Source organism: Doryrhamphus excisus, chromosome 7 (genome assembly GCF_030265055.1).
Source record: "Doryrhamphus excisus isolate RoL2022-K1 chromosome 7, RoL_Dexc_1.0, whole genome shotgun sequence".
In the NCBI taxonomy this organism is placed as follows: domain Eukaryota; kingdom Metazoa; phylum Chordata; class Actinopteri; order Syngnathiformes; family Syngnathidae; genus Doryrhamphus; species Doryrhamphus excisus.
The window spans coordinates 7,682,469-7,901,846 of record NC_080472.1 but is presented as its reverse complement, the minus strand read 5'-3'; the positions used below and the strand labels follow the sequence as shown (position 1 = coordinate 7,901,846).

General features: G+C 42.6%; 7 protein-coding genes across 20 annotated transcripts; 4 read left to right on the top strand and 3 right to left on the bottom strand.

Moving 5' to 3' along the window:
• The first annotated feature begins 63,175 nt into the window (after positions 1 to 63,175).
• Positions 63,176 to 122,185, top strand: gabrb4 (gamma-aminobutyric acid type A receptor subunit beta4). 4 transcript variants are annotated; one of them, XM_058077418.1, is made up of 10 exons: positions 63,179 to 64,098; positions 66,368 to 66,459; positions 95,541 to 95,608; positions 96,658 to 96,878; positions 104,108 to 104,190; positions 107,042 to 107,179; positions 109,419 to 109,571; positions 110,515 to 110,771; positions 111,320 to 111,409; positions 114,366 to 122,185. In XM_058077418.1, the coding sequence occupies exons 1-10, from the start codon at positions 64,019 to 64,021 to the stop codon at positions 114,717 to 114,719; spliced, it is 1,536 nt and encodes a 511-aa protein (XP_057933401.1). In that variant the 5' UTR covers positions 63,179 to 64,018; the 3' UTR covers positions 114,720 to 122,185. The 4 variants fall into 4 exon arrangements, 3 of the variants coding, with proteins under 3 accessions (XP_057933404.1, XP_057933401.1, XP_057933403.1); XM_058077421.1 differs by lacking the exon at positions 109,419 to 109,571 and having other exon boundaries at positions 63,176 to 64,098; XR_009130308.1 differs by having other exon boundaries at positions 110,515 to 111,409; positions 114,366 to 114,433.
• Positions 122,186 to 138,010: 15,825 nt separating this feature from the next.
• Positions 138,011 to 145,680, bottom strand: tmlhe (trimethyllysine hydroxylase, epsilon). The gene is made up of 7 exons (XM_058077809.1): positions 144,328 to 145,680; positions 144,051 to 144,227; positions 142,208 to 142,487; positions 141,999 to 142,118; positions 140,029 to 140,265; positions 139,697 to 139,835; positions 138,011 to 139,614 (listed from the first exon to the last, which is right to left on the bottom strand). Exons 1-7 carry the CDS (start codon positions 144,458 to 144,460, stop codon positions 139,483 to 139,485), a joined length of 1,218 nt encoding a protein of 405 aa, XP_057933792.1. The 5' UTR covers positions 144,461 to 145,680; the 3' UTR covers positions 138,011 to 139,482.
• On the top strand, positions 144,346 to 157,875 carry mpp1 (MAGUK p55 scaffold protein 1). 4 transcript variants are annotated; one of them, XM_058077805.1, is made up of 12 exons: positions 144,359 to 146,444; positions 149,548 to 149,679; positions 149,744 to 149,822; positions 149,933 to 150,018; positions 151,285 to 151,353; positions 153,505 to 153,701; positions 154,840 to 154,943; positions 155,016 to 155,096; positions 155,745 to 155,825; positions 155,920 to 156,122; positions 157,033 to 157,107; positions 157,186 to 157,875. In XM_058077805.1, the coding sequence occupies exons 1-12, from the start codon at positions 146,322 to 146,324 to the stop codon at positions 157,360 to 157,362; spliced, it is 1,407 nt and encodes a 468-aa protein (XP_057933788.1). In that variant the 5' UTR covers positions 144,359 to 146,321; the 3' UTR covers positions 157,363 to 157,875. The 4 variants fall into 4 exon arrangements, with proteins under 4 accessions (XP_057933786.1, XP_057933787.1, XP_057933788.1 ...); XM_058077806.1 differs by having other exon boundaries at positions 145,491 to 146,444; positions 149,551 to 149,679; XM_058077803.1 differs by having other exon boundaries at positions 144,346 to 146,444; positions 157,033 to 157,875.
• A 1,779-nt stretch (positions 157,876 to 159,654) lies between these two features.
• Positions 159,655 to 169,123, top strand: vamp2 (vesicle-associated membrane protein 2). The gene is made up of 5 exons (XM_058078368.1): positions 159,655 to 160,115; positions 163,378 to 163,477; positions 163,646 to 163,804; positions 164,096 to 164,147; positions 165,342 to 169,123. Coding segments are annotated over exons 1-5 (330 nt in total). The 5' UTR covers positions 159,655 to 160,113; the 3' UTR covers positions 165,359 to 169,123.
• A 3,705-nt stretch (positions 169,124 to 172,828) lies between these two features.
• pcolcea (procollagen C-endopeptidase enhancer a) lies at positions 172,829 to 182,866 on the top strand. 5 transcript variants are annotated; one of them, XM_058078591.1, is made up of 9 exons: positions 172,829 to 173,648; positions 177,952 to 178,060; positions 178,132 to 178,383; positions 179,313 to 179,437; positions 180,743 to 180,879; positions 180,953 to 181,290; positions 181,360 to 181,437; positions 182,330 to 182,500; positions 182,572 to 182,866. In XM_058078591.1, the coding sequence occupies exons 2-9, from the start codon at positions 178,042 to 178,044 to the stop codon at positions 182,700 to 182,702; spliced, it is 1,251 nt and encodes a 416-aa protein (XP_057934574.1). In that variant the 5' UTR covers positions 172,829 to 173,648; positions 177,952 to 178,041; the 3' UTR covers positions 182,703 to 182,866. The 5 variants fall into 5 exon arrangements, with proteins under 5 accessions (XP_057934574.1, XP_057934575.1, XP_057934577.1 ...); XM_058078592.1 differs by lacking the exon at positions 172,829 to 173,648 and adding an exon at positions 173,965 to 173,993; XM_058078594.1 differs by lacking the exon at positions 172,829 to 173,648 and adding an exon at positions 174,039 to 174,418.
• Positions 182,867 to 184,747: 1,881 nt separating this feature from the next.
• On the bottom strand, positions 184,748 to 188,219 carry tmem88a (transmembrane protein 88 a). Its single transcript, XM_058077818.1, has 3 exons — positions 187,781 to 188,219; positions 185,636 to 185,953; positions 184,748 to 185,305 (listed from the first exon to the last, which is right to left on the bottom strand). Exons 2-3 carry the CDS (start codon positions 185,936 to 185,938, stop codon positions 185,018 to 185,020), a joined length of 591 nt encoding a protein of 196 aa, XP_057933801.1. The 5' UTR covers positions 185,939 to 185,953; positions 187,781 to 188,219; the 3' UTR covers positions 184,748 to 185,017.
• A 4,068-nt stretch (positions 188,220 to 192,287) lies between these two features.
• On the bottom strand, positions 192,288 to 214,293 carry kdm6bb (lysine (K)-specific demethylase 6B, b). Of its 4 annotated transcripts, XM_058078273.1 has the most exons (23): positions 214,030 to 214,276; positions 212,262 to 212,383; positions 209,598 to 209,792; positions 209,379 to 209,417; positions 209,161 to 209,284; positions 207,830 to 207,892; positions 207,534 to 207,747; positions 207,183 to 207,428; positions 206,654 to 206,800; positions 206,291 to 206,578; positions 203,079 to 205,117; positions 202,867 to 202,993; positions 201,599 to 201,704; positions 200,475 to 200,680; positions 200,090 to 200,256; positions 199,944 to 200,012; positions 199,719 to 199,867; positions 197,300 to 197,414; positions 197,024 to 197,211; positions 196,774 to 196,915; positions 195,527 to 195,653; positions 195,279 to 195,449; positions 192,288 to 194,326 (listed from the first exon to the last, which is right to left on the bottom strand). In XM_058078273.1, the coding sequence occupies exons 3-23, from the start codon at positions 209,719 to 209,721 to the stop codon at positions 194,303 to 194,305; spliced, it is 4,875 nt and encodes a 1,624-aa protein (XP_057934256.1). In that variant the 5' UTR covers positions 209,722 to 209,792; positions 212,262 to 212,383; positions 214,030 to 214,276; the 3' UTR covers positions 192,288 to 194,302. The 4 variants fall into 4 exon arrangements, 3 of the variants coding, with proteins under 3 accessions (XP_057934256.1, XP_057934258.1, XP_057934257.1); XM_058078275.1 differs by lacking the exon at positions 209,598 to 209,792 and having other exon boundaries at positions 214,030 to 214,272; XM_058078274.1 differs by lacking the exons at positions 212,262 to 212,383; positions 214,030 to 214,276 and having other exon boundaries at positions 209,650 to 209,747.
• Between the last annotated feature and the right edge of the window lie 5,085 nt (positions 214,294 to 219,378).

Here is a 219,378-nt window from a genome sequence, read left to right as displayed (position 1 = left end):
CTCATCTCAAAGTTCCAGCTCCACACATTTGAAGACCGCTGAAATTATTAAAAATTCACGATATCTTTTTTCAAACCTGAACCGATAACTTTCTACTTCTCATGACCGATATGATAGTGATAAACGACTTTTTTATCTACTTCTTTGAAATGTAGATCTAACTGATGTTTGTGCCACTTGGAAATAAGAAGGACTCAGACAATTTAGGATTTGACCAACTGTACCGATTAATGAGATATCATTACTACGGCATCACTACTATCAGGACAACCAGAGTATCGAGCGGGAGTAGCCACCTGCTGTGGCCCAGCAAGGTGCACCATATTCGGGCACACACTCCGAGCAGCTGGTGTGCCGCTACAAAGGTCAGGGAAACCAGAGTATAGAGCAGGCGTTGTGGGACTACAGAGGTCAGGACAACCAGAGTATAGAGAGGGAGGAGCCACCTGCTGTGGCCCAGCAAGGTGCACCGTATTCGGGCACACGCTCCGAGCAGCTGGTGTGGGACTACAGAGGTCAGGACAACCAGAGTATAGAGCGGGAGGAGCCACCTGCTGTGGCCCTGCAAGGTGCACCGTATTCGGGCACACGCTCCGAGCAGCTGGTGTGGGACTACAGAGGTCAGGACAACCAGAGTATAGAGCGGGAGGAGCCACCTGCTGTGGCCCAGCAAGGTGCACCGTATTCGGGCACACGCTCAGAGCAGCCGGTACCATGCCGCGGAGGTTTCTGGCAAATCTTTTGCACTTTTCAAAAGCCGCAGCACTGGCGTTTCAGGTGGCTGATAAGGTTTTTTGTGTGCTTGATGGGTCCCCCCCCTCCATCGCATAGTGTTTGGGACACTAAAAAAGTGTTTACAAGTGAGCTTACAAGCAGGAAAAAAGTAAGGGCTTGATTTACACCCGCACCGTACGGTAGAGCTATTTTTAATGTTGCCAGATGTGTTGGTTTGATGTTCTGATTCCCTGGTATTGGTCCGATAACAATCATGCACCCCTAGAAATGATCCTCTAATCACATTCATTCATGTATTTCTTACCGGAGCTGGAGCCTATCCCAGTCCATCACAGGGGACCACCACATGCTCACAGATTTGGGCTTATACTTTCAGGATACACACCGCCAACTATACTTTTTGGTTGAGCGGTCGTCAGACTATTATGCAAATGTAAGATGAGGTTGCTTCTTAAACGAAAAGTGCCTTAACTTTAAATTCATGACTTCTAAATGAGCAATTATTGCTGCCTGACCTTCAGGGATGTGTTTAACATATAGCCCAGACGAGCTTCATGTGCTGAGGTGACTTCAGTTCAACCGCAGTAGCTATTAGCTAAGCAGGACATATTGACTGGGACATTGTTTTTCAAGGTACCGCTACATTTTATGCCCTACCCTTTAGAATAGTTATCAATCTAAGCGCAAAGGGAGAAGATAAACTGATGCAGTTGTTTGGACGCCAGTACAGCCTCAACATTGGACACGTAATTCAATTAAAATGCTTCTTTATTGTCATGCAAACTATACATTAAAGAGAACTATATATATTATATTAAAAATAATGATAGATTTCATTTATTAATCAAGGGTGTCCAAAGTGCAGCCTGGGGGTCATTTTAGGCCTGCAAGTCTTGTATTGGCAGTCGTCCGGTCACGGTTCAGCATGTCTGTGTTGCGATGCGATCCCAGGATGCAGAGAGCAGGACCAAATGCAGGTAAAAAAAAAATTGCAAAAATTGCAGCAGCAGGAAAAAAAGCAACTCAGGAAGCAGAAAGACAAACTATAATGATCCCACACCGGGAGAAGCACACACCTGAACTAAATACACACAGAAATTAGGGACAGGTGTGGGTGACTATGGCAACACAGGCAGACGAGGCAAAACAGGAAGTCCAATACAAAATAAGAGTGTCCAAAACGGAAACCAAAGCCTAGACAGGGAACACAAACAAACTATCACATGGGAACCCACACAGGGCGTGACACGTCCCTTGTTTATAGTGGTCAGTTGGTTTCAGATATACATATGCCATGATATAGGATTCATTGTTCATAAACTGAATATTTTCATAAATAGAGCATAAAAAACTGTTTATGACCTGCTAAATACAGGTTTTAACATTATGAAATAACACCCCTATAGTCAATTTTGTTATTACGTCCTGTTATTCATAGTATATACCACATTGCGAGTCTTATGCTGGGGAACTCGAGATGACCGCTAACAAACAAGCTAACTAGTTAGCCTGGAATTTATTTATTTTAAACTTAAGAAGCCAAAAACCTACCACTTCCACACAGAATGAGATAATCATGTGGGACATGCCATGGCTGACTGCATGACTTCATGCAGCGTTAAGGTCATGTGATTTCATGTGATGTCAGGTCATCGATGTGAAAGGTTGTACATGGCAAGATTTGGTGCTTGACTGTAAAAACACATCAAAAACAAAATTCAAATACTAAACAAAAACCTGAATAAAATACAATAAATAAAAATGTCAACAACTGTCAAAGGTCAAAGACAAGAAGTGGGTTTTCATCAAGGAACTTGGTACTTTGCTATGAGCGTCTAAGTCTCATTCTCAAGCAAAACGTATGGCATAACTGTGTCAGGTCTCAAAGAAGAGTCACTAGCGTAACAAATCAGAGCCAGGCGGGGGCGGACAAATGACCGGGCCCTGTAAACCCAAATAAGAACGCTCATAATAACATCATGTTACAACATACTTACAAGCGACTGTGTCATTTTGACGTCCATCAAAGTGACATGAAGTATAGCAACAAACCCATGACAGGAAAATAAAACAACACAAATTCAAAGCAATTCAGCACCATGGATAGCGACTGCATCGGTTTCACTATTCAGTCGCTTTGAAGTCAAGTAAAACTCAGCACAGCGGAACAATATGAAGAATTCCCAAGTACTGTAGGTCCACTCATCCACAGCGCTCTGTTGACTCAATCCTGGCTGGGGCGACCCACATGGAATCTGCATGACAGGAGATGTTAAACAGACTGTACCACTGAGCACAAATCAGGGGAGGGCCCGCCTTCTCTGGCTCCCCTGAGCCGAGGTAGAAGCCTGGTTCCCGCAATTCCTCCTATGGCGGACAGACAGGGGTGCCCGTAACTGTTAAATACTGTTGAACAAAAGTTAACTTATATTGACTGAACACCCCTCTATAGCTGCATGAAATGGTTTGGTCCACTACTACCTTCACCGTGTCTCATAGTGGCAGGGCAGACTGAAACTGCTGCAGGAGCCTACGAAAATAATGTCTGGTAAACAAAAAGGGTGTCATTATGTGACCCGACTTTTTTGTAACCTAGTCTGGAAATGAACCTGTTAGCTTAATGTCCGTAATAAAATAAGCAAGCAGAGTGTTAGCATGTTGTGTTGGCTTATACCTCAGTCCTTTTTAACCAACATTTACCATATTTTCTGGACTATAAGTTGTTCCGAAGTATAAGTCGCACAAGGTCAGAAATGCATAATTAGGTAGAGAAAAAAATATGTATAAGTCACACTGAAGTATAAGTTGCATTTTTTGCGGGTCATTTATTTTATGACCAAAACAGACATTACGTCATCTTGAAAGGCAAGTTCTAACAATAAAAGAAAAAGAATAGAGAACAGGCTGAATAGGTGTAAGATATGCTAACACAATGGTTATTCAGCTACACAAAATATAAACATAAACATCAGTCACCCCCCCCCCCCCCCCCCACACACACACATTTACCAGATTTAGCAACAACTGACTCAGTCGTAGGCCCGTTGCCCCATAATCGTACCCCTCCCCGGACCAGCGATGAATGTGAACAGCACTGATTTTTTTTCATGGGGCCCAGAATTCCTGTGATGATGTCATCGCCAGTCAGTGAATAACATCTGGTTCCGGTTTCCAGCTATATTAATGTCAATGATCGCTGTGGTAACATGAGCATAAATGCGTGGCAAGGCAGGGTTGCCATGACAATAGCAAACATGCCATTCCTGCTGCGTTCCAACATCCAATGTTCAACAAATGTTGATTGAATGAACGAGCATTGTTGCTTTATCACGCATTACATTCTCTGTGTGAGATCCGGCACACTATTCCTGACATCATCTTCCTAATTACGTTTCCATGGAGTCGCCCGTGGTTCCCTTGGAGGCTCACAGGTTGGGTGGATGGATGGATGTATGGGTGGATGGATGTATGGGTGGATGGATGGATGGAAGGATGGAAGGATGGGTGGATGGATGGGTGGATGGGTGAATGGATGGATGAGTGGATGGATGGAAGGATGGGTGGATGGATTGAAGGATGGGTGGATGGATGGATGGATGGATGGGTAGATGGATGGATGGAGGATGGATGGATGGATCAATGGATGGAGGATGGATGGATGAGTGGATTGATGGATGGGTGGACAGATGGATGGATGGAGGATGGATGGATGGATGGATGGTAAGATGGGTAGATGGATTGAAGGATGGGTGGATGGATGGAGGATGGATGGGTAGATGGATGGATGGATGGATGGATGGATGGATGGAGGATGGATGGATGGATGGAGGATGGATGGTTGGGTGGATGGATGGATGGATGAGTGGATTGATGGATGGGTGGACAGATGGATGGATGGATCAATGGATGGAGGATGGATGGGTGGACGGATGGAGGAAAGGATGCGTAGATGAACAAATGGATGAAGGATGGACGGTTGGGTGGATGGATGGATGGATGGATTGATGGTTGGGTGGATGGATGGATGGGTGGATGGATGGATGGCGAGCGAGTGGAGTAGGAGGTGACCACCAGTTCTGCCAGTGAGCTTTTTGGTTGGCTTTGGTGTTTTACTACGAGGGGAAATGTTACCTGAAGCAAAAAAAAGGCGCGGCGTGGCTGCTGATATCAATGCCACCTGCTCTGCAAAGAAAATGTGATTAATCACTTGTCTTTTCATGTTTTCAAGTGCAAGCCTCTCCAAGCACCTGTGCATGTCACTCGCTGAAAGCAATAATATTTAGCATCCATCTCGCGTAGCAGCAATGGTAAACTGAATCAAACATAGTGTTCCATTGCCATGCTTTTCAACAGTTAGCAAGTGCCCTACAGTTAGCTTCCTTTCATTAAGTCCTTAAGCCGACATAATCGTGTCCTCCAGCTAACAATTATAAGCTCAGGCAAAACTGACACTGAGATACACGCGCATCCCGGCTGCTCTTGCTAATTACCCCCCCCCCCCCCGTGTGGGGACAAAGACGCATTTTATCATTTTTTTTAACCATGTAGAGTTTGCAAGCGTGAACATTTAGCTTGCCTACAAAAAACGTGTACATGTGCACACACGGGCTGCACAAAAACGGCGACACAGCCAGGTGCGACATCGAAATTGGAGCTGTGTTTTTTTTATGATGAAAGTACGGGAATGGAAATGGACTTTCACTTGCATAAGGCTTTTATACCTTCAAGATATTCACTGCGTACATATTGCTCTCTTTTGAACGCTGTGGCATTGTTGAGCTACAACAGCAAGGCCTCTCACAGCATGCCATTGTTGCTGAGGTTGGACGCAGGAAGACAAAAGTAAGTCAATTCAAAAGTCTTCACAATCCTTGGACAAAAACATCAAGTGGTAGACCCTCAAAAATGTCATCGGCTCTGATTCCAAGGATTCCATTGGCTGTCCGTCAAGACACGGGACCATCCTCGGCCCAAATGAAGGTTGTTACTGGTGCTGATTGCAGTCCAGTAACCACCAGACGCCATCTGCTGGATGAGAGCCTTGACAGTCCTGATGGCTTCCAAAGTTACTGGCATGACGAGGAGATCCCACCTGAGATGTTTTTCCACACGGCACAGTGGAGGAGGCGCCATCATGAACAATGGCGCTTCCGCTTATGCAGGGGCGTCAAACGGCAGACGGCTACCATCCTCCATGTTCCCCTCATCTAAACCCAATGGAGAACCTTTGAGGATGGATGGCAAGGGAGGTTTTCCATCAGTTCCAGACTGTGGATGCCCTCCGTGAAGCCATCTTCATCACCTGAGCAACATTCCCACAAGCCTCCTGGGAACACTGGCATCGAGCATGCCCAAAACAAGGATGGCACAGCTACTCTTTAATCATCCCTTTTATCAACATGGTTTTTCTGAGCTATGCTCAAACTTTTGATCAGCTGTTCACTTTGGTATTTGCTTGCAATAAATTGCTTACTCTGTTTTTTTCAGATCATTAATCTGTAAATATTTGAATCTCTTTGCAGCACCAATTGTGACATTCCTGATGCTTGCCGTTATCAAAAGCTAAAGCCATGGAACGTCCCAATATATGTACAAGCAAATCAAACACTGTCATGTAGGACTGCAATGTTTGCCGAGACCGCCTCGAGACTCTGTGTGTTACTGTGGAACTGTGACTCACTGATGCTATGTTCCTCTGTCTCAGTAACATCTTCTCGTGCTCCGACGCAGACATCCGGCTGCATCAGGCACGTCTTAGCTGCTAACACATGTCAGGTTTGGTAGGCAATCTTCTTGTTAAATCTAACATTTTCACTCACTCACTGCCTAATGGAGGTGACCTTTCCCACGTTTTGTTATCCTGAAACTGAGTCTCCAGGCTGCTGCCTTGCCGACATTCATTACCGCGTATGGTAATGGGAATGGTTTTATTTCATTTCATTCAAATGAGTGCATCCCATAATCAGTTCCCAGTTCCACATGTCCAAAAGGAGTAGGAAGAAGCAAAGCTTATTAAATCCTACCCCACCATCGAGTACTTTTACAATCAGTAACTGTTACTTCCTGCTTTCCTAAAGTATTTTTTTTGCTGCCTTATTTTATATTTTTTAACATATTTTTTTAATTTTAATTTTAATTTTAATTTTAATTTTAATTTTAATTTTAATTTTAATTTTAATTTTAATTTTAATTTTAATTTTAATTTTAATTTTAATTTTAATTTTAATTTTAATTTTAATTTTAATTTTAATTTTAATTTTAATTTTTTGTCACGTACCAAAGTACGAGGTGATATGAGCATCCAATGACATATTGGGTACCGTAGTAACCGTCAATATAGTGATATATATAGCACATCATGACTGGTTCAAGACTCTTCATCCTTGTATTGTAGAAATGTTGTGCATGTGTTGAGTATGAGCTTGTGGTCATCCAACCAAATCCCGGGAACACTTTCTGCTTTCAGGAAATGAGGTGCCAGCATGCAGATGTTCCAGTGATGCATTTTCCCTTTTAATTTGCCACCTGCACATGCAGATGGCCAAGATGTTGTCAGATGAGATCAATCACTGCATAACTGCCCACTCCAAAGCCCCCCTATGATCACGCTAAGTAGCTCCTAACTTGCTTTGTATGAACTATTAATTGCATCAATAATGTCATGTCCATAATGAGATGAGTGAGAGAAGAGGCCGTAGCGTGAGCGCAAAGGTGGAAAATACTTTGATCCTAATTAAGGTTTAACAAAAACAATGTCAGCTGCTATTTTGGGATCACGCACCCTTGCACCTTCCGGTTTTGCACATTAACAAAGAAAGTGCTTAGTAAGGAGAGCCTGTTCTGTGCCATAAATAACTATGAAAATATTCAATTTATCCATATTGAATGCAGACTTATGTACTTACCTAATAGCCGTGGGTCTCCGTCCTGTGGGTGATGATAGAGGCATCCACAAATGGCCCCCACTTGTCTCTGTCCATGGCAATGGTCTTGGTTTGCCCTACGCCCTTCTGGCAACATTCTTCAAAAAAAAATCGCATGATGGGCAAAGATGCCAACGCAAAAGCTAATCATCTGTGGTTAGCATTCTTCAGCCCGCAGCGAATGTAGTGTCTTAACTTAACTAACGTCTTTGGGAGTGGCGTCCTCCCACTTCCTTCAAAACAAGATCATGGCAATCAAAACAATTAACGGCTAACACATGGCACCAAAAATACCCCACGGGGGGACAACATGTGACGGAGTATGATGAGTTATGGAGGCTCACGGTCACGGCAGCTAGCAGCCATGTGGCTAACAGTCGCCCGCATGTTTGTGACAGCTAAGCAGTTAAGAGACCTTGGAATTGTCCTGACTTGTCTGCTTTATACGGCACCCCTGGCCGATAGCACCCGTCATAAATACATATACAAATGTATAATTCATCCATTTGATCGGTTTGGGTATCCGCCAATTTTAGTCCTGGATGGTCGGTTTTGGAATCGGCAGAATAAAAGCATCCCTACCATCCCTTTATTGAAACCTGATAGTACCCCGCATGCCTTCCTGATTGTGCCTTTGATTTCTTTGCCTTCTGAGCCTACCTAGATTCTTCTCCTGGCTCCACGTCTTTGCTCTCAACCTTAATGGGAGTTTCTCAGGTGCTGCTGAAGTTCACTTATTGCAATCTGGTCTGGAAGCCATTATTCACAGTCAAGGGGGAGGGCTGTGTTCCATTTTTATCATAAAAAAAACGACAGTATATTGAGTCATTAGGATTATTTTTGCCTGCCATTGGCTGGCCAGTGGGTGGATGGATGGATGGATGGATGGATGGATGGATGGATGGATGGATGGATGGATGGATGGGTGGATGGATGAATGGATGTGTGGGTGGATGGGTGGGTGGATGGATAGATGGATGAGTGGATGGATGGATGGAAGGATTGGTGGGTAGATGGGTAGATGGATGAGTGGGTGGATGGGTGGATGGATGATGGAAGGATGGGTAGATGGATGGATGGATCAATGGATGGTTGGCTGAATGGATGGAAGGATGTGTGGGTGGATGGGTGGGTGGATGAATGGGTGGATGAATGGGTGGATGAATGGGTGGATGGATCAATGGATGGAGGATGGGTGGTTGGGTGGATGAATGGGCGGGTGGATGGATGGATGGATGGATGGGTGGGTGAATGGGCGGATGGGTGGGTGAATGGATAGGTGGATGGGTGGATGAATGAATGGAGGGATGGATCAATAGATGGAGGATGGATGGTTGGGTGGATGAATGGGTGGATGAATGGGTGGATGGGTGGATGGGTGGATGAATGGGTGGATGGATGGATCAATGGATGGTTGGGTGGATGGATGGATCAATGGATGGAGGATGGATGGATGGGTGGATGAATGGGCAGATGGATGGATGGGTGGATGTGTGGGTGGATGAGTTCCCCCTCTCAATACAACTTTGTCCTTGTAATACCACCACACTTTGTCCCATAATTGAATAACTTTATTTTTCTTTCTTGTAATTTATTGTTTCTCTTTTTTCCGGCATGGCTCTAATATTCCTTTGTAGGAACAGCGAGTGGCGAGCGTGAAAACAATCTTGGAATAATTACCTCTGCTTCAGAAGTTACAGAGCAGGGTTGTAAAAAAAGAAAAAAGATTAAAAAGTGATGTTCTCTTAATTAATCTCCCACTGTTTTAGGTATTGGTACATAAACTTTGCAAAGCCTGATGCTAATTGCTTTTGCAAAATATTGGTGCTCGTTAACAACCTTGTGCACCGTCCATTGTCTTTTATGCTGTGCACATTTGCACATGAAGTGGAGAACATACAAGGAAAGCATGCTAGATTCAAGGGAACATAAAGTTTATGGGCGATAATGAGGCGTGACGTGAACATGCTGACCACACCGTTTTATGCCGCGCTAATGAAGAACCTTGAGAGAGCGACGGCAGCGCCATGAAGTAGTCTGAGGTCTGAATAATCGCGGATCTCGCTCTTAGAACAGACCCACGCTCAGATGGTCACGGCCGTCGGCTTGGCGGAAGGCCTCTCAATCTCAGCTCGCCACTTTTCTATCTCATCACCTTGTTAATTGGCGTTTATTCATCCTGTTAGCGTTCCCCCTCTTTAATCTGTCCTCACTTAGGTGGCTGAAATGAAGGCCAACAACATATTTAAGCTAAAAGCCTCCCCGCTCGGCCCCTGATGAATATTTAGAGCCGCTCCCTGGAGGATGGATGAGCGCTGCCTGTCCCTGAGGTGTGTGTGTTTGTGCGCGCAGCGTGCACTGTTTGGCTGCCAAATGGCAAAAGTTTGCGTTTGTTCCCTAGAGGAAATCTCTGCAGATTTCTGCTGACTTTAGTAAAGAGAATAATAGGGCACAATGAATAATAATACGTTACAATACATAATGTCATGTTAAATTAAAGATATTGAGGGAAAAGCATCATTCTGGTACAGAAACTGTGCCAGAAGCGATGCCATAAAAACACTATCAGCGATAGTATCCAGTATTTGGTATTGTTTCCAAATGAAAAACGGATGAAAGAATGGATGAATTTGTTTAAATATGGAGTCTGTTAGATATTACATAGTCTAATTGCTTCTTACAGTGGCCTTTACAATGCACACTCACCTCGCACAACACTTAGGTACGACTATATGTCTTACTCCACCTCACTCTTTTGTCCGTTCCAACATCAAAATGCTCTTCCAATATCTATCGGAATAAAATCACACATTGTCCATTATCACGTGGCTGCACTTTGGACACGCCTGGTTTAAGGGGGAACTGCATTTGTGGGGGAATTTTTCCCATCATTCACAATCAAAGGGTTCTAATTTCATAGACGAGGCTCTGCGCCGACAGGGTGTGGCCAGCGCACTTTGCGAATTTTGTGAGCAGCGCAGTCAGGCGCAGCGCCGCGCACCCACGCCTCCATCCCTCCCACCGGGCTTGTGACAAAGAGGTAAGAGAGAAGGCGTCAGGAGTGCCAACTGTAATATTTTCATGAAGCGTAATGGAGGACCGGAGGCCAGAGTGCTCGTTGTCAGAAATATCAATTTGGAAAAATACTAAAGATTACTCCAACATGCAAATGGAATCAAATGAAGGCCTCTCATTGCCTTTAAATAAGAGGCCACCATGCGCCTCATTCACCACATACGCATATCAGGAGAACCCTTGATGGTATATTCACGGTATCTCCTCCTCACCCTCCTTGAGAAAAATTAACAGTAAAAAAAATATATCCTAAAAAAATATATATCCAGCACAACCACCGAGATGAGTGATGAGTGGTGCTTTCATGTGCTCTTCTAAAATGTTGATTGTTGATCATACTTTCAGCTGCCGTCAGGTTGAGTTCCCATTATGTGTGACGTCTCAGATGTGATGGGACAATTTATAGCTGTCTCGTGCTGGAAGATACAGCCATCCCAAGGAGAGCAAACATCGTGGGTGTCATGGCTGTATCTATGCTGTTGTTGTTATTAAAGGAACTAGCATAAGTATGTGTATCAATGCGCCAAGGAAAGACATTTAGGTAGTATTTGAAATCCTCCAAATAGGACAAGATACTGTAACTATTCCATGTTATCATCAGTGTACGTGTTAATGCATGATCACAGAATGGATATCAAACCATGCTAAGTTGGTAGAGGGTTTTTTTAGAGGGCGTCTAATTGGGTGTATCCCAATGACTGCATTGTAAGCTAGCTGAAATTAACTGGTTTTCTTGTGATATAATGGACAGAAAAGGGAAATAATTATGTGTTCATGTTTCACATAAGGATTGGGAATGTTGGGCAAAATTCCCCAAAAAGTGCGGTTCCCCTTTAAATGAAGACATATAAACAATACGCATTTCATATAATTATAATTTACACGTATTTTGGTAAGAAATCATCATCACAATCAACAACAAAAATATTTGAGGAAGTGTTTGTGAGCTGAAAGAGACGGCCAGTTCTTTTTAGGGATCTGAGTCGATCGGATCGATCGGATCTGAATTGTACCATTCACCTTAGCATGTCAAAAATGGGATTGAGGTCACATAACAGCAGAAAGGACACGCACCAGCAAATACAAATAGACGGTGTAGACATTGAAAGGGTGAATCAAAATAAATTTCTGGGGATCACAATAGATGAAAATATGAGCTGGAAACCTCATATTACAAATATACAACATAAGGTGGCCAGAAATATTTCAATATTGAACAAAGAAAAAAAATTCTCAATCAGAAATCACTCAACACTCTTTATTGCTCTCTGGTTCTACCATATCTTACTTATTGTGTGGAAATATGGGCTAATATCTATAAAAGCAATCTTCACTCACTAAATGTACTGCAAAAAAGGTCAGTAAGGATAATTCATAATGCCGCCAACAGAGAACATACTAACTCCTTATTTCTAAAATCACAAATACTTCAACTTGCTGATATAGTTCATCTTCAAACAGCTAAAATAATGCATAAGGCTAAAAATAAGCAATTAGCTAAAAATGTCATCCAGTACTTCTCTACAAGAGAGGAGAAATATGATCTCAGGGAAGAGGTACATTTGAAACACTTCTCTGCTAGGACTACGTTATGCTAGCCATAGCATTTCAGTATGTGGAATCAAACTATGGAATGGATTGAGTAAGGAAATCAAACAATGCACAACGATGAGCCAATTCAAGAAACAATACAAGCAGTTGATGTTTGCTAAATACAAGGATGAAGAGTCTTGAACCAGTCATGATGTGCTATATATATCACTATATTGACACTTACTATGGTACCCATTATGGCATTGGATGCTCATATCACCTCCTACTTTGGTATGTGATTAAAAATTTAAAATAAAAAAAACCTTAAACTATATTATGAAAGCAGGAAGTGAACAAATGTAACAGTTACTGATTTTAAAAGTACCAGATGGAGGGGTAGGATTTAATAAGCTTTGCTTCTTCCTACTCCTTTTGGACATGTGGAACTGTGAACTAACCATTACCATTGCCATAACAGCAACACAAACACGTCATGATTGACCTGCAACTTTGCACAGGAACGCTTCTTCCTGCGAGGCCACGGTGACAGCACATGTTTCATTTTTATTCTTCTTCATCATTCCATTGGATTTCTCACCAGCAGAAAAGGTCACATGGTCTGTGCTTCTTAGATGTTCATCTTCTTACGGATCCTGCAGCATCCGTGGCATAGAGGAACCCCGCCAGCCTGCCGGCTAAGTCAGCATGGAGTCTTCAAAGCAGCAGCAGTTGTGATGTGGATTTTAAGAAGAACAACCTATATTGTCAGCATTTTTGTGGGGGTTTTTCCCCCCGCCTTCTCCTGACAACACTCATGAATTTCATGCCAGAACCTGCTTCTATTATTTATTTTGTGGTCAGTAAATGACCTACATATTTTTCCACTATGGACGTGTGAGAGTCTCGGGGAATAAAACAAAATATAACAGTATGTTCTAAAAATGTATAAGTATTGAAATGATGCCAGATTACAGCAATCCCTCGCCACTTCACACTCCATCACTCGTTTATAAACAGGTTTACTGTGCTATTATTCCTATTATTCCTGTATTTGTGAATAAGGAACTCTACTTCACAGAAATTCACTTATCACTATCAGGTCTGGAAACAATGAACTGTGATACGTGAGGGCTTACTGCACTGCCAAGTATATTAATACACTCACTGTAGGAGAGTATCCGTTCAAACCTTTTTGTGATCTGGTTAATTATTGCTTTTTTTGCTTTCTGTTGAGTGATAGTTAAAATGTATAATATTGATGAGTACAATAATTACGCTCCTTCCCACTGTAGCCAAGGATGGAAGGATTTCTGTATCACCCCAGCTACCCAGCCTTGATCTCCCTGCAGTAAAAGTCCAATACTGTATTTATGAAGAAATAACTCTCTGCACAGAGAATAGCTCACCCGTCCTAAATGAGCCACACATTCTAGTCCTTGGCGGAGACAAGAAAGCCAAGACTTAGAATCTGTTGAGAAACGACCACTTTCACACGCTCCAACAATCTCACTCGATTTTGTTTCGTACGGCGGGAAGAATCTCCACGGAGCTTCAGCAGCCCGGGTTATTGCATGAATTCAAAAATGTGGAAAAAGTAGAATGTCAGCATGGCGTGGCTATATTCAATCGCAATCCCCAGAGCGTCCATTGGCAGTGGGAGAGTCAACTGTTTGCGGTGGTGCATTGAAGTTGTAATTCAAAGTAAGCCAACATATACGTACGTATGAATAATAGATGCACGATGAGAGGCACCCATTCATCATTATGGCATTTACGTGGAAAGGAAATAGGAATTATTGAGTATGCACAAGTTAGGTCAGCCTCAGTGCACCCAAGAGGAAATGCAAGTCAACGCCAGCGAAAACAAACACCCGCCTTTAAGACACCATTTCACAGAAAGACCCCGCTCGTTCGGCTTAGTGTTTACTCTGGAGGGCTCACGCCGCCACGGGAAGCTGCGGCACACTTTAGATCAGCCATATGGATGCAAAAAACGTAGAAACAGAGGAAACGCCGAGCTTTAAGCCCAAGCCCGGCAGTTAACAGCTTGAAAAATGTGACCGGGGCTTTCATCAACAGCCAAAGGTAAAGCGTCTTTAGAAGAAAAAGTGGCTGTGCTAGAAGAGAAGCAACTTTTTCTATCTGGGACACAACGTCTGAACATGAATCTCCAAGGGAACAGTGGCTCGTCGGAATTTACCACATAGAGGTTGGGTTGCTTCAATTGTCGGCCTGATATATGTAAGTGTAAACAGGAGTTTTACTCGCGGTGGATCCAAGTTGCCAGGTTTGAAAGGTGGACGGACAGACGACCTGTCACCATCTGCATTTGACATCAAGGGACATTTTCCATAAAACAAACCAAACCAGATGGAAAGAAATGTGTGGAAAGACCCAACTGCCCACTATCAATGCTCTGCACCGTTGGCCTCGCAGATTGTTGTGGTTCGCCATGGATACCATGGATACCATGGATACCATCGCCATTGTCACCTGCAGTACGGGGAATTTACAGGAAACTACTTAATTGGGAGGGTCGTGGAACAGAAAGGTAAATATGGACATTTTCTGGGGAAATGGTTGAGTCGAGTGGTCAGCGCGCAGACCTCACAGCGAGGAGACCAGGGTTCAATTCCACCCTCAGCCATCTCTGTGTGGAGTTTGCATGTTCTCCCCGTGCATGCGTGGGTTTTCTCCGGGTACTCCGGTTTCCTCCCACATTCCAAAAAACATGCTAGGTTAATTGGCCACTCCAAATTTCCAAATTGTGAGTGTGAATGGTTGTTTGTCTATATGTGCCCTGTGATTGGCTGGCCACCAGTCCAGGGTGTACCCCGCCTCTCGCTCGAAGACAGCTGGGATAGGCTCCAGCACCCCCCGACCCTTGTGAGGATAAGTGGTAGAAAATGAATGAATGAATGGTTTGACGGGTGTGGTCAATTAAGATGAACACAAATCACAGATGGACACGATCAATCTACCAGATGGTGGAATTGGGGTTGGGGGTCGGATGTGACCCAAAGTCCTTTGTGTCGCCGCTGTCAGAGCAAATGATCAGCATTAAGGAGTATGTGTGACTTGATGCCCACGTTTAAATGTCACAGGTCAAAAGTACATCAGCACAAACGATAATCTATGCATGGGATGTCGTTTTATTGTTTTTCAGATGTCTCTGTTGGAGAAATAGGCACTTAAGTTTATGGCATTGTCCACATGGATACAGAATTTTTAAGAACGAGTGTAAGATGATGTGTTATGGCCAATTTAACGTTTTTTTGAGCATTGAAAACTTGTCTTGTCTTAAGTACGAGTACAGTGGAACCTCCTTTAGCGTACACCTTGGTTAACCTCCGTGTTTTTTGTCAATGGCAAAAATGTACAGCATTTGTTCAAGAATTCGGACTTGTTGCTGTACTTTTCCCAGTTAGCCTACAATATAGCGTTTTATTAATACACTGTGTCAGTCCAAATGTACTCCAAATAATATATCTTTATCACATAATGTCAAAATTGTATTGACTCACTAATACAATTACTCCACAAGTCTCATAAATGTTGACACAAAACACATTTTTATAGTTTTACAATAATAGACATATAAAAGATGAATGAAAGACATAAAGGTATTGAAGGCATGACTGTTGACAAAGACACAATGTGGCAGACGATAAATGCTAAATCATTTTATTGTCAACATTTTTCAGGACCAATTATAATAACTATAGTAATTGTAATAATGTAATCATAATTGTAAGAATATATCATAATCCTGCAATATTTCCTTGAATATGTCATGCTTTGCTTTGTAAAGTTGTGGAATTGGCGTTTTTCACGTATTCTCTCACAGGCAATGTGTACTGTCTGTCAAATGTTTGCAGCATTTCTTGAAATGCTGGCTTTTCAACTGTATTAAACAGCAGCATTTCTTTTGTCATGACTCTCTGTGAACGCACACCATTTTGTGTTGTTTCGTTTGTATTTACTCTGCCGACCAAATGCCCCATCGAGTGCTGACTGTCGGGCCGAAGGCTCCGCATCTCGATGTGTCGTTTCTTTCCCAGATGGGGAAACCAGGTTGGGTGGTTTTTTATGGGTTTGTCTTTTATGTGGCTACCTCTTTTAAATAAATTTGGCATGGTTATGAGAAAAAAGTCAAAATTATGAGATACAAACTGTGAATCTCATAATTTCCGCAATTTCAACTTTTTATCTCATAATTCTGACTTTGTATGTCATAATTTATAAAATGTGTTTATAAGGTGTGCTATATGAATAAAGTGGATTAGATTGGATAATTTTTAAGTTTCATCTCATAATTTCAAGTTTTTATCTCATAATTTCAATGTTTTTATATCACCTTTTTGACTATTGGTCATAATTTCAACTTTTCAGCACATCATTTTGACTTTTTATCTCATAATTTAAACTTATCTAATAATTCTTCTTTTATCTCATAACTATGACTTTTTATGTCACAAATTCAACTTTTTATCTCATAATTTAAACTTTTTATCTAATAATTCTGCTTTTATCTCATAACTATGGCTTTTTATTTCATAATTCAACTTTTTATCTCATAATTTCAACTTTTTATCTGATGATTTAAATTTTTATCTCATAATTATGACTTTTTATCTCATAATTTCAACTTTTTATCTCATAATTTCCACTTTTTATCTAATAATTCTGCTTTTATCTCATAACTATGGCTTTTTATTTCATAATTCCACTTTTTATCTCATAATTTCAACTTTTTATCTGATGATTTCAATTTTTATCTCATAATTATGACTTTTTATTTCATAATTTCAACTTTATATGTCATTATTCTGCCTGTATCTCATAATTCTGACTTTTCATCTCATAATTATGACTTTTTATTTCATAATTTCAACTTTATATCTAATTATTCTGCCTGTATCTCATAATTTTGACGTTTCATGTCATAATTTCAACTTTTCAGCTCATAATTATGAATTATTATCTCATAATTTCAACTTTTTATCTAATTATTCTGCCTGTAACTCATAATTTTGACTTTTTATCGAATGATTTTAAATTTTTATTTCATAATTTTGCCTTTTTACTCATAATTCATCATAATTCAGATTTTTTTCCTGCTAATTAGGACTTTATCTAAAAATGTTGACTTTTTATGTCGTCATTTCTATTTTTTTCTTCATAATTCTTACCTTTTTCCTCATAATTTCAGTGGTGTAAACGGGCGCCCATACAAACACAGGAGGATGTGTAAAGGAAATTAATGGATAAAATGGCTCCAAAGTTTTCCAAAGCGTCCCAGGAGTTGTTGTGTTGTTTTTGTAGCCAGGGTGCTCTGATTCACAGTCACTGCTCCTTCTTAGCTAGATGTTTTTGATCTTTTTTGTCCTGTATTTCACAGCATGGGCTTGCTTTTATGGCAGCTAATAATACATCACACCCAGCAATGCACACTGGAACAATTATGTACACTCCCACAAGAAACAATTAAAGCAAACACTGTCCACGGCCTGGCATTTAACAGAAGGAGACTGTCCTGCAAATTTGGCAAATGACTATTTCGATAATGTGGCGGCTACACCACGACCCTGCAGGACACTATTTTAAATAACATTTCAAATTGGACAAAATAAGTGCCTTTTGGCTCCGGGCCCGGAATGTGAAGAGCAAGCAGGTTTGGTATAAATTGGATCCTCCAGCACGGAGCTGTGATGTCAAGGTGAGAAAGGCAGACTTGAAGCTGGAAGACATCCAATACTAATGATCAGAATTCCTGGGAAACGTTGGCAAGAGGAGGCGGTGACTACCACTCCGTAGCCGAAAGATGTCACCATGGAGAATTGATCTCATTGTGCTCCAATCATTCAGTCAAGATTGCTCTTATGTTTATACCGCCGCACAATAGAAATCTCTCTATGGCCACCATTTCAGACATCTTTCCCAAGTGGAAGACTCTTTGGGGGTAGACCTTCTTAATTAAGAAACCATTTGTACTTCAAGGAATAATGGAATTTTGCCCATTATCCACAATCCTTCAATAAGACATAAACTCTTATATGTGCTTTCTAAAGATAGAAAAACAGAGTTTAAAAAAAGAGGCAGCTAATGAATGCATGTAATGGGGCACACCTATTCCATCTGGGACACACGCTACTTCCAAAAACCTCTAAGAAGTTGGATGGTAAAATATCTCTGTCTCTCACTCGGCCTGGAATAAATAAATGAATTGGTGACACAATAAAAGAAAATGAACTGGACCGTCAATAATTTCCTATCCCAGCTGACTTCGGGCTAAAGGCGAGTTACACCCTGGACTTGTCAGCCAGCCAATCACAGGGCACATATAGACAAACAACCATTCACACTCACATTCATACCTATGGACAATTTGGAGTGGCCAATTAACCTAGCATGTTTTTGGAATGTGGGAGGAAACCGGAGTACCCGGAGAAAACCCACGCATGCACGGGGAGAACATGCAAACTCCACACAGAGATGGCCGAGGGTGGGATTGAACTCCTAGCTGGGAGCTCTGCGTGCTAATCACTCAACCACCGTGCAGCCTGTTACCAATAATCAATTTACAATAAAAATCTATTATCTTGGCTGACCCTCCTGTTGGAAACATAACACCCCCACTGTAATACCCAACCATGATTGACAGCTTGATTTGCCACAATGACATATTCATTCCACAAATAATCCATGTGAGTGGCGTGAGTTTGTCATATTTGGTTTTCCTAATGTGTAGATTAGGCAGGAAGTGAGCCAAACCAACAGCGCTCAGACTACATGCACAGTAGTCATTTTGTCAAATCAACACGTTTCAGAGACGTAGGCTGATTGTATCGGTATTATTTTGTTTGGGCTGTCATATCTGGAATTGAACAATCATGTTTACAATCCTAAATCCTACTAATGCATAATCACTGGCAACCTCTGTTATTATTAAACAAAGTAACATGATGGGCTGCGGGCATTGTTGCTATGCAGCATAGCAACCAAGATAACACCCTTTGGAGGAGGCTACCTTGACTCACCTCAACTGTCAGGTGCTTGTTTTTAGCAGCAGCCGTGTTGGCACCCTTGGTGTGGACGAAATGTGTAGGACACAGGTGCTCACACTTTCAGCCTGCTAGCTTCTTTTAAAGTCCCAAAGATCTTCCTCCTAGCAGAATTACGGAAAATAGACAGAGGTGCCTTGATTAATGTCAGGAATCCGTTCCACAAGCTCCCAGCTGTCACACCCACATTCATACTTATGGACAATTTGGAGTGGCCAATTAACCTAGCATGTTTTTGGAATGTGGGAGGAAACCGGAGTACCCGGAGAAAACCCACGCATGCACAGGGAGAACATGCAAACTCCACTATGATGAAAAAAAAATTAATTACGACATAAAAAGTCAACATTTTGAGATAAGGTCCTAATTAAAAGGAAACATTTCTGAATTATGATGAATTATGAGATAAAAAGTCAAAATGTTGAGATAAAAATTCAAAATTATTAGATTAAAAGTCAAAATTATGAGATAAAAAGTTGAAATTGTGAGATAAAATGTCCAAATTATGAGATAAAAAATCAAAATTATTAGATAAAAAGTCAAAATGATGAGATAAAATGTTGAAATTGTGAACTAAAAAGTCAAAATTATGAGATACAGGCAGAATTATTAAATAAAAAGTCGAAATTTTGAGATAAAAATTCAAAATTATTAGATAAAAAGTCAAAATTATGAGCTAAAAAGTTGAAATTGTGAGATAAAATGTCAAAATTATGAGATACAGGTAGAATTATTAGATAAAATGTTGAAATTATGAGATAAAAATCATAATTTTGAGCTGAAAAGTTGAAATTATGACATTATGTGCACTGTGATTATGCCAATCACAGGGCACATATAGACAAACAACCATTCACACTCACATTCATACCTATGAACAATTTGGAGTGGCCAATTAACCTAGCATGTTTTTGGAATGTGGGAGGAAACCGGAGTACCCGGAGAAAACCCACGCATGCACTGGGAGAACATGCAAACTCCACACAGAGATGGCCGAGGGTGGAATTGAACTCGGGTCTCCTAGCTGTGAGGTCTGCGCGCTAGCCACTCGACCGCCATGCAGCCCCATTCTAAAACCAATAAACATTTAATATAGAAAATGACATTACTTGCGGTGGTGACGTGCCGTCTTTGACTCGGGATACCGAAGCATATAAAAACGGGATATGTCCTCAGAAAAGAGGATGTATGGTCACCTCCCAGTTGATAAGCCTTTCATGTGGACTCACGCAGTGGATAAATACCACACCGCGTGTTAGGCATGGCGGATATTTCATTTGGGCACCCGAGTCCATGGACGAATAAAGTCCAGTGGGGACACCACAGGTCAAACATGGCCCCCTCCCTCTACCCCACAGTCAGGAGACCAGGAAGATCTGGGTTTGAATCTCCGTTGGGCATCTCTTTGTGGAGTTTGCATGTTCATCTCGGTCCTGCGTGGGTTTTCTCCGGGTACTCCGGTTTCCTCCCACATTCCAAAAACATGCTAGGTTAATTGGCCACTCCAAATTGTCCATAGGTATGAATGTGAGTGTGAATGGTTGTTTGTCTATATGTGCCCTGTGATTGGCATAATCACAGCGCACATAATGTCATCATTTCAACTTTTCAGCTCATAATTATGATTTTTTTATCTCATAATTTCAACTTTTCAGCTCATAATTATGAATTTTTATCTCATAATTTCAACTTTTTATCTAATAATTCTGTCTGTATCTCATAACTTTGACTTTTTATCTCACAATTTCAACTTTTTAGCTCATAATTTTGACTTTTTATCTAATAATTTTGATAGTATAAATAGTCACCAACAATGCGAGTGCGAAAGGTTGTTCGACTGTACGTGTCCTACGATCAGCTGGCGACCAGTGCAGGGTGTACCCCGCCGTCGTGAGGTAGGCTCCAGCCTTACCCCACCACCCTAACAGGACTGTATGAGAACCGAGGCAAAATTTGAGCGGAAACAGATTCATTCTTCCTCGGCTTTAGTTTTCCAGCAGGCATCTCACTTTTGTCTTCATGACCGCAACCTGCTGCCCCCCCCAATTCACATTCACTCCAACATATGCTGCTCTAAATTTGTTCAATATGATTTCCCGAGAATGTGACATGCTGGCTTCTGGGTGCACTTTACACAGCCTGCCAGAATGCAAGATGAGCAAAAGGGTCCCAGCAGCTGCCTGACTTACTCCCCGTCGGCAAGGTCATCCTCCACCTTGTGTGTCATGCTTGGACCGAAGCGAACTCCGAAGTTGGACACGACGCCTACACGAGTGTCCGTGATGGACTGTGACTCTTATTTGTTCGCCACATAATCGTTGGCTTGTTTTTCTAGCTGGAGTTTGACAAGATGAGGTGAATTTCGTTTGACAGCGCAAGTGCGCTAACCTTGTCAGCGCAGATGGTGCATTGAGTTGAAAAATGTGAAAGCTTGTCACACAGAGTGCTAGGATGCTACTTGTCCTTCTGCCATCTCTCCAAGACATAAAGGAAATTTCATCCCACTTGTTGATGAAGAAACCGATACAGATAACTTTCTCAAGACTGATATGACACCAGATTTTGAGTTAATCACCAAATTTTGAGTTAATTCATTTAACCCCAACAACGTATCATACGTTTTTTCACACTAGAAGCTCAAGAAGGTGATGCAAACCCTCACCAATGGATTAAGCTTAACCTAGCCTAGTCAACATTTTGAGATAAGGTCCTAATTAGCAGGAAACATTTTGGAATTATGATGAATTATGAGATAAAAAGTCAAAATTTTGAGATAAAAATTCAAAATTATTAGATAAAAAGTCAAAATTATGAGCTAAAAAGTTGAAATTGTGAAATAAAAAGTCAAAATTGTGAGATACAGGCAGAATTATTGGATAAAAAGTTGAAATTATGAGATAAAAAAATCCTAATTATGAGCTGAAAAGTTGAAATGATGACATTATGTGCGCTGTGATTATACCAATCACAGGGCACATATAGACAAACAACCATTCACACTCACATTCATACCTATGGACAATTTGGAGTGGCCAATTAACCTAGCATGTTTTTGGAATGTGGGAGGAAACCGGAGTACCCGGAGAAAACCCACACATGCATGGGGAGAACATGCAAACTCCACACAGAGATGGCCAAGGGTGGAATTGAACCCTAGTGTCCTAGCTGTGAGGTCTGCGCACTAACCACTCATCCGCTGTTTAGTCCCGATTGCCATTTTTATTTTTATTTTTATTTTTATTTTTATTTTTATTTTTATTTTTATTTTTATTTTTATTTTTATTTTTATTTTTATTTTTATTTTTATTTTTATTTTTATTTTTATTTTTATTTTTATTTTTATTTTTATTTTTATTTTTATTTTTATTTTTATTTTTATTTTTATTTTTATTTTTATTTTTATTTTTATTTTTATTTAGAGCCAACATAGGACAACACAACCAATGACATACAGAAATTTGGAGATTCAGCAGGTCCTTTTGCGGGTCCCAAAACCCCCACAAGACATAAGACATAAAAGGAATTTCATCCCACTTGTTGATGAAGAAACCGATACCGATAACTTTCTCAAGACTGATATGACACCAAATTTTGAGTTAATTCAGTCAACCCCAAGAACGTATTGATACGTTTTTTGGCACTAGAAGCTCAAGAAGGTGATGCAACTCCTCACCAATGGATGAGGCTTGAGAGCCATTTTAATGCCATAACTGACTACCATAACAACTCAATGGGAACCAAATACAAGTTGTAAAGGATAAGAAATGATGTGATACTCTTATGTAGACATCCCTCCATCTGGAGCGATCTGGGATTATGAATTTTTGGCAGACACTCACTTCATGTAAATGGGGCACTTCACACTTCAGGAATTTATAATGTCATGAAAGAACAACTTAAGGTCAAGTTGACCTTTTCTTACAGCAACTGGAGAAAGATTAATTGTACAACATAATTCCCCTATTTCATTCATTCATTCATTTTTACCGCTTTTCCTCACGAGGGTCACGGGGGGTGCTATAGGCGGGGTACACCCTGGACTGGTGGCCAGCCAATCACAGGGCACATATAGACAAACAACCATTCACACCCACTCCACACAGAGATAGCCGAAGGTGGAATTGAACCCTGGTCTCCTAGCTATGAGGTCTGCGCACTAACCACTCGTCCGCCGTGCAGCCCCAATTCCTCTATTTCATTCATTCATTTTCTACCGATTTTCCTCACGAGGGTCACGGGGGGTGTCTTTGGGCGAGAGGCGGGGTACACCCTGGACTGGTGGCCAGCCAATCACAGGGCACATATAGACAAACAACCATTCACACTCACATTCATACCTATGGACAATTTGACCAATTAACCTAGCATGTTTTTGGAATGTGGGAGGAAACCGGAGTACCCGGAGTACACGGGGAGAACATGCAAACTCCACACAGAGATGGCCGAGGGTGGAATTGAACTCTGGTCTCCTAACTGTGAGGTCTGTGCACTAACCAATTCCCCTATTTATTATTATTTATTTAGATTTGAGCTGGAAAAAATGAAAGAGAACCAGGCCTGAATTTGGTCCTTTTGCGGGTCCCAAAACCCCCAAAAGAAAAAATGTCCCCTTTTTTGAATCCATGTGTTCCAGTCTGAGAAAGATTGTAAAGTACACACAATTTTACTTCAACACTGAAACCCACCATGGAACCAATTAACCGCGATAAATGAGGGATCACTACAGCATGTATGGCCTCCACGTGCCTGTATGCACTCCCTGCAGCATCCGGGTAACCTGGCAGTGTAGTCCAGATGGAGTTCCACCGTGATGATTATTTTTCCCCTTCATGACTTGACCTGTGTAGATGACCTGTGAGTGGCTGAGCAACTTCCAACAATGATGCAGTCATTCATTCATTGTTGCTAAATTAGAGGAAATCTCTTTTTCTTTTAATGATCATGTGAAAAAGGTGCTTGTGTCCTTCTCTTCCCATTTCATTAGCCCTTTTCCGAGCAGGTTATATCCCTGCTTTCATCTCCGCTTGCTGAGCTGCCTCTCACTCCTAATCAACGTCTGCAATTAACACAACATGCGGCCGGTGTACTTCCAACAAACTTGCAAAAGTTAAGATGCGGGATTGACTGTATTAAGCCTTCCTACATTGTTTTGGGGATTTTTCAGAAAGTACGTTGGAAGCCTTTTAATCTCACGTACGGCAGCCTTCAACCTCACATCTGCTGGGTGGAGACCTCATGGTGCTAGAACATCCAGGAGGGTTAAATCCGCTCATGGAGACTAAAGCGAGGTGAAGGTGTTGTTAAATTACAAAAAAGTAAATCCTGAGTGAGGTGAAGGTAGGTTCTAAATCTTATCACACTGTTTTGTTTTTAGGTGTTTCAGCTTTTTGGACTTTTGAACCGACACTATTAGTGGTATTAAACATCTAAAAAGACCAAAAAGTTTTACAATAACAAAATGACTCTATAACTGTCGTTGCTCGCTGTATTGCAGTATTCCAGAAAGTAATGACTGAATAAACGATGGCTGTTTGGTGGTACACTATGGTGTATTATCTTGTGTCAAAACATATTGAAATATACTGTAAGTGATATGCCGTTTGCTGGTCACTGGGTGGCAGTAATGCTAGAAAACATTGAGACGTTAGCTTACTTTACATTACCTTAATACTGCAGGAAGTCATTAAATCATGTCGCATGCCCCCCCCCCCCCCACAAAAAAAATTACCTTCTCCTCTCCTCTCCTCTCATTCCGCCCATGTGGAAGTGGTAAGTTTTTGCCTTCTTAAGCAGACAAATTTGAGACCAACTGGCTAGCTCGCTAGCTTGATAGCTCAGAAGCTCACTAGCTCACTAGCTAGCGGCCATCTCGAGTCCCTGCAGTATAAACAATGACTATAGGGGTGTTATTTCATGTCTACAGGGCTCTAATAATGTTGTGCTGTAAGTGTTGAAATACTCAATTTGTTTACATTGAATCCTGAATGGCAGAAATTTATTCCTGGTCAAGTTTGGAATCAACGAGCAGCTATAAATGAAGGACGACTGTACTGTATATGTGTTTTTATTCATGAAATACCACTTTATTGCAGCTAATTGCAGGAAAGCGTGATTTCTTTTTGTGTTTGTGCAGAACAGAGCACGTTGCCTGCCAAAAGCCTGGAAAAGGAAGTTTCACTGTAAAGTGTTTTTCCCTGCATCTGTAATTCACTTCAGTGACCAAACATATTGTGTGAGAACATGATGTCATCCTTTCAATGAGTTCAGCCAGTAAGGCAAGTGCATAGCTTTATGAATCTGGTTTGAGTTGAAAAAATGTTTTTGTTTACAGCTTATGTGTTCAAACGTCTTCCACTGAGGAAAGGTGGTTGAAGAATAACAAAAATGTTGAATGTGAAGAATAAAAATATTTTTGTCTACACAATGACACCAGAAGCCCTAACCGTGTGCTGAGCTATAATGTCGGGGATTAGCTTTGGCCTATTTTTCTTTTTACGCACCACAGTACAGAAAGATCTTTATTGGTGTCTTTCTTTCTCCCTGTTCCTGTTTGGCTCTTTGTTATGGCGTCTCAAGCTTCACTGATCTTGTGTGTTCAAGGCAACCCCTGAATAATGATAACATAAAATGAATATTCATATTTGTTGATTGCATTGTGTAATTAATATATTTTTTTTTTGTCATTCCAATCTTTTGGGACTTTTTCTTCAGCAAAAATTGTTAAAGTTGCATTTCCTGAAATAATATATCACAAAATATATATCATCCACCACATCACGTCTTCATTGTATGTGTGATAATTTGTTCATTCATTCATTTTCTACCGCTTTTTCCTCACGAGGGTCGCGGGGGTGCTGGAGCCTATCCCAGCTGTCTTCGAGCGAGAGGCGGGGTACACCCTGGACTGGTCACCAGCCAATCACAGGGCACATATAGACAAACAACCATTCACACTCACATTCATACCTATGGACAATTTGGAGTGGCCAATTAACCTAGCATGTTTTTGGAATGTGGGAGGAAACCGGAGTACCTGGAGAAAACCCACGCATGCACGGGGAGAACATGCAAACTCCACACAGAGATGGCCGAGGGTGGGAATTGAACCCTGGTCTCCTAGCTGTGAGGTCTGTGCGCTAACCACTGGACCGCCGTGCCGCCCCTGTGATAATTTAGCTTGGTTCAAATTTTTGTTTTCAAATACTTTCCAGCCCATTCATTCATTTATACATGAAGTGAAGTAATCCCTCGTTTATCAAGGTTTTTTATATTCAGTATAGTTACTCCAGACTCCATTCACTGTGCAATATCTGATCAAGCTCCATGTGCAATATTAAGGCTCTAAGTGCAATATATTAAGTTCTAAGAGAAGTATTTCTATAATGCCTCATATTAACTCACTAGCAAGATCTCATAGTGTATAGACTGGTCGTACATTTCATCTAATTTCATATTATCTGCAAACTGTATTTGTATATAACTCTGGGTAAAATTGTTGATTTGTTAATACTTGGGTTGTTTATGTTGTTTATTTTTTATGTTGTGTATTTTGTACTTTGTACTGCTTAACCGATTCTGCACTCTTGCTGTTGTGCAATGCAAATTTCCCCACTGAGGGATGAATAAAGGCATATCTTATCTTATCTTACCTTATCTTATCTTAAGATTAAAAACTGGTTCCAAACTCAACCGTGATAAGTGGGTCTCCACAAAGTAGGATTCTTATTTATAAATAGTATTTATATATGGAATATTTTAGTATTTAGAGCATACAACACCTGTTTACGGCCTTCTAAATGCAGTTTTTAACATTATTAGAGCCTTCTAAATGTGAAATAACACCCCTATAGTAACATTTACATTCTAATGAGCCAAAATAGTTTTTTTGTTTGTTTCTTTCAGCTTGTTCCTGATTTCGGAGTCGCCACAGCTGATTTTGGCTTGTAACAAAACATAATAACAGTAAATAAGACTTGTGCTTGAGTGTGTTATTATAAATGTCTTCTCGAGCTGAAAGAGAGGCGCACAGAAAGTAGGTAACGGATGCAAAAGCAGCCCGTGTTAAAGATCGTTGTGCCTGTTGTATCGATGTATAGATCAAGTCTGGTGCTTGTGTGTCCCACTTAACACCTACTGACACCTAGTGATCAGTGTTGAACACTGCATTTAATCAATGTCCTTGAATGTCTTTTGAATGCCTTATTCAGTATTGGCTTCATTTAGTCATTTTTAGGCTAGAAAATGCTTAAATATGTATACAATTTGACTAATAAGTCCATACTCAATCAGGTAACAGCATGATACATCAATCAGTATATTTTGGGAAAACCGTAAAACCCCAAAATTGGAGGTGGGACAACTGTCCATGCACCATAGACCTCACCAAGAAAACCTTCTGGTCAGCTTGGATATATCATCCTCCATGTTGGCAGTTCACTCTTTCTTGATTCCACTCTGTAGAAGTACGGCAGCAACAAGCACCTTCCAGCTCATGCATGCCCCCACCCCTTCAGGATGAGGAGCGTACGGCAGCACCCCTGGTATGACATTTATGTTTATTTTATTGGGTGAGATGGACAAATATTGATTTTATTTTATGTTATGATTTCTTTTTTCCAGTGAGGCAGGTGAGGCAGAGCCAATTTGGATTACAAGAAAATGGCTGCAGTTTATGCAAAGAATAATGGTTGGATAATCACGACAAGCACACAATAGTGGAGACGAATTCTCCTGGTATTTTGAATATAGACACATCCCATTAAGTATGCAGGCTGCATATGAATAAATGTCATGCACATTTAATTATGAAGCCCACTCGGAGCTCCTTTAGTCTATGGAGGTGGAGCACACTATATAGGAGTCCTTCGTGTTAAAAGTTAATGCTGCCAAGGAAAGATTTGAATATTTGCAGGAGTCGGGCACAGAGCGACCTTGGACATGTCTAAAAATTGCAATACTGGAGAGGGCAACTGACAGCAGATGTAAATCACGTCCCGCTTTAGCTGATTACAGTGCCATATGCAGTCTAACAGGGAAAAATAGAACGGAGGCGAGTGTAAAACGTGCTAGAAATAATGCCTCCTTCTACCACAGACGGGCCTGAAGCGAGGACAACAGCTTTATGTGCTGACTTTAAACGATGTGTGTCCTTCGTGGAGACAGCCAGCGCTGAGTGTCCTCTGAGTGACTCGCCATCATAGCCAAAATGACAAACTGTGGTCCGGGATGAAATGGACAAATGGCGGAAAAGGACAGGCTCCCGCCACTTGAGCAACTAAATGGCGGAGTGCTTAGACGGCCTTGCTACCTTGCCATCATTTCTTAATATATACGGTATACATACTGTGTCACCTACCCTTGGGAAATTACAACGATGAGACAAGCTATGAGGTGACATTCCACAATGCAGGCAGTTTCATTGTCTGCACTGAAGAGGCTCTCTTAAGGTTATTATTATGACTCTATACTTAATAACAATAGAAACAACACATTTGCTCCCATTTTCCACAAGCTCAACTCAAAGATCAAAAACTTTTCCCATGGACAGAAAAGATCCACTTCTAACCAGTTTGCTGTTTAGACTGGTTAGCCACAATAAAAGGCCTCTCCCAAATGTGCACTTTAACCCTTTTGGGCAGGGGTAGTGGTCCAATGGTCACAGTAAAAGGCCTCTCTAAAATGTGCAGTTTGGGGGAGGGCGTCTGTTGGCTTCAATAAGAGGCCTCTTGAAAATGTGCACTTTAACTCTTTTGGGGGATGGGGTTGTAGTCCATTGGCCACAATAAAAGGCCTTTACAAAATGTGCACTTTAACCCTTTTGAGGCAGGGGTTGTGATCCAATGGCCACAATAAAAGGCCTCTCTAAAATGTACAGTTTTAGGGAGGGGGTCTGTTGGCTGCAATAAAAGGCCTCTCCAAAATGTGCATTTTAACTCTTTTGGGGGAGGGGTGTTGTAGTCCATTGGCCACATTAAAAGGCCTCTCCAAAATGTGCACATTAGCCCTTTTGGGGCAGCGGTAGTGGTCCTATGGCCACAATAAAAGGCCTCTCTTAAATGTGCAGTTTTAGGGAGGGGTCTGTTGGATGCAATAGAAGGCCTTTCCAGAATGTGCACTATTTTGGGGGAGGGGGTTGTAGTCCATTGTCCAAAATAAAAGGCCTCTACAAAATGTGCACTTTAACCCTTTTGAGGCAGGGGTTGTGATCTAATGGCCACAATAAAAGGCCTCTCTAAAATTTGTTGGTTTGGGAAGGGACTCTGTTGGTTGCAATAAAAGGCCTCTTAAAATGTGCATTTTAACTCTTTTGGGGGAGGGGGTTGTAAGCCATTGGCCACAATAAAAGGCCTCTACAAAATGTGCACTTTAACCCTTTTGAGGCAGGGGTTGTGATCCAATGGCCACAATAAAAGGCATCTCTAAAATTTGTGTTTTGGGACGGGAGTCTGATGGCTGCAATAAAAGGCCTCTCCAAAATGTGCATTTAAACTCTTTTGGGGGAGGGGAGTTGTAGTCCATCGGCCTCAATAAAAAGCCTCTCCAAAATGTGCGGTGTTGGGGGAGGGAGTCTTGGGGAGTGGTGGCTGCAATCAAAGGCCACTCCAAATGCACATTTTGTGGCTAATAATAGCCAGTATTCAACAACAAAAGTCGCATCACCTTCTGGTGAGTTTGGATCAAAATTCCTCCATCTTGGCAGTCAAAGTTTGGTCTTTTCTGTTTTATAGAAAGACAGCAGTGACAAGCACCTTCCAACTCAGGCTTTCATTAATTCATTGAGGAGGTGTGGAACATCTACCTGAAGAACGGAGCCTAAGGCCGTCTCCTTCCTGGTTATGCTATGCCATCCTCATGGAGTGAAAAGCATACAGTGCCCTCATCTTTCCCCTTCATTCTTATTGATGCATTCTGTCTTTAGCATGAGTCATTATCATTCCAATGACAATTTGTGACAGCAAACCTAATTTCTATTTCTGGTGTCTTTGTTGGTGAAACTTCTGAAAAGAGCTAAATTTATTGCACCGGAAATACACATAAAAGGACCGTGTTGTTGCACTTCCAAAAGATGAATGTGATGAAGCTTTGACGGGACGTTTAAGGTCACTTAATCATCTTAATGTAGATGTAAAGTGCAGAATGGTCTAACATTTCCCAATTATTATAAGAGCACTTTCAACTTTGGTCATTAGACCATAAATTCTATGTATAGCGTCATTTGATGCAACAATAAAATAGCCTCGAATAGAATACACACAATATTATGATTGTAGTTTAGTGGGCCATAAAGCAGCACTATGTCTATACTAACAAGCTCCACCCGACCTTATACCGGGGGTGTCCAAACTTGTTCCAGTGGGGGCCACATAGTGAAAAAGATGCAACTTTCCTCTTTCATACGTATATGTTGAGCACCAACTTTACCCTCATTTTACATCATCTTCATCAATTTTATTCTGGTCATATTATGGTTTCACTCCCATAATATTTTTACATCATTCCCATATTTATTTTTTCTCCAACAAAAATGTATAAAAATTACACATTTATTTTGTTATGTGTTTTTTATTGGGCTGTTAATCGATTAAAATATTTGATCGCAATTAATCACATTTTTGTCCAGAGTTAATGCAGAATTAATTGCATTTAATCACAGTAAGTTTTTATCTATAATAAGTAGGGGAAATCTCTTTTCGACATGCGACTACAACAATAATTACATAAAATTTTATGTAAAATGCTATCAATTTGGTAACTATGGGCCATTATTTAAAACAATACAGTCAGTAAGCATATTTTTGGATTGCTATTTTTTTATTATTAGCATATTAGCTCTTAAACTCACCCACAAATGTTCAGTAAATCCAAAATGTGAGAGAATGAGACCTTTCACTCCGACACAATCAAGTTTTTGTTTAATTGTGTCAGCTCAAAATAAGATTTGTTTATTTACAATACTGGTTTCAAATTCGAAATGTTTGTGAAAATTTTTTTGTAAAAAAGAAAAACATTCAGAAAGGATTATTACTATTAAAGATTTGCCGCAATTCATCTTTCCTTCATGAAATGTACAAATATAAATCCGTAAAACATAACGCAATAGTCACAATAATCATTTCATCCAAATTGCAAACTTAATGTAATTTGATTTCTCGCTAAAAATACATTAAAATACATAGAAAAATTCTCAAAATGTGTTTCTCAAATGATTATTTGACTTTATTCTCATAAACTAATAGCTATTTTTCCAACTTAATCAGTCATATTATGATTTAATTTCAATTTTAAATTTATTCTTGTAATATTATAACTTTTCCCTAAAAAGTACATTTTATTTTGTTTCTCATAATATTGTGACTTTTAAAAAAACGAATTTTTTTTAATTAATTTTTTTTAATTTTATTTGTTTCTTAAAAAGTCCACATTTGCACGTGGACTTAAACAACTGCATCTCCAGGAAGGAGAGCTTTTTTCGACAACAAAACAAAACATGTCAATGTAGTAAAAAAAGGGAAATGAAGTTAGAATCCTGCATGGTGCTACGCTGTGCCACTTGTCCTCACAGCATTAGGGAACAAGGACACAGGACTCCATCCAGAGGATCACACCGGTACTACAGGAAGACACTCCCCCCCTCCCCCTTCCCCCCATCCACAAGGAGGCTTGCTGAATCACAGCAGCGGTCACCAGATGGTGCTGCAAAGGCAGGTTTGATCAATGTTTGCCTGCTCCGCCTCTTGCACGGACATATCCATCATAGCTCCAATGTCTGGAATCTCCGCATGTGACTGATGGCTGCTGTAAATCCAACTCAAGAGGATGAAGGTTGTTATGTTGCGGAGAAGAAGAGTGATGCCTTGCACTTTAGAAATTAGAGATGACCTGGCAGGCCACATGCCTTATTTGATGCTATCTCCACTGCACAGCGACCTGACGCATCAGCTGGAGATGTACGCTACAGAGTAGGCCATTTGAAAGCTGATTGCAGAGAATGGAAAGTAGCATTCTTTATTTAGAAAGTGGATAATTTTATAGTTAAAGCATAGATAATATGCTTATGACCTGTTTTTTTAACACAATTAGAGCCCTCTACACATGAAATAACACCCCTATAATCACTTTTACACTCCTATTAGTCAATTTAGTAGAATAAAAACAGACATACATTCTCATTGGAAGAGCTCCTTGTTTTTTGCAAGATTACTGATATCTCTGTATAGTTTCATACATTATGTCCCTGAATGTGTCTTCTGAATGCCTTGTACTTGCCTTGGTCATTCATTCATTCATTTTCTACCGCTTATCCTCACAAGGGTCGCGGGGGTGCTGGAGCCTATCCCAGGTGTCTTCGTGCGAGAGGCACGGTACACCCTGGACTGGTCGCCAGCCAATCACAGGGCACAAACCGGAGTACCTGGAGAAAACCCACGCATGCACGGGGAGAACATGCAAACTCCACTATGATGAAAAAAATAGAAATTATGACATAAAAAGTCAACATTTTGAGATAAGGTCCTAATTAGCAGGAAAAATGTCTGAATTATGATGAATTATGAGATAAAAAGTCAAAATATTGAGATAAAAATTCAAAATTTTTATATAAAAAGTAAATTTTTTTAGATAAAAATTCAAAATTATTAGATAAAAAGTCAAAATTATGAGCTAAAAAGTTGAAATTGTGAGATAAAAGGTCAAAATTATGAGATATAGGCAGAATTATTGGATAAAAAGTTGAAATTATGAGATAAAAATTCATAATTATGAGCTGGAAAGTTGAAATTATGACATTATGTGCACTGTGATGAAGCCAATCACAGTCTTCGGGCGAGAGGCAGGGTACACCCTGGACTGGTGGCCAGCCAATCAAAGGGCACATATAGACAAACAACCATTCACACTCACATTCATACCTATGGACAATTTGGAGTGGCCAATTAACCTAGCATGTTTTTGGAATGTGGGAGGAAACCGGAATACCCGGAGAAAACCCACACATGCATGGGGAGAACATGCAAACTCCACACAGAGATGGCTGAGGGTGGGATTGAATTCGGGTCTCCTAGCTGTGAGGTCTGTGCGCTAACCACTCGACCGCCGTGCAGCCAAAACCATTCATTCATTCATTTTCTACCGCTTATCCTCACGAGGGTCGCGGGGGTGCTGGAGCCTATCCCAGCTGTCTTCGGGCGAAAGAGGCGGGGTACACCCTGGACTGGTGGCCAGCCAATCACAGGGCACATATAGACAAACAACCATTCACACTCACATTTATACCTATGGACAATTATGGAGTCGAATTAACCTAGCATGTTTTTGGAATGTGGGAGGAAAACCCAAGGAAACGCCACACAAAGATGACCGAGGGTGGGATTGAACCCTGGTCTTTTAGCTGCGCACTAACCACTCGACCACCGTGCAGCCTCGTACATAGTCATTTTTATGCTTAATTTAGGCCAAGACTATGTAACCCCAAAACAGCATATCTTTGAAATTAACAAATGGTTGATATATGGTTGAAAAACCAGGAGAAAAATTTTAAACGCTGCAAAATTCTGAAAGCAAAGTGGCGAGGGAAGACTCTCACTGGAAAATAATTCTGAATCATTGAGCCACCTTCTTTACCGACATGCAGTGCAAGTTGCAGCATCCCACCAATAGCGTTAGTGCAAATAATGATGTGAGATGACAAACAGCAGAGAAGCTTGATGATGCTAGCTTGGGCCGAGGGCAGGCGAGCACCAGATGGGTTTGTCCTATTAGCGCTTGTCCTGTTGGGACCAGCTGCCACTCTCCTTGGTTTCTGTCTGAACCTGTCCTCCACGTTCTTTAAATCACCCGAGGAAAGCTCAAGCTAATAACCTGATTTCAAATGGACGGTTTAGAGTTGAGATAAGCCATCTCCTGTCTGAATGAACATCATGGAAGTGTCATTAGCTCCACTTTGCTAATCCTGTTAGCATAGCCAACATGTGGTTCAGAGTCAACCACTGATGACATCATAGACCCGTGATGGAGCTGACGTTCGGTTCCTGTTTTTGTACTTTGTGTAATTTTTTTATGTTAACCAAACAATATGCTAACCAGGGTGTATGCTAACCAAGGTCATCCATCTCCCCATCACGTTTCAAATTTTGTTGCTTCAATCTATCAGGGTTTTTCAGTGATTTATTAATTCATACCTCATGCTTGTTTCTGGTTCGATATAACCCATTTTTAGTCAAAAATGATGGATATAAGCAAATTGTTCCTAAATTTTAGTCTTCTAGTCTACAAGAAGTACAACATGAGTACAGTATACGGCATTAAGAAGATGCATTGAAATTGTGAACGTAGTGTTCTGCATTGGTCACTAGGTGTCAGTAACGGTTCGGTGAGATAAGCACCACACTCGATCGCCGGAACAACAGACTTTTCTTGCAGGTCTGATAATAAAACAATAATAAAACATGCTAACCAAGGCATATACTAATCGAGGTTCCGCTGTTCACATGGCTATTCACATTCTGCAGCTTCACTCTTATCACAGTTTTTTAACCGTATATTAATAATAATTAATAAGACATGCTCTTTTGTGGTTGAATATGGCCAATAGTTAGCCCAATTTTTTTGTTAGCCTATTTTTTTTTTTTTGCTTAAATTAAGAATATTCAAGCATAAAACTGGCTAAGTAAAGTAAAATATAAATATGCATTCAAATTGTGACCGGAGTATTCAAATGCAGTATCTAGTGTGATTAGCACCAGATGTGATTGCGGGAACAACAGACCTTTATTGCAGGTTGAAATTACAATAATAATAACATCATAATAATAATAACATGGCTTACGGGGCAGCACGGCGGACCAGTGGTTAGCGCGCAGACCTCACAGCTAAGAGACCGGGGTTCAATTCCACCCTCTTTTGCATGTTCTCCCTGTGCATGCATGGGTTTTCTCCGGGTACTCCGGTTTCCTCCCACATTCCAAAAAACATGCTAGGTTAATTGGTCAGTCCAAATTGTCCATAGGTATGAATGTGAGTGTGAATGGTTGTTTGTCTATATGTGCCCTGTGATTGGCTGGCGACCAGTCCAGGGTGTACCCCGCCTCTCGCCCAAAGACTGCTGGGATAAGCTCTAGCACCCCCGCGACCCTCATGAGGAAAAAGCGGTAGAAAATGAATGAACATGGCTTACAGTTGTGGCTGTAATCCAGCTCAAACTCAGCTTGGTCCTCCACACGGAACACAAGCACCAGTTTTGTTTATATATATTTTGAGTACAGGTGACTATAGGGGTGTTATTTCATGTCTAGAGGACTCTAATAGTGTTAAAACTTGTATTTAGAAGGTCCTAAAGAGGTTTCTATGCCTTCTAAAGAAGGAGTCCAGCTTTGTAGAAATTCACTTATCACAGTGGGGTCTGGAACTAATTACCAGCGATAAAGGAGGGATTATTATTATAATGATATATTATTATTATAAAGCAAGAAGGGAACTGCTGCACCAAGCAAGGCGTGATGCTGTGCGACTGTGCGGTGACACGAAGGCGTCAGACAAAGCTGTTGCTTCGCTGCTGCCAAACAGTAATTGTGGGATTTCCTCGCTCAAGGCTCGTGAGCTATGTCCGCCGCTCGCTCTACGCTCCACAAAACATGTTTGCTTGGGTCCTTCACGCCACTTTATTCTCCCATCAAACCCGCACGCACTCACACGTCCTGTTGTTGTTTTTATCTCCCCCCATAACCTTTCTTCCCCATTCTTGTTGTGTCATTTTAATAGCTCTTTGTTCTCTGCCCATGTCTATTTTTATCCCGCCGTTCACAGGAGGAGTCAGAGAAATGACGAGGCTTGGGAGACTTGCTCATCTCCATGGCAACTATATTGCAAGCCTTCGTTGTCAAGCACCACCTCTTTTTTAATATCCCGTCCATGCTTTTGATAGATGGATGAATCCATTTGTCCATAATTGACAGCCTTTCCTCGACATCCATCCTGTTCGCCCTTTGGTGGACTTCTTTGTCGGCCTCTTGCATCCATGCCAATCATCATCAACCCCCCCCCCCCCCGCCGCCAAGGAGTGCGATTGTGGTGCTGTTGTTTGCCATTCTGTGCCACGAGGCCCCCTATCATGAGGGGGGTTTCCCCATCAACCCACCCCACCGCCCCCTGCTTTACCATAACTGCAGCATGGGCACCCTCTTTTGACACCTGTACTGCTCGCCCCCCCCCCCCCCCCCATGTGTTTTTCATACACTTCTTCTGCTGCAGGAACGCCGCGCTATTGTAATCAACGTATCACCTGAACATCAAACAAAGCGGCTCAAGCAAACCAGCGTCCACATTTAACCCAAACCGATTCCACGTCTGTTATCTCATCGTTAAAATGTTCTCAGTCTGTCCGCTTGGGGAAGCGGGGCATGCTTTTACTTTCTGCTTGTGGGGGTTCCTTGTGGTCACATGACTAGGCGACACTCCAAACCCGCTACTGGAAGCTTCAGAAGCTTTCGGAGAAGGAAAAACCCATATGAGACGTCAAGGCAGGCGCTGCAGCCATGGCAATTTCCATCATTCGCCATGTTTACGTGAGGAGTTTTTCTCTTTCCGAATGACCTTTCCGAAAACAATGGTATACATGGAAAAGAATATTCCAATCTCTTGTCTACATGCAGCGCTATTATCAAACAGAATAGTCAATGGGGCATGCCCAGTAAAACGTAAACATCAACATCACGTGATACCGGCTTCCCCGAGTTTTCTTTCACTTGTTGGAATAACTCCATATTGCCAGTTTTCCCATCGTCCAGTCTTGAAATTAGTTAGGATCAAAAAGAAACTTTCCGCAGCAGTCCAGTGCCGATTGCTCGCCTCCATTTTTAAAACTGAAGAACATCTGGATCTGCGTGTTACGTCATATCTGAGCATGCACTAAAAGAACGCACCGATATAAATTTAAACAGGAAAAAAATAACATTCAATCTTGGTAATATTTTATAATTGATTAATTCAGGACATGTTTTACATAGATATATTTTTGTATATATTATTATATTATTATTTTATTATTATTATTATTTTTTATATTTATATTTTATTTTTTAGGGCTGAGTGGCTCGAGTGGTTAGCGTGCAGACCTCATAGCTAGGAGACCAGGGTTCAATTCCACCCTCGGCCATCTCTGTGTGGAGTTTGCATGTTCTCCCCGTGCATGCGTGGGTTTTCTCCGGGTACTCCGGTTTCCTCCCACATTCCAAATTGTCCATAGGTATGAATGTGAGTGTGAATGGTTGTTTGTCTATATGTGCCCTGTGATTGGCTGGCCACCAGTGCAGGGTGTACCCCGCCTCTCGCCCGAAGACAGCTGGGATAGGCTCCAGCATCCCCTGCGACCCTTGTGAGGAAAAGCGGTAGAAAATGAATGAATGAATGAATAAAAGTGGACTTGTGAATGGCGTATAGAAGGATCCGCGAGGATCACGGGGGTCCTGAATGAGAGACCCCAACCGGTTACCCCAACCGGTTACGGTTAAGCCCAGAGGTCAATTTGTAGATTTGTAAACACCTGATGATTGACGTCAGGGGTGCCCAAAGGTTTGCATATGACTGTATATCGGAGTGGGGGCTAGCACCAATGCAACAAGGAGGAAAGAACACGCTACCCCCCCCCCCCCTCCAAATGAAGTATTACCGGGGGAGATAATGAAGTTAATTACGTGCTGCCTTTTGTGCCAGTCCACAAGTGCCAACAGATGCCGGTCGCCCCGAGGAGCTAAGTGCTCACCCACGAACCTCCGGATTGCCTGGAAAATATGCCTTTCGCTGTTCTGCCCACTTCCTACGGCAACCGTGACCCCCCCCCCTCCCTCCACTGTCACCTTGCAGGGGAGGAACAGGTGCACCCAGCAGGGCCAAGTGGAGGTGTCACACTTTCACTGCGCTCTCACACTTGCACACTTGCCAAACAGACAAATGAAATTGGCACAAAAAGAAAAAGGACAGGAATAGCGTAGTTTAACTAATAAACAGAATAGGTTTAAGACCTAAATATGTTTCATTTGTTATTATTATTATGTCTCAAATATATCTCAATATGTGTCTTGATATATGTCTTAATTTCAGGCATTCAGTGCCGTGGTGCAGGGATGATGCAGTATGTAGTATTCTACACCTGGTCACTAGGTGTCAGTAATCATACGGCGATGAACCAGACAAACTCGGTAACACACGGCAAGCTAAATCTCAACTCTTGACCATTAATGTCACTCCCTCCATTTATGACAACACACACAAGGACAAGTGTAATTTAAGCCTAAATGTTGAATTTTCTCTTATTATGTTACCTACATTGAGTAATAGGAGTGTAGAGGTGACTATAGGGGTGCTATTTGAAGCCTAGAGGGCTCTAATAATGTTTAAAATGTATTTAGAAGTTTGTAAATAGGTTTAGTATGTTTAGCCTATGGTTTAGTGAAGAAAATATTACATTTTTAAACAAAGAATTTACTTTACAGAAATTCACTTCAAAGGGCCGAGTCTGGAAGCAATTAAAAAAAACGACAGACTTCTTTCTTTTTTTTGTCCATTCGAGGCGACCGCTATTATTGATTTTGGTATCAATTCCTACAATAAATGCAGGACTAGTATCATCGATAGCGATTCAGATACTATTTTTGGAGATCATTGAATTATAAAAGATTAGGACTTTATATTTTGACTTTATTCTTGTAATATTAGAACTTTTTCCGCAATGTCATTTCCCAACTATTTTGTTTTGTGTGTTTCTCAGAATATAAACACAACAACAGACCTGAACTTTTTTGTTGTCATATTATTATTGTTGTCATTGTTGTCATCAATCTCGTTTGTGTCTTTAAATCCTTGTGTCTTAAAAATTACCGTAATTGTAAAATGACTGCTGATTTCGTTCAATTCTATTATTAGAAGGTGCAGTGGCTTGGGTGCTATTTGAAGCCTAAGGGGGCTTTGATAATGTTTAAAATGTATTTAGAAGTTCGTAAACAGGTTTAGTATTTTTAGTCTATGGTTTAGTGAAGAAAATATTGAATTTTTCAACAAAGAATTTACTTTGCAGAAATTCACTTCAAAGGGCCGAGTCTGGAAGCAATTAAACGAGGGACTTTTTTTTGTCATTCGAGGTGACCGCTACTATTGATTTTGGTATCGATTCCTACAATAAATGCAGGACCAGTATCATTGTCAGCGATTCAGAAAATATTCATTCATTCATTCATTCATTTTCTACCGCTTTTCCTCACGAGGGTCGCGGGGGTGCTGGAGCCTATCCCAGCTGTCTTTGGGCGAGAGGCGGGGTACACCCTGGACTGGTCGCCAGCCAATCACAGGGCACATATAGACAAACAACCATTCACACTCACATTCATACCTATGGACAATTTGGAGTCGCCAATTAACCTAGCATGTTTTTGGAATGTGGGAGGAAACCGGAGTACCCGGAGAAAACCCACGCATGCACGGGGAGAACATGCAAACTCCACACAGAGATGCCAGAGGGTGGGACTGAACCCTGGTCTCCTAGCTGTGAGGTCTGCGCGCTAACCCCTAGACCACCGTGCCGCCCTCAGAAAATATTATGACTTTTTATTTTACTTTATTCTTGTAATATTGTAACTTTTGCCCCAAAGTAATTTTCCAAAAATGACTATTTTGTTTTGTGTGTTTCTGAGAATATAAACACTTGAAAAAAATTTCAACCCCCCCGCTACTAAAATGACATTTTGTGTTGTCATATTATGGGCGTAAATCTCGTTTGTGTCTTTAAATCCTGACATTATGACAGTAATTGTAAAATGACTGCTGATTTTGTTCAATTATATTATTAGAAGGTGCCGTGGCTTGGGCCCAAAATGGCCACGGGGCCACACACTGGCCCCCCCGAAAGAGATGCTTGAATGGGCTTTACCAGGACAGCGAGCCACTAAGTCGAGTAGGTCAAAGGTGACATGGCTGTCTTTTCCATGTTGCCAAGTTGCCATGTGACGGGATAGCATGTGTGGAGATGTGTGTTATCACACTTTATTGCCTGCTCACTTGTGTGCATCTTCTCCCTCTAAAAGGATCCGTGCAAGAGTACGGTGCCCTGACCCCTGCCAGCGCAGTCACCCCCGGTAGGGAAATCACTGAAGTGCGTGCACACGAGGGCTCCCCCAGGATTGTTCACATCTGCACAAATCGGCACAGTTTTGTTTGCGCCATTTTTTTCTCGACCCTGTCAGATGAGATCCTCGGGCTCACAAGGGCTCACAGTTTATTGGTGGACGGCGGATCTTTGCACGCAAAGGCTGCCCGTGGGACAGGTGATACTTCACACATGTCCAAAATATCAAACAATGAGTCGAGTGGGTTACATAATCCTCAAGATGCTGTAATTGGAGCTCGGATTAGAGGCCTGCCTTTGATTACTCATTCATCATGCAGGGAGTCAAATTGTTTCACTCCTGCCTTCATTCCCTCAGCGTCTTCCTCTCATGCTGCACAATCCATCGGCTTCCCCGTGTCGTCTTGATACTGTACACTATATGAGTTTCTGCCCTCGGGTCCCTCTGACATGCACAATGGTGAACTGTGCACATTTAGGTTGACAAATGAGTTTACATTTGCTTTGACACCAGAAGAGAAGGCCTCGCTTTGCCTGCAGAAATGGCCCCCGCGTCCCGGTATAGTGCGAAAGCCCGGTCTGCTTGGAGAAATATGGAGCTTCAAACCCCCGACCCTGTGGGTCTGGCATGGTAACTAACGCGCAGCCCCTTGCTTGCCTTTGGTATACGAGGTGAATCATCTATACGTGCCTCCATATATAGCAAGTAAAGCACAACTAACCCGCGGGGAAGATTCTGTTTCTAAATTAGTGGCCACTGAAGGCCACATTACGGAAGAATGCATAATCAGCCTTCAAATGTGCTTAATTCAACGCTGACGATCTCTGAAAGAAGTCCAGTCACTTGTGTTCCTCCTTCTGATATTGGCTGCCGATACGCTGGATTTATTCTTTATTCTTGCATTTAGCGTTCATATTTTCATCCTGCATCACGAGACGTCATGTTCAGCTTCAACTTGATGAATTCATGCTGGCTTTCTTTCCGAAAGGGTTGCACAGCTGCTTTGTGATGGTGCAGGTCCCTTGGCTGTAGCACATATCACACACAGACACACATACACACACACACACCTTTCCCCTGGTGTTTGCTGTGCAGCTGTTCCCACTCAGTGCGTGTGATACTTGATGGTGATCACTAGTTTGTAGCACTGCCGGACAAAATAAGGTACTTTAGGAATCAGAGAAAATATATATTGTACACAATAAAATTATAACCTTGTGACCCTCGTGAGGATAAGCGCTGGAAATAGATAAATAGATAAATAATAAATAATAAATTGTAGTGGTAGGTTACCGGGACATAATTCACCCCGGAACGATCGATAGGGGAGGGGTGGGCGCAAGGGACGGGGGTTTTCCGCTTCCTGTTGTGGTTGAGAGACGGGGCTTTCATGTCTTACGTAGCAAAGAGTGCAAGTTAATGTTTGCAAGAAAAATAAAGTTTTCTCCCAAATTCGACACTCCGCCTCAGACTCAACTAAAAAACTAAATAATAAATAATAAATAATAATCTCCCTGTGCATGCGTGGGTTTTCTCCGGGTACTCCGGTTCCAGCTGTCTTCGAGAGTGGCCAGCCAATCACAGGGCACATATAGACAAACAACCATTCCCACTCACATTCATACCTATGGACAATTTGGAGTGGCCAATTAACCTAGCATGTTTTTGGAATGTGGGAGGAAACCAAAGTACCCGGAGAAAACTGAGCTGTTCGAGGATTGAACTCGGGTCTCCTAGCTGTGAGGTCTGCGCGCTAACCACTCAACCGCCGTGCAGCCCCTTGTTTGAATCAAAAATGTAAAATCTTGAGTGGAATCTGGAGGAGGGAGAAAATCTTGGCACATCATGTCTGCTCTCAAAAATGACACATCCAGCCCTTGTCACCTCCTAGAGAAGGTAGCCGGATCTCCTTTGACGTTCCATTTGGCTTGGGCTCCCTTGGGAATGTGTCCTGTCTCGGTTTCCGCTTGTTTCCTCTTGTACACCCTCCAATATATTCTATGGGAAAATTAGCTTTGATAGCATTTCCAGCATACCCCCGCAACGCTAATCCCACAAAATGGATGGATGGAAAATTTGCTTTGGTTGGAGTCTGCTTTGGACTTATCTCATAATTTAATGTTTTAAATCTTATAATTACTACGTACTATTGGGATATTTATTTTCTTTCTGTGGAGGAAACAGGCTTCCATAAAAATGCCCCCAAATATTTACAAATATAGATTTACAAGGGAAAAATAGTGAGTACTGGAGCAAGACGAGCGGGGAAATTGAGCGTCTTGCGTAAATGTAGAGCCGGTAGTCACAAGGAACTGCACTTGTCCCTCTTTTTTCGCGGTCAGTCGGTTCCATACCCGACCTTATCCCTGTGGGAATCAGTGTTTGAGGATAGGAAACCTGTTTGTCACTTTCTAAATATTGTTTGTAACATTATTCCATCCCTGCTGACATGAAATAATACCTCTGTAGTCACCTCTACACCCATTTTACCCAACATAGTAGGTTAGTCATATTATTTATTATTTATTATTTATTATTTATTATTTATTATTTATTATTTATTATTTATTATTTATTATTTATTATTTATTATTTATTATTTATTATTTATTATTTATTATTTATTATTTATTATTTATTATTTAAGGCACATGTGTTGTGTGTTTCAATAAATGCAAAGTGTCAAAGCTGGAGTACGGCCACAGTAGCCTGTGATATTATTATAAATATTTAATATATTTCATTTAATATTATAAAAATGATGCCTGTGTAGGGACACCTGGTGGCCAGTGTAGTACAGTTCATCAACGTTTTGTATTACCTTAAACTGGATTGCTATCTCAGTTCATTTAGAATGTGTTTATATCTGACAATTTAGGCCATGTTTACATAACATTTGCTTAAAAGTAATTTTTTTGTCTAACAGGCTGTAGTCGGCCATTAAAAAGAACGAGGGAGTGATGTTAGAACCACAATGGAGCAAGGCACGACAAAATAAAATAACTATAAACAAAGGATATATACAACTGCATTCACGTCTTGTTTATAGTGGGTAATGAATTTTGGCAATGTAGGATTTAATGTTAATAAATGGAGCCGCCTCTGCCATGCAGTGAACACCAATCTCAATCACTTGTGTAATGTATAGTGGGTATAATGGAGAGTGTGGGTTTTATTTAATGACTCACAGAAGCTGCGGACTGCCGTGACATTGCATGGTCAGGACATGAAATAGTTTTTAATTAAATACAAGTAATAACTTTCTACTACATCACGTCTTGGTGCTTTTTACTGGATGTCTGGTGATGCTTTCATACACTTAGTTAGCCCAGTGAACCTTGTGTCCCTCAACCCTAAAGGCCGTGTTTGTTTCCTTTGTGCCGCATCTGTTGACAGGACTCCCCTTCTTTCCTATTTTTCCCTTCTTTGTGGGAAAGTGTTCGAACGAGAGACGGTGAGGAGCTTCCAGATAATTAATTTGGAGGGCACTGTGGTCCACCGACAAGGCCGCTCTCCACCCGTCCCATATAATATATGTGCAGTGACAGCATGCTTAGCAGGCATTGACTGCCTCCACTACGGCTCTTGGAGAAAGATCTATGGAAAAGCTTTGTGTTGTAATTCCGAGGGTTCACACAAAATTGCTACTGGCACTAAAATGTGAGCACAGCATCTCGTTCTTATCTGTTTCTTCCCGAGGAGGGATTTCCCTTGTTGAAATGACACTGATCACACGGTGGAAAGGTGTGCATCGGAATAGGTTGCAGTCAACCGCTTTACTCAGGTGATTTAAGGGAAGTGACGACATCAGCAGTGGCCTGATGAATGGTTCAATTTCAACAGATTATGAGATGGCCCTGAGCCCATCCTGTCTGTGCATGCTAGCTGCATGGCGACTTGCTGTGCATGTTTTGTGGTTTTCAATATGACGTTGTTGTCACGGTGTAACAGTGTTGTGTCCGCCATTTCTTTACTGAGCAACCATGTTTATTATTCTTATACACTCTCTAATACTGAAAAACAATGGTAATGGTAATGGTTTTATTTCATTAGAACATGCATCAGATTACAATTGAGTGCATCCCATAATCAGTTCACAGTTCCACATGTCCAAAAGGAGTAGGAAGAAGCAAAGCTTATTAAATCCTACCCCTCTATTTGGTACTTTTAGAATCAGTAACTGTTACATTTGTTCACTTCCTGCTTTCCATAATACAGTTTAAGGTTTTTTTTCTTTTTTTTTTTAATTTTTAAATTTTCTATATTTTTGTCACGTACCAAAGTAGGAGGTGATATGAGCATCCAATGACATTATGGGTACCATAGTAAGTGTCAATATCGTGATATATATAGCACATCATGACTGGTTCAAGACTCTTCATCCTTGTATTTAGCAAACATCAACTGCTTGTATTGTTTCTTGAATTGGCTCATCGTTGTGCATTGTTTGAGGTCCTTACTCAATCCATTCCATAGTTTGATTCCACATACTGAAATGCTATGGCTAGCATAACGTAGTCCTAGCATACAGCAGACATTTTTAGCTAATTGGTTATTTATAGCCTTATGCATTATTTTAGCTGTTTGAAGATGAACTATATCAGCAAGTTGAAGTATTTGTGATTTTAGAAATAAGGAGTTAGTATGTTCTCTGTTGGCGGCATTATGGATTATCCTTACTGACCTTTTTTGCAGTACATTTAGCGAGTGAAGATTGCTTTTATAGTTATTATTATAGTTATTATATATATTGCTTTTATATTGCTTTTTATATTAACAATCTATTTGGTAATCAACGGATGCATTAGTGTAGTAGGCCATATAATACACTTGATGAAATAAATATTGAGCTTTTTTTCCACCATATTACAGCATGTTAACTATTATATAACTTATATTGTATTATAAGATACAATTGTAAACGGTCAGGCTGAAAGTCTCATTGATATTCAATGCAATCAACTGTAAGAAGACGGAATTTACAAGAGGAATTTACAAGCGGAAACCGAGACAGGACACATTCCCAAGGGAGCCCAAGCCAAATGGAACGTCAAAGGAGACCCGGCTACCTTCTCTAGGAGGTGACAAGGGCTGGATGTGTCATTTTTGAGAGCAGACATGATGTGCCAAGATTTTCTCCCTCCTCCAGATTCCACTCGAGATTTTACATTTTTTATTCAAACGAAATAATAATGTATCGTATTTCCTCCACCACAAGCGGATTATAAGGCACAGTCTCAATTGCGGGTTATTCCGTATGCTACAAAAAAAAAAAAAAAGTAATTGGAAGCAAAATAGTCAGTTTAGTTGAACTTTATTCTATAATTTAATTTATTTACAGTCACCCTATTTTTTAATCAATCTTCTCCCACAAATGCATCCATAGGTATGAATGTGAGTGTGAATGGTTGTTTGTCTACATACTATATGTGCCCTGTGATTGGCTGGCCACCAGTCCAGGGTGTACCCCGCCTCTCGCCCGAAGACAGCTTGGATAGGCTCCAGCATCCCCCGCAATTCTCGTGAGGATAAGCGGTAGAAAATGAATGAATGAATTATTTCATCTATGGTTGGCTCTAATAATATTTAAAACTCTATTAGTAGAGAAAGTTGGAAAGTTTTTATGCTCTGTTTGATTCTTAAATAAGGAATCCTACTATGCAGAAATTGACTGATCACGTTCCGCTATAAACCAGAGATTAGTGTATTAGTTTGCTCCTGTTTGGCTAAACCCTCCATCAATAAAGGAATACTATACTGCAGATGGCTTGTAAACAAACACAATGTATTGGACGACGCTTGGAATTTCGGTATGTTGTCATCCTGACAAGATGACAGCTTTTGACAGCAGGTGTGTATGAAAAGATATTCCGAGAATATGACAAACATGCCAGTGACCTTGGCTGTCACGGCGGTAAAAAAGATTTATATTTGTGCTTGGCTTTGTGCTTTGACTTTGATCTCATTTTATTTTTAGTCCAGTTCAGTGTAAGTCACGGTACAGAGTCCATCCTTCGAATGCTCAAAAAACAATCAACCAAAATGGTAATGGTAATGGTAATGGTTTTATTTCACTTGAACATGCATCAGATTACAATTGAGTGCATCCCATAATCAGTTCACAGTTCCACATGTCCAAAAGGAGTAGGAAGAAGCAAAGCTTATTAAATCCTACCCCTCCATCTAGTACTTTTACAATCAGTAAATGTTACATTTGTTCACTTCCTGCTTTCTTAATATAGTTTAAGGTTTTTTTTATTTTTAATTTTTTCATCACATACCAAAGTATGAGGTGATATGAGCATCCAATGCCATAATGGGTACCATAGTAAGTGTCAATATAGTGATATATATAGCACATCATGACTGGTTCAAGACTCTTCATCCTTGTATTTAGCAAACATCAACTGCTTGTATTGTTTCTTGAATTGGCTCATCGTTGTGCATTGTTTGAGGTCCTTACTCAATCCATCCCATAGTTTGATTCCACATACTGAAATGCTATGGCTAGCATAACGTAGTCCTAGCATAGAAGTGTTTCAAATGTACTTCTTCCCTGAGATCATATTTCTCCTCTCTTGTAGAGAAGTATTGGATGACATTTTTAGCTAATTGCTTATTTTTTAGCCATATGCATTATTTTAGCTGTTTGAAGATGAACTATATCAGCAAGTTGAAGTATTTGTGATTTTAGAAATAAGGAGTTAGTATGTTCTCTGTAGTCGGCATTATGAATTATCCTTACTGACCTTTTTTGCAGTACATTTAGCGAGTGAAGATTGCTTTTATAGTTATTAGCCCATATTTCCACACAATAAGTAAGATATGGTAGAACCAGAGAGCAATAAAGAGTGTGGAGTGATTTCTGATTGAGAACAAATTTTGCTTTGTTCAATATTGAAATATTTCTGGCCACCTTATGTTGTATATTTGTAATATGAGGTTTCCAGCTCAAAATAGAAATGAATCCAGAAAAGTTCAGGAGTTGTTACAAATTGGTACTCTGCAATGTTTTCTTAGGTGGAGAGCATCCTTCTACGTTTTGAAGTCATTGGTGTGTTGTCAATTCTACAGTTCAATCTGAGAAGACGACTCATAACCGTGAATCCAATTGCTACCCAAATGGAAAATACACTATGGGGGAAAGCCGTCTGGTGGAGCAATGCCACCCCACAGCCCAGCCCCGATGCAATGTTTGGGTTGGGTGGCCAACCTTGCTGATAGATTGGTGGAATTAGACGCCTTCACTCATGATAGATAAGATCTCTGTCACAGTGTCCTTCAGATATCTCCCCAACCTCGTGTTCCTGCCCCTGTGAGTGACCTTTGGTGCAGGTCGGCCAGGAACAGAATGTCCTGTGGCAACTTTGGATTGCTGCAGCTGAGCTCATTGTTGTAAGCACGTGGGCGCAATCATTTATCTTTCCAGCTGAGTATCTATTCATGTCTATTTTGCTCCCTGTTGGCCGCATGGGGCTCCAATGTTCGCTTGGCAGGGTTTGGTTTCCAAACGGCTTGGCTGCAGGACCCACCATCACCCCTCAATGGTGACCCAAACTGCCGGAATTTTCCAACTCAAACTTCTGTATCTGATTCGAAGGGACTCTTTACAACACAAGCTGCAGCGCTGAGACGCTGTCTTATGACGTGCTCTTCTCCAGCAGTTATCTACAGCTGTGTGTTGGTTGAACGGCAGAGTCGATGTGTTTTCGCTCCCATTCAAGCGTAACAGTGATGTATGGAGCAGACAAGAGCGGGAGGTGCATTCACAGACATTGGGTCATTACATTTACTTTTCATTTCAAAGACCCGCGACTCAGCGAGAACGGCTTCACAGAGCATAACGGACGCTTTTTATTTTTATTTACCTTTATTTACCAAGGCAAGCAATGTAAGAACAAATAAGGTTTTACAAATACGGTTTTACGGAATCTGTGTAAGTAATATGCAACTGCAATTCTATGATAATTAGGACGTTAATTAGGATGTCTAGCTTGGAGATAAAGCTGACTAAATACACACCGTCTATTCTCCTTCATTTCTGAACTAATCAAAAGGAAGTTTTGGCATTAAAGTAGAACTCTTTGATACTTTTCTACACACGGCATGCATCCAGGTACCATGCAATGTATTTAGTGTCCTCTTCCAGAACATTCTGGTGTTTACTGTATCCACTGGAATAATTGAGGGGGATGTTGATGTTGTTTATATTGTTGAAGAGGTAAACAATTGTTTTGTTTTGGTGTACTGTATGTACTTTGGAGTGGCGTGAAAGCCCACTGCATCCCATGATGAGATGTTTCTTATATTTTTTAATCTTTTGTTTGTGTCTGCGACAACTTTTTCTTGAATATCTCCATAGAAATCCTCACATGACCAAATTACTAGATTCAAATCACAACGCAATGTCAGAAAGAGGCCCCCAAAATTATATTAGCATATCATGTGTGACCTCATGTATTTTTAACATGTAGCACTACGATAGCGTCAGCATTGTTTTTCTCTCAGCTTGTATGATTGTGTGTGTGCGCTCAGATTGTAACTGTTCAATCCCAGTTGACAATTTCATAAGGTCCCATAAACAAACACGATATACCGTCTATGAATAAAAATGATGTTGACTGTATGCGGAGGGAGTTTTCATTTGGGATGTGCTTGAACAGTGGTATGGTTCAGTCCACGGCTTGGTCCGCCCCGCCTGTTGCATACAACACAGTAATACCTTTTTAGCACAGCTAATTGGTTAACTGGTTAACTGGTTAACTGGTTCCAGACCCAAGCCTGATGAGTGAATTTCCTGCATTTGCGGACTTGACCAGCCACAGTTTTTCTTGGCAGACACTGAGTCCACTGTCTGTACAGTTTATGTTTTTAGTGAAAAATCTTCTCCAAATCTGAAAAAAAATTGTGACCTTGCTATGAAAAAGTGTAACCTCTTTTCTTGAGAAACTCGGGATTGTCCGGTCTCTGTTTCGGGATCGGATTTGGAATCCAACACATAAGGCAGTTGGTTAAAAGCAGACATTTTATTAAGATAACTTTCAGTTTATTATCAACTCCTATACCATTGATCAACTCCTATAAAGTTGGGTTCGGCAGCTGTCTGGATGTCCTCGTGAGCACTTGGAAGTGGGAGCAACCACGACAGAGTGGGCGTGCCTGGAGGCGGGCCATGGGTGGAATAATTTAAAACAGACTGTTTTTGCAGGAAACAAGAAATCCAAGGAAATCTAGCTGGAAGAGGTACAGATTCGGAACGATCTAGAAAGCTTTCTGTGCTGGTTATTGTGTGTAGCTCCTCTATAGAAGTTCACAACTCAATACAAAGGGCCTAAAATGAGCATAATTTAAGGGCCAACAGTGAAAAATGTGTCTCATATCAAGCATGATAATCACTAATTGTCACTAATCATTATTGAATTGTCAAATCTAACGAAATTTTGCGACCTTGCTATGAAAATTCACAGCGTCCATCCATGGCTCATTTAGCAAACGTGATAAGATCACTCCACGTACCTGGCTGACACCGTCACCGAACCTCCCACTGATTTTCTTAATAACTTTACTCCTCTGTGCTGCTGTGATAAGCTATGATAGTTGCCTAATCTTGTAACTTCTGGCAGCTGTAAGCTATCTCGTCAATTAAAATATCCACAGCGGAGGACTGGGTCCCACAAGGATTTACTAGTAAATTATTATCCATTTATGGTCTACTTACAGCTGTGTAATTACAGTTGACCACAGTTCCTCCTACTGTGTGAGGGGGTGGGTGGTCCTTTTTTTAATTAGCCTTGATGAATATGGCTTAGAAACATGACAGAAAAAGCAGATGCACGTGGGGGTTCAATTTACGAATTGACTGGTGTCCAGGGAGAGACGATATGTGACTTTCCTGACTAATTGCAGCTGATTTTTCCTAATAAAGTAACATCATACACTATATATGTACTGTATATACACAAATAGTGTTCTTCCAATGCAGTTAGATGCATTGTATCTTTGTATCTTTGTATCATTGTATCATCCATCATCTGTTTCCATTGCATAACCAAAAGGGAAGACAGGAGGGAAATAGAGCATCACTTTTACAAAAAATGTTATTTTCATAGACAGTAATTCCTTGCTAAATTGCGCTTTAGACACACAAGCACCAGAACTGATCGCCGGGACAACAGGCTTTTATTGCCGGTTTGTGTGATCTCATAAACCACAAGTTACTGTTGCGAACACAACCCACGGCAAGCTAAAACTCAGCTCTGAACCCCCAACGTCACTTCCTGTCCACCCGCAACTCAACTCCCAGGACATATTTACAACAACACACAAGTCTTATTTACGACTTACATGTCTTATTTTCTCTTATTATGTCTACTGTATTGGGTAAAGGTGACTGTAGGGGTGTTATTGCATGTCTACAGGGCTCTAATATAATGTACTGTATATAGAAGAGCGGAAACAGGTTTTCTATGAAAATATTTCATTTATGAATGTCAAAAATCTTTCATCACAGTTGGATGTGGAACTAATTAAATGCGAGAAATGAAGGATTATTGTACATCTTTGTCCTATTTATTTATGTTTTTATGTATTGAATAACATTTGTGGTGGTACCTTGGATCTGTGTATGAGGGGCATGTTCCCAAGGAAAGGTTATGATACTTTGTTGGATATATGATCCTTTATTTGGACTCTATTTAAATGAATTGATTAATGCGCTGTACTCCATCAGGAAATGTGCAAATTGTGAGATTTTTACTAAAGGAAATGTTGAGAAGGATTGGAATCATATAGAATATATATATATATATATATATATATATTATATACTGCATAGGGGAAATTCATTCATTTTCTACTGCTTATCCTCATGAGGGAGTGCTGGAGCCTATCCCAGCTGTCTTCGGGCGAGAGGCGGGGTACACCCAGGACTGGTGGCCAGCCAATCACAGGGCACATATAGACAAACAACCATTACCACCCACATTCATTTGGAGTGGCCAATTAACTTAGCATGTTTTTGGAATGTTTTTGGAATGGGGGAGGAAACCGGAGTACCTGGAGAAAACCCACGCATGCACGGGGAGAACATGCAAATTCCACACAGAGATGGCCGAGGGTGGGATTGAACACTGGTCTCGTAGCTTTGAGGTCTGCGCGCTAACATTGGGGAAATATTAATATTTATTTTTTTGTCATTATTCCGCCTCCCCTGGTTGCACACCATTGCTAATATACTCTATTAGGAAGTTTGACGATTCCAAGAGCTGGTAAGGCAGGCTTCATGCCGCTGGAATGGGATTGTGACCCTTTATTTCTAAAAGTGTAACAGGCTCATTTTCATTCAAAATGGAAAATGGCATTTCTGCAAATTGCCAGAAAGCACAATCTATCACTGTCACGTCCACGCATGTGTTTGCCTCTAAAGTGAGAATCGGGTTCTCCATGTCGGCCGCACCTGCAGGTCCTCGCACGCCTGAGCCGAGGCCCCTCGTAGCACTTAAAAGCTTTTCAGTGCATCTCAAAATATTTATGAATCAAAACACGGTTATTTTCCTTTCCTTCCAACTGAGTGCTGTCGGTGAAGCCGTCGCCAACCGATGGAGTCGAATTTGCAGACTCAAGCAGAAAGTCCATTTGGGCGGCATGAGACACAAGTATTGACTTGCTAATAGGAGAATGCCTAATAGCACTAAGAGAATGTTCATGGCGCTGCATCTACCACACACACCCCGCAACCAAACCGTGAGGCTCATTGCCTCGGGTCTTTTCCATATTGTGTATTAATTATTCTCTGCTGGAATTTCGTCCCAGCGAACCCCCCTGTGTGTGTGCGGCACTCACGTTGTTATTGCAAAGGAAATGACATCGCCTGGTGTTATTTCTCCATCGACTAAATCCAGACCTCCTATTTTTGACTTCATTAACTCCTTGGCTTTGGAAAATTTATCAGGCTTTTTATTTTGAAAGATAAGAGGCTGAAGAGAGACGGGGCAAGGGTGCGCGATGGCGACGTCACTCTCTTGCTCTGTTTAAAAATATAACACAATAATCCCTTGGCTTCACTGTATCACATTACTTCTAAAATATATTCAATTTGTGCAATTTGTGCTGTTTTATGGACGATTTTATGGCTGACTATGGCTTACTATTCCAAAATATATGCATTTTAAAACATGTTTGACTTTTTTTGCTCCTAAATTGGGCATTTTCAAGCAACAAAATTCAGAAAATGAATTCAAAGACATGATTAAATGTACTATTCTACACTGGTCACTAGGTGTAGGTAACTGTAATGTTCGGTGAGACACACAAGCACCAGACTTGATCGTCGGAACAACGTAACTGTAATGTTCGGTGAGACACACAAGCACCAGAATTGATCGCCGAACAATGGGCACCAGGTTGTGCAGGGTCGTCAAATGGCAGCCGGCTATGTTGGGTGCATCCCCTGTTTTTAGATGGCGAGGGCAGTTTCTAAAAATGAACATCAGTTCCAGACAGTGGATGCCCTCTGTGAAGCCATCTTCTGGAGTTGCTAAGACCAGTTTCCCACCACGACCAGACTCTTTTATCAACACTGGTAGTCCTGCAAAAAAGCATGCAATGAAAGCCATCCTGATGACACACAGGTGAGCAGGTAATGACAGTAACAATCTAAAGCTATGATGCTAAAGCTACTGACCATTGGTAAATATTTAAGTGTAACCTCTTTTCTCGGGATTGTCCGGTCTCTATTTCGGGAACGGATTTGGGATCCAACACTTAAGGCAGTTGGTTGAAAGCGGACATTTTATTAAGATACATAACTTGCAGTTTATTATGATCTTCTATACCGTTGATCGACTCCCATAAAGTTGGGTTCGGCAGCTGTCCAGATGTCCACGTGAGCACTTGGAAGTGGGACCAACCACAACAGAGTGGGCGTGCCTGGAGGCGGGCCATGGGTGTAATAATTTAAAACAGACTGTGTTCGGGGGAACCATGAAATCCAAGGAAATCCAGCTGGAATAGGTGCAGATTCTGAAAGATCTAGAAAGCTTTCTGTGTTGGTTATTGTGTGTAGCTCCTCTATAGAATTTCACAACTCAATACAAAGGGCCCAAAATGAGCATCATTTAAGGGCCAATGGTGAAAAATGTAAATTCTTGCCATTTTTCAATAAAAATTTGGATCAGGCGTGTGTCTCACATCAGGCATGATAATCGCTAACATGGGCTATCGCTAGCCAAGATAGCACGTTTAAATACGTCAGCACACAGCAGTATGAATTTGATTGCTGGATTGTATTATATATATATTGTTTGTTTTTAATGCAGCTATTTAGACGGGAAAGCTGCTTGTGGATTGTTAAAATACCTTTGCCGCCGTCCCCCCCCCCAGCCGTCCTCCCCTTCCTGTGTGTATACAAGCTGCAAGAAGCCACGCGGCTGTTTCCATGGCAACATCTATCTGTGTGAGGAATTCATTAACCCTTTCTCACAGGAGTTGTGTGCAGAAATCCCACATTGAATGCAGATAGGAAATGAGGAGGGGATGCTACTGTGCTATTTTTGCACCATTTCATATTATTTATGAAGTGCTGCATATTATATTTCTGGAAAGAGTGGAGGGGAATCCATGTTTGCTTTGGCATTGATATCCTTTGTGCTGTTGCATCAGGCTTTCGAGGAAAGATAATAATAAAAATAATAAGGGCATGACACAAGTTACCATTTTTCTGGTGCCGTAGCCGAGCGTCCAAATCAGGAAATGCAGAATAAGGCGTCCAACACATAGACAAACACAGGCGTGTAAAGTGGATACAAGCACTCCATGCTAGGTGGGAGGGGGTGCTGTGGCTGACTAACGACTAGACGGCACATACGTCACACGTGCCGTTCTGATATCGATAAACCATTGAGAAGATTAACCTCACGCCAGACCTTTACAAAGACTTGATTATTCATTTTCATTCCATCAATACGAAGCCATGAGGGTCAAGTTAAATACGCACCAGCTCCTAAATGTTCCATCTTTGAAATTCACCGGCCGTTGCAAAGACGCGGGTGAAGTAATGGACGCTAATACAGATTCCTATTAGTGTCCGTCCTTCATCGATAGCTGCTTTGCATTTAGTGTGGCGCCTCTTCCATGCTAATTTTGGAGCTGGAGCGCCATGTCAACGTCGGAGACGAGCGCTCTTCCGTGAGCAGAGGGGGGGTGAACCTCTCCACGTTGGTCAGCAGGTTAAGCTTGCAGTACTTTACAGTGGCTAGCTTGCGGACGCACGCCTCGGTGACATTCATTTGAATTGTTTGAAAGCGTTTTTTTCCCATTTGAATTCATTTTTTTTGTTGCAATACATTGGCCAATTTTGCCCAGTTTTTCACAAATCTTTCTCATCTTACAAAAATACAACAAACTGTAAAATCATTGCGGTTACGGAAGACGTCGTCACCACTGAAATTCCAATTCTGTTAATAATGTCAGATGTTTTAAGTTACACATTTAAACAGGATGTGGTGAATGTCACTCTTAGTTTGAAGGCCCAAACGTGCCTCTCGTTATTATCTCACCCAGAACTTGCACGACGTCAACGGGCTTTGTGAAAGTGTTGTTTACATTCAAGGAAAACAGATGAGTTTTTGTCACAAAATGTGTCGGCGTGCCGCCAGGACACCTCCCTGGGGAGGTGTTCCGGGCATTCCCAGTCGGGGGGAGGCCCCTGGGGCAGACCTGGGACACGCTGGAGGGATGATGTCTCACAGCTGACCTGGGATAGAATGGAATTAGCAAAAAACTGACCAATTCTAGAATTTTTTTTTTTTCAACACAAACCCAAGGTTGTTGGGAAAATTCGGTTGGGGAATTTCTTTTTACAGAGTTGGAAATTTTTAAGAAAAAGCAAAAATGGAAAAATAGCTGTAATTTGACTATAATAAAGTCAAAATATATACAAAAAATAAATAAAAATTGCTTTCTAATGAAAAAAAAGGTAAAATATCATTCTAGTATCATAATGTTAAAATATTCAAAGAAAAAATGTTGTAATATTAAGACAGAGTACCAAAGAAATAAGTTACAAAATATTCCTGGGTAAAAGAATAAAGTCATAATACTTGTATCACAAGAAGAAAATTACAAAGTGCGAATTTGACACTGGTATGATTTTTCACATATCACAAAGCTTGTGTTTATTTTTTAAAAATAAATCTATATACGTATATATATATATATATATCTTCTTTGACTCTCCACATTTCCAAAATATTTTTTTAGGGTTTTTTTTTATCTTGAAGTGTGGTCACATTTGAAACTGAGAACCCAAGAGGATTCTGATCCTTTGCCTCTAAGCACCAGCTTGTCCTACTGTACCATTGCTATTGATTCTTAAAAAAAAAAAGAAATTGGCCTCTTCCCTGATTTCTGTCAAGGGCCAACACTTCTCTGTTTATGGGTCAATCAGGACATGTTCATTAATTTCCACTTAGGTCGTAAGATTGGTGTGCGGTGCTGAGAGCAATCAGACTCCAGAGTTGAACAATCTGGCATGAAAACCATGTCGTAATGCTGAAGCCCTGCATCTGTCATTTTTATGCTTCCATTTAATGGTCACGGATGGATGTAATTCATGCCCCTCTCTGCTCATAAATAATAAATAAGATTTCCATCAGACATCCTGGAGTGTATGTATTAGACATTTATTGACCGGTAGTAGATAAGCTATACATGATGCATCATTCTGGCTGTTTACGTGATTGCATGATGAGAGTGCACATAGCAAAAGCACCGGCATGTGTTTTATAGTAAACCGAGCTCCTCCCAGCTATTTGGAACGTTGCAGTGCAGTTCAGCTTCACCAAGCAAACACGCTGCACTCTGAGTGGGCTTTCTATGGTAGCGTAGCAACAATTGCTTGGTAGCCTGCTCGGAGGGACTACTTCAGAGCTGTGTGCTTGGCTCTTCAACGCCTCTGATCTCAGCTCCGCGTCAATGAGTCGCGGGATGTACGGTACATTAGGGATGTGAACGATAAACCCAAGCGACCGCATCTGCGCTTTGGCAAGCGAGAACGCGGCAGCATCGGTAGCAGCTTCCTGGATCGATAAGAATCAGACATAAATCCTTAGATTAACCAATTGGAGATTATTATGCATGTTCTGTGTCTTCTAAATAGCATTAGCATTAGCAATGTGCTAGCTCATCCCCGTGAAGCATACTTACATTATAGCCATCAAATGGGTTTTATTTATTATGTATTATGTAAAACAAAGACAGGAACAACATCAAATTAAAAGCACAGCATGAATACTGAACCACCATCCACCAGTACCAGCCTGGAGTTTGTTTTTCACAGAGGCTGTGAAATATGCACATTAGCACTCAATACCGTTATCAGATCTTACCGTTACGTATTCCCACATAGCATTTGGGAGCAAATACAAAGTAAAAAAAAGGGGGGGGGGGAATACAGTGTACTAAGGGGGGTTTAATTGGGTGCAGCAATGGTCAGCAATCACTCCAGGGCGTCGGGTCAGGACAGCAATACTGTTCAACTGAGTGCAGTAGCAATGAGGGACATCCACATTCAGATTGATGGCTGCTTTATTTATTTGAATCACGTGTTTCACAAACTCACAAACATCACAAAACTTATGAGTCTATAAGTGACTACAATGGAACCAAGCACAAGCACAAGCCCACTACAATATACATGGGTTAGCAATATGTTCACAACTGAATCGCAACACAGTAGCGATGCTAACGAGGCTAACTAACATGGAGTTAGGTTCCAGCCAGGTGGCTCCACATAACGGCACAAAACACTAAGATTCGACTGATACATCGGCCGGCCGATATTTGCGTTCTTTACTTGAATCGGTATCGGCCGATATGCGCATGGGTTCGCCGATGTATCTTCCCTCCGCATGATTTACAAACAGGCATCCGCCGGGCAGCTTTGTGTTGCCGGAAGACCCTGCAACACAAGCAGTCGCGGTACTCCTCCCACACTGCAACAGTGATGAATCACAAGGGTACGTTTTCAACTTTAATTAGTTTAACAGTTAAACTTAGTTGAAATATTGCCACCTGCTTTGAAATAGGACACATGAACGCCAAGTGCTTGCAATATACGTGCTTGAATATATAGTTTAGTTTGTGGGTCTGAAAACCAGGAATGCTGCTGAATGCTTCATCTTTAAAAGTGCCTACCGTTGGAATTAGGGAGCTGTTGATGTAGTTGGAGGCTAATATGTAGAGCTGTTACCAACACCGCTTTATTGTCAACGTTGGCAATTCAGTCCCATGGTGTTTGGAGGAGTTTCATTCAGCCAACGCCGGGCTGAGGTTAAATGCGTGTCGTGTTATTATTATATGTGTGTGCGCTCTCTCCAAGCACAGACACTAACACACACACAGAAGGAATTGGAGCAGCCGTGTCTGCTATCAGAGGTCTTTATCGTGCACAACACCAACTTTAATGATGAGAGAAATGTTTCATATATCGTACTAAATTGTGTCAGTGTGATGTGTTTGTGTGTGTGTGTGTGTAGAAGCGAGGGGGGGGCGTCTCACTGCGGGGGAGCAGTCATCACATCGATGCTAGATAAAACTTTAACTACGACAGAAATATTTTGCACATGGTTGAATATTATAATATAAGTTGATAATGCCGTTTTGATGTGTGTTTAAGAAAGCTGAATCCTACTGTGTTCAGTGTTTACATTTCAATAAATATTTGTTTAAACTTGAGACGTGTAATATTTGTTATCATTGTCATTTTTCATGTAAATTGAGGGAGCAAAAGCAGTATCGGCCACAAATATCAGCCCAAGCAAAATCAGCCATGGGCTAAGGGTGATGGGAAAAAATCGGTATCGGCATCGGCTCGAAAAAAAACATTTGGGTCGATCCCTACAAAACACTATACAACAGGGATATAGATCAGCGGCGTCTAACGTTAAATAAGTGAGAATAAACGTTACTCATGTTTATACACGCACACAGCTATACATAGCATCAACCCCGAAGTCCGTGTGGACACAAGCTAGCAGCTACTGTGATGTGTTCAGGTACCCGACCGGCGTAGTAATTCGGAGCCACGCCAGCACACATGTCAGCCTGAAATAAAGCAGAACAGAACAGGGTATAACAAGGAGTCTTTTGTACATTCAGTATAGTCTATCTGGAACAAAGTTAGATGGTGTGTTCAAGGACCGTCAATCAAAGTGTGACAAGTTGCCGCTCTCAATAAACTTTCATTCATTCATTAATTTTCTACCGCTTTTTCCTCACGAGGGTCGCGGGGGTGCTGGAGCCTATCCCAACGACCATTCATACTCACATTCATACCTATGGACAATTTGGAGTCACCAATTAACCTAGCATGTTTTTGGAATGTGATTCATACTCACATTCATACCTATGGACAATTTGGAGTCACCAATTAACCTAGCATGTTTTTGGAATGTGGGAGGAAACCGGAGTACCCGGAGAAAACCCACGCAACCCACGGGAGAACATGCAAACTCCACACAGAGATGGCCGAGGGTGTGATTGAACACTGGTCTCCTAGCTGTGAGGTCTGCGCGCTAACCACTAGACCGCCGTGCCGCCCCTATATATTAATAAGGATATAAGAAATAAGTATATTAATTTTTGAATCAAATCATTGAAAATGTATATCAATTTGGCTAAAATGTAATGTAGTTATTTATAAATGATTTGATTTTTCAAAGTGTTGTTGCAATGTCTTGGACCTTCCAGCGTGACTCCAGTAGAAGAAGGAATAATAACTCAACACAGACATTTCACCTTCCTTTAAATTCCTACACGACAGAAGAGTATAAAAACTACAAATATGACGGATTCCCAAAGTGCATCGTAATTTGGATCACTCCGCTTCCTTTTGAAGGCCTTGTGTTTGTCGGCGACATTTGGAGACATCTGTGGACTTTCACGATGCTGCAGGGCTTCGATGTGAGAGTGACTCACCGCATACGTTTTTACTGTCCCCCGAGGTACGGATCGTCTCAACCAGCGAGCAGCCGAGGTGAGACAGCGGTGAACCCGCCATCGCCTTCAGTCAGGTTAAGCAAAGTTGAACTCCGGCTTCTGTTTCCGTGGCGCTCTCTAATAATCAGGATCCATGTCTCGTCAGCCGCCTATCAAGTCGTTTTCTTTTAGCCGTTACCCAAAGTATGTTTGGGAATATTCCCATTCGTCCAGGTCATCGTATTCTCAGGGATGTTTGCTGGTTGGGTTGGTGGTTTCTGTCTGTAGACTCTTCCCTCTTGTAGAAGATTTGTGGTCCAAAACTGAGGTGCATCTCCTGCACCGTTTTTGTTTACTGGATATACAGGTTTCATGGTTTTACGGTTTGACTGTCTCGAACTCGGTGGATCTGTCAGCTACGTCGGTCCCCCCATTTCCTGGTCCGGACGTCGAGGTGCGGTGCACCTGTTTTTGAACACTTCATCTTTGTAAATAGGCAAACATGGGTTCAACTATTAATGCTCCAGTTGGGAACGTTTACGAAAGATAAAATACGCATCACCCTCTTCAAACTCGTACTGTCACTTTGCAATGGTTTTATTCTTTGAGAATTTTATTTATTGGAGAATTACCTTCTATTAGATTGCAATTTCATTCTCATCTTTCATTTTAAAACTCATTGAGTAATAATAATAATTCATTCATTCATTCATTTTCTACCGCTTATCCTCACAAGGGTTGCAGGAGCCTATTCCAGCTGTCTTCGGGCGAGAGGCGGGGTACACCCTGGACTGCTGGCCAGCCAATCACAGGGCACATATAGACAAACAACCATTCACACTCACATTCATACCTGTGGACAATTTGGAGTGGCCAATTAACCTAGCATGTTTTTGGAATGTGGGAGGAAAACGGAGTAACCGGAGAAAACCCACACAGAGATGGCCGAGGGTGGAATTGAACTCGCGTCTCCTAGCTGTGAGGCCTGCGTGCTCACCACTCCACTGCTGTGTAGCTAATAATAATAATAATAATAATAATAATAATAATAATAATAATAATAATAATAATAATAATAATAATAATAATAATAATAATAATAATAATAATAATAATAATAATAATAATAATAATAGAGGGCATTTGGGGAAAAAAGTTTTACCCCCAAAAAAGTACCAACACCGTACCCCACATACCGAGGTATGAACCGTACCGAGGGTTACCTGTACCGTTGTGTGTACCCTTTCCACAAGCCAAAGGTATATTGATGGACAATCTAAGGCCCTGTCCACACGGGAACGTTGTTTCTATGACGTCAGTGATGTCATCGTTCTCGTGTAGAGCTGTCTACACGGCAACAACAATAAAAAACATCGTTCCCGGTCAACAAAAACGCTATCCCCACGTGGATGAGCGGTTGCGACGCAAAAATACTTGGCCGTTTTGACCTGCAAACTAAATTGCTTGCGTCTTATGGAGAAGTGTTTGACTGACATGAATAGCGAGAGGAAAAGCGGATGACTGGAAGGCATCAATGTATAAACCATGTGATACTATTTATATCAGAGGAGCAAGGGTGACCCAGTAATGCACATGTCTTACGCAACATGTGAATGGAGAGAAAAAAGAGAACATGGCACGTGTGTGCACATTTTCTAAGACTCAATGCTAGCTTGATGCCAGTTTGATTGTCTGGATCATATTTTTCAATGGAAGCGCTTTTATGAGTGAGCGTGACCGGGAAAGACTGGCTGGCCACGGTCCAGGATGTAGACCGCTTTTTGCCCAAAGTCAGCTGGGTGACCCGCCACAATTAAGTTTGGACGGCCACAGATGGTATTGGTGCTACCTATTTTTTTGTTGGGTTTTGGGGTTTTTTGCTTCTTTTTTTTTGGCATCACCCCCACTCTCAAACACATTGTTGCGTGTAGATGGCTGCTTCTTTCGCTTAAAATGTTCAATCACGGTTTTTCAAAAATATATTAATTAAAAATATCATGCTGTTCGTGGTTGAATACTGCCTGTTACTAGGGAAAACAAATGTACATTTAAGCAAAACTGACATACCTTTTCCCTAATTTAAGCATTTTTAAACATAAAAAATGCTACAATGTGAATACCTTTCAAGGTTATTTCCAGACTTGAGCATCTCAGGTGACTTTCCATGAAGTCAAGACACCCTTTGTCACCTTTACGTTCCTATTTCCAATATAGTCGGACATATTGGACGTAAATAAGATGGTATAGACTTACATGTTAGCAATTACTTGTTTTTTTACTTTCCTAATGTGTCATCAATATATTGTAATGGTAGCTTTGCACTCGTATTAGCCAATATATTAGCCAATATATTAGCCATTACAGACATGAATATGCCATTTAATCAAATTTAATCAAACTCCTGTGTGTTTGTGTCCCAGTCTAGCCCTTTTCTCACTCAACACCGACACCTAGAGGCCAATGTGCAACACTACATTCACTATTAGGATGCTTCTTCTGCCTTCTATTTTATTCCATTCGTTCATTTAGCTATTTTTATGCTTAAATGCTTAATTTAGGCTGACACTAAGTGAAGTTTGCTTAAATATGCAAATGTATCTACTCATAATAGGCTGTATTAAAGAAGGAAGCCGTGATCATTTAAGAGTACATTATTGAAAAGATGCCATCGAGTGACACATTGTAGCTAGCATGCCTGGATAAAGGATTTGGAAGACACATTCAAAGACATTGTACAGATGTGTAGTCGTCTACATCGGAGACACAAGCACCAGACTTAATTGCCCAGGCACAATAATCCCTAACACGGGCTGGTACCCACACTGAGCTAAAACTCAACTCTTGACATCAATCCCTGACATCACTTCCTGTCCATGCCTCCGGTACCCGAGTCTTATTTGTGTTTTATTATGTCTGCTATTTTGGCTAATATGACTGTAAAGGTGACTATAGGGGTGTTATATAACGTTTAGAGGGCTCTATTGTTATAAATCAAATAGCGGGGGGTGATAAGGTTTGTTTCAAAGCTGGCAGTTCTTGCGTCTTTTCTCATACCAGAAGGATGCTTTGGTTTGTACAGAGAGGAGTACACCGTACATGTCAGCTTCTCAGGCCTTCAAAACAACGTCTGATACGTCGTCCTCACGGTGGATGGCGCCTTGATATTCAGCGCTTCCAGCAACAGATGGCCACCGGGTTTCACAATAAAACACGGCTGGAAGACTAGCGATGGCGCTAATGGTTGATGGGTACGGATCATGGGACAGCAATGCCCGGCACGCCTTTTTTTAAATGCCAGAACACCCGTGGCAGATCATGTCTGTGTGCTTTGTCCCACTGACACCACGATGGCGACAGTGGCGGCTCTATACCTTTAAATGAGCTTTTGCGCATAGCCCTCGCATCACCACAACTGCATCAGTGCTGGGTGGGGTTGCCTAGCAACTGGACAGCAAAGCGATCCCAGAAGAAAACCTCCTCTGTATAAAACACATGCGCGCGCGTGTGTGTGCGCGCTTCCTGAATGGCGACGCGTGCCTGTTAAGGTGATGTTGTTTGGTGGTAAAAATGTAAATAAAAAAACACCCCCCCCCCCAAGTGATGCTGCACCCATGTGTAAAAACAAGTGGGGAAATGTGTGGTGGAACACACACGCACGCACGCACGCACACACGCACGCAGCATCCTAATAGGTTTCACAGAGAATAGACTGTTGAGCGCATGAGCAGGCTGTCGCTAAGGAATTCACCTTAGGTGTCCCCCCCCTCCCCTCCCTGCACTATAGGATATTTATTTTCATTTCAGGGATTGAGAACTTATAGATGAGAGGTGAAGACAAAAAAAAAGATCGCGCGTCATGTGTCAGCGGCTGCTTGGATGTGCGTCGTTTGCGCTCGGAGGAGGAGACGCGCGCACCGTGTTAAGGTGTCCGCACGCCATTTAAGACCGCACCTGCATGGGAGACAAGCGGACTTTTCCGGCAGCTAGGAGTGGAAATCTCAGTGTGATATAGGCTGTTCTGACGTCTGCATCAGCTATCAGCCACTTGCTTTCCTCCCCCCCTCCTTCTCCCCAACGTGCATGACTTTGCGCTGATCTCCATCATCATCTGCAGCAGCGACAAGGGGGGAAACCGAGGGGGAATGAAGATTTAATTTTTCTTTCTTTCTTTTTCTTTTCTTTTTTTGCTCCGAAGAAATCGGCTTTGACCGACTGCGCGTCTGGCGGTGCTGCTGCGGCCGCAACCATGCCTCTGGTGCACACTTGGACCGGGAAATTCCATCCTCCGATTTGATCCCCGACACTTGCTGCCTGATTCCGAGCACCGCTTTTTTTATTTTGAACTTATCGGGCGTACCGCTGCTTTGAGTAAGATGTCTGATCTACTGGTGCTGGTCGAGGGGCTCTGTGACCTGCACGGATTTCCATAGCGGGGGGCCAATTCTTCAGATTTTTGCCACCGAGAAGCCTACTTGAAGACGTCGCATGCGTAGATGTAGGCTCCTTCCTTCTGTTCCCATCGCCCGTTTTTAGTTTGTGCATTGTGCGGGAGGGACCACTGGACTGGTTGGATTATAGATACTGGAAATAAGGATTTGTGGAGATGTTGGGTCGTCAGGAAGATAAATTATGTGGAATTGTCTCAGCTCTGGCGGCTTTGTCCTTCGCATGCTTTGTTCAAAGGTAAGGAAACCTCTCACACCAATTCCTGTTATTACGGAGGCGGAGATGTGGCAAATCGCATTAAAGGGGTGCCCGGGCCTTATTAGAGCCATTGGTGCCGATATGCTCGATTAGGCGCGCGCCCAGTGCGCGCGCACGCGCATGTGCGATACCCAAACACAGTATTCCTAATTATGTGACTGAGGTTGCTGGTAAATATGACCGGAAGTATGTGATTCTTTGTTTGATGAGTATTAAAGTTTCCACCCATTTCTTCGTAAGCACTTTGGGAAGATCCCGTTCCCTCTCAGTTTGGAAGTGCTGGCATGGAGTCACAGCAGAATCCCTCCACAACACCTGAAGGCACTGGTGTGTGCATCCCCATCCACTTTCTGACATTTGTTACAATATATCCCTGATTGGAACACAATCTCATCAGGTGTCATTCAACTCCTCCCCCCACCCCCAGGGGTCCAAACATCTGCACATGGAGCAGCGCTTCCCCCACTGAGCCACTGGCTAACCCCCCCTCCCTGTGTGCTGGAACGCCGCTCAGGTGCTGCAGGTCATGGCCCCAGCGTTAAAGATGTCAGTCAGACGAGTGCTGACTGGATGTTGCTGCCGGGGATAGTAGTCCATCTCCAGGCGGCGGCCAACCAAACCTTCGTGTGAGGCCGTTAGTCTCAGCCTGCATGAGCATGTGCAAAAAAACACCCTGGTGACTTGAACATTAACTCTTTTGGATGACCTGCTTCCATGAAATCCTCGACAGCTGCATGTGCGTTACTCGGCTGCACGAAGCGTTGTTGTCGACTCCCACTTTCTATCCCCCAAACTATTCCTTTAGGAAGACACGACACCCCCGGCTCCCCCTGATCTTGTCCTTTTTGTGAACGTCTCCACGTGAAAATAAACCCCTGCTGAATGCCAATGCAGGTTATGTGGAGAATATAAAAAAGTACCGACACTCCCAAATAACAAATAAATGTAGCATTTACTGCTACATTTTCCAATCAACTCTTGTCATGTTATTAATACACTATGACGGTCCTACTGTGTCTTCATGTATTTTTATCACAAAACGTTCTTGTTAGTGGCCAATTCGCTTGCTAAGACATGGGAAGTCGGTTCCATCGCGCATCTACCATGAAATCATAGGCTCACTCTCAAAAATATTAACACAAAACATGTTTTTTATAGTTTTACAATTGCAGTCGCTCCTCGTTTATCATAGTTAATTGGTTCCAGACCCGACTGTGATAAGTGAATTTCTGCAAAGTAGGATTCAGTACTAACAAATGGAATATATTTGTAGTCAGAGCATAAAACAAACATTTTTAGAGAACTGCAGACATGAAATAGCACCCCCATAGTCGCCTTTCCATGTGTATTACCCAGTGTAGTAGACATAATAATAAAAAAATAAAATAAAAGACGTTCTCCAGACTAGTGTAGGGGTTAAGAAGAGACACGTGATGTACTTCAATGGCTTTATGAGCAAGCAGAGAACACATGCAGTGAACATTCACACAGGAGCTGCTGTCCACCGCTCTCTGAAAATACTTTGTTTAGGACATAAATACGTACAAGTTAAATATTCTTTTTTTTAAACAAGGAATTTGAAATATAAATCAGTTATTCATTAATACAATTTAGTTTTACATAATTAAAGCAATTATACAAACACACACATGAGGAAGGCAGCCAGATCAACATGGACACCTTGCGTGGCCCAGCAAGGTGCACTGTATTCGGGCACATGCTCTGAGCAGCCAATGTCATACCACGGAGGTCTCTGGCAAACCTTTAGCGCTTTTCTATTGTTTCAGGTGTCCGATAAGGTTGGTCGTGTGCTAGATGGGGATGGGGTACCCCCCGGGAACCCCCCCTTCCCCCACACTATAACAATATAACATATGGTGCCTCTCTACAATGCCAGTTTGCACCTGCCTTCCAAACGTGATTTCAAAGAAAAAAAAGGTGTTAAAACATCAACCATAAACAGGTTTCGGGTTTGGTAAATCACATTCTGGGGGCAAAACGACAACATTTGTACCTCCTCCTGCATATAGTGTATATAGTCGTCAAGTCAGACAAGCAAAAATGGCCGCAAGTGCTATTTTGCTCATTTAACCACCGCAATCCTCATTTCAGCCTCTTAGTAGATCGAGTTTCATGTGTTGTTATGCACGCAAACGTTTTCAGGCCCTGAGTGCGATACACCGACTCAAATCCTCACTACCACAACAAATCTGTTGTAATGTTTGACATTTGTGGTTTCTGTCCTCAGCTCCACTGGAAGTACTGGAATGTCTGTGGCCAAGACCACCGTGGACAAGTTGCTGAAGGGATATGACATCCGTTTAAGGCCTGATTTTGGAGGTAGGTGTGTTTTGTCGCCCTTTTTCAAGCCAGTGGATTGCCGAGTCCAAGTCCCCGTGCGGCGTCATTCCTCAGAGAGTCAATCCAAGTGCTTGCCGTTGGCGAAACATTGGGAATAGCTTTGAAGTGATTGCAACCATGTCATTACTGTGCATCTGTTCACATATCAAAGATGGCTGCTCATGGAGAAGTAGGGCGCATGTGGAGATGAGCAGTTGTACCTTCAGCTATTCGTAAAAAATAAAACACAACAGACATGTTGGTTAAAATGAAAACATTTCATGGAACTGGTGCAGCCTTTTGCCAAGAAATGTTTTGACTTGGATAATTCTTGGGAAAAAAGTGGATTCAAAAGAAAAGCAGACACTTGAGCTGAGAAACACCGTTGACTGCAAGGAATAACTCATGGCAAAACAGTAAGGTGGTGTCCGGGTTGAGTGTGCTGTGAGATCGTCTTTGACAAAAATAACTATAATCTTAATTGTAAAACTCTAAAACCGTTTGTTCATTGGCCCATCACGGTTGTTCTGCATATTATAGCTGATAAACAATATTATTGTCAATATTATTTTAAGACCATTTTGTCATTAATGTAATGATAATATATGGCATAATAATGGGAGTCAGTGCGTCAAAAGCAATAAAGTTTAATTTCCCAAGAGTATTTAACATTGTAATTTGAATGTCAAGAGCTCTTAAGTAAATTAAATTAAGCAAAAATAATAAACAAACAAAAAAGCCACAATTAAAATAAAATGGACTCTCAGCGCAATCAATCGCAATATTTCAATACTTTGTTATTTTTGAATATTGACAAAAATAACAGAAATAACCCAGAAATACCGTGCAGTTGATATTTTATGTCAATGACGTCAGCTCATTTGCATATACACTTCCTTCCTTGCCAACATTAGCAACATTCCTGTGGATTATGCTATTTACGTTTAATAGGGAGTTAGGCCAAATGCAGCAAAATGCACCATAAGGTTTGTCAAGATAAGATCAAATATGTCTTCATTTGTCCCACAGGGGCATTCATTCCACATATTTAGATTTCAGGAATGACTGAAACGTAAGTTCCATATTATTATTATTTATTTAATTTATTTGTCATTTAGCCGTGTAGCACTCGAAACACACAGCTCGCAAGAAGTGCTGCTACCGTACATGTCCTCACTGGGACAAAAAGCATGAAAGAGGGTTCACTCTCTCCATTCATTCTGCTATAGAACCAACACGCCCAGGTGTGGAGATGGATGCGATGTCTCTTGTCATCCAGTCTGTTTGAGAGTAGGGGGGAGGGAGGCAAACTAGCATGCGTATGTCAGCATATCGAGGCAGGCAAAATGATTAAGTTTGTTTTCATTTATCATGCGGTTAATTGATTTATTGATTATCGTGTCAGGTCTATGTGTTGACATTATTGGCTTTCTGGAAGGTTTTGATTGGATTTATTTGATTTCTTACGGGAAAAATTGATTTGGTTAGTGTCTGTGTCAGTTAGTCAGAACTCCTGGAATGGATTAATGATGCTATCCACGGTGCCACTGTGCTATATACGACGTGTATTTACAATTTGGGCATGAAAGGTAGCATCAAACTCAATTGTAATCTGATGCATGTTCAAATGAAATAAAACCATTACTATTACCATTACCATTACGATGCACTATGATTTCAGCTTTGGTGTTCTTACCAGCATGAATGTTTCCGTTTCAAAGGACATGTCAATAGAGTGAAATGTTCATGACATGAATCCTCTGAGCCGACTGCTTGCATTGATAAAATGCGTTTCCGGGAGGAGGCTCCACCAGTGAACTGAGTGAGCTTGCGGATAACATCGTATGATGTAGATCCAGACAGTGCTTTGTTGGCTTCCAACATCCGTGAGACATTTGCGGGTAAGAGGCAGTTTGGTGGTTGTATCGGCTTAAAAATGCGACACAAGGTTTCCTCAAATTGCAATTCTGTTGGTGATTCTGTTTTTTTCTTTTTTGTGGTACGCTTACTTGTTCTTTGATACGTAATGCAAAGTAATCCAAATAGTAAGCTGACAATTATGTGAGGCCTTTCATCTGAACACAACATGGCGAGTACAAGCATGAAGTCAGCATTGACCCGCTTAAAAACACTTTGTGCTGCAGCCTGACGGGAGGCTGCGTACAGACGCATGCCTCAGCACTAATTAACCAAACCAGCCGCACTTTTTGTCAAGTGCTGCAGAACCTGACAGATGTGCTAAAAGCGTGATCTGATCTGTTGTATGTACAGTAGCCTACATATACAGTGGAACCTCAGTTAGTGTACGATCTGGTTAGCGTTGAAAATGTTGCCTCGGTTCGCGTACATTTTTCAGCGTACAATTCAGCTCCCATTTTCAACACAAAACATCCTTGGCTTCTGACAAAGAAGCGAGCTTGCTAAAAAATGGGAACCGGATGTCACCTACGCCACCAATGTCATCAGTGGTTGACTTTTTATAGTTGTACACAAGGGGTGGGCAAACGTTTTGACTCGCGGGCCACATTGTTTTAACAAAATGGATGCTAGAAAATGGTGCCAAACTCTATATTTTATGCATAACAGTCCACCTGCAACTATTGTATCTGTAAAAGTGTCATGCAATCTGCTATATTTGCTTGTGTCCCTTCTTTCAGGAGCACTTTGTTAACAGCAGACCACATCATATAACAATATCGCTAAAACAGCTACTTAAATAATCAAAAGGTTGGCTCAAGCCATGATGCCATGTTGAATGTTAAGTTTAAATGAAATACTTTGGAAAGAACGGGCGGGCCAAATGTTTGCCCACCCCTGTTGTACACGCATGAAACATTTGTAAATACAAATAAATGAGGAATGAAAGGATAAATTGGTGTTGAAGGGTACTTTTACTTTCACTGAAGACATCTTGATTTGAGTGTTCCCAAAGACGTACCATGGTGGCTACATTGGGTAATGTGAGTCTAAAGGCGACTATAGGGGTGCTATTTCATGCCCAGAGTCTTCTAATAATGGTAAAAAAAAAATATATATATATATATTTACTATGTCATAAAGAGGATTTCTAACTCTAACTATAAACATTTTCCATTAAGTAGTACAGAAACTACTTTGCCAGAAATCCACATATTATGGTCTGGAACTGATGACCTGTTTTTTTTTTGGCTTTTTTTAGATGTCATGAAATAACATTTCAAAATAATAAAATCAACATATTTGTCCACTCGACTGTATTATAAATGTATTTTCTGTATGATTGTAATCATTAAAAAAAAATTAAATCTTTGAATTTACACTTTTCTCGATCAAATACACAACAAAAACTTGAGGCTGCCGTCAACGTATCCTCTCAGCTTAGTACACAAGCCCAGCCTACCGTCTGAGTGCACTCAATGAAGTGCACTGAGTTGGATCTGCCAGCAAGTCACTGGTGATATAATGTTGCCAAAACGCCACGGCTTTCTACGGCCTCTGAAATGTCTGTAAGGTACGTTATTCCTGCCAATAAAATATAGAGACATGTCATACGAGGAGGCACTGCAGTACTTGCCTCACACTGAAGGGGGAGCTGTAAGGTGCTTGTCTGTGCCTGTTAAAACAGTAAAAATGATCATTAATCATGATTAGTTTATTTGAAAACTGTGACTGATCTCATTTTGAAATCATCATTTGATAGCCTCAGTAATAACATCACAATTTCCAACTGGATTTGAATGCAACAAAGTCCACAGTTCAGGCTAACCTATCAGACGTTTGAAAGGTGGAGCTCGAACTGACTGGCCTTTCATGGCCAGGATAAGTGGCAGAGAATGATGTCGACTGCTTGTGGGTTCATTCACCTCAGAACTCGATTCCCAGTTTACACAGATTGAGTGTTCAGTGAAGCTTTCTTTGAATTTTAGTGAGTAGATTTTACGGAGTAGACATGTTTATATATTTGTTTGAGTGAATTCATGAAAAAGAGCATGGCAGAGAGTCGCTGCTCTTTAACCTCAGGCCCGGAAGCTGAACTCATCCCGGCTAGTTCTAACATCAGTCATCTTCTGTTGCAAGTGATCCCTTTAAACTTCAGCTCTGTGGTCTTTTTCATTTGGAACACTGTGAGAGCGTCGCTTTCTTACAAAGCAGGACTGAAACAAAAGTGGATCAGTTGACAACATTAGGTTTTTATAGGACTTTAAAAATCTTACCTTTTGTATTTCATCTCAGTTAAAAATGTTTTTAAAGGGGAGCTGTTGTGCTTTTTCCACTTGTCTGACTTATAAATGGAGTTAGAATGTTGTATTCTGGTGTTAAACCATGACAAAGTTTCAGATAATGAGGTTCTTGCCTTTGGAAGTGAGCCCTGAAAGAAGTTTGGGATGACTCAAAACGCTGGGTTACAGAGGGCGTGGTAAAACTGTTCCTTTGTGATGTCACAGAGGAGCGGGCATCCTTATGGGCGTGGCTTTAGGCACAATACACTCTCTCTCCTCCCCCTAGCTCAGCTTCTCTGTTTAAAAGGCAAGCTCAGGCAGAAGTGATTAGAGCAAGAGAATTACGGCATTACACACAGGACTGTTTTTGCGAACGTGAACGGGAAATATTGTCCTCTGACAAAGTGTGTCCGACAATGAGTGCTCCTCCTCGGGCAGGCGAGGTTGAAGCAGCCTATTCTTTGAGTTCCTACACAGTAAGTCAGGGGTCTCCATGCAGTAGATCATGAGCTGCCAGTAACTCCTAAACACTTTTCAATTAGCTCTCCAAAGACTTCAGTCATTTCTTATCAACTCCTATACCCACTAGATTAGAAGGTGGGGTTCTCTCGTAGCACTTAGGGGGTGTGACCGATCACAGTGGCGTCCCTGGAGGCGGGCCGTGGGTGGAATAGATTAGAACAGAGCGTTTTGGAAGGAAATTTCCAAGGAAATACATCTGGATAGGTGCAGATTCTGGAAGATCTAGACAGTTTTTATGGGTGTTATGGTGTGTAGCTGCTTGATAGACATCCACAACTCGATACAATGGGTGGAAAAATGAGCATAATAGGTCCCCTTTTACACTAGCTTTTTAAAGGGGACCTATTATATATTTTTTATATTATTATAATATTTTTTTTGTATTATTTTTCTGATCTATAAATTGGTTATAATGTTGTAAATGACTTCTAAAGAATGTGTTAATAAACGTATGTAAAGTATGCTACATTTCATGAATGTATGCGGTACGCGTTACTGATTTGGTGCTTTCACAATTGCTTTGAAGTAATTATGCCTAATGTCCTCATTTAGAATTCATATAGAAATATTAGGGGTATAACCGGGTATGTATTCCTATTTTTTAATAGCTGTAGCGAATAAATTTCTCACCAGTACGTTGACTGGGATATGACAATCACCAGTCACATAACGTGCATTCTCAAGCTCCATCCTCGTATAATCCTGATCATCTAGTAAGTTAGCAGGATGTGCCACAACACTGCAGATATTTCAAAGGATGCGTGACGCGATATGCAGTATGGATCAGCACGGCACATTGGCTCTATTTGGGAATTAAAGGATTAGATTTGTTGCATAATTGGATATCATGCTCGTTTTCTTCTGCAAGTCAGTAAATCATTCCATGTGAATTATGGAATCCCGAATTATGGTCCGCAATGTGTCTGCAGTGTCAAGACCCCTCGGATTTTCCGCGTGTCGGACGTGTTGTGGACGACGAATCTAACACGCTCAAAGATGTACATGTCCTATCCATGTGGATGTGGATGAATGACCTGATGTCATCTCAAGGTCGGCTCGCTGCTGTAATGTACATGTCCGAGAAGACGCTTGGAAATCATCTTTGGGAAATTGTTATTGTCGCTGCTTCTTTTCATGGGAATTGCAAAGCAAGAAAAAAGTATGTTAGTGTTAGTGTGGTTGTTCAGCCCAACTAATGGAAAGATGGAGCAGGAACAGCGCTTATTATATCCTTACATACAGTAGTATGAAAAAGTATCTGAACTTTTTGGAATTTCTCACATTTCTGCATAAAATCACTATCAAATGTGATCTGATCTTTGTCAAAATCGCACAGATGAAAAAACAGTCTCTGCTTTAACTAAAACCACCCAAACATTTATAGGTTTTCATATTTTAATGAGGATAGCATGCAAACAATGACAGAAGGGGAGGAATAAGTAACTGAACCACCACATTTAATATTTTGTGGCCCCCCTTTTGGCAGCAATAACTTCAACCAGACACTTCCTGTAGCTGCAAATCAGTCTGGCACATCGATCAGTAATACGTGATTTCATTGTATATTAAACTAGATACCATAAAAAACGTACCAAGTTATTGTTCGTTCAAATAAGTTTGGTCAAATAATGCACAGGTTGATATACCGTGTTTATATTTTGTAGTGCAATGGTCAAGGATAGTTTGATTGTCCGGATAGGGGCATATTATGACACTGTATGACAACGTGCTGGCAATCTAAGCCAGGGGTGTCCACAGTGTGGCTCAGGGGTCGTTTGCGGCTGGCAGCAGATTCTAGAAATAGGGGGAAAAAAAACAGCAGCAAAATGATAAAATGTGCAGTAATTTCAGAAAAATTAAAGAATTAAGAATTAAGTTCTTATCCAACAAGAAAAATGCATAATTAAAGGCATTAAGGCATTAAAAAAAACCCAGAATAATATCTAACAATAATAATTGTGGGAAATAATAAAAGTAGGCTATAGTGGAAATATTAACGTTAAAAAAAAGGTTCAAAACAATGAATGATGTTGACATTTATGGAAAAAGTTATGTTATGAGAATAAAGCCAAAATAATTGATAGTTGAAATAGTTAAGAGAAAAAAACAGCAGTAATTTTATGACAAAGCCCAAATATTAAGAGAATAAAGTGGTCATATTATGAGGGAAAATAATCTCATTTTAGACTAAATATCAAAGTGGCCCTGACCCTGATAAAAGGTTGGACACCCCCTGATTAAGGGCTGACCCCGTCAAATGCATGCCAGTACGTTTTGTAAAGTAAGGTCACGAATCACATGCATGGATTTCCGGTCACTGCCATCAGCGGCCACTTAACTGCAACGCTGTCAGTGCATTCAGTGGCAGTCTTATCGTATAGGAATACATTTTCTGTCATTCGTCATCTATATTTAACATCCATTTCACAGCCATGTGACATACATTACCATTTTGGACACACATACACTAACTGGTCCCAGCATCAGGGTCGGCATGTAGTCACTTTTGATTGGCGCTGTCAGTACTGATGTGCTGCTCACAAACAAAATATCTTACAGTTGAATCTTTGAAGTAGACGACTGGAGTGGCTCTTAGAAGTTAACAAGTCGTCATTTTTTTAAAGCTTTTTTGTCTTTGCCATGAAGTGCTAATGACAATGCGCATTGTCAATGTGCATCCGCATTTTTGCCAAGATTTTGGCTTTTACAGGCTGTGCTCTTAAAGGGGAATGGCACTCTTTGGGGAATTTTTCCCATCATTCACAATCCTTATGTGAAACATGGACACATATTTTATTTCCCTTTTCTGTGCATTATAACACAAGCAAACAAGTTAATATAAGCAAGCTAACGATGTACGTCATTGGGACACACCTACAGTATTTCTACTATGAAGCCCTCTAATAAAAAAAACCTGAGAGCTAGGTATCTACTCTTCCATCTATGAAAAATTGAGATCAGGAGTGTATACTTTATATGGTAAGTAACTCCTTACATGGAAGGCATATCACTCTACCTCACTCTAAAAGTGCCATCGGGCATTTTTAAAATGTAAATTCCCCATTCACTGGACCGACAACTGTCACATGTTCTTCCATTTTCATATTTCCTCGCTGATCCTCACCTTGCCCTCCCAACTACAAGGTGAGCCTTGAGGTTTGGGTTAGTGTTACTTTTTTAACGTTAACGTTAGTTTAGTTATTTGTTTTTTTTTTTGCCTCTGCTTTTTGTATCTTTGAAACTGACTGAGACAGCCCCGCCGGGACAGGTGACTGAGAACCTCATTAAGATTGAACAATGCAAAATGTACATTTGTGCAAATGTTCCCAACTGGTCTTGAAATGTTGAGAGACTCATAAACTTGATAACGTGTAAAGGTCTAACATTAGAATTTATGGAGGATAAGACTTTTGTTGAAATCATTTATCGTGTTGGCCATGACGCTTGTGGATTCTTTGAAATGAGGCATTGCGGAGGTGAAGATGGACAAGGTTTTGGTCCAGCTTGTATGAATAAATGATGGCTTTTGTGAAGCTTTTAGACGGACAGGACTGAAGGGGGGTAAAGGATCTCGCCTGGGATTGCAATGTCAGAGTAATGAATCGCTCTGCTGAGAGTAAAACCGAAGAACGAGATGACTGTTTGAGTCCCTGGGGAGTTCTCCGGGTTGGAGGAACAAGTAACCTGTCCTTGTACAGGGAGGGGCACTTAAGGTTCATCCCCTTTTTCCATTTGGATAAAGGCAGGGTTTTTCTAGGGATGGGAAATTTAGCATCTTGTGCACATTTAAAATACATTGCAAGAGAAAAATGCTTCAAGTAAAACACCTCCCACCTTTAGTAACTTGTCATGCTGGGGGGACTCAGGACCTGGGGGCCACCAAATGAGGCATCAAGCTAATAACTTGGTGTCCAGCATGGTTCTTAAAGGAAAAATGCACTTAGGTTAGAAATGTTACCCATCATCCACAATCATGAACGCACGACTTTCTCTTTTCTGTGTGCTCCAAAGATATCAAAAAAGATAAAAAGAGGCTTGTAAGGTAAGAATGCATGGGATGGGATGCACCTATTCTGTCCGCCCATAAAGCCCTCTGAAAAAAGGCTGCATATTAATAAAGAAACATTTTTATTGCTTGTTATTATACGCCCAAGAACTACGTTACTGGAGTAGTGACACATTGCCACACCACACCGGCTAGCAATTAGCTTCACGACACGTTCGCTCACAAAGCCTCAGGCCACTAGTGAAAGGTAATGCTACATATTTTAGCTGCCGCCAGTCCTGCTGTGTTTTTGTTTTGGATGCTAGGTGTAGCGTTCCTTTCTATGTTGCTATGTGAAATCAATCCACCCGGGAAAGAGGCTCAGCTAATGCTTAAAATGAGCAAAAATACTGCATGTTATTGTTGGAGGGGTGTGTGAGGGGTGAATAGGTGTGTCCCTTTGCATGCATGAATCATCTGCCTTTTTTAGCTGTTTGTATACCTTTAGAACGCACAGAAAAGATACATAAGGATTGTGACTGAAAAAAAGGTCAGTTTTTCTGGAAGGCGTGAGGTTTACTCACATGGTGTTGCACCAGCTGGCATCTATGAGCACAATATCACAACATATCACAACATCTTGTGAATGTGTTATATTTCTAATTTAGTTCATGCAGCCATTTTTATACTGAAATGCTGAATTTAGCCCAATGATACATAAAATGTGCATAAATTTTCATCTTTTTTGGACTGATAATAGGCCGAGGTAAACCACAAAACGGCTTTATTTATTCATTAATATATTTTGAAAACCATATCGGCAAGGGACGACGACATGCATATAACCACAGTCATGCACATCAAATCCTTTAGCAGAGGCGATTTCCGTGGCTGATGAAGATAATTTAATGTGTACACGTGTGCAGTATACTATATGTTGAAACAGGACAGATTTTTATGCCCTGGCTAGATATTCATCACAATGCACTTAGGCTTTAATGGCTCCAGCTGAAAGAGCGTTAGCGTACATGTGACACTTTAATGATCGTCAACATTAGAAAGCATCAGAAGGTGCCAGGACCGCCGGAATGCCGTGCAAGCGCTGGACTCTATCTGTCAGACACATAGCGGCAATAGCGGCGGGCACCTGATCTCAGGCTATAAGCAGCATTCATTTTTACCAGTCTGATGCGTCTCGCTTGAAGTTCCGCCTGCAGCCATGACACCAAAGTGTAGTCACCTGCCCCCGTCTCTCCCACTTGCAGCCTGGGCTTTTCTGATCTCATTTCCCACTGACCCAAATGAGTCCCAGCTGCAACTTCATCTTGTTTGTAATGGAAAAGCATTAAATATAGCCACAAAAGCGCATCGTGGCCAGACTGGTGTGTGGAATTGACACATAATTGACGCCATATTTTCGTCTCACTTTCTAACTGAGCAGGACTCACTCTGACTTCACAGGATCCTGCTCGGGTGTCAGCTTGTAGCAGAAATGACTGTGCTGCTTCTCAGGCTACGTTTGCATAACAATGAACGAGGTTGCTAGTTCAATCCTCCGTCTTCCCGTGGCCATGCCCTAATCCTGCCTCATCGTGGTAAGGGTGTCAAAGTGCTAAGTACCTCGGGAATACAGAAATGTGATTCAGTTGTCCCTCGTTTATCTCGAATTTGCGCAAAGTAGGATTCGATATTAATAAACAGAATATTTTTGTAGTTAGACCTGAGTTCAATTCCACCCTCGGCCATCTCTGTGTGGAGTTTGCATGTTCTCCCCGTGCATGCGTGGGTTTTTTCCGGGTACTCGGGTTTCCTCCCACATTCCAAAAACATGCTAGGTTAATTGGCGACTCCAAATTGTCCATAGGTATGAATGTGAGTGTGAATGGTTGTTTGTCTATATGTGCCCTGTGATTGGCTGGCCACCAGTCCAGGGTGTACCTCACCTCTCGCCCCAAGACAGCTGGGATAGGCTCCAGCACCCCCTGCGACCATCGTGAGGATAAGCCGTAGAAAATGAATGAATGAATGAATTTTTGTTGGTAGATGTAGAAAACCTGTTTATGATGTTCTAAATATCCTTCATCCTTCTCCAGAAAAATCTCTGATACTTTGTTGTAAAAGTGTGACCACCTTCTGGTGAGCTTGGCTATATAATCCTCCACCCTGGTGGTCAAATTCATTCATGCATTCAGCAGAACATGCAAACATATTACATATATTTGACCTGCTGCCGTTTTTAAAAACGCCACATTTTCCTCTCTATGAAAGGACGGCAGTATCAAGAACCTTCCAGCCCCCCTTCAGGATGAGACGAGTACTGCAGTGCCTTTTATTGACCGGAGAGCAAGAAGGATGATGTCACGCTTCCACGTGTCACAGAGTAATGGCCGATAATAAATGTTATTCGTATTATGGCCGACATGCTGACAAACAGAAGCTGGCAAGAGCCGTGATGATCAAGGCTGGGCTGGCATAGCCGAGAGGCGATGCTAGCGGCAGCCTCATCTCGGGTTTCTAACTTGCAAATTCAGTGACTTTATTTCAGAAAATGTTAGAAATCAAAATAAAAATACGTTTACAGCGGAAGGGAGGAATATTAATGAGCTGGCCGTACAATGCAGAATGACAATCAGATGTCTTCAAGGACGTTCAATTTTAGAGGTCACGCTTTACTGTTGATGTGACCTCCGATCGATGCACACGGGACGTCAGCCCGCGTGTTGGCGGACGCCGCTCCTAAATGATCTATGGCAGCGGTCCTTGCAAGGCCAGTCGACACTTTTACAATACGCGGGGCGACCTCTCCGGCTGTGCGCTGCCACATGTCAAACGGCGGGGCTGCTTTGCATACGGGCTGATAGCGCAGGCCGCCGTAACTCAGCGGCAAAGTAATGCCTATTCAGCACAAAACAGGCGCGTGTTGTCAGAATCCCAGGATGGATGTTGGGGCATGTACAAGTGATATCTATCCTGATGAAAAAAGAACGCCTGGTGATTTATTACAAAGGAAACACGGGAGAAAATGCTCAAGCTGGGCGCTTTTCCCTTCACTTAGATTTTCGATTTGAATTAAATGAGGTGTGCATGTCGGCAGGCAGTGAGGGAGGGGGGCAAGGGATGGAGAGAGAGAGAGAGAGAGCATGCAGGAGAAGGGAAATACTTTATCTTCCCGTTCAAAGTGATGTTTTCAGCAACTTTGAAATGGGGGCGCAAAATGCTGATAGAATGGCAGCAGAATGAATCACACTGGACTGCAAAATGCAACAAAAACACGAGGTCAGACATTGGTGAGGGATCCTGCATACGGGGCGTTTTCTCCCTCCTATTTTGACCCTCCTGAGGTCCCTTGTGAATCCGATCTTGAAAGTACAGTGATTGATGAGCGGTTTGTCCTTGACAGGGCCGGCATAGGCTGGCCAAGGGCACAGATGCGGCCGTCCAATTCTTTCTGCAAGATAAACAAGGCAAGAAACGTCATTTATAGTATAGATAGATGCTGTCAGCCTACCGCTACCAGGAAGCGCGCTTAAAAACCCCATCCCATTATTGAGCCCCGGCAGGCGGGCGTCTAAACAAGGTTTACTCGTGTGGCTGATGCATGCGTCATGCAGAGATGAAGAAGATGAAGAAGATGAAAAAGCAACACGGGAGATGGAGTAGAGAACACTGTATGTTTCTTTTTAACTAATCACTTGTTTTGGACTACAGCCGTCTTTCTTCATAGCGGATCATCGGAATTCTCCTGCTAGAGGACTCAATATGGACTATTTTCATAGTTAGCATTTCAGAGTTACCATTATTAGAGGCCTGCAGACATGGAATAGCACCCCTATAGTCACCTCTACACTTTGATTACCCAATATAGGGGAGAAAATAAGCCATGCCTGTGTGTATTGTACCTATAGTCACCATTTCAGTCCTACTATTTCTTGTTTACATCACATTGCACAACAATAACGATAGCCGCTAGCTAGCATGCTAGTGAACTAGTGAGCTAACCAGTTCGCTCACGGTAGCGACAAGGCTGTAAAGCATTACAAGTGTTGTATAAACATCTTTTCACGGCCAAGACAAGACAGAACATCCTCTGTCTCGTACACCGCTATGTTTGTTTACCTAGCTATAGCACCGCAATGACGCCATTTCCCGAAATGAGACTAAACAGTGAGAGCTAGGTCATCATGAACTATAACTATAATTCTTTAGAATTTACCATTGGCTAAAAAATGGAACAATGTAGAAGATAATTCCAAACAATATACCGTATGACTTATTTCAGCAAAGTTGATGAATCATGTCAGGGACCCTTTAACCTCGTCACTGACGTTTCTTCTAATCCGGACTGTCTCTTCCCGTCTTCCTTTTGTGTTTGAAGGCAGGCACACTCGACCAAGCTGTCACGCTTCCTTTTGAGCTGAGCCGTTTCATTTGTGAATTCAGGTTGTTTTTCTAACTCTGCATTTATACCGCTCGTTTTAGATATTCTATTTTCTTCCCTTGTTTGTCGCTTTGACTCTCCCATCCAAAGACTTTTGTGTTCGTTATGTTGTCTTTATTTTGTCTGAGGTGAGATTGCGTTTCAGGGTTCTTTAATCAACCCCCGCACGACGTGACTCAGGCTGCAGATCGTTTCATGTCGGATGGCGGTGCAAGGGAAGCAGAAGCTCGTCTGACTGACGCGGGGGAAAGACAAATAATACGCAAGGGTGTGTGTCCTCCACCATCGTAACCATTTCTCATTTGCATTTGGATTTAAAATGCGCGGTAACTAAGCAACACCCAATAACCCCTTTATCGTCTTTCTAATTGTTCTCGTAATAAGTGTCTGCAGCTGTTGTGACTTTGACTGAATGAAACATGAAAGCCAAATGAACGTGAGGTCATCCAGGCGCTTTAACTGCAACGTTTGTCAAAATAACGGCCAGCAACGCCGATCACTTGCATGCACAAGTTGGAAATGGATGAATTCATCAAATCATTTAAGATGAAACACTCAGGCGGATTTACGCCTGGTGTATTTACATCATCAGCTTTGTACTTCATGTGGCGTGAAGTACAGTAACTGGGATTTACTGCGGGTCACGCGCAAGGTTACTGGGAGGATCCGTTTAGAAACGTGACGTCAGCTGAAAGAACTGGCGATGGCTGTCCTTGCCTGCTTGTCCGTCCCGTATATTTCAAGAAAGTCTTTCCTCGAGATTATAAAAGGGGACATGCAATTAATAATGTTGATTCATGCTGTGGACATGTGGACTCTCTGAATAGATGAAGGCACCTGAATAAATGATAGCACCATTAAATAAATAATGCACTTCTTTAGCCAATGATTCTCCACATGGCTTCAGGAAACATGGCCGCCAATTTGTCCTCAAGTACCCGGCTATAAAAATTAGGGAGACCAATCCGCTGGGTATTTGAATCTCAGATTCAGGTCGTGGAAATCTGGTCCTTCGAGATCCATAGTGTTTTACCCTGGCAGGACTTGGAGAAGGCATTCGACCCTCTTCTCAGGAAATACTATGGGCAGTACTCCTGGAGTCGGGTATTGGACCACCTAATTCACGCTGTACGTTTCCTGTATGATCGGTGTCAGAGTTCGGTTTAAGTCTGACCCCTTTCCAGTGAAGGTGGGACTCTTTGTCTACCATTCTGTTCATTCATTTTCTGGACAGAATTTGTAAGTGGAGCCGAGGCTTTGAGGGCTTCCAGTTTAATGCCGGCAGGATTGGGTCTCGGCTTTTTGCAGATGATGTGTTCCCGCTTGCTTCATCAAGCTGGGAACTTCAACTGTCACTGGGTCGGTTCACAGCCAAGTGCCTGCGATGAGAATCAGGATCTCCAAGTCTGGGTCCATGGTTCTCACCCATAAAAAGGTGAGGTGCCATCTCCGTGTCAGGGATGAGATCCTACCCCAAGTAGAGTACGTTAAGTACCTCGGGGTCTTGTTTACGAGGGATGGAAGGACGGAACGCACGAGTGACAGGCAGATTCGTGTCTGCAGTTATGTGAGCCCTGCATTGGTCCGCCGTGGTCGATTTACCAGTCGATCACCTGGTCATGAGCTTTGAGTAGTGACCAAAATGACTTTTCTCAGTTGGGTGGCTGGGCTCTCCCTTACAGATAAAGTGAGAGCATGCAAAGTGGTGAGGGAATACTGTATAACAATATTCTATCCATTCAGAGGATGCATACTTCAAATGTATTCCAAAACATCCAGTATCAGTACCTCATCTCGGAGTGTCCTGGTTTTTGGTCATCAAAATATGGTCACCCTCCATGATTCATTCATTCATTCATTTTCTACCACTTTTCCTCACGAGGGTTGCGGGCGGTGCTGGAGCCTATCCTATCCTCCATGATAATGATGCTTAAAAGTTCCCCTGGCTGGAATCTGTCTATAGTGTTCCAAACATAAAGGATGCATGCTTACCCTGTGAAGCATTGTTCATTCATTCATTCATTTTCTACCGCTTATCCTCACGAGGGTCGTGGGGGTGCTGGAGCCTATCCTAGCTTCGGGCAAGAGGCGCAATACACCCTGGACTGGTCACCAGCCAATCACAGGGCACATATAGACAAACAACCATTCACACTCACATTCATACCTATGAACAATTTGGAGTGGCCAATTAACCTAGCATGTTTTTGGAATGTGGGAGGAAACCGGAGTACCCGGAAAAAACCCACGCATGCACGGGGAGAACATGCAAACTCCACACAGAGATGGCCGAGGGTGGAATTGAACACCCTCCATGATAATGATGCTTAAAAGTTCCTCTGGCTGGAATATGTCTATAATGTCCCAAACATAAAGAAACTCCTATCCGTTCTCCACAGAGAGGGCACTGTTTGGCCATACGGAAACCGAGACATATTTCCGTCAAAAACAGAAGCACAACAAGCCGGGCTGCATGCTTACCCTGTGAAGCATCGGATTGGGTATTTTCAGCACACACACCAATAACCTGACTAATTATCCACTGGTACTCCTTCCTTTGCGTTGCTGAAGTGGAGGTTTGAAAACCAAATGAACTTTTTAAAGCACAGTCCACTCGAGGTGCGTTAATAAAGCTCCTCGTGGGACGGTGATTTATGAGTCGGAATGTCCCCAGGTAATGTGTGCAGTGTTTCATAATTCACTGACAAAGTCAGAGTGTGCGAGGAGAAAGGATTGCTCATATTATGTAGCTTTTTAGTAGAAAATCTAAGTAGGTTTCATTCATCAGCACTGAGCTTTGTGACAGGATAGGACGATAAGATGAGGCCACCTTTACTTATCCTCTGTCTCGATGACTCGCTGTGATGTACTGCCTCTGCTCTCTTGCTTTACCTCATCATTTTCTTTTGCCTTCTGTTCTGGCTCTTTCTGCTCCCCGCGTCAGAGCTGCTTTAATGATTTCCCTTTTATTCACCGGCAATCGTAGCATTCCACTTTTTTTAGCCAGACTGGCTGCAGCAGTCTGCAGCGTCTTTAGTCCTGTCCAAGATGCTGCTGCACCCAAACTGCAGTGATAGAATGTCGGCAAGGCGATGAGGCACAAATACCCAGCGTTTTTCGCTACATTCGGGACACATGCCGTTGTGCCCCGTAACTCAAATCATTCTGACGACGTTTAGTATGATCAATAGTGGATTGAATTGAATCTAGTTGAAGCTAATTGCTAGCCGACGGGGTGCAAATGTCGCCTCACATTGTCCCACGATTTGGCATGGCAATGCGTGTCATCGAGATCAGTGATTTTCAACCACTGTGCCGCGGTACACTAGTGTGCCTTGAGGAATTATAAATTTCACTTTTCTTTTATAAATTAACATTTATTAATCATTTTCTGCAAATATGTCACTCTCGAGTGTCCGTGGTGTAAAGACTGGCAGAGCAATGTAATATTCGTCCGTGTGGCAACACGTAGCTGATTGCCTCGTTCCTCCAATAGACTTAGTGATGCACGTGAGAGGTCGTGGTGACTGTCATGGAGACGTTTTTAAAAAGGGTTTTAAAAAAATAAATTTTATTGTATTTACATATGTGTCATTGTGTAAAATTTTTGGTTAGTGGTGCGCCGCAAGATTTGTCCAATATTTTTTTGCCATGGCTCAAAAAAGGTTGAAAAACACTCATCTATATCAAAGGTCCCCAAGCCCCCAGCCATGGCCCCATACCGGTCCAACTCCAAGAGTGACAACGAAAGAGCGAGAGACTGACAAGATGTGTAACAAAGAAATTAGGAGGCTGTCCAGTTATGAAAAACAGTTCATCCAAAGTTCTGTATCCTAAATATTCCATGTTCTATAGTCTGGAAATAACGGTACAAGCAAAGGTCATGGGTGCGTGAATGTAATATGCTTTGTTACTTAACAGTGCAGCTCGACATAAAAAATCTTTACATCAAGCTGTTTGAGCTTTATGTATACCATAAAAACTTTGTGGCGTAGATACAGCCACGTGACTGCTATACTGGTTTTACTCAACCACCATCAAGTTTTATATTCATCAAGTTAAAAGCACCAAAGGTCTTATTTGAGCATTTTATGACCACGTGTGACCAGCGTGACATTTGACCGGCTCTTTTAGTGCTGAACAGGCTGTGCTGGAAGGCCAGATGAAAACATACTATGCAACATGTATGTGTAGTATATGGAAAGACAGCATGGATGGGGATGTTAGTCAAGATGTCGGTGAAGTCAAGTGGAAATTAGCCAATGGGTGTGAATGTGTCAGTGTACGTGTGTGTATGTATGTTAGCCCTGGGATAAACTGGTAACCTGTCCAAGGTGAGGCACAGCTCTTGGCATGGTAATGGAAATGCATTTTGTTTTCCTGAAGTCATAATGAACATCCATATACTGTATACAGAAAGTGGAATATTGGTGGTGAGTTATGCACATGCACAGTATTCCTACTCCATTTTCAGAGCCAGCCGGTAGACGTTATGTATATATTCCAGGTTCCAGGTAGAAACTAAGCATGAGATGCTAAAACTGGATCGCATTCAGTCCGTCCTGCACGGGACAATCCACCCTAACCAATCTATGGTTAGCATACAATATGATGTCTTGTCCTGTTGCAGGAGCCCAACTGTGTTCTATATGACATCCCCATCAGCAGTGTAGTACACCAACGGCGACTCACCCCACCCCCCACTGGGTCTCCAAAATCCAGTTTTGGTCGGATTTTGGTGATGACTGACAGGTTTTTGCTGGGATTTCACAAGCAAGGAGTTAGGCTTCTCAAAACATTCATTCATTCATTCATTTTCTTCTGCTTATCCTCACGAGGGTAGCGGGGGTGCTGGAGCCTATCCCAGCCGTGTTCGGGCGAGAGGCGGGGTACACCCTGGACTGGTGGCCAGCCAATCACAGGGCACATATAGACAAACAACCATTCACACTCACATGCATACCTATGGACAATTTGGAGTGGCCAATTAACCTAGCATGTTTTTGGAATGTGGGAGGAAACCGGAGTACCCGGAGAAAACCCACGCATGCAAACTCCACACAGAGATGGCCGAGGGTGAAATTGAACTCGGGTCTACCTACAAAAATATTCTGTTTATTAATATCGAATCCTACTTTGCGGAAATTCGAGATAAACGAGAGACAAGTAAATCGCATTTATGTATTCTCGAGGTACTAAGCACTTTGACACCCTTACCACGATGAGGCAGCATCAGGGCATGGCCAAGGGAAGACGGAGGATCGAACCAGCAACCTCGTTTATTGTTACGCAAACGTAGCCTGAGAAGCAGCACAGTCATTTCTGCTACAAGCTGACAGAAGGAAACCGGAGTACCCGGAGAAAACCCACGCATGCACGGGGAGAACATGCAAACTCCACACAGAGATGACTGAGGGTGGGATTGAACCCACATCTCCTAGCTGTGAGGTCTGCGTGCTAACCACTCGACCGCCGTGCAGCCCCTTCTCAAAACAATATGTGTTAAAAAAAAGTCATACATTTGCATAAAAAAAATGGAGACTTGGAAAAATCAGACCTCACAAATCACTCAGCGTCATATTTTGTCTTCTGCCTCATCACTACGCACTCCATCTACTTCTAGAATGGAACACTAGGGCCATCTTGGTTATGTTTGTGTTCCACAGCGGAAGAAGACGTTCAAAAAAAGAAGAAGCAAATATTGTTGCGTAAGAAATGTCTAGTGAGGCGATAAAACAAATGTGGTTTTCGGGTTTTGCACCTCTACAATTAGCTTAGCATTGGAAAAATTCCAAATATGGTTAAGGATTCATACTATAACACAAATTGTACTGCCGGAACAATTGAGTTCCAAAATGTTGTCTTTGTTGAATCCCAGCCAACGTTTGCCTGGGTGAGCTCAGATTGCATTTCCTGCCATCCCGTTCTGGCTTCTCTCTGCAGAGGCAGAAGTAATTGATGGGTGGATCACTGTATTAAATGTGTGTGTGTGGGGGGGGGGGGGGGGGGGGTTGGACAATTTGCCGTAACATGTTTGAGGTGTTTGGTTCTTGAGGAAAAGGGCTTCACGGGTGCAGTCGCCACTGAAAACAAAAGCAAACACACCGGATAAATCATCATGCTTCTCTTGCAACGCTGTCGGGAAAATGCTGCACAGTTGCTATGGAGCCCACTGTTGCTAGGCAATGAGTTTATTATCAGAGTTATTTTTTAAAATATATATATACAGTATATATATAGTTTTTTTTATAGTTTTTGTCGCTGTCCAGCAAAATGGATTTCAGCAGGCTTCACAACCAAGAAAATCTCGAGAGTAACATGACACGCCTCTCAATTTGAATGCAGTGGATCACATGTTTCCCCCACACCCTGCATGTTCAAATGAGCGCACATTTAAATCATATGTGACCGTCATGAGAGGGCTGACCCGGGAAGCACTAGATGAAGACGTGACTTGATGTTTTCATTCAATAAAGTCCCACCAGACCAGTGTCTTTGCTTGGGAATCAGAAAAAATCAGGCCAAATTAGTCAATTAGCGATTTGAGACCCTGGTCACAGGCGTCTCCAGCTTGCTTTAAGGATGTGCTCTTATTTGAAAGCCATGAGCCAACAACACACTCTGCCATGGCAGCACAAACAGACAGGATGTCATCAACGCAGACGCCGATCTAACTCGTTTGAACAAAACCAACGCAGTCAACACAAATGCAACACACACAACTGCACCTCACAGACCAGTGCACAGACTATGGCTGCATCACTACAGCAAGGGGAACCAGAGTAAAGCCACCTGGCATGGCCCGGCAAGGTGCACTGTATTCGGGCACATGTTCCGAGCAGCTGGTGTGACACCATGGGGATCTCTAACAAACCTTTTGCACACCACAGCTTCAGGTGGCTGCTGTTATTTTTTATCATTATCTGAGCTATTTTTCTTTTTTTACATTTTTAATTGGCCCAATAATATTTGTATAATTATTTATATATATTATATATATTATATTTATATAATTTTAATAATTATCAGTCTGATCGTTATTGTGCTTGTTTTTAAATGCAGTCTGACTTTAAAGAACAGGCCCGTCATTGTGGCCCTCTTGTTGGCGTATTCACACATGATTGATGCAGTTTTTTACTTTTGATGAGTGATTTTCTAGTTCATTTTCTGATCCCCATCTTGTCGACATTGGTGGCAATATTTGAATATTTGAAAGCAGCAGTCTTTTTGATAGACCCAAATGTCTAATCAAAGCAAAAGCAGGGTGATTTCTCTGCCTGCATCCGCTGCCCCCCCCCCCCCCCCCCCCCCCACCACCACTCCCCATGCACGTACACAAACAAGCACACACTCTGTGTTTCATGATGTCTGTTTGGTGTCGTGATGAAGGATTCACAGGAACCTGTGCTCCTCTCTCGTTCAAACGCTCCCTGGCAGACGAGCACTCGACTCCCTTAACAACTGATAGAGCCTGTAATTATCCAAATGGCAGACTTATCGTGTTTCATGAGGCTTGGATAAACACTGTTAACGTGAACAAACACCGGGCCTTGATGTGTCCACAACTGTCCCGTGTTGTTAGAACGGGATGCCATTCATGGATCTCGCTTTTTAATGACGCTTCGTGTTCAGCAAGGCAACATACAGATAACGTGGACAAACATTCATCCCTCCATTTTCTATGCCGCTTCATTTCGTCCTCACTGGGTATGCTGGAGCCTATCCCAGCCGTCTTTGGGCCAGAGGTGGGGTACATCCCGGACTGGTCGGCACTGGAGATTCCAACCCAGGTCTTCCCGACATCCGGACCAACATGCTAACCAGTCATGCCACGTGGACAAACATCCGTATGGACATCGAACTTGGTTAATTTAGATACCGTACCACATGCGGTCGGAACGGTTTTAGTCTTTTTCTGGTGGGCGTTACCTGGGCCTTCAGTGGGGACTTAAAGGGATGGTTTGGATTTTCTGACATGAAGATGAATGATATCCCCATCGGCAGTGTAGTCCATCAGTGGTGACTTACCCTACCCTTGCTTCTGCTCAGATTTCGAGGATGAGAACCGTAGTTCCTGTTAGTTAATGGAGTTTGGCTTCTTCAAACAATAAGCATTTCAAAGAGTAATACATTTGCATTTGCATTTTGAAGGTAAGTGCTTCTGACAGTGTTTAGGCCAGCAGAGAAGGCTCTGCAGGCCCTACGAAATACCCGTCAATGTGTCTTTCATACTATTTCTACAGCCCTTGTCCAGATGTCATGAAATAATGCTGATGTCATTTAAGGAGCGCATGTAGAGCGTACCGTGGGGTGTTTTGGCTACTATTGTCGCTGCATAATGAAAACGGCCAGCTAGTGTTCAGTTGGGTGGCGGCCAAATGAGCAACACTCACTATTTGACGGACTAACGGGAACCACATTAGCAACTATCGACAACTTGTGACAGCACTTCACAATCGGGCTGACGTAGCAAGCATGGGCACAAATACTTCTGTCTCTTACATACACTCCAATTTATTTAGAATGTTGACGTCAACAGACACTGAGCACTTGGGAACCATTCAATTCCAAGGCCCTGATTTGTATCATTTGGACGTTTGGGAAAATGATGTCTCTAAAATGGTAATTAAATGTGGTAAGTTGTGGTATGTCCCACAATGTAGTTGGTCTGTGGAGCTGTTGTGTTATTTTTATTCATCCTCTTTACAGCCTTTTGATTGTTAGCTTCTCATTGAAGGCTTCTTGGCACAAACACTCACATAGCACAACCAGAGTTGCAACATTTAGATAGGGCTGACGGAAAAACGGTGTACGAGACCAAACATTTGAGCGATGCCTCGATAGTTTTTGAGGAGAAAAGAAGAGAAGATGAAATGGAGAATTTGCAGAACATGGACATGGACTGTAATGGACTTAAGACAGTGGTGCCCAAACTTTTTTTTTGCAGCAACGCTCTTTTGGAGATGACATTACTCTCTTCAATGTCAACTAATCATTTTTTTTTGCTGTGTACAGGGGGAATAGCATCCTTTTTCCAATTGTGGGTAAACTGTTCATTCAAGCTAAATGTTTTTTGTAAAGGTGTTCTTTTGAAGAAGTGGAAAAGGTGGGCACCCATCTGTTTGTCTTGAAACTTCTTCATTAGAAAACAAACAAACCAAAAAGTTTGTTTTGCTGCTGGATGTTCATTCAAATATGGTGAACATCCAGCAGCAACACAACATTTTGGCATGACTACTATTTTGATGAAAAATATACTGAACCAAGTCGACCATCTACCTTGAGAAGCATTTGTTTATGTTCTGAGTTTTAACGATGGCAACCGTTTCAACCTGGAACTCATTCATTGCATTTTAATGATTCATTAAATTCCAAAAATTGTTTAGAGAGTCAAATAAATTAGCGCTCCATCACCATCAATGAACAAGATTTTTTTTTTTTAACCGCTGAGGTTACACTGTGGAGGCAAACCGTTGTGGAAGGAAATGCCCGTTTAGAAAAGCAGCCTAAAACTGGAACATATTGCTGGGGTTGAGAGGACAGGTTGCAGTGGACTGACTGACTGAGACGGAATTAGCTAGCAAATGAGCAGCAGAGTAAACTGCAGCACTTGTGTGTACACTCGCTAGCGCCAACAAACACTGTTATTTATTATTTATCGTGCAGTTAATCGAGTTATTGATTATTGTTACAGGCCTGCTGATGGAAGTAATTCTGACCGTGTGTAAATGAAAGTACAAGAAAAAGAAAATCAAAGGACCAGAAATATTCAGCATTAGAATCAAGGATGGAGATGATGATTCATGAATTTGGCTGCTTTGTGTTCCAGAGCAAAGGAAGGCTTTAGATTGTGATGAGATTAAGAGAAGTACAAGCGACTGGGATGGGAATCAGCGAGGAGTTTAAGTACCTCCGGTCTGGTTCCTGAGTCAGGGAGTTATGGAACACGAGATCGACAGGCGGACTGATGCAGACTCTGCTTCGGTCCGGGAGCTGAGCCCAAAGGCAAAGCTCTCAATTCACCAGTCGCTCAGCTATGGTTATGAACTTCAGGTGAAGACTGAAAGGACAAGATAGCAGGTACAAGCAGCCCAAATGACTTTTCTCTGTAGGGCTTCCTTGTGGAGATAGCGTAAGAAGCCCTGTCATTCTGGAGAAACTCCAAGTAGATCCGCTGCTCCTCCTCAGTGTGAGGACCCAGATGATCTGGGTCAGGGTACCTCCCGGACACCACCCACGGTCGCTAACAAATACTTGAGTGGTCAGTGTTGATGTGCACTGTTACAGGGAGATCCGAGTACGTTGAGGCTTTGTTTTGGAAAGCATGTTGGAAAAAACTGACTTCATTCCATGCATGTCTGTGATCCTTGGTTGTTTTTAATGACGCCGAATCGGGTGGAACAGGCGACAGTCAATCACAGCTCAGTCATTCCCGCTCGAATATTTGTATTAAAACTTCAGCAGCACGGCCCTTGAGGAACTCAAGTCAGATGTTCATGAAACATTTTCATCTGTAATTATCCTGAAAGTTCCTGTATTCCATTTTATTGGGAGACCCAGCAACCATTTGCTTTTTAAATAGATCAATTGTGCTTGAGGGCTGTAATGGTGATTGCAATGTCAAGGTAACAGATGAAGCCAATGGCCCTGCTCCCCAATGAAAGTGATTGATTAGGAATAATTATGCAATTGAGTTGGCTATGACTAAAACGGGCCTGTTTGATAACGTCTGGAAGCGACGCTGAGCTCTGGCTGGCGTTTTCATTCAGCAACACGGCGCTCGTTCTTTGCCACCGGCATTTGTTCTGCGGGTCCCTCGGCTCGATCAGAAATATTTCCGATGACTCCATCTCTTGCGATTTAATGATAATCACCTCTGTTGCCATGGTGATAGCTGGAGGATAAATTGTATGACCTGACATGACGCTGAGCCTCAAGGAGATCCAGTGGACTACTGTGAAGAAGAGGATTTAAGTCCCTAATGTGGGTACATATGCTATAGGTCTTAGAGACAACAGCCTATTTTAGTCAGTGACGTGCAGGGAGGTTCATGGCTGGGGAGGCACAGATTTTCTTTTTATTTGTACGTGAAGTACTTTACTTTGTTGTAAAGTCTGATCACCTACTGGTAATCTTGGATGTCTAATCCTTCATCCTGGAATCCAAATTCATTCCATGCGCAGAGCATAAAAAACATATTGAATTCATTTGCCTTGCAGCTTTCCAGCCAAATCAAAACTCAAGATGCTGTTCCTCTTTGGAAGGACGGCAATGACAAGCACCTTCCAGCTTCCACCTTCTTCGTGCTATTCATTTATATTTCTTATTAACTGAAACGCATTAGTTACCATTTCCTACCTTTGGTTTGTTTTCAAAGTTCATCCAGGGCGGCACGGCGATCAAGTGGTTAGCGCGCGGACAGCTCTGAGACTCGAGTTCAATCCCACCCTCGGCCATCTCTGTGTGGAGTTTGCATGTTCTCCCCGTGCATGCGTGGGTTTTCTCTGGGTACTCCGGTTTCCTCCCACATTCCAAAAACATGCTAGGTTAATTGGCCACTCCAAATTGTCCATAGGTATGAATGTGAGTGTGAATGGTTGTTTGTCTATATGTGCCCTGTGATTGGCTGGCCACCAGTCCAGGGTGTACCCCGCCTCTCGCCCGAAGACAGCTGGCATAGGCTCCAGCACCCCCCGCAACCCTCGTGAGGATAAGCGGTGGAAAATGAATGAATGAATGAAGTTCATCCATATCATCCTTCCCTTGTCCAGGAAAAACTCTCATACTTTGTTGTAAAAGTCTGATCACCTTCTGGTGAGCTTGGTCATATACGTAATCCTCCATCCTGGCAGTCAAATTCATTTGTTCATTCAGCAGAACATAAAAATATCTAGCATGCATTTGTCTTGCTGCTTTCCAGCTGGAGCTATTGCTGTCCTCTCTATGGAAGGGCAGCAGTGACAAGCACCTTCCAGCTCTGCAGCATTTCTGCGTATATTCATTTCTGCGTGTTCTATTGTCCAATTAGCGAGAAGAATAATGTCCCACTTCCATTGAAGAGATTAGGCTGTAGAAGGCCAGGGTGTATAATCAATGTTTCTGCAACATTATTTTATTGATCTGGAAAAGGGGGGCCTGTCATCTCCGAGTTGTGGATGGGATCCTGTCCCAAATGGAGGAAGTTGCTGTACATGTGATGGAATGGCGGATTGATGATCACAGGGATTCTACATCGCTCCATTGTGGTGACATGGGACCTGATCCAGAGGCCAAAGCTCTCAGTTTATTGGTCGATCTACATTCCTACCCTCAACTATGATCATGAGCTTTGGGTAGTGGCCCAAGGACAAAATGGCGGGTACGAGAAATGAGTTTCTTTTCTCCCTGGGGGTGGGGGGGTGTTTAGGGCATGTCCGACCGGGAGGCATCGGACAGGAACCAGGACACATTGGAGCGACCATGCCCGTCGGGGAGCTTCCCTGCTGCCCCCACAACCTGACCTCGAAAAAGTTAGATGGATAAATGACTGGTAACATGTTGGCAAACAGAACCTGGCATGCACCATGATCAAACTCAGTGATGAGAGGAGACGCTGGCGGATGTTAGATTCCTTGCGTTTGATCAGGAATGTGCCAATGCAGGGATTGAAAATGATTGGAATCATGTGATGATGAAACTTCTAGAAAATAAACAAACCAAAAAGTTTGTGTTGCTGCTGGATGTTCATTCAAATACTGTGAACATCCAGCAGCAACACAACATTTTGGCATGACTACTATTTTGATGAAAAATATACTGAACCAAGTCGACCATCTACCTTGAGAAGCACTGATGATTGACTGCAAATCATTGGTATATTCCCATTCTTAGGCATTTTGCATGCATGGACGTTAAAGAATCCCAAGGATCATTTTCCCTTAAACATCGAAGCAATTTCCACTCGGTGTATCCGTCCACTGCTTTTTTGGTACTCTCACATCATGTACATTTCACACCAACAGCAATTGAATCAGCTTTGCATTCTGTTCACCAACGATAAAGCAGGTGACAATTTCATGTGTTTTCCTCCAACTGGTGAGTCACGAGTGCAACCCGAGCAGCTTTATTTTCAGAAAGCTGTGCTTACAAAGCGAGAGTCGGTTTCACTAAAGCGGCGTCAAAATATGCAGAGAGCGAGACTTTGCTTTCTCGCTTCATCGTCATCTAGCCAAGAAATGTAGTTTGACGTCTCTGCGGAAAACGGTTACTGGTTGCCTTTCCAAAGTGCCATTGACAATGGACCTACTTTCCTCGCCTCCCCCCATTTTTCCGAGGAGCTGGGTCAGGGAATATGCCAAAGCTTTGGGGCGTTTAGTGTAGTGGGAGGACATGCCCTGCGGGAGAAAATGGGATCATAGGACATGAGAGAGACTACAAGTAGCCTTGTGTAGTTAGTACAGTATTTTACCGCGAAACATTCTAATGGAACTAAAGGAAGGGGCCAATTAAAAAATGGCCCAAGGGCCAAATTATTTATATTCTGTGACATCAAATCTGCCTAGTTTGTTGTTTTTATTTTGCCACTTTTAATTACCATTTTAATCAAAGCTTTGTAATTATACAACAGAAGCCTACAAACAAAAGTATTGGGACAAGATGTTCTCTCCATTTTGTAATGGATGTCCAGTCATCCAGAAGAACAGCGATGATGCCGAGAGGCGTGGGTGATCCCCAAGGGTGTTTGATGCCCGGTGTCTTCCTCGCCAGACCCATCCAGCATGTCTCCGTGGACCTGCCTTTGTGCCCTGGGGCAAGTCAACAGGGCAGAGCCGGTTGGCCCATCATGCATTTGATTTTCAGTCATCCAACCCTCCTGATTTTCAAAAAAGTCTTCCACTTTGATGAAATAGGGAACGTTGTCTTGTTTGCAGTGAAGTCATAGAGTTGCCCCCTTCCTTGCTTGAACAGATGGTGCTGATATCTCACTCGTGCTGCATCTCTTTTTTCTTTATATCGGGCCAAATCACTACATCAGGGCATCGTGAAAATGTCTGACACAACACTCTTTTCTTTTTTTTTCCCTTCAAGCATGAACAACATCAAACAGCCGGGTGGGATTAAAGAAAAAAAATCTATCTGTCTGTGCCAGTACAGTCTTACTGCCACCATATTGGCATAGTCATGCAATTTTGGATTTACAGTAGACCCCCCCCCCCCCTTCACAGGGGTTCCAGCAAGTGGTGAAGAAAACGTGAGGAATTAATAAGCCAAATGAAATGATAGAAATGTCTATTCGTCTTGCACACTTACTGTGAAATAACCACAATAAGCACACAATAAAACATCTTACTAAACAGCGGTAACTAATTCCATTTATTACATCAAAATGTTGAGCATAATTCGTGTCCAGCCACACGTCTTTTCCACGTCTGGAAAAGAGCGGCAGACGCTGTGTGACTGCATCTACGTCTGCTGCTCTTTTACAACTTCATTCTGACCTGAACACAACGACAGCGCCGCAGTTCCAACACCGTGCATGTATCTCCAACTAACGAACACTTCTTCGGTCACATTAGACCAGGTGCATTCGCTGACACTCGGAAAATCACATCATCAAATGTCTTCATGATACCTGTACATCTAAATCGAAATCAACTGAAAGACCAAGAAAACCAAAAAGTGGGTATTCTTATTACTCACTTTATAAGTCTTAATGCAGATTTGCTGCATTTAAGTGTGGTCGGAAATCCCAAAAAATAAATCTACTCTCAAACCAATGTGAATTCAACTCAAGTGTCTTTGAATGCAGTCCTCCATTGCATCCAATAACACACTTCATGTGTGATTCAAATGTTCTGTATTCTCGTGTTAAATGATGCCAAAGTTTCAGTGAGCCCTTCTAACATCAGCTCACTGTGATGTCACCACTGTGATGTCACAGGCAGACATCCTTATATGGGCATGTTCAGTACAAGCTGTATAAGCTGAGTGGGACCAATCCCAGTGGAGTGGGCGTGACCTTGGGTGGAATGAAACAGAGCGTTTTGAGAATCCAAGGAAATGCAAGGAAATAGTGCTGGAATAGGTGCAGATTCTGGAAGATCTATAAAGCTTTCTGTGGGAGTTATTGTGTGTAGCTGCTCCATAGGAGTCCACGAGTCAATACAAAGGACCCAAGTAACGACGTACCATTCTATGTCCATCCACATATGCAACCCCAAGCTAGTGCTGTCATAGCCAAAGAAACTATTGCCTCCCACAGCATCCAACTACGGTTCAAGCACTGCCGAACCAAGTTGGAAACCTCAACACTTGAAAAATCCATTATCAGTGAGGCATCACCACACCAACATGTGGGCTTTCTAGCAGTGCTGCATGTACGCGCCGTACATTGTACCTGCATCGGCGGGTATTTATCAATGATGACACACTTATGGTGGAACAGAGCCGGTTTTCCCGGGAAAGATCTGTGGATCCGCTGGAAGTAAGATTCATCTGTGTCTGTGGATGTGGATGAATTATGGTGTGAAGTCAGCGACTCCTAATTGCTCGCAAGTTCATTACATGCTCACTGTGATTGGATTCTCCTTGTAAACTAAGTTGTCTGAATATTTAAGAGGGCGCAGTGTTTACAGCACGTATAAGCAAGTTGTTTGTGCATATCATGTAAATGAGGCATCGTTTGTTCTTGCCGCTCCTTTACATCCCAACATGCATCAGCATTAGCGTGCATGACTGCATTTTTCCTCATTGCGGCCACCGAGTAACTTATCTTGATTTTATGTGGCAAGATTTGTGCATAGTTTGATTGGAGATATCGTGATCGTATATGTGTGAAAATGGTGCGTAATGCGTTGCATAAGAAATATGGCATATAACTATAACGTGGCGCTGGAGTGAACGCATTTGAAGTAATGGCGCATTGAAAGTTACATGAGCTTCTCCTGTGTTCCCTCAGGTTCTCCAGTCATTGTTGGGATGAGCATCAACATAGCGAGCATCGATTCCATCTCAGAAGTAAACATGGTGAGTGTGACCGTGTGGGATCATAGGACATCTTGTCCTTGATGATGCAACTTGCTCTTTACTATGCTGGACGACGGCTGATGATATCAGACAAGCAACTGCACACCAAGTAGCACACATGGCGATCCGACATTCTTGTTAATGCCAGTGTTTCCAGGAGGCAAGTGGGAATGTTGCTCATGGCCTCATGGAAAGCATCCACTGTCTGATGACCATGTTTGTAAACTTCCCTTGCTATCAATCCACAAATGTTCTCCATTGGATTTAGGTGACGGGATCACACCAGGTTGTCCTAAAGAGAGATCTTATTCCTCTCCTTTGTCCTGTTTAAAAGGCCGGTCATTACCACACAGACAAGGGCCTTCAGTCATGAGTGATGCCTCCTGCAACATCTTCACATAGCAAAACGCCGTTTGACACCCATGCACAAAGGCTGCAGTTTTGAACTTTTGATCAGCCTATTTCACTTTAATGCTTGTTTGTCATAAATTGCTTACTCATTTTGTTTTTGTCTCACTCCTAATTCTTTTTTTTGCATGTAGAAGCTCTACTTCCAACAGTGTAAGAACCACCACTGCTAAATGTCTTTTTTTTTTTCAACAACATTTTTGATCAGTCATGTATAAATTTGACTATATAAATTGATCTATATTTACTTCCCTAATGTGTTTCCTGATCTAACAATTATTTCAGCAGTGTAACACAACTTTAGCATTTAAGTTGTCTCATTTTACACATACCAACAAACCGACATGTCATAGATAACTTAATTAATGAGGCTGATTGGGTTGCATCCCGTCCAGGCATGGCTCATATACGTGTGTATGTACAAGTGGAAACAAGTGAAATGATAAGTGACATTGAGTGTATAACTACACACAACCGGCGATGTTTATTTGTTTGATTCGTCCAAGAAAAAAGACGCTTTTCTTGTGCTTCCCTTGGTTTGATCAAACAAGACGAAACGAAAACTCGCCAGGCACCGTCAGGAAACGCAAAAATAGAAAGACATATTTTCCAATGAAAAAGTGTCTTCTCCCACTTTCCAGGACTATACCATCACAATGTATTTCCAGCAAAGTTGGCGAGACAAGCGTTTGGCCTACGGAGAGCTGAACCTCAACTTGACGCTGGATAATCGTGTAGCAGATCAGCTTTGGCTCCCCGACACCTACTTCCTTAATGACAAGAAGTCCTTCCTGCACGGGGTGACGGTCAAGAACCGAATGATCCGACTGCACCCCGACGGCACTGTCTTGTACGGGCTGAGGTAAGAACACTGAACTCACCGCGCCTTGCAAGGTTTATAGTTTCTGGTGCATGCTGGTTGATTTTAGTCGAGAAGCACAGAATCTTTTGTTTTACTTTGTGCACACCTGGCGGTATGAAGGATTTGACCAAGTTTACCTGTTGATTAGTCCTAATGAAATACCATGACACGGCTACTAGCACAGGAGAAGAAGAGTATAGGGCGGAAGGAGCCACCTACTGTGGCCCAGCAAGATGCACTGTATTCGGACACATGCTCCGACAGCCGTTGTGACACCAGGGATGTCTTTGGAAAACCTTTTTTGGCATTTTAGATGACTGACAAGGTTTTTTGTGCTGTATCACACAGAATGTTGTCCAGGGAAAGTGAATGTTTGTTTACAAGGGAGCTCACAGGTCGTTAACGTCACAGGCAGGTCATCTTGCATTATTGGAATGTTTTTTTATGTTATCAGATTTATTGGTATGACTCAATCAGCCAGATAATTAGGGGTCCAATAATTATCGTGCACCCCCACTTTTAAGCAACAACTGTATGGATGTCATGTGACCTAATACTTAACCCTTAGATGCACGAGTGACTGGACCCTACACTCTTCCATAAGTGGGTCAAAAATGACCCATACTGGAATCAATGCGTTTTTATGCCAATTTTGCCATTTTGGTTAGGAATAATCACTTGTATGATATTTAGTATTATATTTAGAACCACACAAGAATGATTTCATCCAGTATCTGTAGGACCATTTCAGCTGTGTATCTCGCAGCCAAGGCATGGATGAGGAAACAAAAGAGTAATATCAAACAATACATATAGTATTGTTAGCCAGCTAGTGTCAGCTAGTTATAAAGTAGGCTAATTTGTTGATAATACTAACAGTCATGAAAGACACATACACAATATTATATGAAGATAATACTTGTTGTATTAGCACTTTATGTGTAAAATCATCTTCCTAAGGGGTGACACGTGTGGTCTACAGTTAATTTATTCCTGACAGCCAAAGTTGATAGGAATCAAAGGTTCTTATTGGATTCCATAGAAAATGCATACAGGTCATTTTTGACCCACTTATGGAAGGTTGGGGTAGTAACACAAAAACAAAAAAAAAATTAAATGTATAAAAGGCAAGTTAAAAATGTGAATGGCATGATAGCAAAACATGTTTTTTGAGGAATACCTGGAATATGAAATGATAAAAAATTTTCATTACAAAGATATTTCAAGAAATCAACCTGACCGGGTCATTTTTGACCCACTTATACATCTAAGGGTTAAATGGGGCTCAGATGGCTGAATGAAGCGTTTCTTTTCTCGGTTACTAAGCAGTTATTTAGCAAAATTGAACGTTGATGTTGATGTACTAGGATTAGATCTGAAATGGCCGAGTGACTCCTCGTGTGACTCAAGAAAAACCAACAAATTTTGGAATTTGGAAATGCTAAAAGTGCTAAAAGTGCTTAACGTTGCACATCATCTTGACAATTGAGTAAACAGTGTACCGCACACAAAGGGACGCGTCTCAGGTCCCTTTGGGGCTGCTAAAAAGTATCACGTCTTCCCGAGGTTTGTTCCGAATCTGAATTAATTGCTGCTTGTACGACGGTGGCGTGGAGAAAGCTTGTGAAAATGTGTTTTGTTCAATGAATAAAATGGCAGTGACGAGTTCAGATCACATGAAGTGATGAATTATTAATGCGCACAATCAAGTGTTCAGACACTCTCAATCGCTGAATTTGTTCTGACACGTAAGGAGATGGAACGGCTCCATTTCCTTTCATGACTCTCCTTGCAAGGCCACACAAATAGCGGCACCGTGACAGAAATGCGCCGCTTCCACTCACGTGGCGGCTTTAGCTCCACCTTGGACGGAGAAATAACAAGATACGCCGAGATTAGACGTGCTTTATCGTTCATTTTTCAGTCTATAATGCAATGCTTCCATGTTGCTGTTATTGTGCGGCATTCATGTCAAATGCTATCAAGCCAAGTCAGCTAGTTTCTTAGTTGCAATGGTAGCACAAGAAAAACAATGATGTCATGGCGTGGCTTCAGGGTCTTTGTCCTTACAAAGCTTTTTCACTGAGATTGAGATTAGAGGCGTGCGGCACAGTGAGCCTCCCCCCCTGAGAGAAAACCCTGAAAAAGTGATTTTCCGGAGCGTATCTTGTGCAGTTGGCTGTTCAACCTCATGCTCTGTTCACTTACTCGCTAAAAAACAGAGTTTTTACGCCTTTAAGTGTAACTCATAGATAGCATAGCATGTATGAAAAACAACTGCTGGCATCTTTGGGCGCACCCTTGAGTGGCATCGTCCGTACCAGGGGTGTCCAAAGTGCGGCCCGTGGCTGTTTTTTTTTTTTAATGGGCCTATAGTACATCCTAAAAAAATATATTTAACCAGAAAACAATTTACCCCCAAAAAAACAGCAAAAAAAACAGCAAAACAGGAAAAATTATCAGCAACTTTGGACTCCTATAGAGCAGCTACAAATAATAACCAGCACAGAAAGCATATCAGATCTTCCAGAATCTGCACCTATCCAAGGTACATTTCTTTGGATTTTCTGCATCCCGCCAAAACAGTCTGGTTTTATTTCTTCCACCCACGGCCCGCCTCCAGGTGTAATTGGTCACATCCCCAAGCGCTGAGAACGACTTCCGGTGTTGTGCTGCTAGCTGAGAACCCAACTTCATACGAGTTGATAAACGGTATCTTTTTAACATACAGCCATATGCGTTGGATCCCGAATCCAGTCCGGAAATAGAGATTTGTGACATCACAAACCGCCTGTGTTAAAAGGACCTCTGAAACTGAGCGTTTTGAGTCATCCCAAACCTTTTTCAGGGCTCACCTCTAAATGCACAAACCTCATTACATATCTGGCAGGTTTAAGACCAGAATACAACATTCTAACTACATTTATAGGTCAGAAAAGTGGGAAAAGCATCTTAGGTCCCTTTCACTTCTAAAAATCACAAGAAAAAATATGTTAATGTATAAATGTAATTTGTACGTTACACTCTTCTGCACTCTGTGTGTATGCTAACGGCCCCGTCTCCACCCACCAAGACAAAGAGACTGTATGACTGACAAAAGGGCTCACCCCATTCATGCCGCTGTTCTATGCAACAATGTGCCAATGTGAACCCTCTGTGGAGGCGGGCCATGCATCCACAAGGTAATATATCGAGGATACCAGGCCAGAAGCAGGCCTCTTTGACGTTGGTGCTATTTCTATTCCATAGAGACTGGTCCTACGTACCCGCCTGCGTCCCATAAGCAAAGCACCTCATCAGGCCAGTCAATTACCCGCAAACTCCTGCCGTCATCCCTGCACAATTCCCCTTTTCTTCCATGCAACAAATATGAGGAAAATGGCACCATAAGCCACGGTGGCCTAATCTGAATTAGCATTCCCAGCTGCACCACTCGGGGCCCGCCAGGTTCCACTGGAGCCATAAAAGTAGCATCATGAGCTGAGAAGATTGGACGCCAGCCAGAGGAAAATGGGATTACACCTGCACTTGCACGTCGGCTGACTGCGTGCCGCAAGAAACAGGAATCTTGTTGATAGGGACGCTGGCATGAGTTCTTCCCGCCAACATCTGCGGAGGTGCTCGCTTGTTGTTCTCACTTTGTGCATAATGCTTACTAACAGGCTGCACCGAGACCTTGGATCTGTCCTTGTGTTTTTCCACCATGCGAGCGTTGCATTAGCAACACACAAACTAATAGTCTGTCTTTCTTTTTTAATGTTTCCATTTCTTTCCATGGCTGCTTGTTGCCAGGTGTAGTTCAGACCTCTGCTGTAGGTCGTCCCTCGCCGCTTCTGTCTTTCAAAAACTATGAATCAATAAACCATGGCCGTTTGCTGACTAGGGCTTATTGGTAGTGAAAAAATGTCAAAATATGTTGGCCCTAACTGAAGCATTTCCCATTGAAGAAGTAAAGTACAAATATGAGGCATTCAGAAGATGCATTCAAAGACATGTAGTGTTTCACACTGGTCACTAGGTGTCAGTCATGTTACTTTGATGAGACAATAGCCACCAGGGAACTACGCTACACAACAGGAAGTAGTAAACAGAGCTACAAGGAACTCCAGTAACGTATTCTTATTCTTCTTATTATTATTATGATGACTGTTATTATTCCTATGATTTGGTATTTGGGTGGTGCTGAACCCGCAGACAGCTATCCAAAAATTACATTGGAATATATACTCTGAAATAAAATTGAGCAATGTTTTAGTCATCTTCCTCTATGGTGTTCCCACTTAAAAGGGAAATATCGAATTTTGTAGGTTTTCTCATAGTCCTCCTCATATTGTTCTTCGTAAAAATGTAAAAAATAAATAAATAAACGTGACTGTAATAAATAATCAAATAAATTAATTTTGTAGAAGTTGTAGGTGATTATTAGTAATTGTTGCAGCTTATCAGCTACATGACACCCCCTGCCCCCCTGCCCCCAGTCCCCATCATTGCTGCCATTGCCATTATTCCAGCAAGCGGCATGAGCAGACTGTGCGGGTGTCAGAATAGTTGCTGGTGCATCTGACAAAGTTGTCCCTGTCTGAAGTCGACCTACGCATCGGTGCAATCGATGCTCACGCACGCCCGTCCACGTGCACGCGTCCCACAGAAGAGGTAAAGCACGTCGTCCTCATGAGAGCCGCATGTGGCACCTCTCAGGTCTCAACCTGCCGCCGAAGGTGTTGACCCACATCTACTGACATGTCCACATCCCAGAGGCTCTCTCTGAGCGGGACCGACCTAGCATACGCCTGCTGCTGACCCGCTAGCTGTCACATACAAACACTCTTATTCATTGTGGGCTTTTGTAGCATCCGCCACGGGGGTGAAGAACTATCCTCTGTCCATTAGTCCAAGCTGCTGCCAGGTTTTCTCAACCTCACCGTGCTACCAGGAGTATCGTCCTCTCAGGGCAAAAGCCTGTCTTGACAGGTCATGGCTTTTTTTAGGGCATTTTTAGCATGGCCTTTTTTCTATCTTGGCTGATTTGGTGCTCAATCCAATGCCGCCATATACAATGCGCTATGAGGCATGAGTTAGGGTTGAGACGTAGGAGGTATGAGTTAGGTATGAACGCTATGAGGTATGAGTTAGGTATGAGCAGTCTAAGGTATGAGGTATGAGTTAGGGATGAGCGCTATGAGGTATGAATTAGGTATGAGGTATGAGTTAGGTATGAGTTGGGTTTTGAGCACTATGAGGTATGAGTTAGGTATGAGGTATGAGTTAGGTATGAGATGTGTGAGGTATGACTTAGGTATGACGTATGAGTTAGGCATGAGGTAAGAGTTAGGTATGAGAGGTATGAGATGAGTTAGGTATGAGAAGTCTGAGGTATGAGTTAGGTATGACGTATGAGTTAGGTATGACGTATGAGTTAGGGATGAGGTACAAGTTAAGGATAAGACGTATGAAGTATGAGTTAGGTATGAGGTATGAGTTAGGGATAAGAGGTATGAGGTAAGAGTAAGCCTGTCTTGACAGGTCATGGCTTTTTTTAGGGCATTTTTAGCATGGCCTTTTTTCTATCTTGGCTGATTTGGTGCTCAATCCAATGCCGCCATATACAATGCGCTATGAGGCATGAGTTAGGGTTGAGACGTAGGAGGTATGAGTTAGGTATGAACGCTATGAGGTATGAGTTAGGTATGAGCAGTCTAAGGTATGAGGTATGAGTTAGGGATGAGCGCTATGAGGTATGAATTAGGTATGAGGTATGAGTTAGGTATGAGTTGGGTTTTGAGCACTATGAGGTATGAGTTAGGTATGAGAGGTATGAGTTAGGTATGAGACGTATGAGATGAGTTAGGTATGCGTTAGGTATGAGTTGGGGATGAGAAGCATGAGGTATCAGTTAGGCATGAGATGTATGAGGTATGAGTTAGGGATGAGGTATGAGTTAGGGATGAGAGGTATGAGGTATGAGTTAGGTATGAGTTTGAGATGAGACATATGATGTATGAGTTCGGTATGAGAAGTCTGAGGTATGAGTTAGGTATGACGTATGAGTTAGGCATGAAGTAAGAGTTAGGTATGAGAGGTATGAGATGAGTTAGGTATGAGGTTAGAGTTAGGTATGAGATGTGTGAGGTATGAGTTAGGTGTGAAGTATGAGTTAGGTATGAGACGTATGAGGTATGAGTTAGGGATGAGACGTATGAGTTAGGTATGAGAAGTCTGTGGTCTGAGTTAGGTATGAGTTAGGGATGAGAGGTATGAGATAAGTTAGGTAAGTGAATACCTCACTTACCTAACTTATCTCATACCTCTCATTAGTTAGTTAGTTAGTTAGTTAGTTAGTTAGTTAGTTATTAGTTAGTTAGTTAGTTAGTATGAGTTTGTCCTCAGATGTAAATATCTTCATATTTTCATGTCAAACCCAAACATTTGTGTTGTTGAGCAAAAATGAAGAACTCAGCCTCCCTGTGCCAATACTGCTAAGGTTTGCATAAAGCCAGCATGGTGACTTTTTTCCATGCTTGCTTTGAATTTCCATCAGGCGTGTTGGGCGTGCTTGTGTACACGCATGCTAAGTCTTATTCACGTTATTAATAGCGGTGCTGCTTTTCTGCTACTTTTTACATGGAAAGTCTAATTGCCAAGTGACCTCTCCCATTAATGTAATTAGGCCTGATGTTATCTGTGTGTGCGGTGTATCAGCAGTGTGTCGCCCCCCCGGAGGAGGACGTGTGCTGTGAAGGCAGCAGGGAGGTGGAGCGCGGCACGCCGCTAACAAATGCAATCTGCTTGTGCAGCACAACGCGGCTCGGTGTCATTGTGAATAAGAAATATCACACGCATTTACTTTATTAGCCGCCTTCTTGCGCCTCCTGATATCATCAGCTTGGAGTGCTTGTTTCTTCACGTTCCCCCTTTCCTACAGCGCATCCATCTAAAGCAACAACAACGCGCCACAGCATTCGCTTTCTACGTGTTCTCTCCCCGAATGGACAGAGCGAAGCCAGGGTGAATGCAGGACGGCAAAGACATTTTCAAATGATCCTTTTGTTATTCAGTATGCGGCCCTCGGTGGAAACAGCTTGGACCCCCCAGCATGGTTTTAGCAAAGTGTCTTCATATGTGTTATTGATCTACAGAGAGGCGAATAATTGTATCCACGAGCTCACCAACAGGAACTAATGCTTTACTCTCATGTTTCAAGTGTATTTTTCTCTGTTTTATTTCTCCAGAATAACCACCACTGCGGCTTGCATGATGGACCTGAGGAGGTACCCCCTTGATGAACAGAACTGCACCTTGGAAATTGAAAGCTGTGAGTAAAGGCCGTAATCCATGCTTTGTGTTTGGCTACTCGGGTCCAGACCCGAAATAAAAAACATACTTGGTGCAGTTCACTTAGCTTTTGTGACAGCTGTAGAGTAAAGAACATATGAATAAAGACTTGATCAGGCAGCTTTTGTGACATATTCCAAAGCACAATGCCATTGTTGGGTTGACTACGTAGGTTATTTTTGTAGTCTGCTATATTAATAAGCTCAGATTCCATGTACTAAAAGCTTCTACAATGGACCAATCTATCACAAAACAGCAACTATTTATTTTATTTCTGAAAAACAGCAATATTGTGAGGAATGACATTCAATAAACATCATGGTAAATGGTATTTTGCCTGTATAACGCTTTTCCACCTCCGAGGCACTCAGAGCACTTGAACACGGTCAGCACATTTACCCCCTGATGATGCAGCGTCAGGAGGGACTGGGGCTTCAGTATCGTAATTGTCTTGTATCCAAGTAAGGGAAAAATTTGGAAAAAAGTCTGCGCCACGTATCCAAAGTCATGACATTATCGTGTTGTTGACACATGTCTGCATCCACCGAAGGCTGCGCACCTCGGCCTTCCACTCTCCCCCTGCCGCCCCATCAGGGATAAAAGGCAGACAAGCGAGGTGTCCCTGTCCCTTCTCCACCCTGGTTCTCCTGACCTCCAAGGCAGCATCCCAGCTAAAAGGGTGAGGTTTTCTGCTTGGAAGCATTCCCAGCGAAGCTCCGCAGAGAGTGAAGAAGTGTGACGGGTACCAAAAATAGTGCATACCCACCGCGGATCAAAAGGTCGTGTGGACACCATCACCCTAGAAGCCCGACAGCTTGGCTCTGGAGCTCACACTGTGCCTGACAGTGCAGCAAAACGTTGACAGACACATCGAAGAATGTATTTATTCGGACTGATTTGGTGTAGGAACGCGGATGTCCATCCGTTCATCTTTTCCCGCTTGTCTGAGGTCGGGTTGCGGCCTAAGCAGGGAGGCCGAGACTTCCCCCTTTTCAGCTACTGTGTCCAGCTCAATCCGGCGGACTCTAAAGCGTCCCCAAGATGTCCTGGGTCTTCCCCAAGGCTTCCTACCAGTTGAACGTGTCCTCCCCAGGGGGGTATCCAGGAGGCATCCTAACAGATGCTCGAGCCACCTCTTAATGCAATTTCTCCCGGATGACAGTCCTTCTCATCTCATGGCTAAGGGAGAGCCCAGACAACTTTGTCCTTTGGGTCACATGACCACAGGTGAGGCTAGAAACGTAGATCGGCCTGTATATTGAGTTTTGCCTTTTAGTTTAGCTCCCTCTTCAGCCGCATCACTGGAGACCCTGTCAGTCTTGCATCACATCCCTCCCTCACTCGTGAATAAGACCCCAAGGTGCTTAAACTCCTCCACTTGGGGCAGGATCTCATTGACGACCCGGAGATGACACTCTACCCTTCTCCGGATGAGGAAATGTACTTGAAGTAAACTCAGATACCGGACTGAGTGTTTATTATTTGTGCTAATTGAGTTTCTGCCCCGGTGTGAACCATGCACGCCAACAGTTTGATTGGTTAGGCAGCCGCAGTTGCTTTACTTTCACGGACATTGTCACATTTTCTTACCTCCCCACCACATGGAGAGATTTAATGCTAATGACTTCTGGTCCCTAAGTGATTTTTCCGCTACCCAAGTCTGGACATGTCACCGGTAGAATGTGAGATGTAGTAAGACACTAAGATCTCGCTGCAGTGAGTTGCATACTAGCCCATTGACATAAATCTACCACTGTGATCACTTTCGATTGCGCTGCCAGCTGAGAATGTGCAGGACCGCCTGACAACTGACACATGCTGATAAATATTAATGCAGGGTGGAAGGCTTGAATGGAGGCTGGAAGAGAGCTCACTCAATAGGAGAAAGAGTTGAGAATGTGTTTGCAGGTTTTATGAACAGGTCAGGTCTGTGTTTGGGGTTTTTTTGTACCATAGTGCAGGTTGGTCTGTGTGATTTGGAGAAGACTTCTACCTGGTTTATTATGAAACCAGGAAGCTGTGAGGTGAGGATGCTATGGGGATTTGAGGTTGGCTAAATAGGACTGCAATATGTGGAATGGGGTTGACAAACCTGTCCTCATCACGCCACTACAGTACCATATAGTCAACTTAAATACATTACATTGGCTACTAAGTCATGCTACAATATTGGTTCATATCGAGAACCATATACTGTATACAAAGGGAGGGACATGATGGTGAAGGGCAGACTCAAATGCCGGGACAGCCAAAGTTATTTGAATCAGGGGATGAGCATGTGGAGGACTTAAGCATGGTCTTGTGTAGAAGCCATTACTTTGGCATCTAGATTATTTTCTTGTTCTCCAAGCAGGCATTATCGATATTCTCCCAGGCTATCTGACGAGGTATAATTCTAATCTTAAAATATGACTAACAGACAAAAGGAAACAACGCCACAAGCAATGAGTAGGAAGAAACGTGTGGTGGTGGTGGTGTGGTTCACGTGTGGGTGGCAGGTCAGAAACAGAGTGTCTGCTCCAGTTCTAGTGTGAGTAACCACATCAGACAATGTGTTTGCTCACAGTTTGTTTCGGCGTGGGAATAACAAATGTTTTCATGAAGTCATTCCGGGATGTAATATCCTTTCTCAGTGCAATGGTCGCCAGAAGTCGGGATATCAGCCCAGATCTGAATGACTTTACAGCAGAGAGCTTCATTCGTCAGAGGGACCTCCACTTTTTACCTGCACTGCTGTATGGCACAACATCACGGGCCTGTTTCATGGTTATTTTCCAAACACATTTTGTCCAACCTCATTTCTCTCTGCTCCTATTCCTGTTCCTCCATAGACGGATACACCACAGATGACATTGTGTTCTTCTGGCAAGGAGGGGACAGTGCTGTGACGGGGGTCGACAAGTTGGAGTTACCTCAGTTCTCCATTGTGGACATACGCTTGGTGTCCAGGGATGTCAGGTTCAGTACAGGTAAGATCTGGTCTACCATGTTCCTAAGTCTGTGATAGTTAGGAGGATTACACAAACCGAAAGAATCCATTTCCCACTGTTTGAGCCAGCAACCCCAGCTGGTCCAGCGAGCCCTGCAGTTTATTCCAGAATACCTGTGGCCCGCAGAAGAGAGTCAAGACTGCTAGCCATCAAGCTAAAAGCCCGAACGGTCCACTCCATGTCCAACACAACTCCTAAGGTGTCAGGGAGTGAGGTTAACCAACTTAAACTCAGTCTCCTAAACGTCACTCTCATCCAGGTCACGGCACCAATGTAACATAGATGGTCCAGCCAGGCCCGCATTCCACTCGGGATCAAACCGGGGTTTAAAATCCCAGCTGTGAACTCAATGTCCATCACGACTCCTAAGGTGTCAGGGAGTGACTGTAATTTGCTTCACGGCACCAATGTAACCCATCTGGTCCTGCCAGGTCCGTGTTCTGCCGAGCCACAACCAGGATCCACAAAATGAGTTGAGTGCCAGCAATGAAGCTAAAGACTTAGACTGTCAACTCGATGTCCAGTGCGACTCTTAAGGACTCAGAGAGTGAGGTTCACTAACGTACTTCTGCACAGCCACATTGGCTGGCAGCCGTTACGCTCACCCCCCCTAAAGGTCTGCTCATCTGGTTCATGGCACCACTCAAACCCATCTGGTTGAGAGTTGAGAGCACTAGCCATCGAGCTAAAAGACTGGACTGTCAACTTGGCGCCCAGTGCAACTCTTAAGGTGTCAGGGAATGAGGTTTTACCTCATCCTTCTGCACAGCCACCCTGTAATATGGCGTCATTGAAAGAGACCAGGTTGGGACATCGGACATCTCCGTGTGGGGATTGCATGTCCTGCTCGTCTCTGGTTTCCACTCGGGATCAAACCGTGGTCGGCAGTCTAGCCACCGAGCTAAAAGCCCAGCTGTGAATTCAATGTCCATCACGACTCCTAAGGTGTCAGGGAGTGAGGTACCAATTTACTTCTGCACAGCGCCAAAACGTCTCTCTCGTCCATGTCACAGCATCGGAACCCTGTCCAGATATTTGGTACCGTTACACTCACCCCGCCCTAAATGTTACTGTAATTCCCAAATCCCATGTTCAACCGTTGTTTGTGTATGTGTGGTCTGTGATTGGCTGGCCTCCAACGTCAACCGGGATAGACTCCAGCTCCAGGAAGTAGCCCTTCCCATTTGGTAACAATATAGCCTTGGCCTAGGTCTGCCATTGTGAGTCCATATGACACATATGACACATCACAAGACGGCCTGCTGTAAGGCCATGAAGAGGAGAAAAGTTGTTTTTGCGTACATGTTATTGCATTGCAGTTAGCCAATAGGCATCCAAAAGCTGAGATCAAATGCAATTCCCGTGTTTGAGTTAAGTGAAATCCATGAACATTTATTGCCAGAATGAATCTCAGGTGATTGGTGAGTGTTTGTCTCCTATTTGATGAAGCACATATGCAAAAGGTATTGATTCATTGAAAGATTTACACCCATCTGAAGATGATGAGGTAATTCGTCACTGCGGCTTCTACACAGCAAACGCCGTGCCAGATTAAAACCATTCATGCTTATCTCCAAGTTTCCTTGGAGACAAATTTACAATAAAACTCCAGATGGAGTTTAGCGTTAGATTTCACTATTTTTAGAGTAATCTGTCCAAACTATAAATAAGTCTGTATCGCTGAAGCAGTGAGCGCTTGCCTGGATGCCTTCACTGCTTGTTGCGTCAGCATTTTATTTCCCAGCTAACAATAATTTGGAACAAATACCAGTATTTGACATTTCTCCACAAAATATCGACCAAAATGAGCGACTCTACTGCTTGAAAGCGACGTGTTGTGTCCTTTAGCGTGCAGCCGTGCATTGCAATCACCTTTTAAAACGGCCTTTCGGTAATGTTTAGAGGACAGAGGGAGAGAGAAGGAAACAGCGAGCAGCTCTCTGTGACAAGTCTCAGAGGGATGCTGGAGCGGCCTGCTGAGATAGGGGCTTGCAGAAAAATCTGCAGTGTTTGCGACTTTGTGCCATGTTTAATTGGAATCGAACTTGTCCCTGGAAAGGAATCCATCGCTTTGGGGAAATTAAGTGCTCCATCTGAACAAACGGAGAAATGACTACCCTGCACGTTGTCAAGTGCACAGTTTGGAGCTCTTAACACTTTCCCCTCCTCTTTTTCTCTTCCCTGATCTTATCCATGCTGTCATTGTTTCTGCTTCCAGGTTCTTATCCCAGGCTTTCGCTGAGTTTCAGGATTAAGAGGAACATTGGCTATTTCATCTTGCAGACATATATGCCCTCCATCTTGATCACCATTCTTTCTTGGGTCTCCTTTTGGATCAATTATGATGCCTCTGCAGCTCGGGTGGCCCTGGGTAAGACGCAGCCGTGATATATTGGAAATTGGCCCAATTTAAATCCAATCACGAGCAGAGGAGCCGCACATTGGCTAAGTGTCACATTTTAAACGCCGCCGTGGGCTTTAGCAACGTGCCCAAATAAAAAGCAACTTTGCAACTTATTTCCATGTACAGTGGGACCTCGGTTAGCGTACGCCCCGGTTAGTGTACAGTATGTCTGAAAGAAAGTAATCATGAGTGGCAGCCCTACTTACAGACACAGTTAGCCCGAAATCTTCCATCAAATCTCTAGTAAAGACATGCAAGTCTAAGTTAAGACAAGTCCGAGGTCATACGCTTGACATTTTCGAGTTCTTACAAGTCATAAGCACAGTGTTTGAAAATAAAGCCCTCGTCTAAACTTGACAAATACAATGAATGCACTTTGAATTGTTTGAGTTTTAAGCAAGGCCCATGTGACAAGACTTAGTCACAGAAAAATAGCACCGACATGCAGAGAAATGCATTCCACAACCCTTATTTCTTCTTAAACCCGATTGGACGTTACTCGATCCATTCAATGATGCAGATTGTGTTCTCGCTTGCTTCATGTTATAATAATGTTATAATCACGTTAGTTGGATGCTATGAATATGGACACATTTTACTCAGCACACTCACTGAAAATCTGGAGTGTTTCCAAGTCATCAGAGGCAAGTCCCGAGTCATTGATGTCGAGTTTCAAGTCTTCGATGATATTGTAAAGTCAAGTCCAATGGCATCAAAACTGCGACTCGAGACCAAACCTCTGTTCATAACACGACAAGACCATAATGTACGCTAACCAGAACCGGAACCGAGGCAAATCTGCTGTGTACATTTTGGATGTAAACTGAATAAAGGGCGTACACTAACCAAGGTTCCACTGTAGAATGTTGTAACACGTGCCTGATGGTAAGTTCCCTGTTGTTGCATGCAGGTGTGACCACGGTGCTCACCATGACGACAATTAACACCCACCTGAGGGAGACTCTCCCAAAGATCCCCTACGTGAAAGCCATCGACGTCTACCTCATGGGCTGTTTTGTGTTTGTGTTCCTGGCCCTGCTCGAATATGCCTTTGTAAATTATGTGTTCTTTGGCCGGGGCCCGGCACAACAGAAGCAATTCAACGAGAGGCTCAACAAAGTCAACAATGAGCGCACAAGATACGAGGAGAAGCGCCTGAGGGAACAGGTTTGCATCTTGGTCTGCCGCCTTTGTTGTGTTTGACTTCAAGTTTTGAACATACTTTGAATATTTCTATTTTATCCACACAGTCATTTGGATTTTTACTGCAGTAGCCTTCCAGCAGCACACTGGTGCCACTACCTGTTACCTGTACAGCCCGATATGCATTCACCAACCATCATCCATTGCTTTTCTCTCAAGCACTGATTGCTTTTTATTGAACATAACCCGTTTTCATCGAGATAGCGATTCATCCAGCACAACGGTGGTGTAAACATTCTCATTTCTTATTTAGGTGGCTGTCGCTCTAGGCTTCATTCATTCTCACCTTGCTACCTTGTATTTAACACCTTTTACAACCTCAAAATAGAGCATGCCGAGGCTTTGGCATGGTGATTCGCTAAAACAGTCAGACTGAATGACGCTTCCTGTTTCTGTGTGTCGGATTTTAATGCTCAGCTTTTGTGTGTGTTAATGCATTGTGTAACTGAATGAAAACGTTCGAATTTGATAGTCGTTTTAATGTTCTCTTCATTTTTCTTTCACATTGCAAGGACTCCATTTCCGTGCCGTTTCAAACCAACACCTTCAGGTCATTTACACAGCGAAGAAATCTGTATCTCGAAGAACAAAGAAAAGTTGGGGTACATGTATTTAGAAATCATATAAGCTGTCGGCCAGCCCTCACTGTACTGCTCTTGCTAAACTATATACTGACTCCAAAAAAGTTGGACGGGATTGATCCAAAATCTATTGAAATCATTCTGAATTTGGTGCTGGCATCACTGTCCAAGAAGCTCACTTTTAAGCATTCAAGGTCAATGTGAAGGTCACCCGGGATGTCCTGGGCTCAAACACACCCTCTTATCGTACATTCGTCTTGAGGAAGTAACTCAACAATCTATTGACAACTCAACAATTCTAATTGAGCTTTTTTTATAATAATGATCGTTACGTAATTAGCGCAGGAAGTGCCTCGGACGCCTTCTTTTTTGCTTCTAACACAAACCAGCGGAAGCTCAGGTAGTTATGGATCAAATGACTCCGCGTGAATAAAGTAAGCGGTGTCCAACCATCACAACCGTTATCGCGGATTTGAGTGGTTTGTGAGTGGAAGGTTTTATTTGCTACTAAATTTCATGAACGTAACAAGTTTTGACTGCACCTTTACTTGAAATTTTGACTACCTTGTCAGGTTTGTAGTGAGCAGGCTCAGAGAACGTGTCCAAAGTTCCAGGACATGTCTCACAGAAGATGCATTTCCCATTTGCAATAATCCCCCTGGAGTCTAACGTATTTTCCCAAGCCTTCTCTGCCACGACTTCATTCACTTCATTCACTAGGGAGGTTTGTCCAGCACGTTGATGTTCTTCCCGGCCAGGAAGTGTCAAATGCTCAGGTCATCGTGAGCAGGCGAGAGTTGTCTTCCCATAACTCTTGCATCTTCTCGTGCACAAATCAAACACCGCTGGTTGATTGTCCGACCCTGTGGCAAGAACTCCCAGTCCTGGAACCTTTCTGACATTCCTCATGCACTGTCGCTAGCCCCTTAATGTGAGGAGCGAACCCCATTTTCTTCCAAAAGAGTGAAACAGTTTATCTTCATTTCTGCCCCCACTTATGGTTATGAGCTTTGGCTGGTGACCAAAAAGGGCCAAGCTTGTGGACACAAGCGGCCGAAATTAGTTTCCTACGTAGGGTGGCTGGGTTCTCCCTTAGAGATGGGGTGGCGTAAACATCTGATCAGAACGCCTCCTTGGGCACGTCTGATCGGTAGGAGGCCTTGGGGCAGACCCAGGACATTTGGGGAGACTCACCTGGCCTGGGAACACCTCCGGATTCGCCGGAAGGAGCTGGACAACCGACCGAAAGAGAAAGAAGTCCGGGCTTGTTGTTTTAGGTTTATGCCCTTGCGAACTTGGAAAAGCAGAAGGATGAATAAAACAGTTAAACTGTCACTTTTATAAGAATTCTAAACAGTTTTTACAGTCAAAGTCTGTCCCGGTAAATCCCGGTACAATTTATACTTCAGTATCCTTCCACTGACCACCTTCTACCGCATATCTTGTTCTGGGTTGAACAAGGTGGGGGTCTCCCAGTGGACTACACCCTAGACTGGTCGCCAGTCATTACACTGAGTGGAAGTCAGGCGAGTCAACCACTAGACCATCAGTGACACTTAAGTATCCCACGGGGGCCAATTATTGCACACTATGATCCATCCTTTTTAGGAAAAAAAATGTAATAAAGGCCTTAACTGTCTGTGTTGCCAGCATCACTTTCACAACCCCATATGAAATATGTACATCAAGAGTATCCCAGCTTTTTTGGAATCAGGGTTTGTACTAGTGGAAAATGACAAAGTAATGCCAAAGGTGCCAAATGTTGCATGCCAGAAATAACATTTCATGTCATCCCTGCTTTAGTTTGAAAACCTGGGGAAAGGGTTGGAGGTTGAGATCAGTTTTATTGTTGTGGGATACAGTGCAACCTCGGGTAGCGTCGATTAAAACTGACATGTACTCGAACTGAACTTGATCAGTTTTTCCCATTAGAAATCATTCAAATTCAAGTAATCCATCGTAATCCATCAACACTTTTAATATTGAACAATGATAGGTTTACGAAATGCTTATAAATGACGAAAGAAAAGGATGAACAAATATTTAACATCATTTTTACCTTGACTGAAGACCTTTGTTGATAAGCGTATAATTCTTATCATTCTATTTCTTCAATTCACTCGTGTTTCTACGAGGGTCTACGAGGGGGAGATCCCGTGGGGCTTCTTCGGGCTGGGTGATGGCCTGACCACCATGCGCTCGCCTGCGAGCCCCTCCCCCGGGCCTCGCTCCAGGGTGAGGCCCTCTCCCATCCAACGCTCCGTCAGCACCTCTCCCCCTCGTAGACCCACCACCTACGGGGGCAAGCACAAGGGTCCGGTGCATTGTGTGTTGGGTGGCGGTCAAGGGCGGGTGCCTGGGCGACCTGGTCTTCGGCGGCCAAATCTGGTTCTTGGGACATGCCACGGACGCCTCCCTGGCGAGGTGTTCCGGGCATGCCCAGCCGGGAAAAGGCCCCGGGGCAGACCTGGGACACGCTGGAGGGATTATGTCTCACAGCTGGCCTGGGAACACCTTGGTGTCCTCCCGGTGGAGCTGGAGGAGGTGGCTGGGGACCGGGAAATCTGGGCTTCCCTACTAAGACTACTGCCCCCGCGACCCGGACCCGGATAAATGGAGGAAAATGGATGGATGGATGGACTCTTGTTTCTGACCTTCTTTATCAGGTTTCTTTGGCCCCATGGTGAGTTCTTTACTAAAACCGGTGATCGTGTCATACATGGACGACGGAGCTAGAGGACAATAACTACGGTTTCCGTTTGGACAGCACGCTAACAGGCTAAATACATTACAAACACACTTGGACCCGCGCAGTCACAAGACGGGCGCCATATTGTACGCTAACCCGAAAAGTGTCCGCAAACCGAGGCAAATACACCAGCTGGGCGGTACGCTAACCGAGGTTCCACTGTATTTGGGCTTCTGCTCAACAATTCAGCCCAACATGACACTTTGTGTCTCTCGGCCTTGATCTCAGGTGGATGCGTACGGCAACATTCTCCTCACCACTCTGGAGATGAACAACGAAGTGATGCCTTCTGACGTGGGAAGCAGCGTTAGTGACTCTCGGAATTCAGTCATGTCCTTTGACAGCTCCGGGGTCCAATTCAGGAAGCCCATGGCACCCCGAGACGGCTTCAGCCACCACTCTCTGGATCGGAGCGCTATGCGGAGCCGGGCCAACTGTCGTCTACGGCGACGCTCATCCAAGCTCAAGTTAAAAATCCCAAACCTGTCAGATGTAAGCACCATTGACAAGTGGTCCCGGGTCATATTCCCCATCACTTTTGGATTTTTCAACCTAATTTACTGGTTATACTATGTGAATTGATGTGCATCCCACTAGGAATCATGGGCCATATTTTGAGAGCACATTAAATTGGCTTTGATACAGTTCCAAAATATGTATACACATATACAGGTTGAACATATGTATATGCATATTTCTATACAGTATATTATATTTCTATATACACACACGTGAAACCTGAGGGACTTTTCTGCTGTACAAAGTATTAATAGGATGACTTGAATGTTTCCAAATAATTGAGAGAAGAATTTCAAGGCTTTGAGTTCCTTTTTCCTCCTGAAACAAACAAATGAACAAAAACGAGATCCCAGCGGGGATTTTTGGAACTAAAGACTGCATGATATTTTTGCTACAAAAAAATGGGGAGAAAAAAAAGAAGAAAAAGAAGAGAAGCTCTTGAAGGAGAGAAGATACCCCCCCCCCCCCATTGACTTTTTAACGATTCTTGTAATCAGAAATCCTCTACTGCACCCCCCCCCCCCCCAACCCCCACCCATGTAGCCCATGGATACCAGGTGCACGGGAATCTCCGGTTCCAACCTGTACAGCAACCTTGCCTCCTTCTTTATTTTCTTGCTATTTCCACATCTTTTTGGAAGTTGTAGCGTTCTCTTGATCAGACATCGACGACGGGATGCTTGACCGTCACATTTGTGCATCGGAGTCGACGCAAACTTCAAGCTGTTTTCAGGAAAATGTCCTCAAGCTAGGAGGGTTGGGGGGGCGGGGGGTTAGGGGTCTGCTACGGTTCCAAACAAGTGCTGATTATTGTAGATATGATTTTGTCTTGACAAATACTGTGATTTCAAGGAGCGTGGGAACGTGTTCTAGAGCTAGGGCATTAAGGTTTGCATACTCGTGTTGATTGTCTGGGGAGACAAAAGAAAAGCGTGTACATTTAACTCATTGAAAGTATATTTGTACTGTTTATTTCCTCCTGTCAACTGAGTCTCTTTAGATGCAGCGTTCATGAACGTCATATCCTTCTGTGTTTGCAAAAGGAAGTGGGGGCGGGAGGGGGCCGGGAAGGGGGTGGCGTGTTGCTTTTTGTGATTTCTTCAAACGTATCCACGCTAAAGATGTGTGAATTATGTATATTCAAAAGAGTCAACCTATCAGGCCGCAGTTTCGTAGTCGTCACGCTTTATCGTCCGTTGGGGATTTCTTCAGTGTTGGACGAGAAGAGCTCGTCATGGCTGGAGTGGAAACAAAAACCACAAAACCCACAAATCGAACTCTCACTTGAAGCATGTGTAAATGAGAACGGCAGTAAGACCGTAATTCCAACGCAGTATTTATTACTTCAAATACTTGTTGTCCCTGCATAAGAAATGAAAAGAGTGCATTGAAGAATTGAAATGGCGAGATATTCTAGAGAGTAGATGACAAAATGGCAAAAGTATGCTAGTCAGCAGTCACATTATAAGGAGATGGGCAGACACGACCGCTACATGGACAAAAGTATTGGGACACCAATGATAGCTAACTCCGTAGGTTTCTCTGATCTACTTCATCCCAACGTTAATTGATGGGGTTGAGGTCTGGGTTCTGTGCGAGTTCCGCCCCCCCCTGCCAAACTCATCCAAGCGTGCATTTACGGACCTCGCTTTGTCATGCTAGTAAGTCGTGATGGGAAACGTCACTCCTTTTACTGACTCAAGATCTTACAGGTCAATTACTGAAGTGAATCAGGTACTCCATTCAGTGGAGGCCTTTCTCACATGATAGATGGTAGATGCTCAGGGGCACCTGTGAGTCAGTGGCACTCGAGTCTTCCTCGAGCACCATTGAGTCAGTGATCTGTCATTCTTTGTAGAGGACCCGCAAGTCAGTCAAACTCCAGTCTTCAGGAGTACCTGACTCAGTAAAACTAGTCTTTGTGGGCTACCGGTGAGTCAGTGAAGCTCAAGTCTTCGTCAAGTACCCTGGGTCAGTGATCTGTCATTCTTTGTAGAGGACCCGCAAGTCAGTCAAACTCTAGTCTTTGTCGAGGACCTGTGAGTCAGTCAAACTCCAGTCTTCAGGAGTACCTGACTCAGTAAAACTAGTCTTTGCGGGCTACCGGTGAGTCAATGAAGCTCCAGTTTCGTCAAGTACCGTTGGTCAGTGATCTGTCATTCTTTGTAGAGGACCCGCAAGTCAGTCAAACTCTAGTCTTTGTCGAGGACCCGTGAGTCAGTCAAATTCCAGTCTTCAGGAGTACCAGACTCAGTTTGTGGGCTACCGTCAGTGAGTCAGTGAAGTTTCAGTCTTCGCCAAGTACCCTGAATCAGTGATACGTCATCGTCACGCACCCGTGAGTCAGTGAAACTTGGTCTTTGTGGGCTACCAGTGAGCCAGCAAAGCTCCAGTCTTCATCAAGTATCTCGAGTCGGCGAAAACTGCGTATTTGTGGAACACTTATGAGTCAGTGAAATTCCAGTAATGGGCCTCATACAGCACTTGATGAATTCATGGTTCCATTGGGAGGTGTTTCTCAATACTTTTGCCCATATAGCGGTTTAGAGATGGTCTTCTCCACTCAGATGTCTCCAAAAACGACTTTGACCGGTTGCTTGACATGTTGCGTATCCGTGTTGTTTTCAAAGACCCAACAATCATCGCAGGTATTTGCCATGAATTGACTTCAATTCAAAATGTTGGAAATACAACCTGGATACGTGAGCTCCTCTTTTAACGAGTGCATACCTGCAACTGTAATATCGGATCTGCAGCCCCACGCTCGATACTCATTCATAATTGTTCTATTCGCTGTTAGCGGGCCACCGTGTCCAATGGTGAGGTGTTCAGGCAATCGTATTTGGAATGTGAGCTTGTGACACTTACTTGTATGGTTTCTGGTGATTCTGCCCCTGGTGTTAATGAAGGTGGTCAGGGATTTCTTTAATAACACACTTATTTGTAGTCATTCCACTTGAGGGTCGAGTCAAAGCGGCCGTTTGGTCCGGTGGAGAACTATTTTGTATTGTATTAGCAAACAAACTCAAGAATCAAACGTGCCACTTTTTCCCCTGAACATCCACAATCACCACCCTTGCATGCATCAACGTATATTTACCCGTCACTGCTTTCTGGATACAGAATCAGCACAATCGCCCCAAAAGCTGTGAGTACCTTGAGTTGGATGCTTGACTTGGTATCTGTTTGTACAAGAGAGACCATCCACTTCATTTGATACATGTTTAAGGTGGAGAGGAGACGAAAAAAAAGTGTTGATCTGAGTTCAATGTGAATTTTCTTGCCTCTAGTGTATATGTGTAATTACATGTGAATTGTTCTGTAAATATGATATCTTTCACTTAATAGTTCTTAATGCATGAAGAAAAACATGGCAGTTCGTAAATACCAGCTAGCCTCACTGCTAATGGCATGGACCGCTTCTCTAGCATTGGCATACTTCTGCAAACGAAACCAAGACGAGGAAGAAAAAAAGCAAACAAAAAAAGCATAAACGCAAGAAGTGTGAACAAAATAATGGAGAAATCAACAAGTCCTCTCACAGTGATGGAGTTTGTGGAGACTCTGTCCAGGTTCACCTGTCCCCCCAAGTGCAAAGCTCACGTTGACAGAAGGCTTTGGCTCACTGTCAGCAAATGGGATGGCGTCGCCTTGAATGAAATTTTCTCGTTGCCCCGGTCACCGACAGTAGCAGTACGAGAACAAGCAGTGTTTACCTCAGCCATCAACCCGTCACTAGTCACCTCCGACTTTCTATGTATATTTACAAAGAAGGGCATTACGGCCAAGCTGGCTTACAGAGGCTAGAGGAGCAGGATATGCCTTAAGAAGGCGAGTGGGATGTTCTTTCCTGTTCCTCAACAACAAACAAAAAAAAAAATTGTGTGCCCTTGAGTGGGGCACTTAGCCAAGTGCCCTCATGCAGCTGCTCCCTTGCCAACAACACAAGTGAAGTCAATAAGTTCAGCATCGTCAAAGATACTTTCACTCATTTGTGGGGTTTTGTCTTGTTGTTGCTTTAAAGGTGGATTTAAAAACAAAATACATCGAATTCTTAAGAACTTTTGGGGAATTTTGCACGTTGTCCACAATCCATGCCTATAAAGTCCTCGAGTAGGCTCCGTTTACTTCTTACAGAGATGTGTCAACAACAAACCGGCGATTGCTAGTTTTTGTCTGTCGAACAGGGAAACGACAAGAATAAATATGCCCGTGGTCATTATTTCATTCGGAACTTGCGCGACATCAAGTGGCATACTAAAACGCTGGCTTGCATCAACAAGCGATAACACAACGCGGCGTAAACACACTCATACAGCCAGGCTAGCGTGCTCTGCTAAACCAAGCTAAGCCTGCTAGCTTCCATTCACACTCTGGAGGAGAGGATTTCAAAGTTTGTCATGAGATTCCGCCACGATTGAGTGATCCGCCGGTGAAATACTGCAAATTTCTGTGTTTTACGGTTAAGATTCTGTTTTATTGGCCAATTCCTCGATTCTGGGAGTCGCGATGGCGACTACTTTGAGACAAATGAGGGTGAAAAGTTGGAGCTAGGGTGTCACTACACCAGAAAAGTAGTTCTTCTGTGTGTTCTTGTAAATTCTGAAAATATTTCCCAGGAAAACTAAGAGTTTTTGAATAGCGGGATTTCTAGGTGGAACAGGCGTGTCTCGTTACGTGCATTAAATAGCGGCATCTTTTTAACTGTTTTTTAGAACGCACAGAAACAAGAAAGACGTGTTTGTGTGTCAGATAAGGATTGCGGATGAGGGGCAAGATTCCCACCCAAAAAGCGCACTTTTCCTTTAAGGCCACAATGAAGAATTGTAAAATCACAAGACAACAATTCAACAATGAAAATGGTCTTTTCTTAGTGTAATCTAGTACATGACTCACTTCTGCTTCGGTGGTCCAGTAATTCCAATAAAAGCGTGTAGGTCCGTTTGCACGATCATGTGCCAAACTTTGACTATTGTGTTGTTTTTCATGGCTAAAATCCTTGCAAGTGCTTCTCATGCGACCTTCATGATAGTCAAGCAGCAACTTCAGTGCCATACAGTTATCGTCGTACCACTGCAATCTTTTCCAATTCACTACTTTGTCTAAAATAAACCAGAGAAGTACAAGAGAATTTTCAAATGCGTGATACAGTAATCCCTCGTTTATTGCGATTATCAGTTCTGACTGTGATAAGTGAATTTCTGCAAAGTAGTTTCCTTTCATAGAGCATAGAGAAGATGTTTACCGCCTGCTAAATATGTTTTTTCACATTATGAGAGCCCTGCAGATATGAACTAACACCCCGATAGTCACCTTTACACTCCTATTACCCAATACGTGGACATAATAAGAGAAAATAAGACACGATGTAATAGATGCACATGTGTTATCTTTGGGAGACATCCTGCTTGGTAATGGTAATGGTTTTATTTCATTTGAACATGCATCAGATTACAATTGAATGCATCACATAATCAGTTCACAGTTCCACATGTCCAAAAGGAGTAGGAAGAAGCAAAGCTTATTAAATCCTACCCCTCCATCTGGTACTTTTACAATGTAACAACTTTTACAATGTAACAACTGTTACATTTGTTCACTTCCTGCTTTCCATAATACAGTTTAAGGTTTTTTTTGTTTTTTTTGGCTATTGTCTCATTAATGTAACATTACTGACACCTAATGACTAGTGTAGAATATTGCATATTATCTTTGAATACATCTTCTGAAAGCCTTATATTTGTATTTTACCTCCTTTTTTCCCATTTTGGGGTATTGCATCTCTTTTGACTGCTAACAGGCCGTATTCAACCCCAAAACAGATTTATCCATGACTACTGTATATCTTGAAATATCAGTGATAAAGTCGCTAAGTGGCGAGGGATTACTGTAAATAAGTAAGTACAGGTGGTCCTCGGGTTACGAACCAGTTCAGTTCCTCGACTCACAAGTCATGTTAAGTCAAATTTATAAGTCTCAACTTAACCGAGATTACCTAAATGAACACAGAGAATGTATAAAATACAAAAAGACAAGTCTGGAAGGATAATCTGGATAATGTAAACAAGGATAATGTAGCAGTGCATGGAATCTATGACTCCTCGCGTTCATTCATCTTATCCTTGATGATGGTCACTACGTCGACCTGCAGATCTTTTCCACGGTGATGGCTTCCTTCGCCCCTTAGGAGACACCATACAGTTCGAAAAAGTTAACTGCCGATGTTATTCGTCCTCAAATTGGCTGCAGAACAAAATGACAACCAAAACATGTGAGGTCGTAATCCGGGGCCCACCTGCGGTCGCTAAAAAGTCGTGGGAAAGAGCGCCACGTTAAAACGAGCATGGATCCCAACCATGCAAGAAAATTTCATCCACCAAAGCCCAGACCAAGGCTGACAGACTTCTCACTGTTGGAAGAACTTCTGTTGGTGCATTCATTATTTTGTGTACACCCAGGTTTTGTTTTTGCATGACCTGAGCTCTGGAAGGTTTATTTTCCTATTCCTGTTTTTTTACTCGGCATCACACGATTCATCACCACAGCCAGGATAAGAAAGATCCAGTGTTTACATGTTCCAATTGCACTTGTTTTACAGCCAGCTATATATATATATATACATATATATATACAAAAATATGATTAAACCTTTCATAATAAAAACAAATAACTAAGAAAATGTAAACATGGAATGTACATGTTGGGATTTGTGTGAATCACAAAGGTGTTGTACATCACACGATTCGTTTCATCAGGTTCAGCTTCCACATCAGTCGCCCATCAGCTACAGGATAAGGATGTAAAGGATGCGGCGTCTGCGGCGTCTGCAGCGTCGGACATAAGCCATGCGATGGCACCGTGAGTGGCTGTCGGCTGTATTCCTCTGGTTATTGTTATTACGCTCTGTCGTTGATTGCCGTGTGACCATACTCGCAAGAAGCTTCCCGGTTACACATCCGTGTGCCTCCCTCTGTGAACGTCGCCCACCGGGGAGACCGCTTCAACGCTCTTGGGAAAAATTGGCAAAGAAAACTCACACACGCAAAACAATCCACCAAACCAACAGGTTTCTTTTTGGAATATCCATTGGAAATATGATTTGCTTCATTCTTGTGTTCCTTTCTGATTTGCCGTATCTGTTATGGATTGTTATTCTTGTTGTTGTTGTTTTTCTCATAAGAAGGAAAATGTATTTCACCTGATGTAACTGGCACTGGAAGAAAAAATAGCCTTTTTCGTATCGTAATTCTTTCTGTTCACATCAGAGCGCTTATTTGATTGGGTTGTTTAATGAGGTGTTTGATTTCGTTTGGAGTATCGGTACCCATGGAAATCAACATTTGTGTGCTATGAACTTGTGTTCTTTCTTTCGTTCTTTTTGTCAGTGCAAATTAATGTTTATGGTGTCAATCCGCTTTTTTAGGTGTTTGAAGAAAAAGTGTTTTTTTTACAAATACAAGGTGTTCAAGTATGTGGTATAAAAAAGGGTTATCATTCAAACAACAGACTTTTTACAAATAAAGGCTTATACAGTAAATAAAACTCCTGTCTTTTCATTTGCCCTTTGAGGACCAATAGAAAAGCTGCGATTATCATTTCCCGCCCTTTTATCCTGCAGTATTAGTATTCGTCCCCAAAAGGTAACAAACAACAACATCGTGTACAATGGTACTTTGTCTGTTCCAACCCAAATTATTAACACAAAAGACTTTTCATAAAGAATAGCATTACTGACATTTTTTTTTGGGGGGGGGGGGCTTGACAGGCTTTCATTGTAGTGCAGACCTGCCAACATGTACAACTTTATAGTACTCAACATGCAATTTGACTCTTGAATACGCTTGTATACTCTCCATTGTGTTGCTTTTTCCTGCTCTCAGTTTCAAGTTCAGTCGATACAGTACAGATAAATCAATAGATATCACTTTCTCTTGCTTTTCAATTCGAGGGGAGCCAAAACATTTCTGTCAGAAATAATAATAATAATAATAATAATACATTTTATTTGTATAGCGCTATTCAAAATACTCAAAGACACTTTACAGAAGAATGGAGTTGAATAAAAGCAAGTAAACAGAGTAAAAGATACATTAAAATACAACATTCATTGGTTAATACACAGTTAAAACATGAGTAAAAGCGGGCCGGGGCACAGCAGTCAGATATAAAAAGTTAGACATTAAAAATAGATTTAAACAGAAATGCCAGAGAACAACCGAGAAGTTCCTTGGAAATCGGAGTTCCTTGGAAAGTACAATGCAGATCATTATAAGCAGCTGGTGGCAAACCAATAGCAATCCTACAAAGCCCTTGGCTTTTGGCATTAGGTCACAGAAGATAGACTTTTTGCATTCCCTTCTAGATTTCTTTCCGTTGAAGTATAGAGAAGTGATGAGCACGAGGAAGGATTCCACCAGGACATTTCAGTTATGAAGAAAAGATATCAAGGAAAGTTGAATCCATCTGTGCTTCCGGCTGCTGCTAGAATGTGATCAGGGACGAGCCTGCTGCTGAGTAGAAGAGACCAGCCAAAAGGCCTCGTCCAGATACTCCATACAGGGAACTTTGTTGGTAGGAATGATACTTTAGCTTGTTTTTCATAATCGATCAATCACCTGATGTCTTATTTCTTATTTATTTATCTATTGTATAAACACATGCAATTTTGATCATTTTTGATCAATATCATGAAGGGCTGCATGGCAGTCGAGTGGTTAGCGCACAGACCTCACAGCTAGGAGACCAGGGTTCAATTTCACCCTCTCTGTGTGGAGTTTGCATGTTCTCCCCGTGCATGCGTGGGTTTTCTTCGGGTACTCCGGTATCCTCCCACATTCCAAAAACATGCTAGGTTAATTGGCCACTCCAAATTGTCCATAGGTATGAATGTGAGTGTGAATGGTTGTTCGTCTATATGTGCCCTGTGATTGGCTGGCCACCAGTCCAGGATTCGCCTCTCGCCCGAAGACAGCTGGGATAGGCTCCAGCACCGCCCGCGACCCTCGTGAGGAAAAGCGGTAGAAAATGAATGAATGAATGAATGAATAATACTTCATAGAGGGGCTGCACGGCGGTCGAGTGGTTAGCGCTCAGACCTCACAGCTAGGAGACCCAAGTTGAGGAAAAGTGGTAGAAAATGAATGAATGAATGAATGAATGAACAATATCAAAAAATATTTGAAATATCTTGCATTAATGCATTAACTAACCAGCACAGTTATCAATTGATCAATAAAAGTCTTCCACTTTCGTGTCAGAACTGAACAGCATCACAATTCCTTCATCACACCCGTTGTCACCCTCTCTCTCTGTTTGGGTGTGCTCACCATGCCCCCCCCTTCATCTGTCGTCCAGCCTTTCCAAATCCGCTGATGGTAGTGGCTTTCTTTATACTGCTCCATGTTAAGGATCCACCAACCGCCGTCTGCTCTCTGTGCAGTTAGCCAGTCGACCCGATCTTTGCTTGACTCAGCTTTCATGTTGCCGTCTCCAACATCTGACTGTACAATCGTTGATGCTAAGTACGCCAGGCAGCCATGATTCCTTGTCTTGGCAGACAAATCCATGGCCTTGAACTCGACAGCAGCATCGTATCCATGATGTGTTCCACATGTGTTCTTCTGGTACAGTAGGTGGCGCTATGCACATAAACGTTGGTGGCGATCTGCCGTAAACAAAAAGAAGAACACGGCTACTTTCTACTAGCTACGTCTTCAGATACTTCATTCATCTCCACGAGAACATGGTATTTTATATGCTTTATTGCACCTGTATTTCTTGTTCATGATGTACAGTATATGTGAGCGGATATGACGTATACATATACATACAGTATATATAAGTTTGACGTAGGGTCACTGGATTGAAATTGCTGGATTTGGGACACTAATTCCAGGCTGCTTCCTGAGCATCACGGTACAGCGGGACCGGGGATACCGTGGTCCGCCTTTGAGTCATCAGAGTGCGTGGAGCCGCCAGCGGATGCAGGTAATGGTAATGGTAATGGTAATGGTAATGGTAATGGTAATGGTAATGGTAATGGTAATGGTAATGGTAATGTTTTTATTTCATTAGAACATGCATTAGATTACAATTGAGTGCATCCCATAATCAGTTCCCAGTTCCACATGTCCAAAAGGAGTAGGAAGAAGCAAAGCTTATTAAATCCTACCACTCCATCTGGTACTTTTACAATCAGCAACTGTTACATTTGTTCACTTCCTGCTTTCCATAATACAGTTTAAGATTTTTTTTGTTTGTTTTTTGTTTTTTAATAATGCACCTCGTACCGAAGTACAAGGTAATATGACCATACAATGACATAATGGGTACCATTATGTATTAGGTACGTGTCATACCTGCATCTGCTGGTACAATGGCGGATTTAATAGAATTGTTGTCAAATAAAAAGTTAAAAATGATCTATGTAGCTTCCAGGAGGGTGCACCTAGCCTACCTAGCAAGTAGCATAATGAATTGTCTGAAGGATAAGGTAGTCAAAATGCACCTCAAACTTTGCGTCCTCTGGTAGAGGGCAGACGGAACGGCAGAAATGCTAACACATTTTTTTCCCAGGGTGCACTGAGATGTGCTGGAAGTGGAGTATTTCCGTGCTGAAGGTGAAGAGAACAGAACAGCCTCTAAAGGCGGAACCAGCTCATTGATTTTACCGATTGATTGTGGAGCTTCTTTGGGAGCTTCAGACAAAATAGTCAGCCCCTCTTTGCAAAATTCACATCACATCTCCGCAAGCGGTTTCATTTTCAATGAATGTCTGTCTGGGCATTGTTGCATGACACCTCCATCGGTCTCAGCCTCCTCCACGCAGGGTGGTCCGCCGGAGACCCCGAATTAGCTCCGGGGCGCAAACGTGGGCGACTACTGATAGCCTGCTGACACGTCCTTGGTCATGCCGTGACACTTTACACCCGCCCCTCCCCTTCTTGCCACCTCAAACAGGATTAGCAGTTTAGAAAATGAATGGACGTGCGTCTCACATGTCCGATATCATCTTAAAAGGAAGAAAACTGTCTGATGTCATATTAGGTGGTGTCGGTAACTGAATTGATGCTTTTATAGAATCATCTGTTCTGGGCATCATGAATCATGTGCATGTGCCTACAGGGGGCGTTTACATCAAATCAAAATCAAATCAACTTTATTTGTATAGCACTTTTCCTGCAGAGACATGCAACACAAAGTGCTTTACAGAATTAAAAACAATTACCACAATTAAAAAGAAAAACAATTACAAAGAACGCCCCTCCCTCCTACCCTCAATACTAGACACACACACACACACACACAATCACACACAGTAGGGAGACATGGCATGGCACTGAGGATCAAGGAAAAACCACATTTTGGGCCGTTAGACAAAAGTGACATTTTTGGAAAGTGAATGAAGAATCCTACGTTTTCACCAAAATAACTCAAGCTAGCTAAAATGGTGTGGCCAGGAGGAGGAGTTGTTTGCAAAAAAAAGGGAATTTTTCAGTCTCCTACGCTCTAGCATTAGAGTGAGAGACTAGGTGGATTTTGGCCCCGCGCACACCTCCTTCTGACAAAGATAGAGCCAAAACTAAACATCCAACGAAAAAACTAATTAGCCACAGAGAGAGTTGAGAAGTTTGTCTAAAAAATGAGCAATTAATCACGTTTCTACGTGACCGAATGGTTGAGCTACAAGGCTGTGAAAAGTCTGTAAATCTTGTTTTTCTCTGGCATGTGGTGTTTCTAAAAATCGAACAGGTGTACCTAATCTAGTGGCTGATTTCTTTACGTTTTCATTAATTGCGTCGCCATGGTTACACAAATCTTTCCAAAGAATAAATAGCGACCTAGTCCCAAGTGTCACGATTCCGGCGGTGCAACATGTGTGGGGGTCCTTCTTGCGGTTTTGGCCACATTAAGTGTGACAAAATGGGAGGATTAATTTATAATAATAGCGAAACATTTGAGGAATATTAAGACGGGCTGCTCTGCACATTGCAGTGCATGCCCATAATAAAAAGCGAGGAAATGACGCATACGTGAGTAACTCAATGTGCTGAGCAGCGGCTGTGAATACTTATCTCTTTTTGTCATTATGGGATGTTGTGTGTAGAATTTTGTGGAGAAAAATGATTCAGTTTTGGATTAAGGCTGTCACGTGACTAAATGTGCAAAAATCAAAGCACTGTGAATAAAACATGAAGCATTTCCTTAAAACTCGACACATTTGGAAATGTTTGCATGTGTATGAAAAATGACGTGTGCATAAGTATTCACAGCCATCACTCTATTCTTTGTATAATAAAAGCACGATAGGATAACATCGCCTTAACGTCATTGTAGTGTACACTGGCCTTGCAAGGCACCTAGCAACCATTAAAAGAATCATTGCAGACAAACGTGACATGCTTCCCCCATTCTGGACCCTTTTTTGCACGATAGGGTTTCTTTTTTAAGCCATGGCTGTTTTAATATAAATAATACATATGGCCAAGAGACGGCCCTCAGCAGCACTGTTGCAAGAACGGGGACAAAGGCGTTGTCGACATTTCACACGACTTCAACAAACGTGGCGATTACAATTCTGACACATTGGTGATCAATGAGTTCAAATTTCCTGTGCCAAAGTGCGATGTGGCAGCATGTGAGGCGATCTGGTGCGGATGCAAAACACGGCCTCGTTAGATCAAAGATGTCAAACGGTTGATCGATGGCTGCAATTACTCTTCTTCTTGAGCTTTGCACGCCTTTGTTAATATGAGAACCTGCACATATTAGCAGGACTAATTGAAGGTCAGAGGGGAAATATTGATTTCAGGCAGATAAACAGATCTTAATACCCGCACCCGTCGATGTGGTCGATATGTCAGCAGGTCATAGATGCGAAATTAGCGCACACTGCCAAGCCACGCCTCCCTGTAACGTCAGCAGATGCTTTATAACTTTACTCGTGCCTGAACACATCAACAACAGTGCGATTCCAACACTACGTAGCCGTACAGGAATCCCTCCGTTAATCGTGGTTAATTGTTCCAGACCCAACCGACATGAGGGGGATTCAATATTAATAAGGCCTGTTTACAATTTTAAATAATTTGTTACATTTGAGCCCTCAAGACATGAAATAACCTCACCTTTACATTTTCATTACGCTAGTTGCTGTAATCAGACAAAGTAAGGCATATTACACATAAATAATGGTAATGGTAATGGTAATGGTAATGGTAATGGTAATGGTAATGGTAATGGTAATGGTAATGGTAATGGTAATGGTAATGGTAATGGCAATGGTTTTATTTCATTTGAACATGCATCAGATTACAATTGTGCATTAACATAATCAGTTCACAGTTCCACATGTCCAAAAGGAGTAGAAAGTAACTGTTATATTTGTTGACTTCCTGCTTTCCTAATATAATTTAAAGTTTTTTTTAACTTTATTTTATTAATTTTTATTTTATGAGATAACAGACTCAAACGTTAGCAGTTCCTTCTTTTTTTTCTGGACAACGTACTTTACACTGGTGTTATCCAACATAGGATAGAAGAGTAAATAAGCCATGGGGACTATGGCTAATAGAGCGGTGTCACACTAAATGTGTTCCCTCGGGAACATTACCTTCAGATGATAGTGGCCGACGACGTCACAAAAAGTCCCTAGCTTTGTTGCGAAAAACTCGCCTAGTTGGCAACAATGGTTCTTGGGAACAACACTTCCTCATTGACATCAAAATGGAAAAGGCTTGCTTCTACAATGCAACCTTCGTAAAGATCTGCAGAATGCTGTGAAATGTCTTTGTTTATTAGGAAAATTCCATATTCACAAAAAAAAGAGTCATGTTATGCAAGCCAAATATTCACTGGTTTTATTCTGAACTGAAAATATTATATGAATCACTGAAGCTGTTATTCAAAAACAGAAAAGCAGTGAAAACCTTTCATACATTGGAGAACGTTCTAAAAACAATCCATATGAAGAACATGACATGTGACATGTTTTCTATTATTTTTATTTTCAAGCAATATCCCTCGCACATTCCTTTCTTTGTTATTAGTTTTTTTCATTTATGTTGAAATTGTTCTGTAGAATTGCACTTTTATGTTCCTGTAATTCTGCTTATACTGTTTTATGCTGTTTTGTAATTGAAGATTGTAATAAAATATATATTTAAAAAATATATATATATTTACTCTACACATTTTTACAGCATTGGAAAACGTTAAGAATGTTTGTGACATGTTTGTCCTCTTACAGAAACCATTTTAAACAAAAAATATTTAAAAAAATTCTCGTGAGCTGCATTCAATGACACTCCGCAACATCGCACCATCATCTTGATTATGCGTGTACATGTGGTCTAAATAAACAAACACAAATACAAACAACGTGGGTGTCTGTGTCAGCATTTCAGTAGAAGATAGAATATACTAGAGAAGAAAGAACATGAATTTGTGGTCTACCTAAATTAATCTTAACTAACATGGTGTCTTTGAACGCATCCCCTCATTGCTCATAAAAAGTGGTTAAAAACGGGTTCAAATGTTATCTATTAAAGAAACTGGTGTTAGCCAGATCGTGTGGTCTCTTTTATCTTGATTTAAATTCACTCGGAGCTGTTGATGCATGCAAATGTATAGAATAGTGTCTTGTCATTTATCGTCATTATAAAATACACAATTCAGAGCTCAACATTTTTAATCATTTTCCATCGTTTTCTAGATGTAATACATCACTACTTTAACATCTGTCTGAGAAGTGGCGTCTATTTGTCTGAGAGTGTAGCATTCTGTCTAAAATAGCCAGGAAAGGGCAGAGGACATGGAGTACTTCATGAATTACAGTAATTCACTGTAATGCCAAAAGCTTCTTTTTGTGCGTCGGTGTGCACGAGCTGGTCTGTTGCCGCGAAAAGCTCCTCCTCGCTTTGCCCTCCTTGAGACACAAGGCAGATTTAATGTTGGGGTTTGACTCATCTAATTGATTTCTTTTAATTTACTCGCAGTGGCCTCTGCTGGGCACTTGGACAGTTGATTACGCCGCTAAGTGAGTTCACCTTGAGAACTGAGGATGTATCAATAATTTCTTACATGTCGGGATGTACATAAAGTCGTCTTGATGACATCAAATTGAATCACATCATGTGTACGTGAATGCGGGACATAAAGCATGCAGTCAAGCGGCGTCTCGGTGGGTTTACTGTTGCTGGAATTTGCCCGTACGTCCGTCCGTCTGTCCGTCCTTCGCACAGGTTGGCTCTATCTCCACGAGTGCATACCTCTGTTCAGCAGATGGATACAGAGCCGCTGAAGCAGCCCCGCCAAATGTGCCTTCCATTTCCGTCTTCAATTGTCAGCACTCTATATAACAACATCAAATATTGAAAGGGTGCATTAACATGGGTCAGGAATTGATGGCTGCGACTGAGGAGGAAAAAAAGAGCAAGAGAAGAAAGTGGTCCAAAAGCAGTTTCTTGGCGACTTTAGATACTGGTTTGTGTTCTGTTGGCGTATTTCACAGCTTTACTCTACCACAGCTTTTCAAAAATATATGAATGAATAAATCATCGCTGAATACCATGGAATACGGCCTGTTACTACTCGGAAAGGATGCACGGCTAAGCAAATGTCTTCTTGCCTGAATTGAAGTAAAATACCAACATAAGGTTGGGTGAGACGCACAAGCACCAGACCTGACTGCCTGGCTTATATAACAGCTGGCATATATTGCAAGGTAACATGAGCTACCATTGCGGCCGAAACCCAAGCTTAAGCTAAAACTCAAACTCTGAACCCTTGGCGTCACTTCCTGCCCAACACATTTGCAGCAACACACTAGCACGAGTCTTATTTACTCATATTTTGTCATCTATATTGGGTCTAGAAGGCACTGATTATGTTAGAAAATGTATTTAGAAGGTCGTAAAGAGGTATTGCTTCAACTACACAAATACTTCATTTAAAAATAAGGACTCCTACTTAGCGGGAACAAGCTACAATAACATGAAAACAATGATAAGGATCCTGGCAATGCATTGATGAGACAATAGCCACCGCAGGAAGTACTGTACAAAACACAAGAACGTTCCCAATGCTAAAATGTTAGTCTGTTATGTATTATTTTCTGTAATTATGTCTACATTATTCGGTAATAGGAGTTCAAATATGACTATAGGGGTGCTATTTCACATCTAGAGGGCTCTAATAATGTTAATGCCTGAACCCTCGACGTCACTTCCTGCCCAACACATTTGCAACACACTAGCACAAGTCTTATATCCTCATATTTTGTCATCTATATTGGGTCTAGAAGGCACTGATTATGTTAGAAAATGTATTTAGAAGGTCGTAAAGAGGTATTGCTTCAACTACACAAATACTTCATTTAAAAATAAGGACTCCTACTTAGCGGGAACAAGCTACAATAACATGAAAACAATGATAAGGATCCTGGCAATGCATTGATGAGACAATAGCCACCGCAGGAAGTACTGTACAAAACACAAGAAACGCCCCCAATGCTAAAATGTTAGTCTGTTATGTCTTATTTTCTGTAATTATGTCTACTTTATTCGGTAATAGGAGTTCAAATATGACTATAGGGGTGCTATTTCACATCTAGAGGGCTCTCATAATGTTAATGCCATAACGTTTAAAAAAACGAATGTTTCACTAACTGGAACCAAGGGAATTATGAAAACAGTCCCAAATATTATTTAGTCACCAAGGTACCTTGAAATATCTTAACATTATTCTTCCTTTTACAAAAAAAACAAAAGATTTACAGTAAACTCTTTCTTTCCTTGACTCGGCAGGTAGTTAAAGCCCACAGAAATAATCAATGATTCGGTCAATAAGCGGTTTGATCCAAGTTGTAAGAAGGAAGTTCTTTCGCTCCATGCTTTTGATGCTGACGTGATAAAATGTCAAGCCACGCTTCCTCTCCAGCCTCGTCTGTTGCCATGGAGTTTTGGTTTGAAGGCTGCAAAGAGAGGAGAAGGTGGCGAGGAATGGAAAATATTAACCGCAGAGTGTGCTCAGGGCCAGCAAAGCCTTCTCCGCTGGCCTAAACACCATCAGAAGCACTGACCTGCATTCCCAACTTCAATTCTATTATTTCTTCCTTCACATTGTATTCATTCTTCCTACTGGGTCTTTGATTTTTTTTGTCCAATCAGAGTTCAGCTTCTAGGTGTTGCCATGTTAAAGTAATCTGCCTAAGGCCTTCAGAATAAGAAGTAACTATTAGTTATGGGGATGTTTCTTCAACCAATCATATCTGAGAATCATCTCATAAGGCCAGCTAGCTGGCCCCACACCAGAACAGTCCAGTTGTTGTCAAGGAGTCTGGTTTCGGGAGACACAGACAAGGTATCTGAGGAAGTCCAAAAACTCCTCGGTGGCAAAGCTCCAGGGGTGAATGAGTTCCACACTGAAATCCCCCAAGTTCTGGATGTCGTGGGACTGTCTTGGTGGACACATCTCCGGAAGTTGGGAACAGTAGCTCCGGATTGGCAGATCGGAGGATGTGTTTGTGCCAGAAGAGGGCAAGTGTCCCAAACCTGAGCACAAAGAAATCAAACCATCATTGCTCTGACACCTAAAACCGAACAGAATTCCTCAGAGGACAAACGTCTGCTGCGCTTGGCTGTCTCGCTCCCACGTTTTCATTTATTTGCCCGATTCTGTCAATGGTTTTGAACGCAGCGCTTCATGCTCGTGTTTGACGGCGATGTGAGCTGATAGTTCAGTGTCACTGCGTTGGCTCACAGTACCTTCTTCTGTGCGCGTCAGATGATGTTTCACACCACTGACTGTGGCTTTGTGCTCTTATCCGTGCTCGGGTTTGCTGCTTTCAACCATCAGGCTTTCTGCAAGATGTAATGTTGCTTAGCAGCTGTACAAATGCTGTGCCGGAGTCGGCTGTGATTTCCAGGGAAAGCACGCCCTTCGTATCTACAGGCCTCTTCTGACACCTGCTGGTGGTCTTTGGAAGTGCACCCTGAAGCTGATATACAAAGTCTGTGTTCATTAAAGAGGATTTAATAATTACTTGAAAAATGCTGAAAAACATATTTATTGGCACAACTTGTGGACTCCAAATAAATAAATAAAAAATCCTCCATGTGTAATCACCCCAGCGGGGCCGAGCAATGTGCTGATTCACACCTCCTGGCAGTCTGCTGACTGGGAACCTCGGCATGTGGTGGGTGGATGAATGAGTCTGGGTGGAGGAATTACACTGAAAGCAGCTCTCTGCTTTGAGAGGGAGACAGTTGCTCGCCCACCAGCTCTGACCTGGTGCTCGCTGCAAGGCCGATTTGACATCGGCTCTGCACTCAGCTTCCCGCTAGTCATCTGGGAGTCATCAGTGCGGTCAAATGGGGCACGACGACAGGTACAGGCGGAAATCATTTGTGTGTTTTTGCGTACATTCTGAGCCACGTGGTGGACGAGGATGATATTCCACAATACATGACAGGTTACTGTGACATTTCCTCGTGATTGCCCAACCGGATTCTTTAAGGAGAAGATGCACTTTCATGATGATTTGTCCAACTCGGTGGTTCTCCATTATTTGATGTCATGCTCCCTCTGGGGGGGGTAGACAATTGAACTGTTATTATACTCATATCGAGAACCTGTATCATGAATTTATTTGTACAAACCACTGTATCAGTTGCTGGCACAGCATAATTAAAGCAAGACTGCTGACCATAAAGATATTCTGTGATATTCCGAGCTGCAATAAAAAGTCATCCATCTTTATTGCTGTTAACTGGTTCCCGACCCAACTGATAGAGCATAGACCTTCTAAATAGCCTTTTTAACATTCATAGAGCTCTCTAGACAATAATAACACCCCTATAATCACCTTCAGACTAATAAGACTTGGGCTGGTGTGTGTTCCAAGGCACTCCTTGGTGTTGGGCAAACAGGAAGTTCATAGTTGCATTTCAGCTTAGCTACGGGTTACGGCCGCAACACTAGCCCGTGTTTTGATGATGAATGATTGTGCCTGGTTATTCCGAGCTGCAATCAAAAGCCTGGTCTGGTGCTTGTGTCTCATCCAACATTACAGGAACATTACTGACACCCAGTGGCCAGTGTAGAATACTACATATGATCATGTCTTTGAATGCGTCTTTTGAGTTCCTTTTATTTGTATTTTAGCTCATTTGACTTTTTCTAAGCTTGTAAATTGGAACATTTAACATTTAAACTTAAACATAAGTCTAAGTAATGAGTTTAAGTCATGATGAATTCTCTCCTCCCTGAGCTACCACCTTATCGTGGCGGAGGAGTTTGAGTCCCAATGATCCTAGGAGCTAAGTTGCCAGGGGGCTTTTATGCCCCTGTTAGGGTCACCCATGACAAACAGGTCCTCAGTGAGGGATCAGACAAAGAGTAGCTCATAATGAGCCTTATGATGAGATTAAACTTTGGACAGGTTTTCTCTTGCCCGGACGCGGGTCACCAGGGCCCCCTTCTGGAGCCAGGCCTGGAAGGGCCTATACCTATGGGGCCCAGCCCAAAGAGGTTACATGGGTCCCCCCTCCAATGAGCTCACCACCCATTTGAGGGGCCAAAAGGCTCAGGTGCAGAATAAGTTGGGTGGCGGTCCGGTCCTCGGCTACAGAAGCTAGCTCTTGGAACGTGGAATGTCACCTCTCTGGTAGGGAAGGAGCCTGAATGACCGGTGTCAGAGTCAGGTTCGCATTGCCGGCAGTAAGTCAGACCCGTTTCCAGTGAGGGTTGTGCCATCTCCAGGTCGGGGACAAGATCTGCCCCAAGTGGAGGAGCTGAAGTACCTTGGGGTCTTGTTCACGAGTGAGGGAAGGATGGAACGCAAGATCGACAAGCGAATTGGTGTGGCGTCTGCAGTGATGCGGTCTCTACATTGACCTGTTGTGGTGAAGAGAGAGCTAAGCCCAGAGGCAAAACTCTCGATTTACCAGTCTAACTACGTTCCTACCCTCACCAATGTTAATGAGCTTTGGGCAGTGACCAAAACGACAAGATCGCAGGTACAGGCGGCCAAAATGAGTTTTCTCTGCAGGGTGGCTGGCTCTCCCTTAGAGATAAGGTGAGAAGCACTGTCATCCGGGAGAGACTTGGAGTTGACCCGCTGCTGCTCCGCATTGAGAGGAGCCAGATGAGGTGGCATGAAGGGCATCTGGTTAGGATGCCCTCTGGATGCCTCCCTGGGGAGGTGTTCTGGGCACATCCAACCGGTAGCAGACCTCAGCGAAGACCCAGGACACGTTGGAGAGACTATGTCTTCCAACGCCTCGGGATCTGCCGGGAGGAGCTGGACGAAGTGGCCGGGGAGAGTGAAGTCTGGGCCTCCCTGCTTAGGCTGCTGCCCCCACGAGCCAACCTCGGATAAGTGGTAGAAGATGGATGGATGGATGGATGGGCAGATGGGCCACAAAACTGCATAATGTGTTATTTAATCTATTTTTGAAGCAGCAAAATGTGACGTGCCGACTGTATTTCAGCTTCCCTCTTTTTCTCATAATATTACAACTTTATTCTCAAAATATTTTTTTTTTACCATACTGTTATTCAAAACCTAATTTTCCAAAAATTGCAACATTATTCTTGGATTTTGTGTTTTATTATATACTTTTCAATATTTAATATTTCAACTTCATGCCTTTTTTCCCCCTTAATAGTCTGACTTTATTTTCCTAAATTAAGTCTTTACTTTCGTAAAATGACATTTTGCTTCCATTTTTGCTTTTTTTTAAATTTAGTTCTATAATAACACAAAGAAGAGGGCCAATAAAAAAAGGCTAGGCTTGCCAAACTTCTCCCAGAGGTTTCACAATGTGTGAACCCTAACCCCAAACCCTGCTTGCTGTCCATGATGCTCAATAAACTACCCGCCATGGGGCCAAAGAAAGTTGCGAGTATAGGAGAAAAACACAATTGGATGCATCCATTCTGTATTTCTAATAAGTTGGCGTTGTTGTACAGTTCTAGCAGGTTATATAGCAATGACACCGTCAAACTTGCTCACCTATCATGCACATGTTTAATGGATAACAAGCGTTTACATGCCCCCCCCCCCCACTTGTCAGATTAACCGTAGTCTCCCACCCGTGCCACCTTTTGCTAATTATAGACCATTGGCCCACTCCCTCCATCACAAAGCTTCCACGTGGCGACAGTCAAAATGACCTTTTATTAAGTCTGCATCACCTGGGAGTGACTCCCCCCGCCCCCCACCTCCCCCAGGTAGAAGCAACGTGATGCAGTGCTTCAACTTCCGCTCGCTGGAGGCAAGTCATAAAGTCCCGGTGGAGATGAAATGACATTCATTCCTTCAGCGGCGGCCCCGACCCCCCCACTGATTTACTAGACAAGCAGGACAGACTTATGAGCTGCTGCCGCACTCCCGCCCAACAAATAAATTACAACTAATCACGACATGTATCATTTCTACTTGGAGAAATACAGGCCCGTCTGTTACCAGGCAACATCTCCACCTTCCTGCTGTGCTGCTGCGTTCATGTGTCATTTCCATTTGACAGCGGTTCATATCGGCTTTGCTGACCGTATAGCGATATCAACGTGCTCCGCTCATAGCCGTTAGCATGTCTGCAATGTGGCATTATTTGCTCATTTAAAATGGTAGATATGTGTATACCGGGGTCTTAATAAGATGGCCGCTTACACTGGGCAGATATTTCTACTTTTTCTCAAATAATCTTTGGTAATCGTAATATTTGGAGTGGCGGCACAGTGGTCGAGTGGTTAGCGCGCAGACCTCACAGCTAGGAGACCAGGGTTCAATTCCATCCTCGGCCATCTCTGTGTGGAGTTTGCATGTTCTCCCCTTGCATGCGTGGGTTTTCCCCGGGTACTCCGGTTTCCTCCCACATTCCAAAAACATGCTAGGTTAATTGGCCACTCCAAATTGTCCATAGGTATGAATGTGAGTGTGAATGGTTGTTTGTCTATATTTGCCCTGTGATTGGCTGGCCACCAGTCCAGGGTGTACCCCGCCTCTCGCCCGAAGACAACTGGGATAGGCTCCAGCACCCCCGTGACCCTCGTGAGGAAAGAAGTGGTAGAAAATGAATGAATGAATGAATATTTGGAGTGAATTCCCATAATATTCGAACTTTCGCTCCAACCTCATTTCCCAAAAGTCACAACTTTATTTTGTTTTGCAACTTTTCAAAAATACATTTTTTTGTCTTATAAATCTATAAAATAATCTCAGAATATGAAATTGTTTTTCAAATTCAACTTTTTTCTTGAAATCGTATCATATTGCATCATAATGTTATGACTTCATTCCCATAATATTAGAAGCCATTATTTATTATTTCATTATTATGCCAGAACCTAATTTTCCAGAAATAACAACTTCATCATATTACGACTTTAAAAACAACATATTGTTTCTTTAATATTTCAACTGTATGCTACTAACAGGACATCATTTCTCATTAGAATACAACACAACAATGTCACACATTTGGACTTTATTCTCAGAAAATAAAATACTTTTTATTGTCGTTTTTAATTTTAAAACTATTGTATCATTATCATCATATCACTATTGTAAAATATCTTCGTATCTATTTTTACCCCAAAATGACAAAATCTCGGCTGCACGGCAGTCGAGTGGTTAGCGTGAATCCCACCCTCGGCCATCTCTGTGTGGAGTTTGCATGTTCTCCCCGTGCATGCGCGGGTTTTCTCCGGGTACTCCGGTTTCCTCCCACATTCCAAAAACATGCTAGGTTAATTGGCCACTCCAAATTGTCCATAGGTATGGATGTGAGTGTGAATGGTTGTTTGTCTATATTTGCCCTGTGATTGGCTGGCCACCAGTCCAGGGTGTACCCTGCCTCTCGCCCAAAAACAACTGGGGTAGGCTCCAGCACCCCTCGCAACCCTCGTGAGGGCAAGCATTAGAAAATGAATGAATTACATTATTCTCATACAAGTAGAATTTTTTCTGATAAATCTGAGGAGAAAATTTACAAGTTAAAATATTTGGGGAAAAAAAAGTAGAAAAGGGAAAAACTGTTGTAATTTTACGAGAATAAAGTCGTATTCTAACAATAGAAAAAACTGTAAATTTGCGAGAATAAACTTGCAAGTTAATAGGAGACATAATGTCATTTTATTGACATGGGGTTGATATGTTACATCATTATATGATGACAAAAGCAAATAAAGCTGTCATGTCTGTCTTCTATTTTTAGTGTTCTCGTTAAATGATATTTTGGGAATTGAAAGACCAAATGGCGCCCTGAGATCAGCCCCGGCTCGGGCCGATCGGTGAACTGGTTAGTCTGGTGCAGCTCGTTGCATGGCTTGCAACCACCGGAGCAAACAAAGATCCATCCTTTGTTCAGCCTTTCTTGTTAGTGCTTGAGCGACCATGCAAAAACTGATTCCATCTTCACCTCCTTCTGGCACAAAGCCCAGAATGTGTCATGCATCAAGACGTTAGATGCTGAGGCAACTGATACGTTCTGGTAAAACATAGTCCCCATTCAGTTGGCCTTGATGTTAATATTTACATTTCTAGTCATTCTCAGTAGACGCTGCCTATAATTCCGCTTTCTTTGAACACCGGCGTCACCACAGGAGCGTATTGATCCAACCGGTCACCTCGCACCACCCGTACATCCAGTCTGAATGCTCTCATTCATCCAGTTACCAGGACAACTTCAGTATCCTCGGCTGTTTCCATGGTGACGATGATGGGAGTCACAGTAGCGCCTCAAAAAGGGAAACATGACAGCGTCTTTTGCATTCACTCTACATGTCACTTACGCCCTCGTCTCCCGAGTTGGCTGCCTGAACTGAATTAGGAGCGCCGCTCATCTCCCGACAGCTCATTGGAAAAGTAACAAGTGATACACGCCATCATCGTCAGAGAGGCTGTATGGTAAAAGGTTGTACAGGTGTAGTACCTGGTGTGCTGTAGCAAGGGGAACGCATGATCAAGGTCATCCGATCAGATCACGTGAAGTATCGTGCCAGGAGGGGGCAGAAAAATACCACAAGGAATTCACACAATACAATCATTCTTTGTTTATTGCGTTAATTGCTTCTGCAAAGTAGGATTCCTTACTTATATTGTCATAATTGGAGCATAGAAAACGTTTTAACATTATTTGAGCCCTCTGGATGTGAAATAGCACCCTATAGTCACTATTACACTCGTATTAGCCAATATAGCAGTAGACCTAAAAGGAAATAAGACATAATATAGATGTACATGTTAGTTTACTTCCTACAGTGGCTATTGTCTCATCAATGGAACATTACTGACACCTAGTGGCCAGTGTACGAAACATCTTTCAGTGCAATTTCATTTTTTAGGCTTGAAAAGGCTTCATTAGACATACAAATATACATACAATTGGATTAAATGTGCATTTTCACGACTAATAGTCTGCGTTCAACCACATCATGATTCATGATGATGATTTATTCATTACCGTATTATTTGAAGAACTGTGATTTAGTGAAACCACAAAATTCAGTGATATCAGTGATATAAATAGAAATTCATATTTCTATTTTATTTCATATCGACAATGCTCGGTTTATGTAAAAGGTGATTATATATGCATATTCTTTGAAAGAGCATTTGGATATTTTTGAAAAACTGTAATGAAATCAAACCGGGGAATTGGGGACGCCTTTTAGTTGGATTATTAACTGCTGTTGATATATATGGATATATGTAGATTTATAGCCAGCATTGATTTATAGATTCGTGAGCGCATTGGACTTGCATGTTATTAGCATGTGGCCTACCAAAGTCATAGAGTTGAGGGGCCGTCCTCATCTAGGGTTAGACCTGCAGCCCCAAACCACGTGCTCTGCTGAGAACGTCGTCTGTGGTCAGATAGCATCCACAGAGCTGCCTGACGCCGGTGAACGCTTCCCTCCCGTGCATGACCCGCCAGTTGTCGATGAAAATCACCTCAGGAGAAAAAAAGAAGACGCAGCTCTAAGTTGACGGCGTGTTGGTCATTTACACGGAAATTCTCAAATGAGGAACCTACTTTTCCCGGGGTCAGTTTCACCCACAGCTCATTTTCTGGTCGCCTCAGCTCTGTGGTCAGCTCTCGATGAGCCACATACCAGCGGCGAACAGCATCATGAGGGATGGTGTTGATCACCGAACGGTCGTAGTTGTTGTACCTGTTTAGGATTTGTAGCATGGCTTTTTCAATGGAATATATTGTATAATATTCATATATTTTAATATAACATTTTATATAAAATCCAGTAGTATGTTGACTTTTGAGTTCCTTTCTAACCGCCAAAATACAGTCCAGTCATGTGATCATCAGGTGACAGGTGTAAAAAGACATCCCTGCTGTTGCTGACGTACCGTATCAGGTAGAGTTCCTTGTTCCAGGGATAGACGTTAAGGACGGGGTTGATGGCTACCATGTGGTTTCGGTGGCTGGCGGTGTTTTCCACGTATTCATGTCTGATGGGAACGCTGGAAAGCAGCTCAAAATGTTCCGGCGACTGCTTGCGAACTTGTTCTGCTGCATGGAATCCGTCCACGAGGAGCGTCTTGCCACCCGTGCCCTCGTGCTTCAGGCAGTGAAACACTTGAATTCTGCAACAATGAGGACTTCATTTCATTCCGTTCAGCATCACTGAGGTACAGTGGAGCATCCCCACAGTGAATGACCCTTCAACTTCTTTCACACCTTAACACAGCAACAGCAGCGCCATGTACAGTATGTATCGGCAAGTTGGGCTGTCCTGCAAAGTTAATTGTCCTGGGCACACAGTACCATTATAGCATGCAAGCTAGCTAGGATGACGGAGGGCATTCGGAGTCCTTCCTTGTTACAAATGGCGTCAAACAAGGCTGTGTCCCTGCCCCGACGCTCTTCAGTATGATGTCATCGGCCATGCTGACAGACGTCTTTAGTGAGGGTGGCATGGGAGTCGACTTTCAATACCGAACTGTCATACCAAAATCACAACACCCACCCATAACTTCTATCTTCAATTTGACAGCGCCACCCTCACTCCATCCCCGCTCATCCGCAACCTTGGTATCCTCCTGGACCCCACCCTTTCAATTGAACCCCACATCAAACAGTTAACCCGGACTGCATTTTTCCATCTTAAGAACATAGCCCGACTCCGTCCATCACTTACATTCTCTGTCGCTGAATCACTGATCCATGCATTCATCACAACCAGAATGGACTACTGCAACAGTATTCTCTACGGTACACCTTCCCAAACCCTCAACAAACTACAATATATTCAGAACTCCGCTGCCCGCCTCCTCACCTCCACCCACTCCCGTGAACACATTACCCCTGTCCTCCAAAACCTCCACTGGCTTCCCGTTCTCCAACGCATTCACTTCAAAATTCTTCTCATCACCTACTACAAAGCCCTCCACGATCTGACCCCCCCCCCATATCTCACAGACCTGCTCCATCCACACAATCCCCCACGTCCCCTTCGCTCCTCAGACTCCAACCTCTTGGCACTCCCCTGTAAGACCAAGCTCCGACCCTGGGGAGACAGAGCCTTCTCCATCGCTGCCCCCACCCTCTGGAAGTCTTTGCCCCATTCACTCCGTGCTTGCCCCGACCTTCCCCCCTTCAAAAAACAACTAAAAACCCACCTCTTTAAATCTGTTTTTAATGTCTAACTTTTTATATCTAACTGCTGTGCCCCGCCCCGCTTTTACTCATGTTTTAACTGTGTATTAACCAATGAATGTTGTATTTTGGTGTGTCTTCTACTCTGTTTACTTGCTTTTATTCAACTCCATTCTTCTGTAAAGTGTCTTTGAGTATTTTGAAAAGCGCTATACAAATAAAATGTATTATTATTATTATTATTAAAATGTTGTATTGCTGCTGGATGTTCACAGCATCCAAGTGATGCTGTAGGTTTTCTTTTCCAAAAGAGGAAGGTTTAAGAGAAAAATGGAAGGAATGGAATTCTATGTTTGGAAGGTGACCAATCTTAATCTCCATCTCTTCAGTCCATTTTCTACCTGGTCTCTATTTCCTTCCTCCTCAAAAACTATTGACACATGTTGGCTAAAGGCACTGTAAACATCCTCTGTCTCGTACGTTTTTGTGTAGCTGACTGATGACGTCACTTCCGGTACTGAGACTGAACAGAAGAGCTAGCTCGTCATGGCTGCTGCCATGAACTATAAACATCATGTTTGACAGCTCACTGTTCACTTTCAAAAAATGGACTATAACAAATAACATTTTTAAACAAAGTTGATCAGTCATGTCATGGACCCTTTAACAATGTCAACCCAGGCACAAATGTACTTACTATCTGCTTTTCCCTCCCACTTACCCACATGGTTCCTGGAAATAAGACGTGTCAGTGTGGCGGTCCAGGGCCAGCTGGCTGTAGGCGGTGTCTCCTCTGGAAAAATCTGAAGTGAAGCACCACATTCCCCCGTATGTCGTCTCCCTTGTCGTAAGGCAACACAATACACACATGAAGAGACGTACAGTACGGCAGCCGCATTACTTTCGTAAAACAAGAACATGGCGGTCTACCTGATAAGACTGACCCTCTCACAAATGGCCTTTGTGGCTTCAACGGTAACAGGGACATCTTTCACAAAAGCAATCCCATAGAGAAGATAGTTCTGCAAAAACGTCTTCACTTCATCGTCACTTCTCATAAAAGGATCCCATGGGGAGGCGGGCACGTGCGCGTTCTTATAGCCGTCAGCGTTCCACAGGATACGTGGCTGTACGGGGCGCTGCTTCGTAGCTTCATAGCAGTTTTCAGCTAGCCAGCTAAGGCTGTATTTGGATATGTGACCTCCAGGCCCTGAGACGCACAAAGTAAGGCAGCCATTAGTTAGGACTTCAGGTTGTTTTCACCTCTAAATGCAGTCTATGCAGGCAAAACCTATCCTAAACAATCAGGTCATTATTTCCCCCACTGTATCTAGCTGTAAAACCCGGGAGGAATAACATCATTGTCTTCAAAAGGGCAATAATGTCCTAACTGGTGGGTATCATACATTTACCAAGCCCCTTTTAGGTTGAATCTTCATGTTCAAGTAAAATGACCTGATTGTCTGATACCAGTTACACTATGACCTTTTGATGTGCAAATATAATTTTTATAGTACAGTATGCCCTTGAAGAACCCGACAGTGGAGCTGAATTGGTAGAGATAATAATTCACAACCAAAGGGGAAAGTCCAAGTCACCATCTCACAAGCTTCCTTATTTTTAGTGTATGTGCAGCGCTTGCCCTGTTTAATGTATGCTTAATATCAGCATATGTGGTAGGAAATGAATAATAGTTTGCTTTGTTTGGGCTGTATGTCAGCTACAACATCTTGTGCATATTTTATTTTGGGTCAGGACATTTGAAATAGTGTTCATGTTTTAAAAATGCATGCTTTAGGGAAATGGGCGGAAGATACAAGTGTTCACATGTTGTATTACAGTCTTATTCCAAAATGAAATACATTTTTCTCCCCAAATTTCTACACAAACCACCCCAAATAATAACAACGCACTAAAATATTTGTATTTTTTTGTACATATTTTAAAAAAATGGACTAAACTATAAAATGTGGAAAAAGTGAAAAACAAGCATTACTTTGAGGTGATATTTTTTAATTGTGTATTTCATTTAGGTACATGAGCGCAAGTATTGTTCAATACATTAACGGGGCTGCACGGTGTAAGTGGTTAGTACACAGGTCACACAACTAGGAGACCCGAGTTCGATTCCACCATCGGCCATCTCTGTGTGGAGTTTTCATGTTCTCCCCGTGCATGCGTGGGTTTTCTCCGGGTACTCCGGTTCCCTCCCCCATCCCAAAAACATGCTAGGTTAATTGGCGACTGGTACAAATGTGAGTGTGAATGGTTGTTTGTCTATATGTGCCCTGTGATTGGCTGGCGACCAGGGTGTACCCCGCCTCTCACCTGAAGATAGCTGGGATAGGCTCCAGCAAATGAATGAATGAATAATGCATTAACACAGTTTCTGTAGCGGATTATACAGTCGCTCCTCATTTATTATGGTGAGAAGGATTCAGTCTTCGTGAACTGAATATTTTAGTAGTTGAACCAGTTTCTGACTTTCTAAATATGGCTTGTTCCGTTATTTGAGCCCAGTAGAAATAACACCCTTATAATCACCTGTACAACCTAATATTGTTTGCTTACACTGCATTACATCACTAATCCACAGCTACGGGTCATAGCACGTAGCAACCTTAGGGCCCAAATAGTTTACCTCCAATATATTTTCACTAAACTTAAGAGTGTTTCAAAGTACCCGGCGGCTCGAGGGAGAGATGTTGCAACCACCATAAAGAGTCAAGGACTGTGCTGCTCGTGTTGTGCTTTTGAACCAAGACTGACTTACAAGTGAGAATGAGCTGACCATCTTCTACTCCCGTGTGCTCGGGACGAATGTTGAGGTCAATACTTCCGGTGTCCAACTTCCTTTGGTTGGTTTGGAAGTTGTATGAAGAGGAAGAGCGGCAGTGATCCCGCAGCCACACGTAGTCCAAGCGCAGTCGTTTGTCTCCGTAGTGGAGTTCTGGCGTACGAGCACGAGCAAAATGATTTACGACTTTTTCATCCAGTAACAAACCGATTTACGACTCTTGCCACCATTATTCAAATGTAGCAGAACTCACCTAGACAGTTTTCGAGTAAGTGTAGAGCTGCCGGGGTGCTAGCGAAGCACCGGACCTGCGTCATGTGAGTCCATTGGGTCCGCCAAGTGTGTTTGACAACACATCGGACACTTTTGCTAAGCGTACTGATCATCGCAAGTGTCCAAAGACCGGAAGTTAGAAAACTTTACGGCCGCGGCAGTGACCACCGACCACTTTCAGTTTCCTCCTAGCTTTTATTAAAACCGGGTTGTATTGAGCTATAAAATGTCCTTCTTCGTGTAGAGAAGGGCCTGAAACCGATGATCAAACACCATTAAATACACCCTCTATGATTTAATATTCTATCGCGTTTCCTCGCCTTCGCCTCATCTCCTTGTTAGTGGACTGTGCACCAGAGGCTTGCGGATCGATCCAAATATCGGTAGTGTGGATACCAAGGGTAGTAGCCGTATTGAATCGATACTGACGCAAGGGGGACGGTTTTTCTGATTTTCATATTGCTGCGTTGTTGATGGCTTTGGCGGAAAAAATTACATTACATTACATTCAGAACCAGCAGCGGGTTTTGCATTCAATCATTGGGAAAAGGTTCATTTTTTTAAACATCAATATCAGTGTCGATATCGGCATTTGCAATACTCTAATGTCCAGTTTGGTGGTATCACTGTCCTAATGTTGTCGTCGGATCGATGGTAAAGTCGGCAGTATCGCCCAACCCTGTGCTGCACATGCGTAGTTGCACTATTGACGCAATGTAACATATTCGCTGTTTCAAGCTAAACTTACTTACTCTGTGTCTGTCATTATTTTTCACTTTTACATACCACTTTGCTCATCCCGTGTCAATGTAAGAGCACATAACGTATAAACTAGTGACAATATCGAATTATTTTCCCGTAATTCCCGTAAAAGTAATATATAAAACGACATTATTAGTTAGTGCTTTTACCCAACCACAAGATGCCGCTGTATCGCTTGTAGCAGTACATACAGTTGGCAGGCAGGCAATCAAAAAGACTTGCAAATTGGTTGACAGGTGCTATATAATAGAAATTGTGATCATTTTAAATTAAGTGGTTATTACGCTTCGCTTACATGATTTGATATGGTCATCTTTGATCTTATACCGGTCTCTAAGATCTTACAAGTGTGTGTGTATAGTTCAAATGTGTCTATTAGACTGTTCGTGTCCATTTTACTGTATTAGTTCAGTTCCTCAATTTGAAGTAACTTTGCCAGTTGTTTAAGTGATATCACCTCCAGCGCTTCCTAGATAGCGCAGCCCTCCCTGCAAGGATCGCTGCGGCGTGCTGCATTCATGATTCCACGAAATCTTACTACCCATTCACCAATACGGTTGTTATTGTGTTTTTCCTCGGTGTGCAGCTGAACTTACAAGATATTTCGTTACGTATTGTAGTTTGCCCATTTAATTTCCTATAGTGTGGTAGTTACATGACTATTAGGAGCATAATATCCGCTCTTTTGTAACGGTAGAACAGTCGACACATCGGTGTTGCTGTTGTCTATGTGCACTTATCGGCCACCGTAGTAAGTAAATGCGTTGCCACAATATGAACCTTACAAGCCATGACAACATGTTCAATCATCATACACCAAATGGATAAGATTAACATTAACTACCAGAGACAAACGTCGTACGTCTTGTCTAATTTAAAAAGAATTTTAAAAAGTTTAAAAAGGAACTTTGACTATGAGGTAGTGAGCGCTTGAATGTTGGAGCTTGTGGTAAGCTCGTGAAGGCAGCACGAGCTTGCCCCTGTTTACTTGCTTTGTCAGCGGTGTCCCCGCAGTGGATCTCATGTAGATCACCTGCAGCCGACCACAAACCCTGGACCTTTATCTGACTGACATCATACCATCAGCACTTTACTATCTCGGATAAGAAGCATTGTTTCACTCTCTTGCGGACCTTGCACGGAGGAGGCGTAGGGGTGGGGGCGGGTGGGTTGCGAATCGGGTTCACATGTTTTTCTACGTCCACCGGAAAGATGACGTTAAAATCCAATAAAAACGAACCCGCTGTCATCCTGGAGCCTGTGAACTCTGCCCGGTCAGCCCTCTCCGATCTCTACCTGGAGCAGCTCCTTCAAAACAAACCAAAGTCTGACAAGGTAAGTTGTCGCTTTTTACCTTTAAACGCAAACATTCGGATTCCATTGCTTCCGGGAAGCGGAGATATGACACAGTTGTTTTTTTCCCTCCAAAATATAGACGATTTCCAAACACATCGGCGTTTGTTTTGTAACGCAGAGCGCGTTATTTTTAGGGGATTTGAATGCATTGCTAAATAAATCAGAAGGACTAGAAAGCTGAGTCACCACTGTGGTGGATCCAACTGGATCCAGCAGGCACGGCTGATGCACTCCATCATGTTTATACCGTTTACACATCACAAATCTGCTTCCTCATCACTGTACAATATTGCAGCCTTGTTCGGCACTTAAGGCCATGCTGGTCGTCTACGATGTCACACTTTTCTCAGGCATGGTGTCCAAAGTGCGGCACAGGGGCTGTTTTGGGTCTGGCCCTCGGCACTATCAAAATATACAAAAGCTTGAAAAACCAACAGCAAAAATGGAAACAGGAGCAGATTATAAGATTGATTAAAAAAAACTTATAGTCTTCTGAGAAAAAGAGCTGTAATTTTTATTTTTTGGAAAATTTGGTTGGGAAGAAAATTCAGAGAGAAAACATTTGTGAGAGGAGATTTGAAATATTTTTAACAAAAATTAAGGTCTATAATAAAGAATAAAATGTCAAGTTGGACAACTAAGGATTTTTTTTTATTTGTAATATGACGAAAAGCAAACAAAAGAAAACAGAAAGTGGCAATTTTGGGGAAAATTAGGTGGGGGAAGAAGTCATCATATTGCAAAAATAAAGTCAGAATAGTCAGAAAACATTCACGAGAAGAGAGCTATTTTTGTAAAATGACAATAAAAATGAGCACGAAAGGCATACTAACACACAGGAACCTCGGTTAGCGTCATTCATTGGCTTCAGAAACGTAGCGAAACGTACGCTAACCCAATCAAGATGCCGCCTTCCTGTTGGCCCCATGGTGGCCGTTATTCAGAAAGCCGAGACTCGTGGCGTAACCGTGTCAGTTCGCAACTACAACAGAAGAGTCAACTGCTGATGACATCACAGCCGACGTCCGCTTTCTGTGTCCATGGATTACCGAGCTAACAGGCTGCTAACAAGGATGTTTTTTAATTAAAAAAAAACATATTAAAGCATAAAACGTACAAAAGTGACAACATTTTCAACACTAAGCGGGTACATAGAAGAGCAAGTAGAATGTTTTTAGCATGTTATGCTACACTGTGGTGATAATAAGAAGTCTTGGAACAAACAAAGTCTATAAACGTGCTCAAACAAGCCACAAAAGTGAGACGTCAGCAGTGCACTACAGAAGGAAGGAAACTTTTTTCCGACATCAGCACTTTGCTGTCCTGCTTAACGCTGATGTGGTGAGTAAAAAGGCCTTCACGGCGACACTGCTGAGTGTAATGTCGATCAAGGGTGACACTCGGGCTGTTTTATTTGCCAACTAAGCAACTATCCATATGCTAAAACCACATGACTAGGCGAGGAGCGTAGAGCCGGCGTTTATCACAGACACATCCCAGATTCCCCTTCTACCTGGGATGCAATTAGAAAGGAATTTGAACTCCTGAATGTAACGCGTACAATTCTACAGCATTGCATGTCTCTTTCCGCTGTGACTTCTTCCTATTCTGCCATTTCTCAACCCATCTAACATAAAAATGCTCAACTGTGGTGACTTCGAAATCAGGAAAAAGCCGAAAGAAAAACAAACAAACATTAAGAAGACACATTCAAAGACGTTGTGATTATGTAATGGCCCCTAGGTGTTGGTAATGTTACTATAATGTGAGGTGAGACACACAAGCACCAGACATGGTTGCCGGAACAACTGGCTTATATGGCAGGTTTGAAGGATCTCGCAATAATATCTCGCAAGTAATCCTCAACATGGGTTTACGTTGTGGCCGTAACCCACGGCAAGCTAACACTCAACTCTGAACCCCCGACGTCACTTCCTGTCCAACACAGGAACACATTTACAGCAACACACAGCAGCATTCATCTCATTTCTGTCTTATTAATTTGTTATTATAATGACGATATTTACTAATAGGAGTGTAAAGTGACTATATGTATACTATACTCATATGTACAGGATCTAATAATGTTAAACCTTGTATTTAGAAGGGCATAAACAGATTTTATATGCAATGAAAATATTCAATTTATAAGTAAGGAATCCTACTTCACAGAATTCTGTCGGGTCTGACACCAATTAATCATGATAAACGACGGATTAGCGTAGCATAATCCCTCCATTTTTGATGGTTTTTAATATTATTAGAGCCCTCTAAACATGAAATAACACCCCCATAGTCACCTTTAAGGTTGTATTACCCAATACAGTTGACACAATATCAAAAATAAGACATATTAGATTAGACATCAATAAGACATAACATAACAGGCTCACATTTAGCAATTTTTATGCTTCGAAATGCCTAATTTAGATACAAATACTAGTAAATATACTACTAAAAATATACTAATAATACTAGTAAAAGCCACAGTGATAATTATTTTTGACAAGTGCAGCTTGACGTATACAGTGTATCATCTTGCCCTGTCTTTCGTCTTAAAATGTAGTAAAAATGGCCACATTTCAGACACTCAAGTGATGATTAATCGTGATTAATTAATTTGCCAAGTGAGATTAATCAGCCCCCAGATTAATCATCAAATCCAAAGCAGGTCTAAGCGGTGTTTTGGTGGGAAGCCTCCTCGTTTGCACTCTGTAACGACGCCACGACGGCCATTTCCTGATTTCATCGCCTCCATTCCAGTTCACCAAGGTGCAAAAGTCCACCTCCGACCACACCTTTGCACACCCGTACTGTCTAATAACGACATATTTGCCAAAAAGCCCAACATAATCCGCCTTCAGTGGCGTCGTTCAAGCGGATCCCCCGATGAGCGTGTGCCGTATCCATGACCACACGGACCTGTCGGGCCAAATCGAGGGACGTGTTTAATGAGGTGTTCTAATGTCGGGTTAATTTTCAACCTCCAGCATGTGTTGGATCTACAAATGAAAGACTGGTAATTAGCAGAAGGCTTTCTCTGGAGCTGCTCGGAGAATGTCCTCAATTTTGCTTCTCTTAGCAGGTAGCCATGCAAACCTTGGACAGCAAAGGGGCGGAGCTTTACACCAACGGAAGCGCCAAATACATGAACGGCACCGAGCTGACCAAGATGAAAGAAGTGGCGTTTGAAAAGAATCCTTCCGAGCCAATGGTACCGCCCCACCCCCACCTTCACGTTGCTTCTTCTTCTCTTATCTTTCTCATCTCATCTGCAGGGCGTCACTCTGAAAATGAACGACAAACAACGGTGCACCGTGGCCAGGATATTGCACGGGGGCTTGATACACAGACAAGGTGACGCACTGCTGGGTTGTGCTTTCAACTACGCTGATGTTGTCTTCTACCTTTGCCTTTGGTTGACCTTCTCTCCAGCAACCAAAGCGTATGTCCATTCCTTTTTCCAGGATCCCTGCACGAAGGCGACGAGATCGCAGAAATCAACGGGAAAAGTGTGACTAATCAAACAGTAGATCAGCTACAAAAGATCCTGGTACGTCGACACCTATTTCCTAAACACATAAGTTCCTCAAACGCGGTCACACAGTGCGCTTGAACGCCTCATCAGCACAGGGTGCGGTGCTTGAAAGGAGGAAGGAAGGAGACACACCTAATTCATGATGTGTATTCATCATGTGTATTCAAAAAACAAATCCATTTGCTTGCATTGACTTCGAAATATGCAAAGTGTAAGTAAACGTTTGACGGCATAAATAAATATACAAAAAGAAAAATGACTTGAAATATGACTTGAATATAAAGGAAAAAATAATTTACCAAATAAAAATGATTGAAACAAAAGCAAACAAATAAGTGTGTAAGTGTAGTAAAAAAAAAATATAATAATAAATAATAAAAATGAAATAAAAATACCAAAACAACATGCAATAAAGCAAAATAAGAGCAAGAAAATAATAAATATGCCTTCACAGTAAAATAGAAAATAAAAAGTAATAAATAATGACTTACAAGGAAATAAAAAAATTAAAATGACATAATAGTGTAGAACATAATACAAATAAAAACAAATATGACAACATTGTAAAAGAAAACAAATAATAAAAATGACTTAAATGAAAGTGTAACATATAAGGCTGTCAAATGATTACAAATTTTAATCAGATTAATCACACATTAATGCCCCGCTTAACTGTGTATTAACGAATGAATGTTGTATTTTAATGTATCTTTTACTCTGTTTACTTGCTTTTATTCAACTCCATTCTTCTGTAAAGTGTCTTTGAGTATTTTGAAAAGCGCTATACAAATAAAATGTATTATTATTTTAACTATTAATGTCTCTATAACTACTAATCACCATCCCAACAATGTCTGAAATGTGCCCATTTTTCATGTATTTAATGTATTTAATGAATAGAAAGGTAAATGATGATATACAGTATATTTTATGTATTAAGAGCTCCAAATGAGCTGATTATGCCAATCAAGCTAAAATACAGCACACAGGTCTATTTGTCCACACTAGTCTCTTTAATAGTAAGTAGTACAACATTTCAGTCACACTCACAACGCGTTATTTTGACAGCCCTAGTATAAAACAATTACAAAAATAAAAGTCATTGAAATAAAATTCTAAAAATACTAGAAATAAATAAAAAGAAGAAGAAGGCTGACATCTGGTCTTATGAACACACCATCCATTCTTTCCAGAGACTGAGGCATTTTTCCGGAAGGAAAACCAGGTTCTGCTCTCTCTCGCTATCCTGTGCGTCTAACGGGACCTTTCTCTTTACTACAGAAAGAAACCAATGGATTAGTCACAATGAAGATCCTTTCTAACCAGAGGAGTCACTCCAAAGCCTGTGAGGTATGCATTCAGCTGAAATATGGATTGTGTGGTCATGGTGTGAAGAAAAATAAAATGATTTATTCCATATCATGTATTTTTCCGTGCTAGGTGAATCTCCTCTTAGTCAATGAACATCCAAGGTGACTATAAAACGGGTATAGGAGTAATAAAGGAAGACAATGGCTTACTGTAGTTTGACTGTGAAACACTGGTAGTGTGTTTCATGCTGCCATCTGCTGGTCGCTTCGCCACATGACACCCAGCATCCTCTCACGCTCCTGTATAATTGTGACGTTTTTGTCATTTTTACATGTCTTTTGAGCATCTAGCAGACTTGTCGTGTGCTTGTGTGTTTCCAGTGATGGCAGTCCACATTCAAGCTCATGGTCTTTTATTTTAGTCATTACTTGCTTCTTTTTTTTCCCTCCAAAAGCCAATTTGGCCAATCCACACCACTACCAGGCTGATTTGGAGATGTTTAGTAGTTAGCTACTAACCACCGTGCCGTTTACCCTCCATAAATGTGACCTTTGGCAGCCCGCACTCTGCGCTTTTCATTGAATCATACAGACAGGTGTACCTATTCATTTGGCCATACAAAAGCCAGAAGCGTTTGAGTGCAGAAGTACAAGTGCAATGAGAAAGTGGATCTTGATTGTTGATCCTGTTTTTGCTATGTTGCTGCTAAATGTACATTTGTGGCCATCCTGTTTACCACCGCTAAGTACCACCTTAGCATTATTAGAGCGCTCCAGACAGGAAATAACACCCCTATAGTCTCCTTCACGCTCCTATTACCCAATACAGTAGAAATAATAAGAATAAGACATAAAAAAGACTTGTGCTGCTGAGAAACTGGTGCTTTGGGTGTTCGGGGAGCTGAGTAGGGAGCCGGACAGGAAGTGATGATGGGAGTTTGGGCAGGAGGAGGACTGATGGACAGCCCATCGCAGCGCACATATAGACATATAGACAACACTTTAAAGAGACATAATCTTGTGAAAAACCACAATTGAATTTAAATACTAGCATGGAGTTGAAATATTGGAGGAAAAATTTGTTTTTAAGTTGTCATTATTGGAAAATTAGACGGGGAAAATGTTATACTGTTCAGAGAATAAAGCCAGAATATTATGGGAATAAAGTCTTAATATTATAAGAAAAAAGTCTATGAAGAATATTGAAGAAGGAAGTTGAAATATTTGGGGGAAAATAACACAAGTGAAAATAACATTTGGGATTTAATGAGAATAATATTATGAGGAAAAATAATGTCATCTTAGTAGCATAGAGTTGAAATATTCAAGAACAAAAATGTTGTTTTTAAGTTGGAATATTATGAAAAATAAAATTGTAATTTTTGGACAATTATCTTTGGGAAAAACTGGGAATGAAGTCAGAATATTGCAAGGAGAAAATAGATTAATATTATTTAGGAAGAAAATTGAAATATTTGGGGAAAAATAGCAGAAATGTATTAAAAACAGCTGTAATTAAGTCAAAATGTGAAAAAAGTCATATTCTAACAAGAAAAAAGTAGCATTTTATGAGAATAAACTATATAATACTACAAAATATATAAAGAGGGAAAATAGCATAAAATTAAATATTCAAGAAAATCTGTTCTGTTTTTAATGTTATTATGAAAAACAATAACAAAATGAGGCGGTAGAAAATGAATGAATGAATGAACAAAATGAGGTTTGGTACAAAGTTGTGATGTTATGGGAATAAAGTCCAAATATGATAGGAAGTCAGATCATTTATGAAGATTATTTCAGAAAAAAGTAGAAATATTTGGCAAATAAAAAACAGCCAATGACCCATGTTCATACTAATAATACACTGAGATGAAATCTGTATAACCTCTTAGCATATCTACACGTGAGGAAGTTAGCTTTTTGTCATTTTTCTGCCAGAAATATGTCAAAATGTGCTCAAATATGCATATTTTTGGACTAATCGTTGGCCGTAATGCCAATTTGGAAGCAGGAAGTGGTGAGGCATTACTGGAAGTTATCAATAAATCGAATCCATTACTGCATATAGAAGCCAAGTCACCAAAGACACGAATGTCCCTGTCAGACAGAACCTTTGGCTGCAAGTAAATAAGTTGCATCCAGCGTTCGGAATGACATGACAGCAAAGCGCGTACGCTCTCCCTTGCAGACGTACATGAGGGCCCAGTTCAACTACGACCCCTCCACGGACGAGCTCATCCCCTGCAAAGAGGCGGGGCTGCGTTTTCAAACCGGCGACATCATCCAGATCATCAACAAGCAGGATCCCAACTGGTGGCAGGGCACCGTGGAGAGCAGCGCCGCCGACTTTGCCGGACTCATCCCATCACCGGAGCTCCAAGAATGGTTGCCTGATGACTCTCGTATCTTGCATCTTCCCTGGCACATTGTGTGTGTGTGTGTGTGTGTGTGTGTAGATGATGTAGCAAAATGGCCACAGCCGGCCGACCTCCCCTAAGTGCTGCCCCGTGCGGGATTCCACTGCTAGAAAGTTCAAGACTCCATATTTCAAGACAAAAGCCCGCTCCATTTGTCTTCTTAAATAATTTTCCTATCACCTTTTTATCATGTTATGACTTCGCTTCCATCATTACAACTTAACATAATATTACACCTTTAACCAGTCCAGGGTGTACCCTGCATGTCGCCCAAAGACAGCTGGGATAGGCTCCAGCATAGCCGCTACCCTAGAGAGGATAAGCGGTATAAAGATGGATGGATGGCTGGCTGGATGGATGGTTGGATATTACAAGTTCATTCAAATAACTTTTTTTCTCTTGACTTTATTCTTGTAAAATTACAGCTGTTTTTGTTTTATTTTCCAAATATTGTCTTATATTTTCTCTCATAATATTATGACTTTAGTCCCATAATATTTTGGACTTTATTATATATCATATATATATATATATATATATATATATATATATATATATATATATATATTCTAACTTTTTCGCCAAACTAACGTCCCCGAAATGACCATTTTATTTAGTTTGTTTGCTTCTCATAATATTACAATGAAAAAAAGAGTTCACCTTAATGCTACTAATAACTATTATGACGTCATTTTCATAAAAGTGTGACTTTTTCTGCTAATATTTTGACATTATAACTTGGTAAAATTACATCCATTTTTTCCTGTTCATGTTTCTATTTCAGTTTTCTTCTTGTAAATTTTCTTCCCGTAATTATGACCTTATTCAGATAATATTTTGGCTTTATTATTGTAACATTATAACTATTTGGCAACCTCATTTTCCAAAAATAGCAACTTGTTTCATTGTTTGTTTGTCCTATTGTGTATTATTTAATTTCATGCTACTAAAATGATGTCATTTCTTCGTCATAATATTATATTATTTTCTTACAATTGTGACGTTTTCTTGTCAAGCGTCCCAGCGGAATAATGCCGGTCTTATTACTCCCACATGGTGTTGCCAGATTGGCACTGATCAGGATGTTCTTTGTCTCGGTCCTGCAGGAGGGTGGCAAGTAAAAGCAACGCCAAGGAGGGCGGTCAGTCCTGGAGCCCGTTTGGAAAGAAGAAGAAGTGCAAAGACAAGTACCTGGCCAAGCACAGCTCAAGTGAGTCGGTCACCAGGATGGAATTCTTCTTCCCGTTTGGTCCTCGCCTCCAACCAAACGTTTCTCTTTCAGTTTTCGACCAGCTGGATGTGATTTCCTACGAGGAAGTTGTCAAGCTCCCTGCTTTCACACGAAAAACCTTGGTGCTCATCGGTAAGTTTCATTCACCCAGCCAGAACATCCTCAGGAAAGAGAAAGCGTGTGTGGAAATGGGAAAAAATGGGAATGCTGGACGACACGTATCACAGCTTTGGTCAGAGCCCCACAAAATCCAGCGTTTTTGCTCAAGAATCCCGCAGTTTCACATATTCATGTCTCTATACGTCGCTGATGATGCTTTTTCGTTATGCGTCAAGATTTCCTACTTTGTCCTTGAATGCACCACAGTTAGTTTGTTTGGCTCATCAAAGCGAATAGATCGTTTACTGTAAGTCCAACAGGCCATTTTTCTGGCCGAAGCTGTTGCTCATCGTTTTTCGCCATTGACTAGTGGTGAGCACCAGGGGCTCCTGTATGTGAAAGGCAATTGAATGCATCACGGAGGAACCTGGGCTGGCGTGTTTTTCCGTTAACGTCGCAAAATTTGCCCTTGGTTTGTGTATATTTTTCCGGTTAGTGTGCAATACAACGCGCATCTTGTCGTAAGTCGGCAATGAACTTAACATGCATGTTTTTGGAATGTGGGAGGAACCGGAGTACCCGCCCCCCCCCCCCCCAACACACAGGGAGAACATGCAAACTCCACACAGAGATGCCCAACCTCTATTCCAAGATTTGTTGACAAATGTTGATGGTTTTTAGGCGCCCCCGGTGTTGGGAGGAGCCACATCAAAAATTCACTGCTGACCAAATACCCTGAGAAATTTTCCTACCCCGTACCACGTAAGTAGAAAAGCAAACCTTCAGTATGAAACCAAAAACAGCAACGTAAAAGGCCTGACATGGTGGTGTGTCGTGTTGAACGTGCGGTCCACAGACACCACCAGGGCTCAGCGTAAGGACGAGGAGAACGGCCAGGAGTATTATTTCATCTCTAATGAAGCCATGACCAAGGGCATCGCCAACAACGAGCTGCTGGAGTACGGCAGTTTTCAGGGAAATATGTTTGGTACCAAAATTGAGACCATCCATAAGATCCACGAGCAGGGAAAAATCGCACTGCTGGACGTGGAGCCGCAGGTTGGCATTGCTGTGTATTATCGCCTGACATGAATATACAGACGTACACGTGTCAGCTTCAGCTTGAATATTTCTCTCACATTATTCTCAGAAAGTTCTACCTTTTTCCCCACCCTTCTTTTTTTCTTGAATAGTTCAACTCTATGCTACTAAAATGAGATTATTTAATCTCATATTACGAGTTTATTCTGGGAAAATGTACTTTTTCTCTCCATATTTAGGCTTTTTTTGTGCTTTGCTTTTATCATTTCATATCATTTATCATGCAAATATCATTCAACTTTCTTCTTATAAATGATGATATTATGACTTTATTTCCTTTAATATTTTTAATTTTGTTCCTGTTATATTATTAATTTATATATTATTTATATATTATTCATTTAATATAATATTAATTATTATTAACTATTCTGCACCCTAATTTACAACTCAATTCTTTGTTTTGTTTGTTTCTCATTATATTATAACTTTTTTCAACTTCATGTTACTAAAATGACATTATTTTTCTGTATCAAATTGTGAAATTATTATTCTTGTTAAATCTTGGTAGAATGCAACATATTTTAATAATTTGACTTTATTTTTGTGCTGTTTTTCTAAGTTTTAGGTTATTTGTAGGCTTCTTGTGAAATTATTATTTATTTATTATTTTATTTTTTATTATTTATTAAATTTTATTACTTTAAATAAAAAACAGTATAATTCCTTATTTCATAAATGCAATATTTTCATTGTTTGATCATAGAAATCCTATTTATGACCTTCGAAAGATGTTTTAGAGCCCTCTAGACATGAAATAGCACCCCTATAGTCGTCATTACCCTCGTATTACCCAATATAGTATAGTGTGGGCGTAATAACGGACAAAAAAGACAAATTGTACAACTTTGTTGTCGTTTTTCCACAGACATTGAAGGTCTTGCGAACTGCTGATTTTGCTCCCCTGGTGGTGTTCATCGCGCCCACCGACACAGCGCCGCAGGTACGACACCCGTGCTCTAATAAACCAGCGCGTGGCGTCGCGTGGAGTTGCTGGTTTCACGTGTTATGTCTCCCCCAGACGGAGAACCTGCGGATGATCCAGAAGGAATCGGACGCCATCCTGACGGCGTACAGACACCTCTTCGACCTGGTCATGGTCAACAATGACGTGGACGAGAGCGTGAAAGGTGTGGAGGAGGCCCTGGAGCAGGCCACCTCCACACCCCAGTGGGTGCCTGTCTCGTGGGTGTACTGATGGGCAGCGGACACCAGCGTCATATCTTGTTATCTTTGGAAAGCAGTGCAATATCACTCCTTACACAAAACCTCTGAGTTAGTGATGTCCCGAGTGTGAATGGGTTTATTTTTGGGTACATTTTCACAGATGTTTGCATGTGTGCATTATTAAAAAAAGCAATATTTGGAAAGATTTCTATCAGAAAGCAGAGACCCTCAGCAGGGATTTATGATGAGCTTGTTGACGTATTTGTGCTTAAGGCTTTTGAGGGTGCCATACAACGTTGTGATGGTTGTATTGTGAGTACATGCAAAATAGGACCGCAACTGTGAATGAAATCCTCCCTTTCAAGTGATAGGATTTTATTACTATGTCTCCACGTTGTTATCTTTTCAGTGCATAGATCAGGGCTTGGTTTTGGGTGGAACAGCACATGTAACTGTCTTGTTCGGTCGGTGGTCTGTCACAACTCAAACTGTATACCTCGTAGGCACTTTTACAAATATATTAAATTTCCCAGCTCTGTCGCAACTGCTGGTGTGGCTGTCATTTGCATTTGCATGGAAACACACAAACCAGCTGTTTTGCACACATAATCCTTGGTTTGTTGCGGTTAATTGGTTCCACACACGACCGTGATAAAGTAGGATTCCTTAATATTATGTATTTGTCATTAGAGTATGAAGAAAACCTGGATACAACATTCTGAATATGATTTTCAACATCATTAGAACCCGCTAGACATGAAATAACACCACTTGAGTCACCTTTGCGCTCATATATGCGCCTGTGTTTTGCTATAAAGGAGTCCAGGGTGTACCCCGCCTCTCGCCCGAAGACAGCTGGGACAGGCTCCAGCACCCCCCGCGACCCTCGTGAGGAAAAGCGGTAGAAAATGAATGAATGAATGAATGAGTTCCCTGGAGGACCAAGGCTCACGTTGCCATGATTCCATAGAGCTTGCAGCATTTTAGGGGTTTTCTTTTTGGTTTTGGCTGCACGGTGGTCGAGTGGTTAGCGCGCAGACCTCACAGCTAGGAGGCCCAAATTCAATCCCACCCTCACCCATCTCTGTGTGGAGTTTGCATGTTCTCCCCGTGCATGCGTGGGTTTTCTCCGGGTACTCCGGTTTCCTCCCACATTCCAAAAACATGCTAGGTTAATTGGCCACTCCAAATTGTCCATAGGTATGAATGTGAGTGTGAATGGTTGTTTGTCTATATGTGCCCTGTGATTGGCTGGCCACCAGTCCAGGGTGTACCCCACCTCTCGCCCAAAGACAGCTGGGATAGGCTCCAGCACCCCCCACAACCCTCGTGAGGATAAGCGGTAGAAAATGAATGAATGAATGGTTTTGGCTGCACGGCGGTCTAGTGGTTAGCGCGCAGACCTCACAGCTAGGAGACCCAAATTCAATCCCACCCTCAGCCATCTATGTGTGGAGTTTGCATGTTCTCCCCATGCATGTGTGGGTTTTCTCCGGGTATTCCGGTTTCCTCCCACATTCCAAAAACATGCTAGGTTAATTGGCCACTCCAAATTGTCCATAGGTATGAATGTGAGTGTGAATGGTTGTTTGTCTATATGTGCCCTGTGATTGGCTGGCCACCAGTCCAGGGTGTACCCCGTCTCTCGCCCAAAGACAGCTGGGATAGGCTCCAGCAACCCCCGCGACCCTTGTGAGGATAAGCGGTAGAAAATGAATGAATGTTTTTGTTTTTAGCCTGTGGGAAGACACCCATCTGTATGGCCGTCATCGTGCAGCCAAGCATATAATACAGCCTTGCATATAATATATAATATATAATAATGCGCAACCTCCGGTATTTTGTTTTGATAAATTTAGTGGGACATGTCTACAGAGTGTGTCCAATGTCCAAGCAAGGACCTGCTACTGTTTGATCATAACTATTAGTGAGTACCAACTCTACCCACAAGTACAGTAATATGTACAGCTAAAGCTTTATCAATGGTTAATAGATTCTCCAATTAATCGACAACTACTTTTGTATTTGATTAATCAATTTTAAATGTAAAATTCTCAATATCCTCTGATGTCAGCCTCTCAATTGTGAATATTTTTTGTCCTTCATCATCCATGAAAGCAGACTTTGGACAACAATCGTGTAAATTAAGTATACATCAGTGTAAATTAATGAACTCATAATGTAAATTAAGTTTCTTGGCCACTCCATGTTAGTGAAACGCCGCTCTTGGCCACGCCCCCTCTCTCGGTGCGCCATTTTGTTGACAGATCCTCTGCCACCCTGAATAAGCTTCTTTATGTTAGCCTCCAACCCCACCACGACTTCAACACATCAATTGTTGGGGGTGGAAATACTTAATGTGTTAATACAACAATTCACACATTAAAATCGGCTTGTTTGGAGTATTAAAACAGGTCATTGTAATCCGAGACCACCCATTTTGGCATGGCTGACGTCACTGAGCCATCTTCGTCCAGCTAATCCAAAGTGTTTGTTCTTCCTTCATTACTGCTCCGACTCGCGTCTCCTCTGCCTGTACGGTCGTGAAGGAAGAAGAAAAAGGCGGCATTTTAATAGCGAGTGGACGCACCTCGTTGGCGGATCCAAGGCAGTGCCCCTCCTCGGCTATATAGGCAGGGAAACGCCACTAAAGCATCCAAAGGGTGCCAGAGGCTAGAGAGGAGAGCAGCAGGCAATCCACTTCCATCTGCCAGCCACTTAGCTAACATTTCCAGCCCGGATTTCAGCACAGCTGCCAACAGAACCCCACACACACAACAAAATGTAAGTATCGCGTCGTTTTTGTTTTTTTTTTGGTGTGTTTACGTACATGGATGGCATTCGCGTGTATCGCTGCTAGGCGGCATGACATCCCAACCGTGATCAAATTAAAAGAAAGCTTCAGTCTAACCTTGGAACGCACAGAAGCACCTCTGGTGTTTGTGTTTAATCTCGCTATTTCTTAGGATTTTATTACGTTAAAAGCCCAAATACGCTTTATCTCCTGCCTCGGCTAACAGCAGCCAGCACGCACGCATTTTTTTCCAGTTCGGACCGGTTCTGTTTGAAAGGACGTCGATTGTGTCATTACATGCTAATTCATCCATCGACCAGTGGCGCAATACACATGAAGATAACCTCTTTTTTTTGCTTTTGCCGACTATTTCCCAGAGGTTAATTTAGCGCATATAGGCAATGTTTCTATTTGTAGAAACATCAAGGACGTATGGTTGGGTTGAAGTAGCCATATTTGCATGGCACGAGCCAACAAGCATCATGTGACACCTGAATCGCGGGGCATTTTTGACAAATATGGCGTAAACAGTGACACGGACAATATTTTTATTAGCTGTAAATTAGGCCCGGGCCTAGTTTGTCGTGATATTTGGACCTTCCAGTGTGGGGGGTGGGGGGATAGCCTAGCCTCGCTGCTGTCGTCGATCGTCGCGCTAGGGTGGACAGCTGTCTGTTTTTTATATCACCACATTCCACTCCAACCCTCACAGTGGTTCTCTGCTGCTGATAAAATGGGATTTTAAACGTATTTTTTCATATGGTGAACCGGCAGTAGAGTACACCCCGACACCATTATTAATAGCCCTTACTTCTCGCCCTGCATGATTTATTTCATCACGGATGGTCCATTTTTGCTTTAAATCCACCCTACTGACAAGGAGCCTCCCCACCCTGCATAGTGCTGCCCCTCAACCCGGAAAGGAAGGCAACACAGGGTTGAAGGATTTGAAGGTTGTAGGCCGTCAAAGAGCCTGGGAGCAAACTGATTCTGGTCCAGACTGGAGTGGCGCTGTCCAGTTCTGAAATGCCTCTCTCCAGTGCTGAAAGCCACGCACTGAGCTCATGACAGCCAGGATCCCAACAATCCACTTAGTTGTGTACGCTGTACTAGAAAATGGCATCTATCTATGGTATATGTTTGCCCGAGCCATTTATTTAATGGGAACCTGCAGGCTATTTTTAAAGGTCTAAAGGGGCTGCATATATTTAGCTTCCACCGTAGATTGATGGTGGACTGTAGAGAGAGGAATATGACACCTTTACCAACAGCAAGTGTCCTTATGAGATCTGATCTGGAAAAATGTGCTAGCAATTGCATGTTATTTGCCATCCATGTGAATGGTAACTGTTTATTTCAAACGTGCTTATTAACAGGGTTAACAACAAAGTAGAGCTTCAAGAATTAATTGCTGATTAATCAATTATACAGAACTATTTTCATATTTGACTCATTGTTTTTTTTATTTAAAAATGAAAATATCCTCTAATTTCAGATGCCCATGTGGTTGTTTCTCTTTTGTAACTGTGTTTGGTTCATATCGATGTGGTCTAACCGATTACTCCATTTAATCGAAACAACAAGCTTCAGATGAATCAACTGAGAGAACAATGGTTGGTTGCAGCCCTGGTACAACATACTTCATCCTAAAGCTGTTATTACGTCCTCACGACCTAACGACCTCCCTACCACATACAGAATCTAATGTGAACACAACACAGCAAATGATGACTGAAAGATTGCCGTGGACTTCACATCCATAGTGTTCTTAATTGTGGTTATATATTTCTCCTTAAGATTTCTCCCCAATAATCATAGCACGCAAGGACACCTTAGATACTACAAATAGTCTTCCATATTGCCCAGAGTCTCCAACTGGGCAGCTAGTGGGGTCCAGCGGCACGGTCGGGCCAACTAGCCAATAGGATTTATTGTTGTTGAAGGATTAGTGATGCGTGTCTGTGTTGAGGTGACCTTTATACACAGTTTTGTCTCACAGTAGTGGTGTAGCTTAGCCACGACGAGTATTGTGATGATGAATCTGTCTATTCAGTATGCTAAATGAAGCATGTTGAACTAGTTGCAAATGACTGTGACATTTCAGCTTTTATTTCCAGGTGTAATTAACATCTGGATCAGATGCACAACCTTTAGTTTGAACCCATCCATTTTTCATGTCAACAAAAGTATTGGAACATGTGATCGACAGATGTGTTGCATTGCTTGATCAATCGGTAAATAGCACTGGATATCTGCACTCGGTTTCAGATGGGGTCGGGTGTGTTTTGCCTGTGTGGAGTCCATTTTGAGGTGAAAACGTGAAAAGCAGAGGGCTGTGTATGGGTGACAAACATGTTGGAATCCATGAGCAGTGGGATGTGCGTTGTACGTTGCTCTATTGGTTTGTGATATGTCTTGTGCACCAACAGCCTGGCATGGCATGCACAGTTGGTACACACCCTGAAGCAACTGTCACTTATCACAGTCTGCTCTCTGTCATTCACATGTCTGATTTTCAGTTTGAACTTTTCCAAGCTTCAAAACAAAAATATGCAGCACTACATTGCACTAGTGACCTGAGTCATTGTGAGCGAGTGTGTGGTGATGGTAGTAGCTAGCCAGTGTCTTGTCGTGAGGTGTCACAACACAGTAACGTACTTCTTAGGCGTAACAATAATAATAACAATGTCACTGTGGCTTGGTTAATTTGCAGGTTTTTCTCAGAATGGGCTTTATGGGCACAATAGGTGCGTCCCTTTATGTGCATTCTTAGCTGCCTCTTTTTAAGTGTTTTGGCACAGAAAAGAGGAAGATGTGTGACCATGTCTTAAATTAGGATGGTGTTTTTTCTTTCTGCACTCCTGCCAGTACAAAATAGGGAAAAAATGCATGCATGCACTGGCTGTGGACTCATTTTTTAACGGAGAGCAATCCTTTGCTATTCTCATAGGTAGGGCTGTAGCTATAGCAGTTATTTTCTTAGTCGATTCCTCTGAAGCTTGCCGTTTTGATGAATGGAGTGATCGGTTAGGACCCCAGGCAGACCAAATCAATGTGAGCCAAACACCAACAGTCACCAGAAAAGAGGCAAACATGTCCACCACTCTTTACCAAAGCCAAAGCTGTGTGTGAATATTTGGTTTTGGTAATCAGCAGCTAATTGTTGCGGCTCTGTTCATGGGGTCAAGTGTGTCTTTTGTTAACAACTCGCACAGAAACGTGCTGACCACCGTTACTCTCCGCCATCATTAGGTCTGCCCCAGCTGGAGCCCCTGCACCAGAGGGAGGGAATCAGCCTCCCAACCTCACCAGCAACCGCCGCCTGCAGCAGACGCAGGCACAGGTGGACGAGGTGAGAAGGAGTCATGCTTGAGCATCATTCATCATCCTAGAAAACACATCCATTGTTTGAATGACTCATTTGAACAAAATCCACCACTGGTTACGAGTGATACCTCTTGAAGCCATAAGTACACAATGTGTATGTATGTGTGTGTGTGTGTGTGTCTTTCTTCCCTAGGTGGTGGACATTATGCGTGTAAATGTGGACAAGGTTCTGGAGCGTGATCAGAAGCTGTCTGAACTGGACGACAGGGCTGATGCCCTGCAGGCTGGTGCCTCTCAGTTTGAGACCAGCGCTGCAAAACTGAAGAATAAATACTGGTGGAAGAATGCTAAGGTAGGGCCGTGCAAATGTTAGCAATATGTGATAACAAAGGCGGAAGAGGAAATGTCAAAGAATAGTTTTTCACAAGAATTTATTCAGATTTGGAATGAAAAATAATGTTATGATGTATGCTGCTCTATGCTGTGTAATTTGAGTAAATTGTCTTACTTTTGGACTTTATGAGAAGGATAGGTTGTAATTGCTTTGAAACTGACGCAATAGGATGCAGTCTTTTAAGTCATGTTCATTTTCAGGATAATGTTGTTTTAACACACTTTTTGTTTTTTCATTTTCTGCCCACAGATGATGATTATCCTGGGTGTGATATGCGTGATTGTGCTCATTGTCATTATTGGTAAGCATCTTGCACAACTTTTATACCGGTGGAACCTTGGTTGGCGTCAAGGATTTCAAACCGAAAAGTTTAATTTTTCGCATAAGAAGTCAGTCCAATTCATTTGTTCCAGAACGCAAAACACAAAATACCTTTTCCGAGTTTCACGATTGTAGTTTTCCATGCCGAAAACAACTCATGATTGACATAAGGACATGATTGTTGCCAAAGATGCTATGTGGCGGCGAGATCAACACGGACACCACCTTCCTGTTATTTCTTCAACTCGAGTCTCATCTTTTCTTTTGGTCACGCTACCAAATAACCCAAAACGGAGCCAAAGAAAGTTGATAGTAGTAGCATTAGGAACACTATTGAATTGAAGAAATAACTCACGGCAAAACAGGAAGGTGGCGTTGTGTCTTTGTCAACAATCACATCTTCAGTGAAGGTCAAAGTACCCTTACATTTTGATGCATCACTTTTTAATTCCTCATTGCTATGTGTTTATTAATTGTTTCATGCACATAAACGCATTTTGTGTGAACATTTTCGAGGCACAATGGTTGGTTAGCAAAGAACTACATGCTACATGCTAATAGACTGCTAACAAGGTTTTGTGATTTTAAAAAAAATCCATTAAGAACACAGTTGGGCTCGTGCTGTGTATTGATAACATGTCAAGATGTGCGCTATATTGTATGCTCAATGCAAAATGTACACAAACCAAGTTGAAATGTTTGAAGTTCAACAAAAGCTACGCTAACTGAGGTGCCACTGTACTACTGATCTGTTCATAATAAGAACAAAGTCATGGTCAGGGGTGTCCCGATCTGATATCACTTTTGATATCAGCAAAAAGCGTATCAAATTGTATATCGGCCTGCATCTAAAATCTCCATCATAAGCATCCCAATACTCCCGATATTTCTGTAGGACCACGGCTGTCTGGAATCAAGCGTGAGAAACGGCATGGCAAAAATTCTTTGTAACGCAAACAAGCCCGTCCCTGTTGGTGGTGAGTCATGTCGAAGTTTGCTAAGTTATGCCTAGCCGCCACTACATTGTGGATAAAATATACCCCAAGGGCTTAAAGAAGTCTGCTCATAACCACAGTTGCTGTATCGGGTCGATACCCGTATCAGCCAATTGTTGTATCGGGACACCCCTAGGTGCTTTAACATTGTGGTTGATATCATTTCTTTCTTTTCACAGTGTACTTCAGCACCTAAGAAGACTCGCTTCCTACCCCAGTCTAAGCCCAACTTCCTTGCTACGCCCCCCTCCCCCATTCCCCGAAAATCATGACAAAAGGGACCCCAGATAATTACGTAATTACTTAAAGATGATGTATCTTCCCCGATTAGCTTCAATGTAACACCCCTAAACCCTCCCTCACGTCCGCCACCTCGCCCCCGGACCCCCCCGTCCAGATATTTGCGCCCCCCAGTGAGTGTGCGGCCTTGCGTCCGTCCATCGCGGATCCTCTCGGCTTCTCTACCCTGCCATACCGAGAGCCTAACACTTGTGATGATGCAACAACAGAAAAGGAAACAAGGATTGGTATTGCTAATTGTTACATGACTGATACCTATCTAGTCATTTGTAGACTTTTATTCTGATATATACTGTTTTGTAGGTGTGTGTGCGTGTGTATGTGCGTGTGTGTGCATTTTGTATTTTTTAATTTTTGTATTCATTTTCTGTATGCTTCAGCGTCAACTATTGCCTGTTAATCAAAGTGTGTATCTTGCATGTTGTCATCAGCCGTCGGTCCCCATGCTGGTGGCGTTTTCCTCCGTTTAAGTAAGGAAATGCTGACTTTCACGTCTTTCACGTACGTGCGCTGCTCGTCCACAATCCAAATAAGCCACACCACCCGACATGCTCGGAACAAAACCCTCAGCGGTCACCATCTCCAGATGGAACTCATTGCCGACGCAACACAAACTAACGCATGAATTCCCCCTCCCCCGATTTTTAAATCTCACCATTCTGTCGTAACCTCTGCTCTTCGACGTCTCTCTGTTGGTCCTGCAGCATGCTTGAACGCCCAATCCTTTGAAAAACTGCCATAGTACCGTTGGACCAATGTCTGTAGATGTTTCTTTTTTTATTACTTAGTGTCTTATTTCGAAAACATTCCTTCATTGCAGTCTAGTGCAAATGCTCTTAACTGTAGCACATGTAAGTATCTTTCCAAAAAATGTCCGTCATACAAATATTTACAAGGGGAGAGGATTAGGGTGTTGATTTATTTAGTGCTACAGGTGATTCATGTTAGCAAACTGTACGCTAGAACGACACTGTCGTATAATACTAATTCATCCTACACGCACTTAAAAGCCTTAGTGTCTCCTTTTAGTTACTAGAGGTTGAAAAAGTACAGTAGTCCCGCGCCAAGTCCAGAGTATATTCATAAATCATGGTGTAACACCTGTTATTAAGCTTTTTCTGCCTAAATGAAGCATTTTCAAGTATAAAAACGGCTAACATGACAAATATAAGGCATTCAAAAGAAGATGATGAGGCGTCAGTAATGTTTACTGTAAGCACCAGACGCCTTTTATTGCAGGTTTGAATGATCCAACGATGATCTTGCGCTGAAACTGAAACTCTTCACCTCTGACACCAGAACACATTTAATTTACAAATAACGCACCTATTACAGAATCAATAGACTGCGATAAACGAGGGATTACTGAAGATGCATAAAAAGCTAATAAGCAGGTGGAATGAGGCGCTAGACGTCTCCATGAAGAGCACAGAAACAAACTATTCAGCCTTATTTGTAAATCAGCGACAAACTCCCCCGAAACAAATCAAAGCATTCCTTATCAGATTCTCCCGATAATGAAGGCATCATTTTTTCTTTTTTTAATGTAATAGATTCTATTTTTCTTATAGTGTATTTTTGTGTGAACCAGACGTCTGTCTGCAGTCTTTTTTTGTAACTCAACTGTAGTGTGCGTCGTTAAACACTGCCAACCAAGAGGGGGTGGGGACGGGGGGGTATGGTGGGGGGGGGGGGGGGGTACTGCAGTTCTGTCCGTCACTGGCACCCTTACATGAATGGTTGTACAACCGTGATGTGGTTTGGACTGTGCATGCATCCCCTTTAGTTATCCTTCATAAACTGCAGATTAGCTCTTGTTTTTAGCTGCAAACGTTCACATGGATAGGAAACACGGTTTAGCGTTAGCTGTCAGCCTCAGTCACACGTACCGTAGTTCAAATCCAGTCTATTTGCCTTAGTAGTCCTGTGGGGGGGGGGGGTTACGTTAGCAAGCAGCGAGGTCAGGTGCATCAATATGGTGTGTGTTAGAATAGCTCTGTCCCACAAATATCCCCAGTTTATCCCGACAGATTAGGCCGCTTAAATCTCTCCAGTGAAGGCACGTTTGTTTCCTGGCCCGCTGTAGTACACACATGTAGAGTGGCCACAAGCCCAACGACCTGCAAACACAACAAAAAGATGACCAAAGACCTCATTCACGCGCTTGTGCCGACGTTACCATCACAAAGGAGTGGAGAGGAGTGTGCAGTTACACTGCCACGCCACATGTTGGTTACCAAACGTGAATACCGCATGCTTGAAACCTGAAACCTCCCATACCTGTTCTCAAGTCTCCACAAAGCTACTTTTATTAGTTTACTAATAGTAACACAACCTTGCTTTTTCCTCGTCTGTGCCAACCTCCACAGGAAGGACAAGGACGGACACTAACTTCCTCGTCCATAACCGTTACGATGAATCGAGTAATGGGGTAGGTCCAAGACAGACTAAATCAATATGAACCACACACAAACAGGTAGTGATTAGTGACATATCACAAGAAAGGCTTTCCAAAGCTGATCAATAATTGAATACCAAAATAGTCGAGTCATTTTTGGAGCCCCAGCAAAGACGTTTAAAGGAACTTCGGCTAATCTGCAGCGGTTGTAGTAATAGGGACTTTTTTTGGAATGGTAGGGGGTCCTACATTGTTTGCTTTTAGCAGTCTACCAAGATGAATGGGGAGGGGCAAAAAAGCGCCAACTCTAAATGTGGAGCGTCATTCCCAATGTGTAAGGTGCCGCTGATACGGCTTGGGGTAGGACACACGTGTTATTCCATAGATCCAGCTCTTGTCCTGTGAGTGCTTAACCAGTTTGATCACAATGAAGAACATGAAGCCAGTGCTCCGTTTCCACTTTGCTTTCCTGTCTTGTATGAAAAGAGGTATGCGAATATTTTAACAGCGTGGCACCTTTTCTTTCTTTGTTGTTGTTGTCAGTCATCAGACGATGCCGTCCTTAGGAGCTGTTCTGTTATCTCAAATGAAAAAGCTGCACTCCGTTCATTTGGGGATGTGAGTGGCCGAAGCCAATGTGGGGGGGCATCACTCCCCAAATGGGAGGAATGCAGCATTTTAGGAGGGAACCTATCGAGTCTCTGAACGCTCGCTGGATGGGATGGGATGGAATGTTCTGTGTACTATATGGAAGCATGTTTTATGTTTGGCATTAATTACCAAACAACTCCCAATGTCTTGGTATTATTGTGTGTAAGCACTGATTGGTCAAGAACACGAAAGGCAGGGAGGGAGGAAAAAAAGTCATTTTACCTTGAACTGTCCAGAAAGCTTGTTTGTATCCACACAATATTGTATTTATATTTTTGAGGAAAGACTTTAATTTCTCTTGGGACTAGGTTCTGTGATGAAGGTCCACATTGCCCCTGTTTGTCTGGCCTTTCTGGAGGGACTGGACTGGAGGATCACGGGCAATGTTCTCAGGCTTATTTCATTTGGATGTTTTGCTTTGCTTTTATTTATTGATAGGTTTCTTGTGCTGTCATTCGGTATGGGATTAGACTCTAATAAATAAGGTTGACTCGACGTAGAGGAGAGGAAACTGAATGGAAAACTAAATTGTATAAAATAATTGTAGTGTAAATCTATCAATGTCTTATTATATTGATGAACATCATGAAATATATGTATATTGGAAAACCGTGTCTTGGTTCGTTTGTGCTTTGTTTTCAAGCCATCCATCTTCTTCCGCTATAGCCAAAGTCAGGGGCGGCCTAAGTAGGGAAGCCCAGACTTCCCTCTCCCCAGCTACTTAGGATCCTGAAGTAATCCCATGCCAGTTGAGAGACATGGTCTCTCAAATGTGTCCTGGGTCTTCCCAAGGCCTCTTACCGGTCGGACGTGCCCTGAACACCTCTCCAGAAGAAGAACGTGAACTTCACTTGGGGCAGGATCTCATCCCCAACCCGGAGATGGCTGCAAATGGATCCATTGAACGCTGAAGATCACAGCCCAATGAAGACCGCAGGACCACATCATGTGCAAAAACCAGAGACCTGAACCTGCAGCCACCAAACCAGATCTCCTCAACACCCCCGATACGCCAAGACAATTGGTGCACAAAGGTTATGAACAGAATGGATGACAAACAAGCTCTGCGGACCAAGCTCTGACCACCTGAATTGGGTGGTACGGTATCCCATACAGTCCGAGTACTCCCCACAGGATTGCTCAAGAAACGCCATTGAATGCCTTTTCATCTGTAAGACGCATAGACTCCCATGTATCCGAGTCAGGAGTGTCAACCGAGACAGCCCCACAGGATCCTGAGGAAGCTCATCCACCCCCGGGGCCCTTCCACCGAGGAGCTTTTGGATTGCTTGCCAATCTCAGCCCCAGCGGGAGGAGAGTCCTTACAAGTCCACAACATCTGAAGCGGACGTCAGCAGAAAGAGTCCCTCCAGAAGCCCCCAAGCTTGTTTAACCCCGACTAGACAAATAGCATAAATGGCAGCCTGGCGTGGTACAAGTACACACACGGCTTGGGTAAACACACGCATGCATTTGCATCCGTCTATCAGTCATAAAGCGTCTCTAAATAGAACGCGGAATAGTGATAACGCTGAAAGCTAAATACCAAAACAAACAGCAGCCACAAAGGCTTTCTTCACCTGCGGGGAGGGGAGGGGTGGGGGGGGGTTGCAAAGATGATAGCACCGATTGTTGCTAATTGTTTACAGTTGCTGCTTTTGCTGTAACTAAATGTGTTTATAAGTGCAGCACACCACAAACATACTAATACAGAAATTGCTAAATGTAATAGCTAACTCCTTAGTCATCACCATGTCGAAAAACACCTGGAACAAAATACGTTGAAGAACTTTTTTTAATCCACCAACAGGAAGCGGCGTTTGCTAGGACTTTTATTTTGAAATGAAATAACACGGCAGCTATCGCATTTCCTGCTATGGACGCTGTCGTTTAGAGCTCATGTGATGTTTTATTTGCTTTTCATTTAATTCGTTAATTAATTTTACGATTCAAATCAAACTAGCACTCTACTTTGATTGAGAAGTACTTGCACTTGATGAAAGGAATGTCGATCATCAACATGACAGCTTCTTCGCGCTAGCTTGCAGTTCTGCACTTTGACCGCCAGATGTCAGTGTTGCAGGGAATGGCGCCGTGTGGAAACCAGGGCGCTCCGAACCTTTTTTTCCAGCCAATGAAATGAATGAAAGCATGCTATTTGGCCACTTTGATACACTTTGTACAGCAACACAACTACATATGCTAAGAGGTTTAATAGAGTTCAAGAAAAAAACTGCCTCTCAGCTTCCTCATGTCAGTGAAAAAGCCTGTTATTACTATCAGCACTTTGTTTTTTGTTCAACTTCTTAAATGATCTTTGTGAATTTTCCTTTCATAATATTATGGCTTTATTCCCATATTTTGAAGTTATTCTTTTAACTTTTCCCCCAATTTAGTGTTCCAGAAATGACAACTTCATTTTGTTTTCTTTGTTACTCAAATTACGGCTTTTAAAAACAACATATTTTTCTTATCATTATGGCCTTATTCTTGCTATATTATGAGTTTTTTCTGCAACCTAATTTTCCCAAAATGACAAATTTATTTTTCATTTAGATTGTTTCTTATATTGCTTTTTATATATTGTTTTTTTAATTCCTTTTTCAACTACAAATTACTTTTTTTGTTATTTTACACCTTCATAATATGTGTCATTTTTTGTCTTTATACTTGTAAAATGACTCATTGATCCCCCTGCAATGAAAATCCATTCTTTTGTTTTTCTAACATTCTTTCCCCCGCTGGCCAGGTGTTTTTAAAGGTTTAAAATAGTACTTCTGTATACTTCCTGTGGGGATCATCAGTGGCAGGATTTCCTGTTCTGTTCCTCGTGTTGCTGACGTCGTCATTATCACAGACATCAACAAATTCCTGCACACAATAGGAATGATCAACTTGAGTAAAAATGACACCACTCATATTGTATATTTTAGTAAAATCAATACTGCGTATGCCGTGACACGTTTAGTCCACATAACATGATACTATCTCTAACGCCCTCACTTATCAAACGTTTTCTAGCAGACTAAATACGCTACAATACAAATACAAGACACCAGATTCCTTCTAATTGTCCATGTAGTACTACACATCGGCCACTAGGTGTCAGCGATTATTCGGTGAGATGATCAGCAGGCATGTTAAAAAAGGTTTCAAACAGGAATAATAAAAACAATAATAATAACACAGGCTACTGTTGGGACCATAATTTCACTTCCTGTCCACATTCATCTGTCCGCCCGCCAAGAAGGTCCCCTCGGGAACACACAGGAGTTTTATTTACGGCTTAAGCTACTGATTTACTCTTATTGTGTGTATTATATTGTTTGTATTGCATGGTTTTCTCATATTGGCTAATAGAAGCCATTTAAAGCCTTTACAGTACGTTGATGAGCCAAGTGTTGTGGCCCCTGGGGTCCTTTGGAGGGTGCTGTTGGCTGATTGAGCAATCGGGAGCACCTGAGGTCAGAGATTTTAAGCCCCCACCCCACAACCTCCCTTGCTTTGCTTTAGGTCGTTTTAATGAAGTGTACCTCTTCTGTGTTTCCTTTTGGTTGTGGCCCTTGAGCCAGGTCGTAACAACAGCCCACCGCTGGAAGTACACGATCCAGAAAAAACATATGAGTCTATCTTATTTATGTCTTATTTTCACTGATCGTAACTGCTACATTGGGTAGTACAAACTTAAAGATGACTATAGGGGTGCTATTTCATATCTAGAGGGCTCTAATAATGTTAAAAACTGGTGGTAACTAGTTAATAACTAGGAATATATATTCATTTTATTAAGATTGGCTCCTACTTGTATATTATTCTGCTGGTGATTTGCAATGAGCTCCCTCGCATATTGATGGGGGTGCAGGGGGTGGGGGGTTGCCTCACTGACTTCCCTCTTTAAATTCTTGGCTGTGTCTGTTATTTTCCCAGATGTTTCTTAGAAGATACGACAGACGTTTTACTTAGTATTCCGGGTCTTGTTTGCCTCCTGGATTGGAACAGAGCAGCGTTTTCCGTGTCTTCCTGCTAATTCAGACGCTGGAAAATAAGGAACCGCAAAGACGGAGAACAGATGAGATTCTCAGACAATTAGGTGTGTTTTTTTGTGGGATGACGTTGTAGTCATGACTGGTCTATTTTTGCTGATCAGAGCTTTGTTTTTTCTCCTGATTGTGCAACTCCCAACCCAACCCCCCCCCCCCCCCCCCCCCCCCCCCCCCACTGCAAAAGGAATGTGTCAGTTATTGCAGAACCCCTTGGCTGGCTTTCCTGGCCTGGAGAGTCGGGTCGCCGCTCCTCCGCACTGCGATAGGCCCTGCCTTCCTGCCTCTGCCGTCTCTTATCAGGACTTAAAGACAAACCGGCACAGCAGGGCCTCCTGCGGCCTCCTTCAATCTTTTCCTTGGCAGCAGAGATCGTTTAACGCAGGTCGTAAAGCTAAAGGTTAGGAATAGGCCGCATGCAGCTGGAGACTCAGGCTGGGTGTTTGCCTTGGCTGGGGGCCTGCGGCTGTCATCAGGCGGGTGCGGGTCAGCATCGCCTGAACGTGAGTGACTTTTTACAACGTGGACTCCAACGCTTTTCCCGTCGCAGGCCTCTGTGGTGACGGCCAGAGGCTTGACTCATCCGCAAGAACTCCTCCGCTTGCAGGGGGGGAACCGACGCCCACTCTGGCTGGGACTCCGTGTGGAGTCAAAGGACACGCTGGGGCTTGGGGAGATGGAGTGAAGGGATTGGAACGTTTCATCGGAGAGTGAAAACAAAAACTTTTTTTTAGCATTAGTAATAGTTTTTGTGGGACTACCAGTGTGTAAAAAACTCGGGTAGAGACACTGATTGTGGAAGGAAACGGCGATTAGCAACCAGCTCCTTGTATGTGTAAGAGATCCCCAATATTTTTTTGTACATATTGTCAATGGTATCCTCTTTGCATGACATCTTTATTGTTTTGATTTAATCTACCTGTAATCGTTAGTTCTAAGTAAAGCACTTTCACTACTTGGTGCTGTTACACAGTTACGCCACAGGGGGGGCGTTGCGGCTTGGTTGGTTGGGAAAGCCACGCACAGCAGTGAAGAAGAAAAATAAATTGCTGTTTTTGGAACTACACTAACTTCTCCCGTTCTTTGCTGTGTTTCAGGTTGGTGAAAAAGATGTTTTTTATGTGTTTTTAAGAACCACAATTTGTAGTATTGTTTTATGTAGAGTGACTTTTGATACCTTGGTAATGTTTGGAGTTGTTTATGTGGTGTAAGTGGTGTAAATTCGCTAATGCTAACAGGCCTAGCCGTGAGAACAAAGCCTGGCTTGTTAAAGGCATCGCTTAACACTTATTTGATGTACAAATACAGGGAAGAAGAAATATAAACTGCTGTGTTAGAAAGACACCAACTGCTCCCGTTCTTTGCTGTGTTTCAGGGTTGAGAACGTCTGACAGTCAGGGCAAAACTATAACTGTGTATTTCCCTGAGCGTAATTTAGGGAGGTAACATATGCACACACTATAATGCTACACAGATAAGCGCTTTTACTCCATGACTTCCTTTAAATAAAGACAGTTAGGACCCTGGTAAATTCTTATTTCCTGCTGGCCCTTCTGGCTCTTCCACACCGCCAAGTACCGTTGGAAAGGCGTAGGGCTTCAGCAAGATGGTGGGCTAGTCCAGCTGCATCGTGGCGCATGTTCACTAAACAGTCCAGTTGACAGTTGCTGGTTGGGAACCAGGAATCAACCACTTGGCCTGATGCTGGCATCTTTAGGAATTGGAAACGAATGTGGCTTTTACAGCTACGCCCATATCAGGAGGTCCGTCCCTCTGTGACATCACAAAGGGACAGTTTTACCACGCCTGCTGAAATCGAGCCCTGAAAGAAGCCCTGAAGCAACATTCCAATTTATATCTCGGAGAAGTAGGAAAAGCATCATGAATCCCTTTAACTTTATATACATAATATAACAATTGATTTTTTCCTCAGAATATTACGATGTGATTCTCCTCTAAGTTTTATTTTTCTCTTCATTTTTCAACTTTCTTCTGGTAAAATGGCAACTCTTTTTTTCCATTTCTGTTTTTAATTTCCCAACCTGTAAATGTTTTTGGACTTTATTTCCATAATATTATCATTTTATAAACATAAAATAACAATTTTTGGGGGGTTGTTTCTCATCATGTTAGGACTTTAAACAAAATATATATATTTTAATCCACAATAACAAAAGTTCACCCTCACACTCGGCTTAGCGATGTCTTCATAACCTCCACATGTCTTTGTTGGCCAACGACAGGGAACCGTTTTAAAATAGTCCAATATTTTACTCATATTTCTTATTCAATATTTCAGCTCTATGCTGCGAAAATGACATTGTTTTTTTTAATGTTTCTGTAACATTATGACTTATATTATTCCCTGAATATTCTAACTTTTATCATTTCCCCTATTAGTGTATCTTTAGAGCGTTCCACTGGGGCCCTGTGACGCCCTTTGGACACCCCACTTCAGGGTAAAAACCATCAACATTAGTTCAGGTGCTTTCAAGTTGAGGATCAGAGAACCTGTTTGTCTTTCTTCTTCCCAGATTACCCCCCCCCCCCCAAAAAAAAGCCCCTCCCCTCACTGTTCCATCCAAAGCCGTGTCATTATGGAGAAAACATCTGGCTCTCGTTAAAGCTCCTGCACCCCCCCACCATCTCCGTCCTGCTAGCATCTCTCTTCATTCTAGAACTCTCCACCCCCACCCCCCCAGGCCGTTTGGGGGGGGTGGTCTCTCCGCCCATCCTCCCCCTCTTCCTCCTCCTCTTCCTCCCTGTCCCTGAAGCTCTTGCCTCCTTCTGCCGTCTCCCCTCTTCTGCAGCCGTCTTTCGGTAGCGCACAATGCCGTCCGTGGGTCAAACGTGGGGCATCTACCTCCTCTTGTGTCTGACTTTGGGATGGACGGGGGCGCAGGAGACAAACTACACCAGGTGAGCTCTCACAGGGAGGCCACTTCCAGCCCGTCTTCATCTTCATCAAGTTGAGCAAAGCGGGGGGGGGTGGGGTGGTGGTGGTGGTTCCAGGTCTGGCTTCTTTGCTGTGTGTTTCCAGTTGTTTTCTCTGCGAATGTGCGGTGGCCGATGCGCCAGATGTTCATGTTTGGGCTTCTGCCTGTGGGGTCCGGTCACAGCAACTGGGCTACGCTTGGTTTGGTACACACGAGCACCGGTCTTATTTGCTCACATTATCTTTACTATATTGGGTAAGCGGCAAGGGGACTATAGGGGTGTTATTTCAACTCGACAGGGCTCTAATAATGTCACAAACCATATCTAGAAGAAGGTAAATCTTATCATGGTGGGTCTGAAAACAATTAACCGTGATAATGGTGGACAACCATATTTGGAAAGAATCCTTTTTGACATTAAATAGTGTGTCAAAATCCACTGGAGTCATCGCTCTCCTTGTGGAAATGTCCCAAACAGATGAATTAGTTGGACATTTATTTGGAAAAAAGGTGTACATTTACAAGAATTAAGTAGTAAATTTACAAGAGAAAAAGATGTACATTTACAAGAACAAAAATTAATTTATGAGGAAAAAAGTTGTACATTTACAAATAAATAAATTTTGATTTAAATTGTAAATTTATGAGAAAAAAGCTGTGAATAAAAAAAAATCAAATTAAGGAGAACAAAGTTTCATAAATTCCATCTTCATAAAATTATGAAAAAAGGTTTAATAAATTTATGAAGGTGGAATTTATTAAACTTTTTAAAATTGACTTTTTTCTTAAAAGTCTTAAAATTTACAAGAAAAAAGGGTGTAAATTCATTTAGAAAAAGATGGTAATGTTACGTTAGCCCAAGGCCAAAGGTCACATCATCTCCATAGCTGTCCGTACAACTTTATTGTCATAACATTTTGTTGCAAATTTATGACATTTTTCTCATAAATGTACAACTTCATTCTTACATCTTGATTTTCCCCATGTGTCCCGAATACTAATAATCGTATTTGAAAGCTGTTTTTGTTCAATTCATAATGCAGTTGTTGGTTGTATTGGAATACGGGTGGGTCATCAAATGTGGGCAGAGCCAGTGGACAATCCCTGCTCTCATCGAGAAGACGAGGAAGCAACCAAGTCAGCATAGAAGGAGACACAGTACATCCTTGCTGCTGACTCAGCAGCTCCACATCTCCACGTGTGTTACAAGACATCTTTGCTTTCGTGTCATGATCCTGACAAGCTCACCGATGCTTTACGATGGCGTTATGATGCCTTCCCGCAGCTTGCAGTCTGCTCTTGCAATGCTGACTTGATCTCCTTCTTCTCCTGCTCCTGCTTCCCCCGTAAAAACAGCTGCCATTTGACAAGAATGAAGTCAAAATATGAACAAATAGAGGAAAATAACATCATTTTACTATCTTGAGTTGAAGTATTTCATCCAAATTATGTTTTATAATATTATGAGAAACAAAATAAATATTATTGGGAAAAATAGGTTGGGGAACAGTTATATTATGGTCATAAAGTCATAAAGACATTTACAAGTATATTAAATATTTTAAATAAAAACATCACAAGTAAAAAACAGCTGTTTTTTTTTTAGAATAAAGTCAAAATATTAAGAAAAAAAGTTGAGAACAACCTCTTGTCATTTAGCCAATATTATGGGAATGAAGTTGTAATATTAGGAGGAATAAAATACTGAAAGAAATAGCTGTAATTGTTTTTTTTTATTGCAGCAATTGATTAATTTATTAATTTACAAAAACGTTTGAAAAATTAGGTTGGGAGAAAGTTATAATATTGTGGGAATAAAGTTTAAATATTACAAGAAAAAAATTATGTGGAATATTTAAAGAGAAAACTGAAATCCACCTGTCCGTCCACCCACCCACCCATCCATCCATAATCTATCCATCCTTCCATCCTTCCATCCAACCACCCACCCGTCCGTCCATCCATCCATCCACCCACCCATATATCCATCCACCCACCCATCCGTCCATCCACCCATCCACCATCCTTCCATCCACCCACCCACCCATCCGTCATCCACCATCCATCCACCCGCCCATCCATCCATCATTCACCATCCATCCACCCACCCATCCATCATCCACCATCCACCACCATGGGCTGTTTCACCGACAATATATGACAAAGCTGAGAAGCAGTATTTGATGAAATACATATACTGTAACTTCTTAGCATATCTTGACAACATATGAAAGTGCCATCCTTTCATTCTTTCATGACCCAGCCCAGGTCACAGAGTGTATGTTTGGATGTTGAACTTCCATCAAGTCACCAGAACATGAAACTGGATAAATAATAAACAATCCTCCCATAGGAGGATTGTGTAAATATTGTAGTAGTAGAGGCCCCAGTTTACGCATTCATGCCATTTTTGTCTGCATGCCAACACTTGTATGTCCTGTCTTCTCTTGACCTTTTCCTGCAGGCCCGTCTTCCACTGTGGAGGAGAGTTGGAGGCGGAGTCGGGTTTTGTTGGCAGCGAGGGATTCCCGAGCTACTACAAACCAAACAGCAAATGCACCTGGCTCATCACGGTGAGTCCCACACAGCCGCTCGTTCCTCGCCTCATTCCTTGTCTGACGCCCCCGCCCTCGGCAGGTCCCAGAGGGAAAAGTGGTAATGCTCACCTTCCGCATTTTTGACCTGGAGGCCGACTCGCAATGTCGCTACGACTACCTAGACGTTTATAACGGCAAGTCCAACACCGTGCAAAAACTGGGCCGCTTCTGCGGGACCTTCCGCCCTGGCGCTCTCATTTCCACCACCAACACCATGATGCTGGAGATGGTGAGCGACGGGGAGACCCATGGCCGAGGGTTCGTGGCCTATTTCAGCGGTGCCAAGCCGTACGACCAAGGTGAGCACGTCCCCACTGAATGAAGTCCCTTGCAGGGCATCACTCATTCTCTTTTATCCCAAAACACACCTTCGAAAATTGAACATAACCCAACAGTTGGAAAAGTAAATATAACACAACATAAATAATATAACATAGCATGTAGATGAAACACCAAAGAAAAAGTTTAATGTAAAAAAAAATCATGATTTTGTGAGAGTTGGGGAGTTCTAAGTTCTAATAACATGGGAATAAAGTTATAGTATTTCAGGAAGAAAAAAGGAAAAAGCTGCAATTTTGCAAGAATAAACTTCCTAAAATGTTGGGAAAAATAATGTATTTTAGTAGCAAAGTTGGAATTTTGAGGACAATTTTATAGTTTTTTTTATAAAGCTGTAATACTATCAGAAACAACCAAAATGAAGTTATAATGTAAAATTAGGTTGGTGAAAAAACACGATTTCTTTCAAAAAACAGCAAAAATGGAGGGAATGTAAAAGTAAAATCATACGTGTGTTGTGTATTTACTTAGCCAGGGGCTAACAGCAGCTATGATCTACAAACGAGACATAATTAGTGTGCAGATGAAACAAGTATGCTGTGCAAAATAGCACATTACTTACAGACAGCCTCCAAGGCAGAGGCCTAGAAGAAAGTATTCCCTCCAAAAAGTTCTCCATCATTCAGTTTGTGTGCCGACCTGCGTCATCACAAGCTGGACTCTGGAAATGATTGTGGCCACTAGGTGTCGCCAGGTCCTGCCATTCTTTATCTGGAAAGCCCAGTAAGTGTATCCAAAAGCTAAAGGACTAATAAGAGTTTTTGAATGAAAAGCCTCTAAAATGTTATGACCAGTGGGGCAAAAGTTCGCGTTAGCATTGCATAACTGAAGGACAATCTGCGCTTGTATTTAGTCATCATCTCCAGGCGGCGTGTTGGCTTTCTTTCAGATCAACAGCTCTGTGGGGGAAAGATAACAAAATCCCAGGGAGAGATCAAAACGCCAAACTGGCCGGACAAGAAGTATCCGCCCGGAACCAGCTGCTCCTGGCTCATCACGGTGGACGCTGATAAGGTCGGCAAAACACTCACAGCTTATTCACTTCACCGACTGGTGCAGCGGAATGGAAATGCGGCACAAGGATGCACCGCTTGGCTACAGCCAGCAGAGGTGCTCTTAGCTTCGGCCTCAACCCGTTTGCTGTCTGACAACCAACCGGAAGGCAGGCCTCATTTTTATCTGTAGCCAAAAATATATATACATTTTCAAAACCTAAATGAAGAATTTCAAGCAAAAAAATGGTTGAGTGAAGCCAAATATGCAGACATTGTGATGTTATGTAGGGTTGTACGCTGGTCACTGGGTGTTAGTAATGTTACTTTGGTGAGGTACTGGACAGGACAGGACTTAAAAGGGAAGGACAGGATGAGCAAACAAGACATGTCCTGGGAAAATAGGACACTCAGCTATGGTAAGTGCATTATGCAGAGGAAAAACTCTGAAAAGGACTTATGTCTTATATTTAAGGGCAAACCTCAAAGTGAATCAGAGCTTTTCTTCCTGTGACTCACACACACACCTGTGGTGTGGAGAGACGCATACATGACAGTGACACATTATCAAGAAAATGATACTCCTTTCTCCCAAAGTCATCTGGGATAGGCTCCAGCATACCCGCTAGCCTCATGAGGATAAGCTGCATGGAAAACGGATGGATGGATGTGTGGATGGATGGATGGAGGATGGTTGGATGGATGATAATGGTTGGACGAATGGGGGATGGGTGGATGTATGGGTGGGTAGGTGGATGGATGGATGGATGGATGGATGGTTGGATGAATGGGGGATGGGTGGATGCATGGGTGGGTATGTGGATGGATGGATGGGTGGGTGGATGGATGGTGGATGATGGGTGAATGGATGGATGGAACGATAGATGGATGGGTGGATGGATGGAACGATAGATGGATGGGTGGATGGATGGATGAATGAATGAATGGGTGGATGGATGGATTATGGATGAATAAATGAGTGGATGGATGATGGATGGGTGGATGGATGGATGGGTGGGTGGGTGGAAAGATGGGTGGATGGATGGATGGCAAGATGGATGGATGGATTATGGATGAATGAATGAGTGGATGGATGATGGATGGATGGGTGGGTGGATGGATGGTGGATGGGTGAATAGATGGATGGATGGAACGATAGATGGATGGGTGGATGAATGAATGAATGGGTGGATGGATGGATGGATTATGGATAAATGAATGAGTGGATGGCAAGATGGATGGATGGATGGTTGTTGTCTTTTTGTTGCAACCTGCCCTCACTGCAATTACTGCAAATGTCAGTGGATGGTTTGTGTTTGCTAACCAGGTAATCCAGGTTAGCTTCGACAAGTTTGTCTTGGAGGCGGACACCTACTGTCGCTTCGACTACGTGGCGTTCTTCAACGGCGGTGAGAAAGACGACTCACGCCTGATTGGAAAATACTGTGGCGATCAAGCCCCGGCGTAAGCAGCCGGTTCGATCATTTCTCGTTGATCCAACTGCGTCGAATGACGTTCCACTTCCTGTTCTGCGCAGGCCCATCACTACCAGCGGGAACGTGCTGCTGGTCCAGTTTGTGTCTGACCTCAGCGTGACATCTGATGGGTTCCTGGCCTACTACACCAGCGTACCCACTGTGCACCGTGCCGATACCAGACCTGTACCGGCGAGACCCCACGTCAGACCCCCCGCACGTGAACGAGTCCCCGCCGCCACGGCGCCCCCGCCCGCTGCTACACCCAAATATGTCCCCCCTCCTGCACCGGAACCAACCCAAAGACCCAAAGCAGTCCGGCCCACCGCCGGCCGTAGCGAGGGAACCACAGGCCAGGACAGGGGAGGGGTTGCCACCAGAGCCAATGGAAAGAGGCCGGGTGAGTGAGGTGTGCTCTCTTCCATCAAATGCTCCCAAGTTCATGCTAGACTTCTTCTTCACTTTTCAGTCACTCAGAATCCTTTGTGTGCCAAAGCCTGTAGAAGAGACGGAACCATCAAGACCAGTTTCTGTGCCAGCGAATTTGGTAAGTCAAACCATAAAAGCTTTCAGTCAAACCGAGTTCTCACAGGAAATTGGAAAATCATCCAATAAATCCAGCCTGTTTCTGGTGAACAAGGCTGCCCTTCATCACCAATTCTCTTCATCATAAGAATGTCTTGGCACAGCCAAGGTGTCGAGGGAGTGTGTGCTAGGCTAGGCTGGGCTAGGCTAAACTAGGCAAGGTTGGGTTAGGTTCGGTGAGGTTAGGCTGTGCTAGGCTGGGCTAGCTTAGGCTAGCCTATGCTATACTATGCTATGCTATGCTATGCTATGCTATGCTAAGCTTGGCAAGGCCAGGCTAGACAAGGCAAGGCAGGGTTATGTTATGCTGTGCTATGCTAAACTTGGCAAGGCCAGGCAAGACAAGGCTATGCTATGCTATGCTACGCTATGCTAAACTTGGCAAGGCCAGGCAAGACAAGGCTATGCTATGCTATGCTATGCCATGCTATACTATGCTAAACTTGGCCAGGCTAGGCAAGACAAGGCAAGGCAGGGTTAGGCTATGCTATGCTATGCTAAACCTGGCCAGGCTAGGCAAGACAAGGCAAGGCAGGGTTAGGCTATGCTATGCTAAACTTGGCAAGGCCAGACAAGACAAGGCTATGCTATGCTATGCTATGCTATGCTATGCTATGCTATGCTATGCTATGCTATGCTATGCTATGCTGTGTGGTGCTATGCTAGGCTAGGCAGGGTTAGGTTAGGTTTGCTATGCTATGCTATGCTATGCTATGCTATGCTATGCTATGCTATGCTATGCTATGCTATGCCATGCAATGCCATGCCATGCTATGCTATGCTAGGTTTTCGTATGCCCGAAAAACTGAATGTGTCTGATGTTACCTTGCTGAAATCTTGTACATTTTTTCTAGTGATTACCGGGAAGGTGACCTCACTGGCCCCCGGACCTCGGGGCACCCTTCTCATCGGGGTCTCCCTCATCAAGACTTACAAAGCAGGTCGGCTAACGATCACGCAAGTCGGCGAGACCATGTCAGTTAAGTTGGTGTCGCAATGCAGGAAGTGCCCATTGCTCCGCAGAGGTAAACACTCAGGTATTCTGCACAATACAGAGCGCCCGTTAAGAGACTTAAGACTTGATTTCTTTCCACAGGTGCAAACTACATTATCATGGGTCAGGTGGATGACGAGGGTCGTGGCAGCTTACAACCTGGCTCATTCACAGCTCCATACAAAGCTCCACATCACAAATTATTGACAAACATTAACAACCAACCATGCTAACGCAACAGATCCCTGACCAAACTAGTCCGAGTCTGATGCGGTTGCAGATCTGTGAGATGATAATGTCTCAGTAAAACCCAACTATCGCCCCATTAAAGGAACACAAATACTTAAACCTTGTCTGTAATTTATGTATGAATAAAGGTTTTATATCTCTTCTGTCACTCTCTGTGTCTGAGTACATTTTGGTTGTTTCCATGAGCAGCAAGGCTTCATACTCTCTTTCACCATAGTGATGTTGGAGTCCGCCTGGTGGATGTCATGGGTAACAGCACCCACAAGCTTTGACTCACAACCTTGTGTACCCAGAAGACCCACAATGGCCGTCACGTACTGAAAAATATAATATAAATATTTTGGATGTAGACATGCTAAGATATTTTATACAGACCTGATCACAATCTTAAGATCAGTTGAAAAATAGCTGGAATTGACCTTTTGCTCATTTGGATCTTAGTGAGGTTTTAAGAAGGGATATTGAACAACATCTGCACATAACCCGCTGCCGTTTGACAACCCTGCACTACCTGAAGCTTCAGTGTTCAACTGAATGAAAAAGCAATTTGGAAGCCATCTGGACTTTTAAGTTTGATGCTCCCTGGCAAAGTCAAAACGGGCAGTTTTGTGGCATTGAAGGAGATTAGGTCTTTGAATTCGTCTTTTGTTCTTGAAACCCTTATACCGCAGATGCTGTCTGATGGTTATTGCACTGCAGGCGGCACCAGAAAGAGCCTTAATTTGGGTCCAGAACTGCCCTGTGTCTTGACGGACAGCCAAATCGGATCCTCCGTTTCAGCACAGATGTCATCTTTGGGTCTACCACTTTATATTTCCATAATACTCAGGATCTTTCAAAAAATGTTGAATGACCGTCTTACTGCATCCAACCTCAGCATCAATGGCACGCTGCCATACATACTACTACCTACTACCCTAATTGTTGTAAATAATCCAAATATATTTTTATTGGAAGATTTTCTTGGATTCACATACATACATACATACATACATACATACATACATACATACATACATACATACATACATACATACATACATACATACATACATACATACATACATACATACATACATACATACATACAAACATACATACATACATACATACATGAACGCATATATATACATACATACATGAACGCATATATATACATACATACATGAACGCATATATATACATAGATACATAGATACATATATACATACATACATGCATACACACATACATACACACACATACATAAATGCATATATACATACATGCATACACACATACACACACATACATGAACGCATATATACATAGATACATACGTACATACATACATATATACATGCATACACACATATGTACATACATACATGCATACATACATATACTGCATGTATAGTATATCTACTTACATGTACATACATACATACATACATACATACATACATACATACATACATACATACATACATACATACATACATACATACATACATACATACATACATACATACATACATACATACATACATACATACATACATACATACATACATACATACATACATACATACATACATATACTGTATGTATATATACACATATATATGTGCATACATACACACATACATGAACGCATATATACATATATACATACATACATGCATACACACATACATACATGCATACATACATATACTGTATGTATATATACACATATATATGTGCATACATACACACATACATATATACATACATGTATACATACATACATGTATACATACGTACGTACATATGTACGTAATACATGCATACATACATACACACATGTATGCATGCATACACACATACATACATACATACATACATACATACATACATACATACATGCATACATACATACATACATACATACATACATACATACATACATACATACATACATACATACATACATACATACATACATACATACATACATACATACATACATACATACATACATACATACATACATACATACGTACACACACACACACACACACACACACATTTTCATGAGTGTGTGTTTTCTGTCTTTAAGGATGGTGTATTGACTGCCAAATAAAGTTTTATTGGAAAAAGATATTTTACAGAATCCAAAGGAAGGGAATACACTGCTTACAAACATTCAGTTCCATTGATGGGAGTATTAGATAGACTTTTACAGTGGCTTCAGCAAGAATAGTTACTAGGAAAAACAAAGTTTGGGAAGCCAAGACGGTCCAATACTTTGCAAATACATCAAAATCCTCTTCTCTCCTTACACCCAAACACTGCCTTTCCTCTCCCTCTCTAAAGCCCCCTGCTGGCCACAGCAGCCACCTGCGCCGGACCCCCTGCGTCGAGTGGGGGGCAGGTTCTTGTAAACGGCCCGGCTGTACGGAATGAAGCACATGCCCAGCTGGAGGTGGCGAGCCAGGCGACAGAAAGCCGCCAGCGCCAGGACCAGCAGGGGCGTGAGCAGCAGGAAGCCCACCACCAGTAGCGCCACGCAGCCGGCGTCGTCCAACAGGTCGGAACAGTACACGGATGTACCGTGAGGCTGCACCTGTAACGATGAAACAACTTTACACTTAACAATCATGACTTATCATTCCATATCCTGTATTATTATAGTTGCTGATGTAGTGGCTGCATCACAATCAGATGTATTTCTAGTGTTTTTATGCATTCACTGAACATTATTACCAGTGAATTGGTAGAAGTCACTACAGGTATGAAAATGTATTGCACCTGAGGAACAAGGTGCATGGCGTCCCGTCATGCATGGTATAAAGAAACAAAAGCAACGCTGCACAAAATGAAAAGTTCATCTCCAGGAAGTCCAAGAGAGGCTTTTAAAAACAGGATCAAGTGAGTGAAGTGATTGTGTACAAACCGTGGAGTGGCACAGGAAGCCGAATATGATCATGACGAGGGCAGGTGTGAGGATGATACCAAACACCATGCCGGCCAACGTTCCATTGATGAGCGCGATGATGAGGTTCTGAGCCGTGACCAGCACGGAGCAGGCCCAGCAGTCCAGAGAGCCCCTCAACTCCAGCGGAGCGTCGGCAACCTCGCTGCCCCCCATGGAGTATGGCGGGGGCACCACGCCACTGGCCCCTCTGGAGGGGGAGTTGGGCTCAGAGTGGGGCTGCTCCGATGTCTTCTCCAGTGTCCCATTGCGTGACAGACTCATGCTTGTGGTGGAGAACTGCAGGAAAGTAACAAAGAATATGACTTACATAAGCAGTACAGGTACAGTGGAACTTTACCATCTCAACCTCAAAGGTCAAGCAAAACTTCAGAAACAGGGGCGGGCAAACCTTTCCCACAGAAAATCGTTGTAGTGAGAGCACATAGAATACTTGTTTATGACTGTCTATACATACATACATACATACATACATACATACATACATACATACATACATACATACATACATACATACATACATACATACATACATACATACATACATACATACATACATACATACATACATACATACATACATACATACATACATACATACATACATACATACATACATACATACATACATACATACATACATACATACATACATACGTACATACATACGTACATACATACATACATACATACGTACATACATACGTACATACATACGTACATACATACGTACATACGTACGTACGTACGTACGTACGTACGTACGTACGTACATACGTACATACATACGTACATACGTACATACGTACATACATACATACATACGTACATACGTACATACATACATACATACATACATACATACGTACATACGTACATACATATACATAGATACATACATACATACATTCATTCACGTACGTACGTACATACGTACATACGTACATACATACGTACATACGTACATACGTACATACATACATACATACATACATACATACGTACATACGTACATACATATACATAGATACATACATACATACATTCATTCACACATACGTACATACATACACATACACATACATACATACATACATACATACATACATACATACATACATACATACATACATACATACATACATACATACATACATACATACATACATACATACATACATACATACATACATACATACATACATACATACATACATACATACATATACTGTATGTATATACACATACTTACGTACAGATACATAGATACATAGATACATAGATACATAGATACATAGATACATACATACATACATACATACATACATACATACATACATACATACATACATACATACATACATACATACATACATACATACATACATACACTGTATGTATATATAAATTCCTACATACTTACATACATACACACTAATACACATACACACATGCACACTTACATACATACATGCATATATTGTATGTATATATACCTACTTACATACATATACATAGATACATACATATGTACATACATACATACATACATAAGCCTCCTATTTGGTCTTCCTCTACGCCTCCTACCTGGCAGCTCTATATCCATATGTACATGTACATATACAATATACATATGTCTATGTACATATATATATATATATATATATATATAAACCATGTAAAGCCATGGAAAATCCGTCCAGCGCGAGGAAATGGTCTTTGCAGACCCCCCCCCCCTCCACACGGCAGGATGACGGAGAACAATGAGCCACGCTGGAGCCCAAAAGTTCCTCTAATCAGCCCTCGCTCAGAACAATGTTATGGCTGACATTCTCTGGTTTGCTGTTTGTATTTCCAGGTCTTCTTTAGCTTATCTTAAGGAAAAGTACATTCCCAGGTGACCAGATGCAATGTGACTATCAAAGTTGGTCTTTTTATTATACACAGCTTCAAACTTAGCCTTCTTCCTTTCGTCTTTCATACTCCTGTCTTGTACTCACTTTCAAACAGCCATTCTATTTCTTCCCTTTCAAAATAAACACAAGTTACTTTCTCTCCTTTCTCTCCTTTCTCTCCTTTTTTCCAGGATGCAATTTGTGTACTCACCCGGTGGGTGGGGGGGTTCCAAGACGACCGTCCTCCTGCAGTTTGATGCTGCAGCAACTGCTGGGACTCCCCAAATTCCTGAAGATGAAGAGAATGTGAAGAATTTCCTCCTGACGTCTTCCACGAAAGTCCAAGAGGTGGTGGAGGTGCCCGCGTAGCTGCCTGCCAAATATTCCTTTGTGTTGTGGTCAAGCATCTAAGTGATCTTCTCCGTTCTCATCAGGCTCGCTCCTCAGTCCTCAGTCCTCAGTCCTCACCCAGCCTCAGAATCCTGCCAACCCGAGGAGAAATCTGCTTTCCCACTGGCTTCACCGCTTCCTTCCCTCACGTTGGGTTTCCTCAGTCTGACTCCAGCGTGAGATATGATTGACTGTGTGTGTGTGTGTATCCTGAGCACAAGAAGCAGGCTGTTGTAGGGGCAGTGGAGGTTTTCTGTGATAACACCCGAGGCCAGATGTGAACCCAAGGAGGGGGGGAGGGGGGGAGTGTTTATTTGGAGAGATTAGAGCAGACATGCCGTTGCTGCCCCAGGCTCGTCATTTTACACTTTTTTCACTTCCACTGATAAGTTTTAGGAACGACCAGCACCTTCTAGTTGTTGAAAAGTGATTGTAGTTGGTCTGGGGTTGGGGCGTCTGAAAACTCATTTTTGGAGACTTATTTTTAAAAGTACACCCTTAGATTTCAAGAACAAAGTCCTACAATTACGAGAAAAAAAGTCACAAACTTTCCAGGAAAAAAGGCAAAATTCATGAGAAAAAAGTCCTAAATTTACAAATATTAAGTTGTACATTTAGGAGAAAAAGTTTTACATTTACAAAAAAAACATACGACAATAAAGTTGTAAATTCCCAAGAATTTATGGGAATAAAGTCATACTTTTACAACAAAAAGTGTGTGAATTGATGAGAAAAAAGGTGTCGATTTCAAAGAAAAAAGGTTGTAAATTAACAAGAGTAAGGTTGCCAATTTGAAAACAAAAAGGCCAAAATTTATGAAAATAAAAAAGTTGTAAATTCACAAGAAAAACATCATAAATTCATGAGCATAAAGAGGTGAATTTAGGAGGGAAAAAAGCGGTAATAGGACCTTTGCTCAAGGCCAAATTCACTGGTAAGTGTTTGAGTGGCACACATGTAGAGGATATGGAAGGATATGGAAGCATATGAGGAAAGATATGGAAGGATATGGGCAAAGATATCGAAAGATGTGGAAGGATATGGGGAAAGATATGGAAGGATATGGAAGGATGTGGAAGAATATGGAAGGATATGGAAGGATATGGAAGCATATGGAAGGATATGGAAGGATATGGAAGGATATGGAAGATATGGAAGGATATGGAAGGATATGGGGAAAACTGTGGAAGGATATGGGGAAAGATATGGAAGGATATGGAAGGACATAGGGAAAGCTATGGAAGGATATGGAAGTATGTTGAAGGGTATGGGGAAAGATGTGGGAGCATATGGAAAGATATGGAAGAATATGGAATGATATGGGGAAAGATATGGAAGGATATAGAAGGATATGGAAGGATGTGGAAGGATATGGAAGGATATGGGGAAAGATGTGGAAGGATATGGAAGGATGTGGAAGGGTATGGAAGAATATGGAATGATATGGGGAAAGATATGGAAGGATATGGAAAGATGTGGAAGGATATGGGGAAGGATATGGGAAAGGATATGGAAGGATATGGAAGGATATGGAAGGATATGGGGAAAGATATGGAAGCATGTGGAAGGGTATGGAATAATATGGAATGATATGGGGAAGGATATGGAAAGATGTGGAAGGATATGGAAGGCTATGGAAGCCATCCCCGCATCCAGGAAGAGTTTCTCTCTCTCTCTCAGGGCAGGACTGGCGGAGCGATGCCCTTCGACCTTGTGATGAAAAACAAGTCTGTGCCCAAGGAAATGAGGTTGGGGGTTTGGTGGAGAAGAAAGGCCACAGCGGCGCTGATAAGAAGCCGTTGGGGGTTCAGTTCAAAGGGGTGAAATGCGTATCGTGACATCAAGTGTCATTTGTGGGCATTATGGCTTATTTGTGCGTGGGCATGGCTGATAAAGTGTTCACTGGGTTTCCTTTGGAGAGTTTGAAGGGTTTGAAAACACGCACCCAGACAGCCTGAAGCCACGTTTCAAAGAGTTCAAAAACAAACCACAAGGTTTGTGTTTGCCATCAACAATGACTGGGAGGCTTGTTTGTGTGTTTGCGTGTCCGTGTGTGTGCGGCAGCGTCACGGCTGCGCTGGCGGGGGAGGTGACGGCTTGTTAGAGGAAAAACATTCTTCCTGTCCTTGGAACCAGGATATCCTTTGCAGCGTTAGCGCTCTTCATCCAGATGTGTGCTTTGCCATTTTGTGCTCCTTCAGACAAAAGATGGACGTCAAGGTTACAAGTACAGTGTATATTTAGTATTGTAATACTTAGCGTATTACGTGCGGAAGTCAACGTCGCACTGAAAGTACGGAAGTGCAGGAATTGACACGCAGCAATACCGATGTCTTTACCCACTTTTTCGCACTTTACGTTGCTCCAGAGTATAAGTAAGAAGTTGCATTTAGTGGTATTTCTGTACGGTGGAATATTAGGACCACATAGAAAAGAAATATGACATTTCATGAAAAAAGTAGTAACAATATGAGAAAAACGCCATGAATTTCAATAACAAAACTTGTACATTTACGAAACTTAGGTCAAGTATGACTCGTGACGAAACGTAATAGGGCCACATTGAAAAAAAAGTCGTAAATTTATGAGAAAAAAAAGTTGTACATTTACGTAAATAAAGTTGTGAATTTATGACTTTAGAAAAAAAGTATTAGGGCCACATTGAAAAAAAATACATCTGTGGTTTCAATAATAAAGTCGTAAATTTAAGTGACAAATTACGAGAAAATAAAGTTATACATTTACACACATACATACATACATACATACGTACATACATACGCCTCCTCTTTGGTCTTCCTCTACGCCTCCTACCTTGCAGCTCTATATCCATATGTACATATACAATTTATACAATATATGTACATATACAATATACAATATAAAATTGAAAGCAGGACGTGAACAAATGTAACAGTTACTGATTGTAAAAGTACGCAGATGGAGGGGTAGGATTTAATAAGCTTTGCTTCTTCCTACTCCTTTTGGACATGTGGAACTGTGAACTGATTATGTGATGCATTCAATTGTAATCTGATGCATGTTCAAATGAAATTAAACCATTACCATTACCTAAGTTGTGAATTTATGACTTTAGAAAAAAGTATTACGTGAAAATAAAGTTATACATTTACACGAAAAAAAGGTGTAGATTACTTAAAGCCAGCATACTGAAAACTGATATTTGTAGATATCATAGACAAATAGACATTTGATATATTGACATAGTGTACATATATTTAGCTTTAGCTATATTCAGCATCATTTAGCCTGCCCTACCCTTCCTTTTGTATGTGCTATTCTGTTCCAACCAATGCAAAGGAGCCTGGTAAACTATATCAGCGAATAGGTCGATGGGGGCGGAGATCCCTGTTTACGTTTGGTAACAGTCCGTGTAACCGTGGCGACGTACGCGATGGAGGACATGGCGTTACACACACACCATCAACACAGCTTGTTGAATAATTTATCAAAACATTTTATTGAACAACAATACAATATGTCACAGAAATATCACAGAGGGCTTTAAGACAGGTCTGGCTCAGGTTTTCTTCTACATCTTCTATCCCAAACGATAAGTGCAGCATAAACCAAAGAAGTCATCAGAGGAAAAACCAACCCAAAGGTCATCACATCCGCCAATTACTAACCGAGGAGGAGGACGAGACACGCACACAAAAACAAAACCTTGGCCGTTAAAAGTCTGTGTAAAAGATTTGACAACTACAGCTAATGCTCACCAATATCGTCACACGAGGTTATGGAGTTTATACAATGAAAAAAGGTGGAGTATTTACCAGTGGAATACAGTACAAAGATGCATTTTTACTTCCCGTCTTCAAAGGTTTCCGAGCACCAGCAGGTTGGCTTGAGTTGTCGCTTGTTCGCCGTCAGCCAGGAGGGGGGTTCTAGCACCGTGGGAATTACACCGGCCCCTCCTTCTGACTCACCGAGACCAGCTTGTACTACGTGGTGAAAATACCTTGTAGCCCCATCACGTCGAGTCAAGTACCATTTGATATGCAATAAATATAAGAAACGCATGTACAGTATAAATAATGTCACAATGTACAATTCCTTCATTTTCTCTGTAAGACCACCCCCCCCAAAAACCCCAACACAAGCCAGACAACAAAAGAGGTATACAGGTGGGAGGATATTCCCAGTGCAGTAATGAAAACTGGAGCCAAATAGGATTGGTTTGTTGGCCAGAAGAGGACAACGTGACCATTTACAAATGAGCTAACAACCAAAGTGGAAAAGAAGATACATTATGTACATGACATGGTGTGCATAGACCACCAGTAGCATGGGGGGGGGGGGGGGGGGGGGGGGGGGGGGGGGGGCAGTCTCATGTTGCACAACAGGGTCCCGGGACCCAGGACCGTCTCGGACGAGGGCTGCAACGCTCCTCGAAAGCTTATTTTCCCAACAAAGTCGCAAACTTCCAAATCCGGCATGAATCCATTCATCTATTCATCCATCCATCCTTCCATTCATTCATCCATCCATCCATCCTTCCATTCATTCATTCATCCATCCATCCATCCGTCCACCCACCCATCCATCCATCGATCCATCCACCCACCCATCCTTCTGTCTGTCCATGCATCCATCCATCCGTCCGTCCATCCAGCTGTCCATCCACCCATCCAGCTGTCCATTTGTCCATCCATTCATCCGTCGACCCGTCCATCCATCCTTCCATCATCCATCCATCCATCCATCCATGCGTACACCCATCCATCCACCCATCTGTCCGTCCGTCCATCCATCCATCCATCCGTCCATCCATCCATCGATCCATCCACCCACCCATCCTTCTGTCTGTCCATGCATCCATCCATCCGTCCGTCCATCCAGCTGTCCATCCACCCATCCAGCTGTCCATTTGTCCATCCATTCATCCGTCCACCCGTCCATCCATCCTTCCATCATCCATCCATCCATCCATCCATGCGTACACCCATCCATCCACCCATCTGTCCGTCCGTCCATCCGTCCATCCATTCATCTGTTCATCTGTCCATCCATTCATCCATCCACCCGTCCATTCATCCATCCACCCTTCCATCATCCATCCATCCATCCATCAGTCCATTCATGCGTACACCCATGCATCCATCCATGCGTACACCAATCCATCCATCCATCCTTGTGCTGGAGCCTATCCCAGCCTACTTTGGCCAAGAGGCGGGGTACACCCTTGGCTGGTCTTTTAGAATAATTTAGTATTGTTTTTTTTGCACATGAAAGTAGAATTATTCTCTATAAAATGTATTTAGTTTCATGTCATTCCGGGACGGATTGATTGGATGTACAGGATTCCCTCCAAGGTGCCGAGGTACGGCTGTCCTCACATGGGCGGCTACGGTCTCGGAGCGTACCATATACAACATGCAATAAAAAGGTGACGCCCCCCCCTTTGCACTCCCATCTATGCACGCCACTTTCTCATTGGACCGTTGGTCATTGACGATGTACAGGTTCTTCTTTTCATGTCGTCTAAAAACCAGCAACGCAAGAGAGGTATAAAACTGGGATTCCGCTCCCGTTCCAAAGACATGAAGTAGAAAAATCAACGCCACGCTTGAGTGGGCGTGTCACAGAGAGCCCACGCCCACCGCATTTGATTCGGTGTCAGTCCCTAATAAACCCGTATTTTAGAAACGGCTAACCTTGTTAAAGAAACACATTTGCGTAGGTTTACACTCGTAAGTCCATCAGTTCACAAGGCCAACGTGGTGTACGTCTAGGCTGGTACAACGTTTTCGATGATGTGACGAGAATAAATACGATTGAATAGCACCTCCGAGAGTTACAGGCATGAGTAACACGTGTCCGGCTGCAAATCAGCGATCAATACAGTATCGATATGAAGCAAATGTGACAATCAGCTACGGTTCCCCCTGCTGGTACAATAGAATCACAGCAAATTCATGGACACATAGAATAACTAGATTGGTGTACAAAAGTCAATTTGCATAAAAGTACCTGAATTGATAGAGAAATTGGCTACTTGACGCTTGTGAATCACAGCAGTGTCCGTTGAAGGTACGTACAGTATATCACCTGCTTTTCAGTGTTTGTTCTCTCCATCCCAAAATGCTCTCCGTGACAATTACCAGTTTAGTCATTCTATTATTTCAATACGCACACGTCCAATCAGCAGCTGGTATGGGGAAGACAGTGAGCTGTACTCGGATTGGCTGAGGACATCCATGCCTTATTGAGAGATGTAAACAACAGAGTAAACGTTGACTGCAGGAACGGATTGCCTTGAAGGCAACATTTGTGCTGCCGTTAGTTTTGGTTGTGGCTGAAAGACCTCAAGGAGACGTCCTCATTTGGGACAGGCTGAGGGCGCCTGCGGGGAAAGAGGACGACAAAAGCTTAGATGCGGCAGAAGGAAACTTTCTGATACTTTATCTGTAGCACTCAGTAGAATACACATGGCTAGCATGACTGGACCTACGTATAGTACTCGGTGTAGAAACTGTGTACTTCTATGAAGTATCATTCATTCATTCATTTTCTACCGCGGGGGTGCTGGAGCCTATCCCAGCTGTCTACGGGCAAGAGGCGGGGTACACCCTGGACTGGTGGCCAGCCAATCACAGGGCACATGTCAACAACCTATGGACAATTTGGAGTGGCCAATTAACCTAGCATGTTTTTGGAATGTGGGAGGAAACCGGAGTACCCGGAGAAAACCCACGCATGCACGGGGAGAACATGAAAACTCCACACAGAGATGGCTGAGGGTGGAATTGAACACGCGTCTACTAGCTGTGAGGTCTGCACTCGGCTGCACGGCGGTCGAGTGGTTAGCGCTGTGCAACCCCTCTATGAAGTATCATTCATTCATTTTCTACCGCTTTTCCTCACGAGGGTCGCGGTGGGTGCTGGAGCCTATCCCAGCTGCCTTCAGGCGAGAGGCGGGGTACACCCTGGACTGGTCGCCAGCCAATCCCAGGGCACATATAGACAAACAACCATTCACACTCACATTCATACCTATGGACAATTTGGAGTCGCCAATTAATTTAGCATGTTTTTGGAAACACATGAGATGGCTGAGGGTGGAATTGAACTCGGGTCTCCTAGCTGTAAAGTCTGCGCGCTAACCACTCGACCGCGGTGCACCTCTATGAAGTATCAGTAAGTCATAAAAGCAACATTTTATGACGTACATTTATTAGGGCATAATTGATATGAAGGAATGACGACATCATACTGTTGCAATCATTTAGCTTGAAATCAAATCCTACAAAAACAAATTCTCTCGTTTGATGGAAGATTTCCACGTCGTGACTGACCAGTGTGAAGCTGTCGTATGTTTTCATCAGGTCCTCCATTCGATATTGTTCCAGCACCACCACGCCTGCCAGCGATGGGCTCTTCGCTCGAGCGCAGTCCTCGCAGTGAACCACGTAGCTCTTCTTGCTGCTGTTCTCGCTGGTCACGAACAGCACGTCAAACACCTCCACCTGTGCAGACGCCACATGGCGGGTGATGAACGCAACAAACGCTGCAGACGGACGACCAGGCGGGGCCCGGGACTCACGTCGCACTCGTTGCAGTAATAAGCAGGCTCATCCTTGACACGGCTCTGGTAAGAGATCCTCTTCCCCGAAGCCACCAGCCGTTCTCGAAGAATCTGGATGTGCTTGATGGACTGCATGAGGCAGTGTCTGACGGAGAGATTGCATGGAATGAGTGCATGCGTCTGTTGACGTGTGACTTAAGAACCCAAGCCTAAATTTCACACTTTCAAAAGTATATTCCTGAATAAATGATGACATTTTAGAGGGTCTAAATGAAGCATACAAATGGCTAAGTGAAGTAAACTACATATACAATGACATGTTGTGTTCTACACTGGTCACTAGGCATCAGTAATATTTCTGTAATGCTGGGTGGGACACACAAGCACCAGACTTGACAATGACCATGACCTCACCCTGATAAAAACATGGGCTACTGTTGGAGCTGTAACCCATGCTAAGCTGAAACTCAACTTTGAACCCATGTCACTTCCTGTCCGCCCTCCAACTCAGCTCCCCTATCATTGGGTCACTATTACAGCAACACACATGAGCACAAGTATTGTTTATTGTTATGGGTACTATATTGGGTAAAATGGAATATAGGGGTGTTATTTCATGTCTAGTGGGCTTTAATAATTGGTGTTGGTGTTTAGAAGGTTGTAAACAGGTTTCTATTCCATTTATAAAAAAGGAATTTTGTGGAAATTCACTTATCACATCTGAGTCCGGGAACAATTCACTGTGATAAACGAGGGATTACAGCAGTTAATTGGTTCCAGACCCAACAGCGTTAAATTAATTTCCACAATATAGGATTCATAAAGTGGAATATTTTCACAGTTAGGAGCATAGAAAACCTGTTTATGGCTTTCTAAATATGGTTTTCACCTATATTAGAGCCCTCTACATGAAATAACACCCCTATAGTTGTCGTTACAGTCCTATTGGTAAATGTTTTTCTGAGCTTCTAAAGCCAACAACTTACCACTTCCACATGGGATGGGAGGATAACTATCACTCTATCACATGGGACACGCCATGGCTGACTTCATAGAGTGTCAAGGTAATGTCATGTAAGCTACTGCATCGATGTTTTTGGTCATTACTGCTGCCTAGTGACCAGAATACTACACATCCCTTATATGTGTAGTATTGTATGTCCCTTGACCAGTAAGACCAGTAAGACTTCTACTGCTTGGTGGAAATGGGGCTTGCATACCTTTAAGGTCAGAATGCTAACTCTTAGCACCGGCTAACATCTTACTTAATCATCTGGAAGGTGTCGTGGTCGGTGATTTTGATGGTGCGAGCCACATTCCAAGAAACGTGGATCATGGGAACAATTGACTTCACCTTCTTCAGCTCGTTCCACTCAAATCGCTCCAGGGCGAGTTGATACTGGTATGCTAAGACACACAAACACGGACGGGAAGAGAAGATTGAATTTGTCATTTGAGACAGACTATCCGGCAGCCTAATGTTTTGCTTTTTACTGCGAGAGGCTCGTGACTCACAATTCAGCGGCCCCACATTCCAGGCGATGTTGTTGCACCAGCCCACCGCTTGGACCCAATGGACGGTACCGGCATTGATCCACACTAAATCACCCGGTCTCTGAATGAAACGGTACACAGGGATGTTGGAGCTGTAGAGGTCTTCCAGGACAGGCCACCAGGACCCGGTCAGGTAATCTACTCCATGCCTGAGGAGACAGAATTTATTAAGAAAAACACACACACACTTTCCGCAGGGTCTTCCAAAGATGTCCAAGTGTAGAACATCTCACTCACTTCTCACAGAATTTGTTGATGGCCTCCCAGTAGTGTTCGTGCACCGCAAACCACTCACAGTCCCCCGGCCCGATGTTGATGTTGACCGAGCAGAAGTTGTTGTTCTCCTGGTGACCTGACCACAAACAAAGCAAGTAGCGGTGAAGACCTAGACCCAGGGTTGCCGTGGCAACAAGAGGAAGTCTATCCTCCTGATTACAAATCCGTTAAGATGCCAAAATACGGGAAATATTTCATGTACTGGTGCTCACAAATACACTTAATCAATAATTGATGTTGATGCATTTTCTAGCATTAAAATGGCTAAATGGGCTGCACGGCGGACGAGTGGTTAGCGCACAGACCTCACAGCTAGGAGACCAGGGTTCAATTCCACCCTCGGCCATCTCTGTGTGGAGTTTGCATGTTCTCCCCGTGCATGCGTGGGTTTTCTCCGGGTACTCCGGTTTCCTCCCACATTCCAAAAACATGCTAGGTTAATTGGCCACTCCAAATTGTCCATAGGTATGAATGTGACTGTGAATGGTTGTTTGTCTATATGTGCCCTGTGATTGGCTGGCCACCAGTCCAGGGTGTACCCCGCCTCTCACCCGAACACAGCTGGGATAGGCTCCAGCACCTCTCGCGACCCTCGTGAGGATAAGCGGTAGAAAATGAATGAATGAAAAAATGGCTAAATGAACTAAAATACAAATACAAAGCATTTTGAAGATGCATTCATAGACATTGTGATGCTATGTAGTATTCTGCACTGGCCACTATGTGTCGGTAATGTTACTGTAATGTTGGGTGGGACACACAAGCACCAGATCAGCGGAACAACATGCTTTAATTACGGCTTTGAATGATCTCATAACAGGCACAAAAAATAATAAAATAAAAAAAATAAAATTCAACTCTGAAGCCCCGACATCACTTCCTGTCCCCTAGCACCGGAACACATAAGCACAAGTCTTATTTATGTCTTATTTTATCTTGTTATATCTACTACGATGGGTCATTTCAGCATAAAAGTGACTGTAGGGGGTTTATTTCATGTCTAGAGGTTTCTAATGATGTTAAAAGCCATATTTAGAAGGCTGTAAACAGGTTTTCTGTGCTTGAACTACAAAAATACTTGGAAATTCACTTGGATATGGTAATGGTAATGGTTTTATTTCATTTGAACATGCATCAGATTACAATTGAGTGCATCCCATAATCAGTTCACAGTTCCACATGTCCAAAAGGAGTAGGAAGAAGCAAAGCTTATTAAATCCTACCCCTCCATCTGGTACTTTTACAATCAGTAACTGTTACATTTGTTCACTTCCTGCTTTCCTAATATAGTTTAAGTTTTTTTAATAAAAAAAAAAAAAAATTATATTTTTGTCACATACCGAAGTACGAGGTGATATGACCATACAATGACATAAATGATACCATAGTAAGTGTCAATATAGTGATATATATAGCACATCATGAAACATCAACTGCTTGTATTGTTTCTTGAATTGGCTCATCGTTGTGCATTGTTTGAGGTCCTTACTCAATCCATTCCATAGTTTGATTCCACATACTGAAATGCTATGGCTAACATAACGTAGTCCTAGCATAGAAGTGTTTCAAATGTACTTCTTCCCTGAGATCATATTTATCCTCTCTTGTAGAGAAGTATTGGATGTCATTTTTAGCTAATTGGTTATTTGTAGCCTTATGCATTATTTTAGCTGTTTGAAGATGAACTATATCAGCAAGTTGAAGTATTTGTGATTTTAGAAATAAGGAGTTAGTATGTTCTCTGTAGGCGGCATTATGAATTATCCTTACTGACCTTTTTTGCAGTACATTTAGTGAGTGAAGATTGCTTTTATAGTTATTAGCCCATATTTCCACACAATAAGTAAGATATGGTAGAACCAGAGAGCAATAAAGAGTGTGGAGTGATTTCTGATTGAGAACAAATTTTGCTTTGTTCAATATTGAAATATTTCTGGCCACCTTATGTTGTATATTTGTAATATGAGGTTTCCAGCTCATATTTTCATCTATTGTGATCCCCAGAAAAGTATTTTCCTTCACCCTTTCAATGTATACATCGTCTATTTTTATTTGCTGGTGTGTGTCCTTTCTGCTGTTAGCAAACAGCATGATTTTAGTTTTACTTGGGTTCAAGGACAATCTATTATAATCAAACCATCTTTTTAGTGTGACTAATTGGATATGGAACCAATCAGCAATGTTAAACAAACAAACATGTAAGATATTTTTTTTGCTTACTTCTTGAATCCATCAAATGATTCCTTGCATTTTGCACCAAGGTGATCACTGCATTCGTATACACTTGTAGTATGAATCTGATCAGTAAGTTGAGAACGATTTTCACATCCGCTTTTGGTCCCTTGAGGTTTCTGGAGGGATGTACGGCAGCCGTACTGACCTGGTGTCCTGCTGCCTGGCACCTTCATGTAGAGCTGGACGGTGTTCATGCCCAGGATCGTGTGCCCAACGTGGCTGAGCATGTTGTTGCTGGACTCCACACGCATGAACGCCGGCAGCTTGAGCAGCTCCTGCAGCTGAGGCTTCCACCTGGAAGAAATATGGCACATCACGTGAGATAACCACGAGATTTAGGGATTCAAGGGAGCGGACGTTATCACCTCACCGTTTAGGGTCTGAGAGATCGATGTTGGTCCCAAATTTGATTATCTTGCCAACAGCCTTCAGTTCCGAGCTGGGGGAGAATGAAGTCTGAGTTGAGTATGAAAAAGTGTGAGATGTTCATAAATGCAGAGGCCTCTTTGTGCTAACCTGGATGTGAAGACGGTGGCGGCTTTGCTGGTTAGGAGATCCGGTGTGGCTTTAATGGCAGTCGAAGCCGGACTGCCTTTGCTGCTGTCCGATGTCTCACGGGATTTTGAGGTGTCCAAACCCTTGTCTTGCTCTTCTTCCTCTTCGTTCTCACTCTCTTTCTCCTCCTATAAAGCATCTACATGAGCTTAGCTGGCAGGTTGGCCAATGGCAAAGAGTCCATTCATCACTACGTTGCACTTAACTTCTAATCTCTAAGTAGATGGAGTGAGATTATTATGTTGATATTTCATTTTTATGGCTGCCGATGAACACAGTAGAAGAAGAAATGGTCCAGTGAGCAGATAATATGCAATATGTGGGTGCCCTGAGGGAAAATGTCTACCTGCAGGCTCTCCTGGAAGCTGGAGGCTTGGTACTGAGCGTATTTGGCAATGGTGGTGTGCGAGCGGCTGCTCTCGCAGGGCCACGTCTGAGTTGAGCCACGGGAATCCCAGTTTTCATCGGCGGGCTGCTGGACCTGAGTCCTCACCTCCACAGCATGGTCTGAATTGGCCTCCACCAGGGACTTCGTAGAAAACAGGCCCAGGTCTTACGAAGAGACAAAATAATGATCTGATTATTCTTGTAAATTGATGTTATTTAATATCAGATTAACTTTTAATCTTATCTCAGGCAAAGTACGTTGCAATCACATTCCAAAACATATTAATAACATAACTTACTTCATGGTTGAATCAGTCAGAAAATATGCACATTCAAGCAAATTCTACATATGTTTGCCTAAAGTAAGGCAAAAATATAATATTTTATGTATGTAAAATGTAATATTGGCCGAAAACAGGGTTCTATTGAAGGTTTGAATCCCGCTTTATGTCTACTATATTGGGAAATAGGAGTGCAAATGTGACTCTAGGGGTGTTATTTCATCAATAGAGGGCTCTAATAATGTTAAAAACCATATTTGGAAGGTGGCACGGTGAGTGAGTGGTTAGGCCACACAAATAGGAGACCCGAGTTTGATTCCATCTCTGTGTGGAGTTTGCATGTTGTCCCCGTGCATGCGTGGGTTTTCTCCTGGTACTCCGGTTTCCTCCCACATTCCAAAAACATGCTAGGTTAATTGGCCACTCCAAATTGTCCATAGGTATGAATGTGGGTGGGAATGGTTGTTTATATGTGCCCTGTGATTGGCTGGCCACCAGTCCAGGGTGTACCCCGCCTCTCGCCCGAAGACAGCTGGGATAGGCTCCAGCACCCCCCGCGACCCTCGTGAGGACAAGCGGTAGAAAATGAATGAATATTGGGTATGGAACCAATTAACCGCGATAAACGAGTACTGCATCACAAATACACCAATGCAGTCAAGTGCCTAAACTCCCCGCCCCCTTTTGTCTTTAATGATTGCACGCCTTGCCTTACTGGGTTGCTCTTTCACACACTGATGACGGAGAATAAAGAGCCATTTTTGCTTCAGTACCCTCACTTTTGTGCGGTGTATGAACTCACTGAGGCGGAGGGAACCAGCAAGACCTCTGATGACAGTCACAGCATTTTTGGGATCGGTGCAGAACTGAAGCAGAACTGGTGAGAAGGCGTCCCGCTTGCTTTCCAACTGCAAATAACACAGAATTTTTGTTTTTAATTTTGTGCATTTTTCTCTCCTAACATTATGACTAGATTCTCCCAATGCAGTGGTTCTCAACAGGTGAGTTGGAACCCAAAATGAGAGTCACAGAGCCGATTTCAGTGGGTCACGGGTGTATATGCTCTTTGCTTGCTATGCCGCCACGGGATTCAGGCTATGACTTTGTCAAGCTCGACATCGAGAGTAGACTTAACGTGCTGTTAGTCCAACACACAGCTGCTATACAGTATCTGCTGGAGAACAGCGAGCCGTAGAGAGGACAGCGTCTCACCACCGCAGCTCACGTTGTGTTCCATAAGGTCCCTTTAAATGTAAGATATTTGAAAAGTAGAAAAAAAAATTGGGGGGGGGCACTACTCACTGAGAGGTGAGTAGTTCAGTTAGTAGTTTTTATTCTTGCAGAATTACTGCTCTTTCCCCCATTTTCTACTGGTTTTTACTTTCTTGTTAATTGTATATTTAAAACAAACAGTCATGGGCCGTAAATGGCCCCTGAGCTACACTTTGGACAACCCTGATCTAAATATTATAAATTGCCCAATTATTTACTATGCACACTCACACAAACACCGCAGACGTCATGCATGGTTATTGGCTTTCATCTGCCAGTCATTGTGCAAAGATGTCGAGTGTGGATGTGTTCATCTTCAATGTTTGACTCCCATCCGCCCCCAGCTGCGGTGCAGACTGCGACCCAGCAGTGCTTGAAATGAGATACAGAGTTGTGCTTCTCAAATAGGGGGCGTGGTGAACTGCCAGGGAGGACCTTCTATCTAAGTGCAGAGTTGCCAACATGAATCAATTTGTTGTACTCAAAGTTTGGAGTTCAATCTGTACAGTACAGGTACTGTAAATAGGCGCAAAAACATATCTGACCCCCAGTGGGGGCAGGACAGAAAACAATTGAGAACCACTGACCTTCACACACATAATAAAAAATAATATATATAATAATATATATAATATAAAAATAATATAATATAATAATATAATATAATAAAATATAATATACGTATATAATATAATATAATATTCTTGCTGGAATCTGTCTATAGTGGCCCAACCATAAAAGACAGAGACACTTTCAGCAATCCTTTCAGCACTGTGCTCTGTGCTTGTGCGGACTCACGTAGATGCTTGGTGTGGGGGGGTTGAGCTTTTCTCGAGGAATCAGCGTCTGACTGGCAATGTTGGGTTTGACTGACAGGGAAGGAAGCAGGTATGATTCCTTGAACTTCTCCTTAAGCTTTGCTCCCCTTGAGTTGAAAAGAAAGAAAAGAAAGTGTGCTGAAAAAGCCATGGAGAGACGCCCCGGAGAAGTGTCGGTCTGTAAATACTCACTTGCAAGCTCCTACTACTTGAGAAGCTGTGTTTTGAATGCTGATCTGAGAAAGCGGGATTTGCTGCTCCTCGACTTCCGCTATCTTAAACGTGCGCCCGGCGTCAAGCTTCATCTTCACTAAGAGGACCTTCAGCTCCTTGGTGAAGCCCATGGACAAGGCCTTGAGCTTCAAGGGGTTGGCAGCAGCTGCTGGACTAGGAGATCTCCTGGCTGGTGTGCTCGAGAACACTTTGGATGGAGTAACTGTAAGAGTTGAGAGCGAGCTGGAGGTCTTAGTTTTCGAGTTTCCAGTCGCTGATGAAACAGCACCTTCCAGCACACGGACATCTTCTTCATTGTTAAGGACAATCTTTACGTTGGTTTTTTCATGTTTCACACCATTTCTCTGCAAGGATTTGTGTTTCTGTTTGGGTGTATTTCTGGAGGGAACTTTCTTGGTCTTCATTTTGACCTTGCTGCCGTCCTTAGCCTTTTGCTTTCTTCTTTTCTCCATGACCCTGAGGTCGGCCTCCCCATGCTTCAGCTCCTCGTCCTTGCTGGCGACGACAAGGAGGTGGCTCAATGAGGTGGTGTGCGTGGTGGTCAGTCTCAGCTCTGCACTAAGTGAGTGGTCCAGAAGAGGATCTCCTCTCTCTGGAAGGACATCTGCATCCTTCCCCTCTTGCCTATCTTCAACGCCACCCTCAGGCTCCTTCATGGTGAGCGTAGCAGGGTCTGTGACGGCCTCACGCTGATTTGTCACGCCGTGTGATTGAGGATCTGACTTGAGGCCAGAGTCCTGATGCTGGTGGCAGGTAATGTCTGGTCCCAGAGCGAGAGCCGAAGCCAACTTGACCCCGCTGGCAGTGCAAGGAGGAGACCCCCCAAAGGGGCCGCCTCGGCATGTGGCCCTCTGACCACCGAGAAAGGTGGCCAGGCTTTTGAAAACGTCCTCCAGGCCTGCTTTATGGTGGAGATCGCGATGTCGAACGCTGGAATTCTCCGGACGTTCCGCCTTCTTCTCATCTCCAAGATCTTGTTTGTTTGTACTTGATGGATCAGAGAGTTGGCTTTCAGCAGGCTCCTTATTGACGTCATAAACGTTCTCGTCTTCTAAGGGGGGAGGGGAAAAGCACTGGGTCGGACTGGGCTGGAGGACGGGTCGGCTTATCACTCCTTTTCCAAGCTCCTCCTCATCCTCTCCCACGTCTGACACCGGTGAGCCCTGCCAGCTGAGCACAGGAGGCGTGTTTGCAAGGTTGTCCCCGGCTTCCCGCACGCTTCCCATCACGCCCACAGGCTGGAGGTCCGGGGCAGAACATGCTGCACTGAGGGGTTCTAAGGCTTCATGTAGAGTAGAAGGCAGTGCACGTTGAGGTTTTGCTTTGGGTTCAGATTGAGATGAGACAGCGGAGGGCATCTTGCTTGTGGGGAGAAAACCGACTTGCTGGTCCTCGCCAGGAGTCTTTTTGGGAAGCAGCTGTGAAGAAGTGCAGCTGGGATGAGAGTCGGAAACAGTCTCTGTTGTTTTCGCTTTCAGGCCTGTCTTCTTTTCTTTCCTCCTTGACTTCTCCCTTTTCGTTTTTCTGTCACCTAATTTGCGTTCCTCTTTTTTCTTTCGTTTTTTTCTGCCTTCATCCCTGTGGTTTGCCTTTTCGACATCGCCCCTTCTCTCCCTTTTCACCAGCTTCTCCTGACGTTTACTGCGGGCGTCTGACTCCATGTCGGGCTTGTTTGCCCTGGAGCTGCCGTGGGGGGGCGAGAAGTGAGGTTGTGAGGTCTTCTTGTGTTTGACATCTGAAAACCTGGACTTTGCACGAGCTGAGGATGTACAAGATGTGGCTCTTGCTTTGTGGGCGGGGCTGCCCTGGACTTTGGGTGGTCCACTGAGGATTGGGCTACAATGTCTGCTCGCGCTGGCTGCTGTGTGTGATGGAGGGCTAAGACGTGGACTGTGAGCAGGAGCTTTCAGACGGAGCGATGGATGAGAAGATGCTGCTGCAGACGACCAGGAGGGGGCATCTCTTGAAACGCCTCTTGGATGAGGACACTGAGGTTCCTGTGGGGCACACATGAAATCGACTCAATTCTTCAAAATAGACAAAAGTATTGGGACACTGAACTCCTGCAACAAGACAAAATATGTACTGTATGTAAAACAGTTTGACCACTTTTGGTCCATTCAGCCATATTTGGTCGCTTACAGGATGCCAAGTATCGGATGAGAGTTTCTGTTTTTTTTTTATTTCATTTAAAGAAAACATTATTTTAATACATTTAAATGAATAAATAAATGTAGAGAATAGAGAAAATTCACTATTTGGTTTGACAGGATACTTAGTAAATGTCACTGTTCCTTTTTCCATATAAAAACACATTTTTATGCCTTTTGAAAACGTTTAATTGAAATGACCAACATGCATACGTTAAAGCACTTTGTAAGAATAAATAAAAACAAAAACATAATTTATTTACTGAATTGATAAATTATTATTAAATTATTATATTATTTATTTGTTAAATTTATTTAACTTAATTTAACTGAATTCTTTATTGCCACATTATTCAGCATGCTAATAAAGAAAATTTAACATCATTCGTCAGTAGATCTGTTTATAGATTCAATAATTATTTCGATATATTTATTTCATCATTATTTCCACACTTCATATACACATCCAATTTGCTATTTAACATAACAATTATGAAATAAAAGTCATTATTGAAATAACAATACAGCCAAAATCAAGGCAACATATAAGAGATTTAAGCAATAATTCATCATAAAATAATAGCAACAATAACAAGTAGGGGTGTAAAAACACATTTTCGTAATGGAGTTCAGGGTTGGCACAAATCATATGACTTTTTTGAAGGTTCTGGATGGAACTAGAAACTACCAGAACAATGAGCAAATTATTATTATTATGTATTAATATCTTATCGCTGCGGTATTTTATCCGGAATTTGGATAGTAAAGATGAAAAATGGATGCCGCGGACTGCTCCCACCTGCGGGGATTTTGCACCAACTTTGATGTCAGGTGACTGACGTCATGTGACGTATGTGACCTGGGTTACGACTCCAATGGAGACCACTGCATGGAAGGGCTCTGGTACATGCGAGTGTTGCAGCCCAGTATGCAGTATAGTATATACTAGTATAAGTATTGCATGGATATAATAGAGACATATAAACGGACTGTTTCCTTCCAATTCCAATGCTTTCTTACTGTGCTTTGCTTGTGGAGATGATTCTGCTCCTCCTCCTGCTCCTCCTCCAGGTGGTGTGGCAGAGGTTTGTGCTGCTCAGCTCTGAGGTGGCGTGTGTGCCGCTGACGGTGGTGATGAGGGTTTTGGTGGCTGTAAGGCACACGGGTGTGTTCTGCTGGTGATGACGTTTTTCGATAACTCTTCCCGCTGTTCCCAAGATGCGAACCTCTGCTGCTGCAACCCTGGTTACGGGATGCTGGGTCGCTGCTGCAAAAACTATATCCTCCAACTCTCGACTTGGAGTTCTCCTGTGTAGCGATTTCATAATGCTAGAAATTAAAAATGAAAATGTCATCATCGCTGAGTGAACATGCAAAAAGGACCTGTTGCTGTGGTGCTGAGGTCCGGTGATCAGAGAGGTGGCAAGGGCCTGTCCTGTCATGAGGGGGTTTCCAGTCATCTTGGTTACGATGGTGGCGAGGGGGTGACGGCGGGCGGGCAACTAAATGCCTTGGTCCAGAATGACATGACTAAACAGAGAAGTACACATCATGTCAAAAATAAGAGGAAAATCGTGTCCCGTCTGTGTACTTGGATGGATGATACGTTCTCCGTTAAAGGAAAGGTGCACTTTTATTGGAATGTTGCCCATCATCCACATGAACACGTATTTCTCTTTTCCATGCGTTCTACAGATATAAAAACAGCTAAAAAGAGGCAGCTAAGAATGCACGTAATAAGACGTTCATGTCTGACATAGAGGTTGTGGCTGAGGGGCAAAACTTCAGAGTGTCAGGGGATAGGGAACTACCAGTGGGGGGTGCTATAGCACACTGAAATGTCCGAGGTATGGACTGACTGCATTTTAGTATTCTCATTCAACAGCTCTGAGCTGTGAAAGCTCGATTATACCTGATCAGGACCAGAGTCACGGCTCCTCTTGGCCGGACACTCCTCCCTCGTAGATGAATGGTGCTGCGGCGTTGCTCTGTGCTGGTGCATTTCATCCTGGCACTGATGAAGGGCCGGCCGCTTCCAAGGCTCAAGTCTGTTATTGACCATCCGACCTGGGAAACTCCTACGGACGTCTGAGGGAGCCCATCTTTCCGGGGGGGGCTGGAGTTCTCTGTTGTTGCGATGCAGACGTGGACTCCCATGCTTGAGAAGAACGAGAAACAGACTTTCATCAAAGTGTAAAGTGGCAACAACAGTGAATCCTTTGGAAGTGTGCTTTCACTGAGAACACCCCTTTGAAGGCCTCACCAAAGAGTTGCTGACATTGCTGTCCCAGTTTGGGTAGCGCTGTCCCGGCCTTGTTAGATAACCATTGTTGGCGCCGGCACGGTTGTGGAAGGAGCGCATTGAGTTGTGATGCCAGTTCTGGGCTTCAAATGGCTGTTCCTTACCATCCCAAACATGCTGCCTGTGCCCCTTAGAGGCACCCTTGTCTTGGCCATAGTGGAGTGTTCGCCCCCCCCTTGGCAGACAGGGAAGTAAAGTGATCAGCAAGCACCAATGTGTCGCGTGGTGCTCTTCCGTTGACTATTTGTATTCCTCACCTGCTGAAAGGATGACTTGATGGTGAGATGGGATGATCGGGTGGATTGTGTCCTCTGTGGGATCTGAAATGAGGACAGGAACAACTCTAATATTCTGCATCAAACGGGTTCCACCACATTCTGGACTACATCAAGCAATTTCAATGACCGACTGAAGATCCAACCAGCAAGCACCAGGTTGGGACACGACCACGCTGTATACCCTGAGGCAACAGGGGGCGATATTGAAATTGTCCATTCATTCAAAGGAAAAACTGTCCCCAAGAATTACAGTAAATGTGTTTTTTTAAGTCCTGGAAGGTAGCCAACGTGGCCTTTGGCCCTTGGGCGGAACAGAAAAAAGGCGAAATAAGAAGAATAAAAATATACAAAGTAATGAGGTAAAGATGGCCGCACCTGGTCATTATCAGGCATAAAGACATCAGCCGCCGCCACATGCTTCTCCAGATGATGATGTGCTGTTTAGAAATGTCATGTTTTGTCTTTGGTAATCTTTCTCCAGCCGAACGCCACATCTGACGAGATAGCGCTCCACTCATATTATTAGCAGCATCTGTGGCTGCTGGCGACGGGGAGAGAATCCTCCCTCTGTGGGAAACGGAGACGGTGCGGCGGGTTGGCTCTTATTTAAAAGCGCACACCCGTTCACGCTCGCAGCTGCAGCTGAGCGCTCTTCCTTCAATGTGGCTCATCACCGCTCATCACCGCCACTCTTCAATCAACCCCACGCAGGCTGGCGCTGCGTTTTTAAGCCTCAAGTTGGCCAGACCCGTTGGCATGGGGGCAGAAATGTGTCGACAGCAATATAGGATGGATGGATGGATAATATTAGAAATAGCTCAGATAACCCATAATTAAAAAAAAAACACTCTAAAGAGGCCAGATTACCCGTAGTGCGCAAATCAAAAGCATCTTTATTCTCCTGCCTGTGACGTTAAGGGCCTGTTGTAACTTCCCCTGACGTCACTTGTAAACAAATATTAACTTTCACAGACATTTTATCTGCCAAATGCTCTCTGATGAGGGGAAAAAACATGGAGGAGACATTTGAAAAGAACAAGAGCGACCTCCGTGGCATCGCACCGGCTGCTCGGAGCATGTGTCCGAGTACAGTACACCTTGCCTGCTGGGCTATTCCAGGTGGCTCCCTCCGCTCTATACGCGGCTTACCCTGACAGTAGTAATGTTGTGATATTTGATTAGGATTAACCAACAGCTACAGGTGGTGAAAACCTCATTTGTTCCAGTTTTTCTTGAGAAGCATTTATGTCTTTCCAGGATAGGCCTAAGCTTCAGTGTGTGTTTGTGTGTACTCTTGTGGTCATGCTAACCTTTGTGTTTGGCTCCAAGGTCGGCTGTTCACTGGAGCCCATCGTCCTCTGTTAGGTCCCCCAGCTGGATAGGAGTCCCATGTTTTACGGCCAGAGTACAGCTCTGCCGGGTGATACATGCAGCCTGTGGAGGAAATGTTAGTGAGATAGGAACTACACAAATGCATACAGGTACGTATGCAATACATCATCACGTGAATGACAGGGTCTGTGGTTACCAGTCTTGGTCTGTATTCGGGGGGCCCTCCACGTCACACCTGAGCAGAGAGAACACGTCATTCAGCGACACATGGAGAACAGTTTCTTTTCTTTTTTTACATAGCAATTCATCACAAGTTATCTGCTGGTTTTGATCTCCACTTGAATTTCTGAAGCTGCACTGCGGCCAGCAATCCAGCAATAAAATCCACTTGGATGAAAGATGAAAGCATCCTCACTTTCACAACAAAGAAGGAGCGGAGGAGAAGAGAGTCTGGAGGCGGTGCTAACGTTTTGTTTCAGCCTCTGAGGCTGACTGGTTGTGAATGAGTAGATCTTCCAAAGTGATGGCCATCCATTCATCCCTCATCAGCCTCCAGCTCAGAGGAGCCACGCTGGCTGTGCAGCGTTGCTACGGCCAGATCAGGAACAGCCTGTCAAGTACACGCCGCCACTGTTAGATCAGCCGTTTTATTGTTTCCCGTCAACAGCTTTTTTAAATCTCATCATGCTGTCCACCCCATGGCTCAAATAAAAGACCATTTTCCATTACAAATAATGGTTGTTTGTCTATATGTGTCCTGTGATTGGCTGGCCACCAGTCCAGGGTGTACCCCACCTCTCACCCAGAGACAGCTGGGATAGGCTCCAGCATACCCGCGACCCTAGTAAATGAATGGATGGATATTCCTGTCATATCTTCTTCATGTTTTTATTTGGACCGTTTTGTTTTTTATTATCTCGCCACCATGATGACAAAATAAAAATAATCATATTTCTGTGATACATGATAGTATTTAATTAGAATATTTTTATTTTTATTTTTATTGTTTTTTCTCTATAATTTCAAAATGTTATAATCTGGCATACCTTATTTTATTCAATATTTTTTTTATTTATATTTTTGAGGCAATAATAATACCTTAATAATATTTTTTTAATATTCATATTTCTGTCATATCTTATTATTTTATTTACCAAGGCAAATGAAACAGTTGTTAAAGTTCCTTCTGCCTTTCTTGTGCAGGATTTTAGTACATTTATTTGCTCCCGTGGATGAAGAAGAAAGGAAAGACGTGGGCGAAACTGTACCTCCTTTGGTTTTTAAGATCCCAGACATGGCGGTTGACTAAATGATTTAGCATGTGACAAGCGTTTAAGCTTAAGGTGTAGGATGTTGCATTTCCAACTCAAAACGTTGCTGCCAACCTGAAAAGATCTACTGATAAGACCGCAGCTGTCCCACTTGTGGTTGCTCGTCTATATGCTTTCACGCTGAGCGGCGGTGCAGCACTTCCTACACCAGTAACATTTTTCCACACGCGTTTGCTTCTAGTTTTCTGACGTGCTGTGCAGCCATGATCCTGGCCATGATGTAGAATCTACTGTATGTGTGCTGAATGAGCTCACTGAGAAAGCTCTTCAAGAGTCAATTTCTACCCGGTTGCTACAGCAACTGAAAGCCAGACGCATTTTACTGCTTTGGCTTTAGGCCATGGAAAGACTATTTCATTTAGATTTATTCTTGCAGGGGAAGGAGGGCACAATAGCTACATACTACATAGCATGCATGTGTGATTAAGTACGACTGTGTCATGTTGCTGGGAGTGCTTGCTCGATGAAATAAAAGCTGTGGCATGCTGAGTAAACATGCCTGCTGATGGTCTAATCCTCTTTCTGAGCAGAAGCGCTCATTCAATTAATGGTTGATCAGTTTGACCTTATTTCAGCTTACTTGTTCTGCACAGTGGCTGGTGAGGCTGGTGAGGCTGGTCATTGATCATTAAGAGGATAACGAGAGAATAGCTAAACAACAAAGGCTGCAAATGCTTTGTTGTAAAGTCCGATCACCCTCTGGTGAGCTTGGATACATCATCCTACCAGTCAAATTCATTCATTCAGCAAAACATACAAATATATGTAATGCTTCTGATTTCCTGCTCCTCAGCTGGTGCTGCTGCTGTAAAAAAATGCTGGTTTTTCCTCTGGAAAGGACGGCAGTAACAAGCACCTTGCCCACCCTTTCAGCCCCACAGTGTGTAACATCTCCATGTATTTTACTGTCATATTAGCAAGAATGACACCAGAAAGATAGGCGTTCCTGCAACATTATTGGCGAATGCTGACCAACACACACTGGGAGGTGACCGGATCCATCTTCTGCACCAAGCCAAGGAGAGACCCTAGCTAGCAGTGCTCTCCAGTCCCCAAGAGTTGCAATGTGACGTAAACAATGAATAATAAGAGCGTAAAGGTGACTACCAGCGTGTCACTTCATGTCTACAAGTTTTGAAACTGAAAATATTCTATTAAGATTGAATCCTATACCTGCGGAATTATTTCAGGTCTGGACCCAGTTAGCCGATGTGACCGAGGGACGACTACTATATTTTTGAAAAACAGTTATAGAGTGATAGAGCTGTAGAAAGAACACAGAAGGCAGATATACCCGGGTGTTTTTCAGCCTCACTACGGAATGCTAACTCCTATTACAAAGATGCCGGGGGGGGGGGTGCCCGTCAGCTCGGGTTCGAACCAAAACAACAGCTTTGTGTGTGCGCCCGATATTAAACCCATGTGTGTTGTGTTAACTCCACACATCTGGAATTCAGCTCCGAGGCCCACATGATGTCACGTGCAGGAGGGGCGGGGGTGGGGGGAGTTACGTTTGTAGAAATATTTGCTGTAGAGTAGAATGCCCTTTAGTTACAACAACATGTGGCATGGACAACTGCACTGCTTCCTATAAAAGGAGGACAAGTGGCTTCTGTATTTATGCACAAGTGGATACTGTCATTACCAAGGAAACCATCTCACTGCCACTGCATGCAGACTCCGTTTGCCTGACTAGCAGCTACACTTTCATACCTACCGGACATGCATGTGTGTGAGTGCACGCTTACCTTGCAGTGAAAAATGAGTGGAAAGGAGGGGATGATCTCTCGCTGTCAGTCAATCCAAAATAGCAACGACAGGCCCGTGCAGTCTCCGCTCCCTTTAAATAGACATGCTCGCTCTCCGCTGTCTGGCAAACACACATAGGAGTGGATGAGTGGATGAGGGTGAGGAAATACCACCGACTTCATGCCTGGGTTTATTGTTTCAAATAAAGCCTGATGTGTCTCCTCTGCAGCACATGCATCCCACAATCCATTGCTGCATTTGTGACTCTTTCCAAACAAAGAAGCAGGAAGGACAGAGCATAGATGACAGAGCCTTTGACAGCTTTGGATCAGCTTCAAATGTCATTCAAAAGTCGTCATTTTCTTTCCAGATATCAGCAAACCAGTCGCTTCCTTTTCTCTTTTCAGCTATTCCTCACACTCCCTTTTTTCCCCTGCACAATGTGTGCCGGTATCCCTGGCAACCACTGACAGTTAGCCTGGAGTTGGTCGCAGGGCCTGAAGCTAGGTGTGATTTTGACAGGAGAGCGAGGGATGTAGGAATACATTGAATGCTCATTCTTCATCTCTTTTGGATGAAAGTGCATGTTACACTCACTCGTTACAGTGAAGCTCTGAAGACATGCATCTCTTGCTGAGACTGTGTGTGTTTGTGTGTGTGTGTGTGCAGGTCCAATCCAATACCATAAAAGGAAGGATGGGCTGCACCAGACAAGAACTGTCTCCAGTGACTTCCAGGCTTGCTAACACGAGGAGAACAGACGGAGAGAACGTGAGAAGCTGCAACAGTCAGCACCGACATGGACGATTCAGACAGCCTGCCCCAGATATCACACACAGTCTCTGATTGTATTGCCTGCTTGACAAAAAAACATGGCTGCCAAGAGAATGTACAGTAGGAGCCGAATATCAATGCCGTTTCTAAAAATAACCCGCAGGCTTGCTTCCTTCTGCTGTATCCCCTTCTATAATGGCAGCCTCTCCTGGTGTATGCTCCACAAAGCACGTCTCTCCGAGGGGTACTGGAATGTACCAAGGCAAGGTCAAAAGCGAAAAAGAGGGGTGTCTTCCACCATCACGGCCAAATGCATACCATGCAATGACACAGGTTAACGGGTTCATTGCAGGATGCACGTGCACGTGTTTTTGTGCGTAGACGTCATGCAAGGTTCCTCCATATGCAAGTCAGCTTGCCAACTATATCAACTGAAGGCATTGTGGTGCATTCATCTTTGTAGATTATATACCCGTCCATGCATCTGCTGGATATGACAGTCTAATACTGACAAATGACAAATGCTGGGTGTAGGTCCAACTAATTGAATTGAACTTACAATGAAGCTATTCTTAGCAAACAGCACTTGTTCACACTGTGGCAGACACACACTATTCAACAGTTTCAATAGTTACAACCCAGCCGCCCACCATCTTCATAAATTAACATTTGGTGCTCTTGAACCTGCACATGAGAATTGAATGTGTGTGCTGAATGTGCACGCACGCGTGCATGCACACGCACGCAGTCATACATACACACACACACATACACACACGTACTGCAGTATCACCCAGAACAATGACATGCATACAATACAGAATAGTATGATGTGATCAAATGCAAACAGGTTACAAGATAAACAGGTGAGCAGTCGTGGATATTTCTATGCAAATGTCAGGGTCCTGCTACATTGCACAATGCAAGCGGTGTCTTCATGGAGGCAAAGGCACATCGATCACGTTAAGTTGCCGGTCAACAGTCGACTTTTACCTCTTGTTTGGCTTCCTTCTTTTGGTTCCACACACCCCCTCTCTGCTCCCCTTTTCCTCCCTTTCACTCCTCACCACCTTGTCTCACCCGATCCTCTCCACCGTCTCTTTTCTCCCCCACTACTCCTCTTCCTGTTTCCACTCCACTAGCTGAGCCTCGACCTCACACAGAAGACCGAGGGGGCGGGGAAACACGCTGCCAATCACGAGAAACGAGCCAATCCGAGAACAGAACTTGTGCTCTAGCAGGGTTTGCAGGGAAAAAAAGAGGCGGGGTATTGAGGAGCGCTTTAATTTTTACTATTTGTGTGTGCGTGCGCGTGTGTGTGAGAGTGGGAGCAGCGCCAGCGAAACGGAATAGATATTACACATATCATTCCACATTTAAATAAAGCTCGTCGCGGTTTTGTATTTGCTTTACACATCCATTCATATAGCTAGTAGTATTCCTGCATCCGGCCATTTTTCCTCAACAGATGGGAAGGGCTGCGCGTGCTGCCTGAACCCAAATGACAGCAGAACCACGGGGAGGGAGGAGCGAAAGACGAAGGGAGGGTTTTAGCCTCGTGGCTAATGTGTAAAGCCACCACCGATCGCCCTCGTTGTCATTTCATCCACCTGAAGGATAAAACAGACAGGATGGCTGAGAATGTGACAACATTGCAAAAAAGTATCAAATCCAGTGTGAAATGGTCGAAGCTAACTGCTACAGCCGCCTTGAAGTGCCATAGCAACAGCCCCGGATGAGGTCAATATCTATTGGTTACTACCTGGACCCATGTGACTATTTGGACCAATCAGCAATCTTTGGTGCAGCACCAAAGTATTTGCCATCTGTTGCCCCCTGCTGGCTAATTGGAAGCAACGACTCTGGAATTGCGTACCACAACAAACAGGATCCAATAGAACAGAAAAAGATGGTCACATTAAGGACGTAATTGACGTAAAGTGATGGATTCCTTCATAAATTGTAATCAAATTGTTATGATTACAATCAGTAATGATGTTGATGATTTCCATATTACTTATAATATATGTCTTCATTCATATTCATATATTAATATTTTGTTCATATTTTATTTAGGGGCGTCCAAAGTGGAAAAATGGAAAAAATGAGAAGTAATTGTACCAGAATAAAGGTCAAATATTAAGAGGAAAAAAACGGTGATTTTGGTTGCATTAAAAATGAAATATGAAAGAACAAATTTCATTTATTTAAAAGTTGTAATATGAGAAACACCCACAACCAAATAAAGCAGTTATTTATGAAAAATTACGTTGTGGAAAAAGTTATAATATTATGACTTACAACGTAATACATAAGGAAAAGTTGGCAAATTTTGTAAAAAAAAAAAAAAAAAAAGGCAGGACAAATGGGGAAAAAGAGCAAAGAGTAAAGTTGATATCAATCGTAGGTCGTTCATCTCGACGACGAAGATTAGACGTTTTTTTTCTTGAAACGTATATATGTACGTAAGTTCTCAGCATATCTACGCATATTGCTTTACAAAATATTTTAAATTTAATTTTAATTTTATTTCATTTTTATTAATAATTTACAAAATATAAAAATGTCAAAGTTGCATCCTTTCATTGTTCACTTTGTGGTCCTCACAGGAAAAAGCAGCTGAACATTGCCCCTCAGTGGACAATACTTGTTACTGCAGGACGATTTAAAGGCCAGTCTGAAGAGTTGTTTAAAGATATTTTTCTTAATAGTGGGATGTAGGTGGCATTAGAGATGTTCATTTATTGTAGGTAACCAGGAAGTGCCGTAGATGCTGACCTTTGCCCTTTTGCTTATTAATATATTTCATTTCATTGGAGTGGCTCTAATTCCAAGATCAGTGTAGTTCCAGGACGGCCGCATATCAAGTATGGGGACATTGCTATCATATTTCAAATCTAATCGTATCGGCCAAACTCCACAACAGAGCAGCACAGAATTCCAATTGCCCCAAAATCCTGGCAGCAAAAAAAAAACGTGAGTGGCGCTAACTGCATCAGTGAGCCGGGGTACATTAGCTGTGATTGTCAGAGGTCCACATGAGATTAGAAAGGCAAGCTGGTCCTTGGATGAATAACAATAGTCAGTCACTCCAAATGACTGATTAGGCCAGTCAAGGATTGTTGCTGCCGCTAATCTGATTCACACTTTCTACTGGCATGCAAGGCTGCACCAGCACTTTCTTTCCTCTTGCTTTCAAGGCATTTTGGATCATACACATCATTTGTAAATCTTCTTTTTGTTAAAAAAATAGCAGTTTATTGCCATCATATTGTTACTGAGAAATTGATTTTGTTTTGTTTGTTTCTCATAATACGACTTAAAAAATACCCCACCATTCATTCATTCATTTATTTTCTACGGGTTGCGGGTGTGCTGGAGCCTATCCCAGCTGACTTCGGGCGAGAGGCGGGGTACACCCTGGACTGGTGGCCAGCCAATCACAAGGCACATATATTTTTCTTTAATATTTACGAGTTGATTCTGGCTTTTGTTCTGGTTAGAAAGCAACTTTTTTCCCTCTTAGTATTTGGATTTTATTTGTATTTTTTTCTTTTTTGTATTTTTTTTTTCAATAGGTCTGACCTTATTCCCATATTGTAACTTTTTCCTCAACCGGATTTTTCAAAACTACTACTGACTACTTAGTTTTGTTTTGTTTTTTCTCAATGCATTACAACTTAATTTATGAGAATGTATGAAATTTTTGTGTTTTCAATTTTTTTAAATTAAATATAATTATTTGTCATACATTTTGATATTATATTATCAAATTATTATATTATTTTATATTATTGTTTTATAATATTATTATTTTGTATTTGCTAAAAATATATTAATATACATACTGTATTTCTGTCGTATTTTTCAGTGGCAAGCAAAGTACCTTAAATAGTAGCGAAACATTGCCACCAGGCGGCTCAAAAGCGGTACTGCTGCAGGGTCGCTTCCAAGGAAGCCTGATTATCTGCTGCGGTAATTGGGTTGAGCACGAGAGACAAATGGCGCCAGTACAGTATGCATCAGTCATGTGAACAATGGAATCTATTTATGATGAATGTGCTGACGCTTGGACAAAGAATACGAATGCAGGGCACATCACTCATAAATTAGGAGTTATTCTTCCCCATGGGGATTAATTAAACTTCTTATTGCGGTAATATTTCACAAGACCCAGAGAAGGAATTTGAAATCCAGGAGACCTAAAAATGGAGACAAAAATCTGGATTTTAATATTTAAAAACAGGTTCCTAACTGTTATGAAAATCCAAGTGTAATTTAAATTTAATTTTACAGCAAGACACTATATTATATATCGTACGTATCGTTTCAGTTGTTCAATTCAAAAAGTGAACTTTTCTATTTTTTTTAGATTCACAGTATAGAGTGTAATATTGTGAGTTTATTTGATGATTAACTTACTAAAACCCCTAAATTCCCATACAATGTAAAACATTTTCATATAGTTTAATATTTGGTAACTACTGATTTGCGCTCTAACCTGTCGATACTGAATTTCATCCGTCTTCTTCTACTTAGTGAGGTCAGCTCATGCGGGATCCTGAGGTGTTCCAATGCTGGATCTTCCTCCTTCCAGAGGGAGGTGCCCCAGCCACCCCATCTGGCTCCTCCCAGTGCAAGGGTGCAGCATCTTTACGTCAAGTTTCTCCCAGATGACAGCGCTTCTCACCTGGTCACCAAGGGAGAACCCAGACATCCTAAGGTGGAAACCCATTCTGGCCGTTTGTATTCGTGATCTTGTTCTTTCGGTCCCTACCCAAAGGTGTTGACCGTAGGTGGGGGTAGGAACATAGATCCACCAGTTAATTGAGAGCTTTGCCATTTGGCTCAGTGACAGCAACAGACTGATGCCGATCCGCCTGTGAATCCCTATTCCATCATTCCTTTACTTGTGAACAAGACTCCAAGGTCAAACTCCTCTTTTCCGGTTGAGAACCGAGGACTGGAGGTGCTGACTCGGTTCTGGGTTTCAGTGAGAGCTGAAGATCAAGCTCCGATGAAGCCACATCATCCACAAATATCCAATCTAGCAGCCACCAAACTAGATCCTCTCAACACCCTGGCTGCACCGAGAAATTCTGTCCATATGAGGTATGAATGGAATCTGTGCTGGAATCCTGGAGCAGTCCAACTCTCACTGTAAACTAGTCTAACTTTGGACCAAGCTCTGTCACCACAGAGGGAACCAACTGCCTGAATTAGGTGATCCAGTACCCCATACTCCTGGAGATGCCTTCTCCAAGTCCACAAACCTCATGTAAATTCCCATGCACCCTCAAGGACCCTTCCCAGACTGTAGAGTTGGTCCTGGTTCCAGAACCAGGACAATAACCACACTGCACCCCCTGAATCCAAGATTCAACTATGGCAGACTATGGTGTACCCCTAAGTAGACCTTACCAGTAGGAGTGTGATCCCACGATAGTTGGAACACACCTTCTGGTCCCCCACTTAAAAAGGAGGACCACAACCCCAGCCGATCCCGAGGCACCACCCTTGATGTCCATGCGATGCTACAGAGTCGTGTCGACCAAGACAGCCCCACAGCATCCACGGTCTTCAGAATCTCCAGGCGGATCTCATCCACCACTGGGGCCCTGCCACTGAGGAGCTTTTCAGCCACCTCAGCCCTAAAGATAAGAGAAGCTCCCACTCATTGGAAGAATGTCAGTGGGATTAAGAAGGTCACTGCAGTATACCTTCCACTGGTCCACAACATCTCCAGTGGAGATGGTGGACGGTGGTCCGGAATCTCTTCGAAGCCATCCGGAAGCGATTCTCCATGGCTTCCCTGGACTTATGAACACATTCACATCTTTGGCTCTGATGGTACCTTTCAGCTGCCTCCAGAGTCCATCCATCTTCTTTTGCTGGTTCCCTGGGAAGGTTCCTTGGGAAGGTTCCTTGGGAGGATTCCCTGGGAAGGTTCCTTGGGAGGATTCCCTGGGAAGGTTCCTTGGGAGGATTCCCTGGGAAGGTTCCCTGGGAAGATTCCCAGGGAAAGTTCCCTGGGCAGATTTCCTGGGAAGGTTCTTTAGGAAGGTTCCCTGGGGAGATTTCCTGGGAAGGTTCATTGAGAAAATTCTCTGGGAAGGTTCCTGAGAAGATTCCCTGGGAAGGTTCCTTGGGAAGATTTCCTGGGAAGGTTCCTTGGGAGGATTCCCTGGGAAGGTTCCTTGGGAGGATTCCCTGGGGAGATTTCCTGGGAAGGTTCATTGAGAAGATTCTCTGGGAAGGTTCCTTGGGAAGCTTCACTGGGAAGGTTCCTTGGGAAGCTTCACTGGAAAGGTTCCTTGGGAAGCTTCCCTGCGAAGGTTCCTT

What these genes read in the sequence shown, in the direction of transcription:
- gabrb4 (XM_058077418.1), top strand. Translation starts at nt 64,019, where the DNA reads ATGTTGGGTCGTCAGGAAGATAAATTATGTGGAATTGTCTCAGCTCTG. An exon ending in ACTGTCTTGTACGGGCTGAG is followed by an intron (nt 96,879 to 104,107) that starts GTAAGAACACTG and finishes TTATTTCTCCAG; the next exon opens with AATAACCACCACTGCGGCTT. An exon ending in CACCTTGGAAATTGAAAGCT is followed by an intron (nt 104,191 to 107,041) that starts GTGAGTAAAGGC and finishes GTTCCTCCATAG; the next exon opens with ACGGATACACCACAGATGAC.
- tmlhe (XM_058077809.1), bottom strand. Translation starts at nt 144,460, where the DNA reads ATGATCAGTACGCTTAGCAAAAGTGTCCGATGTGTTGTCAAACACACT. An exon ending in CTTACTCGAAAACTGTCTAG is followed by an intron (nt 144,228 to 144,327) that starts GTGAGTTCTGCT and finishes CTCGTACGCCAG; the next exon opens with AACTCCACTACGGAGACAAA. An exon ending in TGAAACTGACCCCGGGAAAA is followed by an intron (nt 139,615 to 139,696) that starts GTAGGTTCCTCA and finishes TTTTCTCCTGAG; the next exon opens with GTGATTTTCATCGACAACTG.
- mpp1 (XM_058077803.1), top strand. Translation starts at nt 146,322, where the DNA reads ATGACGTTAAAATCCAATAAAAACGAACCCGCTGTCATCCTGGAGCCT. An exon ending in GTCACTCCAAAGCCTGTGAG is followed by an intron (nt 151,354 to 153,504) that starts GTATGCATTCAG and finishes TCTCCCTTGCAG; the next exon opens with ACGTACATGAGGGCCCAGTT. An exon ending in TCACCGGAGCTCCAAGAATG is followed by an intron (nt 153,702 to 154,839) that starts GTTGCCTGATGA and finishes TCGGTCCTGCAG; the next exon opens with GAGGGTGGCAAGTAAAAGCA.
- tmem88a (XM_058077818.1), bottom strand. Translation starts at nt 185,938, where the DNA reads ATGAGTCTGTCACGCAATGGGACACTGGAGAAGACATCGGAGCAGCCC. An exon ending in GCTTCCTGTGCCACTCCACG is followed by an intron (nt 185,306 to 185,635) that starts GTTTGTACACAA and finishes TCATCGTTACAG; the next exon opens with GTGCAGCCTCACGGTACATC.
- vamp2 (XM_058078368.1), top strand. An exon ending in CGCAGGCACAGGTGGACGAG is followed by an intron (nt 163,478 to 163,645) that starts GTGAGAAGGAGT and finishes TTTCTTCCCTAG; the next exon opens with GTGGTGGACATTATGCGTGT. An exon ending in ACTGGTGGAAGAATGCTAAG is followed by an intron (nt 163,805 to 164,095) that starts GTAGGGCCGTGC and finishes TTCTGCCCACAG; the next exon opens with ATGATGATTATCCTGGGTGT.
- pcolcea (XM_058078589.1), top strand. Translation starts at nt 175,382, where the DNA reads ATGCCGTCCGTGGGTCAAACGTGGGGCATCTACCTCCTCTTGTGTCTG. An exon ending in AATGCACCTGGCTCATCACG is followed by an intron (nt 178,061 to 178,124) that starts GTGAGTCCCACA and finishes CGCCCTCGGCAG; the next exon opens with GTCCCAGAGGGAAAAGTGGT. An exon ending in TTTCTGTGCCAGCGAATTTG is followed by an intron (nt 181,438 to 182,329) that starts GTAAGTCAAACC and finishes CATTTTTTCTAG; the next exon opens with TGATTACCGGGAAGGTGACC.
- kdm6bb (XM_058078273.1), bottom strand. Translation starts at nt 209,721, where the DNA reads ATGAATGGATGGCCATCACTTTGGAAGATCTACTCATTCACAACCAGT. An exon ending in GCAATGTCAGCAACTCTTTG is followed by an intron (nt 207,429 to 207,533) that starts GTGAGGCCTTCA and finishes GTTCTTCTCAAG; the next exon opens with CATGGGAGTCCACGTCTGCA. An exon ending in CATACGACAGCTTCACACTG is followed by an intron (nt 194,327 to 195,278) that starts GTCAGTCACGAC and finishes CTTTCCCCGCAG; the next exon opens with GCGCCCTCAGCCTGTCCCAA.